Source organism: Balaenoptera musculus, chromosome 11 (assembly GCF_009873245.2).
Source record: "Balaenoptera musculus isolate JJ_BM4_2016_0621 chromosome 11, mBalMus1.pri.v3, whole genome shotgun sequence".
Lineage (NCBI taxonomy): Eukaryota > Metazoa > Chordata > Mammalia > Artiodactyla > Balaenopteridae > Balaenoptera > Balaenoptera musculus.
The window spans coordinates 5,035,543-5,323,900 of record NC_045795.1 but is presented as its reverse complement, the minus strand read 5'-3'; the positions used below and the strand labels follow the sequence as shown (position 1 = coordinate 5,323,900).

Below are 288,358 nucleotides of genomic sequence, written 5' to 3'. Positions count from 1 at the left end.
CAAGACTGCTCACTGCTTTTCTGGCCACTTTCTTCCCTGGCGAGCACAGGCTAAAAGCAGCAAACAAAGCAGACTCGTTCATAAAACTGGGGAAGAAGGAGCGAAGCTCCTGCAGGAGGGGACAGAGAAATCCTAACCAGAGTGGGCTTCCCGGTGAAAGCAAGGGCCACCGGCTTTCCACTTTCCACTAAGCCGGGTAACTAGATGCTCCGTAGGCTGCCATGAACCTAAAACCAACCAAACCAAACAAAAAGCAGCCAAAAAGCAAAACCAGAAAAACGACCATCCCCCAAACCAACCCACGGCTCTACTGCAGAATCCTAATTACAACATGGCCGGCCTGCCCAGAGACACTCGGGTCCCCGGGGGCGGGGAGTCCAGCGCTCAGCTGATCGCACAGCCTCAGCCCCAGCCCTCCCCCTGGGGTGAGCACGCACCCCTCCACCTGGCTGGGAAGGCCGGCCTCTCCTGCTCAGGTGTTAGGGTGGGTGCCAAACCAGCTCTACCTGGGCCTGCCAAGCATCACGCAGAGATCCCAGGCCCCAAAACAGGCAGGGTTTTCCAACAGGATGAGGCCGACTCCGCCCACCCTTTTAAGCTAGGGCGGGGCTGGCGCAAGTGAAACTGCCAAGTCTGGGCGTTTGGCTTTCGGACTCCTCCACCCTCCCCTTTCTACCCATCTCTGCCCTTTCCACCTCACCCCTCCGGCAGTCCCCGGCCCTCCGCCTCGTTGAGGTTCCTTCCACGGAAATTCACCATGTACATTTGGTCCTCAGCTGCTCCTTTTTCAGTAATTTGCTTATAACTAGATTCCCCTCCCGCCCCGCCCTCCGCCCTCCGCCCTCTGGCTGGCCAGGGATCGAACCCTTGCCCCCTGCAGTGAAGGGCGGAGTCCTAACCACTGGACCGCCAGGGAATTCCCACCCCTCATCTGCTCCTAAAACCCTATTCCAGAAGCAACCTGTTGGTGGTGAAGGTCATTTTCTCCTCACTTCTCCGAGGGCTGTCCATGGACTTAGACCACTCACTCTGGAATTCTCCGTTTTTAAGTTCCCAGTTACCCTGTTTGTAAAATAAAACGTATTCCTCCCGGAAGAGGGGAACAGAGCAAGAAAGTGACACTGCGACGGAACTTGCCTTAGCATTTCCTCGAATTCTTAGGGGAAACCAATATTAACTGAGTACCATCCTCGCTTCAGATGAAGGAGCGAGTTCAGAAAGTTTGGTTTGCCCAAGTTTGTCCCACTAGCAAATAGTGGAGGTGGAATTTTAAACTAGGCTGACTTCAAATGCCAGCCAGGTGGAATCTGAAGTCAGGCTGTCTGACTTGCAAGTTCAGTGCTTAGGCCTTAGCAATCACCCTCGTTAAGGAGATGAGGAGACAAGGGCTTATGTCAAATGACTTTTCCAAGCCCAACACACGAGGAAATTCAGCCAGGCAACAAGTATATCAGCCTATAGGTTGTTGCTGTATTCACTTCTCCCTTCCTCCAAACGGCTCTGTTCTTTTTATCGATAGTATTGAATATGCTGTTTACTAAAGACCATTTAACAGTTCTTCATAGACAGGGTATAAGTTATAAATAAAAAGGAGTAGCAGATCCTGGACTAAATTTCAGGGTTTCTTAATTCAAATCTGGGACTTTTTCAGTTAGGACACATGGGCTCCTACTAACACCTGCATAAATATGAACAAAACTGTAAATGAAACCGGTATCCCATTGGTATAACGGCAGTCCTGATACAATGTTATAACTTGATGTGAGCCATCCCAGTACAGTCAGCATTCTCTAAGAAAAAGTCTTTAGCCTCTGTCCTTCATTTTATGTGGTATGGCACCTATTAGGAGCCAAATGAGAATAATAGCCAATACTTACATTTTAGAAACATTTAGTGTGTGCTAAATGACTTGTCTGCATTAAATCTCATTTAATCCTTACTGCAATATAATGGACACTGTTATTCTGCAATTTACAAGCAATAATCCTGCTACACTATCCTCACTAGCAACTGACTTTAAAATAAAATACGATTATGATGGTCCTGATGTGGACCAGGGAAACCTCGGGTTATACGTGAGGCACCACTTCCTGGAGCATCGATATTACTTGATGGTAATTTACAACTTTTCCCCAAAGTTCTTAACAGAAATTTATTATGAATGCAAAACTCACATGGATTTTGTCTTTTAAGCTAAAACAAGAGATTAAAAATAAAAGGCCTGCCTGGAGGTAGAGTGGAAGGCATCCTGGGGCCATGTTCTTCTGTCTTGCTGAATCCCTTTCGGTAGGAAAGTTTGAGGAGCAAACCAACAAGCGCACAAAATACTGTGGGGAAAAAACAAGTATTTAACGTTTCCTTTGTAAAAAAAATTAATTAATTAATTAATTAACTTTTGGCTGCGTTGTGTCTTCGTTGCTGCGCGCGGGCTTTCTCTACTTGCGGTGAGCAGGGGCTGCTCTTTGATGCGGTGCGCGGTCTTCTCATTGCAGTGGCTTCTCTTGTTGCGGAGCACGGGCTCTAGGTGCACGGGCTTCAGTAGTTGTGGCACATGGGCTCAGTAGTTGTGGCTCCCAGCCTCTAGAGCTCAGGCTTCTTAGTTGTGGCGCACGGGCTTAGTTGCTCTGCGGCATGTGGGATCTTCCCGGACCAGGGCTCGAACCCGTGTCCCCTGCATTGGCAGGCGGATTCTTAACCACTGTACCACCAGGGAAGTCCTAATGTCTCCTTTTACTTGTTTATTTTTAAAAAGTCCTATTGTCCCTCATACACCGTATATACGATCTGTATTTAAGCCAATTAGAATGGCAATTTTGCCTTCAGAAATAATATATTTTTGAATGTGAAATATTAAAACTCTCTTGTAGAAGATGGGTTGAGATAGATTCTGGGGAAAGTCTTGCTCATTCCTTCCTTTGTATGTTGCTCTGTCCTATACACCGCATATTCACATATGTCATTTAAAATTTTCTACCCCACAAGAAAAGTAAACATAGGTGAAATTAATTCTAATTTATTTTATTTGACCCAGTACGTGCAGAATATTATTATTCCAACAAGTAATCAATATCAAAAAATTACAAAGTTACTTTATATATATATATATATTATTTTCATACTAAGTCTTCAAAATCCGGTGTGTATTTTACACTCTCAATCCAGACTAGCACCATTGCAAAAACTTGACCGTCACATGCGGCCCGTGGAAAGTGCAGCTCAAGAACGATCAGAGGCTTCATCTCCCCAATGTCGTCGTTTCACAGATGAGGAAACTGAGGCCCAGAAAGACGAAGTGAGCGTCACAAGTTAATAACAGGTCAGATTTCCAGTCTAAGGCTCTTTAGGAGTCTTTTTGTGTGTGGTTGATATTCTTTGCTTCAAGTATGTGTCTAATTTTAAAGTAAAACGAACAACTCCTGATTAAACGAATTACAACTTCTAGGAAATGTTACTGAGGAGCTCTTTCTTCAGGAGCTCTTGCAAAGGATTGATTTAAACATCAACCACCGAACATGCACCTGCTGCCATAAGGATCCATTCATTTAATCCTTCTTCAAGGAGAAGGTAAAGACGTGAACTTGACTAGTCTTATGCCTCCTGTGCAATCAATAGTCCACGGGCCATTCCTGCAGCTCGCAGGACATTAATGATAAGACTTAGGCAAATATCTCCCTCCAGAGGAGCAAAAATTATTGCAGGACAATGAACAGAATTCCCATCGTTAAATTCAAATGGCACACGGTAAAAAAAATAAAATTGCCTTATGAGACTATGATACCTTATGAGACTATGATACCTTATGAGACAATGATAGGTGAAAAGCAAACCTGGCCTGTGGGATATAACTGGCACCTTAAACCCACTTATTGTATTTTAATAAACAAACTGTTTTAAGAGATGTAATTCTAACCTGGTCCTTTGGCCTCTGAAGGGCCTTTTCTAAATCATTGATATGCTACACTTTTTTTTTCACTTTGTCAGTTGATTTATTAATTTTATATAAAGCCAGAAATCATAATCAGAAATAGATAACACACAATGTGCAGTATCCCTGAGAAAAACATGAGACTTCTTTGAGCAAGAAATTTGAGAGGCCTTTGGTCATCCTGATAAAACTACAGCACTTTGTTTAGCAATATCCAGGACTCCTGTAAAACACAATTTTTTATTTTGTAAACAATCAATGGCTGTTATTTATTTGCCCTCACACGTGCTTTCTTTTTCATTCCGTATTCCTCTTCAAGCCTTCATCCGAGACACCTTTCCTTCTCTCTGAAAATGTTTTCTTTGGTTTTTTCATGCCACGCCTCACGGCTTGCGGCATGTTAGCTCCCTGACCAGGGATTAAACCCGGACCCTGGCAGTGAAAGTGCCGAGTCCCAACCACTGGATGGCCAGGGAAGTCCCAAAAATACCTATTGGCAACTCCTTTCAATAAAAGTCATCTGTGCTACACGTTTTAAAATAATAGAATTGTAAAGGAGAAACTTGATGGCTATCTGGTCCAATTCCCGCAATCCACAGACAAGAAATCTTCCCCCAACGGAAGGTGCCTTATCCATTCCTGCAACTCCCCCACCCCCGACCCTGCCCCGGCTAGCCTTGACCACGTTCACGTGCCCGGCAGCAGGAGGGAGGCTCCCAACATCACCGCCAATATTGGTATCATTTACTGAAAAAAAATACATCTGTATCTGGAACGGTTCTCACAGACCACCACCAGAACCATCTCTTAAGATCAATTTATTTTCAAAACTTTCAGTTCATATTTGGGAAGAGTTGGCAAAATGTGTGACTATAAGCCTAGGCTTGTATCAGGTCTCCCATTCTCCTACATTATGGTGATTTGGGATTGAATAACTCATCAGTCGATCCATTGTTGCCCAAGCACCTTGGATAACAGTCAAATGGTCTCACGTGGTCAAAGTCAAAACAACAATCCAGTTTAAAATGCACCCGTTCTGTTGGCTGGAGAGCTGTGCTGATGCCGAGGGTCTGAGGACAGAAGACTGTGCAGGGCCAGCGCTGTAGCCCCCAGGTGTAGTCGGTCACCTTACAGTGGGCGCCCCCGGTCACTGAAGGGAGGGCTAGAGGGCACAAGTCAATGCACATCAACCCCTAGTCTTCATTTTTATCATCAAGGGGGGGTGGTGGTGTGTGTATCCAATCGATGTCACAACTCCACCTTTGTTTAAGAAACACAACGTATTATTCCCTTAAATATTTATTGAGCATTTACGGTATTTTTGACACAATTCTAGGTGCTGGGATACAAAACTGAACAAAGATAAAAATCCCTGCCCCTGTGGAGCTTACATTCTAGGAAGAGGTTGGGAGGTGAGGGAAGACACACAATACGTATGAGAAAATTCAGCACGTAAGTACAGGCAGAGCTCGGACATACCGCGGGCTCGGCTCCAGACCACCAAATAAAGCGAGTAGTGCAATAAAGCAAGTCACACGGATTTTTTGGTTTCCCAGTGCATAAAATAGTGATGTTTACACTAGACTGCAGTCTATAAGTGTGCAATAGCATTGTGTCTGAAAAAAGTGATTAAAAAATCCTTTATTGCTAAAAAAAAGTTAACCATCATCTGAGTTGTCAGCGAGATGTAATCTTTTTGCTGGTAGAGGGTTTCAAAGATGGTGAGAACTATCAAAATATGTAGCACAGAGTCACAAAGTAAGCAAATGCTGTTGGAAAAATGGCAGACAGACAGACGTGCTCAACAGAGGGTTGCCACAGACCTTCAGTTTGTAAAAACCGCAATTATCTGTGAAGCGCAATAAAACGAGGTCTACCTGGAAGTTAGTTAGAGGAGCTTTAGAAAAACGATGCAGAGCAAAGGTAATAAGGTGTGTAGGGGCCTTAGTTAAGGGGGCAGACTGCAAATCCAGGCAGAGTGGTTAGGACAGGTCACTGAGAAGGTGACATGTTAAAACAAGGGTCAGGCTTGGCAGCACTAAAACTTCTGTCAGCATTTGTTCAACATACAAGGTCTCGAACTGCCTTCACAAAGGGCATTTCAAGTGACATTGCCGAGCTGGGCCAGTACCAGAAGCCATCACAGTCCTACCTACACCTACTTCTTTGGCCCAGATGATTAAACCTTGATGCCTGGGCAAAAAAAGTTACTTAAGAATAACGAGTAAAATAAAAATATAGATACTTGCGTAATACAGTACTACTATGTGACAAGCCCTGTTTTAAGTACTTAATATAGTTACTTTGTCTCAGTAAAAAAAAAAAAAAACCCTTTTTTCTTACAGAAATTGTTAAAGAGAGAGAAGAGTATAATAAATCCCTACATACCCATTACTCTGCTTTAGCAACTACTGACCTCCTGCTATTCCTGCTTCATCCGCCACTTTCCTTTAGGAGTCGGTCAAGGATGGAGAATTTTGAAACAATCGCAGGCATCCTATCCATCTCACCCATAAAGACTTCAGTCCATACTCTGAGAGAACCATTCTTCAAAACAATACCACTACCACACCCAGTAAAATTAACAATCCCTTACTATCATCTAATGCCTCCTCCATTTTTAGTTTTCCCTATTTGTCTAAAAAGAAAGCCCAAAACAGTCCATCTTTTTACAGTTGGTTTGATCTAATCAGGATCCAAGTGAAATCCACAGCATTGGGAAATATGTCTCTTAGACCTCTTTATCATAGCTCTCCCTCTTCTTTTTTTTTTCCCCCTTATTCTGAATTCGGTTGGCTATATCCTCCCAGCATCATTTATCCTGTTCCTGTGAGCTGTATACTTTGTAAACTGCTGATTACAGCTGGCAGCTACATGGGTTGAGGTTCAACGTTTCTGGGGGGAGGCAAGATACTTTCTAGGTTCTGTGAACCTCTTTTCACATCACTGCAGGAACACCAAGGGGTCTGACTGTTCCATCTTTAATGACTGAGTTCAGGATCACCAGCCTGATCCAGCCCTTACCAAGCTCCCCGTAGCTCTCCTCAGTGTCCTTCACAATAACTCCACGAGGCAGGCACTACTTTTTATCTCCATGTGCTTGTGGCATTTGCCTACTTAATGGGGTCAGGCCCTCAGACCCAGAAGCATCCAGCCCCACAATGGGGCTTTTCCTACTCTTCTCCATCCTGAAACACTCCCCTCAGTGCCGTCTGGAACCCACGTGGGGTCAGACACCAGCAAGAAGCCTCGTACGCTCAACATCTCCTCTGAGGGTTCCCCTCTCCTTGCCCCGTTTAAACCCTGGCTCTCCGGAGGGCACTGACGTCGTCAGACACCCCTCACCTCCCCACAACGTTACAGAAGTCCACGTCACCCCTCTGCCAGCCCACTGAAGATTCAGGCATGTCACTCACGGACACTCTAAAACTAGGCCCTGTCCTAACACAGATGGTCCTTCCAAAACCCTGGCCTCAGTTCCTTGACCTAAGCCTCTGACGCTCCCCTATGCAGCCACTCACGCCCACGGCTGTAGCGCAGATGCTACCCACAAGGGCGACCCCCATGCGTACTTTAAACAGCCCATCCTCTGCCTGCCCGTCTCTCCAGCTGCTGCACTTGGACCCCAAGGACCCACCACTTTTTCACTGACAAGTTTATGACTCCAAGACAGCTATGCAGAAAATGTGTAAAGGTTAAAATTTCACCCCGAGATGATTAAGTTGCTCGGCCTTAAAATTATCAAGGTGCATTGATAAGAGGGGTAGAAAGCTCTCAGAGAGCTAGAAATAGCTGTGCTCACACACAGATGATGCCCTTGCCATTCTGGGAGAAAAGGAGAGAGAAAGGATTTTGTGGGTGTGTGGCTATTCCAGGCGGTACGAGGGCCACCCCCTCACGACCGCGGCCTGCCAGCAGTCAAAGCAGGATGTGGAGTGACACAGAAAATGAAGGAAAGCCGAAAACCAAAAATTCCACGAGTTCAAGTCTTCATTCTCCAAGTTCAAGCCCAGAGGTTCCCACAGCACTACCAACCGCGACTAAGATCTCTGGAGAACACAGACGCGAGAAAGGTATCTTTTCCTTCGGAAACTAGCTTAAATGATTTCAGACACAACACTATCATTTCCCCTGGAGCACTAATAAAAGCCCTGATTTCCAAGGCAACACAAACCCAAAGGATATGGAAGTTAAAAACTCCAACCAAAATGGATTAGGAATGTAATAACCTAATCCAATTCAAGAGACAGAACATGGAGAGCTCTTGTTTTATGATCACCAATGGTTGAAAATCTTAGCCATCTGATGTGGTCACAGGAAATCTTCACAGGAGACTATACCTTGAGGAGCAGGATTTGCTTTACCTGCTGATTCATGTGACCCTTTCATCATCAAAAAGTAAACCCCGGAAGTCAAAGTCAAGCTCTGAATGAATGTTCCTGGTCTTTACTTACATGTGTATAAACAACCAAAAATTAGAAAATCTGTCAAGCTCTTGAAAACCAAAAGGATTTTTAGAAACGTCAACACTCAGAGCCCACGACATTTGAGATGTCCTTCAAGTGAATTTCTACCAGCTTCCAGAAGAACTTCTTCATCTCTTCATTTTGAGCCAAAAGGTTAATGAAATCATAGCCACAAAACAGGATAGGCCTGCAACCAAGAAACAACAAGCTGCTTGCACAGAATTCAACAGAAACCCATGAAAAGGAGAGCTCTTCTCCAACAAGTCTTAGTACCAAACTACAAAGTTCTTCAACCGATTGAGTCCATCTTCATCAAGGAGTAGAGAAAGCTGAAGAAAACGCGGTGTCAGCCCCAAACGTGGATTCGCATTTGATCAGACCTAGGCAGCCAGCTGCCACTCTGCCCACCTCTTCACTCCAAGGCCAGGCTCAAATGCCGGAGCTCCTGGGCCAGGGGGAGTTCTGTTCCTAAACTGCTTCATCAGAGGAAGAATAAGTAGAGCCGCAGAGGAAATAGCTGTGATTTCGTGCTTCAACGAAATCATCCAGATTCCTCACAGTAAACTTTTAGAAACACCTGCATTTTTTGAAGCGATTAGAAAGTCAACAAAATAGGACAGAAAACCAGATACATCAACAACTGACAAAATGATGTCCCAGCCTTTGGATCAAGAGACCCCAGAGCTCATCTCTCCAAATGGAAAGTCACTGCACAACCAATAATCCAGGGACGCTAAAACCTGTCAACTGCTCAAAATTCTATTGCAGTCAAAGCCACAAAGTAGCCCTGTTAAGTCGGCATACAAAGAGGCTCCTTCTTCCACACCTCCTGGCAAGAAACCAACAAGGGAAACGGTTTCAGACCAGTTTGGCAAGAATGCTACCAGTGGTTCCCACTCAGCCACAGCTACAGCCCAGAATCCAGACAGGGAAACAGCCACGTCAGCAAGCTGTCAGAAAAAGGCGCCTCAAATTAGAATACCCCTACAGTCCCAAGTCTTGGCACGGCACAAGCCACTTCCTCCTGGCAGCAGGTAATGAGTGTCCATCCTGCCGACACCGCTTTTGCCCAGTGAAACTGAATCCAAGCCTAGTGATTGCATTCGATTCACCAAAGATGGCACTGAGGACCCCGACCACCTGATTCCAACACGCCTGGCTGGAGGTAAGACCCACCCCATGAGAGAACCAGGGGGTCCTGAAGATGGATCCCCCAAGGTGTACTGGACTGCTCAGCCTCCTTTTTTGTTTTCTCTTTGGTTGTGTTAACTGTAGAATATTTTAGAGGACATACAATTGTGTTTCACTGAAATTATACTTCATATTTTGAACTTTTTTCAAGTCAGGAAGAGAGGCTATTATGAATATAATAAATTTGACTTAAAACTTTAAAAGCTCAATTGACCCCGCCCCTCCTTCAATAACCCACAGATTCTCAAACAAGCAGGTGCGAGCTTCAGTTTAAGGGAAACTAGGTTTATCTACGGAAATTGCCTTTGATTCAAGGACTAAAATCGGCATTTCTCATGGCACATCCAGTTCACCGTGCCTGCTTTACCTAGAATCCAACCGCTTCTCTCCATGTCCACTGTTACCATCCTGGACCGAGCCTCCGACATCTGTCGTGTGGGTTACCACGGTACATACCCAGCCGCCCGCCGGCCCCCATCCATCTCCTAGTCAGTTCTCCCTGGAAGCCACAGGGATCGCGACCCTTTCAAAACAGAAGTCAGATTACACCATTCCTCTGCTCAAAACCTTCCAGGCACATACCACCACCTGATCTAAGCTGCTACATCCCCCCCCCGTGGTTATGATGCTCTAGCTCCCTGTTTCTGGAACATTTCAGACACACTTCTGCCTCGGAGCCTTTGCACTTGCTGTTTGCTTTGCCTGGAATGCTCTTCTCTCCCGATATGCACATGACTCACATCCTTCAAGTATTTGCCCAAATATGGCCTCTCAGTGTGGCCTGTTTTAAACCTGCACTCTCCCACCGCCCCAGGCATTCTCTTCTCTACATTATTTCTCCCCCCCACCCCGGAATATATTACCTGCTGATAGACTATTTTTTACTTATTTTGTTTCAATGCCTTGTCTTCCTATTAAAACGCAAACCAGCTGAAGGTAGTAACTTTTGTCTGCTTTATCCAGTAGACCCGCCCCTCCCTCAATAACCCACTGATTCTCAAACAAGCAGGTACAAGCTTCGGTTTAAGGGAAACTAGGTTTATCTATGGAAATTGCTTTTGATTTACTGCTGTATCCCTCACACCTAAAATACTCAAATATTTGATGAATGAATGAACAGGTCTCATAGTTGAACGTGAAATAGCTTATCAACTAGGAGGTCCTAGCTCAAAAAAGAATATGAAAGATGAAGAGTAAATTCATTGTAAATAATCATCAATACACATAGAACAAAGCTGCGATGAACGATTATATCAACAACTGAATTCTCTAAATCAGTGAAACCCCCTTTTATAGAAACTGTGGCCTTATAATCAAATGATTTCAGATGGGTCTTTGGCACGTACAAACAAAGCAAAAACAATTTGCCCAAGTTTGTCCAAAGTGCCTTTACATGAATGCTCAATACATTTAAACAGTTACGATGCTTCAAAAACCACATTGCAGGAGAAAATATATACAAAAGTAAAACTGTATAAAGTTCTTCATTAAAATAGTAGTTTAAACAATCCTCTATCAATACCACACAGAGCTAGGGACTAGACCTAGACACTAGAGCTTAGAGCTTTTTACATAATTACACGAAAACACGTGAATCCGTCCACATGGACACTGCAGTAATAACCATTCAGTTAAAATCAATAACCCATCCTCCAGATGCAGCTCAGAGAGCAGGTGATGGGAAATCACTGTACATCATACAATTCTGGTTCTATTTGCCCCTTTTCGTCCTGGCTGTCTTCTCCTTTCTTTTTTTCACATGTTTAGGAACTTTGTTTTTTCTTTTCTCTCTCTGGGCTTCCTTGACCATCTTTTTTCTTTCCTGTAAAAACAAAAAGTAAAAAAATTTGCGAATTTCATTCATTCTGAGTATTCATATTATTATTACAACTATATTTTTAAACAAATTAATTAATTAATTAATTTTTGGCTGCATTGGGTCTTCGTTGCTGCACGCGGGCTTTCTCTAGTTGCGGCGAGCGGGGGCTACTCTTCATTGTGCTGCACGGGCTTCTCATTGCGGTGGCTTCTCTTGTTGCAGAGCATGGGCTCTAGGGCGCACGGGCTTCAGTAGTTGTGGCACATGGACTCTAGAGCGCAGGCTCAGTAGTTGGGGCGCACGGGCTTAGTTGCTCCACAGCATGTGGGATCTTCCCGGACCAGGGCTCAAACCCGTGTCCCCAGCATTGGCAGGTGGATTCTTAACCACTGCGCGACCAGGGAAGCCCCACAACTAAATTTTAAAATATATGTAAAAAGATAAAAAGTGAGCATCACAGAAAAAAAAATTGAAAATGATAATGGCTTGGTGGTAGAATTTGGGATGAAAATTTTCTTTAAGATTTCTTAATAGAAATTTGAAGATAGCCAAAGAGAACGTGCGCTAGGGAGTTGGGTATGTCTCTCAGAAGTCTTGGAACCCTCACTCTAGAAGGTTTAAAGGATCAGGCTAAGACTAAAGAGTAACAGTTAGCCACCATGGATTGTTTCATCAGTAGCATCTCTTATGTCCACGGCCAGGAGTGGTAGCAACAGAGATTCTGGAAACAGGGAGCTGGGCTGTAACCCCCCTGAAATGGTTCTTTGGTATTTCACCATGGGGCAACTCCAGCATCATTTGTTCTTCAAGACAATCACTTTCCATCAATGCACTGAAACTAGTGTGCCCTCTCTCGAGGCAGCGCCCAAGGAGCTCCTAGCAGAAGCCCAATCTCTAGCTGATGTTACCACCAAAAGCAAAGTTCACGCCTGGGAACTAAAACTTCAGGTGGAGGGACTTACTGACCAATGTGTTCAGCAACTATGATCCAGATACCTGAGCAGAGAGCCTTGAGGGGCTGTGCTGTCGTATTGACAAACAAGAGAATGTAAGTTCGTGGCTAACCTTTTTATCAACTTCAAGGTCAGCGGTGGGCTTCCTGGAGCAGGCGTTGTCTCCCTGCTCTTCAGAGTCTGTGTCAGAACACTGAGAGCTTCTGGCATCTTCTGAATCAGAACAAGTCTTTTCCTTAACTTGACTTTCCTTAATTTGACTTTCTAGGAGTGCAGGGACCTTGAAAATATCACAGGACCATGTTATTCTAAACCAGTCAGTTATCTATTGGTATTAACTGTGTTAATGCCAAAAATCAGATTTCAGCCTTACAGACAGACTTTGAAAAATGACATCCTGTATTGAAACATCAAAACGATGGAATCAATGTCAGGGAGGAAGGCTGAAGTAGCCGTTCCAGGACGGCTCAAGGACGTACCCAAACGCAGGGACTGGGGCTTCACTGGGTGACCTAGATCAACAACAGGACTGTTCTACCTCCTGCAGGAAATCAGGAGGGTTGAGCCGGGATTTGGAAAAATGTGAAATACACATAGAAGTAAAAAGTGAAGTTATTTGGATAACTTTACAATGGATTTCCTACAAATTAAATTTCATTTAACACTTGTTAATCCAATCAAGAGGGAAGACAATATTTAAACAAGAGAAACATTCATTTCTTTCCCTGAAATTTAGCAGTTTTTTAATTAACTAACTAATTAATTAATTAAATTTTTTGGCTGCGTTGGGTCTTTGTTGCTGTGCACGGGCTTTCTCTAGTTGCAGTGAGCAGGGGCTACTCTTTGTCGTGGTGCACAGACTTCTTATTGCGGTGGCTTCTCTTGTTGCAGAGCACGGGCTCTAGGCGCACAGGCTTCAGTAGTTGTGGCTCGCGGGCTCTAGAGCGCAGGCTCAGTAGTTGTGGCACATGGGCTTAGTTGCTCTGCGGCATGTGGGATCTTCGCGGACCAGGGCTCAAACCCGTGTCCCCTGCATTGGCGGGCGGATTCTTAACCACTGCGCCACCAGAGAAGTCCAAATTTAGCAGTTTTTAAAGCAGCAGGAAGCATTTTTAAAACCATGAGGTTTTCTCTTCATAAGAAAAAACCAGGTCTTTAAAAGGCGATTGTACAGAAAGGCTTTCCAGCCAGTCACAGCAGAATCTTCCTGCTCTGGAATTCAAAGCACACCTACCCCATCACACCTGCTGCATAAAACCCAGAATTCTCCTAGTCCAATTCTTCTCACAAAAAAAACACACTCAATTTTCAGAATGTAAACCGTGATCCTTCATATTCAAGCCTTTCATTAAGAATATTAAAAGAAGTGGGACTTCCCTGGTGGCCCAGTGATTAAGAATCCGCCTTCCAATGCAGGGGACGTGGGTGCAATCCCTGGTCGGGGAACTAAGATCCCACGTGCCGCGGAGCAACTAAGCCTGCGTGCCACAACTGCTGAGCTCACGCGCCTCAACCAGAGAGCCCACGTGCTGCAAACTACAGAGCCCACGCTCCCTGGAGCCCACGCCACAACAAAAGATCCCACATGCTGCAACTAAGACCCGACGTGGCCAACTCAATCAATCAATATTTTTTAAAAAAAAAGAATATTAAAAGAAGAACTAGCTTTATTATTGCTTAAATAAGAATCAATCCCTGCCGTTTGAAAATGTAAGACAAAACAAAGTTGCTTTAAGAACAGAACACTACAGGAATCTGCACTGCGAGACAGCATGACTAGCCCTTCGACAGCCTGTGCGCTGCGATGAGACCAGATCTCACTGTTGCTTTAAGTTGGTTGTAGAAACATCAACAAGCACACGGTTATTTGTTAATAACTTCACAAATGAAGACCAGGATACAAAAAGAATCGATGCCTCAGCTACAACAACAGAGCAATTCAGGGGCAGAATGAAGAATAAACCACCATTTCCACATTTCAGTCTCACGGTTAAGAAGAATGAACATAAAAAGGGCGTTTCTGAAAATGCCCATGGACTTTGAAAGCATCTATACTAGTAACATTACACCACTGTTAATTTAATAATACCTGACATGAAATTTTATATCCTTTGAAAGAGTTTTCAAGTAAATGAACAGTAACACATGTTCTGCATACCTTCTGAACTCCTGACAAATCCTTCTTCAGTCCCGTGACAGTTTGGTATAGAATCTTGAAACCAAAGAGAAAAAAACAAGAATTAACATAAAACTGGACACGAAAGTACCCTGCAATACTAAGAAAGAACACTGTGGGCTAAATGATACCTTGTGTGATTATAAAAAGGTGCCTAACATTTATCTCATGGGACACAGAGTGTGTAGCATGGGTGTGGTTCTCACCCACAGGCACAGCAGGCGTCAGCAGACTCTGGCCCACAGGCCAAATCTGACCTGCGGCCTGGTGGTTTTTAAGGATAAACAGTTGCAATCAATTTGATGATAGAAAGCCCTAACTCTGAATCTCAACTAAATGTAATGTTTTCTCCTCCCCCCCACATAACTCCATTCTTCTCTCATTAGTAGACCTGTATCATGAAAAGCTGTATGTTTTCAATTATTATTAAAGTATTTTTAATTTCATCAAAAATTTGGGGGAAGTTTTTTCTCTCTTGTTATATAACAACCCACATAATAGCCTCAATTTTGCTTCTTGGCCTGCGAAGCCTTAAATATTTACTATCTGGCCCTTTAGCAGAAAAAAATTTTCCAGACTCTGAAACATATATGTTAGTGGAGCTAGTATAATAACCATTGATAGCCTAGACTTCTATACAAATCTTCCTTTTCCTGCAATTATAGACTGTTGGACTCATTCAAGTGTGTCATTTCCTTTCACAAAGACCAGGGGATTGATTCCCTTTACAAGCAATGTGCGCAGAGGGTTTGCTAACGTGAAGGGACTGAGCCGTCGCACTAGCTTAGAGGCCAACACTCGAGACCGCAGGCCTGGGCCGGCAGCTTCCGCGGTGAGCTTACTTGCCGAAGACAAACCAGCGACTCACGTTGTCCTGCTGGGCGTTCATGGCCATGTCCTCTTCCTTCAATTTCATCATTATATCCATATCCCTCTCGTAATTCTTCACTTCATTCAAGGTTCTAGGAATATAAGCTCGCTTAAACACCTAACAGACGCAGAGGAAAAGTAAAATGGAGACTTATTCACATACTTCTCCCGTGCACTCACCATTCTCACCCCGTCAAGTCACAGAGGAGTTTATCACCATCGTCGCCCTCAGCGCTGATACACGGCTACCCTTAGAATAACACTTCTCTCCCCTCGTCCGCGTTCCATAGAGCCTTTCCGATGGCAGAGAAAGGGGCTGCCGCGAGCAAGCACTGCCTGCCTATGCCTAACAAAGGAAGAGGCTCCTTCCCGGGCGCGTCATCTACCCTGCGCCACAGCTGACGTGTACGGGGTACCTTATATTCACCCATCACACCGCACACGACAGCTGTGAGGATTATTATTATTTTTTAAAAGCCTACTATGGCTCACCTTCACAAAAAAATATACTGACTCCCAAGATTTTAAAAAAGTCTTCCTTTTTACCAAACACGAGTCTTTGAAAACTACAGCGTTACTGAAAGCAACATTTAAATCATTTAAAAATTCACATTAGCAAACTGAAACAGGCTTTTCCTTCTTGAATCACGTCCTCCAAGGGGTTCTGTAAAAATGTTCTCCACGCAGGACAAGGGGCTAACAGGTCACTGAGTGGAAGGATGTAATGGGATGTAAGTTACACAACCTCATGCAGCTGAATCGTGTAACATGTTACGTGTCAAGGAAATATCATCATTAAAAAAAAACTGTTTATCTATTAAAATTAAGATCATGCCCCAGCAATATAAAAAAAAAAACCTCAAGACACAAGTGTTTCCTAAGTTAGTAAACAGATAATACATCTTACCTCTTCATCCACATGATCTTGGCTGGACATTTCCTCCTTGGTCCTTTGAGATGCTATTTCCATGGCCTTGGAAAGAAAACAAAAATCACTTTCCTTTACATTCAATCCACAGAAGACACATCCGTTCCCCAGTTTTAGTGGAAAGCTGTTCTAGTCTCTCTGGGTACCACGCCTCCACACTCCGTGTCCTCCAGTGGTACAGGTTAGCTCTCCACGGTAGAACTCACCAAAAAGGGTGCCATTGAACCCAGAAGTCAACAGAATAAATCAAACTCGTTTAGCCTCAGGGCATCCCTAGACTCTTCCTCAAGAGTAATACTGCTTTGACTAATTTTTAAACGATTAGCAAAAATATTTATTAAAGGAAAACTGACACCGAAAGAATGAAGGAACCATTCCTCAATCCTTAAGCTGTCCACGAAGGGGATCACAGAGGAGCAGGAGGGTCCTCTCACCTGGAGTCCATGGCTCTCACGCTGCCGCACGACAGACCCCCAAAGAAAGCTCTTTGAGCAAACGATGACTGACACTAAGAAGGTGACAAAGATTCTATAGATTCTTTTGGCTTGTAAAACTGAAGAGTTGTTCTCTAATCTATTTAGAATACATAGAGGAAAGTAAACAACAGTGGTACTAGCGTTTTTTTAAGTTCACACACTAAAATTAGTGCTAAAGAGTTTAAGAATAAAAGTGATGGGATATCTACTTATTCAATTAACGTGATTATTTCCTCCCTGCCAGGTACTGACTAGCTACCAGTGTTACAGAAAACTCTTGTCCCTTAAGAGTTCATAGCCTAGCAGAGGGTGACAAAATTAAAAAGAACTTAATGTGATAAGAAGGATACAGTGTGACTACTTCTGTTACAGAGTTAGATAATATAGAAAATATACCTATGGAAACAATGATTTCTGCCTGATTTCCCCTCGAGAGCTTTCTGAATTGAGCTTTGAAGTTCACTAGGCAGAGCAAGACGAGCAAAGGTAGAAACGGGAAGGCATTCCAGGGAAAGGGGAGAGTGTGAAAAGGTGGGATGAACCTGAACACCTGTTCAGGGGCCATGCGTTCAGTATTCTACGATTGAGAGGCAACAAAAGTAAAAACAGATAAACTGGACATCAAAACTAAAAACCTCTGTGCATCCAAGGGTGTGGTCAACAGAGTGAAAAGGCAGCCCATGGAACGGGAGAAAACATTTGCAAATCATATATCTGACAAGGGGTTAATAATCTCCTAAATATATAAAGAACTTCTATAATTCAACAACAAAAAAACAATCTAATTAAAAAATGGGCACACCTGAATAGACATTTCTCCAAAGACATACAAATGGCCAACAAGCACATGAAAAGATGCTCAACATCACTAATCATTAGGAAAATGTCAATCAAAATTGCAAGACCCCACCTCCCACCCATCAGCTACTCAAAAAACAAAACAGAAAATAAAACCAGAAAATAACGAGTGTTGGTGAGGATGTAAGAACGTGGAGAAACTGGAACCCATGCAGCCTGCTGGTGACATTGTAAAATGGTGCAGCCACTAGGGAAAACGGTAGGGTGGTTCCTCAAAAACTAGAAGTAGAATGACCATATTATCCAGCAATCCCACTTGCGGGTATACACCCAAAAGAACTGAAAGCAGGGTCTTGAAGAGATATTTCCACACCCATGTTCACAGCAGCGTTATTCACAACAGCCAACATGTGGAAGCAACCCAAGTATCCATCAAGGGATGAACAGATAAACAAAATGTGGTCTATACACACAATGGAAGACTACTCAACCTTCAAAAGGAAGGAAATCCGGTGTCACGCTACACCATGGATGAACCTTCAGGACATTATGCTCAGTGAAATAAGTCAGCCAAAGAAAGACAAATACTGTGTGATTCCACTTATACGAGGTACCTAGAGTAGGTGTCATGCACATAAAGCAGAAGGGCTTGGGAAAGGGAGGGACCACGAGTTAGTGTTGAATGGGGACACAATTTGTTTTACAAGATGCAGAAAGTTCCATGGATGGATGGTGGTAACGGACACACAACAGTGTACTTACTGCCACTGAACCATACACTTAAAAATGGTTAAAATGGTAAATTTTATGCTGTGTATATTTTACCACAATTTTAAAAGTTCTGTGATGCAAAAAGGCCTCTGAGAAACAAGGGAAAGGAATTAATGACCCAAAGCTAACAGGTTTCTCACTATACATTCACGAATTTGACAGCCTGTGTATCTTGCTGATGGTGAAAGTCAAGAAACCTGGCTTTACCATTGGCTTTTTACTACAGCTTGATTCCCCATCTGTGAAATCAGGAGACAGTCTCTGGAAGCTGTCACGATGAACAAAAGTCATGCCTAGCCCTGAGTCCCTCAGAAGTGCACTCGCTACTACTGCTATTGTCTGTCCCTCCCGTCCCGGCCCTGCCTCACCTTTGCCAGATACGCGTCCACGTTCTCGTGTGTAACTGACGGATCCGTGACGAATTCAAAGAGCTCTCGCACAGTCATCACGGCGACCCCGTGCTTCAGAAAGAAATCTGTCACAGGAGGACATTCGTGAGAGCTTTGCGAGGGAAGAGGCTGTTAATCCAACCCCTTCCTAGAGAAACAAAGAGACAAAAATACCCCATGACCCACACTGGTGTCAGTGTCACTGCATCAAACGATTTGGCGCCAAGACTCTCTATCCACGGTTTACCAGAGTGAGAAGCACCGGCGCAAACAAGTTGGGGGACGATCCCAGCGTCCACTCACCGTTGACGTTGGCGCAGTCCTTCCTCAAGAACTCCAAGGCATGCGGGTGGTCGTGCTCCACGGACTGAGAAACGTCAATGATGCACACGCCTCCGCCCTGGTACCTGCGGGCCAGGCGCGCCGGGGGTGAGCCGCCTGCTGCCTCCAGGCTGGCATGAGGGCCGGGCACGCGGGGCCAGGGCGCACCGCGGCTCGCCCACACTCTTGTTTAAACGTTTCTACTTTAGTAGCAACGGAAAGAACTAATAAAATGAACGAGGTGGGTAAGGAGAAGAGCCACTTTGACTAACAAGAGATGAAAACTGAGAAAATTTCCCAGGTCCTTTAGCCCTGCTAACGATCAGGGTGGTCAATTCTGTGACTGAGGCCACCAAAGGCAGGGAACACATCCTATCCTGTGACCCTGTGGAAGCCAACTCTACAACTGGAGAATTTAGCAAGACTTCTTGGACGGGGATTAAGTTCATTTCCCCAAAGGAAAGGTGGCTACTGGGAGGTGCGTGTGGGCCACACACTCACAGCATGTTGAATTCACTGAGATCCGCGTGCACGAGCCTGGCGTCCTGGTACATTCTCCTCATGTACTCGATCACCTGCACATACAACTCCCGAGCCTTGGATTCTGATAACTGGACGTTCTTCAAGAGCGGCGCTGGCCTTGAACAAAAATAAAGTGAACAACTCAGATAAACGGACCCAGAACAAGTCTTCTTGCTTCCTAACATTGTTACCCGTTCTTTTCTTCTATCAATCATCACTGAACAATGTGCTTCGCTCCAGAGATACGGTTCTATCAATAAAAAGCTGTCCACAAACAGATGCTTTCCCAGCTGACTGTATGAGACATTCCCCAAAAAACAAGGTGAGCTTTGTTATTCTGAAGCATCTTGGGACTTAAAAACAGCAGAACAAATGAGTAACTCTATGCACTAATAGAGTGGGAAAGATTCATTAAAAATATTATAAGACGCAAGGAGCTATTTAAATGGGAAATATTCACATGTTGGATAATTCAAAGCACTTAAAAATACAGTTCTGGGCATGTAATTATTAGGCCTCCTACACACTCACATGTCGTCTTTGCCAATGAAACCCATGACGAGAACATGACTTCGTAGCAGGATAGGTTCTGGGCACGGGATCTCTGCTGTGTTTAGCCTGTGATATGAAAACAGATAAACGGACAAATGAAAAGCTGAAACAAATCATCTAAAGCACCTAATCTAAAACAACTTACAATAGCTGCAGTGCACAAGACTAGCAGTGCTGTGAGGAAACAGCACCCAGGCCTCTCGACTGTATTATTTTATTTCATAAACTCTAAGGCACCTGTGATTTTAAGCGGCACCGTTACACGTCACCAAGAATGGCAAAACACCAGCAATTCAACTATGACATCCCATAGCCTCCATGGCATAGTTCGATGCCAGAGATGTCAAACCGTGAAGAAATGGGCGCCTTAGAACCGATGAAATACAGCAGATATGTTTGCAATTATCTTTTGAGTTGATCAGTGTGAACAATGATGAATAAAAATAGTGGACTCATAGCCAGTCGCAAACTGAGCATAAGAAGATTTCAGAAGGACTTTCAAAACAAGTGAACTTTGCTGAATACTACTAAAATATCCAACGTATGGCACCTATGTATAGCATGTAAAAAGTTAAAAGATATTTGAAAGAGAGAAAAAAAACCTTCCAATTTAAAACTTCAATTGAGGAAACTTGATCTCAGATGCCTTTACTTGATACAAAGGTGCCAGTGCAAACAAAGAATATATAAATGTGTCCAAAATGGGACTGAAGAAGAGGAAACTACGATAAAGAGCTTAGGGCCTAACAAAATTGCCTAAAACTCCAACACCTATTAAAAAAATGACACATTATTCTCACCACCTGATTGTGTCACTTCCCTGCTTCAAATCCTGTAATGGCTCTATATCATCCTCAGTATAAATTCTAAACCTTTTCACATGGCTCCCAAGGCTTTTCACATGACCCAGCCTTGCAGAATAAATGTGAGTCGGGGCAAAATTCTCCTGTAATGGGTTCGTAAAACAGGAGAGAGAAGGTAGCTCCTATTTGCTTGGAAATGCGTTTCCTCTGCTCACCTCTGCACATCTAACGGAGCTCTGCGAGACCCTATCTTTGGACAGAACCACACCAGGACCTGCTGGGAGGAAAGCTCTGAGGCTGACATGCGGACACAGCACAGACACACACACCCCAGAAAGTCACCTGATTAAGTTCCTCATTTCCTTTTCCGCCCATGTTTTCACCATTTTTCTGGGGTTGCCTTTACAGTAGCCATGACGAAACCTTGAATGAGAAAAATATTGGCTATTTCGATCGTTCCATTATTCTAGTTTTTATTTTTAGGATATAGAAGTCAAGCCACCTGGGGAAAAAAAAAAAACCACCTGAGCTCACCTGAATTCCCCACTGACATACTTATCCCGGTCTTTGAACACCAAAATAGAAGTTTTATAAATTTTGATTGCTCTGCTCTCTCCATTTGTTGTGCGAGCATGATATACATTAGCCTATTTTAAGTCAAAAACAAAGAAAATTAAGTTTGTGTTAAGTAACTATAAGTAGTATTTTACTTTTGCAATCTATGAGTCTATCCTCAAAGGTTAAAAAAAAAAAAGTCAAGTGAACTGAACTTCTGTGCATAAGGAACACCATCCTCTTTCGAATGTGAATTAAAATATAAAACATCACACCAAACGGTACGGTAAATACACCTCCGACTTACATGTATAGTAAAGGCCAATTTAAACACATGTGAGACAGACACAGAAAACAAACTTACGGTTACCGAAGGGGAAAGGTGGGGAAGAGGGGGATAAATTAGGAATTTGGGATTAACAGATACACACTACTATATATAAAACAGATAACCAACAAGGACCTAGTGTAGAGCACAGGGAACTCTACTCGATATTTTTAATAACCTATATGGGTAAAGAAACTGGAAAAGTATATATATAAAAATATATATAAATATGTGTGTGTGTGTGTGTGTGTGTGTATATATATAAAACTGAATCACTGTGCTGTACACCTGAAACTAGGACAACATTGAAAATCAACTATACTTCAATAAAAAATAAATTGAAAAAATAGGTCTTCAAATTAAATAAATATACACATACATACACACACGTGAGAAGCGGTTTCAAACATTTTTGTATTTCAAGCACGTGGAAGATATCTGAAGACATTCTTACATCTCATGATTTATAAAGTGAATTTTACTGCTTCCCACAGAATGAGTTGCTAATAGAAAAACAGCACGCCTTATATAAAGAAAACAGTGAGAAGGACATTTGTTGGCTAACAGAAACTAGACCATGACCCCCTGTCCCAGCAGTAACCGTCTGACCATCTGAACTCACTGCTGGGCACACCTGGACGGACTCCATGACCCAGGACCAAAGCCCTTACAGGCACAACTTCCTACCTGGCCATAAACATTAATAAAGCCATTTTAAAAATTTTTTTATTGGAGTATAGTTGATTTACAATGTTGTGTTAGTTTCTGCTGTACAGCAAAGTGAATCAGTTATACATATACATATATCCACTCTTTTTTAGATTCGTTTCCCATATAGGTCATTACAGAGTATTGAGTAGAGTTCCCTGTGCTATACAGCAGGTCCTTATTAGTTATCTATTTTATATAGCATGTAATAAAGCCATTTTTAAGAAATGGCACTGATTAAACTATCCTGGCTTGTATATGGGGTTTTTGTTTTTTCTTTTCTTTTTAAAGGCACAATTTATTTACTAAGTGCCTTAGTTTCATCTGGTATCTGAAATCAGAAAACTAACATGAAAGCATCAGGTAACCCAAGAATCGCTCACTTCTTTTCCTGTGCTAATGCAGCCATTGATCTCTGATATGACTCCTCTCGTCAACATCTTGAACAATATCATTCGTGTTCTGGGATCCAACACCTAAAAAGAAATACAAAGTTCAGAGAGTACCAAATATTTCTCACTGAAGCGTTAGACAAGTAACTGAAGAGCAAAGGCCCTATGCAATCCTGCTCGACTAAAGAAGAGTCACTACTGCGGTGCTTTTGTTCACTCTCATTTTTAGTGGATAAAATGTGAGGTGAGACCAAAAGAACCAAAGAAACAAGAAACCAGCAAGCTCATTCAGTCGTGGCAATCAAAGGCTACCAAGTCCAAGAGAAGCGGAAACCGACTCTAAACCAGTGTTAGCTAACAGAAATACAATCAAACCAGAGGAAATTGTCTTTTCCAGTCATCAGTAGACAGGTGAAATTATAGATTTTCTCTAACCCAATACATCTGAAACATTATCATTTCAATATGTAATCAATATAAAAAGTTATTAGGGGGGGCTTCCCTGGTGGCGCCGTGGTTGAGAATCCGCCTGCCAATGCAGGGGACACGGGTTCGAGCCCTGGTCTGGGAAGATCCCACATGCCGCGGAGCAACTGGGCCCGTGAGCCACAACTACTGAGCCTGCGCGTCTGGAGCCTGTGCTCTGCAACAAGAGAGGCCGCGACAGTGAGAGGCCCGCGCACCGCGATGAAGAGTGGCCCCCGCTCGCCGCAACTAGAGAAAGCCCTCGCGCAGAAACGAAGACCCAACACAGCCATAAATAAATAAATAAATAAATAAATAAAGGAGTTCCTTTTAAAAAAAAAAGTTATTAGGGAGAGATTTAACACTGTTTTTTTACACGAACCCTTCAAAACCTGGTGTGCGTGTGCATTTCTAGCACGCTGCAAGTCATGCTAGCCGCACCGCACAAGCTCCGTGGCGGCTGCACTGGATAAGAAGCTTTAAAGCGGCAACGAGCATCCTACAGTTCACAAGTCAAATCAGCCACAGCCTGTGTTTCTATAGCCTGCAAGCTGAAAATGGTTTTTAATTTTAAAACTATTTATTAAAGGGACTTCCCTGGTGGCACAGTGGTTAAGAATCCGCTTGCCAATGCAGGGGACACGGTTCAAGCCCTGGTCTGGGAAGATCCCACATCTAAGCCCGGGAGCCACAACTACTGAGCCCGCGTGCCACAGCTACTGAAGCCCTGGCGCCTGGAGCCCGTGCGCCACAATAAAGAGAAGCCCCTGCAATGAAGAGTGGCCCCTGCTCGCCGCAACTAGAGAAAGCCCACGCGCAGCAACGAAGACCCAACGCAGCCAAAAATAAATAAGTAAAAAAAAAAAAAAAAAAAATTATTAAACAAAATTGTAGCCCACAATGCCTAAAGTATTTATTATTTAGCCCTTTAAAGAGTTTGCAGACCCCTGCTAGAGATGAGTAGATCAGAGAAAGGCTTTCCTTCAAAGTCAGAGCAGTCCATCTTGAGTACAGAGGACCCTCAAATTCTCTTTAACAAACAGAAGGCAACGAATTTAAAGCCTGAGGCTGTTCACACGTGAAACTGAGGCAGCCGCACATGTACATGCAATTCCCAGGGCCAGCGCCAGCAGCTCCTTGGGCGCAGGCAGCCCTCCAGCTCCAGGCAGGGGACAGTGAAAGTGGCCAGAACTAACTACAGTTCAGGGCCTACCCTTCAGCGAGGTGGCTGTGGTCGCACAAGAAACCTAAGGTTAACAGAAACAAAACAACCTTGTAAGACTGGAGGACTGAAAGCGAGCTACAACCAGGGCAAGTAGAGCAGCATGAAAGGAAAGTGAGTAAAGAGGCAGGAACTGCCGCTCCTTCTCTGCACGCAGGTAAACAGAGGGCACGTAAGCTGGGTGAGTAGGAATCTGCATAGAGACCTGGGCTTCTGCAGGATCGCTGGGGAGCCAAGCGAGAGGCCCAGGAAGGGACAATGGGCCCAAACAGCTGAAAACAAAATAGGGGAAGAGAAATAGGAGAGGCAAGTCAACTTACAAATTATATATATATATATATATATATATATATTTTTTTTTTTTTATAAATAAATTTATTTATTTATTTATTTTTGGCTGTGTTGGGTCTTCGTTTCTGTGCGAGGGCTTTCTCCAGTTGTGGCGAGCGGGGGCCACTCTTCATCGCGGTGCGCGGGCCTCTCACTGTCGCGGCCTCTCGTTGCAGAGCACAGGCTCCAGATGTGCAGGCTCAGTAATTGTGGCTCACGGGCCCAGTTGCTCCGCGGCACGTGGGATCTTCCCAGACCAGGGCTCGAACCCGTGTCCCCTGCATTAGCAGGCAGATTCTCAACCACTGCGCCACCAGGGAAGCCCACAAATATGTATTTTTAAAAGACAGTTTAAGACTCAAGATATACACTCTTCTTCAAAATTAATTTCCCAAGAGAAAAAGGATTTCAGGGTCTTTGAAAATGAAAGCTGCCTCATCCCTCTGAGTTGGACCACACTTCGCTCTCAATCACAAAAGAGAATACACAAAATAAATAAGTTAGAGGATGACAAAGACACAGATCCCAGACCTGACCTGCTCCTGCCAGACTGAAGGTGGAATTCTTCATTTGCACAGATGGGCTGGAGCTCAGGTTGGGTGTGACTCCCTTGGGATGGAGGTGGATAGAATGGGTGCTTGTGTCTTAAACCAAGAACCTGTAGGGCGAAGAGGCTACTATTCGCAACGTGTTTGTGCGTATGTGTACGGGCGGGGAGGACGGTAGGCAGCAGAAGCAACGTTCTGACCTGTTTCATCTCCGTCTTCACAACAAACATCGGGGCCAATCCTAACACCCAATTACAACCCTCTACAGGTGGGAAAATCAGGGGCTGAGTTTTCCCCATTCTTGAATAAACAATAAAACAAGCATAACTTCTAAACCAAGTAAGGGATTCTAACTGAAAATTTGAAAGCGGGCTTCCCTGGTGGCGCAGTGGTTGAGAGTCTGCCTGCTAATGCAGGGCACACCGGTTCGAGCCCTGGTCTGGGAAGATCCCACATGCCGCGGAGCAACTAAGCCCGTGCGCCACAACTACTGAGCCTGCGCGTCTGGAGCCTGTGCTCCACAACAAGAGAGGCCGTGATAGTGAGAGGCCCGTGCACCGCGATGAAGAGTGGACCCCGCTTGCCGCAACTAGAGAAAGCCCTCGCACAGAAACGAAGACCCAACATAGCAATCAATCAATAAATAAATCTTAAAGTGTACAGTGGTTTTAAAAAAATAAATAAATAAATAAATAAATAAATAAATAAATAAATGACTGACTGACTGACTGACTGACTGACTGACTGATTCTCTTTAAAAAAAAAAAAAAAAAAAAAAAATTTGAAAGCATTATCTGTCTACCTCTCTCTCTCTCTCACACACACACACGCTTTGTGGGTGATACCTGACTCACCACCTGGGAAGGCTCACAAAATCCCTGCAGACCTTGTTTAAGACAAAAGAAAAGATTTCTGGTCTTATAGTCAATTCTGCTTCCCCCTAGAAGATGCAAGCATTGCGTGGTGGCTTCACAGGGCCACAGAAGGGGGGCATGATTCTAATTTATCTATTAATAGTCCTATTAGAAATAAAGCAAAATGTAGCTCTCTAAACTCAAAGAAGGAGCAGTTTTACATAGAAGCAGTTCTAGGTGACATTAGCATTAAGCAAGAAGGATGAAAGCAAATTACAACTCAAAGACAGAAGAAATGCTACTTTAAAATAAGAGCTTGCAACACATTTCAACTGTACCTGTTCTACAGTTGCTCTGTCCGCCTTATCTTTGATGCGATACCTAAGGCAGAACCAAAAAAACAGAAGTGACATTCAAAATTCAGAGAAGCCAAAATCAAAAGTTTCTAAATGTACATCGTTCCATGAAATTCCTAAGCAGGTAGTTCCTTTAATAACACGCTTCACGACCTCATCATAGTTTCATCACTTTGTGAAACTTCATTTCCCCTTAATAAGCAATTCAGTTCCCTAGGGCAAAAGGAGCATATCTGCAGTAAGAAAAAAAAAAATGCCATCCATGTTTCAGAAGCATTAAATAAGTAGAGCAGTGGCATAAAGTGAACTATGTCAGAAAAAAGAAAACATCAAGTCTGTAACTACTGTCCTTAGACCTTTAATGATTATATTAGTATAGAATTAAAGTCATATACAAGGCTTTCTCCTCAGAGTCCTTTTCTACAAAGACACAAGTTTTTATCATTTCAAGACAGTTACTGCATTAAAACGCAGGCTCTGATGGCTTCGGCTCACACTCGGTGACTCAATTCACAGACGAACCTAAACTATTAACAAAGATTCAAACAGACACTTAAATGAAATAAGAAATGCTGTTTCTCAAAAAGCTGGTATCCCTTGGGCATAACAATAAACTGGAAGAAAACTGGTTTTTAAGTTCAGTTCGAACACTGCCATTCTATCATCTTAGCGTCACTTTCTATAATATATTGTTAATGCCTTAGAGCCGTTAGCAACAGGAGGTTAGCCAGATCCTGAACATTTGGCTTTGAGGACAGGCTGTAAGTGAAAACTGTTCTCTGCTGTATCACTGTTTACTTTTAAATCTGCCCTTAAATTCTTAAAAGTATTCCATGGAAGGGAACAATTCTTAATAAGTTCTAAAAAGGGAACATTTTCATACTCTAACATTCTAGTTTCAACTGTAACGTACAAACACTGTTCCCCTCCTGAGAGGACATTCGTGAATTTCACAAGATTATAGTTTTAGCGCAGATTTCTTAAGAAAACTCATTTAATATTTTCAACCTACAAAGGCATAGAATACCCTCATTTAAACTTAAAAAAAAAAAAAAAAGAATTGGTTCAGGTACACAAAGGAACATCCTTTGCAAAAGAATTATGACAAAGATGCTACTAATTTGTCTAGAATTAGTTCCTACCAGCCAGGTTTTGTTTTATTTATTTATTTTATATACTTGAAATATTACTTACATATCTGCTTCCTTTTGTCTAAACTTTCCCGTGACTTTGTTCATGACAGAATCAGTAACGTTTAGTTTTTCTAAAAAAAACAAAAAAACCCCACAACGTAAACAACATGTAAGACAAAAAGTTTCTGACTAAGCATACTTTCCGCCTTCTCCATTTTCTAAGTATTTTATTATACATAGTATCTATTGTAGTAATGAAAAAAGTGTTTAACGTTTTTAAGGGCAAGCCTAAGTTGTGCTTCCTTACTAACAAGGGTTGTCACTTTCATCACGACAGCTGTCATTTCTGAGCCATAAAAATCTAGATCCAGAAATCTCTCAAAACTACTTTACCTGCGTATGTTGAATTTCAGACATTTTAAAATATTTTGTACGACTAACATAGATAATATAACTGCCTGTATTCCAAGTTAATTCTAAAAACGTCAGTTTCATTTCAAATTATGGGCCCATGATAGGCAATGATGAGATATGAGAGATGCTGTACCAGGTCCGTAACGGTCAGCGTCTACAAGAGAAAGATGAACCTGCATTTCCCAAGTGGCTTCAAATCCACATTCTGATTCCTTGCTTTCAATGGCTCACTAAATGATTAATGCCACACAAAAAGTTTCGAGTAAAACAAAACGTAATTATACTCAATAGCCTAGTGTTTTCAACATTCTACTACGAGATAATCCTACTACAAAATCTAATACAAAACAGACAATAACTTGAATGGGTATATGTAACTTCGTATTTCTACAACAGGAGAGAAAACACAACTAAAAAAGTATAAGCTAAAGTCTTTCCTTGAAGTCATGTTTTTAAATGACTAAGTTTTTAATTTTCTCTAAGCATTAGTATTTAGTCAGCAACACTGAATATATCCATTGCTTAATCTAATAAAATTTTATAACACTTTGTGGTTTTTGAAGAATTTTCTCATAGCCCAGTGAGGAAATGTTACCTTAAAAACTCACCTAGATTAATTTTATTCTCAAATTTCCGTAAGACCTTGTCTGATGGAGTAGACATTTTGGCTGAATTGCAGCTGGGAGTCTGTCGATTTGCCTGGAAGAAACGAGTTCCAGAGACTAAAGCTCTTATTATAAATACAAGCCTAAGGTTCATCACATTTTCTCCCTTAGTATTAATTAATTAATTAATTAATTTATGGCTGCGCTGGGTCTTTGTTGCTGCATGGCGGCTTTCTCTAGTTGTGGCGAGCAGGGCTACTCTTCGTTGCAGTGCGTGGACTCATTGCGGTGGCTTCTCTTGTTGTGGAGCACAGGCTCTAGGCACACAGGCTTCAGTAGTTGTGGCACGTGAGCTCAGTAGTTGTGGCTTGCGGGCTCTAGAGCGCAGGCTCAGTAGTTGTGGTGCATGGGCATGTGGGATTGCTCTGAGGCATGTGGGATCTTCCCTGACCAGGGATCGAACCCAGGTCCCCTGTATTGGCAGATGGATTCTTAACCACTGCGCCACCAAGGAAGTCCCATAGTTAACTATTAAAGTATCAATACTTAGGGGAGTACCCTAAGGGAAGGGAAGGATCAATCAAATTTGCCCAAGAAGTTTTTTAAAAAGGCATTTGAGGGCTTCCCTGGTGGCGCAGTGGTTAAGAATCCACCTGCCAATGCAGGAGAGACACGGGTTCGAGCCCTGGTCCAGGAAGATCCCACATGCCGTGGAGCAACTCAGCCCGTGCGCCACAACTACTGAGCCTGCGCTCTAGAGCCCACGAGCCACAACTAGTGAAGCCCATGCGCCTAGAGCCCGTGCTCTGCAATGAGAAGCCCCAGCAATAAGCCCGCACACCACAACGAAGAGTAGCCCCCGCTCGCCGCAACTAGAGAGAAGACCGCGTGCAGCAATGAAGACTCAATGCAGCCAAAAATAAATAAAATAAATTAAAAAATAAATTAATTTTTTTAAAAAAGGCATTTGAAATAGGACAAAGTCACTGGCTAAAATAAAGTCTATATAATCTGCATTTTTGCTTTTGTTTCTAACCTCTCTACAACATATTCTTCATTATTATAAATAACAAATTAAAATTAAATGCATTTTTCTAATTTGACTGGTTTCTAGATTTAAAATGTGAGAATGTTCATTTACCCCCAAGTGTATAATAAAGAGCTAAGACCAACGTTAAACTGGTTCCAGGAATTTCATTTTGGGCCTAGTGTCTCAAGAGAGGGAAAGACTAAGTACAAGGCTTAGCACTTAGACTGGTGCAATGCACAAACTGAAGTAATGGAAAAAAAAAGGGAAGAGAGGGGAGACAATATCCAGAACCTATAAATAAGAGAACAGAGATTAAAAGGGCCTGTCACAAGGACTGATTCAATCCTGGTATCTAAGCGTGAACTTGGAGGCTGAGTAGTTTCTTATTTACAGGGAACTTAAAAATTGTTTTCTATTAAATATAACTTAAAATAATACATGTTCACAGTAGAAACCACAGGTAAAATTTTAATTACCTATAAGCCCAGCGCCCAAAGATTAACAGTTAACATTTAAGCATATATATTTTTCCCCCTAGCTTTATTAAAAGAAATTCCACTCTACGTTGAAATTGCTCAGTCTCACTAATGAATCAGTGAAGGAGCTGCCACAGCAATACCGCATGTAAGTGTGAAATTTCTTTGGTTATTCAAGAACGTATGCATTCTACGCCACGATATAGCTGTTTTAATTTTCAAAGAAATAGTGCTGCTTTCCCCCCCTCCCTATCTTCATGCTCTAGGAACCTTTATGTTCCAGGAAGATGCACCGTCTGAACCCTCTGGTTCTGCACACTCCCAACTCTTAGTCCTTGCAGTTTGAGGGGCAGGCTCTACACGGCTTGGTAACCTGCATTCTGCACTTGGTAGGAGATGGCAGATCGGGAACATTTCTCCATGTCATTAAGACAGTTTTCCATGGCAACAGACTTATTACATATTTTGTGTCTCTGTCAGTTCATAAGTGAAAAAAAAAATCTCTACATACTCTCTGCTTTTCTTTAATTACTAATTAAGCTGAACTTTTTCTCTGTTTCCTAACCATTTGTAGTAATCTGCCTATTTGTGTCTTTTCCCAGGCAGATTTTTAGGTTTATTATCTTATGACAATTTAAATAACTTTTAAAATTTACTGATTATGGAACAAATGTACATCATTATCAGAAATATGGAAAGGACAAAGAATGAAAACCAGTAAAGGCTAGGGCTATGGTGCAATATAACCTGGTGAAAACCTTTCAGTTACTCAATTCTAGAACCACAAAAAAGTCCTTTTAAAAAAGAAGACATAAGCAAACAACGCAAAGATGTACAGGATCGTTCATCAGATACCTGCTGGTTACTCCCTCCACCTGAGGCTGAACACCTGGTCAGTTTTCCAAATCCATCGTCCCAGTCCCAATCATCATCGTCGTCATAATCTTCCTCCTCCTCCCTTTCTATCTCACCTTCACCCATCTTCTCATTGACGTTATTCTGAAGGTCTTCAAACAGAATATCACCTTCCTCTTCGACAGTCTTCAAGTCAATGTTTTCACTGGAAATAACAATGTTTTGGCATGTTTACACATACTCTAATTGGACTTGCATATGTATTTATTTATGATATAGTAGGCTACATCTATACCAATAAATCTAAAAGGTTCGCTTACAACATCTCCCAATAAACTCAAACTTAACACCAAGTTCTCCTGTTTCTCAGGGTTCTGTTCCAGCTGTTCACTTATTCTCCAGGTCCTACCACGGAAGAAGTACATAAGGTTGTTAAATCCACCCCTGCCTTAATGAAGTTAGAATTTATATTATTATCTTCTCTGCTGAATGAACTAACTCTGATGAGTACACCAGACCTGAACTTCAGGAAAACCATTCACAGAGCTGCTTTAGGAGGGGGTGGGGGAAGCTTTCTGACCAAACTTGGGCATAAGTCTAAAGCCTTATTTCAAGCCTTACCCTGAACTCAATTATCATTCTGCAACAAAAGGAGCCATATCAAGACCTGTGTTACACAAAGAACTTCAAATCACCCTTGCTCATGAAGGGAAGGACGGTGAAGAGAAGCAGCACAAATGAGAGAAGAAGGCTGGGTATAATTAAAGAGGAGAAGCAGAGACTGTCAAACCCAGAGAACTGGCCCAGAGTAAAGGGAGCACAGCTAACAGGGTCTTTTCATGCCACGTGAGAATTCAGATGAGTGTTACTGTATCTTCTTAGTTTTTCAAAAGAAGCCACAACTCTGGGTTTTTGTGTAAAATCCCCCACTTACCTGGTATATTCAATTTGAACAAACCACTGTGCACACCAAACACAACATGTCTGCAGGTCAGATTCCAGAGGCAGTACTACCAGTTTTGAGCCCTCAGGTGGAGAACGAGTACAGAAACCACATAAAACACATGATGATATGCCCTACCAGATTAAACACAGTCAGACAGTGGTTTAAGTAAATTCAGATTATCGATCCTGACTCATTAACTAGCCATGGCTTAGAGGGTTCCAAATCTCCACGGACATGGGTGGGAAGAGAACAAATAATCAGTAAACCCCTGTTGTTGACTAGGATTTCATAAACACAAGCCATAAGTCGATCCTTCAATTGCCAATAACCTAGAGCGGCATGTTAAAGCTATACCTTCATTTGTACCATGGCTTCACCACCTCGGCTGGACAATCCCTTGTTGAGGGTGGTTGTCCTGTGCCTCGAGGATGTTCAGCAGCATCTCTGGTCCCTGCCTTCCAGACGCCACCAGCACACCAGCCCCCCCCGCCCCCCCCAGCTATGACAAACAAAAATGTCTCCAAAGTCCCAGGAGTGGGCAAAATCCGCCGGTTTCTATCTTCACAATGTCTAGGGTACACTCATGACCGTTAACTACTCACCAGCCACACTGGCTGTGTTTCTTCTTCCCACTTAACTTAGTCCCTAAGGCCTTCTGTACGCTCATCTGAAAACGTAGTTCTGGATGCCCTTCTCATTTCTCTGGCTAAATCCTACGTATCCTTCCAGTATTGACCTACTATCTTTGCTCAGGAAAGTCTGTCCTGTTCTTTACCCACTTCTCTTTTGTACTACTTACCCAAATCTAATACAAATAATTTGTCTAATTATTCGATATGCTTCCCCTGGTAGAGTGCAAGCTCTGTGTCATTCAGGGGAGTATTTACCAATGTATCACGATCAACTAACAAGAGATCTGACACACAGAAAGCCATCCACCTATATTTACTGAAATTAATAAAATCTATGTGTAGTGAACCCTTACTATAAAGTAAAAACCATTTTCTTGGAATTCCAAAATGAACTCTGTGTTTCATTTTGCTTTCAAGTAGGAGTTATCCTTAATTCCTTTTGCCTCTCACTTCACATCTAACCCACCGTTACACCCTGTCCCTTCACCCTCCAAAACATCCCTAGCTTGATCCCATCGTCTTTGAACTCAATTACCTGAGTACTTTTGAACTGTGTCCACCCTTGCCCTCCAAAACCATCTCCTCCAGAGCAGAATGATTCCTTTAAATCATACATCAGGTGATATCACTGCCCTGCTAAAAGCCCTCCTGTGGCTTTCCATAAGACCTAAAATAATATCTCAAAACCTTACCATCACTTGTAATACTCTTCATGCTCTGGCCCCTTCTCACTTCTGTATCATTACCAACCAATCTCCTCAACTACCTGCACTGTGCTCTAGGCACAGCGGCTTCTAGATCTTCCTTTCACAGCCAAAAGGGATCCCACCGTAGGGCCTCTGCACCTGCTGTCCCCTGTCCTGAATTGCTGTTCCCGCTGCTCTTCCTGAGGTTGGCTCCTTCGTGTCCTTTAGATCTGGACTATTTATTTATTCATTCATTCATTTTGGCTGCACCGGGTCTCGGTTGCTGCACAAGGGATCTTCGTTGCTGCACGCAGGATCGTTAGTTGCGGCATGCAGGATCTAGTTCCCTGACCAGGGATCCAACCCAGGTCCCCTGCATTGGGAGCTCGGAGTCTTAACCGCTGGACCACCAAGTAGGTCCCCAGATTTGGACTTAACCCTTCCCTTACAACTAAGCCACTACTTAGGTCTATCAACTGATTTTAATTGTTTGCATAGTAAATATGTCATCTGGGTTTTTAAAAAGTATATCTCTATGTACCTAATGGTGTGCCCTCCCTCCCAAGTAGAAGGCAGAACTCAATGGCAGCAGGGCCTTGCTTTGTCTTGTTCATCACTATCTTTAGCGCCGAGGACAGAAATAGGCACACGATAGGTGCTCCAATATTTTTTGAACGTTAAATGTAGCTAAAGCTCAAACACCTGTTACCCAATCGCTCTCTCCAACTCTGCCTCTCAGCGATGCTAACAATCTGGGAACCCCGGACTCTCCGGACAGACAAGGGGCTTTCATTAACTCCGCCGGCAACTGAACAGAAAGACCTGGCTGGGATGGAGAAAGCAGCAAGAGGCTGTGAAGAGGCCCCGAGTGATGAATTACCAGTCTCCCTCCAAACCACAAACAAGCGTCAACTCCCCAAAGGGACCGCGGCGGCGGAAGAGAGAGCACCGTGCGCACAGCGTCGGTGTACTCACGGCTGCCTACCTGTCCGAGGAGTCGGCGTCGTCAAACTGCCCCGGGACCACCCGACTCATCAGCAGCCGCCGGTAGTCCATGACGGAAGCGGGCCGAGCCTCAGAGCCACCAGCGGCCGCTCGCCCTGCGCCGGGGCAGGAACGGCACAGGGACGGTTCTACCCGCCGATCCAACGGCCTCTGCGCCTGACGTCCGCCTCGCAAACCGCTCAGAAGCCCCCGCGCCCAAAGCGCGCGCCACGTGCGGGGGACGGAGTTCCAAGCCTAGCCCCCGAGCCCCCCAGACAGGAAGCCCCGCCCCGAATGGAATGCGTCTTCCCACCGGAAGCCCCGCCCCTGCGCCGGGCTGAGCGCCGGAAGTTCGCGTCCCGCAGGGCGCGAGAGGTACCCGAGGCCTGTGGGGCGTTCGTGTTCCCGTCGTTCCCTGCCGAGGCTGGGCCGACTGTTCCTTCCGGAGCTTTTCGAGTGCGCTCCCCGCTTTGTGTCCTCCCGTGGAAGGGCGCGTCAGCTAGGCTGGGGCTGCTGGACGTGGGGTCTCACAGCATGTAACCTCCCAACTCTGCGAATGGAAACGTCGAGAGGGTCAGAGGGCGCGGGAGCCGGGCGGGCGCCGTTGCGGCCGCGAGGGGCGGGCGCGGCCGGGCGGACGTCACACTGGGACGTTCCAGCGCTGCCGCATCCCCGCTGCGAGGCGTGAAAAGCCGTGCGTGGGCAAGGTTGAAAGCGTTCTTCCCTCTCCCTCGTTACCCAGTGCGGAGGGAGGCAGCCCGAAATCCTTAATGTGGAGCCGAGCAGCGATGGAGCCTGGAAGTGAGCACACGTGTGCGACCTGAAAAGTTTGTTGCGTTGTTGTGAGGTGAAAATAAGACAGTTGCCTTTCAGAAGTCTGAAATTTGACATACGACTGAAAATTTAAGGAAAAAAAAACACTTGAGAATTTTTGCCAGTAGCCCCAGTGACACCTCTTTTAACACCCATCCTAGAACAGCTTAGGAGTGTCTCTGGAATATCTATCCAAACATTTGAACAAGTTTTTTTTGGTTGTTGTTTTCAAGTCTAGCATAAGTCGGGTAAGGACAGAATGAAAGATGAAAAAAGGCAGCCTAACTTTAAAAAAAAGGAAATTGGTAGATTATGCCATATGAACAAAGTTGTAAAAGTGTTATAATTGGGAGTTCTAGGTTTGCAAACAAAACATTTTGGAGGAATAAGGCGCTGGCGGTTTTTTGTATTTGGAAAACAAAAGAAGGATGTTTCAGACCCCCTTCACCACAGCCCAGGCAGCATTTCCGTATTTGGAAGACAGAGGAAAAGGTGAGCATAAAGTCTGGCCTCTCACCAATCCTGCCCAGCCGGCTTGGCTCCCTGGCTTTTTTTATATTGATCCTTAACCAAATGATGACAGGTTTGAAAAAAAATTAAACCTCGGCGAATTATTTATTAATTTGATAATTCAATAAAATACCCCAGGGGAGTAGTTAAGTGGCTGCAGATTGAAAAGTTTTAATAGAAATAAATCATTTAAGTGCAGAATTTATTCGATATATTCTCGGAACAACGCTGGTTGGTTTGCTGTAGGGGATATTGAAAAACCGTAAATGGGCTCCTCCTGAGGTCTGTATAGTATGTGAGTGCAGACACTAGCACCCTTGAAAGAATGGTGAAGACTAAAACAGTCAACCAATAGGTGCTGAATTGTGAGATGGAAGTTTAGACTAAAGACGTTGAAGGAATTTAAAAACTGGGTGAACGGGTAGATAGGAAAGTTTTAGGAGGGAGAAGCACTTACCAGGGCAGACTGCTGAGATGGTAAGGAGCGTGATCTATTTGCAGGGAAGGAAGCCTGATCTGACTTGAGCAGAGGACTGGGTAGGTAATGCGGGTTCAGGCTATGGAAGACCTAGGAAGTCAAGCAGAAGAATTTGGACTCAGTGTGTTTGGACTTGTTTTCTACTCCCATCCCCTGACGGACCTGAGGAGGTCATGAGAATATGGACCAGTACGATGCCGTAGGGAGGGAAAGAAAGCATGGGTTATGAAGAACATTTTTTAAAGGAGAATCGGACAGGACTTGGTAACTGAGTAGCCCATGGGTGATGAGGTAGAAGGATGCCAAAGATGTCTCCTGGTTTTCAAACCCAAGTGCCTGAGAGAATAAGTGTGGCATAAGGAAGGGAGGGAAAACTGATGTTCAGTGTTGGCTTAGACTTGGTAATGCGCTATTAGAATAGAAAGTATCAGGTAAGTAGAAATACAGTGTTTTGTGGACCCTAATAGGTCTCTGATACTATTTTGTAAATATCTTTTGATTAAGTAATTGAGAGATCCCTTCACCTTCTGGGTCCCAAACCTTTTAGGGAATCACTGGATGGTAGCCACACATACTGACTTCTTTTTGTCCAAATTAGTATTTACTACCATGCAAAGTTACCATGACTTTGTAACATACTCAGACTAATTTTATATTTTTCCAATGACTTCACAAATGATATTTTAAAATTTAGGGTAGTGAACTTTGCTGCCTTCTTAATGTGAGGAGGGAAGCGGAAAACAGCTTTTTGTTTGTATATACTAATAGACATTAAAATTATGTTTTTCTTTTGTTTTTGTTTTTTTTTTTGGCTGCGTTGGGTCTTTGTTGCTGTGCGCGGGCTTTTGCTAGTTGTGGCGAGCAGGGGCTACTCTTCATTGCGGTGTGCAGGCTTCTCATTGCGGTGGCTTCTTGTTGCGGAGCACGGGCTCTAGGCGCGGGCTCAGTAGTTGTGGCACATGGACTCAGTAGTTGTGGCTCGTGGGCTCTAGAGTGCAGGCTCAGTAGTTGTGGCACATGGGCTTAGTTGCTCCGCGGCATGTGGGATCTTCCCGGACCAGGGCTCAAACCTGTGTCCCCAGCATTGGCAGGTGGATTCTTTATCACTGCGCCACCAGGGAAGCCCCTAAAATTATGTTTTTTTAAAGAGGACTTTCATCATTCAACAGTTAGGAACAAGGACTATCAGAAAGTTTGGTCATCACCTTCAGATCCTGTACCTTTTGAAGTGGATGCTTCTCATGAAAAATTAGAAAGCATGTCAGAAGCAGATGCTATGAATTTCAGCAGCCTTTTTTGAGACTTAACTCACTCAGATTCTCCCTTTATGGAAACCAGCAGTACCACTTCAGACTTGCCTCAGCTGTGCATTGCTTATAAATTCTGGGAGGTTTAGATGTCTTCATCCTTCACATTGTCTTCTGTATTAAATTTCATAAAAAATATGAGGAATAATAAAAGAATCTCCAGTGGAGGTGTAGAGGAGGGGAATATAGGGCTTGGTTTTTCCAGTTCCATTAGTGTACAAAGAAAGGTAGAGTCTTACAAATAGAGTGTTAAAACCAATCCTTTCTAGCATCCTGGTGTAGTCCCATGAGTGCAGCCAGGGGACGTGGGCACAACGACTCAGATCACATCATCTGGTCTAGAGCATTTTCCACTATGTCAGCTTGCAAATGATTCGTAATGACATTGACTGTGCCCTGCACGTAAATGACTTCCTTTGTATCTATATGAACATTCCTAGTGCCTTTTCTCACAAAATAAAAGGTTGTAATATTGCAAGGTCTTCATTAATGTTCTAAATGTTCGATAATTGTTAGCTTGAGTGTAGGGAAATAGTAGCAGTGTGTTAGGTTGTGCCATATGAAATTGCCTTTCTATAGTTCGAAAATGGACAAATAGTGACAATTTCATGTGATTCAGGCCATAAATTGGCATAACTTTCTAAAGGGCTGTTTAGTGGTAGGAAATGAAGAGTTTAACTGCACATTTTACTTTTAATTCTACCTCTAGGAAAGTATACAAATGAGATATTTGCAGAATTCTTCATAATAACTAAACATTGGAAACAACCTAAATTTTCATCAGTAGGGGCCTAGTTATTGTACAGATGTATAGCAGATATGTAAACCTAAAATTTGATAGTATAGATATATACTTGACATGGAAAAATGGTCACACTGCTTCTCACTGGGTAGTGGGCTTTTGAGTGTTTTTTACTTTCTCGTTTTAGACAACGTTCAAAATTATTTTTTATAATTATAAAGAACTATTTTCATTTTGAAAAAAAATTTTTGTCATAGTATTACAGGGTTAATCAGGGACCAAGATACTATATATTGAATTATAAAGAATGAATGTCTTAAATTATATGAGGAGGTCCTTCCTCATAGGTTTCACTGAGCATTTTATTCTTTATAGAAAATGTATAGACCAAAGGAACAAAAGGCATGTTTTAGTTAAATATCATAGAATACTAGTGTTAGAAGTGATCTCTAAAATTCAGTGTGTAGGAGTTCCAAAAAGTTTGTATAAATATAACATCAGTACATGTCAATAGTGCTATATTTTGTTTTTCATGTATGTTATTCTTGATACTTTTAAAATCTAATTAGAAGGAACGGTCTCAGCAACACGTCTAAAAAACAGATTGTTATAAAATATACTTTGGTTTTTTTGTACTTCAAATGCATTCAATAAGTAGAACAATGCTATAAAAAAGCATTTTTGAATAGAGGTTTGTAACCAGCTGACTTTAATAAGAGATAAGAATTTTTTAATAGCATCATTTAGGTCCCCATACTTGATACGCTATTCATGATTAAACCAATGTTTTCCTCAAACGTTTAAAATATTTCTCTTACTATCTTATTTATATTTTTAATTTACTTAATAAACCCTTTCATCTTATGTAGAAGTAACGTAACTTTGAGAATAAGCTACATGAATTGTTAGGGATTGCTGTTTAGTGAAATCAGATTCCACGTTATACTGGAATCCTTTTTTTGTGTATCTGCAATGTTAAATGACTCGAATAAAAACTACCTTAAAGTTGTTTAGACCAGATTTAATAAACATCAAAGAATTATCAGTAAGGGATATATATGTTATCATATATTTGAATGTTTATAGTAACATGATTTGATTTACCAGAAAAACCCGAAATATTGAAATAGCAAGATACTTATTTAATTGCAATTTAATATTGTAACTCTATTAGTATGGTTTAATTAGAAGGGAGTTCAGATATACAGTGGGGAAAGATACCAGAAAGCACATTCTACCCTTGCAACAAAAAATACTAAAAGAAAAATTATATAGCAGTGTACCTTTAGAAGAAGCTTATGAGGTTAGAAGTATTAATATTAATGCCTTTTTGTTATTAATACAGAATGAAATAAAGTATATAAAAAGGAAAAATGAGTCTAAACTCACACTTTCCAAAGAAATCTGTAGCACACTAGGCAATTTGTTAGGTGGTGAGTATCTCTCTGTCGGCAATATGCAGAGAAACTAAAATTTTGTGTGTATGTCTTGTTATAATAATAGGTACTGTGCTAAGCACTTTATGTACATTATCACGTTTAATCCACAATCCTATGAAATCGGGCTTTTTTTTTTCTTTTTAAGTAGGGCTGTTTTTACCTTCATTTTACAGATGAGAAAAGTGAGGCTCAGAGAGTTACACAAGAAATATAAACCATAATCAACACATTTGACTACATTAAAATGAAGAAAAATTCTGTATGACCAAAGTATAATCAGGAAAGTAAGATAACAAGCCTCAGACTAAGAGAAAATATGTGCAATGTATACAATTCACTAAGGATTAGTATACAAAATAAAGAACTCCAATAAGAAAAAGACGCATATAACTCAATAGAAAATCAGGCAAATTGTATTATTAGTTTGGTAGAGCTGCCATAACAAAATATGCCACAAACTGGGTGCCTTCAACAGAAATTTATTTTCTCACAGTTCTAGAGGCTGAAAGTCCAAGATCAAGGTGCCAGCAGAGTTTTCTCCTGAGACTTCTCAGCCAGTTGTCTTCTTATATCCTCATGTGGCATTTTCTCTGTGCCTCCCTGGTGTCTTTTCTGATAAGAACACCAGTCATATTGCACCAGGGCCCCACACTTATGACCTCATTTAACCTTAATTACCTCTTTGAAGGCCTTATCTCAGAATGCAATCACATTCTAAGGTACTGGGGGTTAAGCCTTCAACATAAGAGTTTTGGGGAGACATAGTATCTAATAGGCAGATCATGAAAAGGAAACCTGCAAGATCATTAAATACCTGAAAGGATGTACATTAGAAACACCACAAAATACCATTTCATATGTGTCAGTCTGACATAGGTTGGAGGGATGTAAAGCAAAGGTAGAAGTGTAAATTGGTACAACCATTTTGGAGAGTAACTTTGCAATATCTAGTAAAGTTGAAGATATATATTTCCTATAATCCAGCAATTCCGCTTCTAGGTATATACGCAGAGCCTAGGCAAAAAAAAATTTTTTTTTTTTAAATTTAATTTATTTATTTTTGGCTGCATTGGGTGTTCGTTGCTGTGCGTGGGCTTTCTCATTGCGGTGGCTTCTCTTGTTGCGGAGCACGGGCTCTAGGCAGGCGGGCTTCAGTAGTTGTGGCACGCAGGCTCAGTAGTTGTGGCTCGCGGACTCTAGAGCGCAGTCTCAGTAGTTGTGACGCATGGGCTTAGTTGCTCCGCGGCATGTGGGATCTTCTGGACCAGGGCTCGAACCTGTGTCTACTGCATTGGCAGGTGGATTCTTAACCACTGCGCCACCAGGGAAGCCCCCCAAAATTCTTAAATTAGTGTACAAGGAAATGTGTATAAGGATGTTTACTGCAGTGCTGTTTTTAATAGCAAAATCAGAAACAAATATCTAACAGAAAAGGAATAAAGTGTAATCCTTTAGAATGAACTAGATCTGCATGTATTTACATGGCTAAGTCTGAAAAGCAAAAATTTAAGTGAAATAGACATTTATATGGATATATATAAAACATGATGTTATTTATATAAAAAATTTAAAACAAAATAATACTGTGTACCCACAGTTTGCCCAGGGTGCTGCAGGATATTTTGAAATTTGAGGAAAACAGTGATACTGGACAGCTGTTGGGCCCCACAAACTACTAGCTGAAGATAGTTCACTATTTCAGTATAAAAACCATACTATAATTCTTTCTATGCTGCCTTGTTTGCAAAGATGGGTTTTTGGAGGTTTCTGTGATAAAAAGCAAGTACTTCCTGAAAATCAGTGTGAAGTCAGAAGTGAGGGTTGGCTTCCAGCTTGATTCCAAGGTTTGAGACATTGTGCTGTGCTCAGTCATGTACCCAGCTAGCAGGCAAGTTTGGTTGTTTAAGAATGAAATAAAATATTTTTCTTTTACAGTTTATGTGTATTTTTAAACAGCTACTAAGTTGTTAGGAAAAATCGTTAAGTTGTTTGAGCTTAACTACTTAATAAATGGAACTGTTAAGTATTTCTTTTGGTCTAGGGGTGCTGTGAAAAAATTACAGACTTTTAAGGTGTCACAAAATGAGAAAGTCGGGGAACTTGATATGTGTTATTTCAGGTACTTAAATGAGTAGTAAAATTAGAAAAATATGGATGGGAAGAATTAATACTTACCAGCTTCAGTATAGTAGTTCTCTCTGGGGAGGGGAAAAGGAGGGAATTTAGGTAGAAGGGAAGGGTCATTTATTAATTTTGTAACACTTTACTTCTTTCCATTTTGTTTTTATTTGCTTCTTATTTTTTAAAATGTATTAAATCTGAGTAATTTGTCATATTGAGAAACAGTATAGCATAGCATTTAGAAATACTATTCTGGAATCCCAGATGCACTGCTTACCAGCTCTGTGACCTTAGGCAACTGACTTAACATCTCTTATGTTTCAGTTTTCTTATCTGTAAAACAGGGATAATAACAGTACCTAGCTCATGAGATTGTTGTGAGATTAAATGAGTTTATATGTGTTTGCTATTACACTATGTGCTGTGCGTTTGTATTGTTTTGAAACATTTTAAAATTACAGTACAACGAAAGAATTTTGAAGATGTCTTGGAATTTGTTGCAATGGTATTTGACAAGAATGATATATAACAAGCTTTTTTGTAGCAGTCCCTTGATGACATTTTCCTCCACATAAAAAAGTTTTGTTGTGTCTGCTAGCACAAATACACTCAGTGAAAAAGGTTGAAATATATGTAATGCATAAAAGCCTCCAACAGTTGATTTCATAAATGTAAATGTAACTGTTAAGTCATAAATTTCAGGTCAGCTAATTCTTATTTCCATCTTTCTCTTTCTAATGAGATGTCAACGTTGGAAATTACTCACAGAATGTACCAACTCAGCCAGTTGACACCAGCATTTCTTCCTTCAGACAATTTGAACCCCTTTGCAAATTTCATCAGACAGAAGCATTTAATAATGAAATGATAACATTTCAAAATCTGACAGAAGGCTTATCTTATACAGAGGAGCCAGAATTGCAACGTCATGTATATAATTATGCAGAAGACACCAATATACAGGAAGATTCATTTAAGGAAGAAAATCCAAAGGGAACTAGCACTTCCACAAATAAAGATCAACTTGTTCTTGAGTGTGTCAGACAACCTCCTAGAAGCCCACCTCTAATCCACTGCAGTGGAGAGATGCTGAAATTCATGGAAATGTCACTGGCTAATAGTACTGCCATGGAATCTGCCCTCAACCCTAGTCAACCTCAAGGCTTCTTGTGTGAGGAAAATTTACACAGTGATGTTGAACAGCCACTTTATAAGGAGAATAGCTTTAACCTGCTTGATCTGAGAGCTAATTATAAAACAGAGGAGGTAAGATTTTTAATGGTTAGTACAGCCTGTAGGGTATTAAAGGATGTGTTTTTAAAAAACAAACAAAAAACACTGTATGTAATCTGAGACTTTTGTAAGTAGTGCTAAATCATCTGATCAGCATGAGGGACATTGCTTCTCTGGGGAAAATGCCTTCTGAGATCTTACTCAATTTAGAAACAATTTTTTCTAATAAAATCAAGTCCATACTTGGGGATTAGTTCTACCAAATTATAATTTCTTTGAGGGTCAGGGCTCTGTCTTACTTATCCTTTTATGCACCCTGGCATCTGCATGATGCCTTGAATATACTAAGGTTTTATATTTGGTAAATCATATTGATTGGAACTCAGAGTTTACGGTAAGGAAAAGGTTAGAAGAGGAAGAAGTACAGAGGTATTAATTATTTGACAAGAAAAGTTTATGGTTTTTCTATCATGTGGGATTTCTACTGACAAGCAAAAAATGTTTATCTTTCTACCAAAGTGAAAACATTAATTTGTCTTTGAATTGTTGATTCTTGGTATGTAGTATCCTAAGAGCACTGAAGATGCCAACAGTATAAAGTCTATGTACTCTCTGAATAAAAAAATAAAAAATTTAAGAATTTGTGTGGGCAAATAGATAACAATCCAAGAATAGCATAAATAGTGCCTTATCATTGTGAGTTTGGTGAGAAAGCTATGGCTGTTATGTATCATTTACAAGTATAAGCAGGTTTTTTGTTCATTTATTTGGAAGGAGCATTTACAAGAGAACTTTATTTACCTGTTTTGAGGTCTGGAAAAGAACATTTTAAAAAGTTGTTTAATTAGGGTTTCTCAAGATTGTTCCTTCCTATTTCCCATTGCATCTAGCCATTCAGTCAGTCAATAAAAACTTTCAGGCATCTATCATGTCCTAGGCCCTGTGCTATGTGTTGGTTATAAAATGGCTGAAAAAGAAAACCAAAACCAAAAAGATGTGGGTTTTGTCCTCATAAAAAGAACACCCTAGTAGAGGAGATAGACTTAAACAATCACATAAGTAAATGTAAACTTTCAACTGTGGTAAGTGCTGTGAATAAAAGTTACATATAAATTGTATATAATGTTATATAAAATTACATATAAACTTGCAACTATGATAAGTGCTGTGACTAAAAGTAAGATGGGAGTCTTCCTGTCCTGGTCGGGGAGTTTGGGTAAGGCTTCCCTGAAGTGTAGTGGTAATTGAGCTCAGCTCTGAAGGATGAGTGGGAGTAGTTAGGTAACAGTGGGTGGGAGAGCATTCCATGCAGAAGTAACAACAAGTGCAAAAACCCTGTGGCTGCAGGGAGCATGGTACCTTCATTCATGGATCTGAAGGAAGCTTAATGTTGTTGGGTTGGAGGGAGAAGAGGGATGTTGTTGATGAGGATGGAAAGGTAGCATGGATTAGATATCAAGGTCAATATCAGGACCTTGTAGGCCTCAGTAAGGATAGTTGTCTTTATCTCAGAGCAATGAAAAAAACACTAAATATAAGAATCCAGTATCCCTAAATTCTAGAAAGTTATTCAGCCCACCCCTTCAGAGATCTTTTACTGGGTTGTTATGTCATATTCATTTTAGTGTTTTCTTACTACAACTTACTGTCCTTTTTTAAACCACCCAAAACTGTATTGTGGGCAGAAAGTCAATCATGAGGTATGTTCATCTGACTTTCCAGTGTTCACAGGAATCATAGCATAGTGAGGTAATGGTTTAATGAGGAAAAAAAAGTCTCTATTCAAAAGAGGCTTCACGAGAGTGTCGTCAGCATCATGGTGGATTGAGATGCTCTCTCTGTTTCAGCCCTTCAATCTACAACAAGTAAAACATCCACAACTCAACAAACGTGCATCTGCCGAACATACCAGGGTGCTGGAGAATTCCATGCAGCTGTACATCTAAAGGAGGGTGCACTGGAATACATAGAGGAGGCAGAACTGGGGGAACAGTGGAGGTGGCGCCTGCAATCCTGGTCCCCCTGCCATGGCGGCTAAGCCCACATCCTCAGAGAACCCAGTAGCAGCAGGAGAGGTGGCACACGTGACTCAAGCCTCCTGGCCACAGTAGCAGTAGCCAACCATAGGTGACTAGGCAGCAGTGGCAGTGGGGCCCACAACCTCATCTCTCCACATGCAGAGGCACCCATAACTCTGCCCCCCCAATCCAGCCCACAGTGGCAGCACCCACGAACCTGACACCACCAGGCACAACAGGGTGCCCATGATCCCCACTCTCTTCCCCTCCCCCCGTGTTGGCAGAGCCTGTGACTCAGAGGATCTTGGACGTGGCAGAAGCGCCCACCACCATCCCAGTGCCCCAGGCAGCAATACCAGCAGCAGCAAGGCACCAACCACCTTAGAGGCACAAGCAGCAATAGCAAAGGGCACCTGTCAGAGGCCATGGAGGGTGGAAAGTGCCAACTCTCAAATGTAACCAGAGGTAGCACAGGTAAGAGAAACTGAAAACTTGTGCTGTGTATGCCACCTGCTGGAAAACAAAAGAAAGGCCTCTAATTTCTTTTTTTTTTTTTTTTTTTTTAAGTACTCGAACTGTGTTTTTTTTGTTTTTTTTTTTAATTTATTTTTATTTATTTATTTTTGGCTGTGTTGGGTCTTCGTTTCTGTGCGAGGGCTTTCTCTAGTTGCGGCAAGCGGGGGCCACTCTTCATCGCGGTGCGCGGGCCTCTCACTATCGCGGCCTCTCTTCTTGCGGAGCACAGGCTCCAGACGCACAGGCTCAGCAGTTGTGGCTCACGGGCCCAGTTGCTCAGCGGCATGTGGGATCTTCCCAGACCAGGGCTCGAACCCGTGTCCCCTGCATTAGCAGGCAGACTCTCAACCACTGCGCCACCAGGGAAGCCCTCTAATTTCTAACCTATTGAATCATTAGAATCAAGAGAGGGGAAAATGAAAAAAGGTTTATCTAAAGAAGAAAGGTATTTGCTACTTCAAATGCACTGGCAGAGGAACAACTCATCAAGCACCAAGGAAGAGAAGAGCCACGGTAACACTGTATCACAAAAAGAAAATGATGATTCTCCAGAAACCAAACTTAAAGTCATGGAATATTGAGATCTAACTGATAAAGAATTCAAAATAGCTGTCATAAAGAAACTCGGGGAGCTATGAGAAAATCAGACAGTTTAATGAGCTAAGGAATCAAATTAATTAACAGAAGGAATATTTTACCAAAATATTGAAACTCTAAAAAAGAACCAAACAAATTCTGGAGCTGAAGGACTCAATAAACAAGATGAAGAATGCATTAGAAAGCCTTGGAAGTAGAGCAGACCGTATGGAAGAGAGGATTAGCGAGCTTGAGGATAGAAATCTAGAAATGATACAGATAGAAAAAGAGAGTTAGTCTTTAAAAAATAAGGAAATTCTATGAGAGCTATACAACTCTTTTAGGAGGGACAACAGTAGGGTAATGGGTTATCCCAGAAGAAGAAGAGATGAAGAAGGGAGCAGAGAGTTTACCTAAAGAAATAATAGCTGAGGGACTTCCCTGATGGTTCAGTGGTTAAGACTCCGACCTTCCACTGCAGGGGGCATGGGTTTGATCCCTGCTTAGGGAACTAAGATCCCACATACCGTGCAGGGCGGTCAAAAAATAAATTAAAAAAAAATATATACCCGTGGGCCTTTTCCCTTTGGGAAAAGGCACAGGGGGAGAAATGTTTTACTTCTTATCCTGGATGGTGGCTACACAGGTACTTACTTTATTACTATTCTTTAAAGTAAACTCCAGTGTTTTGTGCATGCTTCTGTATATAAGGTATATGTCACAATAAAACAAAAATACTGAAGTGGAAAAATAAGATGATGTCTTCAAGTGAATAGGAAGTTCAAAGCACTCTTCAAGTTAATTTTCTTTACCTGGTTTAATTTTCTTGGAGATAAAATAAAGATTTTTCAGTTTTCAAAATATTAATCATGACCGAATTGTGATGACAACAGAGATTTATGATTGGAACATGACTCTTTGAATTTTTGCTCATTTTAATTCTAAAATTAACTGCTATAAAGAGCCCTGTTGGAATAAAGATTTTCTTCAGAAAAAAATAAATAAAAGTAAAGATTACTGAAACCAACAGCATATCAGGGATGTAAAAAGATTAAGGTTTAAAAAAATAATAATAGCTGAGAATTTTCCAAGCCTGAGGAAGGAACTATATATACAAATCCATGAAGCCAAGAGAACATCTAATTACCTCATTGCAAAAAGATCTTCTCTAAGACACATTATATTAAAACTGTCAAAAGTCAATGACAAAGATGTACTAAATACAATGTAATACCCTGGATTGGATCTTGGAACAGAAAAAGGACATTAGTGGGAAAATGGTAAAATCTAGAGTTTAGTTAATAGCAGTGCATTTGTGTTGTTTTGTTTTAATTTTAACAAATGTGCCATGGTATATAAGATGTTAACATTAAGGGAAACTAATAAAAATTTTATTAAAAATGCAAAAAAAAGTCAATGGCAAAGAATTTTAAAGGCAACTAGGGAAAAAAGGATGGTTACCTACAAAGGAACCCCCATTAGGCTATCAGCAGTTTTCAGCTGAAACTCTATAGGCCAGGAGGGAGTGGAATAACATTCTCAAAATACTGAAATATTAAAAACTGTCAGCCAAAAATACTTTATCCAGCAAAGGAGAAATAAAGGCTTTCTCAGACAAAAGCTGAAGGAGTTTATCAACACTAGACATGCCTTACAAGAGATGTTGAAAGGAGCTCTTATGCCAAAAATAGAAAGGCAAAATACACAAAACTTCGAGTAAGGTGATAAATAGAATCAGAAAATTGCAACTCTATGTCAGAATAGATTGTTAACACTGTAATACAGCATAAATATCAAGGGAGAAAAAAGCAGAAAAAATAACCATATCTACTTCAATTTGGTGACAGACTCACAACATAAATAGGGATAATTTGAGACAACAAAAACAAGAGGGGGGGGGCTTCCCTGGTGGCGCAGTGGTTGAGAGTCTGCCTGCTAATGCAGGGGACACGGGTTCGAGCCCTGGTCTGGGAGGATCCCACATGCCGTGGAGCGGCTGGGCCCGTGAGCCACAATTGCTGAGCCTGCGCGTCTGGAGCCTGTGCTCCTCAGCAAGAGAGGCCGCGACAGTGAGAGGCCCGCGCACCGCGATGAAGAGTGGCCCCCGCTCGCCGCAACTGGAGAGAGCCCTCGCACAGAAACGAAGACCCAACACAGCCATAAATAAATAAAATTAAAAAAAAAAAAAGATTTTGAAAAAAAAAAAAAAACAAGAGGGGAAGAGGAAAAGGACAGAACCTATATAGGCAAATGAAGATAAGATGCTATCAGCAGAAAAAAGACTGTCTTATCTATGAGATGTTTTACACAAACCTCATGGTAACCACAAAACATAAATCTAGAGCAAATACGTGAAACATAAAAAAGAGAAACATCATAGAAAACCACCAAAAAAAAAAAAAAAATAGCAGACAGAAACACAAGAAAAAAGAAACAGTGGAGATAGAGAGCAATCAGAAAACAAAAGATAAAATGGCAGTACCAAGTCCTCATCTGTCAATAAGCATCCTAAAAGTAAATGGATTTAATTCACCAATCAAAAGACACAGAGTGGTTGGATGGATTAAAAGACAAGACCCTCCCCCTGCAAAAAAATATATATGAAAAACAAGACCCAACTATATACTCCCTCCAGGAGACTCACCTCAGCTTTAAAGATAAACATAGGCTCAAAATGAAGGGATGGAAGATGATACTCCAAGCAAATGGGAGCTAAAAGAAAGTGTATCAATAGTCATATCTGACAAAATAGACTCCAAGCCAAAAAAGGTAATAAGAGACAAAGATGGACATATAAAAATAATAAAGGGGACAATTCATGAAGAAGATGTAACATATATTAATAGGTATGCACCTAACATAGGAGCACCAAAATATATAAAGCGATTATTAATGGACCTAAGGGAGAGATTGACAGCAACACAATAATAGTAGGGGACTTTAACACCCACCTACACCAATGGATAGATCATCCAGACAGGAAGTCAGCAAAGAAACATCAGCCTTAAATGAAATATTAGACTAGATGTATTTGATAAATTTGTACAGAACGTTCTATCCAAATGCAACAAAGTACACATTCTCAAGTGCACATGCAATTTTCTCAAGGATACGCCGTATGTTGGGACAAAAAAAGTCTCAATAAATGGAAGAAGATTGAAATCATATCGAGCACAATGGTATAAAACTAGGAATCAACTAGGAGAAGAAAGCTGGAAAAATGACAGATATGTTCATGACTGAACAACATGCTACTGAACAACTGTTGGGTCAGTGGAGAAATAAAAAGTTACCTGAAGACAAATGAAGATAAAAATGCTACATATAGGGATGCAGCTCTTAAAAGAAGTTTATAGCAATGCAGGCCTACCTCAAGACAAAAGAAAAATCTCAGGGAATTCCCTGGCGGTCCAGTGGTTAGGACTCTGTGCTTTCACTGCAGAGGGCATGGGTTCGATCCCTGGTTGGGGAACTAAGATTCCACAAGCTGCACGGTGCAGCCAAAAAAAGAAAGAAGGAAAAAAAACCCTCAAACAATCTAAACTTAAACGTAAAGGAGCAAAAAAAGAAGAACAAACGAAGCCCAAAGGCAGTAGAAGGAAAAAAATAATAAAGATCAGAGTGGAAATAAATGAAATAGACTAAAAAGACATTAGAAAAGATCAATGAAACTAAGAGATGGTTCTTTGAAAAGATAAACAAAATTGACAAACCTTTAGCTAGACTCACTAAGAAAAAAAGAGCACTCTGCTAAATAAAATCAGAAACAAAAGAGACTATTAACAGCAGGTATCACAGAAATACAAATGATTATAAGAGAATACTAAGAACAGCTATACATCAACAACCTAGGAGACATGGACAAATTCTTAGAATCATACAACCTTCGAAGATGAATCAAGAAGAAATAGAAGGACTTCCCTGGTGGTGCAGTGGTTGGGAGTCCACCTGCCAATGCAGGGGACACAGGTTTGATCCTTGGTCTGGGAGGGTCCCACATGCCATGGAGCATCTAAGCCTATGAGCCACAAGTGCTGAGCCTGCACTCCGGAGCCCGTGAGCCACAACTGCTGAGCCCGCATGCCACAACTACTGAAGCCTGCACACCTAGAGCCCACGCTTCGCAACAGGAGAAGCCACTGCAGTGTGGGGCCCGCACACTGCAGAGAAGAGTGGCCCCTGCTCGCCGCCCCTAGAGAAAGCCTGCACACAGCAACGAAGACCCAATGCAGCCAAAAAATAATAAAAATAAATAAATTTTAAAAAAAGAAATAGAAAATCTGAATAGACAAATCACTAGTAAAGAGATTGAAACAGTAATCAAAAACCTCCAAAAAAAAAAAAAGTTCAGGACCAGGAGGCTTCACTGGTATATTCTATTAAACATTCAAAGAAGATTTAATACCTATTCTTCTCAAACTCTTCCAAAAACTTGAAGAGGAGAGAACATTTCCTAACTCATTCTATGAGGCCAACATTACTCTGATAACAAAGTCAGACAAAGACAACACAGAAAAAGAAATTGCAAGCCAATATTTTTGATGAACATAGATGCAAAAATCCTCAACAAAATATTAGCAAACCAAATACAACAATACAGGAAAAGAAACATACACCATGATCAAGTGGGATTTATTTCAGGGATGCAAGGATGGTTCAACATCTGCAAATCAATCAACGTGATACATCATATTAGCAAAATGGAGGATAAAAACTGTATGATCATCTCAATAGATGCAGAAAAGCATTTAACAAGATTCAACCCCCATTTATGATAAGAACCCTCAATAAAATTACTATAGAAGGAACATACCTCAACATAACAAAAGCTATGTAAACCCACAGCTAACATCATACTCAAATTTGAAAACCTGAAAGCTATCCCCCTAAAATCAGGAACAAGACAAGAATGCCCACTCTTGCCACTCTTATTCAACATAGTATTGGAAATCCTAGCTGGAGCAATTAGGCAAGGAAAAGAAACAAAAAACATTCAGATTCGAAAGGAAGAAGTAAAACTCTCAGTATTTGCAGATTACGTGATTTTATAGATAGAAAATTCTAAAGACTTCACAAAAAAAAACTGTCAGAAATAATAAATGAATACAGTTGCAGGGTACAAAATCAACATACAAAAATCTGTGGTGTTCCTATATATGCTAACAATGAGCTAGCAGAAAGGGAAATTAAGAAAATCTCATTTACAATTGCAACAAAAAGATTAATTACCTAGTAATAAATTTAACCAAGGAGGTGAAAGATCTGTACACTGAAAACTATGACATTGTTGAAAGAGACTGAAGAAGACACAAATGGAAAGATACTCCATGCTAATAGATTAGAAAAATTAACATTTACCTAGAACAATCTACATATTCAATGCCTATTATTCAGTCCCTATTAAATATTCAGTCCCTATTAAATATTCAGTCCCTATTAAATCCCAAGGATATTTTTACGGAAATAGATCAAACAATTCTAAAATTTATATGGAATCACAAAAGACCCCAAAGAACCAAAGCAATCCTAAGAAAAAAGAACAAAAGTAGAGGTATCACACTCCCAGATTTCAAACTATATTACAAAGCTATAGTAATCAAAATAGCATGATATTGGCAGAAAAACAGTTACACAGATCAATGGAACAGAATCCAGAGCCCAGAAATAATCCCACACATTTATGGACAATTAATTTATAACAAAGGAGCAAAGAACATACAATAGAGAAACAATAGTCTCTTCAATAAATGGTGTTGGGAAAACTGAAAAGCCACATGCAAAAACAAAAAAAAACAAAAAGAAAACACTATGTCACACCATACACAAAACTCAAAATGGATTAAAGACTTGAATGTTAGACCTGAAACCATAAAACTTGTAGAACAAATCATAGGCTGTATACTCCTTGACATTGGCCTTAGCAATATCTTTCTGGATATGTGTCCTCAGGCAAGGGAAACAAAAGCAAAAACAAACAAATGGGACCTCATCAAACTAAAAAGCTTTTGCACAGTGAAGGAAACTATCCACAAAATACAAAGACAACCTGCCGAATGGGAGAAGATATTTGCAAATCATATATCCAATAAGGGTTAATATGCAAAATATATACAGAGCTCATACAACTCAACAACAACAACAAAAAAATCCAATTAAAAAATGGGCAGTGGGGCTTCCCTGGTGGCGCAGTGGTTGAGAGTCTGCCTGCTAGTGCGGGGGACGCGGGTTCGAGCCCTGGTCTGGGAGGATCCCACATGCCGCGGAGCGACTGGGCCCGTGAGCCACAGTTGCAGAGCCTGCGCGTCTGGAGCCTGTGCTCCACAACAAGAGAGGCCGTGATAGTGAGAGGCCCGCGCACCGCGATGAAGAGTGGCCCTCGCTTGCCACAACTGGAGAGAGCCCTCTCACGGAGACGAAGACCCAACACAGCCAAAAATTAAAAAAAAAAAAAAAAAAAAAGGGCAGAGAAGCTGAATAGACATTTTTCCAAAGAAGATGTACAGGTGGCCAACAGGCACATGAAAAGATGCTCAACTTTGCTAATTGTTAGAGAAATGCAAATCAAAACCACAACGAGGTTGTCACCTCACACTGGTCAGAATGGCCATCATCAAAAAGTCTACAAATAATAAATGCTGGAGAGATATGGCCCAGCAATCCCACTACTGGGCATGTACCCAGAGAAAACCATAATTCAAGAGGACACATGCACCCCAATGGTCATTGCAGCACTATTTACAATAACAAGGTCATGGAAGCAACCTAAATGCCCATCGGCAGATGAATGGATAAAGAAGATGTGGTACATATATACAATGGAATATTAGCCATAAAAAGGAACGAAATTGGGTCATTTGTAGAGACGTGGATGGATCTAGAGACTGTCATACAGAGTGAAGTAAGTCAGAAAGAGAAAAACAAATATCGTATATTAATGCACGTATGTGGAACCTACCTAGAAAAATCGTACAGATGAACTGGTTTGCAGGGCAGAAATTGAGACACAGATGTAGAGAACAAACATATGGACACCAAGGGGGGAAAGCGGCGGGGGGGTGGGAGTGGTGGTGTGATGAATTGGGAGATTGGGATTGACATGTATACACTGATATGTATAAAATTGATGACTAATAAGAACCTGCTGTATAAAAAAATAAATAAAATTCAAAAATTCAAAAAATGCTGTAGAGGATGTGGAGAAAAGGGAACCCTCCTATACTGTTGGTGGGAATGTAAATTTGTGCAGCCACTATGGAAAACAGCATGAAGATTCCTCAAAAACAAAGAATAAAACTACCATATGGTCCAGCTATTCCACTTCTGGGTATTTACCCAAAGAATACGAAAACACTAATTTGAAAAGATATATGCACCCCTATGTTTATCACAGCATTATTTACAATAACCAAGATATGGAAGCAACCTAAGTGCCTGTGAATGGATGAATGGATAAAGAGAATGTTTTATATGTTTACAATAGAATACTACTGTTATATAAACAAGATGAAATCTTGCCATGTGCAGCAACATGGATGGGTGGAACTTGAGGGTGTTAGGCTAAGTGAAATAAGTCAGATAGGGAAAGACAAATATCATATGATTTCCCTCATACATGGAAAAAACTCAAATGAACATAATAAGTGAAATGGGTAAAGGGGATCAACTGTATGGTGATGAATGGAAACTAAATATTTGGTGGTGAGTACGCTGTAGGGTATACAGAAGTAGAAATATAATGTTGTACACATGAAACTTACATAATGTTATAAACCAGTGTTACCTCAATAGAAAATAAACTTTTAAAAAAGGCTTTGCAGACTCAGGGTGATGGACAAATCTGTTTTAATTCATTTGAAGTCAAAGAAAGTTATATATATTCAGAAAAGTTTGTGTCATAGAAAATGGTGAGAGTATCAAAGTTTAATTTTTCCTCTGTAAAAGTAAGTGTAATACATATCTCTATCATATACCTACTGTTTGTGCTCTGCTGTGCTATTAGGTGCTGTACATACATTCAGCAATTAATACTTAAGTATTTTTGTTAATTAGACATCAGTATTGGAAGTAGATGTTGTCATTGTTATTTCAGAACAGAGAATACCAAACTAGGGATCTTGGATTCAAGGCCAGACCTCAAAACTCATGATCTTTCTACTCTTTCATACTTATTTTATTTACTGTAATTTACAGATTGCAGGTTCTTCAAAAGGAATACAGAATCCTACGGATATTCCTGAGATGTCAGTCAGGCACCAAAAGGAAGTTGCAGTGGAGGGGAGGGAGAGTCCAGAGATTGTCTCAACTTGGTCTCCGACAGGCATTTCTTGGAGTGGTGGAGCAGCTCGGGAGAACTGCATGACACCCGACACAGAGCAGAGCTTGGAAAGCTCACAACCTCTGGAAGAGGACATGGCTTTAAACGAAGTCCTACGAAAATTAAAACGTACTAACAAAGAACAGCAAACTCTGATCCAAGACCTACAGCATAGTAACATGTATTTAGAGAAGAAGGTTGAAGAACTGCAGATGAAGACAACTAAACAGCACGTGTTCGTGGACATCATCAATAAGCTAAAGGAGAATGTTGAAGAATTAATTGAAGACAAATACAGAGTAATGCTAGAGAAGAATGATACAGAGAAGACATTGCAGGATTTGCATGAGATTTTAGTTAACACCCAAAAACATCTTCAGGAATCCAGGAATGAAAAGGAAACCTTACAGCTAGAGTTTAAGAAGATCAAGGGCAATTATGTTAGTCTACAGGAAAGGTACATGACTGAAATGCAACAAAAAAATAAAGCTGCAAATCAGTGCATGGAGATGGACAGAGCCTTAAGCAAGAAAGAAGAAGAGGTAGAGAGGCTGCAGCAACTCAAAGGAGAACTGGAAAAGGCCACCACTTCTGCTCTGGACTTGTTGAAAAAGGAAAAAGAGACCCGAGAACAAGAGTTCCTGTCTTTACAGGAGGAATTTCAGAAACGTGAAAAGGAAAACCTGGGTGAAAGACAGAAACTGAAATCTAGACTTGAGAAATTGGTCGCTCAAGTTCAAAATTTGCAGTTCATATCCGACAATGAAAAGGCTAAGAATACAGAACTCCAGCAGCAGATCAACAAAGTAAAAAATGAAAACTCAAAACTTCAGCAGCAGGTTGGAAGGAGTGAGGAGCAAAATTATGTCCCTAAATGTGAGATAGCTCAACTCAAGGAGAACTTAGAGGAAGGAATAGAGTCAGATATGGCAAAGGTATTATCACAAATTCAGAATCTCTCATGCAGAATTTCAGGAGTTTCTAGTAGTCTTCTGATGCATATTTGGGCATGGCCCGTACACAAATTTGTTGGCAGAGAGAGTCATTAACAAAAAAGAGAGAAAGGAAAATGCACCACAGGTTTGGAGAAGTTTCTTTGGTTCTTGGGTACTCACATTAAAGAACAGCCATTCCTGGCCTCTTGTGATTATTTTGGTAGTGGTGAAAATTAATGTGGGAATTTTGTGGGTTCCTATGACCAATCATCTGGAGCATCCTTTGAGAAAAGATTTTCTAAGTGGGTTTCGCAGTCTTTTCATACCACATCTGCCTATTCAAACTAAATAATACAATTGCATATTTGGTCTACAAGGTAAAACAAACCTATGTTGTATCACATAGTAATTTTGTAAAGTTATAAACATTTTTATTGAGATGTAGTTGACATGTAACATTATATTAGTTTCAGGTATACAACATAAAGATTTGTTATTTGTATATATTGCAAAATGATCATCATAATATATCTACTTAACATTCATTAAAAACATCATGAGAGCCTCATATCAATGTGTTTGGAAAGGCTGTAATTTTGTATTTGCAGTTCAAATGGCTTTTTTGGCAGACAGCCTGGAAGCATGTCCTGGTAGTGATAATCTTCACAAGCCAGAGCATATCTGTTCTATTTCAGTTTTGTAGGCCTGCCTTAAAGTATTTATAGTATACAATCTTATTAACTCTGAGTACTTAGAAAGAAGGCTAATCTAATCTAGAAAAATGTATGAGTTTATTTTTATATTTGTCGTAATAACTTAGGCTGAGCTGATCTGTTGCTTGAAGATGTCCTTAGAGGACTCTCTTTCATGAATCTGTAATCAGTATAAGTATTGCTTGCAAGTAAATAATTCTATTATTTTTAATGACTCAGAAAAATATTGTTCTCTTATTAAAAAATTCTCTCTGTGATCTTTTCTCCAGAAAGAAGGAAGGACTATCTAAGCCAGTGTGGTTCTCAAACTTTAGCATTCATCAGCATCAGCTGTGAAAATGCAGATTGCTGGGGCCCACCCAGATTTTCTGATTCAGTAGGTGTGCAGTGGGGCCTGAGAATGTGCATTTCTAAGAAGATCCTGGATCTCACTGATGCTTCTGGTCCAGGGATCACACTTTGAGAACCACTGACCTAAACAAAGATGACCTTAAGTTTAGCTGGTAGCCAAATCATGGCAAGTTTTGAATTAGAAAACACTGAGTAAATTAGTGTAACTGTGCAGAAGTTTATCCAGTATACAATTTTTTTCCTGAGCTTTCTTCTTTAAAAAGCAGTGAAGTTCCTTGTTCTATCTTGACTAATCAATTTTTTTACTCTGCTTTTAGTTTTGCTTTTCATTACCTTTAGGTCCATTTTCCCAAAGTGTGTTCCGGGAGTATCTTTGAGGTCAAAAGCATTTTCATGGTAATAAATACGAAGACATTATTGCCTTTTTCACTCTCATTCTTTCACAAGTGTACAGTGGAGTTTTCCGGAATCTATGTGACATGTGATGGTGTAATTGCTTTTCACGGCTGATGGAATGTGGGAAGCACATTATGAGAATCCAGCTATCTTCTATTAAGCCAGCATTAAAAATATTTGCAAAAAGTGTAAACACTGCCACTCTTTTCACTAATTTTTCATTTTGGAAAATGTGCTAACTTTGTATTAAATTGTTACTTACATTGACACATAATAGATTTATTGTTATTTGAATTAGTAAACAAATATTTTTGAATGTTCTCAGTTGTAATTTCAATACAATAAATATTGATAGATATAACCTAATAAACAAAAAGTTTTTGGGATCCTCAATAATTTTTAAGAGTGTGAAGGCATCCTGAGAATCAAAAAGTTTGAGAACCACTGCTCTGAGTTTTTAAGAGTGGTATTTTATTCAGCATTTTACCTAAAAAGTAATCCAGATTCTTTGTCTTTATTGTGGCAAATCTGAATTGTGTACATGTAGGATGCAAAGATGATACATTCTAATTTGTTCCTGAATCACTCACCTTGTGAAGGAGAGAGCCTGAATCCCCCAGACATGAAAAGAACTTCGCAGCTGACCTCCAAAATTTGCAATCTTCTGGCTCTGATGGTACGACTTCTCATGTGCCAGGTAATTAGAAAAAATCATATTTTTTACTGGGAGAAGAGATATCAAGGTTGGACAATTAAGTTGTGAAAGAAAAAAAATGGAAGTAAAAATACAGATCCTTAAACCAACCAATCAGCCCTTCCTTCTTCCCACTGCTTCTTTCTTTCTTCAACACCTAATTCCCACAAATCTATAGTAAGATAATATAATAAGATTAAAAAAATAAAAACTTCAGGCAAAACCCTTCCCTCAGTGCTTTCCACATTTCAGGAAAACTCCCTCAGAGTAACAGTCTTGTGCTTCAGGGCCGCCTGTGATGAGAGATTGTTCACACAAATGAGCTGTTTACCCGATCTAAAATGCAGCTTTGGGGCAGGGGTTGGGCAGTGCAGAGCTGTGTACATTAATTAGTAGATGAAAAATGAAGTTAGTGTCTGGTGAGTTCAAGGCACGGCTTCACCACCTTGCTGTTGTGTGACCTGGCCAAGTAAATTTTCCTTTCTCAGCCTTAGCTGAAGTGATATTTGCTGCTGCCCTGGGAGGTTACAAACACTACATTTTAATGAGAGAACATTTTAAGGGCATGACACTTGATAGCTTCTCAGTTATTAAGCTGTCTTTCTTCCTCTTCCCTCTGATCATTGTACATTTCTTTGAGCTTCAGTGCACTCCTCTGAGCCAAAATTTGGGGACATGAGTTTGCAATGTTCCGGATCCAACACAACCTTTATTCCTGCTTTCTTTTAGCTAAAATTTGTTGCACACTAGCATTTATTGAATGCTGGAAACCAAGCTAAGCATTTTTAGCAGTGATCACAAAGTGGTGGCCCATAGACTGTATCCACCTGAAGTTTTGTCTTTAATATTTGAACTTGAATATGGCACAAACTCTTCTCTGCCGTAGCCTTTTCCACCCCACCTTGCCCCTTCGGACGTCTGCTTTCTTACCATATTTGCTTGGCTTTCTCCTGCCTCACTGGAGGCTGCTGTTCTTTCTCAGTCTTATTTGCTGTCTGCTTCTTCTGTACAGGACCTCTCAGTAAGGGAGTGCGTCATCAGTCCTCTTCTTAGTAGATTTCATCCCAGGCCAAACAAATATCTGTTTGCTTAAGCCTTCAAGATCAGAGACTCCATATGTCAGATGCCCTCTGCCTAATGCAGGGTAAGCCCTTAACAGGCACTCAACAAATATTTGCTGACTTCCCAACCTGTCCTTGGAGGCATTTAAGTTGACCCTGCTTTTCATGGGTTATCTCATTCAATTCTTACACCAGTTTTTACATTATCAGACTTTTTTTTTTTTAACACGGAAAAACAAACTGAGGCTTAGAATCATTGAGTTTCTTGTCCAAAGTCAAGTGGTTAAGTGACAGAACTCAGATGGTTAAGTGACAGAACTCAGATACAAACCCAAGTAGTCTGACTGTAATGCATGCACTTTTTTTTTTTCTTTCTGAAAAGCCATTTATTAATGATGAATTTGTATATAAATATGTATTATTTAAGTTCTCTTTAAGTTACAACAGTCTATGATTTGCTAAACAATTTATTTAAATGATGAATAAAACAAAATAATAATATTTATCATTTTTTAAATTCTATAATAACTGCTTTATATGTATTATAAACTGTATTTCTAAAAATGGATTTTGGGATAGGTTAATAATTTTTTACAGACAGGAAACTAAGATTTAGAGAGTTAGCTAAGGCAGAATTTGAAACCAAGTCTGTCTTATTAAAAGCAAACAAAGAAACTATCTTCTTGTCTTAGTCAGCTTGGGTGGCTTAAACAACAGAAATTTATTTTCCTGTAGTGGTTCTGGAGGCTGTAATATCCATGATCAAGATGCCAGCCAGTTCAGTTCCTGATGAGAGTTCTCTTCTTGGCTTACAGATGGTTGCCTTCTCATTGTATCCTCACATGGTTGAGAGGGAGAAAGGGAGAGAGAGAGAGAGAGAGAGGGAAAGATCTCTTTCTCTTCCTTTTAAGACCACAGTCCTTTCAGATGAGGGCCCCATCCTTCTAACCTCATTTAATCTTACTTACTTCCTAAGTAAGTAATGCATGCACTTTTGACCCTTAGGTTATATTGGTCCAAGTATCTTCATTCTTGTGGAATGTGGGTGCCACTGAAATATCTAGAGTTTCAGTATTGTTGAGGATGTCTGATTGTTCTGGTGTCAGGTATAACAATTTGTCTAAAATTTGGATTTGTAAACTGACTAGGCTAAGAGCAGATGTATGTATGAGTATATAAGCATGTGTAGTTATTAACTTCCCAGTGGTTATACTAATTTGTCCCAATAACAATTTATATACAAGTGTGAATCTATATGAATTCTTTCCACATTAACCCTTTATTAGATGGCTTACGATGAGTAATTGAAGAATTGAGTTCAATATGATTTTATCTCCTTTGGTTTATCCACTTATTTTGGAAGGGAGATTTATTTCATTTGTGTTCTTTCCTTCCTCCTTTTAACTTTACTGAAAACTTTTTAATATAGCTTCTCAAAATGTTACCCTTAGGACATCACCAATCCCGATGCCGAACATTTCAAAGAGAATGAGAAAGTTAGTGATATCATGCTACAAAAATTGAAGAGTTTTCATCTTAAAAAGAAAAAGTTAGATAAAGAGGTACTGTATGTATTCTTCATTCTAAAAATTGTATCATTTTTAGTGAAAAAAAGACAGAAAAAGGTCATGTAAAAGTATAAAGAGGCTCCTAAAATTTTGGATTTTTTTAAAGAATTATTTTGGGGGGCAAGATTAGCTTTACTTTGGCCCTCACTAAGGAGATACACCGTTCAACATTTGACTTGTTTTATAACATAAGTATGTATTAGAAAATCTCATTCATCTACCAAAAAATTGGTATGATTGTTTTTTCACTTTTGTATGGTACTACTGATTCCTGAAGAAGAGTGTATTTTGACATTTCTATAGTGATTACAAACTTTATCACTTGGAATAATGAATACATTGAAAACAAATTTTATTTCTCAAGTGGGACAAGGGTAAGGGAAGAGGCTCTTGGAATTTCTTCAATCATTCTTTTCCTGGTGTAGTGGTGCAGGGATGGAGAGAGAGAATGAGGAGAGTCAGTTATACAGAGAAAGTGATAACAGGACATGAATGTGTGCGCTTTTAATCTGAAAGGAATACAGAAGTGACTAATTTATCTGGCTAAAGGAAAAAAAATGTATTTAAATCTGGGATTCAATTTCAGTGCTGCATTATCAGGAAATGACTTCTCTGAACTGAGGTGGATAGAAAATTTGTTGCAGGTATTCTGCGGAATCTCTTTGTCTCTTAGCTAACCTCTAGAGAAAAGGACTAAGGAATAAACAGACAGGCAGAGAAACTACTGGCCTCCACTTCTTAAACCAGTCTTCAGAAATACACCCAGTTGAGGATTCGAGTAGGATGTTATAAAAATACCATTTCAGATATTTATGTTCTCTTGGTAAATTTCTGTGTCATTCCTGTAATACTGGCAGATGAAATAATATGATGTGTGTAATTTGATTCAGTGAAGGGAGTTGCAGGGAAGAGGAAGTGGCTGGGGTATTAACGATACAAGGCTGACCGTTAACTGTTAGTAGTTGAAACTGGATAATAGTTACCTGGGCGTTCATTAAAGTTTCTCCTCTTTTCTGGAAAGTGTTCATAGTAAAAAAAAAAAAAAAAATTCTGTGCAGCCCTCACTAATATTTGGAGGAGTTAGAATATTGAATGTTAAGATTTATTGTTATTACATGGAACAAACAAATAAACAAGGAGAAAGGACTATAAATTGCATCTAGAAAAATTTGGCTAATTTTTTTTCTTTAAAGAAGAATTTTAATAGCCTGGCTGTAAAAACAATTGAATATTAGGATAAGCTCTCTGGAGATCCCAAGCCCACGCTCAGGTTTAATGATTTACTGGACTCACAGGACTTAGCACATAGTTGTTCTCACAGCTATGATGTATTATTACCGTGAGAGGATACAGAGCAAAATCAGTAAAGGGAAAAAGCACGTAGGGCAAAGTCCAGAGGAAACCAGATCCAAGCTTCCAAGAGTCCTTTCCCAGTGAGTCACACAGGGTGCACTTCCTTTCGCCAGCAGTGACCTGTGCAGCATGCGTGAAATGTTCCCAGGGATGCTTATTGGAGACTGAGTGTCCAGGGTTTTGATTGGAGGCTGGTTGGGTAGGCGCCCTCTGCCTGCCACGTACCAAAATTCCAGACCCTCCCGAAGGAAAGGGGTATTCAGCATAAACGTTCTTTGTACAAATAGGTTAGGCACAGTGAGCCTTCATATCAGGAAATGATGGAAACCCTCCCACAATCCAAGTTCCTAGATGCCAGTCAGAGGGCAGTCTGGAGAGCAGGCCTTTCTAAGGACAGCAGTCTCAGGCCTGCTGTGTGAACTCTCTGCTACACAAGAGCTTTAAAAACAAGACACCTTTGGAGACCAGGGACTGTGCATGGTTTGGTGACTTTATTATAAATGTTATGGAATGTAGTTTTATTTCCTCTCCTCTGAAATAGAAAATGCTTTTTTCCTTAGCTACTGAAACATAAAGACAGAATCACAGCTTTCAGAGAGTTAATTGCTAATGAAAAATCATTTCAAGATCAGGATACTGAGGTGAGTTAAACATTCACTATGTACTATCTTTAACATACAAAAATACAATTTTAGATACTTAACATTGAAATCATTCTGACTCCAAGTTCTACACATCTGTTATTGAAACCACTGGAGATCTCTCTGATGGTTAAACTAATAACATATTCATTGTCAAATGTTCCAAGGAGTGTGAACATATTGGAAGTGAGTACAAATATGTTTCATTTCAGGTTACAGACTTTGATTCAAATGAAGCCAAGAATGTCGGAGACGTACCTGTCTTACTGGGAGCCAAACTGGATCAGTACCACAACCTAAACGAAGAGCTTGATTTCTTGGTAAGAAACACCTTTTGTTGCTTTGCTAGCATTTTTATATACAACACCATTTTATTAACAAGTTCAGGAAATTATCAACCTTCAGAAATTTTGCTCATTGAAATGGTCACACACTGGCATAGTAGCAGCATTATTCACCCACAAAAATATACAATTGAAGTTTGCATTTTCAGGTTTTGAAATTTTAAATATTGTCCCACCTGATTTCTGTTTAATCAGATTTTTTCTTTCAAAATGCAGAAATTTTCAAATATGTGCAGTTTTTCATAGAGGATGGAGCACATTGTTGCATATGCTACCACTATTCTTATAGCAACAGGTGTCTACAGCAATCATGATTAAGGGATGTACTTTGGAAAATGGCACTCATACTTTAGATGGCATCTAAAGATAAAGGCATCACAAGGAAATGGTAATTATGTGAGGGGATGGAGATGTTAGCTAAGCTATGGTGGTAATCATTTTGCAATATATAAGTGTATCAAATCAACACGTTTTATACCTTACACTTACACAGTGTTACATCAATTATATCTCAATAAAGCTGGAAAATTTAAGATAAAGGCAGATAAAACAGGAAAAATACATGGGAAGAACATAAAAATATCTTGGTATCTAGAAAGTTACAGCCCATTTGGATCCCACCTTAATTAAAAAGAGGTTAACATAATTTATTTTTTAATAGCTAGAGAAGTCTATCATCATATTTCTAACTTATTAAAAATCAGGGAATTCCCTGGCAGACCAGTGGTTGGGACTCAGTGCTTTCACTGCCAAGGACTCGGGTTCAATCCCTGGTCGGGGAACTAAAATCCTGCAAGCCGAGCAGTCTGGCCAAAAAATTAAATAATTAATTAATTAAAATTAATTAATAATTAATGATAAATTAATTAAAATCGGCATTCTGTACTAAATTCATTACACACCCATTCATCTTTAAGAGAGAAAAAAAAGTCCAACGTGGTGAGGGCTTAAAGGTTTCTTCTTTTCTAATTTGTTCATTTTTTTCATTAAATAAGTAATTGTTCACTTCCCACGAAAGGTTAAGCAGGGCTAGTCGCTATGAAGATAGATAAATCAAGCATGAGCCCTGGGTTTCCCTGGTGGCGCAGTGGTTGGGAATCCACCTGCCAATGCAGGGGACACGGGTTCGAGCCCTGGTCCGGGAAGATCCCACATGCCGTGGAGCAGCTTCCCTGGTCCGGGAAGATCCCACATGCCGTGCGCCACAACTGCTGAGCCTGTGCTCTAGAGACCGTGAGCCACAACTACTGAAGCCCACGCGCCTAGAGCCCGTGCTCCGCAACAAGAGAAGCCACCTCAATGAAGAGTAGCCCCCGCTCGCCGCAACTGGAGAAAGCCCACGTGCAACAAAGAAGACCCAATGCAGCCAAAAATAAATAAAATAAATTTATAAAAAAAAAAACATGAGTCCTGCTTCCAAGGAATCTAGAAAAGTAGATGCGATACATAGATAATTATTTATGAGGACTAAAGGGAACATTTTTAAAAAGAGATATACAGTGACGAGCATCCGGCAGAGGAGATCAGAGGAGGAACCGATGGCGTCCTGGTGGGAGAAGCACAGAGGACGGTGACCAGACTGTTAGTGGGCGGATGAGAGTAGGGCACGTGGTAAGCTCTGGCTCTATCACCAGCTTCTGTGCTTCAGGCATAAAAAGGATGGGAGTGGACCTTGATCTTCCCCGGGTGGGAAGCTGGAGTGAGGAAAAGGACACAAACGGAAGTGCTCAGACACACTGTGTCGCTTTTAACATGTGCTGCAGACTTTCTTGTACAAACCGTATCTCAGAGAAACCAAATAATTGATGAGGGAGAGGTCTTCATGGAAGAATATAAGCTATTAAAAGCAAGAGAAGACACACCTGCAGAAAATTTCATTTTGCATCCCTGAATGAAATAAGGAATCCAGGCAATTACAATGGCTGCTAAAATGTTTAAGTTCAAGGCTCATAGGAACCTGTTAATGACAAACACCAGAGCCCCCTTGTCTGCCTCAACCACACAGAAGGTGAGACATGCCCCTGACGGGATGCAGGAGGGAACGGGGCACTGTGCGTGAGGTGTTCTCACCTGAACCACCTGTTCTGAAAGCAAGCTTCTAGACCACATGACCAGCTGACAGGATAAAGAACCATGTTAAGTTGACCATGATAAAAATCCAGAACGTGAGAAATTCTAATCCATAAACAATTGGCACAAGGAAGGGGAGGGAGAGGAGAGGAAGAGCTGTTCTAGACTCAGAGATTAGAGACCTGAGACAAATCAAGCAAACGCATCGTGTGTAGATCCTGGCTTGAACACACCCATTTCACAAAGATATTCGTGAGATAGCAGCAGAAAACCGAACACAGTCTGGGTGTTAGATGCTATTGAGAATTTATTGTTAATTTTAATAGATGTGATAGTGGTATCATTGTGTTTTTAAAAGCCCTTGTCTGTTAGTGATACATACTGAGAAGTGTTTATGAGTGAACTAACATGATGGCTAGCTTTGCTTTAAAATACTCCAAGAAATTTAAAAGGTGGCAGAGTGAGAGTGGGGGGTGGGAAGTTGGAGACAGATGAAAAAATACTGGAAAAATGTTGATAATTGTTGAAGTTAAGTGATGGGTACATGGAGGTTCATTATACTACTCTCTCTACTTTTGTATATGTTTTGGAATTTTCCAAAGTGAAAAGGGCTTTAGTTTTGTTCTTTGGTTTTAAAGTGCAGAAGTGTGCTCTAGAAGGCTCACTCCTCATTCTCCAAGGAACTCTAGGCCAGGAAGACTAGGTCTGCCAGAGTTAAATTTGGTGGCTTGCACCTCCTCTCATGCTTTCTCATGTGCTGCTCCTGTGGTCCTTCTGACCCTTGCCTTTGGTTCTTCTTCACAATTCTGATCTTATTGGCTGCCCCAGGAGCCTCCTGCCCTCCTCCATCCTGAGACAGGACCCCAGCTTTGCCTTCCTGCTGGCTCTAGCCAGCTGGATGTTTAACTTTCAAGTGCAAACTGTCTCCTGGTCCTACAAGGCCTTGATAAGGTACACCAAAGTCAGGGATTTGGTCAGAGGGAAGAGGCAAGAGTCCAGTTAACACTGCTGACATTCCGAGTTCAAGGGGGGCTAATAAGGTTGACCCCTCAAGTTCCTCCTAGATCCCATCTTCTGTAAAATAGGAACCTTTTTATAAAAATAAGATACTCTTTTTTAAATTTTTATTTTATATTGGACTATAGTTGATTAACAATGTGTTAGTTTCAGGTGAACAACAAAGTGATTCAGTTATACATATACATGTAAAAAATAAGATATTCTTTAACCAGTATTATAGAAGATATCCTTTAACCATTATTGTAGAATAGTTGAAGATTAAAAACTAAAATACTATCCTAAAATATACCACTTCACTATAACACTCTATATATTACATAAAACATTTACCTAATTTGGACTTCCTTGGTGGTCCAGTGGTTAAGAATCCGCCTGCCAATGCAGGGGACACGGGTCCAAGCCCTGGTCTGGGAAGATCCCATGTGCTGTGGAGCAACTAAGCCCGTGTGCCACAGCTACTGAGCCCGTGCACCTAGAGCCTGTGCTCTGCAACAAGAGAAGCCACCACAATGAGAAGCCCCCGCTCACCACAACTAGAGAAAGCCCGCGCACCGCAAGTAGAGAAAGCCTGCGCACAGCAACGAAGACCCAACGCAGGCAAATAAATAAATAAATACATTTATTTTTAAAAAAGAAGATATTCTCTAACCAGTATTATAGAAGATATCCTTTAACCATTATTGTAGACTAGTTGAAGATTAAAAACTAAAATACTGGACTTCCCTGGTGGCGCAGTGGTTAAGAATCCGCCTGCCAATGCAGGGGACACGGGTTCGAGCCCTGGTCCGGGAAGATCCCACATGCCGTGGAACAACTAAGCCCATGTGCCACAACTGCTGAGGCTGCACTCTAGAGCCCGCAAGCCACAACTACTGAGCCCACGTGCCACAACTACTGAAGCCTGTGCGCCTAGAGCCCGTGCTCCACAACAAGAGAAGCCACCTCAGTGAGAAGCCCACGCACTGCAATGAAGAGTAGCCCCTGCTCACTGCAACTAGAGAAAGTCCATGCGCAGCAACGAAGACCCAACACAGCCAAAAATAAATAAATAAATTTATATATAAAAAAAAAACAAAACTAAAATACTGTCCTAAAATATACCACTTCACTTTAGCACTCTATATATTACATAAAACATTTACCTAATTTGGGCTTCCCTGGTGGTCCAGTGGTTAAGAATCCACCTGCCAAAGCAAAGGACACAGGTTCAAGCCCTGGTCCGGGAAGATCCCACATGCCGCAGAGCAACTAAGCCTGTGCCTCAAAACTACTGAGCCTGTGCTCTGTGGCCCACGAGCTGCAACTGCTGAGCCCATGTGCCACAACTACTGAAGCCCACGCACCTAGAGCCTGTGCACCACAGCAAAGAGTAGCCTCTGCTCGCCACAACTAGAGAAAGCCCGCACGCAGCAACGAAGACCCAGCACAGCCAAAAACAAAAAACAAAAAACCCATTTACCTAATTTATTATTTTGGTAGCCTTTAAAATTAGAAGTTTGTTAACTTGTAAAGAAATACTCAGAAGGAAGCATCATATATATATATATATATATAATTATTTTTATTTTCATGTTATGTCCTGTAGCCATAAAAATAAGAAAAGAACAAATATGTAAAGCATAAAATTACTACTCTAGGAAAATTTTTCTAGGTATTCCAAAAGAAAATAACCGTAGTCCCTTGTCTCATGATCCCTCTGAACTATGAAACATACCTGCCAGCTCCTACATTTGGGCACAGTATCACCTTGAGTATACTTTACATTGGTGTTACTGACCAATCTCCTGAGGAAGGGTCTGGGTTCACTAGGATTCAGGTCAAACAGGTGGGAGGGCTGTGCCACCAGGTGGAACCCCAGCTCCTCGGTTTCCAGAGAAGATGTCAACCTTACCACCTATTTCCTTGTTTTCCCAAGCTCCCTGGGCATTCCTCTGATGCTCTGACCCTATTCCTCACCTTCCTGGTTCTGATTTCCCTAAATCCTATTCTAAAGCCAGCGCAAGAAACAATATTTGCGCTGCAGACCCTTTTCAGAGGATATAACCTCAATCTATCTGCCGACCAACTCTTAGGAGGAGCGTGTGTAAGGATTCCTGTATCTCTGAAGGGTTATGTGTGCCATCCTATCATTCCTCTAGCAGTAACCCGCAGTAAAAACACATTTTACATCTTGATCGGATACCTATATGCCCACACACAGAAAAAACGCCAGTTTCATATTCTATCCTGTTCTATTCCATTTTTTGTGTGCGTGTTGTTCATATATTCATTTCAATACTTATTGAGTTACAACCTGGATCATGTTTGTTATCAGAAAGTTGCTGCTTGGAACACGCTATCTTGGCCCTCACAGAATTGCTTTTACTGAGTTGTGTTTTGGTGTTTTATGCCCTCAACAATCCTAGGAAACATCTTTTTCCATTTGTTGTAAAAAGATTGCTGCTTCCCTTAGTGCCACTTGGATGAGAACGTCCTTTGAGACTTCAGGCCTACTAGGAAAAGCTTTTCTTAGAAGCAGGTGTGTTTTCATCGCATGAATAATGAAAATCATGTAACTGACCAGGTTCCTGTTTGCTTTGGCTACCAGGAAGTTTAGTTCCGAAAGCATGGTGCTGTAGCTCAGGGCTTAACTGGCTTCATATCCGCCTGTTGTTCTTTATCTGTTCTGTACATTCTGGTCTAATTGTTTATTTTTAATTTATATTTTATTGCATATATTCAATCTCAAAACCTTTGTGTAAAGAACTGGGGAATCAGTCAATCAGCCAGCCTTCAGATACCCCAGTCTCCAGGACTGTTCATAATGATGACTGATGCATCGCTGTCATGGTATTATTTCTACCTTGACACACTTTCTTTTCTTTTCTTTTTTTTTTTTTAATTAGAGTAAAATTGCTTTACAATGTTGTGTTAGTTTCTGCTGTACAGTGAAGCGAATCAGCTATATGTATACATATATCCCCTCCCTCTTGGACTTCCCTCCCCACCCCATCCCACCCATCTAGGTCATCACGGAGCACCAAGCTGAGCTCCCTGTGCTATACAGTAGGTTCCCCCTAGCTACCTTGACACACTTTCTCTGTGAGTTGACACTAGCAGAGTGTAAGACAAGCAAAAGCCTCTTAGGAAGCCTGGAACCATGAACTAGGTAGAGCCAGATACCCTGACTGTATAGGCCAGGCTGTTGTACCTCAGGTCACAGCAGCCCTCAGTGCTCCTCTCAGGGGTGTGATAGACACAATGATGGCCTCCCAAGATGTCCATGCCCTATTCTGCGAACATGGCAAAAGGGACTTTGCATTCCTTAATGAAACAAGAAAGCTAGCAATTATGGCTAAAGGGACGTTGCAGGCATGATGAAATCAAGGACCTTTAGGTGTGAAGATAGACTACCCTGGATTATCAGGATGTGCCCAGTCTAATCACAACTATCCTTAAAAGTGGAGAAATCTTCCCAGCAATGTTGTAGAGAGACGTGACCACTGAAGGATGTCAGAGACGCAGCATTGCTGGCTTTGAAGACAGGGAGGGACCCAAACTGAGGAAATGTGGGCAGCCTTTGGAAGCTGGAAAGTCTCCCCTAAAGCCTCAGAAAGGAACCAGCCCTGCTGACACTTTGACTTTAGCTGAGTGAGACACCTGTCAGACCTCTAAGCAACAGAACTATAAGGTAATAAGTGTGCATAGTTTTAAGCCACTGAGTTTGTGATCATTTGTTATAGCAGCAGCAGGAAACTAATACATGATATGTTGACCTCATTTGCTTTAGTGTTTTGGATTTCAGTGTCCCATAATATATTGGGGCAAGTCCATATATTATCAACATGGAACTGTGTCCACAAATCTAGAATACGGGGGATCACAGAGGGGACCCAATCCAGGAACTCCTCCTCTACAGGAATTCACGTCTGAGCAGCCCGCCTGGACCCAGCGGACCTCCTCCCAAACCAGCAGCCACTGCTCTCCTGCCTCTCAGTGCCTGCTGTTCTCACAGTGCAGGGGGGCAGCTTTCCAAGAGGACTTCCTCCTCCACTACGGTCAAGTGCATGTTGCTTTGGGCAGGGCCAGGCACGGTGCTCTTCCTCCACCAAACTCCACCCTGCCCTTGGAACCCGCTTCTCCTAGATGACTGACAAGGCCCATCCCAACTTCTGTGGGTCTGCATCTGCACCACGGCCCTGGCACTCACGGGCAGGCCCCTCAGGAAAGGGGACCAGGGGGGCTGGGAGAGAGTGCTGCCACATCTGCTCTCAGCCCTCAGGCACCCCGGGGTTAGGGGAGGTCTTGTTAGACCTTGTTTATTAAAAAGTGCCTTTTTTTGTTAATAGATCTTTATTGGAGTATAATTGCTTCACAATACTGTGTTCGTTTCTGTTGTACACCAAAGTGAATCAGCCATATGCATACATATGTCCCCATATCCTCTTGAACCTCCCTCCCACCCTCCCTATTGCACCCCTCTAGGCAATCGCAAAGCACTGAGCTGATCTCACTGTGCTATGCGGCTGCTTCCCACTAGCTATTTTACATTCGGTAGTGCGTATATATGTCAATGCTACTCTCACTTTGCCCCAGCTTCCCCCTCCCACCCCGTGTCTTCAAGTCCATTCTCTATGTCTACATTAAAAAGTGCCTTTTGATAGGCTTTCAGAAAAATGTTTTAGACTTTTCCAGTGATTTGATTTTAATAGACTGTCTTCCAAAACTTTTCTATTTTGAAATATTTTTTTTTAACTTTAAAATAATGAGCTCTTAATGAAAAGACAAGTCACGGACTGGGAGAAAATATTTTCAAATCACAGATCTGATAAAGGACTTGTATCTAGAATATATAAAGAATCCTTGAAAACAAACAACCAAATTTTTTAAATGGGCAAAAAGGTTTTAACAGACACGTCACTAAGAAGATACATGGATGGCAAATGAGCACATGAAAAGATACTCAGCATCATTAAGAGGCAAATTAAAACCACAGTGAATACCACTACACACCTGTTAGAATGTCTGTTAAAAAGACTGGCCATACCAAGGATTGGTGAGAATACAGAGCAACTACAGGTCTCATCCACTGCTGGTGGGAATGTAAAATGGTACAGCCACTTCGGAAAACATTTTGGTGGTTTCTTAAAAAGTTAAACATGTACTTACCATCATTCTACTCCTAGGTGTTTTATTTACCCAAGAGAAATGAAAGCCTATGTTTATACAAAGGTTCCTAGCTGCCTTATTTATAATAGCCAAAAACTGAAGGCAACTCAAATTTCTATCAACAGATAAATGGATAAACAAATTGTGGTACATGCATACACTGAAATACTACTCAGGAATGAAAAAGGGGTGAGTTGGAGATTGGTTCAAGATGGCGGAGTAGAAGGACGTGCCCTCACTCTCTCTTGCGAGAGCACTGGAATCACAACTAACTGCTGAACAATCATCGACAGGAAGACACTGGAACTCACCAAAAAAGATAACCGACATCCAAAGACAAAGGAGAAGCCGCAATGAGACGGTAGGAGGGGCACAATCACAAGAAAATCAAGTCCTATAACTGCTGGGTGGGTGACTCACAAACTGGAGAACACTTATACCACAGAAGTCCATCCACTGGAGTGAAGGTTCTGAGCCCCACATCAGGCTTCCCAACCTGGGGGTCCAGCAACAGGAGGAGGAATTCCTAGAGAATCAGACTTTGAAGGCTAGGGGGATTTGATTGCAGGACTTTGACAGGACTGGGGGAAACAGAGACTCTACTCTTGGAGGGCACACACAAAGTAGTTCACGCATCAGAACCCAGGGGAAGGAGCAGTGACCCCATAGGAGACTGAACCAGACCTACCTGCTAGTGTTGTAGGGTCTCCTGCAGAGGCGGGGGGTGGCTGTGGCTCACTGTGGGGACAAGGACACTGGCAGCAGAAGTTCTAGGAAGTACTCATTGGCATGAGCCCTCCCAGAGTCCACCATTAGCCCCACCAAAGAGCCGGGTAGTCTCCAGTGCTGGGTCACCTCAGGCCAAACAACCAACAGGGAGGGAACCCAGCCCCACCCATCAGCAGACAAGCAGATTAAAGTTTTACTGAGCTCTGCCCACCAGAGCAACACCCAGTTCTACTCACCACCAGTCCCTCCCATCAGGAAGCTTGCACAAGCCTCTTAGATAGCCTCACCCACCAGAGGGCAGACAGCAGAAGCAAGAAGATCTACAATCCTGCAGCCTGTGGAACAAAAACCATATTCACAGAAAGATAGACAAAATGAAAAGGCAGAGAACTTTGTACCAGATGAAGGAACAAGATAAAACCCCAGGAAAACAACTAAATGAAATGGAGATATGCAACCTTCCAGAAAAAGAATTCAGAATAATGATAGTGAAGATGATCCAGGACCCCGGAAAAAAGATGGAGGCAAAGATCGAGAAGATGCAAGAAATGTTTAACAAAGACCTAGAAGAATTAAAGAACAAACACCTAGAAGAATTAAAGAACAAACAAACAGAGATGAACAATACAGTAACTGAAATGAAAAATGCACTAGCAGGAATCAGTAGCAGAATAACTGATGCAGAAGAACGGATAAGTGACCTGGAAGATAGAATGGTGGAATTCACAGCCGTGAAACAGAAAAAAGAAAAAAGAATGAACAAGAACAACATTCGCATTATAGGGGTCCCAGAAGGAGAGGAGAGATAGAAAGGACCCAAGAAAATATTTGAAGAGATTATAGTCAAAAACTTCCCTAACATGGGAAAGGAAATATCCACCCAAGTCCAGGAAGTGCAGAGAGTCCCAGGCAGGATAAACCCAAGGAGAGACACACCGAGACACATAGTAATCAAATTGACAAAAATTAAAGACAAAGAAAAATTACTGAAAGCAACAAGGGAAAAATGACAAATCACATACAAGGGAACTCCCATAAGGTAAACAGCTGATTTCTCAGCAGAAACTCTACAGGCCAGAAGGAAGTGGCAGGACATATTTAAAGTGATGAAAGGGAAGAACCTACAACCAAGATTACTCTACCAGTCAAGGATCCCATTCAGATTCAACGGAGAAATCAAAAGCTTTACAGACAAGCAAAAGCTAGGAGAATTCAGCACCACCAAACCAGCTCTACAACAAATGCTAAAGGAACTTCTCTAAGTGGGAAACACAAGAGAAGAAAAAGACCTACAAAAAACAAACCCATAACAATTAAGAAAATGGTAATAGGAACATACATATCGATAATTACCTTAAACATGAATGGATTAAATGCTCCAACCAAAAGACACAGGTGCGCTGAATGGATACAAAAACAAGACCCATCTATATGCTGTCTACAAGAGACCCACTTCAGACCTAGGGACAGATACAGACTGAAAGTGAGGGGTTGGAAAAAGATATTCCATGCAAATGGAAATCAAAGGAAAGCTGGAGTAGCAATACTCATATCAGATAAAATAGACTTTAAAATAAAGAATGTTACAAAAGACAAGGAAGGACACTACATAATGGTCAAGGGATCAATCCAAGAAGAAGATACAACAATTAGAAGTATATATGCACCCAACATAGGAGCACCTTAATACATAAGGCAACTGCTAACAGCTATAAAAGAGGAAGTTGAAAGTAACACAATAATAGTGGGGGACTTTAACACCTCACTTACACCAATGGACAGATCATCCAAACAGAAAATTAATAAGGAAACACAAGCTTTAAATGACACAATAGACCAGATAGATTTAATTGATATTTATAGGACATTCCATCCAAAAACAGCAGATTACACTTTCTTCTCAAGTGCACACGGAACATTCTCCAGGATAGATCACATCTTGGGTCATAAATCAAGCCTTGATAAATTTAAGAAAATTGAAGTCATATCAAGCATCTTTTCCGACCATGACGCTAAGAGACTTGAAATCAATTACAGGGAAAAAAATGTAAAAAACACAAACACGTGGAGGGTAAACAATACATTACTAAATAACCAAGATATCACTGAAGAAATCAAAGAGGGGCTTCCCTGGTGGCTCAGTGGTTGAGAATCTGCCTGCCAATGCAGGAGACATGGGTTCGAGCCCTGGTCTGGGAAGATCCCACATGCCGCGGAGCAACTAGGCCCGTGAGCCACAACTACTGAGCCTGAGCGTCTGGAGCCTGTGTCTGCAACAAGAGAGGCCGCGATAGAGGCCCGCGCACTGCGATGAAGAGTGGCCCCCACTTGCCGCAACTAGAGAAAGCCCTCGCACAGAAACGAAGACCCAACACAGCCATAAATAAATAAATAAATAAATAAAATTTTTTAAAAACCCACAAAAACAAACAAAAAACCCCGAGCATGCCTCACAATCACCCAATTCTGAGACACAGATTCAGGAAGTTGGGGTGGGGCCTGAGAATTAAAAAAAAAAAAGAAATCAAAGAGGAAATCAAAAAATACCTAGAGACAAATTACAATGAAAACATGACTATCCAAAACCTATGGGATGCAGCAAAAGCAGTTTTAAGGGGGAAGTTTATAGCAATACAAGCCTACCTCAAGAAACAAGAAAAATCTCAAATAAAGAATCTAACCTTACACAGAAAGGAACTAGAGAAAGAAGAACAAACAAAACCCAAAGTTAGTAGAAGGAAAAAAATCATAAAAAGAGCAGAAATAAATGAAAAAGAAACAAAGAAAACAACAGCAAAGATCAATAAAGCTAAAAGCTTGTTCTTTGAGAAGATAAACAAAACTGATAAACCTTTATCCAGACTCATGAAGAAAAAGAGGGAGAGAACCCAAGTCAATAAAATTAGAAATGAAAAAGGAGAAGTTACAACGGACACCGCAGAAATACAAAGCATCCTAAGAGACTACTACAAGCAACTCTATGCCAATAAAATGGACAACCTGGAAGAAATGGACAAATTCTTAGAAAGGTATAACATTCCAAGACTGAACCAGGAAAAAATAGAAAATATGAACAGACCAATCACAAGTAATGAAATTGAAACTGTGATTAAAATCTTCCAACAAACAGAAGTCCAGGGCCAGATGGCTTCACAGGTGAATTCTATCAAACATTTAGAGAAGAGCTAACACCCATCCTTCTCAAACTCTTCCAAAAAATTTCAGAGGAAGGAACACTCCCAAACTCATTCTATGAGGCCACCATCCCCCTGATACCAAAACCAGACAAAGGTACTACAAAAAAAGAAAATTACAGACCAATATCACTGATGAATATAGATGCAAAAATTCTCAACAAAATACTAGCAAACAAAATTCAACAACACATTAAAAGGATCATACACCATGATCAAGTGGGGTTTATCCCAGGAATGCAAGGATTCTTCAATATATGCAAATCAATCAATGTGATACACTGTATTAACAAATTGAAGAAGAAAAACCATATGATCATCTCAGTAGATGCAGAAAAAGCTTTCAAGAAAATTTAACACTCATTTATGATAAAAACCCTCCAGAAAGTAAGCATAAAGGGAACTTACCTCAACATAATAAAGGCCATATATGACAAACCCACAGGCAACATCGTCCTCAATGGTGAAAAACTGAAACCATTTCCTCTAAGATCAGGAACAAGACAAGGTTGTCCACTCTCACCACTCTTATTCAGCATAGTTTTGGAAGTCCTAGCCATGGCAATCAGAGAAGAAAAAGAAATAAAAGGAATACAAATTAGAAAAGAAGAAGTAAAACTGTCACTGTTAGCAGCTGACATGATAGGATTCATAGAGAATCCTAAAGATGCCACCAGAAAACTACTAGAGCTAATCAATGAATTTGGTAAAGTAGCAGGATACAAAATTAATGCTCAGAAATCTCTTTCATTCCTACACACTAACAACAAAAGATCAGAAAGAGAAATTAAGGAAAGAATCCCATTCACCATTGCAACAAAAAGAATAAAATACCTAGGAATAAACCTACCTAAGGAGGTAAAAGACCTATACTCAGAAAACTATAAGACACTGATGAAAGAAATCAAAGATGACACAAACAGATGGAGACATATACCATGTTCTTGGATTGGAAGAATCAATATTGTGAAGATGACTATACTACCCAAGGCAATCTACAGATTCAGTGCAATCCCTATCAAATTACCAGTGGCATTTTTTACAGAACTAGAACAAAAAATCTTAAAATTTGTATGGAGACAAAAAAGACCCCAAATAGCCAAAGCAGTCTTCAGGGAAAAAAATGGAACTGGAGGAATCAGACTCCCTGACTTCAGACTATACCACAAAGCTACAGTAATCAAGACAATATGGTACTGGCACAAAAACAGAAATATAGATCAATGGAACAGGCTAGAAAGCCCAGAGATAAACCCACGCACCTATGGTCAACTAATCTATGATAAAGGAGGCAAGGATATAAGATGGAGAAAAGACAGTCTCTTCAATAAGTGGTACTGGGAAAACTGGACAGCTACATGTAGAAGAATGAAATTAGAATACTCCCTAACACCATACACAAAAATAAACTCAAAATGGATTAAAGACCTAAATGTAAGACCGGACACTATAAAACTCTTAGAGGAAAACATAGGAAGAACACTCTTTGACATAAATCACAGCAAGATCTTTTTTGATCCACCTCCCAGAGTAATGAAAATAAAAACAAAAATAAACAAATGGGACCTAATGAAACTTAAAAGCTTTTGCAAAGCAAAGGGAACTACAAACAAGACAAAAAGACAACCCTCAGAATGGGAGAAAATATTTGCAAATGAATCAATGGACAAAGGATTAATCTCCAAAATATATAAACAGCTCATGCAGCTCAATATTAGAAAAAAAAGAAAACCCAATCAGAAAATGGGCAGAAGACCTGAATAGACATTTCTCCAAAGAAAACATACAGATGACCAAGAAGCACATGAAAAACTGCTCAACATCACTAATTATTAGAGAAATGCAAATCAAAACTACAATGAGGGGCTTCCCTGGTGGCGCAGTGGTTGAGAATCTGCCTGCTAATGCAGGGGACACGGGTTCGAGCCCTGGTCTGGGAAGATCCCACATGCCGCAGAGCAGCTAGGCCCGTGAGCCACAATTACTGAGCCTGCGCGTCTGGAGCCTGTGCCCCGCAACAAGAGAGGCCGTGATAGTGAGAGGCCCGCGCACCGCGATGAAGAGTGGCCCCCGCTTGCCACAACTAGAGAAAGCCCTTGCACAGAAACGAAGACCCAACACAGCCATAAATAAATAAATAAATAAATAAATAAATAAATAAATAAATAAATAAATAAATAAATAAATAAATAAATAAATAAATAAATAAATAAAAAAAAAAAAAGACTCTGCTCCGAGTGCAGGGGGTGTGGGTTCAATCCCTGGTTGCTGCACGGTGCAGCCAAAAAATAAATTAAAAAAAAAAAAAAAAAAAACTACAATGAGGTATCACCTTACACCAGTTAGAATGGGTATCATCAGAAAATCTACAAACAACAAATGCTGGAGAGGGTGTGGAGAAAAGGGGGACCCTCTTGCACTGTTGGTGGGAATGTAAATTGATGCAGCCACTATGGAGAACAGTATGGAGGTTCGTTAAAAAGCTAAAAATAGAATTACCATATGACCCAGCAATCCCACTACTGGGCATATACCCAGAGAAAACCATAATTCAAAAAGACACATGCACCCCAATGTTCATTGCAGCACTGTTTACAATAGCCAGGTCATGGAAGCAACCTAAATGCCCATCAACAGACAAATGGATAAAGATGTGGTACATATATAGAATGGAATATTACTCAACCATAAAAAGGAATGAAATTGGGTCATTTGTAGAGATGTGGATGAGTCTAGAGACTGTCATACAGAGTGAAGTAAGTCAGAAAGAGAAAAACAAATATCATATATTAATGCATGTATGTGGAACCTAGAAAAATTGTACAGATGAACCAGTTTGCAGGGCAGAAATGGAGACACAGATGTAGAGAACAAACATAGGGACAGCAAGGGGGAAAAGTGGCAGGGGGGGTGGTGGTGAGATGAACTGAGAGATTGGGATTGACATGTATACACTAATATGTATAAAATAGACAACTAATAAGAACCTGCTGTATAAAAAAATAAATAAAATTTAAATGATAATTAAAAAAGAAAAAAAAGAAAAAGGGGTGAGTTACTGATACACGTGTAACCTAGATGGATCTCAAAATAATTATGCTGACTGAAAGGAGCCAGATAAGAGTAAATACCCCTTGGTTCTGTTACATAAAATTCTAGAAAATGCAAACTAATCAGTCATGACAGAAAGCAGATGGGTGTTTGCCTAGGGCTGGCATAGAGTATGGGAGTGAGGGAAGGACAGACAGGAGGGAGGGGTTATCAAGAGGCAAGAGGAAACTTTGGTCAGGGGGCGGGTGGATATGTTCATTATGTTGATTGCGGTGATGGTTTCACAGTTGTATTCATAGATAAAAACATCAAACTGTACACTTTATAAATATATGCAGTTTATTGTATGACAGTTATGCTCTTAAAATGGTTAAACCCTACACTCTTTAGCAGAAACTTAAAATTTTGGATTACCTTTCACTGTAATCCCCAAAACTGGCTTTTACGGAGCAATTCTTTTATCGTTAAAATAAACAATCTTTAAGAACTCCTTTGCTCTTCTTTCTGTAATCTGAGGCTAGCAAATTTTTAAAAATCAATCTGAGGACTTAAAAGGGTTATTACTTTGATCTTGAAAGCCAGTAAAGAAATTCAAGATGTGCCATTAAGTCTGTAATTAAAAAAAAAAACAAAAAACAAACAAAAAAAACAACAGAAGTGAGAAGGAATTCCATGCTGCTTCAGTAAACTGTCATGAGGTATGTGAAGCTAAGAGAGGAACCCCACCCTCCAGGATGCCATGAGGAGATGCAAAGGAATGGAATGGGAAAAGCCCAATGCTAATAGTTGATAAGTAGAGATTTTAGTCTTTTCTACTTCTAGACACGTCCTTTAAAAAATCTTTTAAATTCTCTTCACCTTGGGTCTGCTGAAGTGAGGTGACATCTATACTCCCTACCTTAAATAATGTGTGTAGTCAGAGGACTGGGACCCCTGATTTGATATTGTCTCCATTAATATATTTATGTAAAGAGAAAGAACAAGAAAGCTGCTGTGTGGCTGCAGCAAATTTGTGTTGCCATTGCTTCCTCCAGGGTATCTCACTACAGACGTGTAAGCATATGTAAATAAGAATATTTAAATAAGCATTAGAATATTGATGGCCATTATTATCATTGTTATTTAATGGGAACATTTCTGTCCTTTTCTATAATTGCTTTGAAAATTAAGGTAACTGTTCAGGGACTTGTGAATACCTTTTCCTGATAATTAATCCTAGATGTCACTTTTAGAAATACAATTTTTAAATTGTTAAAAATTTTTTTGCAAATAAAAATTGGACCATAAGTCAGAATGTGACATACATTGAGCAGAACCTTAAAAAAAAACAAAACTCTCATTTATGCATATTTGAGAATATTTGAGAATATTTATCAAACCTGAAAATGCATCATCAAGCCCAACATCAGTGCTTTACTTCAGAGAGAATCAAATATGTCTACCCATTGTTTATATATGGAAAGAAGGTAATGAAGATTTGGGGCTAATAAGTATTTGTATTCACTAACAGGTGTTTAATTATTTGCAAAGCTGTTTCATAGTATTAAATTGGAGGAAAGCTGAAATATTGTTTTAATTTCTGCTCATCAGTTCTAAGTGCAATCAAACTAGGACCTGGTTCATAGCATGTCTCGATTCACCTATGGTACAAATCAGTTTAAGAGAATATTGGAATAAAGTATAGCTCACTGTTCTGATTTGTTCTTAGCATCCACACGTGGTTTTCATGGAAGTTTCCAGGTCAGTATTTTTACCGGTGTTTCTCCATAGATTGCAAAATTGGGAAATCTTCTAGAGTTAAAAGAAGACCACTGCAACAGACTCATTGAAGAAAATGACAAGTATCAAAGACATTTAGGCAACTTAATAAATAAGGTACACATTTTCTTACGTAAATATTTGTCTTTTTAAAACTGTGTGAAATATTAAAACGATAGAATTTTGGTGCTAAAAAGGATCTGAGGGGTGATGTAATACATTTGTATTGATTCCTTTCACTTCATAATGACCTTCCATTAGCCTTTTAGCTGAAAGCTAGCAAAGAACATTGTGTGTATCTGTCCTTGTGCTGTCAGCACTTTCAGGTCTTAGTATTGCTGCTTCATGTTGAGGGTCACTCTAAATCTTGCCAACATAGTGTGCTAGTTTACCTTTTGAAAACTGCATGAACTTTAACCACGTGGACTGAAAGCCTGGGTTGAGACCCACACCACGTGCAGGGATCACAGTTGACTTGCTGCTACAGTTGTCCGCTTTTTGACACTTCACTTTTTCTGCATGATGAACAGGCACATTACAATTCTATTTGTATTCATATTCCTGATTTCAAAATGTAAGGAAGATGTTCTGCCTATTGTAAAACTTTCATTCATGGGAGCCATATAATTGAACTTCAACTTGTACAGATTCTTAAAAAGCAAAATTAAATAAATATCCTAGAATTTATCACAGAATAATTGTTTTAGCTAATTTTTTCAAGGTTACATCATACGAAGAAATTATCGAATGTGCTGACCGAAGGCTCATGATATCGAACTCCCAGATTGCACAGTAAGTTGAAAAAGCTTAATTTTTAATTTTGTAAACATTTGCTGATATTTTGCTCCCTGGCTTGCTAAGTTCATTTTTTAGACTCCTAGAAAGAGGAAAATGTGCTGTTTTGTAAGTTAAGACCATTCTTCAATGATATATTTAGTGTGCCTAGTGTCTGGACTACTTGAACAAGCAGAATTTCATCTTCCTTTCTCAGAACTCCCTTTGACTTGGGGGTCGGGGGAGCGAGGTTAAGAAATTACAGAGAAACATCCGAGAATTTTAGAGGATATTACCATGGTATTCAAGTAAAGTAACATTGCTATGCTTAGAATTTATTCACAAAAGTTTTTGAATGCACCCCAAATGAAACATATCAAGTACCAAATAAACTTTCTCATTAGAATGAGATTCAGGAACTGCCCTGGTGACGCAGTGGTTAAGAATCCGCCTGCCAATGCAGGGGACACGGGTTCGATCACTGGTCTGGGAAGATTCCACATGCCACAGAGCAACTAAGCCCATGTGCCACAACTACTGAGCCTGCGCTCTAGAGCCCGTGAGCCACAGCTACTGAGCCCGCGTGCTGCAACTACTGAAGCTCGTGCGCCTAGAACCCATGCTCCGCAACAAGAAAAGCCACCGCAATGAGAAGCCCGTGCATCACAACGAAGAGTAGCCCCCGCTCACCGCAACTAGAGAAAGCCCGCGCACAGCAGCGAAGACCCAACGCAGACAAAAAAATAATAATAATTTGAGTTGCTTGGAAAGAATTCCAGATTCCCATAAAGCAAGATGGATGGATGATGTATAGAGAACTAGACCACCATGAAATTTATCTACTCAAATCCTCCAATGAAATTAGCAAAATGTTAGCCTAGAAAAGTCCATTTTAGTCATAAAATTCAGTTGTTTTTTCTTTCAGTTTAGAAGAGAGAAATAAACATTTGGAAGATTTAATTAGAAGGCCCAGAGAGAGAGCCAGAAAACCAAGGTAAGTTGTTTCTTTTTCTAAATAATAATGTCTTTAACTATAGAATATATGCATAATAATGTTATACATTTAAAAAAAAACCCTTTTCCTTATCTCAGTTTAATATAAATTATATAAAAGTGCTTGGTATTTTGCCTAGCACAAAATAGTTTCTTTGATAGATGTTTTTTGTAGGACCTGAATTGGAAAGCCTGGTTACCTGCTCTCATGGAACTTATGATTATCTCTAAGAAAAATACTATACAGATTATGAGCTAAGATTTTGTCTACAATAAAACAGCTTACCCTGATGTAAATATATAGCAGACCAGATCTTATGATCAGATTTTCTTACACTAATGTGAAATCTTATAATCCGTTATTTTAGAAGACTCTCAACTCTCAGTATTTGATGCTACAAGGTATATGCACAAACCCTATGGGGTTGATTCAGACCATAGCAGGATGTTAAAATGGGACTCTTCCTGACCTACTTCTTAAGATGCTAGTTAAATATTTACCGATTCCCAAAACGAGAGTGAGTTTGCCCGGTGTGCAGAGGTTCTGAGGGAAATTTCAAAGAACCTTTTTCATGACTCATATCCCTTGACCAGATCCAGTATATGAAACGTCTGGAGTGTGGGGAAAATTGCAGAAGAGATTTCTTTGACTCTGTCGTGTCATGAGCTCCCGTCACCCCCAAGTCATTCTACCTCTTTTAGCTAAAGCCTTGTGAGGGGTCTCTGGGAGATCACCTAAGGAACTTTGAAATGTGTTTCCTAAACACATTTAGGAAAGGGAGGATCAGTGACGGAGAAAATTAAAGCAAGGTGTGGCAGGCAGCACGACAGAGGGGCTGAGTTGGGTGGCCTGTTCTCCCTGAGCTTGTCATCAGGACAAAGAATGTCTGTGACAGTTTCTTAAGAACCATGCAGGTAAGATCTGAGTCATCTTGGGCTCGGCTGAATGCTGCCTGGTGGGATGCCAGCAGCAAGAAGTGGAAAGGGAGCAGCACATTCTTAGGGGCTGGTGCAGCAGTATCAGGTGACCACCGGAAGAGAGATGCCTCAGCCTGGGCCCAGGGAACTGTAGGGCAGGGGTCCCTGGCAGTGGCAAGCTCCAAGAGAAAGAATCAGCCAATCCCAGAGACTGTGAAGCCACCCAGCCAAGTAAAAATGTCTTATCGCTTTACTTGTCCTCCCTCCTTCTGCAAAGGGAGGAGGTGGGGAGTGAGGAGGGCGCAGAGATTGACCTTCAGGGGCAGGTGGTGTCCACCAACTACAAGCCTTAGCTGAGGGAGACGGATGAGAAGTTCTCCTGAGTGAAGGTTAAAGGACCGATTAATATTTAACACTGGGCATCGAACTGAACTGAGCTGTGCTTAATCCTTCACAGTGAGGGCTGATTGTTACCTTAGAGCAAAAAAAATCACTGGGCCTGCTGCATATTCAGCCAACAGCAATGGGGAAGAGCTCCCCTGAGTGAAAAAAGGCTAAAGTAGGGACTTCCCTGGCTGTCCAGTGGTTAAGACTCTGAGCTCCCACTGCAGGGCACGTGGTTTGGTCCCTGATTGGGGAACTAAGATCCCACATGCCAGGGATCCCACGTGCCATGTGGTGTGGCCAAGAAAACCCCCAAAAAACAAAAAATAAAAAAAAGGCTAAAGTGGGGAGCAGACATGAAAGTTGCATTTTCATTATATCGTGGGTCATGTTTGTTCCGAATACCATTTGCAAATACAACTATGTTTTGAAAATCAAAAGCCTTTAGCAGGTTTACACTATTATTTGCAAAGTGATAGTTTAACTATGATTTTCTCCCTAATATGAAAGAATATGATCTGATGCCTGGCATATTACAGATGCTCAGTAATCGCTAGTTTGAACTGAATGTGAATCTTCTCTGAGTTGCTGAAAGAAACTGTGGAATATTTTTTTCTGGCATTATTTTGCAATAAGAAAATTTGCTTCTAAATTCACACATTTCACTAGTTCAGATATTTGTGTACTTATACTTGGCCTATCTTCACAGTAGATTTGAGGCCCATTTATATAGACTTAGAGTGGCCTTGAAGCAAAGGTGTGAGGTGGCGTGGAAGAGCTCTCAGGCCCTTTCTAGCTGAGAAGACCGTTTCTTAGAGAACTTCAGACTCACATCAGCCTTCAGCCCCGCACCATTCACGAGCCTCCCCTTGACCGATGGGCCTCAGTCAAGTCGGCACGCAAACACGCACCATCCACGAGCCTCCCCTTGACCGATGGGCCTCAGTCAAGTCGGCACGCAAACACGCACCATCCACGAGCCTCCCCTTGACCGATGGGCCTCAGTCAAGTCGGCACGCAAACACGCACCATCCACGAGCCTCCCCTTGACCGATGGGCCTCAGTCAAGTCGGCACGCAAACACGCACCATCCACGAGCCTCCCCTTGACCGATGGGCCTCAGTCAAGTCGGCACGCAAACACGCACCATCCATGAGCCTCCCCTTGACCGATGGGCCTCAGTCAAGTCAGCATGCAAGCACGCTTTAGACCACCTCTGCATTGGCTCAAAATTCTGGTGCTGCTTTTGCCAGTTGTCTTTAGAAGTGGAAACAGTGAGAAATAGGGAGAGAAAAGTGAGCACTTTAATAGTCTCAGATGTCTTGTTTTGGCCTCTAGTTTTTTTTTTTTTTGGCCTCTAGTTCTTTATCACTTCAAGGAGATTCATTAGGTTTTCAAGTCATAGCCAGAATCTTATCCTAAGTAAATCTAGGAGAATGTTAAAACATAACAATACTGAGGCTCAATATTTTTATTTAATTGCAGTTGAGAATGATCCATATTTTACATATTGAAAAACTTTATCTTAATCTTTTAGGGTCTCATAGTTCTATCCCAAATGACAGTTTCTCTTTGAAAAGTGAGGAAAAGAAAACTTTAAATAATGGCATCCTTGTTCACTATGTTCTCTATTTTAGTCCTCCTCACCACCACCCGCCACTTGTTTGTTTGTTTGTTTTACATTATTCTCTTTCTGTTTCCTGCAGACTGAGAAGTCATCCGAAGTCCATGACCGTGGTAGGTCATACTGATGATAATTATAAAGAATGCTATATTCCCATGTAATTGTCAAATTACACAAAATTAAATATGAGTTCCTGAAGTTATGTTTCAGTAATGTTCAGCTTAGCTTTCCCCTCTGCCCTCAGATGAGGGCCTCTTTTGCCTCTGATTGTAGTTGGTTCTGTAACTGGAAGCCTTAATTTCATCCCCACGGCTACTGCTTCATGTCAGGGCCTCATCGTTTTCATCTGGCCTGTCACAGTCGTCTGCTTACTCGTGGCTCTGCCTCCAGTTGGCTCCACCCTCCACGGGGTAGACAGAGTGGCTGTGCAGAAGCAAAACCTGGTTATGCTCCTCCCCTACATGAGACCCTTCAGTGCTTCCCAGGTGCATTCAGAACCAAATCCAGCTCCTTAGCTGGCATAGAGGTCCTCTGTGGTCTAGCCCTCGCCTTCCTATCCAGGCTTCTCGTTCACTGCTTCCTCCTTCTCATCGTACACCCCAACCATATCTAACACTTGCAATGTTTTGCACATGCCGTGTTACCTTTGTGCCTTCTGGCTGCTGCCCGGGTAGCTCCCCAACCTGGAATGCTCTCTCCCAACTCCTTTTCTCCCCGTTCCTTCAGTTCCCGCCTCACAGACACCTGCCAGCGGGAGCTCCACCTGCTCCGTGAAGCCTTTCCCACCCAGGCAGAGCTGACTTGCTTCCTCCCGTGTGTCCTCATTGTACCCTCTGATAAAATAGCCCCTATGATATGTCATTACAGTTCTCTGCTTGCACATCCCCTGACCTCACTAGAACTCTTCTAGTGCAGGAATTCTCATATTCATTTTGGCATGCCCCAAGCACCTATCCCATAATAGGTACTAAATAGGAGTCAAATATTAGACAGACTCAGGACCCAGGCCCAATGCTATACTTGCTGGAGTAATTCCTAGTAGAAGATACACCTGCTGCCGCCCTGTCCCACGCCAGGCCATGGGGTGGGTTCATGAATACCATGGCCCATTTGTGACACAGCTTTGCAGAAGAGGGGGTACAGTCAAAGGGCCTGTCTCTCTCTGTCCCACTGAGACCCAGCTGTTGTAATAGTTGAGTTATGAGGACACCTTAATACTACCAATTCTTAGTTATGCTGTGCTGGTGAGTCACTTCATGAATTGTTCAGATCCTTGCTTCTGTTCCTTTTTCTTCATTCTGCCAGCTGGCAACCAAACCAAGGAAGATGAAACTCAACCAACCTTGCTCCTTGTCGTATTCCTTAATAGGAAAAAGGTTGAAACAAACAAAAATATTGATTAAAATGTAGTATTAGTATTATCTGTGGAGTTTATCTATCTGTAGGTTTTCCTTGTGCCCCTTTTCCATATGTAATCGAGAACTCGCTGCTTATGGAATAGGAATTCCATATGTAATCAAGAGTCAGCTCTTCTGTCCCTGAATGTCTATCCTGAAAACCGAAGAAACAATTTTTATCCTTTCATTTTTATATGCCAGATATCTTAGAAGGAAATAGAAGTGATTTAGATTAAACAGGACTGAAGATTAACAATTAATCATTTTTGTTAACCGCTCCAGGAGGAGAGTCATTACTAAGTATAGCACCCAGGTCCATAGATACATTAAAATCTGTGTAAGTGGTGAGATTGTACATTCCAAACAACGTGATTACTAGTCTTCTAATTTCTTCCGTGAACAATCAAACGTATTCTAACATAACATAAACAATTGAATACAGTGGCTTCTTTTCCAAATACCTGTCAATTTTCATTCTCACAGAACACCACTCCTGTATTGCCAGGCCTTTAGTAACATATGAAAATTTCCTGTGTCTCACCCCAAATTTTTTTTCCTCTCTGGGCAGGCAGGTTCTTCCTACTATTAACCAAATTTAAAAAGACACTAACACTGAAATCCCTTGGAATTAAAACCCAGGTGAAAGGAGGTTTCACCCTTATAACTTCCACCTTAACATAGTTTTGAGGAATTAGTTCTGAGTTTAAACAAAGAAACCAGAGATAGCTAATTTTGTAAGATGTATCAGAAAAATGAATGTACATAACATATTATCCTTTTGATAAATCCCAGCGCCAGGATGAAAGTATAATTATTGAATCAAGATATACCTTGAATGGAAGGGAAGAAATTATTTTATCTCACTGAAATTAGTTTTGCACTTAAATTAGTCAGGTAAGTGCAAGAGGGAAATATTGGAGAATCTATAGCTGGCCCCAAAGGAAGTGCTGAATAAATAAAAGCTATTACTATTGATGTTATTTTTGTTGAGGAATTCTATAAGATACATTTTATTATGAATTTTGAAGCAAAATTTGTTAATTTCTCAAATACAAAAAGTTGCGATATGGTTTAAGACAAACCATGAGAAATGCACAGTAAGTTGCAGCTATATTAGTGTTTCATTTGAAAAATTAAGCCCTGAAAGCTTTGGAAGTGATTCAGGTTTTAAAAAGAGACATTATTATTAGTTTCATGGAATTCTCTAGGGAAAGTTAAGATATGATAGGAGGAAGACAAACATTAAGATGGCTAATGCGGGGGGAATTCCCTGGTGTTCCAGTTGTTAAAAATCCACCATCCAATGCAGGGGACGCGGGTTCGATCCCTGGTTGGGGAACTAAGATCCCACATGCCGCGGGGCAACTAAGCCTATGCGCCACAACTAGAGAGAAGCCTGCGTACCACAACAAAGAGCCCGTGCACCGCAACGAAGGATCCCACGTACCTCAATGAAGATCCTGCGTGTCGCATCTAAGACCTGACACAGCCCCCCGGCCAAAAACAAACAAAAAGATGGATAGTGCAGCGTGTGGAATGTGGAACATGGTGAAATCGTTGGACTGGAAGGATTAACACAGTTTGTCCGCAAGCAGGGCTGTGTGCATAAGTGCTACATTTGCCATGTGCGCTATTAGACATTTATGACCTTTTACCAAAAGGTTGTCTCACAGTGAACGTACCTCCTTTGGCGCACGGCTCAAGGATGCAGCATCTAAGCCAGTGCTTCTTGCAATAAACATTTAGTGACGTGCAATAAACCACGTGACAGCCTCTGTGTTAGAAGCCAAAGGTACAACGAAAAACCAGGCAGAGATCACCAAGGACCATGTAATCTAGTGGGGGAGATAGATAAATGACTCTTTCTTAGATTGGTGCATGGGTCTAACTGTCAGGGGTGCTCTAGAAGCATAGATGAAATGGCCCTGGACTAGGTGAGAAAACCTCAGGGCAGATTTTACAGAAATAATGACACCTGAGCCAGATCTTCATCACTGACTAGGTATTCCCCAGGTAGATAGAAGAGGAAGCTCTTCCCACACAGCACAGAGGCCTGAGGTATCCTGTGATACTCTCTGAACCACAAGTAAAATCTAAAACCCATGTCCTTCATATGGCAGGAGAGGAAGGTGATCGTGAATTGTCTCATGTGCTTTGTGAAGAAGCGCGAACTTTGTCCTGAGACGCTCTGAAGGCTTTTAAGTGGAGGAATGATGGGGTCCATTATGCATTTTGAGGGAATTCCCTGGCAGTCCAGTGGTTAGGATTCCAAGCTTTCACTGCTGGGGGCCTGGGTTCCATCCCTGGTCAGAGAACTGAGATCCTGCAAGCCGCGTGGCCAAAAAAAAAAAAGAATTATGGGACTTCCCTGGTGGCGCAGTGGTTGAGAATCTGCCTGCCAATGCAGGGGACACGGGTTCAAGCCCTGGTCCAGGAAGATCCCACGTGCCGTGGAGCAATTAAGCCCGTGCGCCACACCTACTGAGCCTGCGTGCCACAACTACTGAAGCCCGCGCACCTAGAGCCCGTGCTCCACAACGAGAAGCCACCACAATGAGAAGCCCATGCACTGCAATGAAGAGTAGCCCCCGCTCGCCCCAACTAGAGAAAGCCTGCGTGCAGCAATGAAGACCCAATGCAGCCAAAAATAAATAAATAAATAAATTAAAAAAAAAATTATGCGTCTTGAAAGATCACCCTAATAGTGATATAAAGGGTAGGTTGATGGTGGGTGATGCTAGAATCAAAAGTACCAGATAAGATACTGCTATAGTGCTCCATGCAAGAAAAACCGAGGCCAGAAACTAAAAGAGTGACAGAGGAAATAATGAGGAAGTTATGGATGCAAAGTGATTTCAAAGGCAAAGTGAAAAGGATAGGTAATTGTTAGCTATGGGAGTGAAGGGCGAGGAGTCTGGGAGTGAAGGGGGAGGGGTCTAGGAAGCCTGGCACAGGTCTGGGTGGTCGTCTTCACAGAGGTAGAGAACACAGGAGGGACCACTAGTTTGCGGGAAAGATAGGATGAGGGCGAGGTTGCTGTGAAACACCCGGGACATATTTAATAAGCAGTTAAATATATGCTGAGAAGGATCCAGTGGTCAAGGAGGTTCTGAAGACAACGAGGAGAGAAGGGTCATTGATGACCGAGGTCTCAGAGGCGGAAAGAGGGCCTCGGGTCCCCAGAACAGCGTAGGTTCAGACACCCCTCCCTCTGAGACTGGAGGTTAGGAAGGCAACTCTGAGCTGTGCATGGTGTTGGAGACCCTGGCGGAAAGCTTGGCCCTCTTCCTGCAGGAGGAAGCTGGCGGGAGAGGCGAGGGTCTGAAATAGCCGCAGCCCCTGCTCTCAGGGAGCAGAGCGCGGGCTCTCGCCACGGGGTACTAGGAGGAGGTGCAGTTTCCTCTCCACCTCACCGTTCCTCTATTTTTATCCACTTTCTTCTCCTCCCCCCTTGTTCCTTGTTTCCCTGACTGTGACCTATCGCATCTTCTTGAGGACTTGCTCCATCGATCATTCTTACTCTCTCACACCTTTAATTTACAATTCTTTATTGAATTCTTACCCTAGCCTTAAAAAAATCCTTCCTGCAACCCTCTTTTCCTCTAAAGCTATCACGTCTTATCTTAACCAAGTCTTTATTGAATTTGTTACAATATCGCTTCTGTTTTAAGTTTTGGTTTTTTGGCCCAGAGTCTTGTGGGATCTTAGCTCCCCGACCAGGGATCCAACCGGCACCCACTGCATTGGAAGATGAGTCCCAACCACTGGACCGCCAGGGAAGTCCTGTGATTCATAGTGTTTCTGATAAATATTTTTCCATATTGCCGGTCTCAACATGCTGCTCTCATTTTTAAAGGCTGCATGATATTTCATTATATATAATTGAAATAACTTATTGAATTATAGTTTGTGGACAGGGTTTCCAGTTCTTACTGGTAGTCCAGAACTCACTGCCTTACATGCTCTGGCCCCAAATTACGTGCGTGTGCCTTTGCCCACGTGGTTTCCTTGTCCTAGAATGCCCTTTCCTGCCCTAAGTAAACTCTCTTCTCCACCTCCACCACCCAGCTCCTCATATTTGAAACATGTGCATCTTTCAAGGCTTAATCGAAATGTCACCTTCCTCCTTATCTGAAAGTAATACGTATTTCTTCTATCTATGACTTTCCAAGGGTTCTTAGCACATTCTTCCCTAAATTATAGCTCGTGGGTGATATCAGGCTGCAGCACAAAGAGCACTCGACATGGAATCATAAGACTTAGGTTCCAGGGCTTCCCTGGTGGTTCAGTGGTTGAGTCCACCTGCCAATGCAGGGGACGTGGGTGTGAGCCCTGGTCCGGGAAGATCCCACATGCCTTGGAGCGACTGGGCCTATGCACCACAACAACTGAGCCTGCGCTCTAGAGCCTGCATGCTACAACTACTGAAGCCCACGTGCCACAACTACTGAAGCCCGTGCGCCTAGAGCCCGTGCTCTGCAACAGAAGCCACTGCAATGAGAAGCCCGCGCACCACAATGAAGAGTAGTCCCCGCTCGCCGCAACTAGAGAAAGCCCGCGCACAGCAACGAAGACCCAACGCAGCCAAAAATCAATGTCAAAATGTCAGTATTTTGTACATTATGTCTATAGTTAAAAGACTGTAACATTTGCCTGTGTAAATATAACTCCTGGGACGAGTGAGTGGGAGGTAAGCTGTGAAACTGGTCAGGGATCGTCCCGTATTTCAGAAGCCCAAGCTTGCAGCAGCAACTAGAATACACGTGTAAGACATCCTAGTCAGCACCCTATGGTGAAAAGTCGACCGTTCTGTAGCACAGTTGGGGATTCCTATAGGGCCAAGGTCAAATATGTTACGAGAAGAGAATTTTCAAGATTTCACAGCACAGCTACCCCACTGATGGGTTCCAGTTCGGTTTGGACTAGAGGAATTGAACATCCCTAATTGAAGAAACTGGCGCTGGAAGAATAGTGTTTCGGGAAACTCCGTTTTCTCCCTCCTGTGTTCCTCCCTACTCTCACTCCCTGACCACATTCACAACACCTCTGACGCGGGTGCGTGCTGAGTTTTCCCCCGCAAGCTATTCTCTGCGACACCAGCTGGGGGTCCCACAATTTAACTCAATCCGGACACTACCTGAAGGTAGCATCAGATCCCACAAGACTGCTCCCGCCCACTTCAGATGCTGATGGCAAATCCTGGTTGTCGCCTGTGCCTCTAATAGATCAGCTGTAAGTCAGAGGTTCCCATGACCCCTTCCTCCGAGTCCATTAATTTGCTAGAGCAGCTCACAGAGCTCAGGGAAACACAGACATTTAACAGTTTATTAAAGGATACAGATGAACAGCCAGATAAAGAGAGACATAAGGCGAGGTCTGGGAGGGTCCTGAGGACAGGATCTTCTGTCCCCCTGGAGTTGGGGTGTGTCCCCCTTCTAGTACTTGGATCTGTTCACCAACCTAGAAGCTCCCTGAATTCTGTACTTTGAGAATTTCTACGGAGGCTTCCTGACATCATCATGATTAAGCATTAACTTCATTTCCAGCCTCTCTACCCTCTCTGGAGAATGGAGGGTGGGGATGAAAATTCTAAGCCAAGCAGTGAGGTGGAAGGAAAACCAGGAGAGTATGTTATCCTCCAGCCTCGAGAAACAGGTGTTAAAAAAGGGGGTGGAGGGACTTCCCTGGTGGTCCAGGGGGTAAGACTCCGCGCTCCCATTTCAGGGGGCCCAGGTTCGATCCCTGGTCGGGGAATTAGATCCCGCACGCATACCGCAACTAAGATCGATCCCGCATGCACACCGCAACTAAGATCCTGCATGCTGCAGCTAAGACCCAATGCAGCCAAAATAAATAAATAAATATTAAAGAAAAAACAAACAAAACTTTTAAAAGCAGGGAGCGGGGCTCAGATGAGGACTTTCGGATTCAGCAAGATGAGATATGTTAGTGCAGTGGTGAAAATAACAGCCCAGTGGAATAAATGGAGAAGAAAATCGAGAGGTGAGATAGGGAAGTTTTACTGTGTCTGAGGCAGAGAAGCGAGGCTCTTGCTGAGGGTACCAGCGGCCACGGGAGAATTTTTTTTTTTTTTACTTTTTGGCCACACCGCGAAGCATGTGGGATCTTAGTTCCCCAACCAGAAATTGAACCCACGCCCCCTGCAGTGGGAGCGCTGAGTCTTAACCGTTGGACCGCCAGGGAAGTCCCAGAATTTTGTTTTTTAAGATGGGCAATATTATAGTATATTTGTATGTGGACAGGAGCGATGAATTGGAGAAGTAGAAATTTATTATGAGGTAGAGGAGAGATGGCTATTTTCAAAATAGCACGGTTTTGAGCAGGAGATGAGATCCAATCCACAAATGATGACCGACCTTTGACAGGCCCATAGAAGTTTTTTCTTGGAACAGAAAGGAGGGCAGAGCATGAGTGTACAGTTGGAGGAAAGCGGTGAATGTGATTTTGTCTGTTCTTTTCCAGGAAATACGAGCTGAGCAAGCATGGGCAGGGGAGTCTATGAGTTGTGAAGGAAGAGGACCAGGTTGGGGACAGTCTCCCCTCCCCCCCCCATAGTATTCCTTTTACATATAGATCACAAAAGAATGTTTTTCTTTCAGAAGTAAAGTACAAAAACCATAACTTTTTTTTAGCCCTTGCTAGGTGAAAGAACACAGAAGTCTTTGCTGGCATATAATAAACACAACTTTTTTTTTTTGCTTGACAGTTTTTCATTTCTTATTAGGTCTACAAATGAAGTTAGATTGCAAATTTGTGGGGAAAGATGTCACTTATAATATAACAAATTCAACAGATATTTTCTGAGTTACCACTGGTGTCAGGCGCTGTTCTATAACATTGACTAAAGGCACAAAGATCCCTCAAGTGTGACAGACAGGAGACGTAATAAACTATATATTGTGTTAGAAGATAAAAAGTGCTATTAAAAAAAAGAGAATAGAGAGAAGAAATTGAGAGTACAAGGGAGGGGCTGGGGATTGTAATTTTAAACCGGGAGTGAGGGTGAGCCTCATTGAGGGGGTGACTGTTGAGCAAAGGTTTAAGGACATGAGGAAGTTCCTTAGCTACTGGGTTACCTGGGGGAACATCCAGAACAAAAACTGGGGCTTAGCAGACACATTTGCTAATGATGCTGAGGGAAATCTTAAGAAATTAAAGGAAAAGAAAGCTCTGCTCTTACAAATTCCAAGGAAGTAAAATGACAGAAGTGGAGAGTCAAGTGTGGGTTTGCCTGAGCTGTAAGAATGAGAATAACCAGGATGTAGTATATTTCTGGAAAACACAGATCTTCAAGGAGATAAGTGCAGAGGTGAGAAAGAAAAAACATAGAGAGGGGCACCCAGCAAAGGGGAGAGCTCTGGATGGGCACCCAGGGAGCGCTGCTCATTACAGGGAGAATGGAGATCACAGTAGTGCAGAGTTTGTGGGCGCCAAGATCAGGGCAAGGATTTTACTTCCCTGGGCTACTGCTTTTGATTTTTGTAGTAATTGGATAGTTACACAGGTCTCTCTCTGTTTTCTGTTTGTACGTTTTCATTTTCACATCAGTCCCGTCCTGAGCAGGCACACTTTGTCCCTGTTGCCCCTTTAGGGGCTGGCTGTCTAAAATTCAAGTCCCAAATAAAATCTATTAGTAATCATTTAATAATAAAACTGGAGTGGAAGTCCCAGTTTAAGCCTAAACTGGATTATCCTTATATGTTCAGGCTCTATCTAAACATGTTCTGAGAACTGAAGAGACAGGCCTACTAGGAATCTCTTTAACATAAGGAATGAGAATCTTCTCTGCCAGAAACCAGCCCTCTGAAGGGAAAAGAGAGTCAGGGAGACAGCCCTGGTCCAGTGAAAGAGAGAAGAGGTGATTCTGAGTATACAGCATGATTACATGTATATATCTCCTACTGCAGTCCACAGCAGATTCTTCCCGGTGCTGGGAGACAGCAGCAAGTTAAATAGTAGGACGTGTTTTTCAAAAAAACCTGTCAGGCATCAGGAGCTCAGAGCAGGTCTGATTTGAAACTCATGGAAAAGAAAGTGCCTCAAAGTTGGGGAGGGAGAGTCTTCCACGCCAGTAGAGAGCTCAGCAAGGTTCAGCCACATCAAACTGGCGTGCGCAGTCGGGATGTCTTTCGCACAGAGTGGCAGCTTTGGTAGCCGTGCGCAAGCGTGGAGGCAGCAGCTAAGTGGGAGGAGCCTTCTCAGGGAGCCCCTCCCCTTCTGCCAGGTGCCTTAGGAGCAGCAGCGGTGGCGGCCCTGGTGGAGCGGAGCTGAGTTGGTTCAGCCCAGCGCTGTCAGGTTTAGCAGACAGAATTAGACGGTGCCTGCAGCAGCCACAAGCTGCCTTTCCAGGGGCCCCGGGGCAAGGAGGCCTTGAGCAGAGCCAGTGCAGGAGTAGAGCAGCAGAGGTCCTAGGCCAGCGGAGCACGCAGTCTGGAATCAGACTGCCAGGTTCAAATCTTGCATCTGTCATTGACTAGCTTTTTTTTTTTTTTTTTTTTATTTATTTATTTTTGGCTGTGTTGGGTCTTCGTTTCTGTGCGAGGGCTTTCTCTAGTTGCGGCGAGCGGGGACCACTCTTCATCGCGGTGCGCGGGCCTCTCACTATCGCGGCCGCTCTTGTTGCGGAGCACAGGCTCCAGACGCGTAGGCTCAGTAGCTGTGGCTCACGGGCCTAGTTGCTCCGCGGCATGTGGGATCCTCCCAGACCAGGGCTCGAACCCGTGTCCCCTGCATTGGCAGACAGATTCTCAACCACTGCGCCACCAGGGAAGCCCCCATTGACTAGCTTTTAAGCCTTGGGGAAGTTACAAAACTTTCTGTGTCTCAGTTTTCTTCCCAGTAAATAATACCCAGCTCATAAGGATTTTCAGAGATTAAATGACACGAATTGGCAATAGTAAGCACACCATGTGTTAGCTTATTTGTTTTATCATCCGTATGACAGCTCACGCTGGTCTAGCGCAACAGTACCTGGAATTCACATTGTTTAATTGCATGACATACCAGATTACTGGCAGCAACCTGAAGTGCACACTAGATGAGAAGGAAAGTGTCCAGCCATTGCCGCCCCCATTATGTGTTTCCTAAATGCTTACTCTATTCCAGGCCCTGTTCTGGGTGACTTATAGCTCTGGAATGTCAGGTAAGAAGTTAAGAACTGTCACTGTTTAACTGTGGGTGAGGGTGTCTGCAGAGGGGGGACAAGAGTTTCCACTGTATATTTTTTATGCTTTGGGTTTTTTTTTCTTTAACTGTTATGTAATATATATTACAAAACATATGCTTGCTTTTCAGTGCCACACGCTGGCAGTTCATGCTCCTTATAAGACCACTATTTAAAATTACACAAAGACTTTATTGCGCCGGTCACCCGGCGGATCGTCATTCAAATAAAATAACCACTAACGACGCTAATTAACTGGAAGGGAGTGATGGAGGGCGGGGCGAGCGGCAAACCGCAGGTCACCAGCCCGCGACTATAACGGGAGGCGGACTCTCGCGGGAATCTCAGAGGTCCTAGCAACCGGCCACGTGACTCCCGGGGCCGCCCGCGCTCCCCCAGGCTCCGAGCCCAGCAGCCACGCTGGCGGCGTTTCTCGGCCAGGGGAGTGGGCGTGGCGAAGGCCGTGCGTGGTACGTGCCCCGCCCCTCCCCGCCCGGAGCCCGGATGAAGAGTAACGCCATTACCGCCGGAGCCGCCGAGAGCCCTTGCGGACGGGGATCGGACGCCGGAGTGGCCGCGCCATGAAGTCCCTCCTCCGCCTGCTGCTGCTTTTCCTGCTGCTCTTCCCCGCCACTCGCTTGCTCCGAGGCCGCCCTGGAGGTGAGGCGAGGGGAGTGGGTGGCGGGTGGGTGGGAGACGCCGCGACCGCAGGTTTGAAGCTGGCGGCGGCGGCGGCTCCTCCTGGGTCCGGCGGCCCCCTCACCGGCCTCTCCGCGGCCCCCGACCCCCGGCTCGCAGGGCGGCCCCCCGCGCGCCAGAGCCTGCCTGACCCCCGCCTCCTGCACGCGAGGGCTGGTCGCTGCCGGCGAGCTTGCTCGGGGGCGGCGGGCGGCCCGGGCTCGCGCCTGCAGCCGCGGCCTCGGCCGGAGCGAGGGACGAGGGGCGGCGGGCAGGCTGTGCCCGAGCGCGCGGCGGCCCCTGGCGCTCCAGCGGCCGCCGCTCCACCCCGTCCCCGCCCCTCGGCGCTGGGCTGACGTGTCTTTAGCGTCCACGCCAGGAGTCCTCCATTCATTTGCTGAAAGCCTTGTTTTCTGCTAGCCTGAACTCTGAGCCGTGCTGCTGGTCCTCTCCCCGATTATCAGCACATCCCTCTGTGCTCCCAGGTGTCTTGATTTCCCCAGAACTCCCCATCCTCACCCGCCTGTCCAGCCCTGCTCCCAGGCGGGCTGAAGGATCCCTGGGCATGTCCGGGACTTGAGCCCTCCTTTTGCTCTCCTTTTTTTTGTAATTATTTTTCCCGTTTTGTTTTGTGGAAGCATCGCATTGTCCTGAAAAAAATGTAGTCTCCTTCGAGCTGTACGTGTTTTATCTAGGTTTGTTCCAACAGTTAACCTGGTGTGAGAATAGGTAGCAGGACCTCAGAAATGTGGAAACTTGGCTTCTTACCCTGGTTCTATCGTGAACTTCCATTTTCTCCTCTGTGGAATTCAGTCTGACTAAATGATCGCTAGAGTTCCTTTTATTCTGTAACTTTAAGCAAGCTGTGTGGCAAAGTGAACGATAGTGACAGGTATCCACGAGTTCTTTTGCAAAGAAAAGTGAACTGACTGGCTTCTATTTAACGGATAGAAAACCAAGTGGGAGAATTAACCAAAACCGTTAATTCATTTGCAGGTTTATATAGGAATGCTTTTCCTTTAGGAGTTGCTTGCTGGTCGATGTTTTCATTTTCTTTAAGAAAATTTGGTAATCGTACTTGTCTAGAATCTAAAGTATATTTTTTCAGGCTTTCTTTTCTTAAGAAACATCAGTATCTAACTGGGTATCTTTGAACACTTTTTGTGCAGAGTGGCCTGTCTTTCAAAAGATGTTTTCTCTTAATTTTTCCAATGTAAAAGTGTTAGTTTTTTTTTTTAGGCACAAAATTGTTACTGGTTAGCATTAAAACATTTTTTTATAAATGTAGGGTGAAAACCATTGTATATATTGAGAAATCTTGAAATTTAATTGAGTACAACTTAATTATGTCAGATGTGGGTATTCTTACCGGTTTTACAAAATGACTTGTAAATTATGAATGCACTGTTTAGTCTGTTTAGCAAGCAGTAGAAGCTGATTTTCAGTTCATAAAGTGTGGTTCAGTGTTCTTTAATATTTGGCATAAGTCTTAACGGGCAGTAAGAACTCAAGGAAGTGGGAAAGACTTAAAATGCAGTCCTCTTAGTATACACTGTTTCTCCTGGGTATTACAGCATGTGCACATGCTTCCTTTCCCATATTTTTTTCCCCTCTACTTAATTGCCACATCATCATTCTTTCTGAGAAATGTTGGAAGAGTCACTAGAACTTTGAAATTTCTTTTGAGGGTCTTGCCTGAAATAGATTTAATGTGACGTACTTTTGCCTATAAAATTATGATGTATAGTTTCTTGGCGTTATAGTTATGCTTGCTTTCACTATGATGTTAAGTGTGGGAGAAATAAAAAGTATCTTAAAATATGTTCGAAGTTGTATGCAAAAATAAATGCATGCTTTCTCAGCTCTCAAACTTGAAATTACCAATAAAGTTTTTACTAAACCAAATGTGTTTCATGAGAGCTAGTTTTTACTATGGATGTCATACAGATATTTGTTCCTTGGAATTACATGCTATCAAGTACTAAGAGTTTTGAGCTGTAGTCAACTCTAATAACAGGATTTCTTGCCTAGATATTTAGATTGCTATTTTCCTTTAGACTTGGATTTTTTTGGTTTGTTTTATGTGGTTAATGATAGATTAAATTCTGGAGTTTTTTACTTTTAAAACAAACTTACTTTCTTTAATATGCTTAACAGAGTTGCTTGAATTTCTTTATTTGGGCTTTAAGGCATCTTTAGTTTTAGCAGTTCATTTTTCCAGCTGCTTTTTAGAATTAAACAGCATTTCCCACTAAAATTAATGTGCAGTTGGTAAGACTAGCAGTAAGATAAAATCATATGAATATTCTTAGACACGTCGTCATTTGGCATCACTAGAGTGAGCTGGGAGATTGAGTTATTCCGAGGGAAAATTTTCGTTGCCTATATACCTGAGATTTAGAAACATTGGTATTCCAGGGTAAAGTTTAACTGCTTGTTCTTTATTTTATTGTTAGGCTCATTGGCAGCGGCTCAAGATCTTACAGAAGATGAAGAAACGGTGGAAGATTCTGTAATTGAAGATGAAGATGATGAAGCAGAAGTGGAAGAAGATGAACCCACAGATTTGGTTAGTGCTGTATTTGATTTAATACATATATATAGTGTATCTATATACATGTATTTAGCCCTTATATAGACAAATTTGGTATTAAAATTCTTGCTTTTAGAGGTTTGTTACTGGAATTAAAGTGGATTGAATTTGGGAGAATGGGGCCAGTCATTGAGGATGATCCGTAAGTATTTCCTGGCACGAGGAGGGAGACGTGAAACAGAGAACAGTTCAAGGTGATATGAACTTGAGTCTATGAGGGTAACATTATAGTAGGACCACTGGACCATTTGTTGTTGGGTTTGGGTACATACTACTTAGCTTTCTGGTCTTGGGCAACTTATCTTTCTGGGTCAGTTTCCTCTTTCTTCTTTCTTTTCTTCAGTCAATAAGCAAGTATTTATTGAGTTCCTACTATGTGCCAGGCACTGTTTTGGATTCCCCTGGTGAACAGACCAGAGATTCTCTCTGCTCTCATGGAGTTTATGTTCTTGGGACAGTGTGTATGCATTTTGGTGGCAGGGGGTGAGGAGCAGACAATAAACAATATATAAAATATGTTCTGTGAAGATTCCGCTTAGAAGGAGGGCTTAGAGAAGATCTCTTAGAAGGTGTCTAACGCTGAAACTTTTACTATAAAATTATAGTATGACAGTAAGAATATTGGGCTAGAATCAAGATCACTGTGGCATGCTTCTAGCTAATTTTATTTTCTCTTTTTGACTACTGTAATTTATCCTACATAGAATTGGTTTTTAACCACTTTTAAACTCCAAAATCAGTCCTCTGTGAAATCTTAGCAACAATATTGTCTTTGATGTTAGAAGGTGAAGGCCATCAAGTGTGGACTCTGTCAAATTTTCTACATTCTACTTCTGAATATATTATTCACTCATGTTTTCTACATCTCTCCTTTAACAGTGAGTTGTCTTTACTCTCTTCTAAGGCCGGCCCTACCACCTTCTCCCCATCTGGTCTTGTGAGATCTTGTTTATTATCCTCTTTCTTTCTGTAACTTTACGCATTGATCCTTCTCCGTGATTTAATTCTGTTAAGCTACAGATGTGCTCACATCCTCCACTTTGTGTTCCTCCACCTGAGGTTTACACGTTTTCTTTTCTTTTTACCAGCACAGTTCTTGAAAGAGGAAATTGTACTGCTTTCTGTTCTGCTCATTTCACATTTGTTCTCTAACAGTGGTTGGTGTGGTCCCATGTATCTAGTAAAACTGTTCTTGCTAAGTCACCAGTGCCCTAACTGCCAAATTCCTGGCCTGTTTTCTGTTCCTCCCCTGTGTGGCCTCTTTAGCATTTCCTGAGCACCCCTTCCTTGAGTCCCCTCGTTGACCTCTGTGGCACCCCCATCGGTTTTCTCTGTTCAGCGGCTGCTCCCTGGTCTCTTCCGCCTTCTCTCCCTCTGCTCACTCCCTTAATGTTGATGACACCTGTGGTTTTAGCGACCACCGCCTTACATGGATGACTTCCAGATCTCGTTTCTAGCCGCCTACCTTACCGAGCTTCATTCCTCTGTTTCCAGCTCTTTGTGGGATAGCACATCTGGATGTTCCATAAGTACCTCAAATTTTATCTGTCCAAAATGGAATTCAGCATTTACCATCCATCTTACTTCCATAACTTAATTCTGTTTTGATAAGGCTCCAGTGCTTCAAGCTTTTACCTTGTTGCTTTCATTTCTTTTTATTCCACAACCTGTTAATCAAATCTTAGGGATGATTTCTCTTGTTTCTCAAGTATATCCTTTTCTCCTTATTTGACAGCTGTTTCTGGTCTCTTTTCTTACTTGTGGGTCTCTTTTCCCAAAAGTAGAAATTCACTAAGTCTTAGTAAATGAAGGTATCATTAAAGATACTTAAAATATAACTTACAATACAATTGAATGAGTTGTACAACAGTCATTGAAGAAGTGTTTTGAGTGCCTTAAGCATATGAGGTGGGTGTGGAGAATTTTTAAAATGTAAGACAGGCTTTGCTCTTGAGAGGTCTGTATTGGGAGAGAGAGAGTACATAAATGAAAAGTTAAATGCCAGTAAACAGTGGTGCCCTTAAGCATCTCGATTTGTTAAGGGCCTGGACACTTCAAATATATGAGTATCTAATTCTCATTGATGCCTGGAGAAATGCTGCACTGGGGTTTAAAATTTTTAGTTAAAATTTGTTGACATTTTTAAACAATTTTATTGGAATGTAATTTACACATCATGATACTTGCTCATTTAAAGCATACAGTTCAATGATTAATAGTAAATGTACCAAGTCGTGCAAGTTTGAGTTTCAGGACATCTCCACCCCAGTATTTCCCTGGTCACATTTTTTTTTTTTTTAATACTTTATTTATTTTATTTATTTATTTATTTATGACTGTGTTGGGTCTCTTAGTTTTCGTGTGAGGGCTTTCTCTAGTTGCGGCAAGTGGGGGCCACTCTTCATCGCGGTGCGGGGGCCGCTCTTCATCGCGGTGCGCGGGCCTTTCACTATCGCGGCCTCTCTTGTTGCGGGGCACAGGCTCCAGACGCGCAGGCTCAGTAGTTGTGGCTCACGGGCCCAGTTGCTCCGCGGCATGTGGGATCTTCCCAGACCAGGGCTCGAACCCGTGTCCCCCGCATTGGCAGGCAGATTCTCAACCACTGCGCCACCAGGGAAGCCCACATTTTTTTAAAAAACCATTTCTTCCAAGTTTTGTGATGACTTCTTACAGGGAAATTCTTAATTGGGATGGAAAGACCAATAACCAGGCCCTAGCACGGGTCGGCAGAATGTGAATGTGGGACAGAGCCAGCTCTGCCCAGCCCCATGTTGTCCCTGGCTGCTTTTGTGCTGCCCCCGCAGTTGCATAGTTGCAGCAGGGACCTCGTGGTCCCCAAAGCGGAAGACATTTGCTACCTGCGTCTTCAGGCCAGCGCCTCCTTTGGAGTCTCTTTCCCTTCGCCCTTTGTGGGGGAGGGGTGGCACGAAGAGTGTGTATGACACTTCTTCTTTTCCCGGAAGGTAGTATTCCTGGCATTTAAACTAAGGGGAAAAGTAAGTACTACCCGTTTTAACTAGAAACTAAATGTCCCTTTGAAAAATACTGTTTTTAAACTTCTTTCAAACTTTACAGAAGATTTACCAACCCACACTCTAGAACCTCGCAGTTCAAAGTGTGATCCAAGTACCAGCTTCATGGGCATTTCCTGGGTGCTTGTTAGAAATACATACAGAATCTCAGGCTTCACCCTGACCTGAGTCATAGCTGCAGAATCCCCAGGGGATCAGCATGCACATTACTCTTTGAGATGCGCTGCTCTTGAAGTTTTATTTTCACCGAAGAGTTACAATGAAATTCATTCCACTACTAATCCCAACACAGCCTTGGAGAAGCAATGTATATATTGTCCCAAATCTAGTGAAGTCATTATTCTTAAATGATGTTGTTTTTCCCCCATAGTAATCTGCTTTTAACATTTTTCTTAGGCTGAAGATAAAGAGGAAGAAGATGTGTCTGGTGAACCTGAAGCTTCACCAAGTGCAGATACAACCATCCTGTTTGTGAAAGGAGAAGGTGAGAGGGGAGTGTTGGTTGTAATTCAAATACAGGAATTTTTTTAAATGGCTAGCTCACTTTTTGGGGAAGCATTAGTAATGATTAAGGTCTTTATTTTACAAGTATAGTGTAGACACATTTTGGGGAAAAACCCAGTTGCATGTATGAATACCCATATCTGTAAGGTAGCGTTTCTGGCATTTAAACTGTGGGGAAAAAATAAATACTATCCATTTTAACTAGAAATCAAATGTCCCTTTGAAAGATACTGTTTTTAAACTTTTTTCAAACTGCCACAGTAAAATAACATTCATATTTTGAGTGTAAACATTAGTGAAATATTAAATCTTTACAGTTAGGCCTTGACTAGAGCCTATGTTGCATTAGAAGAAAATTAACTAATGGCTTATATTTATTGAGAACTATGTGGCAGGCACTGTTTTCAATATTTTGCCTGTATTATTCAATTCTAATAGGAACCCTAAGAGGAGAGTTATTGTTGAACTGAGGTTTAGAGAGGTTACGACTTGAACAGGGTTACTCACTTAGTAAACAGATTCTGAAGACAGGATTCAGACCCAGATCTGTCTGACCCCAGAACCTGTGCTTTATGGATGAAGCAGCTCTGTAGACCACAGGATAATTATCGAAGACTTCTTATTTGAGGTTATTCATTTTCTTGGTCTTCTCAAGCTTTCTGTTTTATTCCCACGTACATTCTACCTCTGTGCCTGCAGAAAGTATAATTTGAGGGGTTTTTGTTGTTGTTGTTGGTTTTTCCCATTTATTTTTGTAGCTGCCTCCTTGGGTCACATTTGTTTGCATTTTGACTAACTGCAAATAAGGATTGCCTGATTGATTTTTTTTTTTATGTTTTAATAGATATTACAGTTTTCAGGTGAACCTCTTAGACTTTACCTTTCTGTCATTTTTCTCTCCATTATCTGCACAGAGAGCAGATACTGAGTTGGAGATGAAGGTGACTTCACCAAGACATGTAGCCCCACTGCAAGATAACCTTACTGCTGAAAGTATACAACTCCTTCTTAGACATACAACTTGGAAGTGATCTGGTCTTAAATTGAGGTGCTCAGTTCAACTCTTAAGTTGGAATGCTGCCATGCAGACAAGGGTTTCAGCTTACACATGAACTCCAAGTTGCTAGTTAGTGGATGGCTGGAGTGCTCTACTGAAAAGGGTTCTGAAACCAAATCCATACATAGCAGGAAAGGGTGCCAGAATCCATTTGTAATGTCTACTTATTTTGTACCCTTTGAATGTTTTCTAATCTTCCTGTCTCTTTTTTTGTTTCTTAGATTTTCCAGCAAATAACATTGTGAAGTTCCTGGTAGGCTTTACAAACAAGGGTACAGAAGATTTTATTGTTGAATCTCTAGACGCCTCATTCCGTTATCCTCAGGACTACCAGTTTTATATCCAGAATTTCACAGCTCTTCCTCTGAATACTGTAGTGCCACCCCAGAGACAGGCAACTTTTGAGTACTCCTTCATTCCTGCAGAGCCCATGGGTGGACGGCCCTTTGGTCTAGTCATCAATCTGAACTACAAAGATTTGAACGTAAGGCCCTCTAAACTTTCTTCTTCTTCTTCTTTTTTTTTTTTTTTTTTAAGTTAATGGATGAGGACAGTTGACATTGTTTAATGAATATTCTTATATTTATTCATTCAGGTGCCTATTTTGTGGTTGAAACTGACAGGCAGCAGGGAGGCAAAGATAAATTGTACATCTCTGTCTTCAAGTCTATAATCCAATGGGGCAGATGGTTGTAGACAGACAACATCACAGCATGATAAGTGATACATACTAGAGACAAGTAAGTGTAGGGGTAGGAAAGTGACAGTGACTCCAGCTGGATCTTAAAAGGAAAAGGAACAGTAAGCCGCACAGTGGAATCTGCTACTTCTCAGATGTTAATATATATTAAGTAATTTTTGTACCTCCTTTTGTTGCTTGCATTTTGCCCATTTTACTGCTTCTGTTGGTAAGTTTTAAGGACTTTCTGTGACTATTTTTCTGTCATTTTATACACTCATAGAGAAAATGTAACCAAATATTTTTAGGATGTTAGTAAGGCTTATGGTTTATGAGAACCAAATAGCCTAATATAAGTTCTGTTGTCTTTCTTAGGATATTTTACTATCTTTCTATAGTATACATATATCCAATGAATGAATGAGAGAAGCCCACTAGAATTTTACTGCTGGGGGTTGACCTCTAGATGCCAACTGTCACATCCTCCTTCAGATAGAAAGCACATCTAAACCATTCCCTTTTGAAAAAGTTTTCTGAGAAGGAAATTTCATCCTCTCTTGGAAGCTTATTCAACCTTTTCATCACCCTAGTGTCAACATATTTACATCTGAGTTAAATTTCTCATGCTGCAGTTAAGTTTTCCTTTTGTGTCTTTTTTTAAAACTACTTAGTAGAAAGTGGGAAAGAGTTTTCATCTTTTTTCTTTTTTTTTTTTTTTTTGGGGGGGGGGGGGTGGGGGGCCATACTGCACTGCTTGCGGGATTTTAGTTCCCCGACCAGGGGATGAACCCAGGCCCCTGCAGTGAGAGCGCCGAGTCCTAACCACTGGATCACCAGGGAATTCCCCATCCTTATTTTCAAAACAATGTATTAAGCTTCCTCAACTTTATAGTTTAGTAGCTTGAAGGACTGTGTATTTCATCAAGTTTTCAAGCAGAATTAAACTTAATCCAACAAGCATATATGTAGCTTCAGTTCCATTTTGAATGTTTGTTTCATCTTGGACTTGTCACTAGAGGAATGCTAATAGAATGATCTTGGATAAGACTTAAATCGTTACAGTTCAGCAATAAGCAGTGACAGTTTTGGAAAAGTACTACCTCGATGATTCACACAAAACACTGAACACAGCTGAACACAGCTGTGTGTTGTCCCAGTGATTCTCATGTATTTGAAAACTTAAATTGTGGTGAGCTGACAGAATTATTTGGAGACCACCACAGAAAAAGATTTTGATACTGAAAGTCACTAACCCATTTAATATAAACTGATTTCCAATCCATTGTCAATTTAGAACATGAATTTGACTTTTGTTCAAGGCTAGTTCTTAAAATGATGTTCTTCTGGAGCTCCTGCTGTACATGTTCATGCTCTTCCTTTCTCATTTGGAGGATTACCTACAACAGAAGCCAGGGCTTCTAGCTGAAGAGTGTTCTGTGGGCTCTGTTTCTTTCTGCACGTTATCCTGTTTTTACTTTACTTCTCTGGTTTCTCACATCTTCTCCCATCCCCGTCAAAGAAAGTGGGGACAACTTTAGCAAAGTTGGAGGCCTTTTTTATTTTTGAGGAGAAAGTAACATCATAACGTTGAGTCCCTGACATTGAATTGGTGCACTTACGTACGCCTCTGTTGAGTCTTACTGACCTTCTAAGCGATGAGAAAGCGGTAGGGTATCGGTAGGGTATTTGTAGGGTAAGTTTTAAGAAATCCTGTAAGCTTTCATTCTTTCAACACATTTCAGATTTTTGTGATTTATTTTTTTTAACAGGGCAATGTTTTCCAAGATGCTGTCTTCAATCAAACAGTTACAATTATTGAGAGAGAAGATGGGCTAGATGGAGAAACGTAAGTGAAAGTCGCAGTGCGTAGGTCTTGACCTCAGAAGGTAGGACTGGGAGGCTTGCTTCCGTCACTGTATTTTTAATGGTGAAAGATTAGGTGTAGATTGGGTGAAATCCTGACTAGTTAAATTCATACTTTAGATGATTCTTAGAACTGTTAATACCAAGTTAGGAAAGATAGTTAAAGCTAACAAAAAACTGTTTTAGAAAGATAGTTTGCTTTTTGTTCTTCCCGTCTTTAAATTGTTTTCCACCCCGTCCTCTTAAGTTGGTCATCAGCCTCATCTAAGTTTCATGCCTCCAAAATTACTATTGAAAACATAAACCAGAAGATTTTATCTTGAAAAATGTGTCCTTTGCGAATGATGAATCATTTTTCACTGTATACTCATATAATTCACTAAAAGTAACTTTTAAATAAAATTGTGCAAAGTCTAATATTTGAGGAAGACAACACCTAATGCAGCTGTTTTAACTGAGCTTTGACTATAACAAATTATGAAGTAATTCATTGTAGGTCATATGCCTTTTTTGGGGGGTGGGGACTGACTGTTGCTAAAGGTAAATTTATAAAACTGTTACCTGGATCTACGTTGAATTTAAAATATTTTGTTCCTTTTCCCCACAAATTATTTGGAAAAATTATATTTTGTTAGAATTATTGTTGTAATTAACTCATGTCTCGTAGGAGTTAAAGCACAATTATAGTTTTAATGAGCTGTGGTATTTCTTGTGAACTAAAGCCAGTTTGTACCCTCTCCTTTTATGTCAGAATCTTTATGTGGATGTTCCTTGCTGGTCTTGGGCTTCTGGTGGTGGTCGGCCTTCACCAGCTCCTCGAATCCAGAAAGGTAAGTATAGATAAACAGCTCTTCTAGCCATCCTTCAGAAGTCGTTACAGTGCTAAGTGCAGTCTAGTTATTCGTGGCTTCTTGCTCTCACTGTGGGTTTGTAGATTACAGGTTTGTTGTGCCTTTTTTTTTTTTTTTTTTTTTTTTTAATTTATTTATCAGTAATAGTGGCTCACGGGCTTAGTTGCTCCGTGGCATGTGGGATCTTCCCAGACCAGGGCCCGAACCCGTGTCTCCTGCATTGGCAGGCAGATTCTCAACCACTGCGCCACCAGGGAAGCCCTGTTGTGCCTTTTTAAAATAAAGCCTGAACGAAGTGAGAGTAGCACGGACATATATACACGACCGAGCGCGGGGTGGTTGGCTGGTGGGGGACGTCAGCATAGCCCAGGGAGATGGGCTCCATGCTTTGCGATGACCTGGGGGGTGGGGGGCCCGGGGGGTCAGGGCTGTGTGTGCATGTGGCTGATTCTCTTTGTTGTGCAGCAGAAACAAGCACGCTATTGTGAAGCGGTTGCACTCCAGTGAAGACCTATTTAAAAAAAATAATGATAACAATAAAAATAAATAAAATAAAGCCTGAAGAGGAGACCTTGGGTGTATGATTTGGATTTGTTTAGACTCTACTGCCACGTGCAGTTGGTGTCCTTTGTCTGCATTCTCCAGGATGGTATTTACCTTCTCACTGTTACGTAACTCTATATTATGCTAGAATTTTTATTCCTAAAACTCAGACATAAGATTTCATTCTTCTGTTTATCATACTCTTTCATGGATATGTATTTTATCTATAAGTAATGCAGCTTTTATATATTTGCTTTAATACTCTTGACTATAGGGCTGACTTCTGATTAGCAATTTAATGAGTCTTCATTTGAAAAAGAACGAATGAATTTGGCCATATTTAAGTCAGAATTGTGTTTCGAGTTAGAGTAGTAGAGTGGCAGCATTGAAGCACCTGGTGTAATCATGGTTTCCTGTCTCTGAACATGGTAGCTAATTCTGCCACTGTATCCTCATGTCCCTCTTCTCCCTCACCCTGCCAAAAAAAAACCAACCCCAAAACAAAATAACCCATACTATTCCTCTCAGTATATAACATGATTTGTGTCAACTACACTGATATGAACTAGACCCTAAACAATTGCTAGACATTTTGGTTAATCTTTATTAAGCAGTAAGTCAGGCAATCAAACCTATGTAAAATTAGCAGTAAATGTTATTAATAAATCCTTACTTTTTAAAAGAAAAATACTTAGTGCTTGAATGTTAATTTTCATAACATTCTTTACCTTGTTTTCATAATAGTCAGCATTTTTGCTATAAGTTTATGTATTAGGTATAAGCCAGTTTTTCAGTTATCTCTGTGTATTCAGAGTCCAATTTGTGGACTGTAAAATTAATATTCTGTTTCTTAGGTAAATAATTAGGTGGGGTTTTTTTGTTTTTTTGTTTTTTTTTTTTTTAAAGAATAGGACCAAAGAGTGGAATTGAATCACTTTCTTACTTTCTAGCAGTTTTGCTGCAAATACTTAAGGAACAAAGTTTGAGGTTGTTAGCTTAAATGGGATTATATATTTTTGTTTTGTTTTATTTATGCCAGCTGTTTAAGTGTATTTAGCTAATAATGCAGGGATCTGCCTGCATGCAACATTTCAGTAATTATCCCAACTTTTGTTTAATGTGGAAATAAGTTTATTCTTTAAGATTTGATTCCCAAAATGAAAGAAAATCATTGTAAAAATAGAAGTTCTTACTTGGTCTACCAATTGTGTAATAACATATGAAGATTTACAGCAGAGGAAAAGGTCGTTAAAGACTGAAAATAAGTAATTTTGCAGATTAATTCCTTATTCTTTATATTGGTGTAGACATGATGTTCCTGCCTTGTTAAAAAAATATTTGAGGAATATGTTTTAGGACTAGAAGAGAACATGTTTATCTATTATATTTAAGTGGGTAGCTTGATGGGTGGTTTTAAAATTATAGTAAATAATATAATGGAACTCCTTTACAATAATGTTTTTCTGTTCTTTTAGCGCAAGAGACCCATACAGAAGGTAGAGACGGGTACCTCGAGTCAGAGTGATGTTGACATGAGCTGGATTCCTCAGGAAACTTTGAATCAGATCAGTAAGTACTCCTGCAAACTCGCCTGGGAAACTTTTCTCTTAAATGGAAATTAAGTATCTTAGATTTGGCAAAAAAAATGCTTGGTCAGTGCTCCTTAACACTCATCTTTTCATGGCTTGTACGAATCTAATATGATGAGCAGTGAATGCATCACATTTTTATTCTGTGCACTATATTTATGCTTTAATTTAGAAATGCTTCCACATCTGCAGTTTGTATACAAATGTGTGAATTCTCTATATTCCTAACCTTTTTCCTGTCTCTCTTCTTTCCTGTGGCTTCAGTGCAGAGTAGGAGAGGTGAGGCAATTCATCTTTTTAATGGTGTTTGATGTGTTGGGAGCTGTTGTATAGTTTGTGAATACTTTACAGTAAGTGTACTGAATACGGGAACAGTTTTCTATCACCATATTTATTAGAAAAACTGCCAACTACCCACTATTTTTGAAAGAATAAACCTACAATACTGCCTGATAGTTTTCCTAACGTATATTTCAGTTTCTATTTTATATGCAGCTAGTTAAATATTAATCTTTATAGAAGAGTATAGATTTTTTTTCTCCAATTGTAATTGGACTTTTTAAAAACATTTGCCATAAAAGCAGTATGGCTTCATTGCCTTTTTTTAAACAATTTTTAAAAATTTATTTATTTATTTATTTATTTTTGGCTGCGTTGGGTCTTTGTTGCTGTGCGTGGGCTTTCTCTAGTTGCGGCAAGCAACTATTCCTGTTTCATATGTGTACATAGGGAAAGCTTCATCAGAAGCTATAACTAACTATGAAGTCTTCTGTGTAATGTGACTTTAACTCAGGGATCTGTTAGAAAACTGTGACATGTATCTCATTAATAAAAAAAAAAATCCATCTGAAAGTTATTTATATAGTATTTCCCCACAGGTGAGGTAGGAAATTAGATTATGCAGTCCCAGAAAGAGGAAAGGGACCATTTTAACTTTCTGCTAACATCTTGCCTTTCTCTTTTCTAAAATGAAAAAAGTTGGAGTGAGTTACCATTTTACTACAATTTAGTCTTTTTTTAAATGGGCAGGAGAGGCATTTTTGGATCTGCCCCATTTATTCAATATGAGACATCATGTTTAGGGTTTTCTGTTTTCTTTTTTTAAAGTTTTTTAGGGTTTTGGGGGAGGTAAGAAGGACGTGGTTTCCTTTGATGACTGAGAAGCACCATTATACACATTTCATTGTTCTTTGCTGAAATGAAATGCCACTTTCTAGGCTGTTGAGGCATTTGGAGCCATTTTCCCCAAAGCTGGATGACTCCAGGCTGCTCTGTGTGTGTTTCATTTGTCTGCTGCTTAACTCTGATGAGCTAGACATGTGGGAGGGGAAGGTTTTAGACTCACTGTTAAGGTAAGTTGGATCGGCTGTCTTACTGATGAAGTGAAATTCATGTGTGTTGGACGAACAGGCTTTGCAGGTTCTCCGAGGCTCTTTTTTGTGTATTCCTGTATTTAAAACCCTGCTGCAGGGGGTTGACATTGTTGGGAGTCAGTAAGGACCATTTTAATCCATAGTAACAGCTGTGTCCACATAGGTGGCTGTTAGATTCTGAAGCATTTTTTGAAAAAAAAAAGATTATTCAGCTGCTGCTTATATTTAAAAATTATTTAGGAGTAGAAGACGCAGTAATTCATAGTCTAACCTTTCTGAAAATTTGATGAAAGTTGTAGGCTTTCTTTGTCAGAAAAGTGCTTCTGTGCTCAGTTTTAGGCACTGGAGCCCCCGAAACACATCATTACCAACCTCAATAAAGCACTGAGGCCAGCTCTCACGTGATATTTCAGTCATTAATTCTTAAGCAGTTTTTTGAAAAGAATTTTTAGCTTCTAAATATTCTTTGTAAACATTTACTGTATATTTTTTTAAACTGGAAAAATAATTGTAATGTGTAACTTATTCCGCAAAGAACTTACGTTCCTAATAGGTTAGGTGCTCCTAGAAAATATGAAAAAGACAATGGTCAGAAGACAGTCTTTCACTTTTTAAAGAAACTTCTAGATGACTCCTTACTGGATAGAAGTGGAAGAAACTCACCACCAGTTTATTTTTTGCTTAATAGACCACACTAAGACTCTAACATAAGAGAAAAAAGTAAAAAGATAGTGCTTATGTGCGTAGGATGCTTTTAGTATTGACGTGCTGTATAATTTCCTTTAACCTGCTGCTCATTTCAGGTAAATTTATGAAATTACCAAAAATTATGCAAACTGCATGGCACTGCATTTATAAATATTAAGTCTTTAATTTGTAATCAATATAAAATTTTTATGCTATTTGTAAAGAGTTTACTTATGCATGTATCATGTATAAACATGCTGAGCTGTGGAGTTCAGGATTTTGTATGGTAGCTTCAACATTACAGTGATCAAGATTAGATCTTTTCCCACCCTAATTGCAAAAAGATTTAATTGACATATAATGAATGACATATTAGTTCCAGGTATACAACATAATGATAGATAACTTGTACACATTGGAAAGTGGTCACCACGGTAAGTCATCATCTGTCACCATACAAAGTTACCAAAAAAATTTTTTTGTGTGTGATGAGAACTCTTAGCAACTTACAAGTAGGTAGAGTTTCATTTTGAGTTACCTCTTGAAGGATTACTTTAAAGGTTAAAAAACCTATGCTAGATAAGAGTAATTTATTATTAGATGGTCTTCTTGCATGTGTCGTTTTCTTAACTTAATGGTAAAGTTGAAGGAAAATGCTTTTGAATTGAACACATACACGATAGCCAGGCAAGTCAGAACTTTCTCTTTTCTTCCAGATAAAGCTTCACCAAGAAGGTTGCCCAGGAAACGGGCACAGAAGAGATCGGTGGGATCTGATGAGTAAATGTTCTTTGTGCAACAATTCGGTCTTTACTTAACCCGCCCTAATGTTTTTCGGCCTGATGGGAATTAGTGCAGAGAAGCCATATCACCATAGAAGGCAACTACTACTTAATGTGTGGACTGAGCAATCAGAGTCTGTGGCGATAACATTGCTGAAAATGCACTGCATTTATTTTTCTAAAGTAACAAATTTGGTTTTTTTAAAACCATTAAAATCTATGTGAGTGTGTGTGTGTATGTATGTGAGCAGTTGGTCTTACCAGAATCATTGTTGAACTATCTATCTGACGCATGCCTTTAGAATACTAAATATAATGCTATTGTCTCTTCCTTTTGGACATTTTCTGACATTTTCCCCCAAAACTCAGCATTTGCCCAGTATGACTGTAGATGTCCTGCCTTGGACTGTTTTTAAAGAAAACGTTTCTTCTTTAGAATAGCGCAAATCCCGCTTGATGGCACAAATTTGTATGTTGTTGCTGTTTTACAACTAGTATTCTAAAGGCACGAGCAGGCGTAGCTGCTTTTTAGCAGTAGAACTGTTTTGGTATTTTGCTGCTGTTTACTATAATGCGCACCTTCCGAAACCTTCCCAAATAAGTTCAAGGAATTTGGGGATCTCTAGCACCAAAATTGTGAAACATGAAAATTCTGGTTTTGATACATAAAACCAACTTCACTCTCTTTTTTTAAAGGAAAAAAGGTACATATGTGGAAACTGAGTTGTCCACTGTTCTATTTCTGACCCAAGAGATAGCTCTGGGATGATTTTTAGACCACTCTGTTTTGTTTTTTTAAGAGAGCATTTTCCTCTCCTTAATAGAAGCATCTTGCTTAAGAAAAGTTGCCTTGGTCTACAGACTAAGCAAAATTCCAACTAATCCTAACCTGTTAAAGAGTTGTTAGATAATTTTTAATGGTTAACCAATTGTTTTTTATCTAATCTTTCTTTGGGGTATTTTGGTTGTTGATTTTTTTTTTTTCCAAGTTAATCTGAAGAACTCCAAAATTTTAAGCACTTAAGGTATCAGAACCAAAATTAATTGGGCTTCATAAAATCCCTCTTAGTTGCCCTTGCCCTAGGTAGTAAATTAAGTTCGGCGTTATTGTCAGGCTGGATAAGCAGCAGAGTAAAACAGTATGAACACATCCGAGGCTTTTCCCTCTGTCTTCAAGTCATATTCTCCCACGTAATTTTGTAAGGAAATGGTAAGTGAAATTTTAGTAGCTGTTTAATTCCTGATCTGTCTTCATTATAATGAACTGACCCCTCTTTACTATAATCCCCACCTGCACCCGTGCCCACACAAAAAAATGAAACAACACAAATGAAAAACCTTTCCAAGTTGCTTAAGTCCTTAAACATCTGAGCCAAAGACAATGACGATAAAACAAGTTACTGTAAAGCTGTTAACCGCTTTGCAAGTAGGGCTAAGGTGTCAAATTAACTATATTGGCAGTGCTGAGCTATAAACTTTCTATACCTGTAATATAAAGTGTTTGAGTTTTTAATTGGGCTGTATGATCAGTAGTTTAGTTTGGAAAGCTCTGTGAGCTCTAAGAAACCGCATGGTTTTTATTTGATGTAATATAGGAGACCCTCCACCTTCTCAAGGAATATTGATATATTTCAAAACATTTTTGTGAATGTCCAAATTTGTGAAATTACTAGGACATAATGAAGTAAGGTGTAATCAAAAAATTTAAATGACCTCTACAGAGCATTTTATTGAATTCCTGGTGATACTTCGGCAATGGCAAAGCCACGCTGAGTTGCAAGTGCCAGGCCTTCTGACTCCTGAGTAATCTGCCTTATATGTATTAGACCTTCCATATCTGAGGTTCAAATTAGCGCACGGAAATTATGTCATATTTTATTTTTTAGCATAGATTGGGAACACTTAAATTTTTAAGTCCTCAGATGCCAGGGGTCTCTGTAGTGTCAGTGTTTAACAGAAACTAACTCCATAATGAATGGAATTCAATTCCACACATGGTTTGTTCAAGCACACTTACTTAATAAGTAGCCTGTTTTTTAAATGTCTTTTTTAAATGTAAATATTTGAAGTTTTTGTTTGTTTTGATATATTAATTTGCTACACCAACCATGGTTTCAGAATTCATCTTTTGAACAACTTGGTTCCAGAGTCTGTAAAATGAACTGAGAATCTTGTGTATTAAGCCTGTCACTGGGACGTGTGAGAATAATGTGTTCATAAAGCATGGATCTCACCTTGGTTGTACAGCTGCATCATTCATTTCATGGTCTTACATAGTAAGTGACTTGTAAGACTGTTCCTGCCCCCTTGAAGAGGGAAATGGTACCTCCAAGGTAGAAGCCTGAGGAAAAGAGAAATCAGAGGGAAAGGATCATTGACTTGACTCTAGTGAAGTTTTTCATTTTAAATAAGCTTCAGAAAATAGTGACTTTGATAGGAGGAAAAGGCAAATTTACATCTTAAAAAAAAAAAAATTTAAAAAGCCACTGCCCTGCCCTAAAGGTGTATTTGCAGTTCATGAGCCTGGAATTGTGTTTTGGCTCTGTTGGGAAGAAGCAAACGGTGGTGATGTGATATTGAAGCCTTTCCTTAATGACTGGTGCTATTTTGGAGGTACAGGAGTAGATAAATGTAACAGTATGTGAGGCTCTTATATAGCATTCATCTTTTGTGGTACAATGATATCCATACCCTTGGTATGAAGGAAAATTTATTTGGCTAGAGCATTTAAATAACTTTTTTTTTTTTTTTTTAACCAATGAACTTGGCACAATACACATCATTTCTGCAAGATTTTGATAAATTACACCCTTGCGTTTAAAGACATTTCCAGATACACTTGAAGTAATTTACCACAGTTTTGGACGGCATCATTTATAGCTGTAAAATGAATAAATTTGCTCTAATTTTATTAAATAAAATCTTACTTTTCTTTGAACTAGTATCTCCAGCTTAGTGAAGAGCAACTTGACACATAAACAAGACCCTGGTTATTCAAGTGAATGGAATGTTGATCTGTATTCGTAAGATCATCATCCTTAGAAGAGAACAGGAGGGAAGGACAAAACTTGGGGACTGACTTGTGAACATCTAAATAATTTCTTCAGGACTCTTACTCCTTTTCCATTTCCACAAAAGGCTGGACTTACACAGTAGTTAATTACATAATCCGAAGTTTTAGAGTTTTTTTTTCTTTTCTTTTGGAATCATATAGGAATATGATTAGGGTTTGGGTACCAGTTAGCTGCTTTTTTTTTTTTTTTTAAGGCAGTAGGAAAGGAGCTCATTTATTAAACATCAGCCATGTACTGTGTTCCGTTGGGCCTTTCCACTTATCATCTCATAAACCTTCACAACAACCCACTGAAAGAAGGTGATAACTGTTCATTTTATACACATGGGAAAAACCGAAACCTCCGAGTTTAAGAAGCTCGTGCGAGGTTTCGTACTGACTCTGGATTCAGACCCGTCTTACTCTGGATCTTATATATTCTCTTCCCTGTACCAGGTTTAAGATGGAGACTTTGTAAAACCAAGCATTCGGGCAGCTTAAACAAATACTTGGTTTTCTAGAATCCAGCGACTAGCAAGTTCAAATAACCTCATGGTTATTTCAAAATCATGGTTAAAAACATTTTCTTCAAGGTGGGTTTTCTAGTTTGAATTTTCAAGGACTGAAAGACTCACCTTCGTGTTAGAGGTGAGAGTGATGGTCTCCCTGTTCTTGGGCTACACACACACGGGGATGGAGCTGGGAAGCAGGTTAGGCATCTGTCGTGTCTTACTGTTCAGACAGCGGTTTCCCTCAGTAGGGCACAATGGAGCATTAAAAAGGAAACCTAGCATCACCTGGGGAACACAGGAAGGACAGCCCTTATTTAAAGTTCAGAAACCACAGCTGAAGATGACTTGGCTAGGCCCTTCTTGATCCCTGCCGCCCCTCACGTATCTTTCTGTTACGGTACCTGTGAACGACTGATGACCTCATCCTGTCTCATTGGCCTGTCTGCTGGGCCATGATCTTTGTGTCTTGCTGGCCTTTTGTCCCGGCTTCTAGTTCACAGCCCTCACGTGGAAACCTAACACAAGGGTTTGAAGAAGACAAGGAAACGTGGGCCAGTGTTTACTGGCCGTCTTCCAGAGGGCTGTGTTCAGGAGTCCTGCTGATAACCCAGTATCTATTGTTGGCAGTTCTGTGAGGCTGAACAGAGAGAGGTGGGGCCGCGTGGTGTGCCGGCCTGGGGATTAGGGCGGAGTCTGCCCTGGCCAGGAACCAGTGGTGACGGTGAGAAGGCAGCTCACCTCTGGCGTCTCGGTGTGTTTTTTACATTGAGAAATACCTGGAAGTCCCAGTTTGATTCGTACCTTTGCCTAATACAACGTCAAATGATTTTTTCTCCTTAAATCTAGTTTACTTTAGCAAAAAGAAAGAGGACTGAGGTATATAGAATGGACTCGCATCGGTCTGCTTGGGTTCAAATCCCGGCTCGCTCTTCTGAGTTGGAGGCACTGGGCTTCAGCCTGGGGTGCCTGACCCCCGGAGTTATGAGGTGCCGAGGACACGGCCTGGCACGTGGGTGAGTGCTGCCACAAACGCCGTGTTGCAGGAACAGCCCGTGAAGCGCGCGCGACGCAGGTGCGGGTAGTGCTTTTTGGGCTTCGTTGTGGAGTGATGGTTAAACTCTACCGAATAGAAAAGTAAAACAGTGTTCGTTTTTAATGAAAGAGTAAACGCCTTAAGATGGACATGCAAGGGGGCCAGCTCTAATAATGGGTCTACTAATGAACCAGCGTTCTGGGGCTGCCCGGGGTGTTAGAGCCTGCACACGCAGCTCTCGGAACACTTGGGGAGGCGGCACACGTTCCAGTGATGCCATCGCCCGCCGTTCAAAAAACATTTCTGAAACGCCTCTCAGAATTTCTTACAGCCTCAGACCGAGCCACCCAAAGATCATCGGCCTTAACGTTTTTTCAGAAATCCATTGGTCCCATCATCCATCTGAATCACATTTGTCAAAACGGGTGCTCAAGCTCTAAAAGCACGTTAGAGAGGAGCGTGAGAAACGAGTTGGTCGGGAGCAGCGTTGGGGGGGCGCAGATGCGCGTCAGGTCGCCGCGGCCCCGCACGCCGCCTCCGGCCCGACGCCTGCGATGTGCTGCGCTGCGGCTGGCGCGCGAGACGCCTTACCGCGTTCTGGTCGCGCCACGCAGGACTTGCTTGGCAGTTTCTCTCCGAGGTAGGCCCCTTCTGTGCCTTAAGTCAGGGTACCTGTCGAGTGTACGTGAACGCTCGGCGCCCCGGAGAGCGGGCAGCAGGCCTGGGGCCCCTGCGGCGCCGGGCACTTGAGTGTCAGACTTGCAGTACTTTCCGGTCTTGCGTGACTTTCTCATCCTGTTCACGACCGAGTGACCGTCTCACAGTTAAAATACCGCTGCGTGTTTTCAAAATGTGCCCCTGCGAGGGGTGGCCTCTGTCCCCACGGAGTGGAAGCGCGACCCGGAGCGGCTGAGGCTGCCGTCCTGAAGCTGCAGGGCGCACGGTGGCGCGAGGGTGGCTCCCGTGGGGGACCTGCCTTCGTCGCATTCCTCCCGGACAGCACACCTGCTGGCGCCTGAAGACTCTCCTTTCAGGGACCAGCGGCGAGAGGCCGTGGCCGCCCCGCCGTGTCTGTGCCTCGAGGGCTTGCCCGCGCCCGCAGCCGCCTGCCCGGGGCGCCTCCGTTCCTGGCACCAAGTCCCGTCTCCAGATACTCGGGAGACTTCTCTCCGGGCCTGGCCTCCGTCCCCTCCCCCCCGTCCTCCCCGTCCCGGCTTCTGTCCTCCCGTGCCCCTGGGCGGAAACCTTCCCGTCTTCAGTCTGGAGTGTTCTCGTGCCCCTCTGGCTGTTACGGTTCCGGTCCTCCTGGGCTTCGGGCTTCCCCTTCTTCACTGGGCCTTCAGTCTTCTAACTTCTTTTCAACCCAGCTTCTGCCCCAAAGACCTCTCCTGGGACCTCCGCTCCCTCCTCGCCAGCCTTGACCTGTGCGTCTAGCCACTGGACGCCGGCCCTTGGATTCCCCCTGCCCTTCTAACTGCCCGTGATTCACTTTCACTTAAATGTTTTACTGTAACCCCAAACCAACAAGTCACCGATGTTTATTTCCCTCCATAAATCTCTGTCCTTCTTCAGTAACGTGACTCCTGTTTATCCAACATTAAATCTTAAAGAGGCCCAGGTACAGTGATTTGCCCTTAAATATTTAATACATTCTTACTAATTTACCTCTGCTATGAATTAAATTAGATTTCAGTTCTCTCCATTTCAAAATCTTAACAACTTAAGAACTTTAAAGAAATCCGAATCTATTCAGCATAGGCAAAAATACCTCTGGTTCAAAATACTTTTTTTTACATTTCCTACTTCACTGCAAGAGGTCTTGGGTGTCTGCTATTTTAATTCTAGTGGGCAGTGTATTTTAATCAGGCTATTTATGACAAAACGTTCTTCTGCAGTGTGGGTTTTATCTGGTGACTGTGAGAAAGTTATCTGGCCACCTTTAGGACTGACTAGTTAATGAAACATTTGAGAAAAGTTCCTGCTCAGTGAGTATTTGGAAATCACAGTTTTTCCAGTTTGGTAAACCCAAGAACACCCTTTTTTCTTGGTTATTTCCATTGGTCCAACCTACTGCCTAAACTCATCTTCAAACGCATCTTTTTATTTGCATATCACTAATTAAAGCTGATCTTGAAAGGATTTGCATTCAATACAGAATGATTTGTAACGTGCCAGTGCGTTTTACTGCTAGGTCTTCATCTTTGAGCACAAAGTGCATCTAAAATATTAAGCAAAGAAGGGAAGCTATGACCTTGATCTTAATTTCTCTCTGGAATTTGTAAAAAGCTTTACATATTTTCAACATACAGAATTTAGACATTTCAAGTGACAAGTTTTGTTTTAGAATGAAGAAGACTTAAGATGAGCTTTACATGTGCTGTTTGGCTGTGAGCTCTTTGACTTTTCAAATGATGGTCATAAGACACCTCCCCCCGACACACACACACACGCGTACGTATGTACGTGTGTGCGCATATTAAGTTTCGGTTCCCAGTAATTAGAGACTACATACTCTGACCGTTTAAACGTTTTTAAGTAAGCAGAGATGCCTCTTTGGTTTAACTTCATCAGTATATCACTGAGTCAGTACCGAGAATTTCCTTCTTTTCATGATTTTGTTGTAAGTGGTAGAGCTGAATTAATGTGTTCTTCATAGAAAAAGCAACTTTTGATTAGAAGCTGTGCATACTCTGGCGATTTAGTCTTTGTAACTATGTAATATTTTTAGTCTTTTCTGCTGAAAGGAAATGAATCAAAAAATATTAGGGCAGTAAGAACCAGCATTTTAATTTCTTCTCTACAATGCTTGAAACGCTCAGTATTAAGTAAATTTCAGATCAGTCCAAAGTCTGAAAAGAAATACACAAAATGCTAAAGCAGTTTTTGTGGTAGAGTGGTGGATTTTTTTTCCTTTTCAAAGTGTTTGTAATGTGCTTATATTTTAGAATGGAAGAAATAAATACAAGTGTTAAATTTATTTGAGCCTCCTACGATGAGTATAATAATCGCAATGGTTGTAGGCAGCTTGGCTGTAGCCCAGAAAGAAAGTGAGCCCATTCGAAAACTTAGATGTTTCTGTCGCTTTACATGCTCAGAGAAAATCAAGATGGATTGGTAGAAAATCCTCAAAAGAGGTTTCCTTGGACGGCACCCAGGCTTGCTTCTCATCTCTTACGCCTTCACATTAATAAACCACCTGCATCTCCATCTGGGCCTGTGCCAGCCCGTGCTTGGCACTGCCGGCCCTCCCAGCCCTGGTGCCCACGCGGCCCCACCCCCCGCCGCGGCAGTGACTCCCTCTGCCCAGACGCCCCCTGCATCGGCACCCCCCGCAGCCTTCCCTCGTCCAGGGCGCCTGCCCTCCCGACGCCTCGCGCCACCCTGGGTGTCGGCCTCGTCCCTCACCGCTCCCTGGCCCTTCCGCTGCCCGTCACCCCCTTTTCGAATTTTAAGCTTCGTGACAGCAAGAGTTTCCAGTTACCGGGTCCCCAAGTCTTGGAACGGTACCTGGCATGTGGTAGGTGTTTAATAAATACGAGTTAACCTCACAGCCCTGCAGTGAAGTAGGTAACACCCCCGTCTTGCAGATGAGGAAACTGAATGTACAAGACCAGTGACGTACTAAGACGCGGTCGAGTGTGAAGTGGCAAAGCTGAGACTGGAACGCGGGCTGGTCTGTGTCCAGAGCCTTCGCAGAACCCTGTTGCCTCCCTCGTAATACGGAGGTTCTCCCGGTGGCCGCACGGTCCCCATTCACCGAAAACCCAGGAGAAAAGAGGTCGACTTGCCGGCCTCATCTGCGCGGTGAGGATTCTAGGGAGGGACGGGGGCTGCAGCCCCAGCAGGCGGCGTTTACCAAACAGAGCCAAGGAAACTGGCAGGCGAGTGCCCAGGAGCTGCCGGGAAGGTGGCTCAAGTGAAATCCCGTGGGTGAGTTCCAGAAAAGGAAGTGAAACAATGGGGTGTCACAGCCGAGCTTCACACAATCAAGTAAGTTCCCAAATCGTGAGTGAACTGTAAACTTAAATAGTTTTCGTTAAACGTATAATCCAAGTTTGGCAAATTATATCAAGTTGAGACAATGAGATAAGGTATCAGAGGTGACAGCTCCAAAAGGAGAGTTTCAAGTCAGGAGGCTAGCCGTGTCATTAAGACTTAAGAAAAAGTTGCTAATTTTCTTACAAGGGACTAGTTCATTACCTGCATCATAACTTTAAATCAGTAGTATTCCTTCTCTGCAAGAATCCTCCAAATGACAGGGAAACATTTTAAAGCAGAACCCTGACCCCCAGGCCCCCTGAAACCCGTCTGCGCGGGCATGTTCTGCCGTCCTCTGCTGCTCACGGCTGGTACAGCCGTGCCGGTTCATTCCCAGGGCCTCCCCAAGGCATCGCCAGGAAGACTGTTAGGAGTTGTCCTCCCCCAAAGCAAGCCACCTCCTCCAAACACTGCAACCCACCGGCCTGGGCATCCTGTGCTCCACCTCCACCCCAAACCAAACACGGGACTAAAGTGAAAATAACTGCTTTTGCTAAGACGTCAATGAAGTGACTTGGATTGAGTGATCATGTCACCTGGAGAGCTGGCCAAACACACACAGCACGTGCTCTCTGGAGCCTTGTCTCCCAAGAGAAACTTGGTCTCAGACAAAGCCACTGCCCGTCTGCTCTGCCTGCGCCCCGTCCACACGCACGTGTTTACTTCGGATGCACTCGTGAAATACTTTCTCTCATTGGATAGGAGTATGACGGTTAACGGCCCTTGTTTGAATCCAGACTCACCCACTTAGCAATCTTACACAAGTCACCTAATCGGTCCCACCTGTGTCTTCTTCCCTAGAATGGGGATAATCGTAACTAAAATTGTTAGTTATTAACGTTCAATCAATGTAAAGCCCTCACTATACGCCAAGTGTTTGGTTGGATTTGTTAAAGATACTGCATGAGAAAAGCAAGCCATCCCAGTGCCTGGCGCAGAGTAACCTCATTTTCACTACTAGGAATGTATTTTTTCCTCATTCCATAAACAATGTTCATTTGTCAGCCAACTGAAAACCATCATCATCAACTTTTTTTCCCTAGAATGGTGAAATTCTGTTTAAAAGGTGTGGTCCTTATATTTCTTTCTGTACTTAATAGAGCCTCATATAACATTAGAGCTGGAGAGAATCCACAGAGTCATGTAGGCCGGCTTTCTGGCCACCTGGCCAGGCGGCCTCCCCACCTCGGACAGCTCAGCCAGTAGACAGTTCTTGCTGGAGTCCAGATCGGCTACCCTGTGTCTGTGTCCTAGCTCCGCCCTCCAGATCACCTTTAAAAATCTGCTTTCTCTCCCTTACAACGGTCTTTTGTGTGCGTGAAGACCTCTATCACGCCTTCCTTTGTCAAAAATCTTTTATCCAGGCTCAAGTAAAAAGTAATAATAACTACCTCAACCTCATTTTTTCCCAAGGAAACAGCGCCTTTATTAAAATGATGGGAATTGTCTGCCCACTTAAATCTTACCTATTTTATTGAATAATGGAAATTAAAGGGTCCAAAATGATTGCTTGAGATAAAGGATGAAAATAATTGCCATTCCTTCTCCCTCCAAACGAATCACTTCAACAATTATTTCTTGCTCTTAGGCGGCATTCACCAACCTTGCTGCCCGTAAGATTGGGGGTGAAGGGCTGGAGGTTTGCCTAGGGCGCCGTGGCCAGAGCTGCCGAATTCCGCCCAGGAATCTGCATTTTAATGCCCGCCACCAGTGCTCCCACAACTGCACTGCAGAACATTCGCCAGGAGAGTCTGGGTCTCGCCTGGCGGTCCTGCTTGCCCTCGGGAAGCCCTGGACTAGCTTGTGGCAGGACAGCGCACGCGCCGCAGCCAGTGGTGTCAGCCTGGACCTGAGTGGCCCCCCTGTCCTTGTACAGAAACGGGGCTGCTTCACTGCCCCCCGCCGTTGTCTCCTCTCCTCGTGTTGGATGCCTGAGGCCAGCTGAGGATGGTGGTGGCTGCCGGGGAGGTGGTGAGCGCTTCCTCCGACCCGGGGCCTCTTCTAAGCGTCTCCCTCGTGTTGACTCTCAATGCTCGGGGCCCCCAGCCTCGTCTGAGGAGGATCTAGTAGCACCAGTTACTGCTGAGGGATGTAGACCAAGGTGTCCATGGACAGAGCCACTTGCCCGCGGCCACCCGGCTCCTGAGAGGTGGCGAGGCCCCCCGGGAGCTGACACAGGCGGCTCTGCCCCGCACCCGGACCCCGGACCCGCCCCGCCAAACCCCAGTGTCCCACAGACACCTCAAGCTCAACGCGGGGCGGGGGGCTCCTTCCCTGAACCACCTCCTTCGGGATGTCCTGACTCCGTGGCGCCGTCACCTCCACAGGAAAGCCCCTTCTGACGGGTCCCCCTGCACGTCACCTGCTAACACTCCCTGGGACGCGGCCCTGGTCCCCAGTGAGTGGGCTCCCCGCGGCCGGTGAGCAGGGGACACAAGCGGCGCCCACGTGGTGGCCGTGCCTGCGGTGCCACCGCCGGTCTGGTCCCAACCCCGGCCACGAGGCGCCACCGGGACCCTCGGCGACGGCCCGGTCCCTCCCACGGCCTGCAGGAGCCGGACCCAAACCTCTGTTGCTGTCTCCGTGCGACCTCTGAACCCAGGCCCGCTCTGCCCCCAGCCTCGAACTCCCGCCCGCCCGCCCTCCGCGCCCTCCGCCCACACGCGGCGCCGGTGCCCTGCCCTCACCCGCCCGGCCGGCACCGAGTCTGGGAGCAGCCTTTAATTTTCATACAGTTTGGAACTTGGAGAAAAGCTGCGAAACACTGCACAGGAATTCCCACACCCTCCGCCTTCACCCAGATCCTTAACTGCTGACCTTCGCTACAGACAGACCTGCACGAGACCCGCACCGTCCCTGACCCCTCCCGGGAACGGGCACGCGCTCTGACCAGGGCATGTGCCACACCGGTGCAGTGACCGCCAGGCCACAGGCCACGGCCAGCGCTCGCCACCTGGCCCAGCACCGCCCCCGGCCCGTCCTCCTGCTTCGGGGGCCGGTCCGGGTTCACGCCGTCCGTGCACTTGTCACGTGTCCGTGGGCCACTTGGGTCTGGACGATTCCTCGGCCTTTCAGGACACGGGCGCCTTGAGGGAGGGTGGGCCGGTAGCTCCGCGTGTCCCCGGCCGGGCCTTGTGTGCTGCGTCCTCGTGACGGGGCTCAGGTCGCGCCCTTTCGGCAGGAGACACGCGGCACGGCGCCCGGCCCTTCCGGTCGGTCCCTGTGACATGGGCGCGGACCGCGGGCGAAGGTGGGGCCCTGCGCGGTCTCCCGGCTCCTCCTCCTCGAGGGAAGCTTCCTTAGGCCCCGCACGCCCGGCGCCGGGCTTAGGTCAGCGGCCTGGCCCGCCACGCCCCGGGCACCGACCTCAGGGGGCCCAGGCCGCCCTGCCCTCCCGCAGGCCCCAGTCCAGACCCGGCACCGAGCAGGCGCTCGACAAACGTCTGCTGAGTGAATGCAAGAGTGAGTGAGACTCTGGGCGCCGCTCTAGTTGCAGAGCCGAGCCCTCCAAGTCTCTCCGGACGCGCCTGGGTGGGTTTTTGCTTTACGCCTGGCGCGTGGCTACGCTTTGGGCTTCGTTTCATGCCAGATCCTCACTCAGAGCATTAAAGTCTGACTAATCCCAATAAAGATTTCTTCTGGGAGTCGCAGAATAGACTCATTTTAGAAACTGGCCCCCAATCCGAGACTTTTCCATTTGTTTCTTCATGGGGGGGCGGGGTAGGAGGAAGGGGATTCTCCGGGGCTTTTGGGCACCTGGACCCAAAAGAGCAGCACGAAGCGTCACTGGGCCCCGGCCTCGCCGGCCGCCCCGCGCCCCGACCCCGCAGGGAGGCCGCCCAGGAGCTGACCGTCTCCCTTTGTTGTTTCAGACGCAGGAGGGGGGAGGCGCACTGATGTCACCGGCCCTCCCGCAGCGCCGCCATCCCTCGCCACGCGGGCCGGGCCCCGCCACCAAGGCTGCTTGCTGCAGAAGGACGCCGGCCTCCCTCCTCGTGAACCTCGGGACGGCGCCGGCCCCTCGGCGGGCTCTGCGGAGGCGCCACCGCCGCGCTGGCTGCGTGGCAGGGCTCAGCGGCCTCCGTAGCGCAGCTGCTGTGCGATGTCGTCCTCCGCCCGCGGGAGGACGCGTGGACCCGGGGCCCCACGCCGCCGGCTGCTCCGTCTGGCCTGCGCTTCCCCGTCACGGGGACGGCGACCCGGGCGGGATGCCAGCCCGCGACGTGGAGGCTGGAACACACACCTTAGCAGCTGCCGGTATCGACGTAGGGGATGTTCAGAGACGAGCCGGGCGGGGAGGGCTTGGTGCCGCGATGAGGGATGCTTCGTGGGGGACGCGTCCAGGTGACAGGCCCTTCCCCCGGGCGGAGGCCCGCGTCTGTGTGCTGGGCTCGCGACAGGCTCTTATTATGCTGATGTGAATTGAGTTGAACTGCACTGAATCGAATTGGACGGAAATAAATTGAACCGAAAGGCTACCGACAAGCGTCCACCTCTTGCTGAGTGCCAGGCCCCGGGGGTCAGGGATGCACAGGACCGTCCCTGGTCCCTGTCTTTGCACCGGCCAGGCCGTAACTGTGCGGCAAGAGAAGGCCGGGCCGGGGGCGGGCTGGGAGGGGGGCACGAGAGGCGTCGGATTGTCGGGGGAGGTGCTCTGAGCTGAGCCTGCAAGTGCAGAGCAGGGGGGGAGGCAGGAGCTGAGGAACAGAAGAGATGGCGAGGAAGGGGATCCGGCCGGTGGGTGATATGGACACAGGTGCAGAGACACACTCGCGTGGGGGAAGCGCGTCTCAGGGCTGGCCCGTGAACCCCACGTGTGGAATCACCTGGAACATCCTCCAGACCTACAGTGGAGTCTCGGGGAGCTGGCCCAGGAATCTGCAGTTTCAAACAAACTACAGGTGGATTCGAAGTTTGAGACTCGCTGAGGGGTGACAGGGGGCCAGGCAGCGCTTTTCAGGGGGTGGGTGCGTCGGGGTCATTCCCGAGCCAAGAGACACTTCAGAGCACGTCGGCCCCCTGAGGGGCTGCTAACTCTCTCCCACCCCGCGCCTCCGCCCTGGATTCTAGGTGTTTGATGAGCTCCCCGGTGAGTGAGGCTGCAGCTGGGACACGGGCACCTCTGAGGAGGCGCCGATCTGAGGTTTGGAAGATTCCAGCCAGAGCGAAGGAAGCCCCACGGCTCTTCTCAGGCCCTGGGGGACAGACGGTCGTGATCTTTGGGGCACTCAGATCTGACCAGATGCACCTTCCTTCTCTCCACACCCATCCTAGGTTTCAGGCCCAGGAGCGTGGTGCTTAATACAATCACGAAATGCCTGGCGCTCCCGGATCTGAACGTGAGGCACCCGAGCCACGCTGCCCAGGGGTCCCGGCCGGGCAGGCTGGAGGTCTGAGATCCAGGCGTCGGCAGGGTTGGTTCCTCCTGAGGCCTCCCCCTCCTTGGCGTGTAGATGGGCATCTTCTCCCCGTGTCCTCACACGGACCGTGCACACACATCCCTGGTGTCTGGGTCCAAACTCCCCCTTCTTATAAGACCAGTCAGATCGGATTAGGGTCACCCTAACTTAATCACCCTTTGAAAGGCCTCTCTCCAAATACAGTCACATTCCGAGGTGCTGGGGGTTGAATCTGGGGGGGCACAATTCAGCCCATAACAGGCAGTATTTCCTTAGCTATGACCTTGATCATATACGTGGTTAAGGGCTTTGATCGTCTAAGTACCATCTCTCAAGTTGAAGCTGCCCTTCCTTACCTCGTGGTCCAGTTAGCTTTATCTTCAGATAAACATGTAACATTTGCAGCCTCCAAACTCTAGAAATTTTTAGATTTCTAAGCAGCTTTTTGGTGAGCCTCTATCTCTAGTATCAACACAAAATTCAACCCTGGGCCCAGTGCTTCCCAGCCGACGCCAACCTTGCAGTGTGACATAATGCAGAGGGCCTTGCCCAGCAACCCTGGGACTCCAAAGGCAAAGCAGGACCCTCGTCAGCAAGCCTTCCTCACCCACGCACCGGGCCTCTGGCGCCTCCCGCCTCCCTCGGATGGCTCCTCGTGGACCGCTGAGGAGCCCAGGCCCCGCCAGGCCAGCGCTCGGGTGGAGAGCCACCGTCGGAGGGAGGGACGCGACGCAGGCTTGGCAGTAACAGTCCCAGCTGCGATGTCCCCTCCCCGACTCAGGGTCCCCGCTGCTTTTCAGAAAACGGAAAGTCTCCAAACGAATAGATGATAGATGACAATTTTGTGTAACGTGTGGAAGCACTCACAGAGGTCACGTCAGGGAGACTATGAATCCTTTCCTCTATAATCAGAAGGAGAAGGAAGGCTTTTCCGTCCCCAGCTCCGTGTGACTACGGCTGCCACCGTCCCGGTCATGGCACCCTTGAAGGGGCCTCCCTCTCCCCACATGTCCCTGAAACAGAAGCTGAGGGTCTACTCGGTGAAGGCCGCGGGTCTCAGGGAGGCCTGGGGACTATTATTTTAGGCAGCTTCGATGTACTTGAAGCTCTGTACGTACCTGATGTTCTGGGAAAGGGGCAATTAACACCCATTCTGGAGACAAAGACATCAAATCCAGAGGAGCCGAGTCACCGTGGGGCTGGGATTTGAACCCAGGTCTGTCTGGCTCCGAATCCCATCAGCTGTCCCTGTGTCGCCCTCAGGACACCCTAGGCTGGGCAGGCCCAGCCTTCTGCACAGTAGGAAGCTCCGGGGAGCTTTAAAAACCCTCGGCGTGGAGCCCCACCCCAGAGACCGTTTAATGGGCCTCAGGTGAGGCCCCATCACCGGATGGGAACAGTCCCCAGGTGACCGTAATGAGCCGCCCAGGGAGAAGCCCCGCCTGACACGCGCAGCACCTGCGAAGGTCGGAGCCACAGCCTATGCTCCCTGCCCCCCGCCAGTGGGTGGACTCATTCACTGAGAACTCGCATGTCCACGCGGCCTGGGCAGAAGCCCCAGTCCTGGCGCTGACCTGCTTGACGGCTGAGACCCAAAACTGTGTCCCTGCCCCGCTGCCCAGACCACACGGCCCGCAGGGCCCGCCTAGCCGGGCTCTGTCCCCGTCTGCAAAACGCACACCCCGAGTCACTGCAACGTGCAGGCGCCGGGCTGAGGTTTGGAGGGGGCACAGGATAACTGCCCCGCGCGTCCTCCAGTCTAGCGGAGGAGACACAGCTCAGCTAAACAAAAGAAACGGGGAAAAAGGACAAATACATCCCACCATATGAAAAGAACCAAACAAGTGCCCAACTGGCGGTGCCCCATCGGGTGTGTGGGCCCGAGCGACGGTGGGCACAGGGAGGAAGAGACAGGTGTTTGCTATCGAGAGATGAGTGATTGTGAGCCCTGCCTGATCGCACACACGTGTGCGCACACACACACATCCCCCCAGGCTTCAGCGCGAAGCAGGTTAACCTTTTTGCAGGGGCAGAGAGGGTGCCGCTTCCTGCTACTACAGGCAGCTCTGCAGGCATAGGGAGCGTGGTTTCTCTGCCCCAGGGGTAACCCCATAAAGCTGCTGGGAACCCCCTTTCTTCTCTCTCTCCCCCTCCCCACCCCCATGACCTCAGGGCTCCCCAGAGCTTCGGCTCCTACACAACTCGCATCCGGCGGCAGCCCTCACCTGTCCCCTGAGCTGCGGACGCCCCGCCTGGACGCCTGCCCACCGGACGCCGCAGCGGGCCCCGCAAACGCCCCCTCCCCCCGGCGACAGCCCCACCCCCAAGTCCTCCTCTGCGGAACTTTCCACCCGGGCAGCTCAGGGACAGCCGACTGGCCCTCTGCTCCAAGACTGGCATGTGACCCAGAGGTGGGCACGAGGCTCCGGCCAGACGGGTCACTGCCGGGTCCCCGGTGAGAAGGGGCAGCGGAGTAGCTGGGCTGGGGGACAGGAGGGTGAGCTGCCGGGGAGGCCGAGCGGGGAGAAGGCGGCTCTAGCACCGGCCCCGGGGTGCCTGCACCCGCCGAGCGCCAGGCCCCCTCCCGGCCTCCCGTGCAGCCACTAGCACTGTCCCATGTCTGCATGAGCCGGTCCGAGCTGGCTTTTGTCCCTTTTTGCCATCAAAGGCTCCTCGAACAAGATGAGCCCACGGCCTCCAGGCCCAGCGACCAGCTCCTGGCCGGCCCCCCGGCTGCCCTGGTGGCAGCGCCGCCCGCGTCCGCCGCTCCGACCCGCACCCCGGCGCCTCGTCCCCCCGCGTCGCCCGCGCCCCGCTGCACCCCGGCGGCCCCCTCCATCCCCCTCCAACCCCCTCACCTGGGCCCGGACGACTTCAGCCATTTCCTCCCTGGGCCTCCCGGCTCCGCTCCGCCCTGCGCTCCGCCGCGGGATGTTTCTAGAACCAGCTCTGATCCGACAATCGACCTTCATCGACCCCCTCCTGACGCCGGAACCGCGCTCTCGACCACAGCTCTAATCCCCGGGCTCACGTGCGCTTCTCGCTGTCCCCGCCAGCGTCCCGGCCCGGGCCACTCAACGGCGTCGTCCCCTCCGAGGGCGACTGGCCTGCGCCTCCGCCCCCCACCCCGGGCCCCCCAGACCCCGGGGCAGCGGAGTCTGCGCCTCCCTCACCCTGGGGTTTCCTACCTGGCTCCGTAGGCCCCGGGCGCCCGCAGGTGATGCCTGAGCGAAGGAAGGAGGGACCCACCCACCACGTGCCTCCCGTGCCCGCCCCGCCGGCCCCGCCCCTCCTCGCCCGCCCCGCCCCCCTCCCCTCCCCTCCTCTCCTCGCCCGCCCCTCCCCTCCCCTCCCCTCCCCACCCGCCCCGCCGGCCCCGCCCCTCCTCGCCCGCCCCGCCCCTCCCCGCCCCCCTCCCCTCCCCTCCTCGCCCGCCCCTCCCCTCCCCTCCCCTCCCCACCCGCCCCGCCCTGCCCCGCCCCTCCCCGCCTCCAGCTTCCCTCCGGGGCTGCAGATCAGCGTGACATCGTTGGGAAGCTCACCTCCTGGAAGCCAATGCGCACGCTTTTCTGGCTCCTTTCTTTCTCCCCCAATTAAACAAAAACTTTTAAAAAACCATTGGTATAGGGGGGATGACGAGGTGGCGCACCAAGGACTTGGGGGGAGTGAAACTAGTCTGTCCCCTGCTGTGATGGCGGAGCCACGTCGTGGACGTCTGTCCAAACCCACAGGACATCCGCCACCGAGCGAGCCCTCGTGCCAACCGTGGTCTCCGGGGGACAGGGACAGGGACAGGGCCCGTGCAGGCTCAGGCGTTGTCGTAGACGCCCCCCGCCCCGGCGTGCCGGGGTGTGAGGATGGGGCCGCTGGGGACAGAGAGTAAATCCTTCCTCTCCGTTTTGCTGTGAACCTAAAACTAGTCTTAAGAGAAAAAAAAAAGACAATACATAACAGGAAAAACTGGCTCGGGTGCAGCTCAGTTTCAGTAAAGATGAGGTGCTTCCCTCCTTTCCTGTTCACGCCACGCCTCCACCCACCTCTGCCCACACCCCGCTGCCTCTGCTTCCACTCTCCTCGCCCACTGAGGCTGACGGACGGGCCCTCGTCCCTTCACTCAGGGTCACCATGGGGGCACCTTTAGCCCCACCTTCTCCGGCAGGATCCAAACCCTGGAGAGTCAGCACTTAACCTCAGGGGGCGTAGGGCTGGGCCCTGGTGCTGGTGAGCGGGGAGGGAAAGCAGGTGGGAATGATCTGGAAGATTCCAGAAGGACGTGGGCCAGGCCGCCGACCCTGCTGCTGCCTGGTAGGGCCCCGAGGCCCAGAGCTGGGAGGACGGCGTCCCGGGCGACAGGGCACAGGCCCCCCGGGGCAGAGCCCGGCTGTCACCAGGGGCGGGGCTGGGCTGTGGAGGACACGGCAGGACGGCAGGCAGCCCCCGGCCACTGCGACTGTGCAGAGCCCGGGGAGGAATAAGCGGGCGCTTGAGGCTGGGGGACATGACCCGCGGCCAGTCGGCTGACACACAGCCCTGGATTCTGGGCCCATGAGGAGGGGTGGGGGGTGCTTAGGCAGGCGTCGCTGTAGGGTAGCAGGTCTAGGCAGCACTGGGGAGGGGCGCCGGGCCGGGGCAGGGCCCCCTCCGGCGTCCTCACGATCCTGTCCGTGAGCTGGGTTCTGCCGGCGAAGGCGTTGGGACTTGGAGGACGCGCTGGGGCCAGTGCGCTGGCTCCGGGGCCACCTGCCTCGAGCCATCTCCCGCCGTCCCGGTGGCCGCCGGCTTCCCACCCTCCCCCGGAGACCGCGGCCCCTTGGTCCCGGGGGAGGCCTGGTCGGGACGCGGGGTGTGCGTACGGTCCGCACAGGGGCTGCGGTGAGGCCCCGGGCGCCTGGGCGCACCTACCCCCCGCCAGGGTCCCCGTGCCCGAGGGAGCCGATCTTAAACAGCAAACAAGCAACACCATGGGGGTGGGTAGGAGAGAGAGAGAGGGAAGGAGAAAGGCTTTCCCTGCGTTTCGAACAAGGGCCCCCCCGTTTTCGTTTTGCTCCGGGTCCCGCAATTGCCGGCCAGCTCTGGCGAAGGGACAAGCAGGTATCAGAAGACGGGGGCCCAGAGGTCCAGGAGGGAGACGCAGGCGGAGGCGCCTGCTCCCAGAACTCAGGGCTGAGGTCGGGCTCATGCAGCACTCACGCAGCTTCACTTCCTGGGCCGGGGCCCGGTTCCGGGGTGCGGTGGGGTCCCTGTGCTGCTACAGGTGGGTGGGTAGCTACACGGGCTGGAGAAGAGGGCAGGCGGGGTGTTGGAAGGAAGGTCCTGGCGCATGTCCTAGATTTCAGAGTTATTCCAGCCCAGACGACGGCCTCGGTGTTCCTGACGGCAGCTGGTGGCACAGCCGACCGGCAGGAGCCCGGGACTGTGTGTAATTTCTGGAACAGTGGTTTTCGAACCTTCCTGGGCTTCAGAATTCTCTGGGAATTTGCTAATTCCCTCCTGAGAAAAATTCCTGAATCAGTAAGTCCGGAATTTTTAACGAGCAACCCAGGAACTCTCTCTAGTGTGCGTGGGTTGTCCACACCGAGGAGCTGAAGGGCCTCCTGTCTTGGAGGTTCTGCCCCGGCAGACGCCTTGTGGAGCAGAGATGAGCCAGCCCTGCAGAGCCCTGCCACCCACGGAATCCTGCCCCTAAGTTCTGGTGTCACTTGCTTTGCAGCAGAGAAGCTGGAACAGTCAGGAAGGCACTGAGTAACCTTGGGAACACATGGGCAGCACCCACATGGCATCTGCTTCCACGTCTGAGAAGCAGGTGCTCCCAGTTTTCTGTAACTGCTGCTTCAGTGGACACCACACAGCACCACAGACCCCCACGGCACCCACCTTCCGTTTTAGCATTTTTCTGGTGGGCAATTTCATCCTAACAAGGCCACCCATTAGCCAGCTGACCTGGGCAAGTCATTTCACCCTCGTCTCTGCTCCAAGGCGATAAGGATTTTTTTTCCTTCCCAGTTCACTGGACGTGGGTGAAGATGAGAGACAAAACCCACGGGAAAACAAGTTGCAACGTGCAACGTGCTATATAAACATGTCCGAGAGTGAGGAAGGAATGGAAGTCGGGCCCAACTAAAACAGCAGTATTCAATAAATAAAAACAGCGTTGAGAGGCAAGATGACCGCTTTAACTTTTTTCTCCATATTTTCCTGCAGCTCCCAAATTTTCCAAACTTTTACTTAAAAGAGCTGCCCCCGTCCCTGGAAGAAGGCGGGCTGGGGAGCGGCTGCAGCCTCGCCGGCCTCCCTGACTCTTGCGGGCGAGGTGGAGGCTGCCAGCCGCCGGGCACGTACCTCCCTCCCTCCTTGGGCTGTGGCTTCCTTCCCCGAAAAGCAAAACGGGAAAGGAGTGCCCGCTGGTTTCTTATTTAGGACACTGATTTGGCAACCGAGAATTGGAGGGGCCTGTTTTGTCATTGTTAAAGAGTAACCTTCAATTTCAAGTTTAAAATAAACCCGGTCCTCTCCCCGGGTCCCAGCCTCCCCGGGAGCTGGTGGTGGAAAGGGGGCCCAGGCGGCCTGGCACCCGGGCGGGGAGCTGGTGGCGGGGCAGTGCGCCGGAGGGCCCTTCTCGCTCCTCGGCCGCTTCCAGGAGCCTTTGGAATCTGAGAGTCGGGCACCAATGCAGAAACTCAAGCAAGATTTCTGGGTGGCTTGTGCTCAGGCTGTGGCTGGAGCAGCGCCTGGTGGGAGGAGACGCCAGAAGGGCCCAGAATCCACACAGTCCAACACCCGGCCTGGGCTCCGCCTCCCTCCCGCTGAGACGGGGACCAGACCCTCACACCCTCCCACGCAGGTGTCGGCTCAGCAGGTCTGCGAGAGTGACTTTCTTAGTGCTGGATGTCCTGAGACCCGTCAGGTCACTGTGCCCGCCCCCTCGTGGCTCCTCTTCCCTTGGACTTGCCTTGATTCCGTATCTTCCTGGTCTAGTCCGTTTGTCTCCCACTGTTACAACTTTCGTTCCGCAGGGAAAGGAGTCTTCTGTCTTTTTCCTCACTGTGTTCTCCACGCTGAGGACAGTGCCAGGTGCACAGCAGCGGCCCAGGCTACACCTTGTTGAATAAAGGCACCCGTCGGGTAACTGGATCCTGGGGAAGAAACAAGCAAAACACCCCCAAAGCTCCATCCAGTTCAAGGCCTTATCCATGTTTTGACAGCTACAAAAGTAAAACTGATTTTTAAACATAAACTCCTTTCATTTCCCCATCTTGTAATAGGGATGGTAAATCGCGAAGGGGGTTTCTAACGGGAGCAAGCAGAAGGTGAGGCAGGGCCTCGGGGGAGATGGCCCTTGGTTCTCTGGGGTCACCTGTGCTTGACTGGGATTCTTTGAAGAGACAACAGAAGGGAAAACCCAAGCCCACGTGTTTACCTAATAAACGCATCACTCTTGGGACTTCCCTGGCGGTCCAGCGGTTAAGACGTCGCCTTCCACTGCAGGGGGTGCAGGTTCGATCCCTGGTCGGGGAGCTAAGATCCCACATGCCTCATGGCCAAAAAGACCAAAACCTAAAACAGAAGCAATATTGTAACAAATTCAATAAAGACTTTAAAAATCGTCCACATCAAAAAAAATCTTAAAAAACAACAAAAAAGGAAAACCCGCCCCACCCCCGCCCATCATTCTTGACGCTAAGGCTCCTCATGTAACTCGCCATCAGAGCCAAAATATAAACTCTGCCAGGAACGCGCACTCTGCATGTGCCCACGGCCTCCCTCTTCCAGGACAGCTGCCTGGGCGAGCGGGCGCCGGCCAGCCTGAGCGTCCTCCCCGTCTGCCCGGGGCCGGCAGCACGGGAGACTCAGGCCGGGGCGGAGGTGGGCGCCTGGGGGTGAGGTGGCCTGGGAGGAAGGGCCCGCAGCTCATCCCCAGGGGCAGGGGGCCCCAGATGGCTGACAGCCCCAAGCACGGGAGGTGACAGGGCAGATGAACTTCCTCTCCTCTTCCTAAGTAACAGGCTTATTACTCTTTCGATAAATTCCATCTTTCACCTCCTATATGCTTCTTCCAGCATCACCCAGACCCCCAGGGGTTGTACCCAACACACGCAGACATCGGTGGGCGGAGGGGCATTTCCCTGGGGTCTGCACCCTGCGTCTTTTGCGTCCTATTCCACAGGGGCCGCCCCTTTGCCCTTCACACTGACCACGCGCATTCCCAGTTCCCAGCCAGGGACGACCCCGTTCCTGGGGAGGGGCTGTTAAGTGCGGCTCCTCGGTGGCCAGCGGCAACCCCGCGCCCACGAGGGCTTGTCTCCTGGGAGCTGCTTGTTTATGTTACAACCATTCCTGAGTTATTTGGTTGTTTTATTAACACCGGTCAGGACCCCTCACCGGACCTCACCAAAGCCAGTCTGTCTCCTGGAGCTGGTGTGTGTATGGGGGGCCTGGAGGCCTTAAGGGCCAGAGCAATCAACTCTTGTCCTGCAGGCCCTGGCGCTCAGAACTGTTAACAGGGTCAACTCGCTGGAAGCATTTTCTGCAATCAGCTCCCCTGAACCCAGCTTCCTCCAGGGCTGCTTTGAGATCCACCCCCAGCTTAGAGGATTCGGGACTTCGCCCTTTTGCTGCTTTACGATGGCAGATCCCCCAAACATGGGTTCTGACCTGCTCTGTCCCCCAGCCCTGGGGTCACCATCCTGTCCAGGCCACTCCCCTGTCCAGACTAACTCAGGACTCCTCTGAGTTACAGCAGTTCTCCGCCCCGGGGACAACTCAATCTCATGTAACCAGGTTGGAGGAGGAGGAAAGACAAAGTGGACCCCGGGAGCCGCTGGCCAGAAACACAGCCCCTGGCGTCAGTGGTCGTGAGCAAGGACCGAGCTGCTGCTGCTGCGGCCCCGGAAGAGACCACCCTGGGCGAGCCAAGATGAGGGCACGAGGCAGCTTTTGAGAGATGCCACCTTGGTGACGGCTCTCACGGGTGCCACGCTGGCGGCGAGCAGGCCTGAGGTTCCCCCCCCCCCCCCGATGGCCATGGACACCAATGACCCGTCCCCAGCAGGCTGCGGCCTGGGGGTGGGACAAGCTGACAGGATCACAGCAAATCAGAGGACGGGTGACCGGCAACCTGCCGTTTTTAAAATATAACATTTATTGCTTAGATGGTTTGATACAGAACAGCTTTTCTTCTCATTCTGAATTTGGAAGTACTATACAACTGAATACAAAGAGGAGCGAAAAGTACCAAAACCAAATTTGTGATTCTCTGTTCATGTGGCATAAACCAGTTTTGTACATAACATGTAGCAGCAGTTTTTAAGTTCCCTTTAGAAAAATATGAATTCTACACATTTATTATTGTTTCCTGTTTAATGCATGGGCTGAAATCACTAGGATCAACTTCCTTCTGGAGGAAAGAGAGGAACAGAGGGTGGAAAGAACGGTGAAACTTCCTGAAACCGGCATCCGACTGTCACATAGCTTCCCCAGGGCTGGTGGAAAAAACAGCCCTTTGGGTTTTTTGTTTTGTTTTCACAGCCGGGAGTTTCATGTAGTGATTGAATCTCAGCATCGTGTCCATAAATCAAAGAGAAAAACAAAAGAGAGAAACTTGCACCTCAAAAACTTTTCAGAAGATCCATATATATATATTTTTTGTAAAAGCCCTGAGAGAAGGAGAAAGAGAATCAAACAAAATGTATAGAAACAAATTAGCTGGACATGCAAACTAAGCTATGATTCACCCAGAGTTTAAACAAATCACAAATTTCACAGTTTAATATTGGGGGAGGGGACAGAACAACAAACAAATGATACATCTCTCAACCTCACTAGTAAAATGTGGCAAGACCTTATCGACTACGAGGGTGCAGACAAGGCTAAATAAAGCTTTCAGTCGATCGTGATCACCGCGAGCCGCAGCCCCGGCTGTGCTGCCGGCCCGGCTCCTGCTCCGTCTCACCCCAGCGTAGAGCTAAGTCGTGGCTGCTCCCCACAGCGTTCCGAGTTTGAGTGTGGAGAGCTGCGAAGAACAACAAAACACAAGCAACCCCAAATAGTAACAACAACAAAAATAACAACAACAATCGTCGTAAGAAATTAAGGGATGAATGAACTGGTTTTTAACTAAGCACACCACGCTTGGTAGGAAGTGATACTGGGTGGGGGAATCATTGGTTCTGATTCGTGCTCACGGAGAGTGAAGAAAACCTCCTTTTGAAACTGGTTCACACATCCCTAATACAGTTAAAAGTCATATATACCTCAACCTTTTTCCTTTCACATGCAAAGAGATCACTTTTTCATCATGTCAAGAACACACAGCTTCCTTTGAAGCCCGGGTGGTTGGCTTTTGGCTACCAGGAGTTGGTGAGGAAGTGGAGAGGAAGGGGGTCCCTGTGGTGGACACAGGCGTAAGGGCAGAGGAGCCCCGGGGGCCAGAAAGGGCGAGGGTCCCGGGAGGGTGGCACGGGAGGCCTGAGGCACTGAGGCTGGGGCGTCCCAGGCGTCTGGCGGGAGGACAGGATGCTGAGCACAGCCCAAGTACAGTAGGATCTGTTTCTTTTCACTGCTGGCAGCTACAGTAAGGGGGTCTATTGCCTGCAAACGATGCTCACGCAAGAAAATCCCGCCTCTGTGCACCCAGGGGTCCAGGCGATTCAGAAACTAGACACAACATGTTTATCTTCGAGCACCAACCCCAAATCACAGGAAGGTAAACATACACCTATTTTTCCTCTTCAATCTCGCATGTGCAGTTTTATTACCAGTAGTAGTATTTCATCGCTCTGCAAAGGACAGGAGCACAGGCGGGTGACGCTTGGGCTGGGTTTGGCAGGAAGACCGCGAGTGACAGGTCTTGCTGCCTGGCTTTCCCGGAAGCCCAGGCACGCACCTCGCCTCCTCTCCCCTCCCCGGCTGCCCCTCGGCCCCGCGGGCGGGCGGGAGGACCACACGGCCCCTGCTGGGTTCTGCAGTCACGGAAGAAAGGCTTGTCTAAGTACAGTAGAAGAGCCACCGCCCGGGGAGCCAAGGACAGCCGCGGGCAGACGCTCACACGGGGACCTGGGGGCGGCCCAGGTCTCCCAGGACAAATATTGCCCATTTGTTTCTGCTGACTGCAGAGACCAGCAAACTGATGAACTACAAATAATAATAATAATAATAATAATATTATTAATACATATACCGAAAGGGGGGGGGGGGAAATCAGATACATGACACCTATGCATGTTTTCCATCAGTTCAGTTGCCAGGGGAACTCTTCTCTGTCTTGAAACTTGAACAGTAATGGCATATCTAACGCTGAGAGTGTGGAAACATGTACGAGGTCGAAGCTAGAATCTTTCCTGGTTTTGGCTTGAACCAAACTGGAAACCTTCATCAACCACATCCTGCAATATATCGAGGACCAAATTACAGCTCCACCATGTAGCAAACAGAAAAAAAAAAAAAAAAAAAATCTAGTTGAGAAATGAGCATCTTCTCCACATTTCCTCTGGGAATTTACATGAAATTCACATCGCTTTCTTCCAGTTATTGGCCGTGGGTATCCAAGGGCATGTTTTTTTTTTTTTTCCTTCTGTTTCCAGCTCACAGAACAAACGTTACTATCACAGAATTGCAAAAACAAGTTAACACACACCAAAACAGAAGGTAACGTTAATGCTTAAATGAAAAGGTCCTCTCCAAATAATTCATTAAAATATTTGCTTTGTTTTTAAAAAGTCATTTTGGGAAAACACAACACCCAGACGACACCAAAGGGCTGGTAAGTAGTTAAGGCACTCGAGTCGCACGTGCTGCATCTCCGCATGGGTCTGTAAGGCTATGGCACTGAGCGAGGCGCCCGCCTCTCTCTCCACCCCCCTCCCCCTCCCTCCCCCACCCCGAGAGCTGAAGGGCACTGAGGAAACCTGGGGAAATATAGACTCAGGACATTTTGCTCTGCTGGCTTTCGTCTGTGTGCTGGGGGGGCAGGACGGGCTGTCATTCCAGGCCAGGAGCGAGGCGCTGTCGGCAGCGGCCAGGAGGGGGTGGGCGGGCCTCCTGCCGGGCAGCTCCAGCAGGGTCCTGCACGAGGGCCGCCGGGGGCTCTCCCGCTCGGGGTCACCCGGGGACGCCGGCTCTGGGGGCTGCCCGCGGCAGCGGCCCTGGGGGCACCCCTGCTGGCCTCAGCCTGGCTGGCACCCGCCGTCCGGCCGGCCGTCCTTGGGGGCCAGACCTCTCCTTCCGGCTGCGGGCGCCGGCCACGTGGCTGCCGGCGGGCAGGCCCGGCTCCGCCTCGCCCTCCGACGCGGGGTTGTTGCCGCTGTGGGCGGACTCGCTCCCGCTGTCCTCCTCGCCCCGCTCCTCCTTGTCGCTGTCCTTGCCGGGGTGCCGGGGCTGCCGGGCCTTCTGGTGGACCCGCTGGTGGCGCACCAGGCTGTGCTTCAAGGTGAAGGTTCGCTCGCAGGTCTGGCATTTGTACGGCCTCTCTCCTGGGGGACGGAGAGAGATTCACGGCTGTCAGCAAGGCCACCGGCACCCACCTCCCTGCGCCGCATGAGAGCAAGCGAAGGCCCCAGGGGAAGGGCGGCGAGGCCCGCGCCGGGCCTCCCTCCCGCTCACAGGAAACCTTATCTGTCCGAACTGGCAAAATGGGGAAGGAGGAGAGTGGAGGCCCACACAGCCCTGTCTCCTCGTCCTTCAGCCCAGGCTTCGCACACCCGATCCAGGAACCAGAGTCCCAGAAGCGGAACCTCAGGGACAACCAGACCGGCCTGAAAGAACCCCGTGGAAGGACAGCAGCGGCGTCCTTCCCGGGTCGGGCACCGTCGCCAGGGACCCTGCAGGGCGGGCACCTCCCTAGTCAAAGCTGCAGATTATGCTGTGCTCTGACTCAGAGCAGCTGGGGCTTCCCCTCTCGCTTGCAAACACGGAGCTGAGAGCAGCTGAGAGCACCACCTGCCAGTAGCCCGAGAATCTCTCTCTGCTGGGAGCCAAGCTCCGGTGCCCTCAAGTCCCAGCACAGGGCCGTGGGTATGTGTGGGGGGCACGTGTGCACCTTGGCCGCTGGGAGGAGAGGGGAGCTGAAACCAAGACACAGGGGAGCTTTCTGTTGGCGGGAGAAGAATCACTTGTATCTTCCGGCTTCACGAGGACATCCAGGCGGCCTTTCTACCAGAACAGCAGCCCCTGCTTTGGGGCTTGCAGCCTCAAGCCCAGAGGCGGTGGGTTCCAGGAGGAGCAAGGACGTGCCCAGGAAGCAGCCGGGTGACCGCCCCGTTCAGCCCCATCAGCCCCGCTGCTGCGAAGCCAAGAACAGACAAGGGTCTCGCTGCACGGCCCACCTAACACCTGCTGGCTGGCGACGAATCCCGGGTGCCTCCCCACACAGGCCCCGGGCCGCCAGCCCCAAGGAGCCCGGCCGCAGCGCCTGCTCCGCCGGCCCCCCCCCCAGCCCCCCCCCCCGCCCCCGGGCCAAACCCACATTCTTCTAGATGCTGCTACCAGACAGGGCAGCCATCATCCCCATTCTAGAGACAGGACGACGGAGGCTCAGAGGCCTAAGAGGCCGATCAAAACGCGCTGGCCAACACCCCTCCGCCGTCCACTGCTCCAGCGCGTGCCCTCCAGTGCTAAGAGCTGGACAAGCCCTTACAATTCCTAGCTCACCCGGACTCTCTCCCCGCTCGGCAAGGGCGTCCTGCTGCCCACGGCGGCTGGAGGACGGGAACCCGGCTGGCTCGCCGCCCCCTCACCCCCCGCCAGCAGCCCTCCCTCCGCCCCTGCCGCCTCACCTGTGTGCGACCTCATGTGCCGCGTCAGGTCCTGCAGGGACCAGAACCTCTTGCTGCACACGCTGCACACCTTCTTCCTCTTGTCCGCCTTGCTGGACGCACTCCTGGGGGAGGCTGTCTTTGGCTTCCTGTCGTCCTCACTCTTCTCCGAGGGCTTCTGCTCGGCCAGGCCCTCCCCATCCCCGTCCGAGGGGCCCTCGGCCTCCTCGCTCTGCTTCTCCGCGGGGGCTTCGGACACGGCCTCCGCCTGGGCGGGGGGCTCGGCGGCCGGGGGCTCGGCGGGCCTCGGAGGCAGCTCGGGGGCAGTGGGCGGTGGCCCTTCGGGCTCCCGGGGGGGCCGCGCTCTTGTCCCCGGGCTCCTCGCGGCCGTGGGCCTTGCGGTGGCGGTTGAGGGTCCCGAGGAACTTGAAGCTCTTGCCGCAGACGTGGCAGGCGTGGCGGGGCGTGCGGTGTCCTGCGCAGCCGGGGTCCCCGCCGCCCCCCGCGCCGGCCTCGCCCTCGGCCAGCTTGAAGCCCATCAGCTTGCTGGCGAGGTTGAGGTCCAGGCTCTTGTTGCTGGCCGTGTCCTCCTCGGGGCTGTCTGCGTCCTCATCCCACTCCTCCTCCGCGCGCTCGTCCTCGGGCTCCGCGTCCTCCTCGGCGCCCCTCTCCTCCCCGGCCAGCGGCGTGGCTGCCGCCGGCTTCGCCTCCTCCGCCGGCGACTCGTCCGGGACCGGGCTGGGCTCGGCTGCTCCTTCCGGTGTCGGCGGCTCCCTCTCCCGGGAGGTGAGGTCCAGCACTTCGCCTCCCGCCGATGCCTCAGCGTCCGACTGGCTGTCTGCGGAGCAAGCACGGGGCAGGCTGAGACCCGGGCCACCAGACACGCCCCTTCCGAGGGCTCGCTCGTGACCCACCCCCCGGGGGCCTGTCTCCCAACCCCTGCCAGGACCTCTCTCACCCAAATCCCCCTCACCCCTTATGTCCCTCAAGGGCCAAGACGAATCTGGGGTTAATTTTAAAAAGGCAGAAGGAGCAGCCGCACATGGGCGCATGGCTGGGGTCACAGGGTCGCTGCGCCTGCAGCTCCCGGCCTCCCTTCACCCCCCATGCCGAGCCAGCCCCCTCCACGGGCACACAAAGGGATGCTCGGGGCCCCCAGGGGCAGCCAGACAGAGCGACGGCGAGAGAGGACAGCTGGCACATTCCAGAGACTCGCAGCACGAGGGAGGTTGAGGAAGCTGAGCCGTAGAAGTTATTTTCCAGTGCAAAGAGGTTGTATACACATGCAGCCTACACAGGACCACCCCCCAAACACGGTATCTGGGAGCACCTCACAGGAAGTGGCCCAAAGCAAGTATTCTGTGTATGTGGCACTCATGCTCCTGCCTGACGGCTGGTTTCCAGGAGAGGTCCCAGGCAACAGGAGACGCATGCACATCTGTATGCACACCTGCAGGCCCCCCCTGGCAGCTGTCAGGACCCCGTGTAGGGAGCGGAAACATTCCCTGTCTCTCAAGGGGTTCCTACCTGCCCAGTCTCCACAGCAAAACCAGATGTGGACAGGCCACCAGTTTCTATCAGCCTTCTTAAGGGCTGGCCTGGTGGTAACAGTATCGACACCAAAGAGATGACGGTATTTATCAAAAGCACCATCTCCTCTCTATTCTGGTTGAACAAGGTCTGAGCCAGTATTTTATTATGTGCTCTGACAGTGAAGCTAAAGCTTGCTGAGCCTGACTAGTAACTACAGATGCAATGGCCAACGGACTACTGTGGCATCAGGCTGATAAAATTCGTTATTTCATGGCGCATACGTGACATGCACCTCCCTCATCATGCCAGGTCTCCGATCACAAGGTCACACATCTAACCTGAAGCCTCACCTGAAGCCTCACCTGATGAGAGCAGACCACCGCCACACCGACCCAGGCCCGTGGCTCTGAGTCACAGGCTCCACGACTCGCCACCAATGCAGCCCTGGGCTGGGGGCGAAGGAGCTGCACCAGCCCTGCCATGGCCACACTGCCTGGGGCTCTTGGCTCACTTACAGCAGTCTACGCGGCTCTCCCACTTTACTTCTTTTCACTGGTTTTATTCTGACTACTTTTTGGCAACCACTGTTTGAGTATCTTAAAAGGTTTCAGAAGGAAACAAGTAATTGTGGGGTGAATATAAAATTTCTGAATGAAATTCTGACAATTTAAATGATTTCTGACAATTATCCAAAAGATGAAAGAAGATGACCCCTGAGACATGCACACCAACATCGAGGCCATATTCCAGGGGAAAAACCAGCTGCTCATTTTCTTGAATCACGCAAATGGAGAGCACCTATTAAATGGCTTTTGGTAGAAACTCCACAATAAAAAAAAATACAGAATGCTTGGTTTCCTATTTGTTGGTTCCGTGGGTAGTTACATTAAAGCCAAAAAAAAAGAAAAAAACAAAAAAACAAAAACGCGAGGGGAGGGTTGATCTCTGGTTACTCCCTATTTGTCCCAGTATATTCTAGGCTGTTTCACTTAATTATTAATTTTTTTCCACCAAAGAACATGGATTATTTAAAATTTCAACTGTAGTAGGATATATTTAAGATGATAAACTTTGGGGGAAAAATTCACAGTGAATTCTGAAATCAAACCCAAGTAAAAATACTACGATAATACACTAAGATCAGATCGTTCTGACTCCTGGGCCCTCCCTAAGTGTGGATAACGGAGAGCTCACCCTAAAGGCAATGGGAGGCCAACTCACTTCCTCCGAGGAGTGGAGAGGGCTTGCTGCGTTCTACCCAACGTCCACTAGGGGGCGTGTTTTAGCAGGGCAGCCGGTGCCCTTCAAGTTCCCAGCAGCACCAAGGGCTCTTCTCAGCAATTCTTGGGAACAATGCACTTAGCCCCCTCTGTCTCGTGAACAACCGCCTTACAGCGCCAGGTCCTATCTTGACCTCGTCCTCCGCAGCCGCTCACCCTTCCAAGCGCAGGTGGCAGAGCTGATGACTTCTGTAAGCAATGCGGCTTTAAAAATGTGTTGATTTGGGGACTTCCCTGGCAGTCCAGTGGTTAGGACTCTGCGCTTCCACTGCAGGGGGCCTGGGTTCGATCCCTGGTCGGGGAACTAAGATCCCGCAAGCTGTGAGGTGCAGCCAAAAAAAAGAAAAAAAAAGAGAAGAAAAGAAAAGAAAAGAGAAGAAAAAGGGGAGGGGGGAGGTGGGGAGGGGGGAGGGGGGAGGGGGGGGGGAGGTGTGGAGGGGGGAGGGGGAGGCAGGGGAAGAAAAATGTGTTTTTTTTCTGTCCCTGTCAGCCAGTCCCTCATTCGTGATGCTAATCTAAAAAAACTGCTAGAGGAAGCAGACAGAATCTGAAGGCACCGGTAGGTAAGAAGCCCAAAGCTCCTCCGATGCGACGCGGAGTGTGGAGACTTCTACGTTAGCGCGACAATCAAGTATCTACTGCTTCCTAGAAATTTCGCGTCACCCAACTGAGGTGACAATGTACTGACCTCAACGCCTACCTGGCTGGGCAGGGGCACAGCCTCCACTTTATCTAGACCAGCACTCCCCGTGGTGCAGTCCATGCCCGTACGTGGCCTTCTGGGCCGGCAAGGGGGCCACCACTGAGGGACAGTCTTCAAGTGTCCACGCTGGGGAATTAATTCCCTGGCGCTCCAGTGGTTGGGACTCGGCGCTTTGACTGCTCTGGGCCCGGGTTCAATCCCTGGTTGGGGAAGTAAGATCCCAAAAGCCGTGCGGCGAGGCCAAAAAAAAAAGTCCATGTTTACACTGATTTGAAAAGTCACATGCAGGTGCCCACAAGTAGGAAGGCTCCTACAGGCATCATCTGAGGAGGAACCAGGAGCGTCCCCTGAGGGCAAAGTGGGCCAGGGCACCTCTGCCCACCAGAAAGTGAACCACAGTTTCAGCCTAGCTTTGAACTATCAATATGTCCCTTTCAGCTAAAACTGCCCCCGTCGGAGCATCTTCAGCATGCCTTTGGGGGAAAATCTAGGGCGCATTTTTGTGAGACCTTATGTGATCGAAAAAGTCAGACCTATGTTGCAAAACATGTCCTGGGATTTTAAGAAAATGCAACCTAGGCATATAAACCTAGAAATCCCTCGAGAACTGCCTTGGTCATTTCCTGCCTTTGTGTTTTTACGGTCTTTCTCCAAAGCCTCACTTTTAACTTTATGGGAGGGAGCCGGAAAGAAACCTTCACTCCCTCCATGATGCTCACCTGGTTTAAAAAAATTCCCCTTGAAATCACTGAAATCCACCTCCCTGACCCTCCTTCTCCCCATCTTACCTCTCAGCCCTCTTTCTCACCACGGATTGTGACCACAATTAAACCAAACCCATATTTTTCTCTTTGCTGGTTTCACGTTACAACTCTCACTGAACTTTCTTTTTCCAGAGGCTTTGTCCCTTAAAGGAAACCTACACAGCCTCTGGGCAGGGTTGGGGCAAGGAGGGCGCTGATGGGACTTGGAAAAACAAAACTCATAACTGCAATTTAAAAAATAAATTCACCCACCATGAAGATGTGGGCCGCACCGAAGCTAAGACATAAGTTCCGATCAGCTTTGCGCCTGCAGGAGCCCTGGCTTTGGTGTTCCTTGATCATACAGATCAAGATGCTGAACCCAAAGTATGCATCCAGCACGTGGCTGTTACAGTTTAAGACCTGTCTGCCAGCGTGGGAAACCAAGGGCTCCCCGCGGCCACCTCGACTGTCAGCTGCTTTCCCTCCTTTGGGACCGCGACGGGCTGTGAGAAAATGGGCTGGGTAGAACGTGGTGTGGCAGCTGACACTCAAACACTGAGAGGGGTCATCCCAGTGAAGGTGTGCTCTGCCAGCCTCGCTGCCAGTTTCCTGGGGTTGGACAGCAGATCACCCAGCAACCTCGGGCTCGAGGGCACCCGAGTCACGGCAAGATTCTGTGGGACCTGTGCGTTTCTCTACTCACAGATCCTGGCAAGCCACGTGGACCTGGACGCTGGAGGCAGGGTGGCAAACCGGCCTATACTTTTATACCCTGAGAGGGTCTGGGCGCACCGCGACCGAGGGCCTGGCTGCTCGAGGGCTTGTTTCACTGGGCTCGGTGGGAGGTGTGGGGAAAGAGTGCAGGGCTCGGCACCAGCCCCTCTTCCTGGAGAGGCTGCCCGTTCACCGCGCCCCTCTCCCCCGTACCTGGGACAAGGACGAGGGGGCCGGGGCTGGAGCTGGGGCTGGAGCCCGACCCTGCAGTCCACACTCACTCACAGACAACACAGCCCCCAACCCACCCAAGTCTGCGGGAGAGAGGCCCGGACACAGTCACAACCCTAGAAAAGCACATTTGCGGGGAATCTCCTCGGATTCAGAAAAGGGGGAAACGTCAAGCTTTCAAGATTTGCCAGACTGAACCCATACCTGCAATAGTTATTCAGCACTGGCCAACCAGCCCTGTGTCTGAGTAACCTGCAGCAGCCGATGTTCTGTTTTGTTTTGGGGGGCGAGGGACACAAAACCCCAGCAGTTGGAGATAATGGAATATATTGAATAGAGGACACGAGTAAATACAGAAGCTGTAAGGAAAAAAAAGGTGGCAGGAGACGCACGGGGCAGCTGTTAATTGCTCTATAGGGGCCGGAGGAAGGAAGCACATATCAGCACATGAGAAGAATACCCGGATTCGGGTCAAGCAGAGATGTGATTAAAGAAAGGACATGCAGAGTGCTTTTTCAAACAAGACAAAAGTTTTTTTACTGGGAAAAGAATTACTGAAAAGAAGAACGCCCCACCCAGCCCGGCCCCTCCTGTTGAGGGCGGAGCATCACTAGCCCCTGCAACACCCTGACACCCGGGTGGCCCGTCCCTGCTCTGTAGGATGCGGCAGACGCTGGGGTTTGAGAAAGCAACACCTGAGGAGTTCCACATCCCTTTCAGACGTGTTCCTAGGCAGAGCTGGACTGTGCTCCCTCCTGCACAGCCCAGCTCCACGGGGCAAAGGGCAGGGACAGGTGTCTGGGGTGGGGCGGTGGGGAACAGATCTTCCCTAGCAGCTCAGAGAAGCAGCCTGGGGGCGCTACCGTGGCCCCCATACTCGTCCTGCTGCTGGGATGCCAGCAGGATGCCTCAGGGTCCTGCAGAGAAGGCGAGGCCGCCAGCCGCAGCGCGGAGGCCGGGGCGCGGCTAACGGGCTCCTGTGGCGCCCTCCTCTCCATCGCTTGGAGGCACTACCTGTGCTATCATGGGCTCCAACATCACTCTCTTTTGACTGAGGGATAAGCCCGTTTCTTCTCAGGGAACAGGCGGTAACTCCGTGTTTGCGCAACTGGTGGCGTTCACAGTTAGATTTGGTGGAAAAGAAGGCACCGCATTTTTGACAAGGGAAGGGTTTCTGACCTGAAGCGGGAAAAAAAATACATGTTTATCTGGCTTTCTACTGCAACGAAAAAGAAAAATCGCTTTCCATTCATTCTCCTGGGATCGTTGGCATTTGTCCACCCCCCCACCAAACCCCTTTCTTCTAAGAAAATAAACAAAATACATTTAAAAAAACAAACAAACACTGAGAACAGCAGCAACTCAAATGATCACCTTCGCTTATCCTGAGTGGGATGAAAGATTTGTCTTCAAAATACTAAAAGTTAACAATGAAACCAAGATACATATCTGAAGTAAAACAGCAGTATTACAATTACAAATCTTACATAATAACTACAACAACAAAGGTGAGCGAAGGGATCTGAGCACAGCAGGAGAACACCTGTGTCCATCACAGAGAGAGGACGCCTGTGACAGTTTCCAGCCTGGCAAGTACCGTGGGCGTGGCGCATCGAATGGGACGAAGGGCAACGCCCGGGCCTCCTGGAGGAACCCTGAACCCTCTGGCTGTCTCTGGGGTCCGGCCCTCCCACCTGGACTGGGAGTGCTGGGTTCTGACTTCCCGGGATGCCTCCTGTCTGACCTCTGCCCAAGGTCACTGTGGTCCTAGCTGGCAAGACAGCGGAGGTTGGCTTGGTGCACGAAGGTTCTCTGTCCCCCTGCTCTAAGCTCTTGCTGGTGGTGGATCGGTGACCAAGGTCCCGAGTCTCATCAGAGCCGCGGGCTCCACTCAGCAGCCCGCGTGCGAAGCTGAGTCACTGAGCGGCCCCCAACCCCACCAGCCCCACGAGAGGGCCAGCTGCCTGTCCCCCCCCGGCCATTAGCTGCTTTGACCGGCCTCTCCCCTTCTTCCATTTGGATTCCTTTTGCAGGCTCCTCAGCACCCGGTCCCATGTCTGCATGGACGGACGAGGGGGCGAAGCCAGGGCAGACCACGAGGACAAAGAGCAGGAAAGAGGAGGGACCAGGGAAGGGAGTGGGCGGGCACCAGGACAGAGGAGGTGTGGTTATCAGCTACTGCATCACTGGATTCTTCTGTTTTCCCCCCCCGAGTGCCACATTCTAAGGTCCCGGTTTCTGATTTTACAGGGAAATGGTTTCGTGCACCAACAAACAGGACTCACAGAGCTGCAGCCAGCACGGCTGTCTCATAACCCCAGGACTGCCACGATCACACACACATCAAGACATGACAGGCAAGTCAATCAGCGCGGTTCCCTGGAAACACTAAGGGGGGTGTGGGGCTGGGCTTCAGCCTTCCACTCAGGTTTAGACGAGCATTAACGGACCCCAGCCCCAGCGCAGGCGCACAAGTCCAGGCACCAGGGAGCGAGCAGAGCGGGCCTGGAGCCCAGAGTTCTCAGGCCAGGAAGGGCTGGCACTGCCAGCCGCACAGCTCTGGGGCGCCGTTTGCACGGAGCACACCGCTGTGACCCCGAATCCCCGCACTCCAAGTGTGGGCATCCGCAGTAACCAAAGAAAGGGGACACCCACTTCCGCCCGAGCCATGGCGCCCAATCACGGGTAGAGGTTTTTAAGAACACAGATGCCTAGAACCGTCAAAGACCACGGAATTAGAAGCCTGGCAAGGTGGAATCAGACACTCAGAAACCGGGCCCGTGCACCGCTAAGGAGCTCCACTTGGGCCTGAGAGGATGAACTGGAGAACCCGACTGCTTCACAAAGCTTGTAGGTGTTTTGCGCTAAATTTATAAAAATGCTCCCATTAAAAAAAAAAAAAAAAATCACGCTTTTTGCGTGAAGACTAGTTGTAAAGTATTTTAATGTTTTTTTTTGTGCGCCCCTCTCGCTTTTCACTAAAAGTTGAACATAATGTTTAATAATTATTCAGGCTGTGTTAAGTAAGAAGAAACTACTTTTCCTTTAACATTTTATTGTCAAAAGGCAACATCACAGCTTCCCTGAATCAGGCCAGTTTGAAAAACAAGAGAACCAGGCTCGAGACGAAAACAAGTCAGGAGCTGTGACTATGAACTGTGACCTGGTTCTTGATTTCAAATAAAGCAGTTAGTTTCTTGCTTCTTCCTCTTACATGATTTACTCTGTAATTTTCACACTGGTCAATGCTTCACTCTTACGGCTGGTTTGAATAGCCAGGCTGGTGTCCCATGATGATGAAGAGTCATGTTAAGGTTAACTGTAGAAAACGATTCAATGACCTGAAAGTATTGTATCCAGTTAGGAAGATTCCCAAAGTGACAACTAACAGGAGTCTTTAAAAGTTCCCATTTCACTGCATAAGCTGCACATGTGACACAGCAGTGTGCTCTCTCCAGACTGCGTGCACAGAGGAAAACAAGAGCGCTTTTACTATTTTATGATCATACAGGTTTCAGAAAAACCTTGCTGACTCGTAATCTATGTGGAAAGTATCCACTGATTTTGTTCATTTGGTAGCAGCCACAGAAGACTGTTTCAGCAGGGGTGTTTCTAAACGCACCTGTAACAAGGAGCTACCTCTGCACCAAAGGCCCCTGACGTCCTTCCACCCCACCCCGCGATGTCAGCCAGCGGTTTTCACTCTCACAGAACAGTCAAGAAACGAAGAGAGAAATTCTTCAGGAGACGACGCCGTCTGGCAGGCACTGGGCAGGAAGGAATAAAGGACGAACAACCAGAGCAAGTCCGATGGCCCGGCCTCACACCCTCATACGCCTCTCCGTCTCTCCGTACCCCCCCACCCCGCCCCGGCCCGGGGCACAGGCCTCTCTCTGTCTGTCTGTCTTTCTTTCAGGATTTGGCAGACGCAGGGCCGGCCAGGTAAACGCTTTCAGAGCTGCCCCTTAAGAAAGTTGGAAGCAGCCAAACACGGCTGGTGTCAGAAGTGCTTCCACACTGAGGTGTGTACATCTCACTGCTCTCAGCTCCGACGCTGGTTGCCTGTGAACAGCGGGTGGGAGAGGTGGGTGGGGCGGGCCCCAGGCTGGCAGAAAAGGGCAGCGAAGCCAACCATTAGAGAGTGAGTAGGCAGGGGGCCCGGGGTGTCAGAGCGGAGGGGTGGTCCTCGGCATCACAGGTACCGGCCCCTCCGTTCCACGAGGAGGAAGATGAGGAAGGGGCTGAAATGGACCGTTTTCTGGCACTCTCTCCTCTACCTGTGGCCTCAAGACACACGGGACGCCCACGAGGGGGAAAGGCAGGAAGAGTGAGCCGTCTTCTCCTAAAGAGGCAGCACTGCTCAGGCTGAGAAGGGAAGGAGCCAGGACGGTCCTCCTCAACAGGACGCCATGGGCTAGCAGAGGAGGGGAAGGAGGAAACTCAGCTGTGTGTGGAGGTCACGCCAGGATCTCACGAAGTACGCCAGCAGACGCCAGCTTCCTCCTAAGACGCGATTCCTAGAACCTGAGCCACGCAGAGAAAGGGCTGAAACCACGTGCCCCTTGCCTGAGCAACAGTGAACCCCCGGCTGGACACTGAACACCTGGGCTACTTAATGCTGCCTATTTACGGGGCGGGGTGCACTGGAAACACGTCTGTGAGACGATGTATAGATGCTAGAATTCTTTGCATTCGCTGAGAGGTTGGGAAAAGGCCGACTCTCAAGATGCACAGTTTGCTTCAATCCAGGTTAAAACTGGACACCACTCAAAAGCTTCTGGCTGGAATGCAGCTAGATTGTAACACTACCACGCCGGCCCCCCAAGCCTCTTCCCTGTGTAACGAGGTTTTACAGGGTCATTGCAGAGTCCACGTTTAGTTTCTGCTGCATGTGAGCCTCAGTCTAATTTCAGCATTGTGGAGGGAGCGCCTCACAGGAAGCCAGGAGGCAGGCACTCGGAGATCCCACAGCAGAGCCGTCTACCAGGAAAACCTCAGTGTGCAGGAAGGGTGGGCAGGTCACATGATTTCTCAGGCTCCGTCCAGCTCCAGCACCGTACCAGACGTAGCCGAGGGCTGTACAAAATTACTGAACGGAGCTACTGCTGAGACTGCTGCTGGAAGCTGAGGCTGTGGAAGAGCGAAGGACGTTACCCGAGCCCCATGGGCGCCAGCCTCCGTCTAGGTCTAAGCGTGCGGTTAGCACCATCCCACGGCCACGAAGCCTCTGGTCAACAGCTCGTGGTCCACAGCCGTGTTCCACCTGGTCTCAAACCACTTCCCAATTCTCTGCGTTGGGACGTGTCAGGATACAGCGGGGCAGAAGAGGCACGCCCCCTGCATCCTCAGACGGAACCTGACCCTGGCTCCCACCCCCAGCACTACTGCGCGTCCCCCGAATGCCTGCAGGCAAATTACTCAAGCCTCCCTAAACCTCAACTTCGTCATGGCAAGATGGGGACGACATGGCCCTCGCGGCCCGGTCACCACCACTAGCCCTGGAAGGGTTCTCTACCCGCCCGAATGCGCCCCTCGAGAGACAAAGCCCGCGACCCCACAGCAAGAACACAGGATGTGAGGGACGGGCTGGAAGCAGACACGGCCGTCAGGGGGCAGTGACTGTGGGGGGAGAAGCGGCAGAACATGTTCACACCTACACCTGCCCCCGCCCCCCCCCCGCCCCCGTCTCAGACTAACTCCCATCTCCTCTGCTCCATTCCGACGCCACCAAATTTTAAACCAACGAGGACACTTCGGCGTTCAAAAGGAGCTTCTATCAGGCACCTGGAAAGACACGGCACGACCCTTGAGAGGAAGTACTGGCGGCTCAGTCCTCTCAGGGAGACCGCTGGCGTGCAGGGAAGAGAACAGAGCGCCCGAGAACCAGTGGTACCCGCCAAGCACAGGGTTCCCGGGCTGGAGGAGGAGGTGGGGAGGCGGTGCTGGCAGGGGAGAGCGCGCCTCATCACACCCAGACCATCTGCTTGCTCAAAGGCAGTAACGGGAATACTCACTTCTCCAGAGACTCTGCAGGCGACAAACAGGTGCCACCCAAAGAGGGCGGCAAGAGAGACTGCTGTGCGGGGCACCTTCTCTCTAAGAAGCATCTTCTTTCTGAACTGCTTTCTTCCTTAGAACTGTTCCCTTACTTTGTCAGGCTTAAATGATTTCAAACGGAGAGAAAATGACAGCCTGAAAATGCAGCACAGACTCTACAAATCTAGGAATTCTGGTTCCTGTTAAATGAGTCCTCCGTGGACAGACACTCCTGACTGATGCCTGGGTTTGAGGCCCCACCACGCCGGAAAGAGACGCCGTGCCCACGTGGCAGCCGGCCTCAGACAGACCCTGCAGCGCACCCTCCCCTCCCCTCCCCTGCCCTGCCCGTCTCCTCGGCACTCTCATTGCCCAGGACAGCTCTGCCATCCCCTCCCGATGTCCCAACTTGTTAGGAGAAACAGCCTTCCACGGAGGATCCACCCTGCGTGAAGCCTTTCCGCCTGGATACAGAGCGTGGCTCCCGCCCAGTCCCGCCACCTTCCCCTCTCCACACCGTCATGAGCCTCTGCACTGCCTGCGGTTACCAGGTTCAGCAACTAAAAACACAGGCTGCCCAGTTACATCTGAGTTTCAGATACACGACAAGTAAGTTTTTAGTACATCCCAGATAGCGCATGGAAGATATCTATACTAAAAATTATTTGTTGCTTATTTGAAAATTCAAAATTTAACTGGCATCCTGTATTTTATCGGGCAATCCTGTACCATACGATTCTTTATTCTGTTTTAGGTCCTATCAATTAATATTTGGGTGGCGATCTCCAAAAGGTTAAGGATCTCACCCAATTTGTCCTTAGTTCAAAGATGTAAATTTTGAATACTCAGCTTGAGTATTCAGTAACTCATAATTAAGATGACCTTGAGATGACCCTAAGTTGTAGGGTCATCTGACTACTAACTACTTGGTATAAAATTATTTAAAGTGTATTTCTTATCTCAAACTTCTCTTTAAAAATCAATACACGAAAACATTTGAAAAATACTTTTAGGATATCTTTTTGGCAACTTAAGTCTGTTACTTAGGATAATATTTATATTTGCGTGTTTCTCTCTGCAACAGCCAACAATTTTAGTACAGATACAAAATTTTTTAAATTCTAAAGCTACTCTGTCACTGACGTTCATGATGAACAGGAGATGTAATCGCCTTAGTGAACTGAAAGGTAACTGCAAAATTTGCAATATTTCCCTTTATGAATACACAGCAGTCAAAAGAACTTCACAGAATGTCTGCAATTTTAAAAGCTGCCTTGAATGCAAATTCTTCTGCCAAAGTCCTCGTCCCCCTAAGCTGCCTCCTGTGCGTAACCAAGTAGATGATGTCTCAACCAAGCAGGTAATGCCTCGACCACGTGAGGGATGCGATGGCCCAAGACCATCTCACCTAAAAACACCCTGCCTGACCCTTCCCTTCACCAGCAGCCCTCGGAGGCCCAGCCAACGGAAACAGGCCATTCTGGTTATACGAGCACACAGGGAAAAACTCTCGGCCCCATCAGGCAAGCCCCTGCTTCTGAGACCGAGGGAGAAGAGAAGCTAGGAATGGGGAGGCGGGAAGAGGGCCCCCCTCCTTCGACCCCACCCGTCGCTGCCCCTCAGCCCGGCGGCTGGGCCACGGCCTGCCCGGCCCTCTTACCAGTGTGCGTGAGCATGTGCCTCTGCAGGGAGCTGGCCCAGGGGAAGACCCGCGGGCAGTGGGGGCAGTTGATCTTCTGCAGGCAGCTGGCATAGGAGTTGCGCTTTGCCCTCAGCAGCTTGTCCTCCGGGGGGCTGCCCTGCTCCTCATCGCTGGGCCCGCTGTGGTCCGCGGCCACCTCGTCCTGAGCGTCGTCCTCCGCGCTCTGCAGGAACGGACTGAACTTGTTGGTGTCCGTCGTCGCCAGCATCTTCTCGACGCTGGCGAACTCCCCGCCGGAGTCCAGGTCCGCCCCGCCGCTGGTGCGCAGCCGGCTCCTCGTCCCCTTTTTCCGGCCCCTCTTCTTTGACAAGCCAGCTGGTCCCGGCTCCGTGGGCGAGGCTGCCTCTGGGCTGGTGGCAGCAGGGGGGGAGTCACTGGATCCCTTCCTGCCGGCGACGTCGGTGGTGGCTTTGGAGACGGCGCCCCCTACAACGTCCGCAGCTGCGGCGTCACTGCCGGTGCTCGCGGGCCCCGGGTCGGCCACCTTGGTTTTCAGCAAGGTGGGGGCCGAGGACACGGATGAGATGATCTGGGCAATGGAGGCCAGCGGGGGCAGCTCTTCCGTCACGGGGGGCTTTGGCAAAAGCAGGGGGGGCTTGGGGCGCAGCGGCCGCAGCAAGGCTGGGCTGCTTATGAGGGTGGAGCTGCCCAAGAGCGGGGAGCTGTTGACCAGGGCTGAGGAGTAGATGGGCACGGCGAGTTGAACGGAGCCCTGCAGGGGCGGAGCCGGGGCTTCCAGCGCGCTGGCGGCAGAGGCCGCCGCTGCAGCGGCCGCGGGCTCTTCCAGGAGCCCGCTGGGGCCCACGGCCGCCGGCAGGGCGGGGCGGGCTGGCGGACAGGGAGAGGCCCGCTCACTGCTCGCGGGTCCCTGCTCGGGCCTCCTGGCTTCCCCGGGAGCGGCCGCGTCCTCGTCTCCCCTCCTGAGGTTCTTGGGGATGGACAGATCGATGGGCTCCATGGAGCAGTCGTACGGGGCCGAGGCGCAAGGGCTCAGGAAGGAGGCCGAGTTCTCCTGCTTCACTTGGACCAGGGCCAGGCCCTTCTGGGAGAAGTCCAGGGGCTCGTTGAAGTCCCCTGCGAAGTTGCTGGCGGGCTCCACTTTGACCGCGACGTGCGGGGGCAGCGGCTGGGCGGGGGCCCCGTGACGAAAGCCGTTCTGGGGCTCCAGGAAGGCGGCCAGGGGCTTGCGCTCGCCCAGGGCCGCGCCGCCCTCCTCCACCCGGCCCGGGGCCTCGGCGGGCGCGTCGGCGGGGCCCAGGCCGTCGGCCGCCAGGACGTAGCTCTCGATGTCGCGCTCGGGCACGTGCAGGTGCTGTTTGAGGACGTGGTGGATGCAGTTGCGCTTGGCCGAGAAGGCGGCGCTGCACTCCTTGCACTCGAAGGGCTTGCGGGCCTTGGGGCAGCCGCCCAGGCCGCGGCCGCAGTGCGTGCGCATGTGGATGCGGAGGGCGCGGTAGTGCTTGAGGTCCTCGCCGCACAGCCGGCACACCGTGTCTGGGGAGCAAAAGGCGTCCACCATCTCGGCCGCGCTGCTGGTCACGTACTCGATGTTCTTCTCGATGTCCTTGCGTGTGGCCTTGAGGTGCTTCTTGCGCAGGTGCCGCTCGCAGTTGGCCTTGACCGTGAAGGGGTAATGGCAGATCTTGCAGATGTAGGGCCGCTCGCCGCTATGCGTGCGCAGGTGGCGGATGAGCGCGGCCTTGTCGGCGGCGATGTAGTCGCAGATGTTGCACTGATAGGGCGAGATGCCCAGGTGGGAGCGCACGTGTGCGCGCAGCACCCCCGAGAAGGCGAACACCTGGTTGCAGAAGCGGCAGGGGTAGAGCACCTTGCGCATGGCCGGCGCCTTCTTGCCGCTGGGGGCCGTCATGATGGCCTTGAGGTCCCCCTCCGTGACCTCCTGCTTGACCTTGGCCTCCATGCTCAGGGGCAGGAGGGCCTCGATGATGCTGTCCTGCCCCAGCTGCGTCTTCATCTCGGCCTGGCCCGGCAGCTCGAGGCGCGGCTGCCGCAGGAAGAGCCGTGCGGCTGTGTTTGGCTGCGCCCCCGCCTGGGACTGCAGCAGGGGGGCGTCGGAGGCCGCCTCCGCGGAGCCCTTGAGGAGCTTCAGCGGCGGCGGCGGCAGGCTCGGGCTGACGCGGCCCGGGGAGGCCCGCCGCGCGTTGACGAGGGGCGGAGGCGTGGAGGTGCCCACCACCGTCCGCGGCGTGACCAGGGGCTTCGGCTTCAGAGGGGGCATGTGTCTGAAAACGGCCTGCAGAGGGGCAGCGGGGGCCTTGGACAGAGGCGGAAGACTGACCTGAGGGGGGGCCGAGGCCGCCATCTTCAGGATCCGCTGGATGTCCGCCAGCTCGGCGGCTGGCTCCCCGGAGACGGGCTTGACCACAGTGCTGCTGTCAGGCTGGATGATGAAGCCCTTCTGGAAGGGCTGCAGGGACAGATGCTTCACGCTCTCCTTGGCGGCCGGGAGGACGGTGAGAGACCCGCCCAGGGAAGCAGCTTCGAAAGGAGACAGACTCAGCAAGTTGGTGCAGCCAGGGTCCTGAGGTAGCTGACACTTGAGTGCCTGGAGCTGTATTGCTTGGTTGTCATCCGGCAGTGGCTCCTCGGCCGGTGCAGGCCTGGTGTCTTCGATGTGCTGCAGGCCCAGCATGGCCAGGAAGGCCTTCTGGTCGGGGGCGTCGCCAGGCAGGGCCCTGGCCTGCAGCTGTTCCCGTCCCTGGTCGGCAGTGACATGGCTCTGCTTGTGCAGGGTGAGCGAGGAGAGCATGGGGAAGGCCTTGTCACACGTGTCGCAGACGAAGCGGTGCTGCTCACTGATGCACCTGCGCAGGTTCGTTTCACACCAGGCCTGCATGGAAGCCGGGCGGGCGAAAGCAGGGGAACAGAGAGGAGCATTTAGAAACGATCGCCAAGCTGCACAGCTGCCCCGGCATCCGGCCCTTCTCCACGGCACGTAGGGTGCCCACCTTCCCCTGCTCGCTAACTCCCGGACTGAGTACGGAAACCAACTAAGCGTCTTACGAATCCTATCTGCTTGATGAATGACGCCAATCCCCAGGATGTCTCGGCAGGGCAGCACCGAAGCACGGTTAAGTAATAACACCACAGAGGTAGGATTAATTCTCTCTTTAAAAATGGGGGCCTTGCAAGCCTACCTGATGGCAACTACCACCATCAGTGAAGAGCTGGCTTCCTCTGTGACTGCGGGGGAGGAGGCTGCCTGGGAAGGGGCACCGTGGGGGAGGGGGCTACCTGAGCGTACACATGTGGGTACGTACACACGTGGACATAGGCATATGCGTGTGCACACATGGACGTATGCACGTGGTCATGTACACGTGGAATAAGCCACTGAGTCTGGGGCTTCTGTGATGGAAGGATTTCACTGTTGATACCTTCTACCTCAATTTTTTTTTTTTTTTTAAATTATTTATTTTTATTTATTTATTTATGGCTGTGCTGGATCTTCGTTTCTGTGCGAGGGCTTTCTCTAGTTGCGGCAAGTGGGGACCACTCTTCATCGCGGTGCGCGGGCCTCTCACTATCGCGGCCTCTCTCGTGGCGGAGCACAGGCTCCAGACGCGCAGGCTCAGTAATTGTGGCTCACGGGCCTAGTTGCTCTGCGGCATGTGGGGTCTTCCCAGACCAGGGCTCGAACCCGTGTCCCCTGCATTGGCAGGCAGACTCTCAACCACTGCGCCACCAGGGAAGCCCTCAATTTTTTTTTTTTAATTGGAAAAAAATGGGTTCCAAAGTAGTTTTAGCAGGTGTTTTATAAGCAGAACACAAATACAGCTCAGGCCAACAGTGACCCAAAATATTTGAATAGAAGCTACAACACTAGAAATATTTAGCTGTGATATCGATATTAAAGAAATATTTAAAAAATACAAATTCAATTCACCTAGGGTTGTGTGGGGTAGTGAACAATTCACAACTTTAAACCCAAATGCCCCCCAAATGGGCAAAGTACCGATGAGGTACCCTCATATGCCAGTTAGCGTGAAATTCAGCACGCAAACTAGAAGGCCGCCCGCCCTCGTCAACTCAACAACTCAATGAAACGGGAAGGGCCAAGCTGAATTTCAAGAGGAAGGTACTACTAAACAGAAAAAACGCAAATGACAGCATTTTAAGGAAAGGAAGCCTCAGGTGAGGAAATTCGGTCCCGCTGCGTGGACCATGGAGGCGGCTGCCAGTCATGGGCCAATCGGAATACCTGAGAAATGCGAGGAAACTTCCTACAGGAGAAGTCGGTGAAGCCTAAGTCGTGGAAGCCGGCAGGGATGGAGGGGTTGTTCTGGATGAAGGGCCTTCCCACTGCGTCCCTGGGAAGCTGCTTGTGGACCAGCGCGTTGTGGCGCAGCAGTCCTCGGTGTGTGCGGAAGGTGACGCAGCAAATGTCACATCTGCGGGAGGAAGACACAGGACGTAAGGAGGCGGCCACGCCGGGGCGGCCACCTGCCCGTTAGCCGTATCGTGTTTTCCGTTGCTTCATTTCAAGGGAGCAAAACAAAAAGGATGTGACACCAAGAAGCCAGCCACCTCACGGTGAGCAGCAGAAGCCTCTCCCTTTCAAAAAGAATGTATGTCCTACCAGCCTCTGGATACCCAGTCTTTGCAGACGGCACAAGTGTGAACAGAGCAGAGAGGTGGGAACCTGAGGCCACTTGCTCTTACCTGCGTTACACGATGTGGAGGGAACACTTCCCTCCCCCAGCTCCATGGATTCTGATTATCGAAAACGTTTAGAAGCCAAAAAGCACAAATCTCCACAGCAGCTGCAGCAGTCACATCAGCATCCCTGATACGTGACTGGGATAAAATGATAATCAGATCCTCCAACTGAACTGGTAGCACGTGACAGCGATTATGTATTCAATTCTACTATTACTACCATCTATCTAAGAAATAACCATAGCTCCCGAACGCTGAGCCCACGCTAAGTGCGAGGGCACCCCTCAGGGGTAGCGCACGACCCGGCAGGTGGGTGGGCATTCTCATCTTCATCTTCCAGAGGAAAACACCGAGGCGCGAAAATGTTCAGCAACGTGGTGGAGGTCACACAGCCAGGAAGAAGCAAAGACAAAATGTGAGCCCCGTTCATACTCCCACCCTCACCTACCATGAAGCCATCTCCCTATCCTAGAAAGACTCTTACAGATGCGGTCCACGGAAAGATGAAAGACTATCACGCTTCACTTCAGAGATGACTGCATACACCTGACCCGTCCTGGGCCACATGGACGTGTGACCAACACCACTTTCTAACGGTGGCTCCGTTTTCTCCATGTTTCACACCAGTGCCGCCCTCTAGGTCTTCACTGAGAGCCATCTTAAAAACCAACAATCATTAATTAGGACATCACCCGCATCCTCTAGACCTGCACTGAATACAGCGGCCATGACAGCCCTATTTAAATGAATTAACACGTCCTCAGTCACAGGAGCCCCATCCCACGGGCTCCGCCGCGTCAGGCAGCGCAGGCCTGGCTCACTCCCAGGATCGCAGGAAATTCCACTGGACAGCGCCTCTTTCCAACTACTTACGCATACAAACACATCTGCCCCTCACAAAAGCTCTACGGCAGGTCTTATCCCTGTCTCACAGAGAAGGAATCTGGGGCACAGAGGGGTACAGCGACCTGATTGAGCTTACACTGCACACACCTTAATGGAAACTTCTTTTGCTTTGAAATTCTTCTCTGGAAATCAAAGAGATAACGGCATCACCCATGAAGCAGCTGGGCTTCACGTGTAGCGCCGAAAGACCAGTGCCAAGTATGTGCAGCTCCGCTCCCTGTGCCGGGCCGTGGCTGGCACAGCGGCGCGCTCCTGTGTCCCCACCTCCTCGACACCCCCCACCCCCTGCTGACGCACCCGCATCTCGCCACTGAGATTCCTGTCATCATTCAATTAAATTTAGCATGCTGGGTTCCCACGAGCCACTCAAAACACAAACCCCTTTTGAGGGACTTCTGGTTAAGCTCACCGACTGTGATAAAGGCTCTGGGCAGGGATGGCCGCAGAGAACCCAGACGCCTATAGGTATGGAAAGTTCTCACGCCGTGGGCCGGCACAGCGCAGCTTCCGTCTCTCCCCGGCCCTGCTTCCCGCAATCCCTTGCACTGTTCAGATTTTCTCTCCCTGCACCTCTTCCTCCTCCTCTCTGTCCTGTATGGGCCACAAGCAGGTGAAGTTCGGGGAACTGTCTGGAAGCTGGTCTGTGCCTTCCCCGAAAGGTGAGACTAAGAGGAGGTTAAGAAAGAAAGGACAAGCGCAAAGGCAGCAGGGAGCTGCCACCCAGTGGGCCCTCAGGCGTCTTCCACCTGACGTCCACGACGACTCACTCTTCCCGAGTTAACAATTAGCACCGACGACATATATGTTGTGTAGAATATTTGCAAAGTGTTTATAATTAACTTTTACCAGCGCTGGGACATTGCAACAAATACGTGAGCTCAGTGCATCCTAGCAACCCTGCCGGTGTGTGACCATCCCGTCACAACGGAAGCGGAGGCCTGGTTCTCGCTCGCCCTCAGAAGGCAGCAGGGCTCACTCCGTCTGGCAGAGAAAGGGTCGTTCATCAAAGTTGGGTAAAGGGGTGGGGTGGGGGGGGGTCCTCATTAAAAAAAAAAAAAATCATGCACATTTAATATTTTACTCAACCTAAAACATATTCAGTTGATCCTCATTATTTGCGGATTCTGTGTTTGTGAATTTGCCTACTTGCCAAAATTTATTTGTAAACCCAAATCAATACTCGCGGTGTGTGCTTGGACAGGCAACGCAACAGAGAACAGAGTGGGAAGAATCTGAGTTGCCTGACGCACACGTTCCCTGCTGGGGTTGGACAAGGAGACGCTCTGCCCTCTCGTTTCAGCTCCTACTGTAAACAAGTGTCCTTTTCGCTGTCTCTTTAGTGCTGCCACATTTCTAGCATTTTAGTGCTTCTTCTTGATGAGTCTGCTATTTAAAATGGTCCCCAAGGGCTTCGCTGGTGGCACAGTGGTTAAGAATCTGCCTGCCAATGCAGGCGACACGGGTTCAAGCCCTGGGTCGGGAAGATCCCACATGCGGCGGAGCAGCTAAGCCCGTGTGCCACAACTACTGAGCCTGTGCTCTAGAGCCCAGGAGCCACAACTACTGAGCCCGTGTGCCACAACTACTGAAGCCTGCGTGCCTAGAGCCCATGCTCCACAACAAGAGAAGCCACCGCAGTGAGAAGCCTGTGCGCACCGCAACGAAGCGTAGCCCCCCCGCTCCCCGCCCCTAGAGAAAAGCCCGCGCAGCAACGAAGACCCAACACAGCCAAAAATAAATAAATAAAATAAATAAGTTTTAAAAATAAAATAAAATGGTCCCCAAGCGTAATACTGAAGTGCCACCCATTGTCGCCAAGAGCAAGAAGGCTGTGACGTGCTTTGTGGAGAAAATACGCGTGTTAGATGAGCTCCGTTCAGGCGTGAGCTAGAGTGCTGTCGGCTGTGAGTTCAATGTTGATGAGTCAACAGTATATACTACATAGAGTGTCTTTAAACAGAAACACACTTAATACAACAAGGTTACGTATCAATTAGCTGATGAAAATGTGACCAGAGGCTCGCAGGAAACTAACCCTGTGTTTCCTCCAGGAACAATGGGTTCAGCGCCCAGTAACTCTCTGTCTGTGGGGACTTCACGGAACGTACCTGCTGTGTAACAAGACTCCACTGCACATTCATCTCGCCCATCTTTTATGGGGGCCAAGGACTTAGGTTTGAGTCTAGTTCCACTGAGTGAAGATCCATGTCGTCATCACTGTGAGTCACACTCATAACACAGCATCTTTGATTTCTGGTTTTAGATGCTTTCAGGTAGAGCCAAGAACTTAGATTTCTGCAAACCAAACTAAAGCAGCATCCTAGGTTCTTATGATTGTTTCTCTCAACTGTTCACAGCTGTCTTGCCCACCCTAAATTTGACAGCAAAACAAACAAACAACAGCAACAACAAAAACCTGTCCAATCTGGATTATGTGCAAGTATGCCCAACTTAGTTTTCAGACTATTCTTTAAAAAAAAAAACAACAATATTTCGCTGGCTTACAGAAAATTTAATTAAATTACAGCAAATAATTACAAGTATTACTGACATAAACAGGTTGGGGAGAAATAATACTGGCCCTCGGCAGCCTGCACGCCAACTGCAGAAGGTGAGCAGGTGGGCCTGGGCAGGGGGCTGCACGCTTCTCGAGCTTTTAACCTTGAGCTTCTAACTTTAGACTTAGAACGTTTTTGAGCATTTATCCCGTATCTGCTTGCTGTTGGAGAAATGTGTGTGTGTTATGTATCTTTATGTATTTAGATGCACACATATATAATGTACCAGGTACATTATAAAATATAAAAATAGAAAGTTTTAAAGGATGAGTGAAGAAAAGTCCTATTATTTTGCCTTTGTGCCCCAGAGATCTTTCTGAACACCCCCCCCCACCTTTTGAGACTATGGCATCAGTGCAGAGTCTACTGGCCATGAGTATTCCACGTGAGGGCATCACCCGTGGGTTGTACAAGGGAATGGAGAGTGTCTCGGAAGGTGGCGATAAGGATTACTGCCCTTCTACCGTAGCCGTGAATTCTCAGTAACGCTGAGTTTGCACCATTTATCTAGACATATCCATCTCCTCCTTCATTCTCTTATTCACCTTCAAACCCTTCCCATTTCTGGTATCTGGTACCGAGTTTGCGCTCCATACACACGTGGCAGAATTACCTGGCACCAACCACAGGCTGTGTCCTCTGAGGAAGGCAGGTGTGGAGCAGTGGGGGGATGGGCGCAGGGACCAGGGAGTCCCAGCTGGGAATGGGGAGTCAGAGTGTGTGACCTTGGACAACTTGTTTCACCTGTATTTCAGCTGCCTGCTGTGTAAAATTTCCCAAACGTGCCTGAGATAAGAATCCCCTCGTGACCTTGTTAAAAACCAGATTCCTGGGGCCACTGCCGATGGACCGGCATCAGAGTAACTGGAGGAGGAACCCAGGAATCTGTATATGTGCAAGCACACCAGGCGCCTCTTACACCAGACAAGTGTGGAAAATAAATTAGTGAGAATTAAGCAAGAGGATCTCAAATTTATGAACAACTTAAGCTACAAGCCTGGGAGCGCTCATTCCCTTCCTGCTATGAGTCTCCGTTTTCTTTCTCATCTGTATGTGGGGATCTTTAGAGTTACTGTGAATAACAGGTAACCAAATGCTCGGAGAACTGCAAGGTGCTAGACCAAATTTAACCATTATTTTATAGCGCTAGGTACAAAAAAAAAAAAAAATCAGGAATACCCCATTTCCTGGCAATTACAGCAAACACAGAAACGCAGAAAAAATGGAACTTTAATTTCCAAAGGATGTATTCTCTCCTTTCGCTCTCGAGAACTTCCCAGAACAGCAGAACTTCTCCACTGCTGCTGTTTAATCTGGAGACTCACTGGGGGAAACGTGTGTTCTTTCTAGTCCTGCCTCTGCCCTGCACCCCCTGCTTCCTCATCACCCCCGTTCCCTTCTGGAGCCACAGCCTGCACGCAAATGCACTCAAGAGCCTCCTAATGCCGTGAAACGAGTCCTCCATCCACCACATCACACCTCTGTTTCCACAGGATTTCAATCAAGGTGCTCCTATTTCACTTCTGAAAGGATGCAGACTATCATCTTACAAACAAACTTCTTGAAAAGTGGCAGAGAAAATAAAAATCTGCCTTGAAATCAGAAGCACATCAAGAGGCTGGTTAAAAAGAAGGAAAGAACCCTCGTGGGAAAAAACACTGCCCCCCCATCTCACACTTGGACCTCTATCTGCGGACAGACTTTAAATGAAACCATCATGGAAAACCGTCACCCCGAGACGTTCAGATTGCCTTCGTCGGGCCGAGACACTCGGTTCCTCCTGAGGCCCAGTGGAGGTCACTGCAAATCTGCAGGTGATGAGCTGGCTGCAGGCACTGATCTGGGGCTATCTGCTAACCTCGCTTCGGCCTGTCACCTTCATTAGGCCACAGCCATTGATCGGGTGGTCCCCACCACTCTTCTCCTCGACCCCGGTTTGGGGGATCTTTCAACCCTGCCAGGAACTCGTGAACAGCACACTGTGAAATATTTAGATGGAGTGGAACTGTACTTAGAGTCACAGCAGAGCGACTGGAGGATGATTTCATTTTGCAAGTGATCTGACGACGTGCCAGGGGGAAATTTTACAGATCCGAGAGGCTGCTTTCGGATCTTCTGGCAACGGAGATGGCCTTAAGTTGCAAACTGAGGGTAACTTTTCCAAATGGAGACTAACTTTCGCTGTCAGGAAGATAAATGCATTTAATGGGGGAAAGTGTATCTAGCTGTAGGGTTTAAAGAAGCTAATAACATTCCACCCACTCTTCTAAGAACAAAACTTTATTTTTTTCTTTTTAAATCACATACTCAAATAGACTACCGTAAAGAAAACAAAAATGCATCATTTGAAAAAACTCTAAAGGACAATTTAAGTAAAGGTGAGCTTACTTTTGAAACACAGGGACGAATGCCAATGTGGACATCCTGCCTGCCCTTGGCTTACGGAAGGATGATCACCTATATGTGAGCCCCAAATCGTCTGCTCACAGAAACAGTGTTTCTGTACCCAAGGCAGTTCACCAGAGCCCACTTCACCCAGAAAGCACTTGAATCCCAGCACATGTTAGCAAATGCTTCTCTGAGAAAGGAAGCACGTTCAGTTCAGAGTGCTGGGAGAGCGTCCTGCTCCCCCAGCTGCAGGGTTCCACCTCCCTCAGGGCGGCTCTACTCCCGGGGCAGGGGCTCCAGCACTTCAGTTTACTCGGGGTGGGTGGTAAGGCAAGAGCTGAGGTTTGGGGCCGTGCAGGGTTGGAACTTCTGGAAGCGGAGGGGAAAAGCAGCTGTCTGCAGCTTATCTGCTCTGCCTGCTGTGGCAGCACCTGCGGTGTCACTGAGGGGGTTTGGGGAGGTGTGAAGCAGAGACAGGAGGGGCTGGGCTGGGGGTCCCAGGGGAGGGAAATGCCCCCCAGCAGCAGGCAGGGGAGTGAGCCAAGTTTCCACTGTGGCCCCCGGGAAACAAAGGAACAGATGGCAGGACTGGGGGCTGCCAGCGCTGGGGCTGGAGGGAGGCACTGTGATCCCAGAGCACCTCCACCACGCGCTGGATCTGTAGCCTGTCCTGTTCCTTCTCCTCCAGAAATCAAACAAACTCACACAGTCTCTCAGCACACGGGCTCTGGCCCTGACGTTGGGCCTCGCCGGGAAGAGCACACTGTGAACGTGGTCAGAGAAGGCTGACTTCCACGAGAGTGGCAAACTGCACTGATCTTGAAGCTACCCTGCCAGCCACAGCTCAGGCCAGGGATGGGCCAGGCAGCTCCGGGAGGTCCAGGAAGTACTCTCCTTTGTTAGCTGGGGCTTTGTCCTTTCAGTTCTCAGAGGGCTTCAGTGCAAATGAATGATGTTCTTGTTCATGCCCAGATCCAGGACTAGTCTCAAAAAAACAAACGTCAGGATCTTAAAGTCACTGAATCGAGGACTGACACGTACCACGGCACACCCAATGGGGCAGGGCACCACGGAAGCCGTTCTTTACAACACATGCCCTTCCTTCTTATTTATTTTTTAGAAGAAAACTGCAGAATTCTGGGCTGGGGTAGGAATGTGCTATGATACACGTGCTATGACGGCGTGGGCGCTGTGCGGGAAGTAGGGGTACAGGAAGAAGCTGTCAACAGAGCAGCCCACAGTAGGGCTGACAGTGACTTAGCAGGACGAACTCTCACAACTAAAGGCATCAGCCGTGAAACAAGGAACGTGTAACCACTAACCAGAGTGGGTTTCCCGACTAACCTTCCTGAAGGATCTACAATGGAGGGGAGCTCGCACACACACACACAGAAGATTGAGTCAAACCAAGGTAAATGTGGAGGCAAAATCACCAGCAAAAGCATCTACAGAAATGGAAAACAAGGCCACCAAAAAGCTTTAAAGAAATTTTTTTTAAGCCTTGTGGCTAAGCAATTCTGGGACTAACTCCTCCCAGGGTTTGCTACAGTAATACTGTATCATCTGGTGACCCCTTACTTCCACATTGTTCTATCATGTCTCCCAGTTAAGGGACAGACAGACGACCCCCACTGCCACAAGAAAGGGTTAAAAAATTTTTTTTCACTATGCTAAACATATTTTTGAAAGACTGCTTTGGCAAATTTCAAACATCAGGAAACACATTTCTTTAGAATCTCAGGTTTCCCCAAAAATCTAAGGGAAATGGCGTGCGGTTCTATAATTCAAAGGTATCAGGACCTTCCCAGCTTCCAGTCGTCTGGGTTTCTGTACAGCTGGATCACAACACTTGGGAGGCAGGACTCACACCAAATGTAAACAGCCGTTCAGTCAACCAATCTTTACAAAAGCAAAATCAGACACAAGTGGCTATTTACAACGATAAAGACTAAAGGCCAAACTGCTTTCATGTTCTCTGTCAAGGAAATGGTACCTGGAGAAGCCCCGGCATTGGCTTCCTTCTCTATTTTACTGGAATGGGATTCCCAGAGAGCGACATGAACCCACGACTGTAAGTGTCGCAAGGGTTAAAATATTAAAAACAACACATGTTCTAAATAATAGTATCAGAAGTAAATGTTCACTGACTGTTTGTCACAGTCTGGGGACTGTGGATGCTCCCTTCATCCTCACACAGCCCCTAAGTCCATTTTCCAGACGGGGAGACTGAGCCCACGGTCACGGAGACGCCAGGCCCCGGTCAGACTGCAGCCGGCTCCCTCACCCCCCCCCCCCTGCTGCAGCTGCTGCGCTGTGTGTTCAGAGGATGGTTATACTGCAGGTGTCCCAGCTCCTTCTACAACCCACGTCACGTCCTTAACGCCTGGGCCCCGGACAGCGGCTCGACTGGGAGTCTTCCCGACACTCCCCGAGCAGCAGCAGGCCCGGCCCTGTGGTCAGAACCCGTGAAATACCCTGCTGAGAAAGCGGCAGTCACCCTGGCTGCTTCCTTGAGATACTGAATTTCTTGCTCATTACAGTGTTTTAATCGAGGGACTGACATTCCTTTTTAAAGGGATTCCATGCTTCATTTTCTCTGCTCTGTCTACGGAGGCAAGAGGGGCGAGTGCGAACAGCTTCTCGTCAGAGCCCCGCCCGGTTCAGACACTCCTCTCCCCTGGTGCCCACCCTCCCTGCCCTCCCCCGCTTCCCAGCCGCAGAGCTGACAGCCAACAGCTGCACTAATCTCTCCCAGTTGCTGGGAGCAACAGTGACGGCCTGTGAGAGGGCCCTGGCCAGGGGCAGCCTGCCCTCCCCACGCCCAGGAATCCGCCGGGCTGCACACTGCGTCCTGACGCCCTGCTAGGTCTGTTCGACCGAAGCAACGCAGCGGGAAGCCGGGCAGGTCCAGGGACTGCTCAACGGGCGGCTGGGGTGAGCCCAGACGCCGGCGGCAGTCCCCACTCCGCACGGCGGAGAGGCCCCTGGGCAGGGTGGGGAGGGGCCGCCCGGACAGAGGCCTCCAGCTTCCGGCCAGTCAGGGGGCGGATCTTCTCCTCCCTCAGCCCCCAGCAACGTTTTAAATCTGCCCTCCACCTGGCTGAGCCTCAGACCCCCGGGGCTCTTATAGGAGATGCTGTAGAGTATTCTGTTATACCCTCTCCCTATTTTTAGGATGACATTTAACAAGTGTGGGACCAGCGCCATGCCAGTCAGTCTTAGGGTCTCCCTGCAGGTGACGGGAGTGTGTAGAGGGGGGGTGGGGTGCAGGGCAGGCGGTCGAACGTTCCTTGGAACACTTGAGAATCCAGAAGAAGAAGGTCCTGGCGACTCTCCCCACCTCTGGCAGCCCGCCCTCCATGCCTGTGGGCACCTGCCCTCCCCTCCGTGCCGCCGCGTGCCCGCAGAGCCCACTCGGGTCCCCACCTTCCAACTCCCCATGTAGATTTAAGGGCATCACCATAACGTTTTCCTCACAGACGACCAGGATCGGTAACTGGACTGGACTGAGGAGGGCCTGCCCCGGGCAAGCGCCCCAGCATCCAGTGTAAAATGCCGTGGGAAGCTTTCCGCCAACCCATCCGGCTCCCCGGCTCCCTGGCTCCCTCTGCTTGGAAAACAGGCTGCTGGCCTGTCTGGCCCTGAACTGACCCACTTCACTCTGCTGTGATCGCTCTTACTCTTTGCCGACAGCCCTCGAGGGGCCCTGTCTCCACTGTCACCGCTTTTCTCTTAAGTCTGGTCAAGGGCCTGGCACACAACAAGCACTCATTCATTTGCCGGATACGTTTTAGCTGAACTAACTCAAAAATTATTTATTACGCGATCTCCTTTAATCAAGAAGCCACGTAAGATTATACAATAACTTTTGCCAAATTTCGCCCCCAGCTGCAGCCACAGTGCTACCGTGACTACCCAGAGGTTCCCCCCGGCCCAGCCCAGCCCCCATTAGCCAGAGACTAGTCATTCAGACACAAAATGGGGAGGGGGGCGGGGTCTGAGACAAAGCCCTCCCAGCTACAGGTGGGCTTCTCCTAGGCTCGCACCTATCCATGGGCTGCCGGGGGCTTGGAATGTGCCTCTTCCAATTGAAATGGGCTGCGATCATGCCCCACACACCAGATGGCAAAGACTGTATGAGAATGAGAATGTAAATCACATCACTGACGATTTCTGTACTGACATTATATTTTGGATATATTAGTATACCAGCAAAGCATGATCAATTTCAGCAAAGCACGACCAATTTGGCTATTTGTTCTTCCTGTTTTAGAATGTGGCTACTAGAAAACTTAAGGTGGCCCTTGTGGCTCTCCTCCTGTTCGCACTGGTGGGTGCTGACCTGGACTTCCCTCCCAGCTAACTTTACTCAGGGCAGCGGACGGCCTGTTACTCTGTTCTATTCTTATAACCGGGCACGATATTCAACACCCAGACACCCTCACACAGGGACGTCCTCTCTGCATCCACCTGCTCACTGAACACTCTGTCACCTCCAGTCCCAAGTGCCAGCTCCCACCAAGCCTCTGCTTCTCCTGTCTGGGGGGCTGTACAGAAGGGCCAGGGCAAAAACAAACCCGACACTCGGAGCCAGAACCACTACAGTGGTTTGTGTCTTCCTTTTGCTCTACGCTTACACTTCGTTAACTTGAAACACAAGGCACTGCAGGAGAATGGCCTCGGCGCTTACACGAGTTTGGATTTCCAGTGCTTTTTATTAAGGAACAACGGGCACCTTGCCAGCTTTGGGGGTGGGCGGTAAGGGCAGGAGAGGGAGAGAAAGAAGCCAACAGCTGTTTCGAGTTATAAACTTTCTGTCTAATCTGGTAGCATCCCACTGTGGTTCTGCTGCCTCTGGGGTTTGCAAATGGAGCTGGTGCCTATTTTAGCTCTGGGTTAACGAGCAGCCTCTCCCACCAGCTACCGTCACGGTTCGCTGCCTGGCTGGGCCCTGCCGGCTCATGCCCGTCCCCATGGCATCCTCCGATGGCAGGCCATTACGTGGAGGGCAGAGCAGAGGGGAGAGAAGGGAAATTAACTATGTTCTGTAATTAACTCCTTTGGTTCCCAGGCGCAAGACCCACCCACCCAGCAACAGCCGCCAGACAGGCGATGGCATGCTTGCCCCCACCACGGATGCAAGGCAACCTCTTCTCACGCCACTGCCGGGAGGGGCCGAGCCCCCCACCAGGCTCAGAACTCCTCCAGTCCGCCCTCCCCAAACAAAGGATGCTATCACCCAGTGGGCAGGGAGGACCTGAGGCTTAACTTCACAGCCTTGGCGTCACGGCAAGTGAATCACGCACCAAGTCATGTGAAACCGCGAACCAGTGTCCACGGCGCTTCCCGCCTCCACGTGCTCGAAGCAGCCAGCGAAGCCTGTCCCCAGATTAGGCGCCGGTCCAGAAGGCCCCACCCCAGGCGCACCCACGGCCCGGTGCCGGCCAGCACTAAAGGAGGGGACACCCGATCTGCCTCTATCATCGCTATACACTGTGCCGTGCAGGCTCCAGCTGCCCAGAAATCTCTCTCTCGAGAGTCATTTTCCCTGTCGGGCAGAATCATCCAGAAGAGGGTAAATGGGTAGTTCCTAAGATGGTATCTGATCACAGAATACAACACAAAGTGAAAGAAAACCTCGGGAGGAACCCAGAGAGGAGCAGTGTGTGGACTGAGGCACCCTGCAGCGCCGGGTCAGAAGCGCTGACGGGGGGCGGAGGGTCGGGGGTCGCAGCTGCTATTCCTGCCTCTGCCCACGACTCACCACGTGAGGTTTGTCTGGTAACTTCACCTCCGCTTGCTCAGGTCCTGCATCTAGAGAACTATTCCAATAGTCACCACCCACCACCAGCCCGCGTCCTGGGATGCTGTGAACGTTAAGGAAACCATGAAGTCAAGTTCCTGAATCTCTCAGAACGACAGGGCCTACAGAAGGAAGAGCCAAGTGCTCTTTCTTGGTAGACAGAAGAACAACTGCTAAGAGGCAGGTTTCAGAGTCACAGAATTTCAGGCCTGAAAGGGAACACAAGGACGATCTGGTCCAGCTCTCTTTCAAGGCTCAGATGCAGCTGGCCCAGGCCCCATGCGGGCAGAGGCGGGACAGGGACCCAGGGGCCTGGCCACCAGTCCGTGCCTGCCCGTCACATCCAGGAGTCTCCCAAGACGGGGCAGTCACCTGAAGACGTGTTCTAGCACTTCCATTGCTCAGAGTTTAATCTCTCCATAAACTCTTTTTTCTCTCTAATGGAAAAATGTCACGCTAATGTGATTAAGGATAATGATTATTTGACACGACTCTATGTTACTGGACAATTAGGCTTTTTCCCCCAACACAAACATGTTTAGCTGCCTCAGACCTTTTCACTCCTAAGTCACAACCAAACATGTGCCCCCAGGAAGGAAATGTGGTCCATGTATTGGTGAGTCAGACAAACAGATGTCCAGATTTCTGCACTCGCAAGCTGTCTTCTGAAACCCAAAGCTGCGACCACGTACGCACTGGCCTCCGCTCTGGGGACCTTCAGCTGCGCCTCTCAGGACGTGCCACTTTCAAGTCTCACGATACCAGAGGCTCCCCTACAGCGCCTTAAAAATGATACAGTAGCAGTTTCAGAGAGGAATAGGGTACCTGCTCAGCAGGAACAAAGGGCTTTCTGCCTGATAAAAACATAGGCAAGAAGGTCGGGGAGGCAAGCTGAGCTCTCCCCCGACCCCAGCCCCAAATTCTACCGGAGGTCCGCCTGGGACCACTGAAAATCAGAAAAACTATGTGGAGCCTGGACCAGCCGAACCATCACCTTTGCTGCTACTGCGACGGGCTTCATTCAGGTCCCGTGTCCTGCACGACAGAACTCTGTCTTGCCCCCAAATGCTCTCCTAGGTTTCTGTGCTACCAGCCCGTTCCAGACACCCACGAGCACCTGATCTGCCCTCCCCGTCCTTATCACACACACGGGCGCAGCTAACGACCATTTGGGCTGCAACAGCTTGTGTGAAGAAAACGTGCCTGCTGCCCAAAGCCCGGTGCTAGGAGGCTACCCGTGGGCGGGGGCTCATGGGGATCGCCCGGGGGCCCCGCCAGGAGTGCAGGAGGCGCCGTGACCCCGGTGAATCCTCCCGGGGCTGCAGCCACCTGCCCTGACCCCTCTCAGCCCCACTTCCACCCCCGCAAGCACTCTGATCGGCCTCACTAATGGCCTCACAGCCCAGGCTGGAGTAACAGGAGGCAGGTTGCATCACACATCACAAGGAGGAGCCCCCAGAGCACAGGCCCGCCCCAGCCTCTCCCCTACCTTAGCGGGTTATCTGAGTGGGTCTCCATGTGGGTCTCCAGCCCGTACTTGCACACGAACTCCTTGAAACACAGTGGGCAGTGAAACACTTCATCAGTTTTCTTCTCCACGTCACCCGACTGCCTGTCCTCCACCATCTTAGGGGAAAGTACAAACACTAGGTCACAAGGGAGGGCTCCCACGTGGTGTGTTTCAGAGAAGCCGACACTAAATCCAGAATCTGGAAGGAAAAGGACGCCTCCCTCCTAGGCATTAAGGATGTTACTGACCAACGCTTCATGTAACAAAACCTCACCGAACAGCAGCACCCACCCACCCACCCTCAACCCACTCATCCATTGAGCAGATATTCACGGAGCACCTAGGACCTGCCAGGCACCGGGAATACACGAGTGAGGACAAAAGAGTCCCTGATACTCCGGAACCTTCCATGCTAGCTGGAGAAACAAAAGCCTGGGAACAATGAAACAAGCCCCTCAAATCATCAGTGGGCTCAGCGGGGGGCTCTTCCTTCCACAAAGGAAGAGCAACCAGGCACTCTTTTCTCCAGAGACCTTATGAAACAGTGCAGGGAAACAGAGGTTAGAAGCTTGGGACGGGTGTCCGCCAAGCCCCCAGACTGCGAAAATAAAGGCTGGAGGGATTTCTGCCAAGAGTCCCTGGGGCAGGCACATCTGTGCTGGGGGCAGAGAGGACCTTTTTAGCAGGCGCTGGGTCTTCCTTCTCTGACTCTGTGTCGTGACTCAGTTTCCTTTTGGAGGACAGCCGCCTGCGCTTCAGTGGGGACGGAGGGGCTGCAGCTGTAGCGCTGCTGGGGTCCTTCTCATGAATCTTCATATGTCTGGAAAGAACACACACACAGACAATGTGATTTAGCAAAAACTGAGTTGGTTTATTTAAAATGTTTTATATTTTCTATTTGGGCACTGGTAGTTAAATTTTCCTTAGTTAAGAGATACGGGGTATAATTTATACAGTGACTTCTTTTTAAAAACCTTATAATCTCCTTGAACCCCTCGTGAAGCTCTCACAACGAAGTGCTATCCAAAAACGTGGCTCAGTGCCTTGCTGTCTGTTGGAAGATATTCATGAACTTCACTGGCACTAATGAGATAAAAACAAACTATTTGATGATCTGTTCTACTTATTCAGGCAAGCTGTACTATTTTAGGGCACATAATTCTATAGACAAAAGAAGTCCCAGGTACCACTAGTTCACAAACCAAGAAACCACTCTGTGGTCCCAGAACCCACCCCCTGTCTACCAGTAGAATGTGTTCTCTCTCTTCTGCCTCTGGAAGCATGTTGGGGGTCAAATTTGAGAAGTGCTGGCCGAGCACATGTCTGAAGTGCCTGAGACCTGAAAGCCTGCCCATGCTCTCCAAGGTCTTACATGGATTTGCAGATCACGAGAGTAGCTGGGACAATGGGATAAGTTAACGTGTTGCAACCCTGACATCTATAGGACTAGGAATACACATACAAGAAAGTATTATATTAGTATGCATATGTCTGTTCCAAAAAGAGAGTTTTATGGGTGACCTGACTTAAGTGACCTTACATTATCAAGTTCTAAAACAAACATTCTAGGAACCAGGTCCCAAGAGCTATAGGGAAAGAAAGAATGGCATTACAAAAAGAAAGTCTCAGTTTCCTTGCTTTGTGACATTAAAGGTTTACTTTTCCTAATGACAATCATCATCGGCATCATCATCTCTGACCGGGGTTAAACTGTGCCAGATGTGGGAATGTAGCCACAGCTTTTTATAAATAACCCTCTGATGGGATTATCTTACTGGAGACGTTCTCAGGAATGGGAAAAGACAGCAAGTTTTTATAAACGATCCTGTCAGACCTCTACAAAGAACTTCTGCTCAGCTCAAGCTCACATTTTGCTGCACCTTCTGTACAGGAGACAGGCTGGGGATAAAAGGGCTGAGAAGCTCATGAACCACCAGCAGCAACAATTCAGGCTCTCAGGCCAATGATTCAACGAGACGGCTAGGCAACACCTTTCCCACACACAACCTCTGCCCCCAGACACCCGTGAGTCCTCCTTCTATGCGTGTGTGGAGGTAAGAGCTAGGATCTCCCTGGTTCTGGCCCTACAGACGTACTCTAGAAGGTGGAGGGGTCCCCACGCCAGCCCCTGACCACACCAGCCTCTGCCCGAGGAGCACCAGCCCAGCATCCACCAGTAGGCGAGATGTGGCCTAACCTCTGAGGAATGGCATTCAGGGACGGAGGCTCAGGCCAGCCCTCTGTTCTCTTAGGGGGAATCAGTGTGGTGAGTCAGAAAGATCTAGTGGGAGAAAATGGAAAAGAATCACAGACAACCATCACGCCCACAGCCACATAATTCCTTGCTTAGATTATTAGGGGAGGATGCTTTATTATTAGTTCTTGGTCACCTAAAGCCTTGAGAAAGTTAATGGAGACAAACAGCCTTGTTCTATGTACCCCCTCTATTTCAACGCGATTGGGAGCTCAGGAGACCATCACTTAATATCAGTGTTTGGAGAAAAAAAGAAAGGCTGGCAAGTTTCTTTCGACATTTATTGTATGGCACATTCCAATTTTAGAAATGTAAAAAAAGTCTTTAGGCATCTAAGAATTGAGGAAGTATGATAATACTATGGGATGTAAATTAGTACCAAACCCATCCTTTCAAGAAATCACTCAAAATGAATTTTAAAAACGAATATCCTTTTCTACAGCCAACAGGCTACTTGTGCAGATAAACATGAGGCTACGATAACCCACGAGGATACTGGAAATCAGAGACTGACAACTGTAAGCAGCCCACTAGCGCATTTCAAGCTATCAGCACACCTTTCCTGTCAATACGACACTAACAGTCACAAGACTGATGCTTTATTATCTAGCTCCTGGGATTTATGACAGAAGCTGTTTTCACAGAGCAGAGAAGAGGGGGGACTGAGCGAGCACGCAGTGAGGATCTGCTGGGAACTTCACCCAGATTATGATTTCCGTTTTGCAGATGAGGCCGTTGAGGTGTGGAGAGGCTGACATGCCAGGGCCTCACAGCTGGGATGGACCCAGGTGTGCCAACTCCAAGGTCTGTGCTTTTCCCCCAAACTGCCTTTAAAGGCCGAGCCTTTGCATCTCTGTTCTAGATCACGGATCACGGGCTGGACACTCAAGGCTATTCCCTGCACCCTGGACACTTCTTCTCTGAGTGACTGTGGCCCACAGTCTTGCAGTTGGTACCAAACTCTAATCTCCGTTCAACAGGAGAATGAAGGGCCCACAGGTCAGGCCTGGACGCTCCCACCTCCAGTCCCGTGTCACTGCTAACAGCAGGGGGACGAGACCAGGTCAAGGCCGTCTCTGGGGCTTGGTGGCAAGCATGAGGCTTCTGAACATACCAGCCACTCCGGCTCCCCCACTGAGCCCAGCCGGAGCCTCAGTTCAAAGCTCAAGCAATGCTCCATTCTAGGGTTAAACTGTGCTTGTTGGCCAAGACACAGGGGGTTCGCAGTCTGTCCTTCCACCTATGGGATGGCCAACTTCTGGAGGCTCGTTTAAGAACTTGATTCAGTCAATAATTGAGCTGCCAGGCGCTGGGATCCCCGGGCATTTCTGAATTTGGAAGTGATCTGCAGTTAAAGACACTCCCTACCCTGACCCCTTCTCGTCTTCCCTCCATAGCAGGAGCGGCCACAGGAGTGTCAGTTTCCTCCCCGACGCTCACAGGAAGTGTGGCGAGTCACCATGATGAGCCACTAATGGCCTCTTCCCTGCAGAGTGTGGCCAGAAACAGAGAGGAGGGTGGGCAGGGAGGAGACAATCCAATTTCTCTTCTTTAGAAGACCTGGGTCTGTTTTTCTTTCAGGTTTTATTTCAAGGGCTAATTCACCTAATTTCCATGTACCCTAAGAATCAACAAATTACAAAGAGCCTCAGGACTGGAAGGGAGGTGAGATGCTATCCCACCACCCACGCAGCACAGAACGTCCCTCAGCAGCGTGCACTGGAGACAACGTCATTCAGTTCGGATTGAATGCTTCCAGCAGCGAGGACATCTCCGTTTTCAACAAGGCCAGCTGTTAAAACCATCTTCCCCATGTCGAGTCAAAACTTCCATCCTGGGCTTCCCTGGTGGCGCAGTGGTTGAGAATCTGCCTGCCAATGCAGGGGACACGGGTTCGAGCCCTGGTCTGGGAAGATCACACATGCCGCGGAGCAACTGGGCCCGTGAGCCACAATTACTGAGCCTGCGCGCCTGGAGCCTGTGCTCCGCAACGAGAGAGGCCACGACAGTGAGAGGCCCGCGCACCGCGATGAAGAGTGGCCCCCGCTCGCCTTAACTAGAGAAAGCCCTCGCACAGAAACAAAGACCCAAGACGGCTAAAAAAAAAAAAAAACAAAAAAAACCAAAAAAACTTCCATCCTTCCTTTAAACGTGTCTGTCCTCAGGGGCGACACAGAGTCAGTCCACCTGCTCTTCTGCAGGGCAGCCCTTCAGATAGTTCAAGGTGAGGTCTGCGTCTCTCCGAAGTTTCTCTTCCCAAAACTGAACAACTCTGGCTCCTTCAGCCAGCGCCCTCCAGCTCGGCGCTCCAGTCTGCTGGTCGCTACTCATCTTGGAATACTCTCCAGTTTGCGAATATCCTTCATGAAATGTTGGATCAGAAGTGAACACCAATTTGGATGTGGTCTGAGTGCAGGGCACACAGAGGGCTGGGACGACCACGTCCTGAGGTTGTGTAAACGGAGCTGGGGTTCCCAGGTGTGTGGGTCTTGTTTTGTTTTGTTTTACTTTTTGGCCGCACTGCACAGCATGCGGGACCTCAGTTCCCTGACCAGGGATCGAACCCCCTGCAGTGGAACCTCAGAGTCTTAACCACTGGACCCCAGGCAAGTCCCCCACCCTGTGTGTTTAACAGCAACGTGACACCCTCAGCTCGTGCTCAGACCCCCGTGATTCCTTTGTTCAAACTGCTGTCAAGCCCTGCGCCCTCCATCCTGCACCTGAACACTGAACAGCTGTTCACTTTCCAGGCGGGCAAAGACGAGCAATATGCAGCAGTGCTGTGGTACACAAAGCTGGCTCTCAACACTGTGGATGGTACTGAACACTGGTAACAACCTTTCTGCAAAGTAGGTGCGTAACAGGGATCTGAATTTTAAATACACATGCCCTTTACTCCAGTGATTCCACTTCTAGAGATTTGTCTCGAAAACTAATAATTGGACAAAAGTGCAAAGATCTACGCACAGGGATTGATGTGCCATTATACCCACAGATGGATATACCGCAAAAACAACAACCACAGGATTCTTGACTGGCTGGTCGTAACATTTTACACTGGCCACCCTGCTTTCCCTCTTGCCCTCCTGTTGTTCGTTCTCTACAAGGCAGCCAGAGTGAACTTCTAAAACATGGATCAAATCAGACACTCCTCCACGTAAATGCCTCTGATGGTCCCCTCTTAGATCTGCCTACTTCTTGGGCCTCCTTTGTCGGCACCCTACCCCGATCCAAGGTGCTTTCAGACGTAGTACTCTCTCCAGGTCCCTCAAAGGCATCCAACCAGTCTGACCCTAGGGCTGGTGCACTTGCTGCGCGCCCTCTACCCAGGCTGCTCCGCCCCCGGCCTTCCAGGGCTGGTGCCTGCCGTCACAGCAAGCGCCCCAGCCCACTCAACATAGATGCTCTCCAGCCTTCGACCCAGTTTTACTTCCTTCACAGCACATACCAGTAACTGGAAATACCGGGTATTTACTCGTGTGACTGTCTCCTCGGCTCAGACTGAAAAAAAGTTTCATTATAATCTTGTCTCTCCTGTTCTCTGCACTCGCCCCTGGGGATGCACAGTGAGTGGTTAATAAATAGCGGTCAAATGGCTGGATGGATGAGTAGGCGAATGAATCAATCACCGCTGAATGGACGGATGGATGGAGGGAATGGATGGACGGATGACGTGTACGCAGAAAGCCTGCTACACTTGCAGCATCACTACCACATACGTCTTCAGGTTCCAAGATAACTTCTCACTCACCGTACTAGGATTTAATGTGCACTAACTTGATATGAGATGGTATAGAAAACAGTGTCACAGTGAAGGGACCTCGATGAAGAACACTCCAAAGATCAACACTGAGGACATGGGGTAGTTTTTTCTCTTATTGGAATTCATCTGTATTTATGCATTCAAAACTACACCTACATCCACAGTAGAGAGAAGTTGATGTAAAATCAAAGTAAACATCTGTTTTCTGCATATAATCCTAGAAATTTCCTTTGGAGGCATGCCACATCGACTGTAGAAATCCTGCCACATTGCGGTCTAAGGAAGGCATTTTACCAGAACTCTTTCAGGAGTCAAGGGAAATTTTCTCCCATTCCTAACACTGCACTCCCGGCCCCCTCCTGGGAGGTGGGGGGACTCTTCCAGTAATGAATAATGACAAATATTGCAGATGTTTTTCAAACGAGGGGAAAAAAATCTAAGCCTGAGTACTTTTTAGGAGCCCACTTTGAATTCTGGGGTGGATGTATATTTTCAGCTCAAAGTTTCCCTCCTGTAAATGTTATTATTTAACTTCTAAAATGTGAAAAGATCCATTTTAGCTAGGGTGGGATGTCTGTTAAGAATACTGAATACATCACAGCTAAAACAACTACACCTGTACAAGAGCTGAATGCCAGTCTAGTAACTCAGAGCAGACAGACCAATTCCTAAAGCACATCCCTCCCTCCCCCCCCCCAACTTCCTCACTTCCAGTTCCAAATACAAGAATTTTCTACTGACCTTTCTTAGGTGTGATTTGGAAATGGAGATAAACCCTTAACCATTCAAGCATTGGCTTGCTCTGAGAACGAAGCAGGAATTTAGTAGGTGAAAAAGCAAATTCAGGTGGGAAGATGGTGTAGTAGGTGGAGAGACCATGTGACGGCAATGAAGCCTTGGGGTGGTCTCAGAGCAGAGACGTTTTAGATGATACCACCTAATAACCATCTAGTAACCACGGAGACCCCACTAGTTACTTAGGTATGTTAGCTTCAGATTCCGCACCTATAAAATGGGGATAATACTGCCAGTCTTCCAGAGCACTGGTTTGCAAACTGTGGTCCTCCAACCAGAAGCATTGGCATTTACCCAGGAGCTTGTTACAGATGTAAATTCAGGCCTGGCTGAAGACCTGCAGACTCAGAGACTGTGGGCCAGGGCTCGGTACCCTGGGTTTCACTCCACTGATACCCATGCCTGCTCAAGCGTGACAAACACTGGATCCCAGTTACCTTCTTTAACCGTTCGCACTGTTCACAGGTCAGTTAACTATCGGACTACGATGCTGACATTTTTTGGATATAAGCATTAAACCTGTCCCAGGTTCACTCTGCAGTTTACCTGCACAAGTTTACCAGGTGTAACTACGTAACAAAAACGGGGAAATTTAACCTTCTTGTCTTGGGGGTAAAATCCCTTGAAAAACTTTCAACAAGTTTAAAGGACCACCTGGTAGAAGGTGTCCCCATGGCAGGTCTCAAACCTTCTTCAAGCTTTCCCGTGTCTAATTTATGAGTGAAGGTCAAAGTTCAGGCAACATCTAGACACTTCCAGTGTCTGCTCCCTTCTCAGCCTGAATTTCCACATAGGCTTTACTGATCCAGGGGCCGAATCCTCTGAGTGAATGGCATCATAAGGAAGGTCACTCTTTCAGTAAACAGGACACAAACCGTACACAAAACCAGCACTCAGCATGGCTCAGGGCCCCGCCAGACTGAAGTCAACAGGTTCGCACAGGTTTTCACAGCCTGATTACAGACACCTCGCCGTCCATACCCCGTGCTAGCTTTGCTTTTACAACAAAGCCTTGTGATAACCACAGAGGGAATGAACGAGATCAAGAGGCATCGCACCTCTACAACCTATTTTTTGGGCCAAAGCAAAGTAAGTCTCCAGAAAGATTTGTGTGCGTTTCCCTAACAGATGTTTAGGGGAGGAGTTTCAGGTTGCGGAGCCGAGAGTGACGCCTGTACGTCAATCACGCCCTGTGCTGGCAAACGACGGGGTGGGGGGGAGTGAAGACAGAGGTGGACAAGGGGCCGGCGGGGGAGCTCTTCCCCGTGTGGCCCCACCTGTGAGCCCAAAGGCACCTTCTGATGATTCGGGTGTTGCTCAGGTTCAGTCATGCTTATCCAGAAGGCAGGTCACGCCAGCTGTGCCAGGGTGTGGAGGAAGGTTTGATGGTGGTGTAAGCAGCCTTGCAGACTGAAGAGACAGCACCCTCGGGAACGTCTACAAGTCGGGCCTGAGAGAGGCGCAGACCTCAGGGAGGCGCCCCCCCACCCCGCCGTCCGCAGGCCGGCCGCGGGGATCCTCTGCCAGGAGCTCCTGGGGGCTGCCCTGGACAAAATGCCTGGAGGCTGTAGCCCGCCCCCGGGCCCCTGCCACGTGGCTGGTGGAGGCCGCGACAAAGGAGGTTCCCTCCTCCTGCCCCTGCGTCCACTCAGGGGCGGAGCATGGCACGTCAGCCCTTCCCCACAGCTCCTCTCCCCCTGACTCTAGGGAGACGCATCCCAAAGCAGAGCATCTCTCTCCTCGTGCCGACCGCGGCCTTGCGCTCTGCTGCTGCCACTGCGAGGGTGGTTTGAAACTGTGGGAGAAGTTAGGGAATCTTGACTCGAGGCAGGATGTGTCCGGGGGTCAGGTCCACGGTTCTCGTTAACAAATAAATGCCTCTGCGCTCTCCCCCTCCAGAGCTCCCCAGCCCAGAGAGGCTCTGCAGCCCGACTCAGGGCTCCAGCTCTGGCTGGACCTGATTTCTGCTCCCCTGTCTCTGGGTTCCTTCTCCATCTTAGTCTCGTGGGAGACCCTGGTACAAACACTTCCTCACTGACGGACAGGGCTGGGGTCACGCCGCCTGAAGAGTATTTCCCCTCCCGTCCTCGCTCTCCCGGCCATCCTTCAGGCAGGAGTGAGGCCACCTTTGGCTGCTGCGTTCCTTCCCTACTTTCATGTTGACACTGGGAGCCACTGACTTCAGAGCAGAATCGAGGGACACGCTCTCTTGTTATCGACCGTCTACTTAGACAACAGAGGGCCCGTGCCGCTCACTCTCAAGCCCCGTCCTCCTCTCCTGACTTTCAAATCCAGTGCAGGGAGCTTGGCAGTCGGCCCACGTCAATAAATATCAACTTGTAAAAAAATCTTTATTCTAGACCTTGTTCCTAACAGCCATGCCTTTGAATCCGAATACCCTGAACCCTCTTGTACTTTTCCCCTTTGTCTGCCCTTGTTTTGCTAAAATAATCTTTCATTTGTTATAACACTCTCCATGCATTATTTGGCTCCTTTGTTTATAATACCCACAAAGACACTGAGTACCTATTTCCATGTAAAATTAAAGATTCTGAAACAAAAAAAAACTAAAGACCCCAGAGGCTGGATGAGCTGACTGCTCTCGCATGCAGAGAGAACTCTCTCATTCACGCAGAGCTCAACCAGCCTGCCTGCCGGGCCCATCCTGTGTTAATCCAGAGAACGAGAATGACCGCTTTCCCCCTTGACAGCCCCTAGGTATCTCCGGGCGGCCGTCACGTTGTGCGGACTCTTCCCTTCCCTGGGCTAGACTCCTCCATTTCTTCAACCTTCCCATACAGCGCAGGGGCCGCCCCACACTCAGAGCTGGCCCTGTCCCAAGAGTGACTCGTATCTATGGTCTTGGGTGATGGGGGCCCTCCGCTGGGAGCCATCACCTCCGAGGGAAGCACTTGCCACCGCCCCCCAAGAAGGCCCTTCGGTGGCAAACAGCTAAAAGGCCAGTCAAGCGAATTCCCAAACCAACGCTTCACGGTAGAATGGAAATGCGCACGGCACCCGGACCCTTCCGCAGAGCCCAGCTACTCACATCCTTTCTGGGCAAGGAGGAGGAGAGGACTACCTGGTAATAAGGGGGTGCCACGGCACCGTTAGCTGCCCCCCAGCCTTTTCCAAAAGAGGAACAAGCAGTGCCTGCGCCGGGCCATTTGAGACGGCCTGCCACGCACCGCAGGGAGAAGGCAGGTGTGGGCGTGGGTGCAGGAGATCACCACCACTGCGGGGACAGCATCCTCTACGCCTCAGGGGCCAGCGGGAGACAGAGAAAACGAACAGGGCTCCAAAGACAAACTTCACCTGCGAAACGAACTAGATCACAGGGCCCCTGTCTGTGACTGCAGTCCCTGCTATCTAAGTGGGATAAAGGCTGGCCAGGGGTGACACACGGGACCACATGATGTGCTGTGGGGGAAGGAGCCCGGGAAGGAGGGTCCAAGATGTGCTTGGGCCTTGGCTAAACTCCGTGCCACTGCAGACCTCAGTCTTCTCACCTGCAAAACCGGCACAGCCTCCCGAGGGCGCTGGGTTATATAAGCTCAGAGAGTGAGGCCAGAGTGCAGTCACGGCACCCAGTGAAGCCATTACGCAACTGCATCTCCGGTTTAAGGAAACACAAACTCTCTCCCCACTGAAGGCCAACAAGCTTTCCGTCAACCCAGAGCCCTGAAGGAAGCAGAGGAGAAAGGCCACCAGCACACACACACGCCCCAAGGGAGAGAGTGGGTATCCAGTGTGGTAAATACACGTGCTAAGATTTTTGTGCTACTTGTTCACATTTATTTTTGGGGGGGTGGGCGTGGGGTGCAGAATTCGCTGCTAATCACCTTCCTTAACAAATCAGAAAAACGTTGACAGTTTCGATGTTTGCTAGCACCAGCTTGTTCAGCCCAAACAGGTTGGACAGGTTGCATATTTAAACAAAGGCGGAAAAATGCAAGGTATAAAGCAGGACGTGCTGCGTGGCCTGCAGCCAGCACCCTGCAGGTTTAAGTTTGTGATCTAACGCTGGCAGTCAGACTCGCCCTCTCCCGCCGTCCTCCTCACCTTGCTACTTGCACATTATAAAACTAAATGGGACCCACACTCATGATCTGCTCAAAGTTCTCGGGCCATCAGACGAGGCGAGTGTGCAGAGGAGAAGAGGGCAGAGGCCAGCTCCCCGGGCCGCATCCCACCCCAGCAAACACACACCTTGCCTCCCATGACCTGATTTCCAGCGTGCACAACTGCCAGGTTGCTCAAGTGTGGGCAAGCAGGGATGCTCCAGATTTTGATGCCATTTACCAGTTTTACCTGGTGCAACTGAGCTTTCGAAATAGTTTGACAAGGTGGGTCAAAAATACCAAATCACCCGCACCCAACATTTCTTTTGCGTTTGCTTAATCTCCAGAAACAAACTAATAGACAAACACCACCTCTGCCAAAACAGAAGAAAAGCTAAGTTGTAAACCTCAGCATCCAGGTGGCCAAATGGTACGAAACGATTTAATTAGGAAGCAGATCGTAAATGTGAGAAACAGTGATACAAGGAAAAACGCTTGGCTGGTGTTTACCACCTCCCTGCGCTCCGACGGTCCTATGAATAAACTCTCTCCAGCGTAAGTGAACTTGAACTGGTCCTTCAGAGGAAAACGCAGAATCAAAAGTGAGACACAGGGCTTCCCTGGTGGCGCAGTGGTTGAGAATCTGCCTGCCAATGCAGGGGACATGGGTTCAGGCCCTGGTCCAGGAAGATCCCACATGCTGCGGAGCAACCAAGCCCGTGCACCACAGCTACTGAGCCTGCGCTCTAGAGCCCGTGAGCCACAACTACTGAGCCCGTGTGCCACAACTACTGAGCCCGCACGCCTAGAGCCCGTGCTCCGCAACAAGAGAAGCCACCGCAATGAGAAGCCCGCGCACCGCAACGAAGAGTAGCCCCCGCTTGCCGCAACTAGAGAAAGCCTGCATGCAGCAACGAAGACCCAACGCAGCCAAAAATAAATAATTAAAAAAAAAAGCTCTGCTGAAGGGGTTAAAGGGGTATTAGAATAGAGAAAACACAAAGTAGAAGGAAAAATATTTTGGAGGATGTCAGTCTAGCAAACACAAAACAGGCTGCACAAGAGACTGTCAACTGAAATGGGTAAACTTCCCAGCTTTGCTATTTTCTTACACTTTGTATCTCATGTGAAGAATAAAATCCTGTGACAAATCACTCTGACCTGTTCTTTTTCTCAGAGAAGAGTGGTAGCTTTCTACTACATGCAGATTTCTAAAATGTAAAGTAAGAATTCTGAAAAGGACCACAGACTCTCATCTAATAGTGTAAGTGCAAATCCACACAAAAAATGTAAAAACACCACAGAACAAGAAATCCAAAAAAAAACAGAAGTGTTCAAATAATAATGAGGATGTGCACAATTCAGAAAAGGTGTATGGCACACAAAACCCTGCTCTCACACCGTCACGAACGTAGGACGCAGCCTGAAATCCTCACGGTCGAAGGGCACAGAGTCTATTTTCTTGGTTTTGTAAATACTCATGCTTACCGGCACGGAGGAGTGACTAGTGGGTTAAACTTTCCTCAGGGAGAAAAGAAAGGAAGGGAACTATAATTTGTCAAATATCTTACGTAAGCCAGAGGCTTGGGTATATATTATATAGCATTTAATCCTCATAACAACAACTTCTGTGAGCAAAACGTCACCCTCATTATAGATGAAGAAACGGAGGCCCTCTTCCCCCTTCCGTGAAGCGTCCTTTATCAGCCACAGCCGGAGAGGAAGGAAGAGCTCTCAGAGGACCCACAGAGAGGCCGCCTCTATTTAAACAACTATTAAGTTAAAATAAATGCATACAAATTTCAATTCCAGCCAATGAGATGTGAAGAAAGGCTAAAAACGTTTAAATATAGTCAAACAATAAACTCATTTGGTGAAAAATTAATAATGCTACTGGGGGAAAGCGGTAACTTAGACATTTTGCTCTGACAAATAGATTTACAAATGTTTACTCTCGAGGGGAAAATTCTCAGCCTTTTAATAATGTAGACTCTCAAGACAGTGAAAAGCATATTAAGTGGAATGATCAGGGAATGGGGTATTATACTTTAACGACTTTCTTTTTTCTGGTTAAAAAGAAAAAAAGTTTCATCCCTCGTAATAGAAAAGGCTTTCCAAACTGTACCCGAAATATGTCTATTTCAGTATGGAGTACTAAATATACCGAAACTGCCTTGATACCCCACTGCTATCACGAAACTACCATATAGTCACCGAACACCCTCCAGATGTGAGGATCACATGTCCAGCACAGTTCATACAGTTGTGCTGACCGTGTATACGACATTAAAATCTCATTCACACAAACCCCTCAACAATCTTTAGAGGGCTGCGATATTTATCATCTTCTAAGTGGACCTGAATGTGTAAAGACCTCTGAGCGTCCCAGAAAGGTATTTTCTTCTGATTTGTCTTCCCTCCTAAGGAACAGATACTTAGTTATAGATAAGTGTTATTACATAATCATTTCCCCCTTCTTTTTTATAGAAATATTTCCAAGGAAACAAAATTTTCAGTCCTGGGTAGGGTGACCCACAGATTTTTATCCTAAAATAATTTCTTTGCATGTGAGCTGACCCAATCCCTTCCTTCCCTCCAGGGAATATGTCAGGAAGCAGGCAACTGTGATTGAGACTCACTTCAAGATGGGACTAGCTGAGCCTCTGCGTGCGCACCTCCACTCCTGAGAAGTAGCACGTACAAAACTAGTGACAGGGTGCCCTCAGAAACTCGATTATTACGACGACTGATTTTCTCAAGGCCCTTCCCCCCTGCTGGGCTTGGAGGGTAAAGAAGTGACCCTCCCGAAACACTGTCCTACGTCTGCTCCTTCTGTCCTTCAATGCCGGCCACCTGTTCAGATACCCAAGTTCAGCTGTACATGCCAAGGGCTGGCTGTGCCTAAGCATCTGAGAGTAGTGTGCTAAATTCAGAGCCTCCGCGGTCTCATTCGTCATGGAATAGGTCACATTTCTGTGCAGCGAATGTTTTTTTCCAGCATAATAGGAACACATAAGCCTCTGTTCCTGAAGACTGTCCATTATCCAGCGGCATCCTCAGGGCCTGTGTCTCCTGTACTTAGCAATGGACAAAGGCATGCCCATTGCAGGAGGAAAGCAAAACAAGCAGGTGACACTCCAGGGATGTCCCTGCCTTACCTTCTAAACACACAGCTGAAATGATAATACATCCCTGCTCTCTGGAGGATGTGTTATCCTCCAAAGGATATATCTTCCAAAGAATGCAGAAGTTAGGAAAGCTTGCTCTGGTCAGGGTCTCTCGCCTGTGTGTCCTCAACATGATCCCATGACTCTCTTTACAGCTTAAAAGTCTAGAGTTTGTAAGATGAGGAGCAAAGTGGAAATTAATTTCTTATTTTCCAAGGCAAAGTGGAAATTAATTTCCTATTTTCCAAGGCAAAAGAAAAATACCCATTTCAGAGGTCTGATTCTTTCCAAATGAGATCCATTGCAACCCTCTCAAGTATCATCACTTCTTCATAGCTCTGCCGTCCAGCACTTTTTGGAAAGTTTTGCAAATTGCAAAGCTCAGTGCCCTTTTTCCTACACTGAGCTCTCCCAGAGGGCGTGCTCTGGCTCAGTTTCCCAAGTTTGTTTTGGAAGACAAGCACTGCTCAATCCAAATTTTCAACATGGGAGCAACTGATAAAGAGTTCTGGGAAGTTAAAAGCTGGAGCCACAGCGATGTTTCCGTGATACATGTTTTGCACTGTGATGGCAGCCTGTTATTCTGCTCAGGAACTAAGCTGTGGTTAGAAAGGTTTGGGATAAAGGATTTTCAAACCTCAAAAACATGAGAATCCGCAGTCAGGGAAGTGGTAACTTGAAAAACTGTACCAGATACGGTAATAAATTGAGACGGTCTCTCCCCCAACCTTTTTCAAAATGAACTGGAATTTGCATCACTCTAGTGTCCCTAGTTGCCAAATATACAATCAGTTTTAAGTATCATTTAAATGTATTTACTGGAATTAAATTATAATAAGTTATGGGCTGCATCAGAGCTACAGTGCAACTATCAACATGACAGCACATAACAATTTAATCTGCTCTCTGGTTCTGTGAAGTTTATTTTTCTTTTACTAATATGATAATTCTACTGGGTTGATTATGTGCTGATGGTCCTCTCATGAAACTAAGGTGAAGGAAACTCTACAAAAAGGCCAATTAGCCTAATAAACAAAGATAACAAACACACTTATAAAATGGACTAGTGGCCAAAGGAGATACAGCGAGTTGCTTTACAAAGTGGGTGACTGCAAAGAGTACCTCACTATCAGCTAGGAATAACCTGATATTGAAAAGGACATAGTTCTGGGGGTCCATGCTGTGAAACGTAGAATGAGGCCCTCTGGGTGCTGAAGCAACAAAAATCTGGGCTGGAACCCAGATCTGCCTCCTACACGTGGTGCTCAGCGATAAACCTGGGGAAGGTGGGGCTTATCCAAGAGAACGTGCACACGGAGGTGTGCAGCATGCATGCGTGTGCAGATGACCTTTGGAACAGGTGGGCAGGAGGCCAAGGGAAGGGGCACTAGGAGGCCTCAGACCAGCTCTGTGGAATCGGGCCTTGGAGAATCAGATCTAGAAATCTGCAGCACAGGGACTCGCGTCACGGCAGGGGCCTTACTGCATCTGCACCCCCGAAGGGGGTGTACTGAAAACCAGAGCCCAGAGCCGTGTCACATGAAACTGACACAGGAAAGGGGGCCCAGGGCAGGTTAGAAACAAGGCAGAACAGGGACTCGGGGGTGGGTGCGCCGGCCTGGGCTTAGCATGGGCTCCAGAGCCCCGACCTGTGAGCTCCTGGCTCTACTGATGGCAGCTGCGGCTGCAGACCTTGAGAAGCAGCAGCAGCCGAAGAAAAATGAGAAACAGAACTTTGGTCTTGAGCACCACACACACAGGCCACTGACCTCCTCCCAGGCTTTGGAAGTCAAGCAAGGATGCAGCTAAGCACAACTTGGGTTTTCACTCTTCTTTTTTAATCCCTGCACACACCTCCCAGGGCAGCTCCGGCCCCTGATTAATGTAACACAGGTATGTGCTCAGGAGAGATCACAGCTCACCGTTCGAGTATCAGATTCTGGAACAGATCCACCAGGACAAATAAATCTAACTCTACTCTTTCTGGCACATTTTTGTCAGTGTTTTCACATTTTTATAATTTTTCATTTTCAAAAGTACAGATTCACCAACAAGTGAAGGTGGTAATGACTATGACTGATTACCGAACACCAAATGTTCTTTTAACTCATTGTTTGCAATTTTCTACAGGGAAGACAAAAATAAATGCAGTGTGATAAACTCAAACACTCTAAATAAATTTTTTGGTATTTAAATTACAGGGTTAGTAGAGCAAAAGGCAAAAGAAAAGACAACCTTTCATTTATGTTCTGGCATCACATGCGTAGTCAGTCGCCATACCTCCCTTCAGTGGCACCACCACCATCACAACACTAGTGACCACTTACTTCAATTTATTTATAAGTAGTGATTAACTAACATTATCCTAAGGGCTTTGCATGTGTTAATTCATGAATCCCCACAATGCTCCCATTGGTACAGATATCCCTGCCTTCTACAGATGAAGTAACCAAGACACAGAGAGGCCAATTAACCTGCTAGCGTCACACAGCTAGGAGTGCATACCTCTCAAAGATTATCACAAGGGTGCCTTCAGCTCTGAAAATACAAACTCAGGAACACCCCTCACCCAGGACATTTCCCTAGTACACGGTAAGCCTTCACAATGCTTTCACAAATACTGCATTTGAATACAAGTTCTAAGTGAGGTTTTACCATAACATTTTGGTAAAGTATAGAAAAATCGAGAGATTTCTGAAACGTTCTGCAGAATTAGGACTAGAACTCAGCCCCCAACAATTAGTCCTCTCCTCCAAATCAAGATGACTCACAATAAAATCAGCACAAAATCCAAAATTAGCACAAACATCCCTAAGGCCTGCTTTAAAAAAATACTTATAAACAGTAATTTACAAACAACTCCAATATGCATTGTGCATAAATGAGGAATGCATCTTAGGGTAATATCAAGGGTTGGGCTATAAAAAATTCAATATAGTTCACAAACAACACACTGTTAAAAAAAAATCAATAAAAAGCGATTCCGTGCTCATGAAATAGAGTGTACTATGCTAGTAGGATGGCTCAAATAGTTTGACATTGAAAATAATGCTCTACAACAACATGAAATTATTCCTAAAGAGGGTATAAAGCTTGAAAGAGTGCTTTTTTTCTAATACGCAAAGTGACACGAAAGCTGTATCAATTATTCCTCATGGCCTCTAAGCCTGACAGCCTATGTTCAAACCTCGGCACTGACTTTGATCTTAAGCAAGTTTCCTTATCTGCAAAATGGGACGATAACCGTACAAACCTTACATGTAGAGCACATAAAGATAAATGAAAATCCGTGAGGAAACAGAAGACTTACACAGTGTATCAACCAGCTGGAACTGACAGTACGTCAAGAAAACACTCCACCCAACAACAGCAGAATACATGCTCTTCTCAAACAGACGTGGGATGTCCTCCAGGACAGACCATATGCTAGGCCATAAAACCAGCCTCAATAAATTAAAAAAAAATTGAAATCATAGAAAGTATGTTCTCCAACTACAATGGAATGAAATTAGACATTAATAATAGAAATAAATTTGAGAAGTTGTAAATATGTGGAAGTTGAACATACTCCTGAATAACCAAAGAAGAGATCGCAGGGAAATTAGAAAATACTTTGAGATGAATGAAAAAGAAGACACAACATACAAATATTTATGGGATGTGATGGAAGCAATGCTTAAAGGGAAATTTATAGCTGTAAGTGCCTCTACTAAAAAAAGTTCTCGAATAAATAGTCTAATCTTCTACCTTAAAACACCAGAAAGAGAAGAGCAAGCTAAACCTAAAGCAAGCAGGAGGGAAAAAATCATGTTTAGAGTAGAAAATTAATGAAGGAGAGAACAGAAAAGCAACAGAGGAAAAATCAACAAAATCAAAAGTTCTTTGAAAAGACCAATAAAATCGTCAAATGTTCAGCTGGATTGAATTGACTAAGGAAAAAAATTGAAAAGGCTCAAATGATTAAAATCAGGAATGAAAGAGGAGACATTACTATTGACCTTACAGAATAAAGAGGATTGTAAGGGGACACTACGAACAACTGTATGACAACCAGTTAGATAACTTAGACCAAATGGCTAAACTTCTAGAAAAGACATTCACTACTGAAACTGACTCAAGAAGAAACAGAAAGTGTGAACAGACCTATCACAAGTAAAGAGACTGAATTAGTAATTTAAAAACTTCTCAGAAAGAAAAGCCCAGATGGCTTCACTGATGAATTCTACCACATATCTAATTAAAAAGAATTAATACCAACTCTTCACAAACTCTTCCAAAAACCAGAGGAGGAGAGAATATTTCCAAATTCACTCTCTGAGGCTAATACTACCCTGATATAAAAACCAGCAAAGGACATCACAAGAAAACTACAGACCAGTATCTCTCTGCCTATAAATATAGGCAAAAATCTTTTAACAAAACACTAGCAAACCCAATCTATCAACATATGACAAAATGACTATACATTGTGCCCAAGTGGGATTTATCTCAGGAATAAGGTTAATTTAACATCCAAAACAGAATAAAGGACAAAAACAACTTGACCATCTTGATAGATGTAGAAAAAAGCCTTTGACAAAATCTAACACCTTTTCATGATAAAAACACCAAGCAAACTAGGAATAGAAAGGAACTTCTTCAAACTGATAAAGGGCATTTATGAAAAACCTAACAACTAACAGCATATTTAATGGGAAAAGACTGAATCTTTCTTCCATAAGATCAGAAATAAGACAAGGATGTCCATTCTTTTCACTTCTATTGAACATCACACTGGCGGGTCTAGCCCAGGCTAGCAGGCAAGAAAAATAAATAAAAGGTTTCAAAGGAAAAAGGAAAACTCTCTCTACTTGCAGATGACATGATCTTAGATATAGAAAATCCTAAGGAATCCACCAAATAACTATTAGAATGAATAAACAAGATCAGAAGGGTTGCAGGAAACAAAACCAATATAAAATTTGAATTGTTATTTTTATACATTAGCAACCAACAGTCAAAAAACAAAAGTAGAAAACAAGTCCATTCACAATACCACTAAAAAGAATAAAACACTTTGGAATAAATTTAAAATAAATATAAATAAATATATTTATAAATAAATAAATAAATTTATTTATTTATAAATAAATATAAAACTTGCACTCTTAAAAATGATAAAACATAGTGGAAAGAAATCTATTAAGACTTAAATAAATGGACAATGTCCCGTGCTCAAAGATTTAATATTGTTAGATGGTGATGCCCCCAAACTGACCTACACATTCTGCAATCCCTATAATCTTCCCAGGTGCTTTTTTCTGCAGAAATTGATAAACTGACCCTAAAATTCACACAGAAATGCAAGTAACCCAGAATAGCCAAAACAATCTAGGAAAAGATCTAAGTTTGACGAGTCACACCTCCCAATTTCAAAACTTACCAAAAGCTACAGTAATCAATACAGTGTTAGGCCTCAGGACAGACATACGTATCAATGGAACAGAATTGAGAGTACAGAAATAAATCCTTACATTTATGGTTAACTGAAATTTGATAAAGGTGGTAAGATAATTCAATGAGGAAAGAAAAGTTTTTAAACAAATAGTACAAAAGACTGAACTTGGATTCCTTCCTTATACTATACACAAATATCAACTTAAAATGAATTGTAGACTTAAATGTGAAAACTAAAATTATGAACGCATGGGGATTTCACTTCACACCTACTGGGGTGGCTGTGATGAAAAAGGCAAGTGTTGGCAAGGATGTGTAAAGCTGCAACCCTCACACACTGCTGGTGGGAGTGTAAAATGATGGAGCTGCTCTGGAAAAACAGCTTTGCTGTTCCTCAAAATGTTAAAACATGGAGTTACCACACGACTCAGCAATTCCCCTCCTAAGTATCTACCCAAGAGAAGTGGAAACACATGTCCACACAAAACTTGTACAACAATGTTCACAACAGCATTATTCATAATAGCCAAAGAGTGAAAATGACTCAAATGTCCACCAGTTGATGAAGAGGTGAATAAGATGTGGTATGTTCATACAATGGACTGTTATATGACAATAAAAAATAATAAAATACTGATAGATGCTACAACACAGATGAATCTTGAAAACATTAATGCTAAGTGAAAGAAGCTGGTCACAAAAGACCGCATGCTATATGAAAAGTCCAGAATAGGTGAATCAACAGAGGGAAAGTAGATGAGTGTTCTCCTAGGCCTGGAGGGTGGGTAGTAATGAGAAGTGACTGATAATGGGTATGGGGTTTCTTTTGGGGGTAATGAAAATGTTCTAAAATTGGTTAGGAGAAAGCGGGGGAAACCCCCCAAGAAGGGAGCAGGCAACACCTCTAGGACCGGATTTTGAGGGGTCAAATACACAAGCGACAAAGGACTTTTTTTTTTTTTTTTTGCAGGTGGGATAAAAGGAGAAGGCAAAACAAAACGAATGGCAAACAGAAGGCAAAATGATACTAACAGGCTGATGTGGAGGTAAAAAAGTAAAAAGCTAAAATGTAAAATATATCAAAAAACGATGACAGTACTCACTTCCTGCTTTGTACTCAAAAACACTCCTAGGAGGAGATGAGGGGGCAAAGGGGATTGGAACTTATATGGAAAAAAAAAAAAACCACTTCATCAAAATTCTTTAAAATAGTGATAGCTTTCATAATGTCATACTCTACCCTACTTCTAGGAGTTCAGACTGAGAAATCCACAGGATTCAAGTTACGGCAGCATTACTCAGAAATGCAAATAAAAGTAATAAATAGCACTAGTTGAGTGCCTGCCATGGGCTAAACTCATTATCTCCAAATCCTCATTAAAAATCTCATTTTAAAGAGAAGGAAAGTGAGGTACCAAGGTTATGCAACTTGCTCAAGGATGGAAAATTTACAAGTAGCAGAGCTGAGATTTGAAATCAGGAGCCTAATTCCAAAAATCCAGAAATTTACCACTACACCAGTATGTCCCAAGTACACCATCAGTGGATCATAAAATGATTTCAGTTGGAATAAACTGGACCATCTCGTTTGAGTATTTATATATGATAAAATACCAATTTCACAAGTATATAAAGTCTCCTTTTGAATAAATATGTAAAAAACAATGATAGTCAACTCTTTAAAAGAAATCAACATAACGCCTAAAAGGGAATATGGAAAAATAAAAACAGCCTGATTTTTTGAGAAGGTGAAATTCTGAGTCCCTTTAAAACGTTTTCCTGGATTTCCAATGTTCCTAAATGTGTGTGTAAAAAAAGAAAAGCATTTTAAAAAGTCTGTTCTAACCCTTAAAACATAAGTAATCGTTCTGTAAAGTGCATTTTCCATTGGTTCCTCCCACATTTTAATATACCCACCACTGAGCTCCCTCCCACTTCTGAGTGAGCCTCTTTCTCCCTCAGGAAGGAGATTCCTGACATTTATCAGATTTTCTTTCTCATTTTATCCTATCTTATCCTGCAGCTCTAGGACCAGCCCACTTAACTATTTATTCAACTGCTCCAGAAATTTTTCGACCTGCAGGGTATCTGGTAGGCATCCGCAAATAGTTTTAAAAAGGCAAGGGTTACTCTGCTAATCCTCTAGGGTTCCTCTGTGTCTGATAAGCTGCCCACCTCTGGCACCTAGGCAAAGAAACTCCAATTGGCAAAGGGTCACCCTGAAGATTCCCCCATCGGCCAAAGACCTAGCCCAGGTACTTCTGTTTCCTTGAGCAGACACCTCTGACACACTGGAGACTGTACGCGGCAGGCAAACAAAACCATCTCTGGCTTTTCCATACAGTGAACAGAACTCTTTGCACCTTTTGGTAAGATGGGTGGAAGGCCACTTTGCTTTCTGTCAGCCTCCAGGCTCCAGCCAGCAGGCAAAGGCTGCCCTCACCCACCTGTGCATGTTCCCGTTGGTGGTAAAAGACTGGCCACACACAGCGCACTTGTAAGGCCTCTCCCCAGAGTGCACCAGCATGTGGCGGTCCAGGGAGCTGGCCGAGCTCAGCGACTTCCCGCAAATGCTGCACGAGTGGTCGGCCCCTCCAGTGTCTGTGTTGTGCTGCGGAAAGCAACGATCGCAGTGGTCACTCAGGAAGACGGGTCAAAGCGAGGCGATCATGAAATGCACATTCAGAGCTTTATTAAAAAAAAAACTAACACTTCTCAGCCATTTTTTTCTTTTTCATTTAAAATATCATCCCGAACATCAACATCTATTGAGACCATAGGCAAATAAATATTCTGTTCTATCAAACCCAAGTTACTAAATGATGCTACTATTCAGTACCATGTTATGATTTGAATATTGTCAGCCCTTCACTGTTCTAGATTCAATACTTGTCATGAACCAGCCACAGCAGGCAAGGGAGAAGGATAAGTCTTACAATAAAGAAGAAAAGCCAAAAGAGATCCCAAATCAAGGAAATTCCCTGCTACATGATGTAAGTTTATAGCAATATATAGAATTAGGGTCTACGTCTATAATCTCACTGTACTGTGAGGAGATCTGGTTCACAATGACAAGTCACAGATGATGAAAAGTCTTCTGTCATATGTGGTTAGTTAATTAGATGTTTGCTAAATTCCAAAAAGATATTCTGTGTTGACCTGGGACTCTGTCACAATAACACGGACACACAAAAATTATTTCATGACTGCCCCTCAAAATTAAAAATATTAACTCTAAATTAAACAGCCACAATTCATCCGTTAAGATAAAATCCCATCCCTTCTCTTAACAAAGAAAATACAAAAGCAGCAGCAAACCTGGCGAATGTGCATAGTTAACTGATGCTGTGTAGTGCAAATCTTCTCACACAGGGGACAGTTATAGGAAGACTTCTCCTCTTTTGTTTCCTGAAAAGAGAATAAAAGCGAGAATCCATTTCAGCTCACAGTGAACTAGTGCCTCTCATCTGTGTTATAAACATCTGTGTCTGACGAGCTGTAGCAACAGAGCAGCTGAGAGCATAGGCCCTGGAGCCTGGCTGGGTATGAGCTTGGGAGAGTGGCCGTCCTGTCTGCCCTCAGTTTCCTCATTTGTAAAATGCAGAAAATAATAGCATCTACTGCATCACGCGGTGATGAGGATTAGATCAATCAGCACATAGAAGGCACCAGAACAGTGCCCCGTACAGGCTAAGTGCTCAGTAAATACTAGTGTTCTTGTTAGGCACCATTTAGTTAATCATCAGTGATGGCGAGAAATTAAGCATCAAGTCACAGCTGAGCTAGAAAAGGGATGTATTTCTCCTCAATTCTGACCCAGGCTCCAGTCACTAGTTTCTACCTGGTCTTGAGTCCACCAAGACACACGAGAGGGAACGGAGTTCTCACGTCAAAAACCCACCCTCTCCTGAGGGTGGAAGGCCCCTGTACCCACCAGTGTGCCCATCGGACATCAACGGGATCCTTTTACTCGCTGCGAGCACCTGCTTACCACTGCTTATAAATAATAAAAAAGAGTGAGGGAGGGTGCAGTCGCTGGGAGGTGACAGGAGGGAGGGCTGGACCCTAGGGCATCTTTCAATAGACCTCTTTTTACTTGTACTCATTTGAATGCATTTCTGTTCCCTGAAATAATACCAATTACTGAACACTTACTATGTGCTAAACTCTGCACATACAGAATAGTGTTTTTTCACACAACCGTGAGAAACCGCCACTATTATGGATCCCATTTTCGGGATGAGGAAACGGGTACAGAGAGGCAAGTAACCTGCCCCCAAATCAAAGAACTATTAAGTAGCAGAGCCAGGATTAAAACTCAGGCCAGCTGCTCCAAAGCCCATGCCCTAAACCGCTAGGCTGTATAAGTCTGACCCAAAAAGGATTAACCCCAAGGCACAGAAAGGAAACACCCTTGTGGTTGGCTCATGAGAGATGACGAAAATAAAAGTCACCCTGAAGACCATAAAAACAAATGGCACCAGACGGGGTGGAGTGAACGCATGATGGGGTCTAGTACGCGGCTCCTACAGTGAGAGGGACCCATTTTAAGCAATTAAGCAAATTAAGCCTCATTTTAAGCAATATACACCTGCTCCCAGCCTGTGGCCTTGGGTCTGAGAAATAGGTGTGCTGCACGTTTTTTCACTCTCAAATTAAAAAAAAAAATCACAGACATGAATTCTAAGGAAGGTGATTAACCCAGAGACAATTTAAAAAACAAAACACAAAAAACCCCTGCACCCTCGCCCAGCCATCATCCACTCCCACTCCTCCCCGAGGCAGAACGTGTGCGTCTGCGGGGAGGAGGGTGTCAGGCCTCTCAGCCCCCACTCCACGACAGTCAGAAAGGAGCTGCCAGAACCACCGGGCAGAGAAACCAAAACCAAAAGTAGTAACAACAAAGTGAGAGCACTCGTATAATAATGAGGGATGCCTCACAGCTGGGCCCAAACTCCGGTCTTTGGGGTATTTTTGTTAAATTATTAGGTTAGTGATAATATATATTAAAAAGTGTTTTTTTTTTTTTTTTTAAAGAAAAGAGATTCATCGGTAGGATGGAAATATATGTTAAAAAGTCAGGCCTCCAAGTAGCCAGCCTCTTGAGGATTTTTAAATTCTTTTTAAAAAAATCATCTTGCGTTCCCCTGAGGCAGACTCCAGACACGCTGAGTGGCCCCTGGGGCTAACGGGAATGATGCTGGGTTTACGGGGTGGACTGGAGCCTCACCGTTCTCAGAGGCGGGCAGCGCCACGCTGCAGACCATAGCACAGGTCCAGGACATCAACAGGTCCAGGACATCCACGATGGTCTGGGAGGAGGAAGTCTCCAGACTCAGACTTAATTTTTAAAAACAATCAAAACGAGAAGGGAGCACCGTGATGCTGGAAGAGGCCCCTACGGGAGAGTGCTGAATCCAATGGCTGTGGCCGTGCTGGTGGAAGGAGCACGCTTCCTGAGCTGACAGATAAAATTAGCAGCTAATGTGATAACTAACCATTCCATAATGAAACTATCTGGCACCCTTGCTGGCTTCCGGCTGTGGCTAATCTGCCCTGAACTCTGCTAGCCGCTGGGCTGCTCGCCAGGGCTCCCTGCCAGCCCTCCTGTCTGTCCCAGGTAAGGACGACGCGCTCTGCACTCTCTCTCCCGCACCGCGCTTGGTTTTTTTAATGCACTGTCTTTCCCATCCTACCTCTAGCCCAGACCTCCTTTCAAAAACTCAGCCCAGTGCCTAAGGAACCCCAGAGGACACAGGAAGTGGGTGGAAAATGGCCCATGCACCCCTGTGGAGTCAGCTCCACTTACCATGCCGGGATGGAGGTGCCGTGGGCCCCCTCTACCTACTGTCTCTGAATCACTGGGAAGGGACCAGAGCCTGGACTTGGGCCAGGTCTGCCTGTGCTGGGGCGATGCTGGGCTCTGAGGAAGAGCTCGGCACCTGGCGCAGTACCTGGCTGGAAGGAGGAGGGGGCTGTATATTGTGAAATAGGGGGATGGATGGAGGGATGGACAGATAGATGGATGGGTGGACAGTCACATGAGAGTGGAAATAAACCTTTTCTTCCCAGAGCTAGCACTCCTTCTCGGCTCAGGCCACAGTCAAACAGGCTGAGAATTTTCTCAGGTACCCATAGGAAGAGAGGCACGCGGAGACAAGGGAAAAAAGAGAGAAAAAGTATCAATGCCCCAACCCTAAAGCATCATTTAACTCTGCCAAGTCTTCAGCCTTGAGAAAGAGGCGGAGAAACGGACACTCCTGTGCTGCTGGAGGGATTTTAGGCAGGGACAGCTTTTCCTGGAGGGCACATCGTATCAAAGCCGTAATTCATGTTGTACGTCTACAAATTTATAGAAACCATCACACTATGCTCAGGACAATTCTGTATAAGGACAGTCACTGTGGGATCGTTAACAAAAAAAGAAAATTATCCCACAAAAGCCCAACAGGTTTACCTTGCCATCCACCCCCGGGCCCTGGACAAACTCAGAAGACTGCCTTCTCCCAAGGGTTTGGTGGGACCCCATTAAATCAGTGAAGCCAAACACAGAACGTGCACCATCACGTGACGCGGAGTGGACAGGGCAACGGCTCGCCTCACTCCCTGAGCTTCACGCGCCGCCGAGCACGCTGCTGCAGGACAGCAACACCTTCTCAAGTGCCCCCGTTTGTACGTTAATGAAAAAGACTCATCTTATTTCCCAAGGGAGCAGACATGGCCTTTCATAACGTCCCTGCCCTCCCATGTGCTCTTCTCCACCCCTCCTGATCTCTGAGAAGTCAAGAGGAATAAGTGGCATCTTGAGCGGAATTCTCGGGAAGCCCCATTGTGTGCTTTGTCGAGAATGGAAGCTGAAGAGCGGCTCCAGCAGAGCCGGGACTCATCACTACTAATCTGGAGACACTTAAAAAAAGTCAAGGGCGGGTGGCATCAGAAACCCAATTTAACCAGCTGGCATGAACGAGGAAACAAATCATGCCACAGGAGAGGAATAAGTCGAGTTCTCTGCTCGCCTATCCCGTGGAGAGAAAGCTCGCATTCAAATCAAACCCACACGGCAGAGAATAAGGGCGCTTTCACCGATACTGACACCACAGCATGGAAAATTTTCTCTACGAAGGGACACTGACATAAGCTATGAGAAGTTAGCTCTTGAAAAAGGATTATGGCCTCTGGGTATGTCCATTCAGTTCTGACCACATCCGAGTTTCTGGCTTAGGAAGCTGGGGCTCAAGGGGACATCCTTCTCCCAACACTCCCATGGACGCCACAGCCGGGCACACTAACGCTTACCTGGTTCCTTCGGCCAATCCGATTTGGTCCCGGAGGCTTCGTGGGGGACCTGATGCTCTGGGGGCTCCCACCATTCTCGGCAACCTTCCCTACGCTCATTACCGCTGACATCATGGTGTTGATGGAAGCCAAATCTGAACCTTCCAAGCCAACGGGCGAACTTGACGTCATTGGGACAAAGGTTTAAGCTTCTAGGAAGCCTCGGCCACAGAACTGAAAATCAGAAATTGCTGATGTGATCACTGGGAAGTTTAGGCTTCTGTCACAACCAGGTGGCAGTGGTCATGGCTGCCACCGCTGCAGTCGGGTTAAAACCCCTTCCTCAATTCAAGCTGACACTCATATGACTCCTATGACTTAAGCTTTCATCTAAACCAAGTGCTGTCACACCAAACCGATAACCTTGCTTCCTTTCTGAGCATGTGCCACCGACGAAGCTGCCCGAGGCAGGTCTTTCTGCCTTTCCTAAGCTTTCATTAGGCGGAGTGGGGAAGGCTACAACAATTAGGAAGCCTGGGCGCTGCCATCTGGCCAGCACCCACCTAACAGTCTAACTCACTTACTGCTATGGGCATGTTCTAGCCCTAACAACTAAGGATGAGAAACCTCAGCTTTCACTTAAACTTCAGGCTACAATACCGTGATTTTAATGTGGAGCCCGAAACGTTAGGACAACTGAGAAGCCAACACTATCTCCCAACACTATAACCAAATTTCAAATCAGCATAAAAAAGACTGTTTCTTAAAACATGCAAGTACATAATATAGCTGTACCCCAGAAAATGGACAGAAGAAAACCCAGCCCTCACTGCCAATCACCTCCATTCTCTGCCCCAACTGATATACTGTGAGACCTTCCCCTGCTGTAGCGATTGCCCACGTGGAGGAGGAAATGAGGCTGGGTTCACTTCTTTTTTTTTCTTCTCTGGTATCACTCGTTGACACTGGAAAGGAAGCAAAGGCAAAAAGGTTCAGTGAAGAAAAAACAGAAACCATTTGTTTACCATGATCTCAGACCACTATATTCACAAGACTACAGGGGGCAGTGTGAGAGGAGACGCCTAAGTCTTCTTCTTCTTCTTCCCAAACCACATTCTGTGGTTGGTTTTCACCCTTAACTGAGGCTCCCTACAGTGCTGTCACCCTCACTCCCAACAGCCAAAACGATTCTGTGGTATTTTATTTTCTGAAGCTCATATTTATATCCATACAGCAAACTTTCTCTCATACCCTACTCCTGTCTCCCACAAGGACTCTCAAGACTCCCACTTGACCATCTCCCGCCTCCCCCTAAAACTGACCAAAGATAAGGCAGTAAAGGAGTCAGAGTCTGAAGGCTAAAGCCTCTAAAGGCTCAGAGTCTAGGAGGGATTAGGTCAGACCTTAAAGAAACTTGGTAATACAAATAGGTTGACTGAAGGGAAAACTACAGCCCATGTACACATCAAACCTTACTTCTCCAGGCCTTTTCTAGTTATGCTTCTTCCATAGAAGTACTATGGCTATAGGTATGGCCAGAAATAAGTCTCCAGGTCAACTGTTTCCCTTATTTTATCTGGGAAGATATTCTCTAGCCACGTATCCTGTTATGCTCCAGTGTGCATTAAATTCTGCAAGTCCACAGCTGCCTCAGCGATCAAGCTAATTATCTCAGGAGCAAAGTGGATACTTAGGAACAACACCAGAAAGAATGTGATGTCTTGTGGTTCCTCCTCCAACTCTAGGAGAAGTGACCTAGGATGTGATAAACGGTAACACCCAGAGCAGCTGCAAACGTGTCCAGCAGCAGAGCAGGAAAGCCTGGGGACATAACTTTATTAAGTGATGCTTCCATCAGCTGAGAAGTCCTGAGCTAAAACCTTACCCAAGAGCCAAAGTGAACCTCAGGAACAGTACTTTCCTTGTCAAGAGACAAAATGTGCCTTCCTTTTAGTAGACATTTTGAAGATATGACTCTAATACTTTTCCAAATGGTAAGTAAGAGGACTAACTACCAAACATACAACTTAAGACCACTGATCCAGCCTCACCCCTCACATCTTTCCCATTAAAAGAGGAAACCTTGAGCCGGCGAGCCGCCTGCCGCAACTAAGACCTGGTGCAACCAAATAAATAATAAATTAAAAATAAATAAATAAAAATACACATTAAATTAAAAAAAAGAAAAAAAAAAAAGGAAAACTTGGTCCAAAATTAAAACAAAAACAAACAAACATCCCCCCCCAAAACCCCAAAGCTGTTGTCTTTCCATGAAGTTTCCTCCATATATGGAAGACCATTTAAACTTATTAAAAATTATGCTTTAAAACTTCCCATTTTGACTGTCTTTGAAAGTTTATTTGGGAGATTCCTCTCTAGGAAAAAACTTTCAACACGAGTACACACATACGGAAGTATACACACACCTCATTTTCTTTCTTAAAGGATTTCTAACAAAAGTATCATCAGTTCCCCAGAATTGTTGTCATCAATCAGTATATGATTAGTTCCTTGATTCACGTAAGGGGACACCTTCTATACCAAAACCATCTCATTCTTTTAAATATATATCCCCCATAGTTTTAATGTACATCAAATTATAAAATAAATGACTAGAAATCTTATTGTAATTACATTATGTCAGTAAAAATAAAGTTACCCTTTCCACTAATTTATAGTGGGAGTTTAGATGATCTTGCTTTTGTCCTGTTACTACACTTAGAGAAGAAAAGTGTGGTAGAGTTTTTCAGACCAGGAATAGATTAGAGAAAACACCTTTTAGATAAATATAAAATTATAAGTTACAGAAAACATATTCTAATTCTTTCACTGAGTAGGGAAAGAAAATGGAGAAAAGGGAAATAGTCAATATGAAAATTAACAAAAAATATATTCATCAAAAAGAGCCAAACTGCCAGTAAGAATTTTTGTCACAATCATTATAACATCAAATATACATTCTTGCAAACTACCTAAATGTCCTAAATATAGAAAACCCAGCAATAGTCACAACAGTTAACCAACCTAAGGGCTGAAAGTTGCAGGGGCTTATATCCCAACTGGAAAAGGAGAAAAGTCATGCAAACTTGCTGTTTCCCATTTTGTCTGGACAGGAAGACATTTGCTAAATTTATTTCCCCTTTGGGATAAAGTGTGAAGTGTGACACTACCCACTGAGGACACCAAGATCACCTACATTCACTTCCTTTTCCTTGTTAAAATGTAAGTAAATAGTAATAATTTTTAAAAAAATACAGACTCTTCTCATCTTTGATCAGAAAGTGCAATTAACAAAATGAAACTCCCAGTTACACTGTCTGACAAGAAGAACAGTCACTGGACTCATCCCTGAAAAGCTGTTTCAGAAGCAACCCAAACCAGCCTCTCAGACCTATTCTAAGATTTTCCTCCAGTTTGTGCTTGTGTGTTATGCGTGAGCTCTCCTTTAGGGAGGATGGAGCAGGAAGAAGGGAAGGGACCTGGTGTAAAACAATGTAGCCCATTGTTCCCGGTCAGAAAACACAAATCCACCTTAACGTTAAGGTGCATTTATGCACTAATTTAATCAGAAGCCAGCAGCCAGAATTAGTCAGTTCTACCTACCCCACGCCCGACCGTGGACCACACTAGAGCAGTAATCCAAACTGACCAACCTAAACCTTCTGATACTCAATCTCAGGGGCTGAAAGACAGGTTTAACAGTTTAAGGTCCATTTACAAAGCACACTTTCTTTATAAATACTTATAGTCCGTATATTTTCATTCTCTCCTCTGCTCCCTGACACCATCCTACACATCAGCTCCATCACTGCAAATTAAAAAAAAATAATAATAACCATAATAAACAAAATAAAAATAAAAATCACTGGCCCCATTCTAGTACAATCTCCTCCAGCTGCAACCAGAGAGGAGTGGGAACCCAGATGAGGCCCCCAAATCACAGACATGAAAGGAAATCGTCATCACCATTGACATGGCCAAGTGGACTGGCCTGGTGTTCCAGTTTTGAACACAAAGAGTTCAAACCTGCGGGTGGGAAGGAAGAAGCAGGGAACGGGGGTGCCTGCAGCGTTGCTTCCTGTGAGCCAGGCCCTCGGCACGCTTTCCGAGACTTCTCATCCCACACCCCCGGCTCTTAGATGCAGAATAACTAGCAGTTCACAGTGAGAGTTTCACCTTGGTTTTGCATCAAAACCTCAGGAGGACCCCAAGCAGAGGGTAGACCGCTCAGTGGGGACATGGGGAGGGGAGGGAAGACAACATTCAAAGTTACTGTGACTCAAGGAGTGTCAATAAAGTTTAACTGACCAGTTTATCTTCGTCTTATCAAGCTGGCTCTCCTTACTGAGGAGCTGGTGCTGGCTGGGCCCAAGCGTGGGCAGGGTCACACCTCAAAGCCACCACCTCTGGGACAGATTGGAGCAACCTACAAAAACAAGAAAAGGTGACATTAAGAGGGAGTCCAGACCAGATAAGATCCTGTCTCTGTATCATTTTCTCCACTTAAACCACTGGGAGTCACAAATTAAAGACAACAGCATTTCCCATCCCCTGCCTGCACTTATAAGCAAGCTTCCAGCAACTAGGTCAATTCCACCCGAGCAAGAGCAACTGGAATCGAGTGTGACGTGGATGGAAGGAACCCCCAAAGCATGCCCCAACAACATCGAGGGCGTCATCACGTGCAAATGGCTGAGACCAATGGCTCCAAGTGAAGCTTTGAGCATCTGAATGGCATGCTGACAGAAGATGCTGATGGACTGCCACTTTAAAAGGAAGAGAAGAAAAGACCACACTAAGTGCTATCAGAAACAGAAGGAGAAAAGAAAAGAGTTGAAAGTAAAACATATGGAACTAAACAGCCCCTTAAGTAAAGCAGTGACTATTACGCCTTTTCCTGAGTGATGGGGAAAATGTCCACAACAGTGCAAATAGGACCAAAGGTGTATCTTTTCCTTTCTGTAGGGAAGATACATAAAACTCCTCAAATTACACATGCCCTTCGAGAGTTTGAGAAAGTCTGCTCTGGGGTGCCAGGGGCCTCAAACCCCTGACCTGGGAGAAAGCTGTGTCTGGTCCTCTGCAAACTTAGAGAGACCTACAACACAGCATTTCCCAGAACTACACGTCCAGAGAAAATGCAAGAAATGTTTAACAAAAACCTAGAAGAATTAAAGAACAAACACCTAGAAGAATTAAACAACAAACAAACAGAGGTGAACAATACAATAACTGAAATGAAAACTGCACTAGAAGGAATCAACAGCAGAATAACTGAGGCAGAAAAACGGATAAGTGACCTGGAAGACAGAAGGGTGGACTTCACTGCCATGAAACAGAATAAAGAAAAAAGAATGAAAAGAAATGAAAACATCCTAAGAGACCTCTGGGACAACATTAAACGCAACAACATTCGCATTATAGGGGTCCCAGAAGGAGAGGAGAGAGAGAAAGGACCTGAGAAAATATCTGAAGAGATTACAGTCGAAAACTTCCCTAACATGGGAAAGGAAATAGCCACCCAGGTCCAGGAAGCACAGAGAGTCCTAGGCAGGATAAACCCAAGGAGAAACATGCCGAGACACATAGTAACCTAATTGACATAAATTAAAGACAAAGAAAAATTACTGAAAGAAACAAGGGAAAAACGACAAATCACATACAAGGGAACTCCCATAAGGTTAAGAGCCGATTTCTCAGCAGAGACTCTACAAGCCAGAATGGAATGGCACGATGTATCTAAAGTAATGAAAGGGAAGAACCTACAACCAAGATTACTCTACCAGTCAAGGATCTCATTCAGGTTCGATGGAGAAATCAAAAGCTTTACAGACAAGCAAAAGCTAAGAGAATTCAGTACCATCAAACCAGCTCTACAACAAATGCTAAAGGGACTTCTCTAAGTGGGAAACACAAGAGAAGAAAAAGACCTACAAAAACAAACCCATAGGGGCTTCCCTGGTGGAGCAGTGGTTGAGAATCTCCCTGCCAATGCAGGGGACACGGGTTCGAGCCCTGGTCTGGGAAGATTCCACATGCCGCGGAGCAACTGGGCCCGTGAGCCACAATTACTGAGCCTGCGCGTCTGGAGCCTGTGCTCCACAACAGGAGAGGCCGCGATAGTGAGAGGCCCGCACACCACGATGAAGGGTGGCCCCCGCTCGCCACAACCAAAGAAAGCCCTCGCACAGAAACGAAGACCCAACACAGCCAAAAATAAATAAATTAATTAATTAAAAAAAAATCTCTTTAAAAAACAAACAAAAAAACAAACCCATAACAATTAAGAAAACGGTAATAGGAACATACATATCGATAATTACCTTAAATGTAAATGGATTAAATGCTCCAACCAAAAGACACAGGCTCGCTGAATGGCGACAAAAACAAGACCCATATATATGCTATCTACAAGAGACCCACTTCAGACCTAGGGACACAAACAGACTGAAAGTGAGGGGATGGAAAAAGATATTCCATGCAAATGGAAATCAAAAGAAAGCTGGAGTAGCAATACTCATATCAGATAAAATAGATTTTAAAATAAAGAATGTTACAAGAGACAAGGAAGGACACTACATAAAGATCAAGGGATCAATCCAAGAAGAAGATATAACAATTATTAATATATATGCACCCAACATAGGAGCACCTCAATACATAAGGCAACTGCTAACAGCTATAAAAGAGGAAATTGACAGTAACACAATACTAGTGGGGGACTCTAACACCTCACTTACACCAATGGACAGATCATCCAGACAGAAAATTAATAAGGAAACACAAGCTTTAAATGACAAAATAGGCCAGATAGATTTAATTGATATTTATAGGACATTCCATCCCAAAACAGCAGATTACACTTTCTTCTAGAGTGCACAGGGAACATTCTCCAGGATAGATCACATCTTGGGTCACAAATCAAGCCTCAGTAAATTTAAGAAAACTGAAATCATATCAAGCATCTTTTCTGACCGCAATGCTATGAGATTAGAAATCAATTACAGGGAAAAAGACGTAAAAAACACAAACACATGGAGACTAAACAGTACATTACAAAATAACCAAGAGATCACTGAAGAAATCAAACAGGAAATCAGAAAATAGCTAGAGACAAATTACAACGAAAACATGACAATCCCAAACCTATGGGATGCAGCAAAAGCAGTTCTAAGGGGGGAAGTTTATAGCAATAGAAGCCTACCTCAAGAAACAGAAAGGGCTTCCCTGGTGGCGCAGTGGTTGAGAATCTGCCTGCCAATGCAGGGGACACGGGTTCGAGCCCTGGTCTGGAAGATCCAACATGCCGCAGAGCAACTAGGCCCGTGAGCCACAATTACTGAGCCTGCGCGTCTGGAGCCCTGTGCTCCGCAACAAGAGAGGCCGCGATAGTGAGAGGCCTGCACACCGCGATGAAGAGTGGTCCCCACTTGCCACAACTAGAGAAAGCCCTCGCACAGAAACGAAGACCCAACACAGCCATAAATAAATAATAAATAAATAAAAAAAAAAAAATTAAAAAAAAAAAAAAACAAGAAAAATCTCAAATAAAGAATCGAACCTGACACCTAAAGGAACTAGAGAAAGAACAAACAAAAACCCAAGTTAGTAGAAGGAAAGAATCATAAAGATCAGAGCAGAAATAAATGAAACAAGAAAACAAAGAAAACAATAGCAAAAGATCAATAAACCTAAAGCCGGTTCTTTGAGAAGATAAACAAAATTGATAAACCTTTAGCCAAAACTCATCAAGAAAAAGAGGGAGAGGACGCAAATCAATAAAATTAGATAGAACGAAAAGGAGGAAGTTACAACGGACACCGCAGAAATACAAAGCATCCTAAGAGACTACTACAAGCAACTCTATGCCAATAAAATGGACAACCTGGAAGAAATGGACAAATTCTTAGAAAGGTATAACCTTCCAAGGCTGAACCAGGAAGAAATAGAAAATATGAACAGACCAATCACAAATAATGAAATTGAAACTGTAATTAAAAATCTTCCAACAGGGCTTTCCTGGTGGCGCAGTGGTTAAGAATCTGCCTGCCAATGCAGGGGACACGGGTTCGAGCCCTGGTCTGAGAAGATCACACATGCCGCGGAGCAACTAAGCCTGTGCACCACAACTACTGAGCCTGTGATCTAGAGCCACGAGCCACAACTACTGAAGCCCGTGCGCCTAGAGCCCAGTTCCGCAACAAGAGAAGCCACTGCAATGAGAAGGCCACGCACCCAATGAAGAGAAGCCCCTGCTCACTGCAACTAGAGAAAGCCCGCACACAGCAACAAAGACCCAACACGGCCAAAAATAAATCAAAAAATAAATAAATTTATATTAAAAAAATCTTCCAACAAACAAAAGTCCAGGACCAGATGGCTTCACAGGTGAATTCCATCAAACATTTAAAGAAGAGTTAACACCCATCCTTCTCAAAACTCTTCCAAAAAATTGTGGAGGAAGGAAACACTCCCAAACTCATTCTATGAGGCACCATGCCCCTGATACCAAAACCAGACAAAGATACTACAAAAAAAGAAAATTACAGACCAATATCACTGATGAATATAGATGCAAAATCCTCAACAAAATACTAGCAAACAGAATCCAACAACACATTAAAAAGGATCATACACCATGATCAAGTGGGATTTATCCCAGGGATGCAAGGACTCTTCAATACATGCAAATCAATCAATGTGATACACTGTATTAACAAATTGAAGGAGAAAAACCATATTATCATCTCAATAGATGCAGAAAAAGCTTTTGACAAAATTCAACACCCATTTATGATAAAACACTCTCCAGAAAGTGGGCATAGAGGGAAACCTACCTCAACATAATAAAGGCCATATACGACAAACCCACAGGCAAACATCATTCTCAATGGTGAAAAACTGAAAACATTTCCTCTAACATCAGGAACAAGACAAGGATTGTCCACTCTCTCCACTATTATTCAACATAGTTTTGGAATTCCTAGCCACAGCAATCAGAGAAGAAAAAGAAATAAAAGGAATCCAAATTGGAAAAGAAGTTAAAACTGTCACTGTTTGCAGATGACATGATACTATACATAGAGAATCCTAAAGATCCACCAGAAAACGACTGGAGCTAATCAATGAATTTGGTGAAGTTGCAGGATACAAAATTAATGCTCAGAAATCTCCTGCATTCCTATACACTAACAACAGAAAGATCAGAAAGAGAAATTAAGGACAAGAATCCCATTCACCATTGCAAACAAAAGAATAAAGTACCTAGGAATAAACCTACCTAAGGATGGTAAAAGACCTGTACTCAGAAAACTATAGGACACTGATGAAAGAAATCAAAGATGACACAAACAGATGGAGAGATATACCATGTTCTTGAATTGGAAGAATCATATTGTGAAGGTGACTATACTACCCAAAGCAATCTACAGATTCAATGCAATCCCTATCAAATTACCAGTGGCATTTTTTACAGAACTAGAACAAAAAATCTTAAAGTTTGTATGGAGACACAAAAGACCAGAAGAAGCCAAAGCAGTCTTGAGGGAAAAAAACGGAGTTGGAGGAATCTGACTCCCTGACTTCAGACTATACTACAAAGCTACAGTAATCAAGACAATATGATACTGGCACAAAAACAGAAATATAGATCAATGGAACAGGCTAGAAAGCCCAGAGATAAACCCACGCACCTATGGTCAACTAATCTATGACAAAGGAGGCAAGGATATACAGTGGAGAAAAGACAGTCTCTTCAATAAGTGTTGCTGGGAAAACTGGACAGCTACATGTAAAAGAATGAAATTAGAACACTCCCTAACACCATACACTAAAATAAACTCAAAATGGATTAGAGACCTAAATGAAAGACTGGACACTACAAAACTCTTAGAGGAAAACACAGGAAGAACACTCTTTGACATAAATCACAGCAAGATCTTTTTTGATCCACCTCCCAGAGTAATGAAAATAAAAACAAAAATAAACAAATGGGACCTAATGAAACTTAAAAGCTTTTGCAAAGCAAAGGGAACTACAAACAAGACGAAAAGACAACCCTCAGAATGGGAGAAAATATTTGCAAACGAATCAACGGACGAAGGATTAATCTCCAAAATACATAAACAGCTCATGCAGCTCAATATTAAAAAAACAAACAACCCAATCAAAAAATGGGCAGAAGACCTAAACAGACATTTCTCCAAAGAAGACATACAGATGGCCAAGAAGCACATGAAAAGCACTGCAACATCCCTGATTATTAGAGAAATGCAAGTCAAAACTACAATGAGCTATCACCTCACTCCAGTGAGAATGGGCATCATAAGAAAATCTACAAACCACAAATGCTGGAGAGGGTGTGGAGAAAAGGGAACCCTCTTGCACTGTTGGTGGGAATGTAAATTGATACAGCCACTATGGAGAACAGTATGGAGGTTCCTTAAAAAACTAAAAATAGAACTACCACACGACCCAGCAATCCCACTACTGGGCATATACCCTGAGAAAACCATAACTCAAAAAGAGTCATGTACCACAATGTTCACTGCAGCTCTATTTACAATAGCCAGGACATGGAAGCAACCTAAGTGTCCATCGACAGATGAATGGATAAAGAAGATGTGGCACATATATACAATGGAATATTACTCAGCCATAAAAAGAAACGAAATTGAGTTATTTGTAGTGAGGTGGATGGACCTGGAGTCTGTCATACAGAGTGAAGTAAGTCAGAAAGAAAAAAACATATACCGTACGCTAACACATATATATGGAATCTAAAGAAGAAGAAAAAAAAAAAAAAGGTTCTGAAGAACCTAGGGGCAGGACAGGAATAAAGATGCAGGCGTAGAGAATGGACTTGAGGACACGGGGAGGGGGAGGGGGAAGGGTAAGCTGGGACGAAGTGAGAGAGTGGCATGGACATATATACACTACCAAATGTAAAACAGGTAGCTAGTGGGAAGCAGCCACATAGCACAGGGAGATCAGCTCGGTGCTTTGTGACCACCTAGAGGGGTGGGATGGGGAGGGTGGGAGGGAGACGCAAGAGGGAAGAGAAATGGGAACATATTGTATATGTATAACTGATTCACTTTGTTATAAAGCAGAAACTAACACACCATTGTAAAGCAATTATACTCCAATAAAGTTGTTAAAAAAAAAAAAAAAGACACATGCACCCCAACGTTCATTGCAGCACTATTTACAATAGCCAGGTCATGGAAGCAACCTAAATGCCCATCGACAGACGAATGGATAAAGAAGATGTGGTACATATATACAATGGAATATTACTCAGCCATAAAAAGGAATGAAATTAGGTCATTTGTAGAGACGTGGATGGATCTAGAGACTGTCATACAGAGTGAAGTTAAGTCAGAAAGAGAAAAACAAATATCGTATATTAACGCATATATGTGGAACCTAGAAAAATGGTATAGATGAACCAGTTTGCATGGCAGAAATAGAGACCCAGATGTAGAGAACAAACGTATGGACACCAAGGGGGGAAGCGGCGAGGGGGAGGGGTGGTGGTGGTGGTGGGATGAGTTTGGAGATTGGGATTGACATATATACACTAATATGCATCAAATAGATAACTAATAAGAACCTGCTATATAAAAAAATAAAATAAAATTCAAAAATTCAGAACTACACCTCCAGCCCATTCCGTCTCTGAAACAGCCTCCGAAGAGCGCAAAACTGGAGAGAGTAAAGAAGTAAAGTGACTGCCACACGGACAAAAACTTGTCCCTTTTGGAGTGTGTGCAGAAAAGCTGCCCGCTACGTCCCGCGCCCGGTTACCATCCTGAATCTTACTCTGTCCACACAGGTACTGAGCACCTAAGGCGGGCAGGCTCCCCCGGGGCCGGGTCTGCGGGCGCTGAGAAAGCTGCACCAGCCCTTCCTGTCCGAAGCAGCTCCTCAGTGATTTCTGACACCACAGCAGCTTCTCTCTCTTCACACCTCACTGCTTCAGTTCTCCTTCCTTTCTTTGTGTCTTTCTCTTTTGAAAAAGTTCTTTGGATTTTGAACAAAGTATCAAGAAGCAGGAATAACTCACAGGGACAGCCCCAGAAAGGCCAGAGACACCACCACCACCACCACCACCACCCCCCCGCCTTTAACTTGGAGGAACCCTTATTACTACCCCAGCAATTCCCGATGTTTCTTGTAGGCAAGGACCCTCCTTGAGGAGCTGATGAAATTATGGACCCTCCCACAGATAAAAGGACATATTCTACACCCAACATTTTCCTTCAGTATCAAGGGGGTCAGGGGCCCCAGAAACTCATCCCGGATAAGTAGGATAAGAATCCCGGTTTTACTTGATATATAACCCACCTTCCTTGAAACTGTGAATCAAGACCATTTTACTAAAATTCCCATGAGGTTTCAGAAACGCACAAAGAAAACATCCTTTCAGATCATCCCACCCATCTAAATTAAAGATGCCTAAGGTGAAATTGTACACTGTTTAAAAAAAAAAAGCAAGCAAAGTTTCCTTATGTTGTTATTCATTTTTATATTAATGGCAAATATTAAGAAGAAAGTCCAGAGAAGAATAGCTCCATGGTTTTTCCTAGAAACTGCCAAGATCTACAAATAAGCAAAGTGAAACTATAGTTCTATACATAATGAATAAAAACACAATCAGAGAGACAAGTCTCTGGAATTAAGATTTTCCAGAATATAATTAAGACTCTCATTAAAATATGGACCCACTCCCTCCCCTCACTTAAAAAAGATACTTTAAAAAGTCCAGGGGCTTCCCTGGTGGCGCAGTGGTTGAGAATCTGCCTGCCAATGCAGGGGACACGGGTTTGAGCCCTGGTCTGGGAAGATCCCACATGCCGCGGAGCAACTAGGCCCGTGAGCCACAACTATTGAGCCTGCGCGTCTGGAGCCTGTGCTCCGCAACAAGAGAGGCCGCGATAATGAGAGGCCCGCGCACCACGATGAAGAGTGGCCCCCGCTTGCTGCAACTAGAGAAAGCCCTCGCACAGAAACGAAGACCCGACACAGCCATAAATAAATTAAAAAAAAAAAAAAAAAAAAGTCCACCAAGTAACCTCCTCAATCCACAAGGGGAACCAGGGAGAGGAGAGGGCCAACCTGACAGACTTGACCCTGAAACTTCCATCCTCTGATCTTGGATGTAAATGACCTGAATATCAAGAATGTCTTGCGATTAAGCTGAGTAACAAGAGTCACTACCCCGTTTGTTTTGGGTTCCACCAGTCCTGAGGGATTCACACAACTCAGAGAGTGGAAACGTACAGGACAGTTCTTAGAAGTAAATTCAAGATACCCCTTAGCTCTATCAACCACCACCTCAAAAAAGAGAAAAGAGAAGAGAGAGAAGAGAAGAGAAGGGAAAAGGACCCATGAGGAGAGGCTGTACCCTGGAGACAGAACCTCCAGGAAAGCTGGAGCGGGGTGGGGGGGGGGGGGTCCCGGGCTCCTGAGGGAGGCTACTGCATTTCTGGATTTTTATTCCCACACAGGCTTTGCCCAGGTCTGATGGAAGCAGGATGGCCTGAAGAGGGCAGAGGTCCCTCTGTGAGGATGATGGGGAGGGCAGGCCAGCCCCAGCCCCAGAGGAGATAAGGGGCCAATGCTATGCGAAGCCAGAGAGACAAGATTAAGGATCCTGTCTCCAGGTCAATGAGATAGCAAGAAGAGATGAAAGATAAAAGGGAAGATGGTCTAGAAACAAAGCTTCCCAGCTTGTGAAAACCCGCAGGGTTCCTGAAGTGAAATCTAAAATCTGTCCTAAGGCCCCCAGGAAAAAAGCCTGGATGCCTAGGATGACAGGAGAAGCCCACAAACCAGACGGTGCGGAGCTTTACAACACCGAACCAGGACAGAGGCGGTGCGGAGCCTACACAGACGTCCACAGATACTTGGGATGGTTGATCCCCGGATTGGAACAGCCGGTTCGGGCCAACCCAGGACCGGCTAACAGAGTGCGAGTTTAGAGGAGTGCAGATACTAAAATGTTCTGGGCTACTCGGGGGCTTAACAAGCAGCAAGGACATCTCTTAGGATGGGCTGACTGATGCAGGAAGTCTTGGCTAGGCTGGGGATGAAACCCCAGCAGACTAGTGTGCACCATGCCTGCAGAGCTCGGGGCAAAACTGTCTCCTCTAACCAGGGCGGCCTCGCGTGTGCTCTGAAGGCTGACAGCTGTGACGACGGCTCTGAGTTCCAGGAAGTTGATGTGTTTCTTGGCTGAGAGTTCAGTCTATGCCTTGGGTAGGGCGGCAACCCATGCACGGCCCCTGCCCCCTCGCTGGCACGGGCTTTGCTCAAAGGGAGCCTTGGAGTGTCACGTAGAGCATTCGAGCGGTACAGCAGGGCACCGTGAGCTGCTCCGGCCAGGCCTGGATCCTACCCACAGGGGGAGCGCGGATGCACCCCTCGGCACCGGCCACGTGCAAGAGAGCAGAGCCGGGAGGTGCGGGGAGGGCGGCAACCCTGGGTCCCACGGCCGTGTGTGTGGCCCCCGGGTGGTCTTCTGGGCTCTGCCTCCACAACATGCCGCCTCTGGACGGAGGACTTGCTGACCCACGTTCACAGTGCTCCGTGCTCTGGCCTCAGTTTTCCTCTGGCCTTCTTGCCCACCGGCCCTCACACTCTCTGTTCAGTTTCTTCCCCCAGAACATACACCTGCACCCCTCCCCTGATCCCATCCCTCAGGGGCCACTGTTCACATGAAGCCTCCCAGATTCCCACCAGTCGAAGGCTCTCTGTTCCAAACTCTACCTCTGCAACACTCACACTGAAAGACTAGAATGAAGACTAATGATGAGAGCGGCTAACACTTTCTGAACACCGTCTGCCACAAGCTAAGTGCATCATCTTACTCGATCCCTGTAACCACCACCCTGTGAGGGTTAGTCCCACTGCAGAGCCCCCAAGACCACGGTGGGAGAGCAAAGCGAATCCAGATTCTAAACTCTGTTCCGTTTCTGTTGGACATTTCCAACTCCTAGCGCAGGGCTTGAGAGAACAGACGCGCTCCCTCTGTCACATTCTCGGACTTCTAACGATGGTCTTCTCTGAGTCACCTCTGCCCCTCCAGCGCGCGGCTTTCCATTTCCGCCTGTTTCTAGGCAGGAAGAAGGTGCTCTCTGCTCCCACCTTCACCTCTGGCAGGAGCAGGACTGGACTCCCACCCCAGACTAACAAGTTCACTGCACGGAGTCTGCGTCCACGCACGGCCCCTGCTGTGAAAAGGGATGGGGGTCCACGTTGTACCCCCTGCGGTTCTCCAAGCAGGCAACTGGAAGGAAGCCGCCAGGCTCCTGAAATCCCAAACATCCCAATCCTGTCGGAGAGGCTGGATCCCACTGACCCACTGACGGGAGCTCGAGCTCAGAAGTGACCTGAGTCCTCCGGGGCCTTCCGCTTCCACACGAATCGATCGCAGACCCGGAGTCCACGCTCTGGGGTCCTCTCCTGGGGTGTGGAGGAGACGCATGTGTAGCAAGTACTGGGGGGCAGGAGATGGGGAGCACAGATGGTGGAGAGTGAGTCGCAGAACTGCACAGATCAAATGAAGCAAACACCATGCGAAGGTTGGAGTCTTGCCTACAAGAAATGGGGGACAAAAAGGTCTCCGTGCCGGGGAGCCCCACAGGGCCCTGCTCAGCATCAGAAGGAAACCTTACAGTCTCATCTACTCAGTGAGAGGTTAACTACTACTGACCCTCGCTCCAGCACGGCCACCCCCGAGTCGTCCCGTCCAGCGGCATCACAGAGCTTGCTTTAGAAATGCAGTCTCAATAAATGTGAGTCAGTCATGACGCTGTCTGTACACCTTAAACCAACACAGTGCTGTACGTCAATTATACCTCGATTAAACTGAGAGAAAGAAGAAATGCAGGTTCTCGGGCGCCACCCAGAACTGCTGCATCAGAAACTCCCCCGGGGGCGGGCCCTGGAGTCTGCTTGTTGGCTCTCAGGGGATTAGATCCAGCTTCGAGGACCAGTGCTTTACATAGAATTCTGGAAGAAGGGTGACACAAAACCAAGGATCTCCCTGAAAAACGTTCCTTCTATGAGGATTTGGAAGAAGCCGCTGGCTTACCATACTCCCAGGAGCAAAAATCAAGGCACTGGAGCAGAGACTCAGACCCCAGTTCTAACTTTAGCTTTATTTACCACAAAGAAATTAAAAAAAAAAAAATTAAAACAATAAGGGCGGAGGGAGAGGGATAAATCTATGTGGGGCTATTTTAGCTTCCTCAGGAGTGGGCACGTGTGGGACGTGAGCTTCAGACAGGGCAGAGACAGCCTGCAGTGCACAGAAAGCAGAACCACTCAGCCTGGGCCCCCCCCAGGCAGCTCTGGATCCTCAAAGCCCCCTCTCCAGCATTCAGCAAACCTGTGTCACTCACAGAAAAGCTCCTTCCAGGGTGCTGAGGGATGGTCTCCAAAGCTGAGGCCTTCAGCCGGGATCTCCGGCGGCCCTGGACACCCTCACGGTCCCCCCAGGTCCCTCCCCTTCTCTGCTGCTCCTGGCAGTAAATGCGCTGCAGGGGTGGGAAGGCAACCCCAGAGCTCCCCCAGCCTCAGAACTACCTCACCGTCTACTGCACGGTTTCTCTCTTAATGCGACCCACGGTGGAGGGAGAAAAATGGAACAGAGACTGTTCCTACAGCCTAGAGTGGCTGCCCCTTCCTGCTCAGGCTTCAGGGGCCCCAGCGGGTACCAGGAATAACACAGGCTGCTGACGCTACCTTTCAAAAGGAACGTCCAGTGTCTTCACGTAAAGGAACACTCTAACATTCAGTAAAGTGTGTGGGGAAGGGGTACCTTAAGGGAGAGGGACAGTCTCTCTTTTAAAAATAAAAAACCACTTGGACGTTTTAATTGCTCCATTACCTACAACCTCAGCAGGGAGGCGAGTGCCGACCAGGAAGACAGGGTTCTTGCTCACCAGGCCTATCTACGTGAGTCAGGGTAAATTCACTACTTAAAATAGGAACTGCTGGAAAGGTGGGGAGGTCTCCTGGTACACGCTGGACGAAACCGTCCTGCGGCCCTCACTCTCCTTCCTGCATCCCTCTGCGAGGGCTCTTGGCTTCTCTGGAGGGAGGAAACGGGGCCAGGTCCCAATTACATGCTTTCCTGGGAAGAGCTGACCCCACCCTGCAGCTCTGCCCCCCACCCCTACCCCGCCCCACCGGGATCTCATCTCACTGCTGCCAGACCTGGAGCCACGGCTTCTGCAGCTGCCGCCCGGCAACCATTTGTTCTCAGTGGCCTCTCTTCAGGGAGCGGCCTGGCGGCCCATGGGCGCAGCCCTGTCCCTCTCCCCAGGTGAGCCAATCTCTTCCCGGCCACCAGGATCTGGTATTTCATCACCTTCTTGCCCAACTTGGCAGAAGCCTGTATGGTTCTCTACTCTGCAAGGAAGCTGGTGAGAAAGGGGGTGCGGGAGCCCTCAGGCTGAGCAGAGGGGCAGAGGACCCAGGGCACCCTCACCTACCCCCGGGGCAGGGCAGGGCCTTCCCTAAGGCAGGAGATGGCTCACAAGAGCACCCGGCGGGGATAAGGGTTAGCGGCCCCGCCCCACCCTTAGATCTGCTCTGCTGGCTTATCGGGAAGGGTGGGGAGAGGCCTCCACATCTTACCTTGGCTGAAGAATTTTTAAATAGAAAAGAAAGCTATTGCTAAAAGAGAAAACAGGATCTTAGTCAGGGTATGTCACAAGTCTAGTGTTTATCCATTTACGTGTCTTTCGGAGTATCCCTTCTCTAATAACTACGGGGTATTATCTACTGGGGCATAAACTCTGGGCCAGAGTTTACATATATTTACTCTTCCCCCAAATCGTATCAGGTAATGATTAGGTTATCTGCTGGCTATTAACACAGCTCTGCAGGGGCAGAGCCAGAATTCTAGCTCAGGTTGTCTGACTCCGAAATTCTTGCACTTTCCGATGCCACAAAAAGGATCATGGAAAAAAACATTCAGCGAGGGGTGATTAGCAAGCTAGAGGACTGGGAAACCAAGTCGGGGGAAAACAAGAAATGGCTGAAGGAACTGGAGACACCTGCAGGCCTGGCGCGTGGAAGAGAGGGCACACTCTTCCCCCGTGTCCACCATGGCGGGAACGGGGTTTGGGCAGGAGGCACAACGAAACTGGTCTGGGGCCCCAGAATTCTTTACACCAGAGCTGTGAACGACTAGAGCTGCCCACAGAAGGCATGCGGCCCCGTGAAGTAACGAGCTCGCTGTCTCTGGAAGTGTTCCAGCAGAGCCTGGGTAACCACAACCGGGTCCTGCAGTGGGTGGGAGACCAAGTCAGATCAGCCTTCGGACTTCCAGAGTCAGTACTTCTAAGACGACAGCCCCTTTCTCGTCCTGCTGAAAGATTCAGAAGGATGCACCAGGAGAACACACCACAGCAGCACAGCCTAAAGAGCACACGATGTGGAGTCTTCTGTCTTGGACTGGAAACTCAGCTTGCCACCAGTGGAGCGACTTACGTCTCTGAGCCTCAGTTCCCTCATCCGGAAAATGAAGCTAGTAATACCCGCCCTCCATACTTTACAGTACAGAAATCAATCAAAGGAACGTTAACTAAAACACTTTACAAACGGCACGGCACCCCCAGTATGAGCTCCTGATGCCACGCTATTCGCCTCCGGACGCTCCAGGTTAGCTGGGCCCTCGGCTGGCCCTCCCCCAACCCCTCCACCGCCTGTGGCGTCCCCTCTTGGATTGCCCTGCCTCTTGGAGGGCAGGGCCCCGTTTGCTGACCTTAAAAAAAAATTCTGCTCCAGCCCCCAAGTTTAACAATGAAATATAAATATAATTTAGCTTATCACAAATGCAATCCCATCGACAATTAGGAGTAAAACAGCTGCTGCCAGCTCGCAGGGCTGTATGGCCAGCAGGAAATAAAACGCCTCCGGCTTCAGGTCGCTGCTGAAACAAATCCTGGTCAGCCTCACATGTGCTTAATCAAGGAAGTCTGCACCGCGGGCTCCCACAGGACCCGAGGGCTCTTCCCCACCCTCTCCTGCATCTCTCCCCTCCCAGCTCTAGAACCCGAGCACAGTGCAGCTGGCACCCCGCAAGCTGCCCCAGCCTCTCAGCAGCTGGACTATAGTGATTGGGTTTGCTCTGGACACTCCTCTGACGTGGGCCTCAGCGCCTGCAGTCACATTTAGAGCCTGGGGAGGAAGCTGGGGTAAAGTTCAGTAGCAGTTTGCAGAGAGTTTTAGGCAATATCCTGCAACTCTTTCACAGGCCCTGAGGTCGTGGGGCTGGTCTCTTCTCTCCAATGGGCTCGGTAAAGGGTCAGGCTGCAGAAACGGGATTCTCTACTTTTCCCTTGAGGAGGCGCTGGATGCCAGCTGAGCACCTCCAGGACAGGTGGTCACCCTAGCATCTGGGCCGCGCATTCCCAGAATTCAGGGCGGGTTCAGCACGACGCCCCTTATAGCACCAAAATGACTCTGTGGAAGACAGAAGTACTGTTGGAAATGCTTCTAGCTCAGTGGAAGGAGGAGATCACATCTTTCCTCACCCAGCGCATCGGAAAGGCGGTCAGCTGGGGTCAAAATTTCACAGTGGGTGAGCAGACATTACAAACTGTCAGCTGAGAATGACTCTGAGTTTGCTGGGCCCAACGACCAGGGGCTCCAAGGGCTGCCCGCTATGCCTCCTAACGGGTGACCATTTTCCCCTCTATTTTGCCTCTAAGAAAATTATTCACCACTCTACCTACGAAGAAAAACAAATACTCTTGAGATACAAGACGTTGATAAGTGTTTATCACAAGCCAACCAACCAAAAACACTAGCAAGCAAATGGTGTTTCTTAAAGCAAACTGAGCACAAGCCCAAAGCTGCTACGGGCAGGACGGGGCGCTGGGAGGGAAGGGGGGCGCGTGCGGCCGAGGTCCCCCTCCCCCAGCTGTAAAGAGCTGCCAGGCAGAGGCACCTGGGGAGGAAGGCGGTAGTGGACCAGCGGGTCTTGGAGGAAGCCTGGGCTCTGTTTCTCCCCAACAGCCAGGAGGGTGTGGGACGTCTCGCTGCACCAAGGGCCGAAGCCCCAGCCCGGCGGGTCTGAAACAAGTACACTGTGCCCAAAGCACGTCTGCTGTCTGCATCTGCCTGAGCTCACGCAGCGGCCCTGACCAGGCCCAGGCTCTTCAAGGTGGGGTCACATTTTACAAGCCCCACCCTGAGAAAGCGATTACCCCTTCGCAAGCCATTAAACTCCCCCTAAAGTGACAAAGAACAGGAAGGAAATTCCAAAAGGGGAGATCCGCACCAGTCGGACAGATCCCCTCCCTTAGGCTCTCAGGCCTGAGCGAGAACCCAGCCAGCGGCGGAGGGAACCTGAGAGGAGAGCACAGGCCACTGAGAGATCAAGGAAAGGGAGCCGGCCTCCTGCGCTCCCCGCCGGCTAGGCCAGCCTGACACTTCCTCCCGGTCCCGAGGGTCACACGCCTCCACAGGGAAACCTCTGGGGCACGAAGATCTGGAAACCCAAGCTAATGCCCATTCAACTTAAGCTGACATTACACTACCAACATTACAGACATTCCTAGTCGCATGGACCGCTGTGGTTGAAAAAGACTGGCCTCTACCAATACTTCCATGGTACAGAACTGATCTTGTGCGTTCGGGAAACCACGCCGTGCTTCTCCAGCAGAGTCCTCTAACACGCTTGCGACCATGAAGCTGAGGTTCTCCCGCTCACCCCCTTCACTCGACTCGAATGCCTGCGATAAAGGCCCCCTCGTGTTGTTCAAAAAGAACATCCCTGCTCTTCCCTTTTATCTTCCCTTAACAGTTTGCCATCCAGTGATAGAAGGGGCCTCGCCTCCAACAGTCCCGGCCTTTTATCTCCCGCTGACCTGACCACGCAACAGCAACAACACAAAGCCAGGGGCTGGGTTTCCTGCAGCTCGCCCAGAGGGGCTGTTTGACTCGTGTAAAATATGACTGGCCTCCAAAACCTTGGAACGATGCCGAGCAGCACCCACCCAGCTTCCATTTCAGCTCCGGCTTTAAAAGCCTCCAGGTGCAGTGGACCAGCGCCCTCCCACCCCACCCCCGCGCCTCCGTGTGGTAGAGGCTCACCGCTTCCAAGGAGAGCTCGCTTTCCGGGCTCACGCACATATCTGCTTTCCGTCCGCAGCAAACCTAAGAGCTCTCTTCATCAAAGTCCAGAAAACCCTAGAAGTTAGTTACGGTAGCTCCAGTTGAAGTCTGAGTTTATACTGCTATTATTAAAGTAATTCGGTAGCGTTTAATAACATCCTTCACCACTGGAACGCAGGGAGCACACCACGTGCTTCCCTGTATAATAAGCAAGCAGCCTGAGATACAGCGGACCCCTCGTCTGCAGAGTGAGGACAGGCCGTGACCTCTGACGCCCTTCCCAGGCCTAACTCTCGCGTGAGACTCAGCTCTGCCGGGATGCCTGGGTGCTCTCAGGCCTGGTCTCTGAAGACCTCCACCCGCCTCACGCTAGGAGCGTTCCCGTGAATATCCAGGGCCAAACTCCACTCTTAAGGAATCAAGGCAGACGTGGGGCTGTGTGCCACTTACTGGGTGGGACGACCAGAGGGCATCCACACACCAGAGCACAGAGGGCCCTGCTCCCCGCGTTCAAGGCCAGGACTTCCATTTTCTTGGCATCACACCAGCACATGTGAAGTTAATAGGTTCCGAGGATGATAAGATCAGATGTCTGAAACAGTCCCCCAGAGTTCCTTTCTGGGGTATAAGGAATCTTTCCAAAGCCAATTAATGAAAAGAAAAAACTTCCTGGCCTAAACACACGTCCCCTCACCCCTCACAATCTCAGAGGCAAGAGGGAGGGGCGGGAGAGAGGTGATGGAGTGGTGACATACGCAAGGCAGTGGAGAAAATGGGGGCAAATGAGTGACAGAAGCCAGGTTACGCATTAAACCCACAACAATTCCTGTGCCAACACTCCAAAATGGAGCCGGTACTTTTAGGATCTTTTTTTATGAGGCGAGATACCAGAGTAAAAAACAGTGTGCACAGCCCAGAGCGGCCACGCTGCCCCGTGCACCACCAAGCACGCCGCCTCCTGTACGGCCCCTCTCCTGTCGCCACGGGACTGGGCTGTGTCACTGGCCCATCTGAGAACAGGAGCCAGCTAACCGGTTCAGCCCCACCGGCCAAACGGCAAGTGCTCCACGTCCTCAACTTCCTCCCAGCCATGAAGTCAGGAACAACCTGTACAGACAAAGAAAACAGAAAACTTGCGAAACAACGGCATCTACCGTGCTCCCTGAATATGCCCGAGGAAACTTTTTCAAAGCCCTTTAAGATGCTTCATTACAATTCTGGAAAGAAAACGCAGTCCACTGCACCCAGGCACGCACATGTTCACACAAACCCAATTTCATGCTCTGCCGGCCCCACGACGAAAATGCAGAAGTCAAAATATAACTCGAGAGAGTGGCCCTGGTTACTTAACAGATCGGAATTATAACTGACACTTTTCCAAAACTATATGAGAGGCCAGGGACATCCTGGCAGGTTTCCAATCTGGAAACAGAATTTGCCTAAGGGGGAAAAAATAAAGGTCTAACAGATTATACAATCTGCTACCTAGCCACAGTGAAAATGCTGTTTAGATGGGGATGTGAGGAAAAAAAAAAAACCTCACCGTCTCTTTATTCCTTGTAGTTAACCCCTAATACAATGCCGTAGCCAAGGCAAGAATAACCCTCTCAGGGCTTCACCACCAAGAAACTACTAATCGTGGGGATGACTTTTTTTACCCTATCAGCCATGATTCATTTAATGGGATCACAGTTTGGAAGACGGATATGCAAAGTAATTCCTAGTTCCGCTGGCCTTATGTGGAGATTTTGAAAGTACCATGCAATCGGTGCCAGTCACATATTCTGTACAACCCAAATTTACAGTCAGATGTTATTATTCGCGTTCACAACATTAGGCAAATGCTGTTTTAATTTTTTTAGCTTGAAGAAAGGGAAAACAAAGGGACACATTAATCCATCAAAGTTGCCAGGCCCTAAAACTTTCACAGCTTCTTCTCACTTATCATTTCGACGGCTTCAGCCACCAAACAGCTTTCATTTAAAAAAATGAGTGTCTTTAGTTTCCTGCAGTTTGAGTTCCAGGCCCATCCTTGCTGCTTTCAGTGTGCTAGAGCCAAAGCCTGGGCGAGTGCACAGAAAATGTGCATTCTCTGCAAGGGTTAAAATGAGTTAAGAGGTTCTATACTATTTTTGTACCCTAGCTGTAGGGCAAGATTTGGTATCATTGTGAAACCCTGAAATGGGATGAAGCTCAATCTCAGACATTAGTCTACTTCAAGTTGCAGATGTTAGAACCACCAAGAGCTGGAAGATAGAGCCCCCGGCCTCAAAGGCTGATACTCAGGCTGGGGAGATAGAGTAGACAGGACACAGAGAGATAAATTCCAATCCAAGGGAAAATGGATTATGAGCCACAAGCTTGAAAGGCTGCAGGGCTCCCCAGAGGTAAGTCATCAAGCGTGAGGGAAGTGGGGCAAAAGCAAACCTGAGCTTTGAGGAAAGATCCGGCGTTCAGAAGACAGGGCATTCCAGTCAGAAGGAAATGCACGAGGGAAAAGCATGGAGACCCTAGAGGTACATCCGGATGGGACACCGTGCCATGAGAGCACTAGCTCCTAAAAGCCTACATTTTCACCCTTCTCCAGCGAAATGAGGACTTACTGAGATTCTCACAATGCTGAATGCATTCGTTTTTTCAGGTTAAAATGCCCCCTTCTAAGAGGAAATGATGGGTTTCCCTGGTGGCACAGCGGTTAAGAATCCGCCTGCCAATGCAGGGGACACGGGTTCGAGCCCTGGTCCAGGAAGATCCCACGTGTTGCGGAGCAACTAAGCCCGCGAGCCACAACTACTGAGCCCGCGCGCCTAGAGCCCGTGCTCCGCAACAAGAGAAGCCCGCGCACCGCAACAGAGTAGCCCCCGCTCGCCACAACTAGAGAAAACCCGCACGCAGCAGTGAAGACCCAATGCAGCCAAAAATTAAATAAATGAATAAATGAATTTATTTTTTAAAAAAAAAAAGAGGAAATGATAAAGACAGTAGATGGTTGGGACTGTTTTTTAACGCCCTTACTTGGCAAAAGAAAAAAAATGGCAATCCCCTGTGTAACTGCCAGAGCTTTGCCTTCAGTCTCTGGCCCATGCAAACAAAACCCTTGGGAGCCATCAGACTACACCAGCCCACTGTGCAAAAGGAGGAAGAGTGGAGTGGGGGAAACGGCAAAGATGGGGCTGGCAAAACGATGCTGAGGTCAAGGCTCCACCTCAGAGGGGTGAACTTCATCCTGTGGCTGTGGGAACCCACTGAAGCCCCCACCACTCTTTTGGAAGAAAACCTCTGGGATGAAATAATCGTAACCATATTTTCAAAAACTCTTGGCAGCAGTTTAAAAATTTGACGATTAGAGGCACATAACCCAGATAGGAGGTTACTGCAATACAGTCTAAGGGACAGACATGAGGAGCACGGGGTCAGGAGAACATCACCGAGGGACCGACCAGGCTGCCAGGAGAGAGGGCGAAGGTCAGGGAGGCGCTGGGCTTCCTGCGCTGGCAACAGACTGGGCCACAAGGCAGTTAACTTCGATGCAGGAAAAATTCCCAGTACAGGAGAGAACAAAGAGAATACAGCAGGAAGGGACGGGTTACTGAGTAGCAGGATTAAGCAAGGAGTTCTGTTTAACAGAAATCCAAAGACTGTCCCTAGCCAGAAGGGAGCAGATGGGAAAAAGGAGAAGGTTCTGGAGGAGGTGGGAAAGGAGGGCCGGGGGGCTGTCAGGCACAGGAAGATGAAACACTTGTGGTTGAACGGAATACATAACATATGCAGACATATAAATGCACGTATTCACTGTCAAATGGGCTGCTGACGTGGGGGGAAAGTGCTTAAACAGCCTTAACTTACAGGTTACAAGTCCACACAAAACTGTACCAAATACAAAACAAGACAAAACCAAAATCCACCCTGCTCTCCCTTTCAAAGAGCCTAGCCTATAAAACGAACACGTTAGATGCTGGGTAAAACATTTTATTGAATCGACAGGGTCTAGAGCGGCGCTGTCCAAAGACGAAAAGAATCTCTGCGCTGTCCAGTCTGGCAGTCTCGAGCCACGCGTGGCCGCTGAGCACCTGACGTGAGGCTAATGGGGCTAAGGGGCTATATTTAAAATTTTCATTTCAGTTAAACAGCCACATGTGGCTAGCCGGCTGTTGTACTGGACAGTGTAGGTCTATGGCATTTTTTTCCTCCAGTAATCTTGAGTTACTAGATGGTGGTCCTTAATTCATTCGCTTGCTTCCCAGGGTTTTCAAGCCCTAAAGCAGGAATAAAGATGACCTAGTATAGTTTTAACTGGAAGGCGTGGGAGGGCAGTGAGCTGACCCCAGAAGTTACTTACTTTGCTATGATTCTTTATTCTTCCCAGGGTTTATCAGAGTTTCAATGCACAAAGGGAAATAACCCATGAAACCAACAACAGAGGGACATCTCCTAAGCTAGGCTCGCTTCTTCTAGGTGAGTCATCAGCTCCCTGCCCTGTCTACCCAAAACCTGCTCAGGCCTGGTCCCACCTCACTCGTGAAGGTCAATGTGTGAAAACATGGGAAAATGTAAGTTAGACCAAGGTTAGAAAGCAGTCTAGTACATTTAGGCATTCTATGTTACAACGTATTCATGGATAAATCTGGCAGAGGCCACCTGAAATGAGATGCGCATCATGGGACTATAGTGCTCCTTTGAAAATAAAAGTTTAACTTAATGTCACTGTAAACTTGATGTTTGTAATTTAAAGTTATTTTTTTAAAAAGATACAAGAAAGTAATCAAACTGCATTCCTTTTTAAGCTGTTAAACTGTTCCTTCCTTCCTTCTTTCCCTTCTGACCTTACCTTTCTTTAGTCACAGCCCAGTGCCCGGCACACAGTAGGTTTTTATATAGTTCATCCTACAAATCTGAGCCACCTACTAGGGGTGATAAGCTCAGGTTGATAAGCCCTGCTCTACAAACAAGCGCAAAATTCATACCCTTGAAACTATGTAAAATTTATGTGGTATCATTTTTTTTGGGGGGGGGAGTCCATAAATTTGATCAGATTTTCAAACCTTCCTTTTTCTTATGAAGATGAGATTAACCATGTAATTCACTTCAAATAGTGTCTGATACATGGCAATAACTCAATAAAAGTTAGTGACATCAATTCCCCCAACAAGCTCCCAATGCCTGCTATAAACAGGTATAATTATAGGACAGAATTCATCCTACAGAGAGATCATCGTGAGCCCCCCATCTATGTCACTGGGTTTACATGGTTTTGTTCTGTTCCCATTATTCCAGAAATAACTGATGGAACCAAGTTAGTTTCTTGATGACATTAGGTTAAAACAGTGCATATTATCACCATCTCTAGGCCATCAAAGGCACTGAGGAGGTTTCCTCTAAGATCCACATAATAGGTATAAATGTGGCCCAAGCACTAGCAATTCCTGGGAATATCAAAGGAGTCCTAGAATAGAGGGTGGTCTTGTGGAGGATGTTTGTTTTTTAATTAACAAAAGGTAATGGGGGCGTTAGTGAGCCTTTTAAATAGGAACCAAGAATTTAAACTGATTCCCTCTATGCAGTCCTTACGTAAATTGCAATGCATAAATAAAATACATTGGCTGTAAAAGGGAGGATTATATCAACTGTAAAATTCAAAAGTCACAACCAGGGGAGTGGGAAGAGTGACTGTGGTGACTGAGGTTAGAAGGTGTTGGGCTGGTGGCGGGCTAGCTTGGTCCTTGTTTTCTCATGTGTCCTTTGAAGGTGAAAACTAACCAATTTTTTCTGGCCTTCAAGCTGTCAGAGGATTAAAAAAAAAAACTCCGTCTGAAAAAATAAACAAATGAGACCTGCAATCTCCCTTCAAAAGGTGGGGGTGGGGGTGGGGGTGGAAATGCCCCACCTAAGGCCCTTAAATATTTCCTGATGATTGTTACCTCAATTAGTAACTATCCATCTACGACAAGACTGGGCAGGGCAGGGGATGGTGGGAGTCAGGGGAGGGGGAGAAGAGATGTTCCAGGAGCTCACCACCTAGGTGAGAAAAGAAGAAACCATGAGAAGGTAAGAGAATTTAGTGTTGTGTATGCAGTACTAATTTTAAGTCCAGAAAAACCACTGGCATGTAAGTGGAGGGGTGTCCGAGGTGGAAGAGAGCCTGGAGGAGCTGATACCCAGGGAGGACCACGAGAAGCCCCGGAGCCAGGTCCTGCTTGCCGAGGGCGTGTGGGGCAGTCTCGGGGAGCTGAGAAAGCTGGGCCAGGGCAGCAGGGGGTGTCGGGGCAGCAGGGGGTGTCGGCTCGGCTCGGGGCAGCACCAGAGGATGATGTCAGAGTTTTAAGGAAACCTGTTTGAACAAGGTATGGGACCGCGGGGGAGGGAGACCAGACTGCAATGGGAACAAAGGGACTAGAGAGGGAAAGATAAACCTGAATGCCTTTCACAGAACTGCAGAGACCTGGAGGGAGCTGAGCAGGAAGTGGCTCCTGCCACAGGCTCGATTTCCTGGGGCACTAGCACGGCGCTGGGAAGAAGTTTTCCACTGTTAAGGGGGTTGGGCTCCATTACTTTTTTAGACACTTGCCAAGTGAAGAAATGGAGTGGATGAGAAAGGAAGGTCTTGGTACCTCGGTGAGATACTGGGACTCACGAGTGCAGGGGGGGGAATCGACCCCTCCACAGAGAGGGGAGGCCTGTACTGGCTGAGTGGAGACTCAGAGATGGGAGGGTCCAGTACGGAGCACGAAGAACACACATTCTGAGCCACAGACATAGGAACAAGGGCTGGCAGGAAGGAGGTCCCCAGGAAGGAGGAGAATGTGGCATCCAAATAAGTGGGAAAGCACTAGCAACGAAGGGGCATCAAACCCCTCTGAGTCCGAAAGATGCAAGAGTAAAGCGCACATAAGGGGGAGCTGAAGGAAGTTCACAGTTGGATGGTCCTCATCTTGAGCACACAGTAGGCACCCCGTCTGCGGATTAGTAATCTCAAGAAAGTAGGCAGCGGGTCAGATGCTGTGAGTAGGAGGAAGAGAAAAGGGGAACTGATGGCTTCAGGAGCAAAAGACCCCAGGGAGCTGGCGGGAGGGAACGCAGTGGCTGAACGGGGGTTGGGCGGGGAGAGGGGTGCTCTTAGCTTAGGTCTTTACAATCACATGACCTCAAGGTGCTGGGGGGCAAGAATGGGCCCAGGGGAGGAGCCAGGAGGCCCTCTGGAGCCCCCTCTTCCTACTCAGGGTAAGTCTGGCATCCTGTTTCCTACTCTGGATGGCTGGCTGAGGAGAAGGGAGGAAAACCGTGTTATTTCAAATGGTTGCATCTTTTATTCCTACTATTTGAGGCAAGCCTGGTACGTTTCTTTCAACAGATGCCCGAGTCACACATGTAGCTGCTTTCCTCAACAGTAAACAAGTGGATTCTATCTACAAACAGCAAGGACACCAGGTCTGCGAGGGGAGAGAAAACCTTTTCCAAACGCCCAACCCACCCCAAATGGCTTTCACCGTGTTTTTCTCACCAGGCTGAACTTTGCAACTCTAAACCCATCAGATGCACCTTGGTGCGGAATGCAGCTGGGAACCTGCTCAGGGCCCAGGAGTTGTTCTTAAGAGGCACTCGGCCCACCCCGGGCATGGGCTGGGGCTTCCCGAGTTCTCAGGGTCAGCTAGTCCCGGCAAATCGGCACGCAGGGCCCGGTGATTCAATTAGCGTGAGTTCAGTTGCTCTTTTTTAGGTCAGTTCTTTCTTCTTTTGTTTAGATCTGACTCAAGATTTACTTCAATTATCTACACCTCTGTTAGAGCACCTAAACAACTTAAACTGTTGAAAGTGATGAAGGCAAAGGAAGGGATGAAGGGAAAGGAAAGGAAGAACCTGGATCTTTAAAAAAACACACAAATGGTCTCCTCCCTCCCCCTCCACCATCTCTGTTCTCTTGAATTACTCAAGTAGACAAGCAACTGTTTCTCACAGGAAAATGCTAGACTCCGAGTCTGAATGTGAAAACCCCGTGGTTAAGCCCTGGCTTGCAGAAAACTAAAAATTTCAGCAACCCTGGAATGAAATGTTATGTTCAGAGCTATACGAAGCATCGCAGCTGTTCCCAGCCAACATGAAAACCGAAAGGGGTGATGCTATCTTTATCCTCTACCTACAGGCAAAGCTGGTACCATCCTGGGCCGGGCTGCCCAGGAGCCGGCTCAGTTCTAGGCTGCTGAGCACAAGAGACAAAGGAGGCAAAGGAACACAGGGGCCAGCAGAGCACACCTAAGCAACAACACACAACAGAGCCACCGGGAAGAAAGAAAATGCAGTTAATCATTAAAAATTTGAAAAGGATGCAAGGAAACGGAACTGCTTGAAAAGCTGTTCTCACTGCCATTTGGAAAATCTGTTTCAATCAGGTCAAAATTCAAAAGGTTAGATCGCATCTAACTTGACCTGAATCTCCCAAGTGGAAGGAGAACCCTTTAATCAATTTTCTAGGAAGAAAAAACACATTTCTCCACTCAAACTCAGAAAGCGTCTTCAGACCACCTCATGGAATCAGGCCCCAGATGCGCATCTCAGAGAAGGGCAGGTGATGGAAAATGACCGACTCCAGAAGAATCGGGAGGCAAGGGGACGAGAACGGGGCTTCGCTCACAGCTCGAAGCTGACACACAGGCTGAGGAAAACGCTCTCCGGCGTGACCGCGCCGCCTCACTCTGGGCAAACGCGCCTCACTCTGGGCAAACGCGTCCCACTAGCAACTCCTGCTGCCCCTACGAGCTCCGGCTCAGATGACGGCCGCCGCCGGGCCGCGCAACCCCCAGGCCCGGCCAGGCTGCCGGCAGCCCGCCACACACGTAAACCACCCACGAACGGAGCTGTGGTGAGGGGCTCGGCTCGCAACGTGAATGCCACCGACACACCACACTTCCTGCTCGTTCGGCCACACCATCTCCACTCAAGAAAAAGCGAAAACGACCGCAGGGCGGCCACCGCAGGGCCAGCGAGCAGGACGGCACGGCGGCTGCGGAGCGGACTCCGGAGCCACGTCGCCCGGGTTCAAATCCTGCCTCTTCCACTTGCCAGCTGTGGCGGCACACCCTCAGTTACAGAGCCTTTCTCTGCCTCAGTTTCCTCAGCTGCGAGGGGGAGACAACGGTAACACCTACTTCACGCAGCTGCTGTGGGACACGGGAGTGACGTGTGCAAAGTGCTTAAACACGGTCTGGGGCGGAGAGCACAAACTGCCCACACGCGTGCCAGCACTTCAGCGCTGATTCGCTAATTATCAGTCCAGCGGGCGCTACAGATATTCTCTTCACCCAGGGCCGCGGTGCCCAAACTTCAGCAAGCATCCCGAGAGCGTACTGCGACAGATTTCTGACTCAGAAGGTCTAGGGCGGGGCCTAAGAATGTGTGTTTCTAGCAAGTTCCCAGGTGATGCGGAGGCCGCTGGTCTGAGGCTCACACTCTGAGAACCACCGCTCTACGCACCGGTTAACTCCCGTGTTCTATGCTTCGCGCCTAAGCCTTACCTGGTTTATTTATCAGCACAGCCTGAATGAGAGAAAGTGAGGAGAGCGGCAAAGCAGTTCACTGCTCAGAGAATATCCAAGTGTTCTTCCACACTGCCGAGCACCCCTGCACCTCTGCATGCGGCGGATCGCACGACAAGTTCCGGCCAATGGGCTGTGGGCAAAGACGACACACATCACTTCCAGGCTGAAGGTTTTAAAAGCTGATGTGTGGCCTGCTGGCTCTCTCCTTACTGTGGCAACCTGGAAGCATGCGCAGTGGCGGGCAGGGGGCTACAGGACGACAGCAGCCTGGACCCTGGGTCACTGCTGGGAAGGGAGCTACTGTAGAGAGCTGCTGGCCTGCAGCAGATTTCACATGAAAAGCAATGACATTTTGTGCGTTGAGCCACTCAGATTTTAAAGTTTGTTTGACAGCTTAGCTTAAGCCCACTAAAACACTTCCTGTCACCGCTATAAGAAGGGCCTTCGCATCAGTCTTAAGTCCAACCTACGGACACAGGTGTGAGGTATTTTATAACACAATCAGTTAGCGAGGGTTTCTACCCTATTCTCGTTCACTTCAGTTCATCAAATAGATGAGTTTGTTTTTTTTTTTAATCCTCCCATTTTGGGTCTGTTTTTCACCAGATATAAAAATTCTTCACTGCAACATGATTATGTAACAGTTGCCAATAATTTAGAAAGCTGAATATGCTAAGAAGTATTGAAAATGTGAAAAATAAATACACTGAAGGACTCGGGTCAAAAGTCCCATGAAAAAAACTGTGCACGCGCGTGCACACACACACACACACACCCAGAATCCCTTGACTCTAAAAGACAGGCCAGAAGGAAAGGGTTTCCATTTTATTTACTAAATCATGTGCAAACTGATATCGTACTTTGCCCAAATAGGAGAAGGTGATCTCTTTAAGGTAAAAGCATCACCATTTAACCACAAAACTGCTCTTAAAAGAAAAAATCGTGATTTCTAGTTAACCTAGGAACATTTGCAACTTGACATGCAGGTAATGAACTGTTCACAGTATATTACGTTCCAGATTATGTGGAATAAAACATGATAAAGATCCTTCTGTTATAAAAATTACCACTAACCCCACACACACGGCCCAAACAAAACGTAACCTAGAACAACTCCTCAACTTGAACTAGAAAATTCATGAAATAAACAAAATGAAAAGAATTGGGAGGACTTCCCTGGTGGTGCAGTGGTTAAGAATCCGCCTGCCAATGCAGGGGACACGGGTTCAAGCCCTGGTCTGGGAAGATCCCACATGCTGCAGAGCAACTGAGCCCGTGCGCCACAACTACTGAGCCTGCACGCCACAATTACTGAGGCTACGTGCTAGAGCTCGCGAGCCACAACTACTGAAGCCCGTGAGCCACAACTACTGAGCCTGCGCGCTAGAGCCCGCAAGCCACAGCTACTGAAGCCCACGCGCCTAGAGCCCGTGCTCCACAACAAGAGAAGCCACCGCAGTGAGAAGCCTGCGCACCGCAACGATGAGTAGCCCCCGCTCGCCGCAACTAGAGAAAGCCTGTGCGCTGCAACAAAGACCCAACGCCGCCAAAAATAAATAAATAAATAAATTAATTAATTAAAAAAAAAGAATTGGGGAGAGAGAATTTGAAAATATGTAATAGAATCACATAGGTCCTTTTGGTCTATGGAGCAAACAGCACTTCTCAGGAGGGCCCTCTTTGTGAGAAGGACTTCAATTGAGTAGGATCTACAACGTCTCTCAAAGGTTGGGGGATTTCTTGCTAGAATTCTCCCTAGCCCTTTCTACAGAGGGCAGGAGAACAAACCCCTTGTGAACACACACACACACACACACACACACACACACATTTTAAAACTCATCTCCGAAGGAGCTCAGTGGCTCTCTGCTCCCCAATTAGCAGCGGCAGAGCTAAGCTGGAGATGAAGGGCCCTGCTGCCCTGGCCTTCTCAAGTTCCTAGGCCCTTGAGCGCCTCATTCTCTGGGTGTGTCACATTCCACCTCTTGAGGTACTTCCACGTGGCCAAAAAGAAAAAAAAAAAAGGTAAACACTCAGGTAATGCATTTGGTCACATATTATAATTCAGCTGTAAAACCAGAGTTAAACTAATTAAAAAGGCCCCAACACTAATTTCTCTAATACGTTTTATAGCTATTTGGCAACTGCTGGGTTTTATTGGTGAGTTCATTTTTTTTTTCTTTTTTCATTTCTTTCAGGAGACATGAAAAAGTCATTATAAAAAAAAAAAAGAAAACCTGAAAATTTAAACATCTCTATTTTTTAAAAAAATCTCATGCCATACTACCTTGAAGACACTGGGGAGAACAATAAAGTCTCCATGTATACCCTAAGACAGGGTTACTTCTCTACTGTTCATAAGGAGCTAAGCCTGGGGAACCTTCTCTTAGGAGAACAGGAATAACGTGCAATCAGATGATAGGTGGATCCGTTACTAATCACAGAGCTAAAGAAAGCCGGCAGGGCATCCTGCTAGCACCCTCCTGCAAGGCCCCTGAAAACTCCCTACTGTTCGGCCAGTTAGGGAATGCACACATTAGAGCTGGCTCATAATGTATCTGCACACCAGAATCGCTGTGTGTACATCTGCAAGAGAGACATAATAGGAACGTCCACATTTAGAAGATGAAAGCCATAGAAAAAGCAATCTCATGTGCTTTTTGCAGTCTAACTTGCTCAGTTTATTTCTTCCATAATCATGTTCCTAATGAGAGAATCAAGCTATAAGTAAAGTCCTAGGAGTTTATAACCATGATGCTTTTTATACAGCCAAAAGGCCCTTTCCATTGCTTATACCCAAAGAGGCCTGTGGTGAAACAGACCACCACAGTGGCGGTGACTTCTTTCTACCCACTGTCCACGTGTCCTGGACTCAGGCGAGAGCGTCACAGGATGGTTCTCTCCACCCGGCAGCCCCACGGCCACCGTGTAGGCACAAGACTGCAGCGCACTCACTCCTGCCGCGTCCTCCACCTTGCGCCAAGTATTAAATCTCAGGCCATACAAATGTCACGTCCCCGTGGCGTGCGACTTTTATGCAGACCTAAGGCTACGACCAAAACCAGTTCTTGGCTACATGACTCCCGAGCCGGCACATCCCACGCACTCAGCAGCTAGCTCTCTCCGTGGACTCCTCAGCACAGAGACTGCCCGCGCTGCTGCTTGGGGGCTGGTCTGCAGATCATATGACAGCCGGAATCCCTCTCGGACACAAGCAGGCATTGTCCACTTTTCCTTGAAATCTCAAAATCCTGGATAAGACCAGCAATCAAGTAACACTTCAATCCTCCAACAACCTTAAATCAATTGACCAAATTCTTCTCTTTGGGTCTCAACTCCCCCTTTACAAATAAAGCGATGATGTCCAATAAAAGCCATTTTCGTCAGCTTTTAAAGCAGACCCACGGCACTTACTTTAAATAAAAGGTTAGGATTACGTGATTGGGGGAAAGCATTTAAACAAACAACGAACGTTACGGACGGAGCTGCTAATAACTGCCCCACAATTTCTGTGGTGCCTTTAGAGTGCTCTGGGGGTGTCAGGGCATTAACTGAACGCTCCCTTCCTTCTTCACGGCTGGCCTCCAGACCCACAGATGACTCACGGAGGCTGAGCTCCGGGCAGCCAGCAGCTGCTCAAACCCAGGCCTGGATGCTTCCCTCCCTACTCCTCCAGCCCCAACATCCCAACCTCTCAACAGGTGTCCCGGAGGCCAGCCCACTGTGGATGCCATAAGCACATCATCTCAACCGAGCCGAGCAAGGAGCTGCAGGTCCTCACAGGCCATGACACAGAAGGAGACCAAGCCCTTCCACCCTCCACCAAGCCCCTTCCCTCCAGCAAGCCCTCTCTGCGCTGTCCACACTCCAAAAAGCCAGCACGAGACCCGCTCCTTGCTTCCTGGGAAGTAGTAGGTTTTATTACTTTTCCATCTGCTGTGAGCGTCTAACATCCAGAGAACTAATTCTTATTTCTCACATGCAATTCATATAGATTTCCCTTCCCTGACAGAGTCACAAACATCTAACCATAAGAGAATGCTTTCCACCTTCAGCATGGCAATCAGGAGGTATATAGTTTCCATGGATACCCAGAAGACCAAATTTCAAAACTAATTACATTTTCAAAAGGAACAATTTCTCTTAGTAAAAAACAAACAAACAAACAAACAAAACCAAAACACAAAACCTATTTGATTCAGGAGCAGGAAAGTCTGTACCAACCATTTTATTTGTTAACTATGCATTACAGCAAATCTAAGCGCACAAAAACCTTAAATTTAATACTATCAGAAGCTAGTATGTATTTAAAATACGTGTATGAGTATGATTATTAAAACTTAGGCCTAGCAATGCTCTATGCTTAAGCAGATAAAATTAAAATTTTACAGCTTGCGAATTTTAGTAGCTTGAGAACTACTAGTATGTATTAGCTACCCTGGGAAGTTTTCAACTCTGGGATTTCCATGAAAATGTCCAAAAATAGTTAATGATGCCAAGGGAGATTTTTGGTGTACCACCACAGAGTGCCGCAGGGGTCTCCATCTGTAAAATGGAGCTACTGAGAATACAATTAACAAGAAACCTAAAAATATATAATCATCTCTGCCAAGTGAGCACATTTAATTTTTCAAGTTAGGATGAGCCCTCCTGCCAAAGAAGCCACACGGACGCTCCTCCAGGTGACATGTTCAATTCTGGGCACAGACATGAACTGTGGAAGAATACAGACTAAAACAAAGGCAAACTCATAAAAACAGGCCAAGGGACCTCTGAAGTCCCTTCCAGCTCTAAATCCTATGGTTCTTAGAATAAGCCTATAGTTGGGATGAGGGGGGAAAAAAAACACTCCTTCCTTCCATTTGTCATCTGATGGCTTACGATTAAATTTTTTTAATGTTTAAGTTTTCTGAGGCCTCCCTTACACTCGGAACTCCTTTTCTACAGAGACTCCATCTCCCAGGGTATCTATGACTTCTATGGTACCCACCAGATAAAGGGTCTTCTCTAGCCCCTGCTTTAAAAACTCCATGACAGGACTTCCCTGGTGGTACCGTGGTTAAGAGTCCACCTGCCAATGCAGGGGACACGGGTTCGATCCCTGGTCCGGGAAGATCCCACATGCCGCGGAGCAACTAAGCCCGTGCGCCCCAACTACTGAGCCTGCGCTCTAGAGCCTGTGTGCGGCAACTACTGAGCCTGCGAGCCATAACTACTGAAGCCCACATGCCTAGAGCCCGTGCTCTGCAACAAGAGAAGCCACCGCAATGAGAAGCCCGCGCGCTGCAGCAAAGAGTAGCCCCCGCTCGGCGCAGCAACGAAGACCCAACGCAGCCAAAAAAGCAAAAAACAAAAAAACCTCCATGACATTCTGTGTATTATTTCAATTAAAAATATGAAAGAACAATTCACATTAGGAATACAGAAAAACAACCCTCGTACCCTCGTGATGGTATTTGGACACCATTCGAACCTGTTAATGCATCACTTTCTTCTCCTGCAAATCCGGTCAAAATAAATAATATTTTGGTATGTATCTGTACCCACTGGAAGTTTGATTCTAATGCTTCACGTTAGCTCATAAAGCAGCTGCACATCACTGAGGAGAGCTGTGGGGGAAGTATCGAGAAGTTATAAAACTCCTGGGTGTAAATCACTATAAAGTATCTTTCTAACTTGCCCATCTCCTTAAGCAGAGCATGGTGAATCAACATATGATTAATCTAACCTTTTTGGGCGATGACTCAGGATCACTACAGTGAACAACTATTACACAAGGTGCCTTCGGAAACTAGTGTCATAACCCTCCCCCTTCAGTTTTGCTCCTATGCCACACGGGCCTCAGTCAGCCATGCTTTTTTTTTTAGCTGAAATTTTTATTCCAGAGACGCACTGAGAGCATGTGGATATACATGCAGTTGTAAGAAACAACACAGAAGGCCCCTCTGTTCAGGCTGTTTGCGTTCTCCTGTCTCATCCCCGGACATCCCTTCTTGCCGCTCTCAGAGCATCTCCTTCTGATGGCTTTTCTCCACCCTCAACCACCAACTTTGGCCTCTAATTTCTTGTGGACTGGAAAATGGGAGACGAGGTGGTCAGGGCCGTATCTACAGTGAGAATAAATAGTGCTAAAGTGTGGGACCAAGGACCATCATGAATCAAGGGTAAGAGTGTTAGCACCGTGACTTCCTCTACCTGCCCGGCTTCTGAAAGCTTTATTTTTTTGCATTCCCCCTCCGCCACCCCGGTGGTTCTCCCTCACTCCCAGGCTAAAGATTCTGGACCTCAGAATGCCAAATAAGTGACCTCCACAGAAGTGATATATTACTTTTGAGTCAACTGAATACTAGCTAAGCAACTGCTGTTTCCATAACTGGTAATTGGTACTCTGGCAGTACCCAGTGTCTTACCCTGAACATTATCTACCAAGCACTGTTAATAGCCTGAAATGAAAACACAGAGCCTAAAAAAAATTTCAGTTTTTTTTGCTGGACTCACTGATATTTTTAAGGAAGTTTTAAGTTTGTACTACTTGGAACAATTCAATTATATAAGTTAAAGGAGTAAAGTTCTAAAAAAGATACGGAAAAGAGCATAATGAATGTGTTTCAGAGACTTCAGTAAATAGGAGAACTGTCACTGTGTTCTGCTACTGCATTAGGAACTTCTCAAACAAAGAGGCTTGAGGGAGGCAGACAGAAAGGGGCTTATCAGCTTAAGAAACGGGAAGGATGGTACAATTAACTGTCACACGGCCAGATATAATTCACTCTGACGAGGCCAGTGAGAGACAACAAGGCAGTGAAGGTCCCCATCTTGTCTCTTTACATAATACCCAAACACCCCAGCGTGGCAAACCACCTTTTCTTTAAGGGTTATCCATACATGTGGCCTGAGGAGAAAAGCAATAGCCTTTGGAGGGAGGGGGGGAAGGAAGGACAAGAAAATAAGAGAAGGAAAAGGAAGAGGTCGCTTATCTGCACCACAAGTGCCTCCGCTGCTCACTCACTCCAAGCTGAGGTGCTGTATGTATCCTAGGTATTCCAGGGGAAAAAGAAGAACAAACAAAAAACAACTGCATTTCTTTCTCAGTACAGTCTCGTCTCCGCTCCACAGAGCCAGCCCTGCCCAGGGGAAAGCGGCGGCGCTCAGCCCCGCGGACTCTGAGCCGATGCTCTGCCCTGGCAAGGCGAAGGTGAAGTGTTGTAAACGCACGAGGACGGCCCAGGGAGGATGCGGCGGAGGAAACGCGAAAGCAACTTCTCCACCGGCCACCGACAGCACAGGCTACGGGGCAGCGCTCACGCTCACAGGGTTAAAAGATGCTCCCAAACGAGCAGTCGAGAACCCCGGGGACCATAAAATGCGAAACGCGTGTGGTGTGAGAGATACTAAGAAAAACAAGGGTTCTGTTCTAAAACAGATGTACAAAGAGAATTCGGTCTCTCCTCACGTGAGGATACAGTTTCTTGAGTTTTTCACAGTGCCAGACACACTAGGATCAGAAACATGCTTCAAACAGTGTAAAGATGGAAAGAAAAAAAGCCTCCTGCCTCCTCCCTCCAAAAAAGAAAAAAGCAAGCAGCGACACACCAGAAATAGCCTGAGCCTGCTTCTAAGCACGGGGCTCTGCGCATCAGGACAGGCTCCCCCGCAGTGCGTGGTATAGTGAGCTCCAGCGTGACTATATATGGTATGTTTACGGAGGGATTAGACACAAACACCACGCAGAACTTACGTCAGACCAGAGCTGGCTTTTAAAGAGCTCAGTTTCTCCGAGTTGACGGCCACAAGACATCCCTAAGTCCGAGCAAACTGCAGATGCTTTGCAAAGCGACATCTCATGACTTACGGGCACGCGGAGCGCAGGGGCTGCCCCTTGCTGCCTTCCACATCCCCATCCCGACCTCGCCTCCTCCTCTCCCCACCGTCCACCTCCCCCCCGCCGCCCCCCCCATGCAGGCCGTCCACCCTGCAGTCCCGCAGAGGCATCAATGCACACTCAAGAATGTCTCTGTTGAATGGGGCCTATGTTACATGACTAAGGGCACAGACATGGATTTCTCCAGAAACAGCTGGCGAGGCTGAGGCCTCTTGCACAGGCTCCTCATTGCCACAAAGTATTTTCATCACATCAAATGTCCTGCCAGAGAGAGGGAAAGCCAGACGCTGAAGTGGGGAGGGGGCGGGGGAGCAGGGGATAATGTGAAGATGTTTGAAAGTCCTGGGAGAGGAGCGGGGGAACAGAGGAGGTCAGAGGGAGAGAGCGGGAGGGACAGAGAGAGGGAGAGGGACAGAGAGAGAGGGAGAGCGGAGAGGGACAGAGAGAGGGAGAGAGGGAGAGCGGGAGAGGGAGAGAGAGAGAGAGAGGAGAGGAGGAGAAGGGGGAGGCTTCATCACTGGTCTAACAGTCTTGCCCAACCTGTTCTGCGGTGCGCTCTGTTAACTCCTTTCTGGCAAATGGATGCGCACAGCAGCCCTTTCTTTCTTCTTCTTCCCCCCACAGCCAGGCTGCAGCTGAAGGCAGACTTGCAGAGAAAAGTCCCAAAGAAAAAGGCTAAACCCATTCCCGACTGGACTCAAACCCATAATTTGTATCCTGCAGCAGGAGACCTTCGCTGCCAGCTCCCAGGGCGTCTTCTCCACCAACTTCCCAGCCCTCTCCATCTCCTAACTCTCCTCCTCCCCTCGGAAATATGGAAATCGAGGTTGGGTGCTGAACGCAGCTAAGGGGAGGTGAGGGTGAGGGAGGCCCAGTTTTTACCCTCTGGAACAAAGTACTACGGGAGAAGGAAGCAAAAGGTGGTTTTTCCTCTTGCTGTTTTTTGCTTGATATTAGGCACTTACGGGGTTAACAGACAGCCTGCAGACCAGAAATTTACCTGCTTAGCAACAGAAGCATCAACTAAGCCACACTGGCTGTTCTGACACAGGAAAAGCAGTTTCTACCTGGTGAAAATACCTGGTGATGTTTCAGTTGCCATTTTAAGCAACACACATATTAATCACATGAGAAGGGCAGTAAAGAAACCACGGTTAAAGGGAGAAAAAGTCCAGAGAGTTTACCCAGCTTAAAGGGGCAGATCAAAACCAAGCATGAAAACGCTGGACCGAGTAAGGAAAACATGCTCTACAAGTTAACAGCAGACTCCAAGGTAGAAAACTGCTCTCGGAAACCCTGAAACCGGGGCTCACTTGCCCCCTAACTTGTTTGCAGCTGCTTAGTCTTTACGTCGACCTCAAGGACTCTTCAGGTAGTGGGAGACAATCCTCACAAAAAGACAGATTCTCCCCCTCTGAATGGTGAGATGAAAAGAAAAGCATGAATCTCACAAACGATTACACTTTCTTCCTTAAACATACCTGTGTGTCTCAAAATGCAAGTGCAACCCGGGGCCTCCCTATCTTCTTTGAAAGACGAGTGAATACAATCCTTGAAACCTAAATATCTACTTTAAAATTCAACTACAGAGAGCTTCTTCATTTTCAGCAAATGGCTGTTTCATTTTTGGAAGCTCCAGGATGCCAGGGTTTGTAGAGTTGGTTGCTGTAGGATGTTTACTGCTGTTTTAACAGAAACGTGTCTCCTTAGCCAGAGCAAGGCCTAAAAGCAATTAGAACTAACAATTTGGTCCAGTTGTTGAATATGTAAAGCACAGGAGAAAAATATGTTAATACATTCTTTCACCTAAAATGCAATTAAATAAAACGTAAAGGAGGAATAATGCCAATGCATGCATACAAAACACATAAATAATTACAAGACCAAAGAATGAGAGAAACAAAACAGAAGTGAAATTCTGAACACTACTGGTATCATTTGGGGATGGAACCCCGTTTCAAGAAACAATGATAAACAGTCATTTCTAATGATAATATTCAAATATTCTAGAAAACCACATTGTACTTTTAACGGCTTCCCTTAAAATCTAAACTGAAAAAGATACTGGATGACAAAGAGATTTTGTGTAAAGCTGAGGAGATGTAATGATCTAGGAAAAAACCCAACTTTCTAACTTCGACCCAGTTTAAAATAAAATTTCAAAGGCACATGATTCTACAATATTGTAAAAAAAAAAAAAAAAAAAAGAGAGAGAGAAAGCACATATGCAAAAACCAAGCCACAAAACTAATCTCCTCCTTTAATAAAGTAAAATACTTGCACTTATTCAGAACCTCTATACTAACAGTTGGAGCAAATTAAGCCTTATTTCTGAAACTTATATTTGAAAAATGTAAGCTGGCTCAAAGAAACTAGTGTGGACAAAATGGTGGTATTTAAAGCAAAAATCTGGCCTATGCAGAAGCAAAGAAGAAGAAAAAAAAAAAAAAAAAAAGAAAAAAGGGGAAAAAAAGGCCGCAGTGATGCACTCTGGTTGCAGGCAGAGTGGGCTGCAAGGCCAGTTGTATCTAACAGTTGTGCACGGGACGACAAATGGTGCATTCATAAGCTGCGACAGCAGAGGCTGTTCAGAGGCTGTAAAGTCTGCGCTCGAAATGATGAGCGGCCGCCTCTCCTGTTGTTTCACAGTCAAGGAGTGCAAAAAAAGATGGATTCAGTTAGAGGCACAGGCTGTCCCCTCAGCTGCGGCAAAATGGTGAGCAAGAGGGTCTAGATAAAGAGGCCCAAGTACCATTTACCCTCTTCTAACAAGAGCTGGGCCCGATGATAACTGAGTAAACACCTCTACAGAAGATAACACGGCAAGAGCGGTGGGGGGTGGCGGAGGCCCGGCAGAAACCAGAACGGACATCTTCTCCCGCCCTTTCTAAAGAAATTATTCAGCATCCCTAAATCCACAGCCTCCGACCAAGGGATTAAACGTCAGTAGCTTTATTACCTGTGTGTGACATTACCTCTCCGCAGCCTTAACAAAAGAAACATCTGGTCCCAGTTATTCGGCATCCCTGATAATTCTGTCAAAGCGCCAATTTCTTAAAAAATTAATTAGTGGCATTTACACCTGCCAGAGCAGACGGCCTATCAAGGGTCTAGCACAGGTACCACACTATCTCGCTTAACAGGAAACTCAGGGTTGCAACAGAGAAGCATCGGACAGGAGAATTTCAAGGTTTATGTGCCATTTCCTAACTCTAAGAAAAAAAAAATTCCCAGTGGCTCAAATGTATTCATTTGTCTCATCAGACATAAATGTACAAGTAACCTGTTTATAAATACAATTTTGAAAGCTGATTATTAGGGGTGTTCATTAAAATCACCCTGGAAGCTTTTTCGAACGGACAAGCCCCGGCCTCGACAGACCTACTGAACCTGAATCCCCCGGTCTTAAGAATCACTGGATGCTGCAGCCCAGCTAAGAGTGATCACCCAAGAAGGCACACCAAAAACGAGACAAGTCACAGGGCGCAGGGCTCACCGGAAGTGCTCTGGGTACTGAGCTGCTCATGGGGACGGACGAGGGCCCCGGGTGGGTGAACCAGCCTCATGATGGCACAGGGGTGCAGGCAGGGACCACCCGCATGCCCCGGTGCTAGTTCGGGGCAGGCCTGCGGGGACACAGGGCACACTCGGCAGGGCCCTGGTGGCAGGCGGCCTTCAGGCCCCAGGATCAAGGCCCAGCGCTCCCACAGGCCCTGCCGTCCCCCCACCGGGTCGGGGGCGGGGGGGCCTGAAGCGCAGCACGTGGAGCCGGCGCCCGGCGCAATGGGCTCATCGCTACTACGACCACGTGGACCACGGAGGGGCCCGGGGACAGAAGCCCGCGGTCTGCCGCCGCCGCCACTGCTGGGAGGGCGGGGGGCGGACTTAAAACCTGAGGCCACGGTGGCTTGTTTGGTTCCGTGGTGCCCCTCGGCCTCCATCCGCAGAACGCGGGTCACATGGGAAAGAGGCAACAGCCGCCCAACACTGCGGAAGAGGACAGAAAGGACCAGGTGCCGCGCTGCCCCGGGCGTCCCGTCACACAGAAGCTGCCCCTGTCCTTCCTCCTGCACTCATGCCTTCCCCGAACCGGGCTGCGTCCCCTCCTCCTCCTCCTCCTCCTCCTCCCCGGCCGCCTCCTCCTCGGCCTCCATCCTCCTCCTCGGCCTCCTCCTCCAAAAGGCTCTGCCGACACTTTTCCAGCCACACGCTGTTCTCATTAAAACGGCCATCAGGTAAGCCAAACCTTTTAACGTGGACTCCTTCTGGGCAACAACTACCAGACGCGAGTGGGCACGCTCACGCCCATGCAAAACTTCGGGAAACAAGTGGTCACAGGCTAAATGGCCTCAAGCGAACACCAGGGGGAAAAATAAGAGGGAGCACTTCCCTCGGGGCGCACATGTGTTCAAATCTCTACCTGAGAGGAACCCATTTCTAAAAAACGAACTCAATTACTAGACGGGCTCTTCGAAGGCCTCCGGCCGCCCACGAGGTTGCCGCCCGGCCGCCGCGGCCCGAGGAAAGAGCGTCAAGGTCTTCGTGGAAGCGACGCCGGCGCGGCCCACGGGAAGGCGGCCGAGCCCCGCCCCCCCGTCCCGCCCCCGCCGGCCGGCCGGCCAATCGGCGCCCACCGCCCTGACTGACGGCCCCGCCGCCCGCTCACGGGGCGGCCCCGCGCGGGCGCCGAGGTGGGCGGACGGCGCGGAGGCCCGGGCTGGACCAGCGCCCCGCGACCCCGCCGTCCGGCCGTCGACCGCCCGCTTCCCACTGGCCGCCGCGGCGTGACGGGCACGGGCGAGTCCCGGGACGACGGCCGCCGCGCGCTCTGCTGTGCGAACGCACTTCAGCTTAGACGGTCCCAGTGCACGAAGGCTCCGCGGCCCGAGGAGGGCCGGCTGCCCGGCGGCCCGGCCGCCTTCCGCCGCGTCCTCCCAGGCCCCTCCCCGGCCCGGCCGCCTGGAGCCCAGAACCGAAATCCATCCAGACAGCCTCGATTCGGTCGGTGCCTCCCTCCGGGAAGGAGACACGACCCTCGGGCGCGCTCCGCAGCCCCACCCTCCGTGTCTGCCACGGATGCCTAGGGGGCAGCCTGCAATGAAGGGCAGGAAGAGGGTAGTTCTTACTGTCTCTGTAGTTTTTAAAACGTGCAGATCCTTTTCACTGAAAAGAAGCACAAGCCACATTCCTATTTTCGGAAAGAAGACACAGGCGAAAGTTTTAGAATATTACATGATTTCCGAGACGAGCACGTTTACTCTATATTTGGCGATATTTCATCTAGCAGACTTCACTGTGCTAACTCCGGAAATGAAATTAGTGCTCAGAGGGCAATCCCAAACGATCTCTGAGAAACGAAAACAAAAGGAAATCCCTATAATATCAGATCGTCAGAATTATCACGATATATGTTATAGTACTTCTTTGCTGGGACCTTGAGAACCTTTCATCCTAGAAGGCAGTCCTGAAAAAATTTTTTCTTAAGGAAAGGCAAGAAAAAGCAGTGTTTTAAAATCACTTGTCTTGCCATTCGGAGCATCTGAAGAAATCTCTTTTAACCCCAGGACAGAGAAAGGCCAGACCAAGTGGCCTTGTCTTAGGCCCACAAAACCGAAGAGAGGATATTGGAAGTGTGAAACTTGACCCTAAATTCTCAATAATTTAAAAAAATTCAACATCCATGTGACCTTGGACTCTCTCATTTTCATCTGTCTCTTGCAGTACACTCTCTTTGCTAGCCATTCAGCACACTGCAAGCCCTGATAAAAGTAGTTAATGTTTACTGAAACCTGGGCATGAACTGTACTAAACCTGATAGGAGTGAAAAGGCAAAGTTCTGTTAACAGCATCCATGCACAATAAAAAAAAATTTTTTTTTAATTAAAAAAGAGGGGGTGGAGGACCAGGAAAAGAGGAATCTTTTTTTTTTCTTTCTAATTTGAACTTAAAAATCTCTCACTGATGAATACATCAATTATACATCCCCCAAAGAGGCTTTTTATCTTTGTTGTTATCTTTCTGGAAAATTTTCAAGACAAATACAGTTCGATCATTTAAGATTTTTCTTAATTTTTCTTTATAGACCTTAAGACTGAAACCAATCTTTATATCTCTTGTTCTCTGTCTTTTTTGGAAGGCCCAGGAACATGATCAGTAACCAGTTTTAATGATACTGCTCTCAAACTTTATTCATTTGAATAGCTGCTTACAAGTTACAGCTAAAGAACTGGAGTTCATGCAAAAATAAGTTTAACATTTCAATGGATATCATCTAAAATATTTTTTCTTCCCTTGACTTTTTAACTTTTTCAAATGTAAAAACAGTTAATTTCAGTCTGATCAGATCTTTAAGTCTAACATTTCTTATACCATTACCTTCACTCTAAGTATATTGTTGTGGATCGGAACTTACTGATATTTTTAACTTACTGATAATCTATCTTTTCCTCCCATTTCCACACTATCCCTTTTTCTCCCATTACCTCCGTTAAAATAATATTTCAACTTACACACATATACACACACAGACTGTATCCTGAACAGGATGCTCTCAGGTGTTTAAAGCCAACTTTCTCTCTCCCCATCCCCCCTTGCTTAAAGGGCAGCAATAGAACCAGTCACCTTGGAAACAAACATCACCCAGTGTTTGCAGAACAAACAATGGTACCTTTTCAGCCAGTACCAGGCAGGCAGGCCAAGGGGCAGCCTAGCAATTCTGGGCCATACGGGAGTGTTAACATATTGCATTCATTCAGTGCATGAAAAAGTAGTTCAGTACTGAAAATGAAGCGTTTGAACCTCTCAAACGTGTGAACCTTTGGCTAGAAACCACAGTCAAAGCCAGGGAGGTTGAAAAGTCCAATAAGGCTACCCATAGTCAGAAGAAAATCTTTTCATTATTTTTGGAATTGTTTTTACATACCTCATGAATAAGGTAAATTACACTCTTGTCACTGAGAATTACCTTCTCTGGCAACTAGGAAGTAGTTGCTTAAAATCTTAAAAAAAAAAAAAAAAAAAAAGTTTTATCTAATTACTCTTACAAAACCATCATGTCATTTTTAAAAATATGCCACTAAATACTGGTTCCTAAAACATGTATATTGCTTGGCACCTAAACCCTCATGAATTTCTAGTACTGATAAAGAAATCTGACTTTAAGCTAGAAAGTTAATATCAATTTTTTAAACAGTGCCAAACATACATGAATCTATAAGGGCCCTAGATAATAACACACCACTTTTTGACCTTGGATAACAACAATTACTAAACTGGCATTTATTAAAGACTTACAAGGGCTAATCACTTGGGGTAGCTCAAGTGTGAGAGGAGATTCTGTTGTTACCGTTTTTAAAAAGCTCAACTGGATGGTTAATTTAAAAGAGCACACACAAGTGTTCTTCAGATCCTTCAGAATGAAAATTTTAAATGTTAAATGTAATTAACAATTTCCTCCTTATTCTGGGTGTGTGCCGAAGTTTTCCTTCCCACCAATTAAAAGAGAAGGCTGGGCCCAGCTGAATTATTTGGACAGGAGTTTGATGTCAGTTAAATACCACAGTAACTGGCATTTTCTGTCACCTCCAGACTGAGGGACAAATGCCTAATTAACATGGACCAACATGCAGCTTAAACTGGAAAAGTGCCTGTCCTTTTTCTTTCTTTTCTTTTTTCTCAGATTTAGGTCTTTAACATCGTTGAGTTAAAGTGCACAATGCCATCTGACTGAGGTGTAAAAGTCTAATTAACTAATAATGCTTTTTCTGCAGCGACAGTAAATCAGTTAACATTATTAATCTTCCTGACTGGGCCTGAGGGAGGGAGGGAGCCTTTTGAAAGGGAGCTGAACGGTTAGACTGGATGCCCTTGAAAATGAAAAGGAACCCTGCGAGGGATGACTGATAATCCTAAAAATCGACTGAGAAATACTTTAAAATACCACCGCTGGGCGTAGCACCAGGCCATCCTCTGAAAACTGGAGCTGCGGCTCCAGGGCAGGGAGAGGAAGAGGAGGAGTTTTCTCCCATCCTTTCCTTCCAGGACCACAGAGAGCAGAACTGGAGGCTTGCACTCCCTTCTCTGATACTGCACCTTTCCAAATCACTGTTTTTTTTTTTAGTAGACCCAACAAAAAGTACTACCTAGAGTAGCTCGGGTAAACCAGTCCTACACTTTGGCCAGTTCAGGCTAGTTTCAATTGATCAGGAAAACAACTAACTTAGCATTTGGCTGCTTAGCTTTAGCTGCCTTCGTTTTACTGCCTATTCAATACTCTAAAAATGTGCATGCGTGTCATACTCATGTTAGCAAACCATAAATGTACCGCATGAATGCCAGCCTCTGAAGAGGAAAAGCCAACAGCCGGACAACAACTTCCGAACCACAGCCTGGTCTGAACCGAAACAATGGCAGTGACTGCCGTCCACCTTTCCACCCTCTGATCTGGATTCCCCCTCCCTGCACCCCATTCCAGAAGGCGGCTCCTTCCCCCGGGGCCCAGGGGACTGGGGAGGCAGTCTCTCAGCACCCCCCTGTTCCGGCCGCCTCCCAGGCCTTCTCTGGAAAGCCAGGGACAGGACGAGTCAGCCCTGAGCTTCGGGGAAGGACTCCCAGTGCCAAGCCACTCCTGTCCCCAGATCCAGAGGCGCAGGGAGACCCAGGGCGATGACCCCAGCCAACACGCTAGCTTCTCCACGTTCTCAAAGAACATCTCAAAGAGGCAGAGTCAGGAAGAAAAAGAAGGAGGCCCAGGTGCCAGGGTGGCTTTACCTTCTCCCCTCCTCAGTATTTCTATCAAGTTTCTGTTTCACTGTCCCCTCTCCTAAAGAGTATGTGAAGTGATGCACACCTTTTAATGAAATTCTGTGGGAAACACAACAGATCTGATTAACAATGTGCTTTTTACAAGCCACCTGATAATAAAGCACTCATGAAAGCATCAAGGTTCAGAACTCAATCCATTTTGAACTAAGATATTTATGCTTTAATAGATTTAAATATCTTTAGAGAGTGTTAGTCATTACTTTGTGCACCATTATGCCTAAAAGTCATCTTTTCTCCTGTTCAAAAAGGAAGGTAAGTTCAGAGAAAACTTTACTTACATATTCCTAAGTTTAGTATGTACTCATAACCCCTTCCTCAAATAACAGCTCTTACAAAAAGCTTGGTTATTTACTATTATCTCCATGTTGCCTGGTCACTGGGACCAGCCACTGAAGGGGGAAAACCCCAGCTGATTAAAAAATTCTTCAAGATAAACTAAACTAAAATCCTTAAGAAAGAATTTATAACTCACTTCTTTTTTTTCAAAAAGATATTACTAACTTCTATAAACAAAGGCAAGATTTCAGAAAGATAATTACTAACTTCTGTAAAAACAAAGGCAAGAGAAGGCGCTGATGACTCCCCTTTCAAATCAAACTCTCTTAGAATCAGAATTGTGAACTGCTTTGAATTCTTGAAATGATGTTTGGAGGGTTTTTGCCCCTGGAAACCTCTGTGAGGTCATCATCCATCAAAAGTGACCATCGCCCTCCGTGGAATACTTGGGAGACTCATCGTGGTTGAGCGCTGGTCCCACTGTACGGATGGCCACAGCCTGGAACTGAGGTCAGCTGACTGTAATCACACTCTCACCAGGTCCCGTTCATGGAAGTAATCTTCCCACATCAGGCCCAGCTGATATGGGCTTACTGTGCACCCTGTTTTGCTAAGAAACTGTTGAAGATTTTCTAAAGCAACTTGGAAAGGCTATAGAAGCTTGAAATAAAGGTAACATTCAACATTTTTTGAAAATACACAGACACCACATAAAACTTAAGCAGAATACCTGCTCCCAGCCCTGACTCGTTAAAAAAGGTGAACACTGGGATGATTGTCCTTCATCAGATAATACTGAGACATCAGAAATGAGGCGGCTTCTTCTGCCACCCATATCTTGGGGGACTAAGCAGTGCAAGAACTTTTTTCTCACAGCCCAAGACTAGTGTTATATGAGGCATCACTGTTGAATAACAATTACTAAGAGAAAAAACCAGGACTATAGGAGAATGAAGATAAGGTTTTTGAGTAAGGTCACAGTCCACTGGCAGGTCTTTTGGCTGCTGCCTTGCCATAAAGAAGCTTTTAGGATGCTTAGAATTTCTCTAGTTTTATGGTACTTTTCCTTTATATAAAAAGACAATAGCTTCTAGCCTCACAAAGATTTTTCTGTTTGCTTTCACTGATTAAAAAGAAAGAAAATGCTGCCTGCGGGTATCATTATGTCACCTCCCAAGAATACGATAAAAGAGATACTTCCCATCTTACAGATGGAAAAACCCGAGGCACAAGGTGTAACATCTTTCCATTAACCAAAATCAGGGTTGGGCTTGGGTTTGGGACCTTAGTCTCCTAGCTGACAAATCCAGCCCTCTCTGTAGCAGATCATATGCAATTCTTGAAAAGGACCAAGGGAGATAGTTCATCAGGTGTGTTGAAATGTTCCTGACTCAATTCGCTTCTCCAACAACATTCCTTCCTCTGAAGTGATGAGGAAAGTGAGGTGGGGTGGGCCCCTCTGGAAACGTCAGCAGTGAGCAGTTGGGAACAAACTGCACCTTCCTAACTTGTCATTTAATAGCCCTCGGACCCTCCGCCTACACAGCTGTCCCTGGAGTTAGAGGATCCCACTTGCCCTTCAGAAGGGGCCTGATTGTTGTCTTCCTCACATTAGACCTTAGAGTGATTCACAGGCAGGCTCTATCTTCCTGAGGGCAGGGGCCTCCTAGGGGCTATTTCAGAGGCTCCGCTTATTCATAGGCCCATCAAGCATCTACAAGTCTCGTAAATCATACACATATACGTACTATTATTGGGCAAGTGTATGAAGATGCTGTTGTAATTAATACAGAAAAATTCCACTGAAAGTGTTATTTTTAAGAACTTTTTGTTAGCGCTTCCCAACAGAGTCTAAAAATATACCTAAAATTATGTTTGCCCCAGAAACATATGTATATGTATAACCGATTCACTTTGTTATAAAGCAGGAATTAACACACCATTGTAAAGCAATTATACTCCAATAAAGATGTTAAAAAAAAAAAAAGAGGTCCTTATATTAGAAAAGACTGGGAATAACTGCACTAAAAAGTCCAAATTACATGACACTGATTGAAGCAAAATATCCAATTAAAAATAAAACTACAGGTACGTAACATATCCCATCAGCCGTTAACATTCACCCCGGTGTCCTATACAAGATGGAAAACACCTCCTTCTCAAGAGAACTTGACCTTTTAGAAGGACTCTTTGAACTGCTCAGCTTGCTTTTCACCAGTGATTCTTGTTTGTTTGGAGCAATAGGATGGCAGATCACAGGCTAATCAAAAAATAAATACGTTTTGTCAGTTCAGCATTTTCCTCTTTAGAATAAATCAATTTCCGATTACCTATTCATAATTTACAGTAAAAATCTTAACCTTAGATTGGCTTCATTTAACATAGGACCAGTAAGTGCCCAGGGAATGCAAAATAATTAAAACATTAACCTCTGACTCCCCCTCCTCAAATTATGCCACATCAAAATAAAGTGATTTTCATGGCAAAGAACATTTGAATACAACAGAAAATATTTATCCCATTAAATTTTTAATAGATACGGTATAATTTAAAGGCATGTACAAAAATGGGCTTTTTATTGTCTACAAATGTAACAAATCTCATCTTTTGTAATAAGCGTATGTATCCAGAGGAAGCAGATATACAACAAGGTGATTTATGACTCATGAAAGTAAGTAATTTTACTTTCTTAAGTGCTTTACTAGCTTTCTCTTCCTTTAGACTTTTTCTATGGTGAATATGAGTTAAATGTGCAAAAAAAAAAAAAAAATCTAATGGGAAAAACCTTTCTTAATACTTAGGGATGTTGACATAATCCGCTTACTAACATCCTTGGCAAAAGAATAATGGTGGCTCCACCATACAAACGTTCAGAAATCCCCCACCCCACCCAATACAAAACTCCAGGCATCTGGGCTTGGCAGGGTTGCTGACACTGAAGAGAACTGACCACATAAGACGGAGGTTCCCGCAGCCCTGCCCCTGCATCTCTCCAGGCCTGATGTTCCTCACCTGTAAACTAAGGGGTGGAAAAAGACAATCTGGACAAGGACTCCGAGGCCCCTTCCAGTACAATGTTCTCACTGGAAACCAAGAAGATGCACATACAGCTTCATCAAAATCTTGCCAGTCGTGACGCCACTTGCCCAGGGTAGCTTTAGACTGATTTCACCAACTTTACCAACTTCAAACGCTTCATAGACAGCACAGGCAAGAGAGCAATGTTGGATGAATAAAAAAACACTTTTAAAAAGTTTCGGTAGCCAGCACATTTTCGGCGGGGCTAATCGGTATGGCAACCCTGCCCCAAAGGAAGGCAAACATAGACAAGAGGCTTGAAACCACCAAGGCAATGCCACTCATCGAATGCTGGCGCGGTGCCAGACACTGGTAAGTATTTATAGTGTTTTATATCATGTCCTCCAATCCCATGACATAGATCTGATTACTCCTGAAATTTTAGGTGTGTGAAAAAGGTCTGCTGAGGGCTTCCTTGGTGGCGCAGTGGATAAGAATCCGCCTGCCAATGCTAGGGACACGGGTTCGAGCTCTGGTCCGGGAAGATCCCACATGCCGCGGAGCAACTAAGCCCGTGCGCCACAACTTCTGAACCTGAGCTCTAGAGCCCGCGAGCCACAACTACTGAAGCCCGCGCATCCTAGATCCCGTGCTCTGCAACAAGAGAAGCCACCGCAATGAGAAGCCCGCGCGCCGCAACAAAGAGTAGCCCCCGCTCGCCGCAACTAGAGAAAGCCCGCGCGCAGCAACGAAGACCCAACGCGGCTAAAAATAAAATAAAATTAAACTTAAAAAAAAAAAGGTCTGCTGCAAAAACCAGAGATCTGAGGTGTGAGGTATTGTGCCTGTGTGCCAAGTCACCCAACTGCTCTGTTGGAGTTGCCTTCACTAGGATAGGGCAAAATGACCCTCTCACTCCAGTCATTCCTTTATTCAATACTGACTGAGCACCCAGGCTGGGCCAGGCACTGGGCTAGGTGCCTGGGATCCTGCGTGAACAGAGGGGAAAAGGAGCAAAGAGCCCTCATGGAGCTTACACTCCGGGACGAGGAAAACATCATAATGCCTAGATCAGAGTGGGTGCTTGATAAACATTAGCTCCCCCCTCCCATCTTTAGAAATGGGAAAAGCATTAGAAAACAAATCCAACAGAAGCCATCAGCTCTAAGCCAGCCAGCCCCAAGCCAGAAAGTTTTACTTAATCAACAAATATACCAGCTTGGGCTCAAAGTCCTTATACTGGAGTGGCCTCGGGCAAGTTATTTAAACTCTCTAAACCTCAGCTTCCCCGTCTGTAAGATGGAGATAACAACGACCTCAGAAGGTCGATGCAAAGGTGAAATGAGACAAAGTACAAAAAGTGGAGGGCACAGTGCCTCCTGTACCTTAAGGGTACCAGGTATGATTGGGAGTATCTTCCAAACCTGCAAAATGTGGACAACGGCACTAGCTTGGTGGGCTTGTTGTGAGGACTATGAAAATAATGCACGGAAAGCATTTACAAAGACCGCATGTGATGGTGCGTATGTGCTTCTTTAAAATGCCAGTGACACCAATGAATGGGGAGGTGGCCACAATGGCACCGCCAGGCTAGAGCTCAAGAGAAAAGAGCTGGGGGGGGGGGGGGGGGGGGTGGTTAGGAGCCTCAGAAGGGCGTTTTGCTTCTAGCACAGGTGCTGAGTATGCCCCAGACCTCCCCTTGCCCCAAATTAGGGCAGGCGAGGGCACCTTTTGGGCTGTGGCAGTTACCACAACGGAAAGCCAAAGACTTGGAAAACTGGATGCGGAGGAAGGGTCGGCAGTCTGGGCTCAGGCCCCACCCTCGGCTGTAACACCTGGACCAGGGCACGTACTCACTCACATCTCAGGACACACACGCGCCAGGAAAGCCTTTCCACCCTGGTTTCAGTAAGCCAGGGTTAACGTATAAACCAATATGCCGACATCATAAACGTGATCCAGGATTCCAGTGGACACGTCCCCAAAAGAGATAAGCCAGAACGTAGAGGTCTGAACCCAAAGAAGTGTATGGCTGTAAAGAAAGAAAGCCCCCCTCCTGTGTGTGTACATCACTCAGTGGGCTCTGGGCGATTCAGCGATCTGAGTGCTGCTTGGTTCACCCTGTACCAGCTGATGGGGGTGCGCCCTCTGCCTCGGGCCAGAAATCAGCAGTGAAGGAGCCCTAGCAGCCCCACGAGGTACAACCGTGGCCTCGCTGCCCCTCCCGAGGACATTTCCAAAGCCTCATCAGGCCACCTGTCACTTCTCTGCTCAAAACCTTAGGACCCCCTCTCACGGATGGAGGACAGCTCCAATTCTGCCCCACCCCCACCCCACCCCACCCCAGGGAGCCCTGCAATGCCAGCACCTTCCAGTATGCGGTCCTCAACCCCAAACTACACCTCCAAACCCAGCCTGCCCCTTCCCGCTGGGACCGCAGCCTTCCCATGGGTGCACGGCTCGGGGGCCACAATGCACTGCAACCTTTCACGATGTAAACTCCCAAAGGCAAGAACCACCATGCTCCCCCACGCCTAAACCTAGTATCCTAACCGTAGAGGCACTCAAGTAATGTGTTATGCCCAAATCCGCGCCAACTATTAAAGAATCAAGACGAATGAAATCAAGCTTCAGAGCTGCTGGGCTGGGAACTCTCCAGGTACCAAGGTGTCATGAGGTCCCATGTAACTAAAGAACGTCCTTCAGACTGTGGATATGGCCTAAAGCTTCCTGGTAGTCTGACACTGGCTGCGTGATCTCAGAAAAAGTGAATTTCTCTAAGCCTCAGTTTCCTGTCTTTAAAAAGAGGAGGATGATATTTATGCCCCATCCATGGGGTGACACGTGCAAGCGCTCCGCACAAGGCCCTGGGCCCGAGGGGGGCTTTCCTTCCCCAGTGAGTCCACCCTGGCTGGTCACAGACAGAAGGAACCCACTCAGCGCTTTGAGACACCCCACCTCCCCCCTGACTGACCCCTCAAAACCCCACCCCAGCTCATAGTATCCCACCTCCTCCCGCACGATTCCAGCTCCAGTGAGAGAACTCGGTGAGAAACAAAACGAAACGAGAGGTTGCCAACAGTTCATAACATCATAACCTATAAATATCAGTTTTAGGTGATGAAATTATTAACTTTAAGGTATGCGTTCCGTCCAAACTGCCCACTCTGCAGGGGCCTTCCCACATTTTTCACAGCCCTCTCAGCCAGGTCCCTCAGTCCCTGAGTACAGGCCTTGAAATGTATAAAGTCACACATATTAAAAATGGACCTGTCCTCCCCAGAGGAAAAGGCAGGATGTGCCTCCACCGTAATTAATAAACCACGAGCGTCTCTGGGGCCCGCTATCTGCCTTCACACCCCGCATCTCTGTGGGCACAGCGCGCCTTTCCTGGCCGACCTCACCCGTAGGAGGAGGTGGAATCCCAGCAGAGGACTGGGAACACGGGAGGGCAGATAGAGCATTACCTGGGCGAGGGCAGATGCTACCCGGGTGAGCAGAACAGGCACAAATCCACTCCACTCAAGGCAGCTTCGTCTTTGTGAGCAGATTCTTCTCCCACCCGCGGCTTCCAGAAACCGTCATCCACAGGCTTGTCAAGACTGCACGCTAGCTCACCCTCCCAGCCCGCATTCGCTCCCGGCTGACAAACTGAATAAGTAGCTCCCCCCGACTCCCAGCATCCATCCTCAATATTTTCGAGGGTACAGAAATGAGTCTGTCTCTAATTCCCTAGCTGATGAGCTTAAGTAAGTACCAAGGAGTAAAACACAACCAAGGAAGTTTAAACATTGTTGAACTGAATTCTATCTGCTGAAAATAAAGGTCCCACCTCTCAATGATCATTAAACACCACTTCAGACGGCAGCCCACATGTCCTGGGCTGAAAAAATCTCTTGGAAAAAACGGGAAGAAATATTCGGTTCCATATGGCATCAACGTCCAAGTTCATTCTGCTGGACAAGTCTCCTCTGTGGCCTGATTTTTCTAAAGGTTTAGCAGCGTTCTCTCCGGGGCAGAGCTGCTCACATCACAGCCCGGCTGCAAAGCACTTCCCGGCCCACAACTGCCTCCACAACTGGCCATCTACACTGCCAGAGACACATCTCAACACCCCTTCCACCCTAACTCGGCACAGCATCCCAACCGTACTCTCTGGTCTCACCCCACGGCTTACCCATCCTGCTCTCCACCTAGAAGTTCATTTTCACTTTCCTACACGCTTCTCCACGTGGCCAGCCCTTCACATCTGAGAACAACATCACTACCTCTTTTCCCGACGGCTTCCCACTGCCAGGTCCTCAGTGTGTCCTGGTGTCTCTGCCGGTTGTGACGCACTGGTGAGTTTCAGGGCTGGACCACGTCTTACGCATCCTTGCCTCCCTGGAGCCTAGTGCCTGGGGGAGGTATCGAGAGGCATTCCAAATGCAGGAAAGCTGATGGGATTCCATCCACGAGAAAGAAAGAGCCCGGGATGCTGGTCTCCCACCCAGACTTCTTTCACTACTCTTCTGTTGGACCCATCAAACTGCCACAAGCAAAATAACAACGGTACTAATAACGGTGGTAGGAGCTGGTAGCACACAAGGCTGAAATTTTCTATTTGTAACTAAATTTCAAAACAATCCTCCTCCACAGACCCACCGGAAACAGGAAACAGACCATCAGGCGCTCGTCGCAATTCAAGACCTGCTGGTTCCACAACTTGCTCGGGGGCTCCCACAAAAGGGTAGGAAGAGTGCACAACTGGACACCCTCACCCCAGAAACGTTCCACGGGAGACAGGGACTGTCCTCCAGTCCGTGTAGCTCCTACTGCTTAAAAAGCAAAGCAAACAAACAAAACACCTCCTAGAGGCTCTCTCCCCTGAATATGGACAAATTCAAACATCAGGTTAGTAATTAGATCAATTCAATTGTTGCCCCTACATCCCTGGGAACACAGACCTCTGGGCCTCTTACAGGGCTGATCCTGACCCCCAGTACTAACTCCGAGGCAACATCTTGATTTTATATATTAAATAAAATGATAACAGCCTATTATAACAGCAAACAAGTGACCTGTTTTCGAGGCACTGGCCCTCCAGAAACCCAAGGCAACCCTCACCCCCAGATGCTCAGAGCTTACAGCGTGCTGGCTTTTCCAAAGTGGCCAACACACCATCCTTACTTTGAAACGGAGCTCAAGCACTTTTAGTGAGGTTAACAGTGGGTGTCCGCAAGAAAGAAGTTAAGGGGCAGGCGTGCGCCCCACTACCCACCACACAGAAGACGAGCAGAAGCCCCGAGTGCCGGCCCAACCTCTCCGCTCCCTGGAGCCTCTCATGGGAACTTAGGGAAAACTGTCCCCCAGCAGGATGTTCAGGGCCTCCCCCGACGCTCTGCAGGGTCTCCCGGGCCCCGGGTGCTCTGGGCAGCCACTTGCGCTGGCTGATTTGTCAGCCAACTGTACCTCCCCTCCCGCTTGATCTTCCACAGAAATGACGGTCTAACTCACTTTATCAAATACCAGATAGAAGGACCTGTTTCACGGGTTAAGTTTTAATCTACTTCCAGAAGTCAGCGGCCCCGTCGCACGCGTGTCCCTGTCTTTCCCCTTGCTGTGAACCGCAGGGCTCTGCACACAGCAGGTTTTCAGGGGATGTTTATTTGGTGACTATGTCATGTCACTGTGAAAGGAGGTTGAGCAGTCGCCACCAGCACAGGCTCTGGGGTCGGGCGGCACTGCTTGATGCCTACTAGCAGACTTCCTCACTGGGTCTCAGTTTCCTCCTCTGAGTAACGGGGATAATCACTGAACCTACATCACAGGGGCAGAGAGCTGTTGTGAGGAATGAATGAGATGACCCACGTCCAGAATTCAGGACAAGGGCATAACTGGTACGTGCTCGATAACCTTAGTTCACATTACTGCTTCCTCCACCACTCTCGTGCAGACAGTTCTTCCAGATGAAAAGCCTAACAACCATAAGAGGGTGAAACGGGCCAATAACTTGAGATTTTTTGACTTAGAGTCATATATGGATGAAGTCTAACACGGGCAGAAAAGAAACTGAAAAGCCAACATCTGGTTTATCTGATATAAAGCGAATACAGGTGGGCTTTGACTAGTGATGCTTTTCATCAAGGGCAGTCTGTAATTCAAAGGTCTGCTGACCGTATTTAATTGCACTCTCGGTAGAGTCGTTTATCATATGAATAACCAGGTCATAGTTTCTGCTGTTTGCGGCTGGATTTCTGTGTCTTCCCTTTTCTGCAGATACAGGTGGTAGCAGGAGCAACCTGACTTCCCAGAGACAAGCCGACCAAAGGAGCCCTCCCCGAATTCCATCTGCCATAGAGATAAAACAGTGAAATAAAGCTGCCAGGCCATTTTGGCTGTGTTCTCTAAGTGTAATCATTTGACCATCCCCGAGCCCTTCAAGAACCAACACCAGGGATTCAATACACAACCGTTTAAAGAAAAAAATTACCCGACAGATAGCGTGAGTTGTCACCACTATCTAGCAGTTAGGGGTGGGTTATCTGAAAGTGAGCTTATATAATATACACCTTTGTCACCAGAAACTGGCTACTGAACATACTACCCACACCAATTCCGGACACCCACCACAAGGCCATCCCTAGTAAGCTATTTTTGCAACAAACCCATTAGACCTCCAAGTCCACGCTTCTGCTTGGGTCACGGTGAGGTGAGGGACTGCGTTGTGTGCATTGGACCTTAAGGTTTAAATTTTCCAAAAAGATGCGTAAACCCAGTTTCTCGAGCTCCCTTCCCACCATCCCCTCACCAAGCTGTTTCAGCTAGAAAGAAGCGGAGGGGCAAGGCCCCTGCTGAGCTTTTTTCCCCCCATTAGCTCACCTTATCAAATGTAGGGCTGGAATAAAGCGTGCCATCTGTTACAAACGGGATGTGAGGCTGCGGTGATGCGGAACACCTGTGCTTTTTCAACAAAAGATGTTAAATCATACTCTCCCCAAGGTGGGCAGCGCTCTCTGGGGGCCAGTGGTCGGGTTACCTGGGTCAGGATCGATCCCATATAAAAGAGAAGCGTCTGGGAAGCAGGCTGGGGCTCACCTGAAGTTTTGATGAGTCATTTGTATGACGTCAGAGAAAAGCTTTACCTAAATCCGGGAGCACTGCTAATGCTTTCTTGCAAGATGATTTAAGGAAGGTGTCCCAGCTCACAAGGATGAGCGAGGCAGGACCTCTCCAACCCCCTCCATGAAGCAGGAATTCCAGTACAGGAGGAAGTAAGGAGGGTGGCACTCCCCAATGGACTCTCTGGGGATCAGATTGCACAAGGCAGCCGGCCTGCGCTCCAGCTCCAAGTTTTTACCAACTCAGCGGAAAACACGCCACTTTCTAGCTCATTCCACAAAGATTTTGTTTGCCTTGAGAAAAAAAAAAGTTAATTAACGCAGTAAAAACCCAAGGACTGCCTTGGGGCGATGGGGAGCAGGTCGGCCATCACCAGAGATGTTCAAACACAGGCTGGACCGTGGCTCGGTGGAGACCATCCCCGTGGAAGGATGAAATCTCTCCCTTTGGCACCCAAAGGAGATACACAGCACATTTTGTTTACTGAAGGAACTTTGTTTTCACACAGATTACTGGTCAAGCAAAACCCTGTTGTCGTTCTAAGACATTCAGAGCATCAGTGAACGCTGAGAAACTAAGAAATAAGTTGGAAAATCAGGTCAGGAGAGGAGTTCTGACCCTCTTAAGCAGAAGGTGGGGGCAATTTTGAGAGTCCTACCTTGGTTCTTACCCCGGAGCCTCTGCCCCTGAGCCCCAGGCTCACAAGTCAAAGAGATAAAGCATCACTAAAACAAACAGAAACTTAAATACGCTTAAGGTTTTAGTTGTATGCCTCATCTGAAAACCCTGAATGGCTCAGGCCATGGAGGAGAACTCTTCCATGTTCCTTTTGGCCTCAGGAAATTTAAAGGAGAGAAAGAAAGGAAGAGGAGGGGCGGGGAGGGGAGAAGGAAGCCATAAGTAAGACCCTAACTTCTGTTTCTCACTTTTATAGAAGTCCTTTCCATGCATTATCCATGCCAGGAATAGTATGTTTTGACCAATGAAAGCAGTACAAGTAGAGAAAATGCTGATAAAATTCACAAACATAACTTCTTTGAAGGGTAGGGAACGTACCTGGTTCATAAACCTTGCTTTATCCCGTGATCTGATCTCAGAGAAAGGCACCGCCAGCCACCAGCCACGGAAGCCTGAGACCTGGAAATCATCGGGCCCATCCTCCATCCCATCCCCCAGCCAGCCTCAGATCCTTCCTCCGGCCTCCATCTCTGTCAAACCCACCCAGGCTCCCCACCTCCACTGCCACCCACTCTGAGCCACCACTGCTTTTCAAAAGTTGTGCAAAACCAACCTTCTCGACGATCTTGCAAACAGAAGGTAAAACAGTCACTTCCTTCTACTCTAGTTTATTCTCCACTCTGGGCAGGAGTGATCTTTAAAAATGCAAATCTCATCATGCCAGTCCTTGGCCTAACACCCTGCAAGGCTTCCCAGAGTTCTCAAGGGAAAACTCCAAATACCTGTGAGCTACAAGCAGCCCATCCACCTCGCCACGCGTGTCACCCGCCTGGGTCTGTTCTTCCTCCACGCTGCTCCTCTCCAACCTCAGGGCCTCAGCACCAGATGCTTGTGCTGCAACTCTCCTTCTCTTCACGTTGTAGCTCAGGGGCCACTCTGGGGGGATGCCCCCTCCACCTGCCTCCCAGCATCCTCCTCCCCTCCCCCACAGTGCATGTCACATGCTCTTGTCATACTTAACACCCAGCACAGATGGGAACGACTTAGTGGTCCTGTGTCTCTTTCCATGTCTGGGAAGCTAGCAACTGTCTCTCTTTCTCATACTAGTACCCTTGGTGTTTATGACTGCCATCCCATCGTTGAAATTCAAATTTGTTGAATAAATAAAAATCTATAAATAAAGATCTATCAGTGGTTTAAAAAAAAAACAAAACGCACTATGAGGTTTTCAAATTTGGGGGTGGAAAAGTGCCTGTTTTCCAAAAGGAGACTGAATCTGATACTGAATCCAACTTGATACAGTATTTTAGAAAAAGGGGGTTGTAAAGCTTTACTAAGCTCTCAAACAACAAATGGTTCTCAGAAACATTATTTTCATGATTTAAAAACAAACTTAATTTAGAGACGTGCAAGTTGAGCCTCCTTTAAATTATACTTGGTTTAAATTTTTAAGTAGGACAGTTTGATCCAATATAAGTTTAACTTACCGAGTCGTGAAAACCTGTTTGAGATGCTTACTAACCAATTTTATATAATTATCCCTCAAAACAATTAAAAGCCCTAAAGTGGAAGAGAAAATGGCTTTTTAAAAAAATCGGTTTTTCACATCAGAGAGGAACATACACAAGCCTCCTTAGAAATAAGATGAAGTTGGAATATTATATTTGAATGTATCTGCCAGATCTGAGCCTAAACTCTAGTTATCAGGCAAGCACATCAAGGAATATTTAAAGGTAGCAATAATGTACTTTTAATCAACTAGGATTTTATCTCATATAAAGGATACCAAGACCTTCCAATTTAAAAAGAAAAAAAATGGTAATTCCTTTTTCGAAAAGGAAACCTATCCACATAGTTACAAACATAAAGGTATAAAAGGATGCATAGGCAAAACGCCTCTCTCTCACCCCATCCTTATGGTATCTCCCCTATTTCTGAAGACATAGGTACCTCTTTTAGAAGAAAGGATTTTGAGATGATTTTGTGTATTCAGGGTTTTTTTGGGTTTTTTTTAACTATAAAGTCTCAGCATAAAGGAACCTCCCCTAAAACAGTGAAAATGATTCTTTCTGTAAATACGATCTACAATCAACTTCCATCATGTACATACATATATTGCGCGCACACACACAAATAAGGCAAGATCTGTACCCTGTAGGTTTCTGGGTTGCACTTTATTTTAAATCCAAGGAGTTACAGAAAAAAAGAAAAGTTAAATTATACACGGACCAACACTCCTATTAACTCATACCACTAATGAAACAAAAATCTAACTAAGCAGAGAAAGTGGGTCCACACGTTGGAGCTCAGAAATGATTTTGGTCTTTGATCTGTGTGCCCATCTCTCCTATTTAATATAAACTTCAAACCAAGAGCCATGAAAAGTGGTTATAATTAGTAAGGGCCCCAGTGTGACAGCTTTTAGTGCAATCAGGCATTAACAACTTTTTTTTTCCTCTTTAATTTTGAGTAAATTAAGCTGAGCAAACTTTTATTTTAAAATTTCTGTAATTCAAAATGCTTTCCCACCAGTGTGCACTTAGCACCCAATTTCTGCAATTCAAAATGCTTTCCCACCAGTGTGCACTTAGCACCCAATTTCTGCAGGATGGATCTGCTGGAAAACGATAGTTTACTTCTGTTTCCTTCTCTTAATTTGTACTGATATTTAGGACTTAGCTTCCAAATTATACGTGCTCTTCTCCAAAAATAACCTGCACCTCTTCAGAAAAACTCTGGGTTTTTTATATTTGAAAATGGATCCAACAACAATTATTGAATAAGCATCAACTATGCAACCCTTGAGCTAGGTACAGAAGGTGGAAAAATATGATTTGAAGTTGCTGGCTATTCTCCAGGTGGGGAAAACATGCCAACAGGTAAATTACAACAGACAGACCGGCCAGATGGGGTAAGGGTTATTCTGGATGGAGGGCCTGATTCTCCCTGTAAGAGGTGGTATTTGAGATGGGTCTTGAAAGAAGAGTTGAGAAATGTTGTGTGCAAGGAGAAGGGGATGGGGACAAAACAGAATGAACACTCCACAGAAAAGCAGAAGCAGGACGAACTCCTTCCGTGTGGCAGTGGCCTGGAGGGAGAGTGAGAAGGGCTAAAACTAGGAAGACAGTCTGGGAGCTGCCGATGGAGGTCCTCGTGTGCCAAGTTGAGGAGTTTGGATTTCTTCCTGCAGACAACAGGGGGCCATGAGATGTTTTTCAGCAGCAGGCAAACCCCATGTGCAGCTATAGTGTTCAAGCCGAGTGGAGGGCAGACTGGAGGAGGGAGACAAAGGGAGCAGGAAATTGACTTGGGAGGTGCTTGTGACATGATGAGGGCCTAGGTCAGGACAGTGGGGCAGGCAACACCAGAGTCAGACTGGACCGGGGTTTCGAGGAGGGTCTGGTGACTGCTGGCAGCTGAGAGAGAGACCAGAGTCAGGGACTGGCCTGGGAGGCTGGGTGGACGGTGAGTTTCAGCTCACCTTCTAGAAGTGGGGGAGAGACTTTTTTCCCTGCAACTTCCCTCCAACACACCTGCAGGTGATCCCCAGCCTGCCAAAAGCTGTAAATGGAGAGGGGGAGCGGGGACCGCCCAGTTTACAGGTTGGAGGAGAGGGCAGCAAAGCACCAGAGGCACAGCTCTTACTACACCAGGCGTGGGCTGGCAAAGCCAGCTTCCAAGCAGGTCACTGACACCATCAGCCCGGAGGGACGTGAACGGGACCCTGACAGTCTGTCCTCGGGTTAGGATGTAAAGAAAGCTGCCTGTAAGCGTTAAACATTTCTCTTAGGTAAGTGGGAGCCCAGACCATTCTGGAATCATCCCCCTCTCTGCCTTTTCTTCTTGCTCCAAAGCTTCCTCCTCGCCTCCTGCCTGTAAGATGGGGGGGGGGGGGTGGACCAGGACAAGGGTCAGGCAAGTGGCACCTGTGGCTAAAAGATGGCTCCTGCCACTGTCCTAGGCATGTCTGGTCCGAGGAAATGCAGTTTAATGTTTGTATACCACATTTTATTTTTCTTTCAATCAACCACCTTTCCGTGCATCTGAGGTCCGCAAGTCCCCAAAACATAAAAGCACCACCGTCTCTTCCCTTGATCCCTCCCCAGCGTTCCCTGGTAAAGCAACAGCCTGCCAGCCACGTGCTCAAGAGGAGACGTACGGACAGAAGACAGGGCTCCCATCACTGCCCTGTAAAAAGGGTGGAGAGGGCGCAGTGGTTGAGAACCCGCCTGCCAATGCAGGGGACACGGGTTCGAGTCCTGGGCCAGGAAGATCCCACAGGCCCCAGAGCAACGAAGCCCGTGCGCCGCAACTACTGAGCCTGCGCTCTAGAGCCCACGAGCCACAACTACTGAGCCCGCACACCTAGAGCCCGTGCTCCACAACAAGAGAAGCCACTGCAGTGAGAAGCCGGTGCACCGCAATGAAGAGGAGCCCCCGCCCGCCGCAACTAGAGAAAGCCCGCGCGTACAACAAAGACCCAACACAGCCATAAATAAATAAATAATTAATTAATAATTTTTTTAAAAAAAGGGTGGAGAGTTATGTAAGAATTTTGCAAAAACTTAAGAAAACAAAACAAGGGAGACTACAAGGGCAAAAAACATTAACTGTCAAGCAAGTAAGGGCTAATTCAAACACTGAGCAAAAAAATAGGGGGGTATGGGGGTACCCTCCACGTAACTCCAAACACGAGGGAGAAGTGGCAGATGACAGCGCCGGAGCTAGTTACCTAAATAAGTGAAGAAGTGCCACCTACCAGAGCAGCTCCCCAGCGCCAGTGTATCTGGTTTGTTTTAGAAGCAGACGAGTTCTGGAACTTTTATTTACTACAGGGTTTTTAAATATACGTAACTCCACTTAAATGTTTTCCCCAACCCCCAGTCTTCTGTGAAACCTTGAACTTGCCAACCACAGCACCTTACAGGCCTGTAAGGAGAGCTTACTCGCTCTACGAAATTCCAGATCCCCGAATATGCCACGTGCAGTACAGTGAGAACGCCAGGCTGCTTGCACACGTGACACAGGCCTCGACTCCTGTACCTTCAAAGCAGGCTTTCTTACCCTCCACCTACTGACATTTGGGACTGGATAATCCTTTAGCTGTGGGGCCTTCAGGTGCATTGTGGGATGGGCAGCAGCACCCCTGGCCTCGACCCACTAAAGGCCAGTCGCACCCCTCCCCCCCCCACCAGCAAGGCAATCAAACGTGTCTCCAGACTTTGCCAGATGCCCCCGGGGCGGGGAACCACCAAGCTGAGAACTACTGCTTTAAAGGGGGCATCAAAAGCTTACCACCTGCCTTTCCCTTAAAATCCATCCCTAAGTGAACTCCAGGAAGAAGAATTTGCTAGCCTGTTTGTCTCTAGGCGCTCGAAGCAAACATAAACTCTGCCTGAGTACTGGAGTTGTGCACAATTCTGGAAAGGAAATCCAGAGTGGATACCCACAAAGCTTCCTGAGCTTAAAATACACCACTTTCTTCCATATATAGATTTTGACTTTCTGGAACATTTATTTTATCCTTACAATGATCCCACGAGGTAGAAAACCTACTGAAAACAAATGCCTATAAAACCTACTGAAAAGAGTGCCTATACTCACGTTCCTCAAGAGAAATGCTGGCAAAGGCTAAAAAGTTTCTTTTCTAATTGCCTTACATCTTCAAATTCAACCACAGCATTATTGTGAAAGGATCTGGTCTCATTTAAAAAGCACACACACAGATAAACAGGCCCTGTATATTTAATGCTCTGTCTTCTGAGGCCAAGCTGACTTGAAAAAGCAGGTGTTGTTTGGACTGAGGCTGGGGCTGGGTGTTCTGGGTCCTGGGCCTGATTTATTACCAGCCACCGGGTGGAAGTTGGCACAGCTGGAAAATGGGTTAATACACCCACCCAGCCCTCACCATGCTGCTCTGAGGATCAAATTCGAATCTTTGTTCAAGGCCTTCACAAAAGCAGGGTGCAGTTAACTTTGTCCAGAGTCTGCCCTAATGAAAAATGAAATTTCACAAGTAATGAAACCACTAAAAGCCTCCAACATTCTTAAAGCCATCTTACCCTGCAGTCTCTGAAAGAGGGGGTAGAAGAGATGAGATACCAAGCTAGCCAGGGGAAAAACAAATAGAGCCATTTAAAAGCTTTATCTAATTACCCCCACTGAGACTTTTTCTCTGCAGTCTGGCTGGCTGACAAAGAATGTGGTGGGGCTTTTGACTGGGCTTTCTCCACCCTATCGGGACCACCCGCCCTCCCCGAGTCTGAAAGGCCCGCAGGAGTAGCCCGTACCCAGGCGCGGGGACTTTACAGAGGCTTTCAAGTCCTATTAGCACGGCTTGCTTGAATCACACTGAACAAACAGTCTCCACCCTCTCCCACTTCTTTTGTCTAAAGCACCTATTAACTGGCAGCCACCTTTACTGATGGGCAGACTGGCTCACCTGTGCCCGAAGTACCATCAGAAACAAGATGCACCAGTAGCTGGAAGGGAGAGCTCCCTGCGCCCTCCTCCCAGGCTCCCCCCACCACCACCCCCCCATCTCCACCAACCAACGCCAGCTACACTCGGACAGGGACACCCAGGGAAGGTGACGAGGGAAGCAGAGCCCAGCACAGTGGTGACCCTGTCCCAGAGGACAACTAACAGAAAAGGAAAAAGTCCGTCACCCTTGCGCCCCATCTTCCTCACTCTCCCACCTCGGTCATCATGAAAACAACGCAGATGGTTTTCCTCTCTGTATTCTACCTTCCATGGGAGCAGGGGAAATTAAAAATAAGTGATGCATTTCAGAAAGCACATCGTATGCCTGCCTCTGCGTTTCAGATGGTACACCTTTTACCGCTGATTTATGGGGAGGCCCCCAAGGGCGTGGAAATCACAGGCTGACCCCTGCTTTTTGAAGACAGCCACAGCTATCTCTACTCAAAAACCACTTTCTAAGTCTAAAAGAGAGGAAAAAAACTCACTTACCCTGCCTCCTTCCCCCACACCCCAAAAAAACCCATCTAATTTCTTAATTATATTTGGCTATAAAAAACATTACTAAAAAAAAAAACAAAAAAAAAACATTACTCAACTTTGCCTGTTCAGTAGGTCAGATGTACACAAGTAATCTTGAGGAAGGGAAACTTCTGAGTTAGAGTGAGCTTGCCTTTCAACCAAGAAAGGATGGTTACTAACCATGGCTTCGGTTAGATTGCAACCCTTTTATCTCACTGAAATACCCCAAGATCCTTCAAGTGTTGCTTTCGAACACTTGGTTCCAAAGATACTCTACACCTAATGTAATTATTTTCAAAAAGGTATTATGAAGTGTTCTGAAATAAACTGAGATGGGGAGGTGGAGTGAAAAGGAGGAGCCCTATCAAAACTTAATCTAATCTCAGTAAAGGGGGAAGAAGACCATTGTCCTGTGATCAGGAGACTATATTGCCTTCGTTCTATTGATACTCTATTGCATTTCTATCTTTTGAATACAAACCTGTTTAATAAAGAGCAAAATAAGACATCACTTCATGGATTAGGTAGGTTTTCCAAAACGAACTGAACAATCTGTTATTAATAAATGAAATAAGGTGACGTTACACACGCATTTCCTTGGGAGGATTTAACCCGAACACACAGGTAGCAGGGAAGAAGTCCACCCAGACAAGCTGCCATCTGACACCAGAGTTGGTCAGAGAGCATGAACTTCAATTAAGACACTTACAAAAGAGAGATTATTTAAATGTGATAACAAAAACAAAACAAAATTAACATCCTACTTTCCTAGGTCAAAGGACATGGAGAATTCAGAAATTAATTAAATCTAGTTAAATAATGTAAAACAGGGAAGGACTCCCTTTCAAAAATGCTTTGGTTAATTTTAGCATCCTTCTGTTTAGCTGCTTAGCAACCCTTATCCTATGACCTTTTAAGCACCACCTACTTTTCAAAAGGATAATGAATAGAAACATCAAAAGGATTCACTTCTGACTACTTCTAGAGAGCACGTTTAATCAATTTCTGTAGGAGTTAAAATTTATATTAATTATTCCATATAAAACCCTAGAAGGGTAGAATTTTTTCTTAGTTTCATTAACCAGGAAATTTCCTTCACTGAAGATAATAAATGATGTTAACAACTGAGCATAACACAGCTAGCAAAAACTTCCAAACTGATCTCAGCAAGTGGACCAGCACAGCAGTTCAAAATTGAGTAAAAATGCAAGCCACATAATGGCAACTACGTAGGGCCCGGCATACAGCAGGGAACCAATCAATAACTGTTGATGGCATGCCGACTAAACGAGGTAGGTTTATTTTTCTCCTTCTAAAATAAAAGACCCTTCCATCAAAAGGTCATTTGTTAGATGATGCAGATAGTTAGGAATGGATGTCCCACCTGTGCCAGCTGAGTCAGACCCATCTTCCCCATCACACAACAAACACTTGTCTGCCATAAGGGCTGAGGCTCTGAATTTCTGATGAGAAAAAAAGTGGTATCTAGAAAAACGCAGAGAATGATATGCCATAGAACAGTACACGTCAGCAGCATTTCTTAAGAGTATCACATAACCAGCAAATCCTCTTTAAAAACAAAACATCCTAAAATGCAACCTGTTTAGCAGTATTTTTAAGAATTATAAAACAGTGCAAGTTCATTAACAACCTAAAATGGACCACAAGGTAAACAAATAACCAAATCAAAGGGCTCTCCCTTTCTTTTGTAAAAGTGGGGGGGAGTGGGAAGGAAGGTGTTTTTTCACACATTTAAAACTTGATAAAAGCCATTCAAATGTTTAATTCATCAGTGTAACCAAAGCTCAAAACACATCAAAGCAAGATCCATCAGCGGTACCCAGAAGCTCCCTCCAAAGGGTAGTGGCTCACCTTTGCATAAATTGCTTGAAGAATAATTTGAACCCATTCCTTCAAAAGTTCTGTGTGACTCTTGAAGGGAGAACTAAACGTTTAAAAAAAGAAAGCGAGAGAAAAAAAGAAGTTTCAGCCAAGACTTCAGCCTCTAACTTAAGACTTCCGGGTTACATTACGTCTTAGACCCATACCTGCCTACTCGAAAAGGCACCAGACCTAGAGGATGCTTTTAAGGGCCATGGGGAGAAGAAAAAAAAAAAAACCCCAAACAAAACAAAAACCATTCTTTTCTTTGCAGTTCCCTTTTCTCCACTTTCCACATCAATTAAATTTATTTCAGAATACACTCACGCGCATGCACACACCACTGCCTATCTAAAAGAAAACGACCTCAAAAATATGGGATGCACATGAACAACTCGGCCTTTGCACAAATCACCTCAAGTCTCCTCTTCAAGACAGAAATACCTCGCTATTTCCAGCATCCCTATCCAACGGGCAAACTTTATTTCCACTGGCTTTTAAACCTAAACGCTAAAACAAGCACGGGGTGAATTTTTCTTCTGGTGAAAACCATCGGACAGGTTTTTCAGCATATCCCAAAGTGATATTTTTTATTCACCTTCCTATCGCTCTCCACCACCACCATCCCCAAAAAAGAAGCCGAAAAAACTCCAACGTGCCCCGAATGTGTCCTGCTGCTGGCTCTGAAGCCGTGTAGAATTTCGTAATGGAATGTGAACTGCTCGTCCGGATCTGGGCTCACGTTCTATCTTCTAACCAGTAAGGAGCGAGGGAGGGCAAATCTGCTGAGCAAGGAGAAATACTTTCCTGCTCTTTTATAACCCATCGCGGATGCACCGCGGACGCTGGACGCGAGCTGCACGCGGCGCCTGTCAACCCGCCTGCCCGCCCGCCGGCCGGTCCCCGTGCCCCTCCTCTGCCCGCCCCCCCCACCCCGCCGGAAAAGAAAAGTGACCCCACCGAGAAGTGGGCTCGGCCGCCGCACCCCTCACTCACGCGCCTCCCGGGCCCCGCGGGCGGCGGGGAGCGAGTCCCCACATCCTCGACGCGACCCTCGGCCCCGTCCAGAAAACACGCCGCTTCCAGGGAGGGGGCTGGCGACTGGAAGGACCTCCCCTGCTCCTTAGCAACCATTAAGGTCGCAGTTTCCTAAGAGACCGCGAGCGGGGAGGGGGCGCGGGGGACCGGGCCGAGGCGGGGGGCTGGGGGCTCACTGGGTCTTCAGCCCCTCGACGCCGCCCCCCCTCCCCGCCCCTGCTCGGCTCTGCGGGCCGGGACGGGAGGAGACAGGGAAGACCCACAACTCGCAAAAAAATTGGTCCAGCGGGCAGCGGACAAAAGTTTCCGAGCGCGCTCCACAGCTGGGCGGCGAAGCGGGCCCCGGCGGCCAGCCCCGCCTCGGATGCTCCCGGCCTCCTTCCTGTGCTCGTGACGGCGCCGGGCGCCGAGGTCCCCCCCCCCCCGCCCCCGCGATGCAGGCTCCGCTCCACACCGATGGCTCCCACGAAAACACGTACACCGCCAACGGAAGGGCAAGGGAACAATACGCGCGGACGCGAGCCCCCCCTGCCCAGTCACCCGGGGGCGGTGGTCGGCGTGACCACCGGCCACGAGCCGGGAACGGCGAGGGCGCTGGGCTGCCCGCGGCCCCCTCCCGGCCGGCGCCGTCCGCCCGGGAGGATCAAAGTCCGCAGAGCAGGGCGCGGCGGATGCTCCCACCGCGCGGCCCCGGCGGGCACCCCCGAGCCAGCACCCCAGGCGGGCACCCCGAGCGGGCACCCCCGGATACCTTGCGGCGGCGGGCGGGCGCCGTCATCTCCGCGCTCCTCGGCCCGAGAGGGACTCGAAAGTATGTAGGAGAAAAGTTTCCCCTCCCACATGGGGGGGAGGATGTCGGGGGAGAGAGGGCGGAAGATGGAGAGCAGCGCTGGGAAGATGTTTCTGGCCGGCGGTGCGCGCACCATCCGAGTCCCGGCGGTGCTGGTTAAAAATAAATCCCGCGGCGGGTGCGGCGGCGCGGGTCGGGCCGGATTCCTGCGCTCGGACGGCTAATATGGATGCGCATCAGGTCCTGGCGGCGGGGCGCTGCAGCGGCCGCGGCGGCTCGCGCTGGGAGCTGGTTGGCAGAGCCGGCAGCTCGGGAAGGGGAAAAGGAGCGGAGGAAGGGGAGGAGGAGGAGGAGGAGGAGGAGGAGGGGGAGGAGGAGGAGGAGCGGCCCGGCGCGCAGCCGGAGGGGAGAGGGCTGCCCAGCTCATCCCAGGCCGGCCCCACCGCCCCGAGCGCACGTAGCGCGGCGTGGGGCGCTCGGGTCCTCGGCTCCGGGAAACGCTGAGTTTAAAAAGTACAACGCGCTCTGCAGACTTCACCCTCCCCATCCCCAAAAGTTCTTTAAAAGGTCGCTCCCGCTCAGCCCCAGACATCTCGCTGCCACCCAAGGACCGCGAGCCGGAACCTCGGGCGCGTACTTACGGCCGGGCAGGGCGCTTGGCTCCCAGGCATGATGCAGTGGGGACCGGTGGGCTTCGGGGAGAGAACGAGGAGAGATGCAAACTTGTTCCGGAAAAGGAATCAAAATGGCGTTTCTGGATGTGCAAAGTTCATCAACTCCGCAGTCACTTCCCCTCCTCCTCTTCTCCCACAGGGAGGGAGGTGGGCGAGGAGCAGGCGACCCCGGCGCCCCAGCCGTCGTCCCGGCCCCCGCCTCGGCCCCCCCGCCCCGCTTCCTCGCCCGCACGCTCGGAGACTCGCTCTCCCCCTCTCACCCTGATAAGTAGACACATCACGTGTTGTTCCTGCGAGTCTCCTGGGGACGTGTTACTGAGCGGCGGCGGCGGCGGCGCTCGGGCTGGGGGGTGGGGGGGGGACCGCGGTACCCGCCGGTCCCCACCGCAGCCCCCGGCCCTATTTTAGCGGGGTGACCGCAGTTTCCATCCCGGGACGGATGGAGGTGCAGTCCCCCACCCCACCCCCACCGCAGCCCCAGGTTTGCCCCACGCCCTCCGCAGGCGCCCCGAGCCAGGGGAGGGCCGGGCAGCCCCGGGGGAAGGGTCTTGGCGGCCGCAGCTGAGCGCCGTCCGACCAGCACAGCGATCGCCGGCCGGCCACCCTCTTGGACCACCGCGCCCCCTCCCCTCCGGCCCCTCACTGCGGGCGACTCCCCGGCCCTGGCTTTCCATCACTTCGCTCAGTGGTTTGTTTCACTATTTTAACGGAGGACGGGGAAAGGCAGCGATGCCTGGGAAGCGCGAGAGGGGCGCCTCGGAGGCCGGGAGGGGGTGCCATGGGGGGCGGGGGTGCCTGGCCCGGCGCCGCCCCTCTTGCTCTCAGAGGCAGACGGGAGGGTGAGCCCCACCCGCGCGGTTCCCTCTCCACGCGGTCCTCGCTCTGCATCCAGGTGGGACAAGCCGACGATGGGGCGGGAGATTAAGGAACTGGCGCTTCACCCCGCCCCCAACTTCGGGCTGTTTCTCTCCCAGGGCCGGTCCTTCTCGCTCTGGGGCTGCCGCCCCGGGAGCGTATTCTCCATCCAACAAATTCAACGCTGACTTGGCTTTTGTCACCTTCCCTTCCCCACACTCCACAGCTGATGCTGTAGCGGGGGCTGCCTTGCCCCCAACGGGCCGCCACTGTGTCCCCACCCCGCGATGGCACGGCTGATGCTGTGTCATCCACGTAGCCCTCCGAGGCATCAGGGAAGCCACATGCAATATCTCTTTCTCTCAGAGGGCTCCTGTTTCAACTCTGAAAAGCAGGGGCCCTCCTCCGAGCCGCGCTCCGTCTCCACGGCTCCAAACACCAGCTTCGCCCAGGCTGCGGCGGCCCAAGTTATCACCGAGCCCAGAGAAACCAGGCCTGGGCTTTGCTTCCTCCATAAGGCAGCTGACATGTTTCCAACTGTTAATACTTTTCCTACCGAGCTTCTGAAAGGGGCCTGTTGTCAGCCTTTGGAAACATCTTCAGACAGATAAGGGTGATTGTGGTTGCAGAAAACAAACACCACCCGCTCTCCAAATTCTAAAGATGGGGGGCCTCTTGTCTAGTTGCAGAGAACGCTACCGCAGAATCATGCGTTTGAGGCTTGTTAAGCAAGATGATGTTATACATGCAGAAAGCTGGCCACTATCTACTGGCTGTGACCTTTGACCCTCTTCCACGCCAACTCCTCTGAATACCCTTGCACACCATACAAAGTTGTAAGCCCAATCACGGGCCTTTAATTTGAGGCCTTTAGTGGAACTCTGGTGTTCAGGGCTGCAGATAGAAGTGTCTACCTAGGGATGGACTAAATGGATGGGTCCTGGCTAACACAGAACTCTCTAGAACCAAGCAGAAGCAGCTGGACCATTACCTATGACTTGAGATAATCAGCCACCCAAGAGGGAACTGATTCAGCTGGCTGTTTCTCTGACGTCCAGAGTCATCAAAATTAAGTTTTCAGAACCTGTTATGTTTCCCAGGGTCTACTGTTTACTGAGGAAAACTCAACCCAGGGAAATGTTAGCAGTTGCATTTTTCTAAGCCTCCCCTCCACCCCAACCCCATGTCCCCATTCAGGAGTTACCTTTCCTGGTGTCCCCACTGAGGGGTAGGTTTTGAGTAGGAGCCATATCAAAGTTGGAATTTTGCTTGTAATTTAGCTTATTCTGTAAAATACGTGCAAACCTGCAAAGCTACATGATTTTTCCTGACCTTGATAATATCACCTAGGTAATACTGGCAACCTTTTAAGTGGAAAAAACAGTCTAAAAGTAACTTTTGAAAGTTGAATTCTAATGATACTGAGCTCTTTTCTAGCTCTTTTCTAGTGTTCATCTTTTCTAGCTAATTCATAAACTTGGCAGTCAAACGAGCCGTCCAAAGGTCTGTTTGTTCATACTACATATAAATATCATTGACCCAACAAATAGTTATTGAACATCTAATAGGTAAAAAGAGACATGCTATTAAAACCATGATGCATTGCCACTTCACACCCACTAGGATGGCTGTAATAAAAAAGATAGATAATAACAAGTGTTGTCAGGGAAGTGGAGAGATGGAACTCTCGCACACTGCGGGTGAAAATGTAAAATGCTACAGCCACTTTAAAAAACAGCTTGACAGTTCCTCAAAATGTTAAGCATAGAGTTACCATCTGACCTAGCCACTCCACTCCTAGGTATATAACACAACAAATGAAAACATACATCCACACAAGAACTTGTACAAGAATGTTCATAGCAGCATTATCCACAACAGCTAAAAAGTAGAAACAACCCAAATAGCCATCAACTGATGAGTGGATAAACAAAATGTGGTACATCCATACATGGAATATTATTCAGCCATAAAAAAGGAAAGAAGTACATACTACAACACAGATCAATTTTGAAAACACACTAAATGAAATAAGCCAGACCCAAAAGGACAAATATTGTTCTGATTCTGTTTATATGAAATGTCCAGAATAGGCAAATCTTCGGAGACAGAAGGTAGATTAACAGTTACCTAGGGCTGAGGGTTTGGAGGGAAATAGGGATTGACTGCTAATGTGTGCGACATTTCTTTTGGGGGTGATAAAAATGTTTTAAAATTGATTGTGGTGATGGCTGAACAACTCTGAATATACTAAAACCATTGAACTGTATGCTTTAAATGGGTGAATTGCATTCTTTGTAAGTTATAGCTCAACAAAGCTGATATATATGTATTCCATATATATATATGGAATTGTGAGTATATATCTATCTATATCTATATCTATATCTGTATATCTATATATACATAGAATTGTGCTAGGTTCTGTAGTGGAGAAGTGATACAAAAATGGATAATTTATAATCCATGACTTAAAAGAGTTTATAGGCTAATCTCTGCATCCATAAGAAGTAATCATGAAATGCAAGCCAACATTTAATAAGAACCATTAAATAGGTACAAAATTCAGAGGTTCCAAGAAAAGAGAGCACTTCAAATAAGAGTCATTGGGGAAAGCTTCACAGAAGAGAAACCGATGGGGCTGAGCCACGGAGAGGGGCTAGAAATTTCGTATATGGAGATGGGGATTAGAAATAGCAGATGCAAGGGCACAGTGGCAGCAAGTTATGAGCCCTGTTCAGAGACCAGTAAGGATTCCAGTGTGTCTGGATGATAACCCATACAGCAGTAGCAGGTGATGAGAGCGAAAGCCAACAGGCTGAGGCTGTCCCACAGAGAACTCTGAACACCATCCATGGAGAACCTCAGGGACGAGGGCCTGAACTAGGGTGGAGCAGGGAAGGGATAGAGAATAGCTGATCGGGAGCCACTTCAGAGGAGGAACTGATAGAAAAGCAGCTGGTGAGCCGGGAATGGGGGGTGAAGAAGTGAGGGCCGAGATGATGCCTGGGTCCCAGCCGGGTGATGGAGAGAACGAATGACTAATACGAAAGTCAGAGGTAGGAGCCCATTGGAGGTGGAAGGTGACAGAGCAGGTGACATTGAGCTGGAAGTAGAAATAATGGAAACCAGAGAGCTATGCCGTGGAAGAGAATCGAGGAGAAAAAGGATGTGGATGGTGGAGAAGGCCCCTAGGATGAGGTGACACGATCCGCTGAATCTCATGAGACGTGTAGGTGTCCCAACCCCACCCAAAGGAGGGGGCAGGGCGCTCCAGACAGAGGGAGCGGTAAGTAGCAAGCACAAGGACACAGAGGCGTAAAACAAAGTCAGTTAACGGAACTGCAAATACCTGACTCTGTGGCTGGACCAGAGGGAGGAAGGGACACAGCCAGAGATGGAGCTGGAGAAATCGCCCGTGGGCCAGATGGCCGAGAGCTCCGGGCACACCGTGGAGCTGACCTGTGCTTTATCTGACGCCGAGCCCCTGAAAGGGCTTAAGGAAGAGGTAGACAGAGCCTCCCTCGTGGGACCGTGGAGAAGGGTCTGGGAGACTTGGGATTGGAAGGCTAGGTAGGAGTTAATAGAAGAGCCCACCTAAGAAATAATAAGGACCCTGCCAGCCGCTGGCTATAGAGGTGGAGAAGAATGGATTGGTTTGAGACATAATTAGGACACAGATGCAATAGCATTTGACCAATTTGATATGGGAAAGAGGGAAAAAAAATCCCTCTGGAGCACTGACCATGGGGCGTGGCATCAAAAGAAGGGAAACCACTCCAGCATCGGTAGAATGACACATGACAGAGCAGGGGTTAAATTAAAAAGAGGGGGACAGACAGAGGGACTAACGGTGGGAGGTGGTAAAGAAGATGGAATCCCCGGGCTTGGTCCCAACTCCTTTGGAGGGAGAGGAGACTTGAAGAAGACAGCTTCCCCGGTCTTGGTTTGGGACCCGGGTTGGGGGGTGGGTCCATGCATCATGGCGGGGTTGGGGGGAGTAGGGGGTGGTGTGTGGAAGACGAGAGGAGGCTGGACCCAGGAAAAAGGGCTGGAGAGACATCTGAGGGCCAGAGAGGATGGGAAGTAAAAGGCTAGAGGCTAACCCCAGGGAAATGCCTGCCATGAGGTGGATGCAGAGGAGGGGTGACAAGTGCTCTCGGTCTCTTTCCTCTAAAGAAGCAGAACAGCTGGGGCGGGGAGTGCTGCCTTAAAAAAAAAACAAAAAAAAAACAAAGGTTGTCAATGGTGTTAAGTCACAGAGACGTCAAAGCAAGTAGCTGAAAAGGGGGTGAGATCTGAGAAAGTAAATTGATTTGAGAGAGGAAGACAAAGGCCAGAAAGCAAGGGTTAAGGAGTGACTGGCAGAAGAGGAAGTGAAGGCCTGAAGGCCTGAAGGCTGAGAAGTTAGGTGATAAAAGGAGGGGTGAGAAAGGAAAGTAACAACGGCAACATAATAGCAGCTAATAGGTACTGAACACCTACTATGCGCCAGGCGCTGCTCTGAGGGCCCCCTGTGAATCATCTTGCTTAATCCCCTCCGTCCTCCAGCCTGGCAGGTGCCTTATCACCCCCATCCTACAACTGATGGAACCGAGGAGTCCCAAGGTCCCCAGGCCGGGATGGCTGGGACCTGGCAGAGCTGAGCTGCACCCCGGGACCCACTCTTTCCCTGTTGTCACCACCCCTGCTGCTGTTAGTCAATCGAGAATTAAATAGTTGGCTAACAAAAAATGCCTACTTGATTGTCTTGACTAATCTGAATAAAATACTCTCGACTGGAGTTTGGCAGAAGGGCCAGTATTGTCTGTGCCGTCTTAACAAGGATTTAATTGGAAAGATAAGCAAATGGCCAGCTTTCAGTATTGCTAATTTGCTTTATAACCATCCCTCCCGCACATAAACCTCGGGTACAAACCCCTTTCTGTTCTCCATAGACATTTATGTCAACAGGAAAGGAATGTAGATCCAGAGAGAGAGAGACAGAATACAGATCTATGAAACAGAACACAGCTTTTGAAGGAAGGTGTGTATGCATGTGTGTGTCTGCCTGCCTGCCTGTCTATGGCAGGGGAGAAATGGTAGGGAGATCAGCCTTGGGGAAAAAGAGGGATAATTCATATTCTGTGACAGGAGGGAAGGGGAAAAGACAGTAGAAACTTAACTACTACATCAGGTTGTGGGAGTTACCATCCGATGGCTTTGACTTCGGACAGCAGCAGGGCCGCAGAGCAAGGGGAGTGGCAGGGGGCTAAGGCTTGAAGCGAGAAGTCAGGAACTGGTGGTAGAAAAGTTCAGCTCTGTGTTAGCGTCAAGGCCACAGAGCCACGGAGGGGACAAAACATATGGTAGGGATTACTGACAGTGGGAAGCTGAAATGAGTAAAATCCATCACAAGGGGGATGGATGACACGAGAAAGGGCCTGAGGCTGTAAGAACGGGGAGTGGCCCAGGGTCCTGAGGAAGAAAGGCAGTTTCAGTGATCAGGAGGGTGAGGCAAGGGATGAGGGAAGAAGGGGGGATGAGGGAAGAAGGGGGGATGAGGGGAAGAAGGGGGGATGAGGGGAAGAAGGGGGGATGAGGGATGGAAGCGGGGATGGAGACCTCGGGGGAGACAGAGAAGCAGATGACTCTTGCGAGCTGGAGAGAAACCCTACTCGTGGGGCTGAGGAAACGATGCAGGAAGGACAGGACACGAGTGCTTGACACGGAGGGTCCTCCATTCACGGAGGGACCGAGAACGAGGACAGGGAGGAGGCCGAGAGGAAGAATGTGAAGTTGGTCGCTTAGGCTCTCGTGCAGGAGGATCTGCAGATGGCGGGATGCAGATGAGAAGAGGCAGGCGTTGACAGGTGACACCCGCGTCAGAGGAGGTAGCACGGGCTAAGCCGTGTCCCCCCGAATTCGTACGCGGAAGTCCTGGCCCCCGGTCCCTCAGAGTGTAACTGTATGCGGAGGTATGGCCTTTACAGAGGTCATTAGGTGAAATGAAGTAATTGGGATGGTCCCTAATCCAGTAGGACGGGTGTCCTTCTCAGAAGAGGAGATCAGGACACAGACGCACACAGAGGGACAACCAGGTGAGGACACAGGGAGAAGGTGGCATCTCCCAGCCCAGGAGAGAGACCTCAGAAGGCACCAACCTCACCAGCACCCCGATCTCGGCCTTCTAGCCTCCTCAACTGTGAGAGAATACATTGCTGCTGTTCCAGTGCCCCAGCCTGTGGGGCTTAGTTACAGTAGCCCGAGCTGACTGATACAAGAAGGAGGGACCCAAAGACGACGGGGGGCCCTGGCGTGGAAGGCGAGTAGAAAACACTCCAGAGACTCCACGGCCTCCCCGTGAACCGGGAGAACCCGTCTTCTTGAGGCAGGGCTTTGGGAGGAAGTGTCTCTAAGGACAAATGAAGTTTCCAGCGGGGTGCAGAAGTAGGGAATGTGCTGTGGAGAAGCCCGGCAATTCGAGTTTCTTAGGACAGGGGGTGCACAGTCTCAATGGACGGGGCGGCTTGAAAGTCGGGGCCTGTCTTGGCTAATGACTCCTCTATCCCAGCCCTCAGCCCAGGGGCTGGCACAGCGCAGGTTCTCGATGAACACGTTTGCACCCTATGCAGAGGTGGAATAGACATGAAGGAGGGGTGGAAATGGGCTGGAAACAGTGGGGAACGTAGGGGAAATTCCAATTGTGGGAGGAAGGTCTGCCTAGGACGGGCAAGGCGAGCAGAAGCCTTGAGAGGCGGTGGTGAGACGTCATTTCAAACGTCCAAATCCCCTTAGTAACGTAGCCAATCAGATGTTGCCTCTCAGACAAGCCGTGCAGCATCATAGGCTACCTTCATACAACTTCTGTTACCCTCAATACATTATTACTTTAGCTACCAGATACCCTGGGGAATGCATTATTTCTGGTGTTTGACGGTCTTTCCCTTTAAAGGTTAAACGTTTGGAGCAGAATCGTTTTCTAAAATGTATTATGCACTGCCTCACTTTTTCTCCCTTTTCTGAAAAGTCAGAAAGTTAATATCTGCACAAAATGATATTACAAACTGCAAATATTTTATTGGATTGTCAAATAAAGATAACTTTTTATAAGCAAGATTTATACTAGGCCACAAGATGGTCGCATCTTCAAGAAACTATTCATCTGAATAGGTAGGTACTAGCTATTTGCTAACATCCCCTAGGCCTCCGCAGTAGATCCCAGCTGGAGTTTTCTGTCTGCTTTTAGTTATTTTTCCTCCCTCACTATCTGGCTGTGTCTTGTCACTTGTTTCTGAACTCAGTGTGCCTGCCAGTAGCAACCTCCTCTTCCCTTTCTAACTGATGGCTTTTCATCTACGTGGTTAGGAAACTGGATGACCAAGATTGTGAGAAATGTGTCAAAAGTAAGTGTAAGGACCAGCATCTCCTTTTGCTGCCCAGAAGCCAAAAGTTGCTCATGTCCTGATTCTCAGCTGGGTTTTAGATTGATGTGTGGTTAGCATACTTCTAAACTATTAAAGTTGTTTCAAAGATATCAGAATATCAGGGAAGGTTAAATAACTCTTCTAAGTCAACCTTTCCTCCATGATATAAGTTTATTGCTTATGGCATTTTTAAATGATTTAACTTCACCCCTCCACAGAAAGGGCCGGTCATCCCTCCTGCCTTCAGACAACGTGGCAGGTATTAGAAAAAAAAAACTGCTCTATTCTCACAGGATGCAGATTCTTTCTTTCCCTAAAAGATGTACTCAGAGTTCAACATTTGTTTCTTTGTCGGATAGCGCTCTTTTGTCACATACCAGAGTACAAATAAATGAAATAAATACTTCTTCAATGAGTAGTAAGTATCTGTACCTTTGTGGGTTCAACTGAGGGTGGACTGAAGCAAAGTAAAATTTCTGCAGTTTCAGTTAAGTCGACCCCCAAACAGTACTTGTCAGTCGAGCTTACTGACAGTGCGGTAGTATTTCCAATAACTCTGGCCACTGGCCCTCCTGCTCACAGACTAAGTCCACATGTTCCCAGGCCAAAGGGTCAGAACAGAGTTTTCAACTGTAAAAAGTGCTCAAGAAGCTGCAGTAAATTACACAACTAGATAGCCATGAAAGATGCTGACAATTGCAAACGCTGAAAACAGTGTGTCTATCCTAATAGACAGAAGACTCTCTTTCTTTCCCTCCGGAAGAAATAAAGTCATATCTAGTGCTCGGGTGTCATTCCACAGTGACTAGGGCGTGGGGATGATTCTACCCACTGCCTCTAACTCCTACAAGGCAATGGACTTAGCAATTTCAGGCACTTTTCATATGCTCACCTCAGCTAAGTAATGGAGTCCATGCTCAAAAAATGAGATATTTTAGAGCGTGTGGGCTGATTACGTTACTTCTTCATGTTACTAAAGAAACCCGACATTCATTACTCACTCATTCAACCAGCGATTGGTTGCACTGATGATGTTTCAGGCTCTGAGTACAATAAAGCACACAAGTTCCCTGTCCCAGTGAGTCTTACAGGCTAAAGGGTTGTTATGTTTTAATGTCCCTATCTTTAACGTCTCTATCAGAGTCAAGGATCTGAAGCAATCATCTACAGAATGTGACAGACAATATAGGTAATTCAAATTTTAAAATATGAGCTCTCTCCCCAGCAGATCCGTTCCTCTTCCCCACGATTTATCTTTACACTATAGTTGTATGAGTTCTTCATGTTTCCTGTGCCTTACAGCCATTTCCATTGTGTATCAGATCATGTTTTATTCCTAAATTGAAACCGAAGTTTCAGGCTTCAACTACTTTGTTTCTTCTCCAATTTCTCAGAAATTGGACTTTACAAAGCAAAACAAGGACTGCAAATATACTTGGAAGTGCCCCATTACAGTGTAAGGAGCATGGCCTGGGCTGTGAGACAGCCCTGGGTACCATCCCGGCACCATCACTTACCAGCTGTCACTAGTACAGGTGTCCAACTCTGGAGAACTTCAGTTCCTTCAACTATAAAACGGATGTAGGGACTTCCCTGGTGGCGCAGTGGTTAAGAATCCACCTGCCAATGCAGGGGACACGGGTTCGAGCCCTGGTCTGGGAAGATCCCACATGCCGCGGAGCAACTAAGCCCGTGTGCCACAACTACTGAGCCTGCGCTCTAGAGCCCACGTGCCACAACTACTGAAGCCCGCGTGCCTAGAGCCTGCGCTCCACAACACGAGAAGCCACCGCAACGAGAAGCCTGTGCACTGCAACGAAGACCCAACACAGACAAATAAATAAATATATAATTTTTTAAAAAATGGATGTAATAATGAGGATCAAAAGAGATGATATGCATGAAGCATTCAAAAAAGGCATCTGGCCCATGTTATGTACGCAGTAAACTGTGGCTCTTATTGTACATTTTAAAATTTGATGCTTAATATTTACATGCTGCAGCAAACACGTACATCTTAATCCAATAAAACTGTTAAGGTTACATCAAGTTCCTTATGTAATCTTTTATTAAAAAAAAAACAGAATAGTCCACGTCAAGTTCATTATTTCTTGACTGCTACATGATAATCATCCATTTATCAATATGAGTATGTTTATATAGCTGGATTTACATATGTGAGCATGTATATACATAAAAGTACTTATAAGCTGTTTAATGTTACTGAAATTATATTATGATGACAACAGATAAGACAAAATTGTTATAACCGAAATACTGAGTTAGAAACTTTCTGCAGTCAGTAAAACAATGGCTTATTTTATAGAAATAGACCTGAGTGATGTGACTCTCTGATTAGTCAAGTTGGTCCTGTTATTTCAGAAGAACTGGGGATAAGGGCTGATTTTCCCATGATTCCTTCAGTAGAGAACCCAAGGCACACAGAGAGTACATAATATGCCCGACTTAAACAGCTAGTGAGTGGAGCAAAGTTTGGAATCCAAGTCCTCTGAGTCTATAGCCCAAGTTCTTTCTATTGCACTCTATAGGATGACAGGAAAATTTATGTCCTGATCAGGCTGTAAGTCTAGAGTTGCACAGAGAAACAAACTTTCAGTTTTGGGGAAAAAAAAAAAAAATAGGAGGGAGATGAGATAAGTACATGTAGATATTAAGCATGCAATACAGCTAGAATATACATAATGTACATATGTTCCATCCTATGCCATAGTGCCAATGCAATGCTAGACTGGTCAATGGACTCAAACAGGAAACCTAGAAGTATTTGCTATATGATAAAGGTGGCACTTCAAATCAGCAAGGGGAAAAGGATAGATGAGTCAACAGAACTGGAACAATTGAAAGGGAAAAAATTTCACACCAAATACCAACTTCACACTAACTTTACACCAAAGGCTAAAACCTATTCCAAATAGATTAAAGAATTGAATGTAAAATGTAAAAGGATAGAAGAATCAGAAGAAAAATATGTAAATATTTACCTGGTCTCCGGCTGGGCAGGGGGCGGGGGTGGGGGGGTGGGGGCAGGTTTGAAGGGTTTTTAGGCCAAAGGAAGAAACCATAAAGGAAAAGATGCACATTTCCATTTGCATAACAATTTTAGATTTAAATACATTAAAAAAAATCTACAGGCTAAATTGAAAGGGAAATGACAAACTAGGAAAAAAGCATATTTACAGGCAGAGTTGGTAACGAGCCTCAGTATAACAAAAGCTACACTTTAGTAGGTGTATAAGATGTGTTAGCTTTGCACACAATATCTCATCATAATCTTATAAGGGAGATACAGTTAGTTCCACTTTTAAAATAGAGAAGTGGAGACAGTGAGTGGCTAAGATGTAACACAGCCCCGGTCTCAGAGCTAGTAAGCATCAGAACAGAGACATGAATGTAGACCTCTTTCTGAGTTTCATGCTTTTCCTCTTAATTTTTATGCTCTACCGACTCTTACAAGTCAATATAAAAAGAGCACCTCAACTGCAAAATGGACAAAGGATATGAAAAAGCAATTCACAAAAGCAAACATATAAATACTTAATAAACACAGTTTTAATGTCCAGCATCTGTAGTAATGAAAGAAATGCAAATCAAAGCTTGCAGTTAAGATTTTTTTCCCCTATCATATTGGCAAAAAATATTTTAATATTTCAACATCTAATTTGGGCAAAGCTGAGGAAAATAGATATACACTGTTGTGGCAACGATATTGTTTCAATTATCTTGAACAGAAATTTGAAAATTTACATTCTTGAAAATGTGTACTTCTTTCAGCCAGCCACTCCACTTCCAAAAAAAAAAAAAAAAGAATTCTAGAAGCTTTTCTAAAGAGATATATACAAAGATATTTGTATAAAGATGGCTGTTATTAGATCACTTGCCATCATGAAAAACTGGAAACAAGCTAAATGTCTACTAATAGGGCTTTAGTACATAAATGGTAGAAGATTCATATGATAGAATAACAGGCTACCATTAGCAATCATGAAGTGTAAGTTTACTTAAGGTTGGAAAATGTTCAAAATACAGTAAGTGAAAAAATTATAAAGAGGCATGTGTTATTTTTAATTTTTGTTTTTGTGGTTGTCCACATTTTTCAAATTTTCCAGAATGAATAAATATTACTTTTACATCAGGAAAACAATTATTATTAAAACACCAATAAACCTGAACCAGAAGAATACCTAGTTTAAGATTACAAAGTTTAAATATGATTTCTACTTAAAACTTGTATGTTCTAAGTTTTGGTATACATGGGAATTCAAAGTAAGAATCAAAGATAAAAAGGTTCATGTGGAACCCCAACCAGATATAAAAGCAAGGTACAGATTTCTATATGTGAAGAAACTGGTGGTTAGGCCACTAAAGGGAAGATGCCCTCCCCGACCCCACCCCATCCCCAAGGAGGTTAACTGCTCTTCAGTATTCAAATCCATAAGAGGACTCATAAATACCTCATACAGAGACAGGTATTTTTACAGGAAATACTAACCTGTATGTTCAAGATAGGAGTGATCCTTAATTTCTATCTTTCCTCTTAGGTAATATTAATATTGTAATTTGTAAATAAAGTTGTTCAAATTGTATGAATCTTCCAAGATAACCAGTATATATATATTAAATATTTTCTTGGCCGCGCCATGCAACATGTGGGATCTTAGTTCCCCGACCAGGGATTGAAACTGTGCCCCTTGCATTGGAAGCGTGGAGCCTTAACCACTGGACACCATGGTGGTCCCCAAGATAACTGATTTTTAATTTAAAAACACTTAAACAGTAAGAACTGAAATATACTTCTCCAACATATAAAGAGTATCCATTTCAAACCACAGCCAACTAATATACTTCATAGGGAAATTATACTTCATAATGAGAAGCTAGAGGAACTTCTTTAAAAGTAAGAACAAAAATCTCCAGGACAGAAAAAAATTATTTAGTATTGTTCAGCAAGTTTTTCTGGCCAATGCAACAAGACATGAAACAGATAAAGAGATTTAAGTACTGGAAAGAAAAAGTTCACATTATCATTAATTGTAGGTATCATTGTGTAAATAGAAAACCCAAAGAAATAAATGGAAAACTATATTCAAGAGAAATCTAATCAAAGTAGCTATCATTTATCGAAATCCTATATGATCAACACTGCAGTGCTATATTCGCAGAGTCAGGCATCTAGTAAGTAGTAGAGCGGATCCAATGGATCAAGTCTGATCCATTCCAAACACTCCAACGACTGTGTTCTCTTCAATATGTTATTGCTTTGCTCTGTAAGTGAATAGCTATAACATATGCAAGTACACACACACACACACACACACACACACACACACACACACTTCCTATATGAAAGCGATAACCATCAAAAAGTACAATTAAAAGAAAAAGTACAATTAAAAAAACCCCATTCACAAATCAACAAATTCAACAAAGTTTGTGTGTAATCAATAAAAGCAAAAAAAAAAAAAAAAAAAAAACCCACCTAGACATAACCTAGACATAGATATAACAAAAAGTAAAGAGAGATAAGCAAGATTTAGATAGGAAGGCTAAAATTTTATTTTTAAAATGTATATTCTAAATTAATTTATATGTTAACTGCAATTCTGATCAAAACCTCAACTGGATAAAACATTTTATACAAAGAAACATAACAAAACAGTTCCCATGTGAGCCTAAAAGAAACAAGCAGATGAGACTAGTAAAGAAAATTTTGCTACACAACTACAGGAAGAAGGCATATTAGATATTTAAACAATTATCAGTCTATAATTAAAGCATGGGGACTGTGCAAGAAAAAACTAATTAACAGAACAGAGTAGATAAACTAGGACTAGATCTGTCTGATACACTTATTAAAAGTCAGTTTATGATACAGGAAGCACCAGTAATCATCAGAGAAGGACAGAATTATTCAGTAACTAATAATTGTTGGAATACTTGGTTAGCAATATGGGGGAAAATATCAAGGTAAATTCTTACCTCAAACCATACACCCAAATAAATTCCTTGTGGATTAACTAGTTAAATAGGGATGTAGTTTTAAAACTGAAAAGTAAAATAAAAACAAAATTGGTCATACTCCCAGAGAGAAAAAAATGTATCATACCACTGGAGGAGGAAGAAGTTTTAAAACTCGAATGCAAATAAGGAATAGACAAATATAAAATTAGAAATAAAAGGGACATTAAAAAAAAAAAAGACCATAGATAACTTGACCACATAGAAATAGGAACCTTCTCTATGTCAAATTAAAAAAGCAAAAAACAAACCAGGAAAAACATCATTTGCCTTTTACAAAAGAAACATAAATTAAGCCAAGTAGTTAAACATTTTTTTTTCTATTAAATTAGGGGGAAAGAAATGCCCAAAGTCCACCAGGATATAATGAAATGAGTAGATGTTTCACATGCTGAATTGCTAATGGCATCAGCAAACTGGGCAAAACCTTGTGGAAAGCTTTATTTACACACTTTAGGTACATATTATTACAATCATTTTTTTTAAGTAAGTAAAAAAGACTGGAAAGAAATGTACCAAAATGATAAAGAAATCATGTTAGAGTGATGGGAATGGGTTATATTTTTTCTATTTCCCAAATTTTATGTAATTGCCTTACTTTATTATTGTACTAATTTAATTAGACTTATTCTTACCCATATGAACTTTATGTGTTATCTCCTCATATTACAGAATCTCAAAGCATTTTATGAAACCAGAAATCTGGGATCGGAGCCACAATTTTCACAATCATCTAAAAAGCAATCATTCCACTGGAAACATAAACCTGCAATAAACAGGTCTTGCATTTTTTCCATTTACCCTGGAAAACTAATGCTTTTGTGGTAGGGGAGCGTCTTTTTCAAAAGCTGTGGGAGGAGCAGGATATCTCTGTAAAACTAAAAAATGTGTCAGTGGTGAGTTTGCCTTCCAGTGAAAGCACACCCCCCCAGCAAACTGATCAAAGTAAGTGCCTCTGCTCCTGCCCAAGTGCTTGGAAGAAAGATCTTCAAGGAATCCCGACCCACCCCAAGCTGCTACAACCTCCTTCCTCCAGGATGGAGCTAAGAGCAGCCCAGATCACGTGTCTCTTATCTGCAGTTGCCCAAAGAGCCGCAGGGCTTAGCTAGAGCAGACCAGAGCAAGGGCTCAGATCTAGACCCCAGGCAACGGGGAAAGGTAAGGGGCCTTCTCCTCGAGTCTGTTCCATCGCACAGAAACACAGCCGGGGGGCGGGGGGGGGGCGGCGTTCAGCTCTGCACGCCACCAAACACCAATACTAAAACCACCACTGTCCCAAACCACCATGGGACACCACCCCACATCCATTAGGAGGCCTAGTACCAAAAAGCCAGAAAACAACAACAGTCAGCAAGGGTGTGGAGAAAATGGAACCCTTGTGCACTGCTGGTGGGAATGCAAAATAGAAGAGCCTCTATGGAAAAACAGTATGGCAGTTCCTCAAAAAATTAAAAATAGAATTACCCCTATGATCCAGCAATTCCACTTCTGCATCTATACCCTAAAGAATTGAAAGCAGAATCTCAAACATATTTGGACACCCATTATTCACAATAGCCAACAAGTGGAAGCAACCCAAGTGTTCACAGATGATGAATGGATAAACAAAATGTGGTCTGTATGTACAATGTCATTCAGTCTTAAAAAGGAATGAAGTACTGACACAGGCTACAGCATAGGTGAACCTTGAAAACATTATGCTGAGTGAAATAAGCCAGTCACAAAAGGACAAATACTGGGTGACTCTACTTACATGATGTCCCTACAGAGACAAATCCACAGAGGCAGAAAGTAGAACAGGGGTTGCCAGGGAGGGGGAGGGGGGCTTGGTGTTTAATGGGTACAGAGTTTCTGTTTGGGAAGATGAAAAAGTTCTGGAGAGGATGGAGGTGATAGTTGCACAACAGTGTGAATGCACTTAATGCCGCTGAACTGTACACCCAAAAACAGCTAAAATGGTAAATTATATGTAACGTCTGTTTTACCACTATATCTACAAAGACGATCGCCACACAAATGCTAAAGGCACCAGTCACTTTCAGTGAATCTTTTATTCAAGGATGCAGATTGCTCCTGGGAACATCCCCCGGGACACAGCACACACCTGTGGCTGGGGAAATGGGACGTACACGAGCCAGACCCTGGACAGGTGACAGAGGGTGGGGTCACACTCGCTTCTCAGGCCTTGCAGGACTCGAATCAAAGCGGCACATGGGAAACCACAGGAAACCGAGTGCTGGCACCATAAAACTGCAGAGCAATTTCCTTATCGCCATCTCCGCAACTCAGAATTTTTTACAAAAGGCGTTTACAAAGGGCAAAGTTCTCAACCCGCGGGGCTCCCGGGGTTGGGCTCCCTGGGTGCTGGCAGAGTCCGTCCGTGTCCCGCAGAGCAAGCCTTCCGGAGGGGCTCCCGGGTGGGGCTGCAAGGGATGCCACCACATCATAAATTAGAGGCTGAAACAAGGCTGGCCGAGACCTCTGGTCTGAGGACCCGCTTCAACTATCCGAGTGCCAGGTTTGGGGATTATTTTGAGAACTTCATTTAGCCATAGTTAGACATGTCAATTTGTAACTTGCCTAATTTAAGTCACCTGTCCCCAAGCCAGGGTCCCATTCAGCTCCTCCTGCATTGTTCTCTGGACAAAGCTCCAAGCACAGTTTTCTTTTTAAAACCTGGTCCAATGGCTCTGTCTTCAGTCTTCTAAAGACTCTTTGGCCACCTACTGGATTTTTTCAGCGTGAGGGCTGGGCAGAAAAAGAGCAACTCACTGCCCTTGTTCAAAGGAAAGCGAGAAGAGTCGCAGACTAGAAGCTAGTCAGACTTTACCGTTAAGTACCCAGGGGGATTTGCAAGAGAATAGCTCAGACACAGCCCGTACTGCCCTCCTTTCAAGGAGAAAGCCAATTATTCCTCTTACCTAAAGAGTTGAGCAGGAGTGTGGTACCTAAAAGCTCCTATGACATCGTTATCCTGGGCACAAGGAGGGAAAAATCAAAAGTGACAAAAATTCAAGTCCCTTGGCTGATTTTGTTCTAAGTTACCAGGAGGAAAAAGGTTTAAATGGCTTGTCAGTTTTTTCACATATAAAAAAAGGATTATCAGCTACTTTCACTTTCTCACAAACAGCATCTTGCCTTCTAAATGAGTCCTGTGTAAGGCATTTAGGGTAAACCAGAGTCGTTTGATTAATAGAGAAAGATGTTGAAAAAAAAAAAACACACCCCCTCCTTTTTTTAAACACAAGCATTCTGTCAGATGTGGCCCTTGAGATCAGAGAGCAAAGTTAGAAAAAAACCCAAGTGACGACTCATTCAGGAAGAGCACACTGAAAATGAAAGATTCATTGATGAGTTTCTAGCTCTCAGACAGAGTTGCAGAAGAGAAGCAGGTTCAAGGTAGAGGCTGAGGAAGGCTGGGCTGCGTGGGAAGCAGTGGGGTCACTGGGCTGTGCTGGGAACTGCTTAGTTGTTCCAGCAAACTTGGTCACGGGTATGTAGAACACGGTCCCCAAATGACGATTTCTCAAAGCTGCATGGGGGCTGGAGAGGTGCTGGTAGCTAGGGACCGCGCCCCAGGTGCTAATCCTGGCAGGTGGTACTACCTCCGAGGAGGAGGCCTGGAGAGCTGGTTTCAAGTGCATTTGGTCCCCGTGGGGAGGATCTCAGGGCCTGGAGGGTCTGGTCTATGCATGTGCACACATAACTCACAATCCTCATGCATGTGAGGAGACTGGGGTCAGAGAGTGACTGGCTGAAGGTCCAAAGCTACGTGAAACCGGGACTGGCATTCAGGCCCCATCCCCCCACCGCCTCCCAGAGCTGAGTATTCTCACTTCTTGAAATCTGAAAGCCCTCCCGGGTGCTCACAGCAGCCAGAAGGCACTTGACAAGGCCACGTGGCCGTGCAGGCACCACCAGCAGCTGCTGCATCATCGGGAGGTAGGGCCCGGATGCAGATTGCCCAGCGGCCTGATGGCAGCCTGTCCAGTGGTAGAAGACATCGGGGAAAGAGGAGAAAGCACCTCAGCGGTCACAGGCGGGAGCGCAGACACATGCAGATCCTCCCCAGCCCCAGCCTCCCCCTGCTTCCCCTCTGGCTCCAGCCTCTCAAAGTTCTCCTCGTGACTCAAGTTTCTGGAAGCATGGCTTGTCCTCGCCTCTGTTCTCTTCCCTTCCATTTCCCCAGCAGCTGAGGATACCCCCCCAGACAGGCTCCCCTTAGCTTTACTGCTTTAATGCTGATTGTAGTGAGCTTCAGAGCTACAAAAGCTTGCACTGGAAACAGATCTGGATCATGAAGCTGGAAACAAACCAAAGTTAATGTGTCCCGAGAGCCTTGACTCCATCTTGAGCCACGTGGTTTGCCTACAGGATCGCATCTAACGTTTGCCACCAGCCCGGAGGCAGACACCTGCCCCCATTTTGCAGAAGGGAGGGTTAGCAGGGCTTGAATCTCCCAAGGTCTCAGTGAGCCTGTCTCACCCCAAAGTCCCCGCTTTATCACTGCGGGTCCCGAAATCACACCGGTGGGGTCCCTCTGACTGGCTTGGCTCTACTTGAAATAAGGATTCGGACTCTCTTTAAAGGGGCTGAAGTTAAAACAGACCAACAAATCAAAGTCGCTGTGTTCAGACAACTCTGAACTGCCCCGATCTGCTGAAGGCCACTCACCCTGTCTGCGTGCCTTGCCTTGAGGATGGGAAGCAACAGGACTAAGAAAAGCCAGGTGTTGCCAGGGAGAAGCTGGCAAACCATCTTCCAAGATGCCAGCTGAAAACACCCTCAGCTGTAAACACCCAACTGGAATGGCTCTTCCTTCTTTCCCCAAAGGCAAACCAAGACATCGAGAAAGCTGGGGAAGGGCCCTGATTTCTTTCTCTTTCTTTCCTTCCTTCCTTTCTTTCTTTTTTCTTTCTCCCCTTCCTTCCTTCCTTTCTTTTTCTTTTTTTAGATTTTTTATTTTTTGGCCGCACTGTGCAGCATGTGGGATCTTAGTTCCCCGATCAGGGATCGAACCCGCACCCCCTGTGCTGGAAGCGCGGAGTCTTTAACCACTGGACCTCCAGGGAAGTCCCATGGGCCCTGATTTAAACCACGGTGGACAGAGTTACCAGCGGGTTGGAGGACCACTGTTCTGAGCACAGAGGTACTGTTTTCCTGCTGCACCACGAGTGCACCACAGCTCCACCAAGATAACAGGACAAAGGTTAAGGACGGCTGATAAGCTGGGCAAGAGGTGGAGGCCGAGACGGCTGAGGCTCTGCAACGCTGGGAGAAGCAGCCCCGGGAAAGAGAGGAATGTGAGAAGTCCTTGCACAGTGAGAGGGCTTCGCCGGCCAGCTAACTAAAGCAAGTCGTTTTTCAAGAGAAGAAACCACCCAGAGGCAACTGGTCAAAATGCATGTTTTGAATTCAGATAGATGATCAACGTTGTTTCCCGCGCACAGCCTGCCACGACCCGCTACCTCTGCAGGCTTCGTCGGCTGCATGGACAATGGGTGTTTCAAATTATAGCGCGACATGAGCGGAGTTAAAATGCAACTCAAAAATCTGGCCAGCAGAGGCCCTGATTCCATCCTGATTGAAGACTATTTGTGGGTGTGTATGCAAGTGTGCTCTCCATTTAGAAGAGACTTATTTCCAGTCCCTGAGGCATCTGAAAGATTCCAGAATCGTGCACAGGTTTTTAGACTGCTTTCCGGAGAGGCTGATACACCAAGCAGTCACTATGCTGGGCTCTGACCACAGGTCACAGGCCTTTCTGGCAGTTGATGCAGAAGGTTCTCTGGGAGGGTAGAAGGGCGAGGGGGTGGTACATCACATAGGTCAGAGGAAGCTCCTCTGGGACCAGAAATACCTACCATGGCGGCTGCCACGAAAACCCAAGTGGCCGAAACTGGCTTTGAATCCAAAGGTGCCCCCTAGATTCGGCCCAGCACACCTACCAGGGTCCAAATTAAACCATTTACAGGCCCAGAAAGGTCACCTCTGGGAGACACTTAAGCAATAATCTGTCCTGGCAAAGAAAGAAGTGATTTGAAATCTTAACTGGCTGTGCAGAAAGAGGGTACTAGGAAACAGGTCTTGCTGTGGTTACTGTATTGGTGTCTAGTATCCTCTGGGTGGGCTCGGCCAGTTAAACAGGTTCCACACTGTCTGAAACCCCTTCGTAGATAATGTCAGCCCGATGCACCTGGATGCTACCGCAGTGGAAGATTCCCAACCTGGATGTGAAGGTTTCCTCACCACTACTCTCCGCATCTGTGCGAGAACGTGGTACACGAGACACACTGCAAGAGTACGGCACGGCCAGGCCCTTCCTCCAGCGTGGATGTGGGGAGAGAGAAAGGGCAAATCTACTGTTTCCTTAAAAGAGAAAGACTACCTAAAGCAAAGGTGCTACAAAAATACACAAACCCTGGTTCTACCTCTTATCAACTGACAACGTAGACAAACGATCTAACCTCTCTGAGTTTCAGTGTCTGCACTCATAAAGACACATGATGATATGTACCATATAAGACTGCGGTAAAGTTAAGTAACACACAAGCACGCAGCACAGGGCCTTGCCCACAGCGGTGATATTCCTTCCTTCAGAGGTTCACTTTCTACCAATTCCAGAGTGGCAGTATACACTGACCTCTGGTATGCTGCAAATCCTTAACGATCCTGATTTCTCGACACACTTTTATTAAAAATCAGTTCCATGAGGGTAGAGACCTTGTTTGTTTTATTAATTGCCATCATCCCAGTGCTAACTAAATTTCTGTGGTAGGAACACGCTGATAAAGCAGAGATGTCAACACTACTTGGAACAATTCTGTGTATTTACTTGCAGGTTTGTGTCCAGGCAGTGAGGTATACACCTCTTTGTGTACCATTATTAGTGCCTGGTATCAAAAGTCTATGGTAGGGACTTCCCTGGCCATCCAGCGGTTAAGACTCTGCGCTCCCAGTGCAGGAGGCATGGGCTTGATCCCTGGTTGGGAAACTGAGATCCCGCATGCTGCACGGCACGGTAAAAAAAAAAAAATGTCTATGGTAAAAATACTTCTAATACAGGGGTTCTCAAACTTTTTGGTCTTAAAATTATTGATTTTAAATTTTAACCAAAGAGCTTTTGTTTATGTAGGTTTACAGCTGTCAGTATTTTCCATGTTAGAAATTAAAACCGAGCATAAATTTATTATCTAAAATAATGACAAATCCATCACATCAGTATAAATACCATATTTTTATGAAAAATAACTGTGTTCCAAAAAAAATTTAATGAGAAGAATACATAGCTTTACATTTTTGCAAATCTCTTTTAATGCCTGGATTTAGAAGGTGCTGGGGGTCTCTGCAGTCTGTTTTTTGTTTTTTGGGTTTTTAAAATATTTATTTATTTATTTATTTGGTTGCGCTGGGTCTTAGTCGCGGCAGGTGGGCTCCTTAGTTGCAGCATGCGAACTCTTAGTTGCGGCATGCATGTGGGATCTGGCTCCCTGACCAGGGATCGAACCCAGGCTCCCTGCATTGGGAGTGTGGAGTCTTAACCACTGCGCCACCAGGGAAGTCCCTCTGCGGTCTGTTGTGATATCACACATCACGTATCCTCTGGCTAAGTCCAGAGAGAAAAAGAGTGAAAAAAGTCAACCTTATTATTGTTATAAAAATAGTTTTGACCTCATGGACCCATGGAGAGGACATCAGGGATTCCTAAGGTTCCAAACTAGACTTTGAGACCCACTGTTTTACCAGTGATGGCAAGAAAACACCCTATTTGCTGCTACCGTTAAGGGTGGTTTTATTTGACAAACATCTGAATTTCAAATTTCAAAACTA

The 288,358-nt window shown here is 46.3% G+C and overlaps 4 protein-coding genes and 1 long non-coding RNA gene across 9 annotated transcripts; 2 read left to right on the top strand and 3 right to left on the bottom strand.

Annotated features, from left to right (window-relative positions):
- Window positions 1-4,682: 4,682 nt before the first annotated feature.
- RIOK1 (RIO kinase 1) lies at window positions 4,683-34,775 on the bottom strand. 3 transcript variants are annotated; one of them, XM_036868442.1, is made up of 17 exons: window positions 34,481-34,775; window positions 31,232-31,436; window positions 28,874-28,964; window positions 27,913-27,982; window positions 26,701-26,743; window positions 22,935-23,027; window positions 21,495-21,607; window positions 21,303-21,383; window positions 20,137-20,223; window positions 19,585-19,722; window positions 19,066-19,169; window positions 18,742-18,848; window positions 16,308-16,373; window positions 15,399-15,518; window positions 14,513-14,566; window positions 12,467-12,634; window positions 6,601-11,404 (listed from the first exon to the last, which is right to left on the bottom strand). In XM_036868442.1, exons 1-17 carry the CDS (start codon window positions 34,549-34,551, stop codon window positions 11,294-11,296), a joined length of 1,722 nt encoding a protein of 573 aa, XP_036724337.1. In that variant the 5' UTR covers window positions 34,552-34,775; the 3' UTR covers window positions 6,601-11,293. The 3 variants fall into 3 exon arrangements, with proteins under 3 accessions (XP_036724339.1, XP_036724337.1, XP_036724338.1); XM_036868444.1 differs by lacking the exons at window positions 6,601-11,404; window positions 12,467-12,634 and adding an exon at window positions 4,683-5,185 and having other exon boundaries at window positions 34,481-34,753; XM_036868443.1 differs by lacking the exon at window positions 12,467-12,634 and having other exon boundaries at window positions 34,481-34,754.
- Window positions 34,776-34,968: 193 nt separating this feature from the next.
- CAGE1 (cancer antigen 1) lies at window positions 34,969-84,590 on the top strand. Its single transcript, XM_036868440.1, has 11 exons — window positions 34,969-35,784; window positions 42,632-43,155; window positions 54,423-55,481; window positions 57,489-57,638; window positions 60,148-60,258; window positions 62,178-62,258; window positions 62,471-62,578; window positions 79,585-79,689; window positions 80,294-80,364; window positions 81,272-81,340; window positions 84,348-84,590. Exons 1-11 carry the CDS (start codon window positions 35,721-35,723, stop codon window positions 84,424-84,426), a joined length of 2,421 nt encoding a protein of 806 aa, XP_036724335.1. The 5' UTR covers window positions 34,969-35,720; the 3' UTR covers window positions 84,427-84,590.
- Window positions 84,591-95,306: 10,716 nt separating this feature from the next.
- On the top strand, window positions 95,307-113,832 carry SSR1 (signal sequence receptor subunit 1). Of its 2 annotated transcripts, XM_036868150.1 has the most exons (9): window positions 95,307-95,506; window positions 97,981-98,093; window positions 101,546-101,633; window positions 102,932-103,194; window positions 105,159-105,235; window positions 106,004-106,082; window positions 108,122-108,215; window positions 108,500-108,514; window positions 111,012-113,310. In XM_036868150.1, the coding sequence occupies exons 1-9, from the start codon at window positions 95,428-95,430 to the stop codon at window positions 111,077-111,079; spliced, it is 876 nt and encodes a 291-aa protein (XP_036724045.1). In that variant the 5' UTR covers window positions 95,307-95,427; the 3' UTR covers window positions 111,080-113,310. The 2 variants fall into 2 exon arrangements, with proteins under 2 accessions (XP_036724045.1, XP_036724046.1); XM_036868151.1 differs by lacking the exon at window positions 108,500-108,514 and having other exon boundaries at window positions 95,314-95,506; window positions 111,012-113,832.
- On the bottom strand, window positions 111,986-128,232 carry LOC118903277. Of its 2 annotated transcripts, none has more exons than XR_005021762.1 (4): window positions 127,970-128,232; window positions 115,043-115,760; window positions 114,765-114,926; window positions 111,986-113,418 (listed from the first exon to the last, which is right to left on the bottom strand). It is a non-coding gene; the product is annotated as an uncharacterized LOC118903277 (long non-coding RNA). The 2 variants fall into 2 exon arrangements; XR_005021763.1 differs by having other exon boundaries at window positions 115,043-115,156.
- An 8,768-nt stretch (window positions 128,233-137,000) lies between these two features.
- RREB1 (ras responsive element binding protein 1) lies at window positions 137,001-266,177 on the bottom strand. The gene is given in 15 exon segments (XM_036870593.1): window positions 137,001-137,578; window positions 138,881-139,218; window positions 139,220-139,697; window positions 145,081-145,245; window positions 151,763-154,655; window positions 156,027-156,216; window positions 169,629-169,765; window positions 170,325-170,469; window positions 191,573-191,736; window positions 192,444-192,533; window positions 196,422-196,634; window positions 197,241-197,365; window positions 200,709-200,826; window positions 263,721-263,793; window positions 265,519-266,177. Coding segments are annotated over 11 exon segments (5,142 nt in total). The 5' UTR covers window positions 196,593-196,634; window positions 197,241-197,365; window positions 200,709-200,826; window positions 263,721-263,793; window positions 265,519-266,177; the 3' UTR covers window positions 137,001-137,207.
- Window positions 266,178-288,358: the final 22,181 nt, after the last annotated feature.

Coding starts and splice junctions, on each gene's coding strand:
- RIOK1 (XM_036868442.1), bottom strand. CDS start 34,551: ATGGACTACCGGCGGCTGCTGATGAGTCGGGTGGTCCCGGGGCAGTTT. Junction 28,965..31,231: donor GTGGAGGGAGTAACCAGCAG/GTATCTGATGAA, acceptor CGTTTCTTCCAG/GCAAATCGACAGACTCCCAG. Junction 23,028..26,700: donor ACAGAGCAACTGTAGAACAG/GTACAGTTGAAA, acceptor ATTTCTTTTTAG/GTGTTGGATCCCAGAACACG.
- CAGE1 (XM_036868440.1), top strand. CDS start 35,721: ATGTTTCAGACCCCCTTCACCACAGCCCAGGCAGCATTTCCGTATTTG. Junction 60,259..62,177: donor AGAAAAAGTTAGATAAAGAG/GTACTGTATGTA, acceptor TTTTTTCCTTAG/CTACTGAAACATAAAGACAG. Junction 79,690..80,293: donor TAGGCAACTTAATAAATAAG/GTACACATTTTC, acceptor AATTTTTTCAAG/GTTACATCATACGAAGAAAT.
- SSR1 (XM_036868150.1), top strand. CDS start 95,428: ATGAAGTCCCTCCTCCGCCTGCTGCTGCTTTTCCTGCTGCTCTTCCCC. Junction 98,094..101,545: donor AAGATGAACCCACAGATTTG/GTTAGTGCTGTA, acceptor CATTTTTCTTAG/GCTGAAGATAAAGAGGAAGA. Junction 101,634..102,931: donor CCTGTTTGTGAAAGGAGAAG/GTGAGAGGGGAG, acceptor TTTGTTTCTTAG/ATTTTCCAGCAAATAACATT.